Here is a 254,914-nt window from a genome sequence, read left to right as displayed (position 1 = left end):
AAGACTTAGCACACTAGCTCAAAATACAGAGGCGCCCCACTATTCTAATTAACTGATCACGTGATACCTTTTGGGGCTTAAATCAAGGAGATTTAGTGTGCCTTAGAAAATTTTATTGGAAATCATGAGATCAACAAGTGGTCGTGATATGAAGGCTGAAATCGTGCGTCTCATGACCAAATTGTGATAGTTAAGAGGTCTGGTTATGAGTCATTAAATTTGGTAAATTAGATGTGTGTGGAAGACGCCTTCTCGCAAATCTGGTCACATATATGTTGTTTGCGGGCACTTGTTCTATATAGTCTAAAGCTGGACAGAAAATACTCCACACACATGCACCTCCACCCAACATAGTTTCACATGCCCAGACTATCTATCTGTGTCAGCTACATATTCTCAACCAGGGAAATATCAACCCACCTTCACAAGTGAACTATTTCACACAGCCTGTTTGCCCCCACCTCACCCCGTATCAGTGGTAGTCGGGGATTACACTGATAAGTGCATAACTCAAGGCAATACAGTATTTGTATTATAAATTAAAGCATAACAGTTAGACTCTGAAACATTGCATAATGCAAAGGTTCTGGGTTACCATTTGCATGGCTTGCCTTTCAAGTCAAAATCAGGACTTGCAATTAGAGAAGCTTTACATTTTTATTGCCTGGCCAAGGTGGGGATTTGCATCACTGAAAATTATAGTTTCCCACCTACCGGGTAAGTACTGACAATGTAAACCCTGACCATGTCTCGACCTGCAAACCCTAGGAATACTCAGGCTAGAAGGGGATTTGTATGGTCGTGTGACATAATGAGCTAGTTTGAGTGGATTCTAGAAAGCACACATCTTTACTGTCTGAGTGAATTTCCTTAGCGAGTAAGTTTTTCATCCCTAATAAATACAGAACAGGCACATTTCACAAAATGTCTATGTTTCCAGATACATGTACATGATATATTGTTTTTCATTTACAGGCTCGTTCTGCCCGCTGCTGGATGAAAGATGAAAAGAAAAGCAGAAGCTGGTCAAAGATGTGTTTTTGTTACGTATGTACATTATACGTATACATATATTCCATTGTTGAACTTAACAGTACGTATAGTTGATGTTATATAATATTTTACATTTACCATTTTGATTACATGAATGTGAAAGTTTAGTGGTTTCATAAATGCAGGTATTTATAGCATTTACATACTAAAATTTATGAGTACAGTTTGACATCAGATTTGCCTAGTTTCCCCATGTCCAGAAAAGTAGTCAAAACTTTTTTACTTGGCTTACTACAGCCTAGTAGAATGTCTGCAAAGACTTCATTGACGTTCCTGCAGAAGTGCATATTGAACCTAATCAATGAATGAAAGTCCTTTGTGAAGTAAATCCTAGCTCCTTAGCATTGACAGCAGCATCCCATACCGTATCCCCTTCAAATTTCTAAAGGTTGTCGTGATCTTTCATGTGCAAACTCATAGTATCTTCTTATAAGCATCCTTTTCACATCAATAAATGGCTTCGGGTGGGAATCTTAATCTTCAAATTAGAAATTTATCAAATGTACTTGTAATGAACTCAGACTTTTATTATTTAATCATGTTGTAATTATCAGGTTATTATGTATGACATCATTAATGGTTAACACTTGTATATATAGTGTCTATTGGACTATTTTAGTTTAGTTGTCATATGGTTGTGTTATCAGTCATATTGAACTATTAAGAGTTGTTAACGCGTGTTGTAAGTCAAGGGACTTGCTCACTTAAGTACTTAGAGGGTACATTACACTGGCGACGAGGATAAACTGTTACTACTTATATACAAGAAGCACAACCTGTGAAGATGGCAACTCATGGTGAACTCTCAGCATTTAATCCGGCTAAGGAGCACTGGACAGCATACATAGAAAGAGCTTGTTACTACTTTATAGCCAATGATGTAAAGAGTGATGAGAAGAAGTGTGCTATTTTGTTTTCTGGCTGTGGACCTGAGACCTACCAGACAATTCGCAGCATAGTGGACACAGAGACTTTGAACACTGCTAAATTTGATACTCTGGTGGAAATTATCACAGCTCATTATGATCCTAAGCCAAGTTTCATAGTCCAGCGCTTCAAGTTTTATAACAGAACCAGAGCAGCTGGTGAGCCTATTGCTGCATTTGTTGCTGCACTACGAAAGATAGCTGAACACTGTGAATATAAAGACACTTTGAAAGACATGCTGAGAGACCGGCTGGTGTGTGGAGTCAATCATGAAGGTATTCAGCGCAAACTGTTAGCTGAGAAAAACCTAACCTATGAAAAGGCTTTGGAAATTGCTTTAACCATGGAGACAGCTGAAAAGGGAACAAAAGACCTGAAGGCCAATGACACAACTATGGCACAAAAGGACATCCACTACACACCAATCCAGAAGTCACAACAGCGTTCCACAACAGGAAGATCCAAGACCCAATCTGCAGTCACATGTTACAGATGCTTGGGTGAACACTTAGCAAATGTGTGTAAGTTTCGTACTACTGAATGCTACCTTTGCAAGAAGGTTGGGCACATAGCTAAGGCTTGTAAGTCAAAACAGAAAGGCAAGAAGAGCCAACAAGTTAACCAAAAGTCAAACCATTATGTTGAGGAAGATGATGTAACCACTGTTGCTACAGGGCACAACAGAGACTCTGATAGCTCATATGGCATGTTTACAGTTGAAGGCAACAGCCCAAACCCTATTATCGTTCAAGTAGACATCAACCAGGTTCCAGTAGAGATGGAGGTTGACACGGGTGCATCATTATCTCTCATCAACAAAGCTACCTATGATAGAATCTGCAGCAGAAGCCATACTCAAGCCTTGCAGAAAACAGATGTGCATCTCAAGACATACACAGGAGAGACTCTGTGTATCCTGGGAACAGCCAAAATACAGGTCAAGTATGGTGAGATAACACAGCAATTACAAGTGTATGTTGTTAATGGGAGAGGTCCAAATCTCATGGGAAGAGACTGGTTAGGAAGCCTTAACCTAACTGTTGGTGTAATTAACAGTCTCTTAACACCTGCTGGTTTACAAGAGATATTAGACAAGCATACCACAGTATTTTCTAACAAACTTGGTACCTTGAAAGGTGTAAAGGTCAAGCTACAAACAAAACCAGATGTAGCACCACAGTTCTTTAAAGCCCGTACCATTCCTTTGGCTTTAAGAGAAAAGGTAGAAGCAGAGTTAGAGAGACTTGAGGGGCTAGGAATAATAATTCCAGTACAACATTCAGAGTGGGCAGCACCAGTTGTACCAGTTTTAAAGAAAGATGGCACTGTGAGGCTTTGTGGTGATTATAGGGTTACTATTAACAAGGCAGCCAAAGTAGATGCATATCCACTACCAAGGGTGGAAGACTTGTTTGCTGCTTTATCAGGTGGAAAATATTTTTCAAAACTTGACATGTCACAAGCATACTTGCAAGTGCCACTAGATGAGAATTCCAGAGAGTTAGTTACCATTAACACTCACAAGGGTTTATTCCAATATACAAGATTGCCATTTGGTGTTTCTGCTGCACCAGCAGTTTTTCAGAGATGCATGGAAAACCTTTTTCAAGGGTGCAAAGGCGTGTCAGTTTATTTGGATGACCTATTAGTGGCGGGGTCAACAGTGAAAGAACACCTTGAAAACCTAGACAAAGTTCTTGGTATAATGGCAACAGCTGGGTTAACATTGAATCTGACAAAATGCAAGTTTATGCTACGTAGTGTTGAGTACCTTGGTCATGTAATTGATCAACATGGGTTACACCCTACCAAAGAAAAAGTAAAAGCCATCAGAGAAGCTCCAGAACCACAAAATGTTAGTGAATTGAGGTCATTTCTAGGCATCATCAACTATTATGCCAAATTTTTGCCAAACCTGTCAACCAAGTTAGCTCCACTGTATGCTTTACTTCAAAAAGAGTCCAAGTGGACCTGGGATCACAAGCAAGTCAAAGCTTTCCAGGCAGCAAAGAATGCACTACAAGGTGATGCACTCTTGGTACATTATGACAATTCAAAACAGTTAGTGTTGGCATGTGATGCCTCTCAATATGGGCTAGGAGGTGTTTTGTCCCATATCATGGATGATGGCCAAGAAAGACCAATAGCATATACCTCCAGAACTCTAACAGCAGCAGAGAAGAATTACAGCCAATTAGAAAAAGAAGCCCTAGCAGTTGTGTTTGCTGTTGGAAAGTTTCACAACTATCTTTATGGTAGACAATTCATGATTGAGTCTGACCATCAACCACTGTCTTACATTTTCAGCAATTCTAAGGCAATTTCACCAACAGCATCCTCTAGAATCAAGAGATGGGCACTCACTCTAAGTGCTTATTCCTACACTATCAAGTACAAGCCTGGAAAGAAGCTTGGAAATGCAGATGCTCTTAGTCGCTTACCGCGAAAAGCTACCACTGATTCCGATTGCATTCCAGGTGATCTTGTACATTTGCTAAACCATCTGTCAACCACCACGACCAGTTCAGAACACATCAAACGATGGACAGACACTGACCCAATTCTTTCAAGAGTTCGACAATACATCCTACAAGGCTGGCCAACCACACAACTAGTTGAAGAATTCAAGCCATTCAAGTCACGCAGAGGTGAACTTACTGTTCTAAATGGCTGCATCTTATGGGGAGCTAGAGTGGTGATACCAACCCAAGGTCAGAAATCTGTGTTGGATGAGTTACATGAAACCCACTTAGGAGCAAGCAAGATGAAAGCTCTGGCCAGATCCTACATTTGGTGGCCAAAGATGGATTCTGAGATTGAAGAAATAGCTAGGAAGTGTTGTAACTGTCAACAGACCAGTACAGCTCCAGCCAAGGCTCCACTTCACCCATGGGAATGGCCTGCACAGCCTTGGAGCAGACTTCATTTGGATTTTGCAGGTCCTTATCTAGGGAGGATGTTTTTAGTGCTAGTAGACGCACACTCTAAATGGTTAGATGTACAAGTTATGGATACAATAACCAGTGAAAAGACCATTGCAAGATTACGCTTAATCTTTTCAACTCATGGCCTCCCACAACAGATTGTCACAGACAATGGGCCAACTTTTGTGAGTGAGACATTCAAAGAATTCATGGAACAGAATGGAATCAAACACACTTTTTCAGCTCCATACCATCCCTCATCTAATGGACTGGCAGAGAGGGCAGTGCAAACCTTTAAACAAGCTTTACGCCAGATGAAAGAGGAAAAGGGAAGCATAACCGAGAAACTCGCAAAGTTTTTGTTTAAATACCGAATTACGCCACATTCCACCACTGGAATACCACCAGCAGAATTACTGATGGGAAGAAAGTTAAGATCTAAGCTAGACTTACTGCAGCCAAGCCTTACAAGCAAAGTGCAACAGTCACAAATGACTCAGAAGAAACATCATGATGTCAAGAAGCCATACCGCCAATTTGTGGAAGGAAATTTAGTGTATGCTGAGAACTTTGCCAATAACAGCAAACTGAAATGGCTTCCAGGAAAATCTCTAAGGTAACTGGACCATTATCTTACATCATAGATTTGTTAGATGGCAAAACAGTTCGTCGTCATGTTGATCACATAAAGGCTAGAGAAGAAGAACAACCATCAAGAAATGACACTAACTGGGACTATGTAAATAGTGACTCAGCCGGACAATCAACAGATACTTCTCAACCTACAGCAAATATTGATGAGCAGTCCACACTGCGTCGGTCAACACGTACTTGACAGCCACCAGAACGATTTGATACCTCTCAGTATACTTGATATGTTAAAGCTTAAGAAGGGGGAGATGTAATGAACTCAGACTTTTATTATTTAATCATGTTGTAATTATCAGGTTATTATGTATGACGTCATTAATGGTTAACACTTGTATATATAGTGTCTATTGGACTATTTTAGTTTAGTTGTCATATGGTTGTGTTATCAGTCATATTGAACTATTAAGAGTTGTTAACGCGTGTTGTAAGTCAAGGGACTTGCTCACTTAAGTACTTAGAGGGTACATTACAGTACTGTATAGTCCCTACCAATAGAAAATCTGAGGCTACAATACATGACTGCTGTTTTCCAGTGTTATCACATACACGCACATGCACACACACACCCACACTCACATATGTACAATCGGATATTTTGTTTGGTTTTGCTACATTTAGCCTATACTACTGTGAATACACAGCAAGTTTACATAGTTGTGGTGAAATATGCAGATGATACTTCTAGTGGACACTTTGTGACCATACTGTTATAAAGAGGTTGTCATTTTTCAGAGGTAACATTTTATTTAAAGAAGTCTATCAACCTGCAATTTTGGTTTATAGTCTGTTATGATACCTCAGAAACTGTCCTTTATATACCAATGTTAAATGTTACTGACAGTAACAGTGTTCTTGACATGCTGTTATATTGATGTATAGTAAAAATTTATAATGTAGTGAAGGTCACTACTTTTTGTAGTGACTGTCACTACATTATGATTTCACTACAATGTAGTGAATTAAAATGTAGTGAAGGTCACTACTTTTTGTAGTGAACGTCACTACATTATGATTTCACTACAACGTAGTGAATTAAAATGTAGTGAAGGTCACTACTTTTTGTAGTGAACGTCACTACATTATGATTTCACTACAACGTAGTGAATTAAAATGTAGTGAACGTCACTACATTGGTAGTGACCTTCACTACTTTGATAATTCACTACGTTGTAGTGAATCTAAAAGTAGTGAACGTCACTACATAAAGTAGTGACGTTCACTACTTTGTTTTTACTGTGCATGTTGGGTATGCAAAAAGAGGAGATTACATCATCTGGTTGTATATGTTTGATCAGAGAATCATACTACCAGTATTCTTCAATCAAAACCCATGCCACACATGCAGAAGGTTCATACAACAATTGCAGGATATTATCACTTCCTGTATTGGTAAGATAGCTACGTGTAACAATAATCACATACAGTTTGTTGATTTCTTTTTGCAGCATTTGACCAAATCCAGCTACAAGAAGGATATGCAGTGGTATATATTGTACTATGTATTGAGGATGAAATGAACATGGAGAAACAACAAATTATTGATATCGATGTTGAATGGGAGAAGATACACAAACGTGAATCTGAACTACAAATTGACATTGTAAGACATCAAATATGTATAGTGGATTATAGAGACTGCCATGCAGTCAACTAAGTGACACAAAATATACATCTGTTAGCAGCGGCGGAGGAAGTAGTTGATATGAAGGGGGGCTCCGCTTGGCTGACCCAGACTTATTTCTATAGTTTGGTAAGGTGAGACCAAAAAAAAAAAAAAAAAAAAAAAAGGTCACAACCAACTGACAAGAGTTTTCTCAATCTTTATCACGGTTTTCAGCCCCACTTCAAGAAAGATAATTTCGGTGTGATATCATTCTGAGGGGGGGGCTTCAGCCCCCTAGCCCCCCCCCCCTTTCCGCCGCCTATGTCTGTTAGGTTTGTCTGTTATAATTGTTGCTTAACTGAACAAGATATGCATACAACCAAGAGTACATAATATAATTATATATTTAGGAGAGTATCCAACGCTGTATTGCCCCTTCAAAACGCACTGCGTAATAATGTTACGCAATAGTCATCATCACCAAGGGTGTTAACTTGCTTCAAGAGCTATAATGGCCTTGAAGTGCTTGCAGGTCTTCCCTTTGGTATATCAACGCCTATCAACAAGTCTTTCATGGCGAAGCCATGTGTTGGAGTTTACTGAAATTATACTAAAATATTCCGATATGTTACACAATGTTGCACAATTATTACGCAGTGTGTTTTGAAGGAGTAATACAGGCGTTGGATACTCTCCTAAATATATATATTATGAACTCTTGATACAACTATACTAACTTGCTGACTTGTTTATTTGTGAGTAATTTGGTCTCCTGGAAACAAGAATGCAACTGAAACATTAAAGTTTGTATAGAATTGACAGACATTTCCTGTGTACTATAGACAAGTGTTATTGCACGACCATAAACATAGTGAGCTCCCAGCACACAGTATGGTTGTATATATATATATGCGCATGACCATGAAGAAGGTGGGCATATTGCAACAATAAAAGTATTGGAACATCTGTTAAACATGTACAACATTTCTAATACAGCATTTGCTAGCAGATCAAAGTTTAACTTTGTTATGAATGATATAAATCACACATATGAAATCAGTCTACAAACTAAATGTCCTAACTTAATTACAGTGTATGTGCAGTGACAAGTGTAAAACACGTGCACGTGTAATATTCAATCAGCTTGTTTTAGCTGTACACATGTAAATAGTATAAGCAAGCAAACAACTAGAAACAGTGTCACTTTACATAGAGCTCCATCAATTCGACAGCAGTATCTTCACTGATCACTCCACCATTATTATTTTGACAGTTACGTAATTCAATATAGTCGGTAGTTGGAACAGGTAGTGTCTTACAGAACCATGGCATCCCACTGTGTGAGCAGCAGAAGTTGGGTGGAGTGCATCCCTTACCATTCCATAATGGTGTAGTGTAGAAGATACCTTTCTGTGGACTACTATCAACTCCACTATCACAATAATAATCATTTCCTATAAATGATGGAACTACACCATTAAACCTGTAGTCAGCACATGGGCAGTAATAGTTTAATTCATCTGATGCCTGTCTCTGAAAGCCAGTTACATAAGCCCAAATATGGCTTTGTTTCTGACCATGTGAAATCAATATTCCATCCATGACTAATCCAGGATTACCTTGATCATTTACATAAGGGCCAAAAGCATTAGTTTCTCCAACTTGATATCCTCTCACCCTACCACACACTTTGCTGTAGCTTATTCCATGAGTAGAGAACTTGGCACTAGCACATCCAGGGGTGGTCAGACCTCCACAGGTATGTATGGGACTTGTGATGAGATTGAGGTCACCAGGACATGATTGTAATTTGTTGGACATGTCAACATGAGCCACTCTTGTCCATCCCTTACTACCACAATGTTCAGTATCCATGTCACAGTACACTTTAGATGTCTTTAGGTAGTAGTAACCAGAAGGGGTAGCAGGATACTTGTCTAGTATCTCCTTACAAGAGGAAGGTCTGTCAACTTCTTTATAAACCTCTTCATTGGTGTTGCATTCTTGTGACCAACACACCAAACTACTCACAAGTAGAATCAACAACTGAACCAACAAGTTACTCATCATCCTAGTACTGTACATGTATCCTAATGTGAGAGCACACAAGTGTAACTAGCAGTCCAACTACAGGCACTGGCTTTTATAGCCTCAACCCTTGCTATAGTCATGATTTGCACAGTCATATGTGGCATCATGTATACATCATTATGACACAATTTAGATAGCTACTATATTTATCCTAGAATGACTCATGAAATTATTTATGTAACATTTGAAGTAACTGAGCAGAGTCATGCAAAATATACATATAGCTAGAGATTTGTGGGTTTTCTTGATGTAACCATGATCCTTGTCAATTTACACCAGCAATCCCTTCTTGTTTTGTGGGTTTTTTCAGCGATCCCTATTCCTTATTTAATTTAATTATTTTTACTGATTTTTTTAATATCTATATAATAATTCTATAACTCTTTTCCGGCACTGCCCCGTCGTTCTTGATCGGATTCCAATAGGATCGGTACCATTCAAATCTAAAATTTGAGGCGAATCTTTTGATCCGGGATTGGTGGCGATTCATTAAACTACGGGAAATATCCTTTAAACCACCGTAGCTACCGGAGGAAGACACGAATGTGTCCAAAACTTTCTAGAGACCTTTATCGTGTTACCAGCCTTCCCCATCCCAGCTTACACCAGACGTTTCTCTCCCCCTGTGGACGACAGAACGAGAAACGGAAAATCGAGGCCATAAAATTTTTAAACAAACTCCTCCCTGGTTTTTCCCCCGATTAGCTTCACACTCGCTAGACCAACTACCCGTCCAAAACAATGTGTCATAAGGTGGTTTTCGTGTCTGTCATTACATGCTAGCCTTGGTTGCGAGATACTTATCACTGCCAATGGCCATTATAAGTTTGATACGCGTGTACGGCGTTCCGGTATACCAATAGAAAATCAGATGACGTCTAAAAGCTTACAATGAAATAGGATCAATCACTTTTTCATGATTTAACCAATCACATCAGCGAATTTAATCATGTGATCTGGTGTGTACGCTATCATCTGGCAACTAAAAAAAAAATTTTTTTATCACACCCACCAGTATAAAAGTAGAGTTTCGTAGTGGGTGTGGCAAGTCTACGAGCTATGATCGGGCTACTTGACAGAGGCTATGGAAGGAAGACTCTCGGGGAATACACACTCTGCACCCTCCACACACATCTGTGAGTGGAGACACTACACAGACTCATCTACACATCTCACTATACACCACCTCGCAATTGCTGGGAGGTAAATAGTAATTAAAAATTAGCAATTAATTGTGTGTTCGTTCTATTAGGGTAAATATATAAGACACTGAGCGTTTAATTAGAGTAAAATAGCTAAGAGCATAAGTGCATGCCCCCCCCCCACTTTTATGGGACACTGTTTGCATGAATAGATCGAGATACTCTAATAGAACAGTCACAGTATTCATAGAAGCAGTGTAGCAAGCTACTTAGCTACATATGTGTAGTTATAAATAATGTAGTTATAAATTAGGTAATATAATTGGTGGAGACCTTATGTTTTTTTGTTTTTTTTGGTCTACAACTTACAACTGGCTTGGCCCCCTCACTCTTTGGCCTGCTCCACCGCTCCTGGCTAAAAGTATATGTATAGACAATGAGCGTTCTATTAAGTCTACATAGCTAATAGACAGTATGCATTCAATCAGGGTAATAGCTAAGAGTACATACATGGATCTAGATCTATCACGACATGACTGCATCTGAAAATTTTATTGTAACGAAGTATGCTATGCTTAATTGAATTACCAACCTTGACCATTCTTGGTAATCATCAGAGCTTAGTATGGAGAGCACATTATCAGTAGTTTAATAACATGGAAGGTGTCTAAAAAGCCTTTCAGTGACTATCTATGTACAAGGGACTTTTCACTATTTAAAAATAAATTTCAGTTATGCATATTGTGAAGCCATTGCAAAATGTATATGTCTCTCACATTGGTAGTAAACAAAATTCACAAGTATAATATATACTAACCTGAAGGAAGCCCGTCCATGCAGTACAGGTTAATTGCTGGCTGGAGTACAAAAACCTGCTGGTCGAATTATTTGTAACAGTTGGGCAACAACACTTCTCACCCAGTCATCATTATATATAATGGTTGACTATAATAGCCAATGATCATGACCATTTAGCTAGCTAGCTATAGCTATAGAGCAGCCTATTGATCGATTTGACACTTCTGAGATAACCACACATAGTTAATTATTACATTGCACAAGTACAGTTACAAATAGTTAGTCAGTGGCTGATTCAGGAGGGGGGAAGACGTGACCCCCCCCCCCCCCCCCCCCCCCCCAAAAAAAAAGGAATACAAACTACTCTAATAGAACAGTCAGTCAAATACTCTTTAACAGTCACAGCATGTACACGATTAAGAATCTTCCACAGTTGCTGAGTATATACCCTATAGCTACAAGCACTGGTTTGAGTTTAAAAGTTCAAGTTTTATGCACTAGCTCTGTACTATATAGGCATTAATATTCTAAGCTTTCTGCTATCTTTCATGCACAACAGGATGTTGTTATGTAAATGCCTGCATAAACTTAAAACCTTATAAGCTCAAACCAGTGCATGTAGTGTATAGGGCTATTAATATTGTGTGTATCTGCACCACTCATGTTATACTATTTTTATTATGAAATTAATTTAAAATATATAGTCACACATCAAGATGAATAACTCAGTTGGTGATCCTGTAGCTGCTTGCAGATATCAGAGACCATTAGAAGTATATATATATATATATAGATATAACATTTTCTTTCCATGTGCTCACTAGAAGTTTATTACAGTTCCATCATTCATAAGAAATTGTTAGTGTGATTATATTATGTAACCAACAACTAAATATGTATCTTCTACACTATGCACCCAACTTTCTGTTGCTTACAAAATGGGATGTCATGGTTCAGAAAGACAATTACTGTAGCTATATATGCATGTGTACAAAAAGTGTCATTGTATCATTGTACAAAATTGCATATACCATGCTACTTATTACAGTGGCAGATCTAGAAATTTTCAGAGGGGGTTTCAGGTTGAGAAAGTTTTCAATAACTGTCAGGGGAGGATCCAGACTTTTTGAAGGGAGTTCCACTCTGGACTTGCAACTAATTCAGCCCAGCTTTAAGTCCCCCCCCCCCCAAAAAAGGTAACTACCTGCTGTTGAATGATGTAATGTTTCAAAGACAAAAGTATGAAGTTTGGCCAGTATAGAAAAAGTCGTACAATACACTATATATAACTTTTTATTTATTTTTTAGGCTTTATGGTGTGAAAAACACCAAAGGTCTGTTGGTAGCAACCAACAGCCATAATATCATACAATTTGAAGCTTGGTGATGTTATCACCCATACGATCGCGAATCATCACCCACACAAGTAGTAAATAAATTAGAGATGTGCGCTATCTTCAGAGGGAGTTTTAGCTAAAACCATTGCAACCCCACTGTATCCGCCACTGTATTACTAGCAAGACAAAATGTTGGGAAATTACCATATAAGTTTGATCAGTAGTAAAAATTTAAGAGAGAGAAACCATCATTGGCGATGAACAACAAAAAAAAAATGACAATGTACAAAAATAACTATAGCTGATTAAGTGAGTGAGTGAGTCCTCGGACACACACTACCACAGAGAAGGCAACAGAATGCCCACAAGTGGGTGTGGCAAGGAAAAAAAACTAGTTACAGCAACACACAATATGTTGTAAGTGTACACTGCCTCATTGCTCATGGCTTCTTGTGATTTAGCTAGCACAACTTTATATTATGTTCATGTTGAAAAGTTTAATAACCCATGGAATGGACCGTAATCACAGGACTTGAAATTTGGCTTGTTTGCTGTACTATAGTTCAGGGACATTTTAGAAAACCCATATGGATTTTACACACACTACTTGGAAATAGAAACTTCAGGTTTCCAGAATTTGGAATCTGTCAATTTTTAAATGCTAAATAACAGTTTCTCACATAATAGCAACACATAAAAATTGTTAAAAAGATTGAGATACTCTAATAAAGCAGTCAGGTAAGATAATTAACTACTCCAATACAACAGTGGTATGTATCTCAATCTTTTGAAGCAGCACTGGTAGAAATGTTTCTAGACTTTTGATGCTTTGAGCGATATAGTTAAAACTACAGTATTAAGGTACGTATATTAAGTCACACATTGTACTGTGAACTTCAAAAGTATTTACTAGTAGTTTTTAAAAATTGAATAAAAGATTAGTTTACAACAAAAATAACATAAGTAGTGACGATATTCACTCACTTTATAGTACCAGTACACTGTAAAAAAATGCCAAAAAATGACAAAAAGCATACATTGTTTCAGCAGAACTGTTAATTGCTGTTTTAACATTCTAGATGTTTTAACGAAAAGTGACTGCTAGTGTAACGACAATTTTTTACTTTAACAAGGAAATGATGTTACAGCAACAAAAAATTCCTGGTTATTTTAATAAATGAAGTGTTTGCTGTTTTTTGCAGCAGGGATAACAAGTTTTTTGTTAAAATGAAAAATCCTTTTTAACAGTGTAGTAGATATCATAATTTAAGTGCTACAAATCACAGTTGTAAGATGATCTGATTATGATAATACACACTAAATACATGTAATTATAAAATAGCAGTATTGCAACCCTATTTACCTGTATCAGGAATAATATAAAAATTATATTTTGAAATTATATTATATACAGAGACCTGTTGTCCTACTTAGTTAGAAAAGTCAATTTCAAGGATTCCTCAATATCACTCAAATGTAGTAGTTGGTTATGGTCAGTGGTAATAGTACGAACAATCAATCTGATGTCTCTTAGAATAGTAGCCAGTTGTTTTGGTGTTATCAATGTCATATCAATCTATTGGAAACGTAATGCAACAAATAAATAACAAAAATTGTGAGAAGTTGCATAGTTTGCATGACAATAACATCATAATACGGAGTCAAGTGCATAAAATATGTGATCGCCTCAGAAAAAACTTGCTTAGTTCACACAACTTCTAAATATCTTCAGTTGTGTTTTCACTGCATCATCATACAGTGCTCAAGGAATGGGTCACCCAAGTTTTAGCCAATTATGACGAGTATAGTTTACCGCTAGGCAGTAGGAAGAGTGAAGAAATAAATTTGTTCAGCAACTTTACTGGAAATAAATTATAGACACTTATATTCACAGCCATACGTAGCTTCCGTTTGCATTGGTCTATGGAGTTGGGATTTAGCTTAAAGTGTTCCCCATGAATTGGCAAATAAATCAAGGTATAGTTTTATTCCTGTAGTTGCTTATACATATATGTATGAAGGCATCTTATATGAAGAAATGACGGCGATCTTGCTTACATCTACTGCATCGTAAATAAATGCATATTGTTGTGGCTACCGAAACAAAACAAAGATAATTGACTTTCCATGAGCAGGTGAATAAGATAGCGTATAGGTTTGAAATTTAATTGCTTCCCTGAGTACTGACTTCATTAAAACAAGCAATTTTTACTTTGCAACATGTGTAAACCAATTTTTATGTTTTCAGAACTCATATTTCTGGGGGGAGATGGTCACATGCCAATTACAAAACTGCAACGACATGTATTACCATTGCCATATTCCCAAGAATTTATTGGTAATAAATGTATGACATTGGTGCTGACTTTAAACATGGCATATGTACATTTGCCAGCCAGAACTACATCTATGTACACTAAACTGTAGTTTTGTTGAAATTGTCAAATGACTTAGCTATTGTTCTCAGGTATATGAACAACTGAAGCTCATACATAGTTTAGTTTGCAACACTAATGACAAGACTACCTCCTATTACAGAGTTCCATATGCAATACATCAAACCAAACAAACTTTATTGAACAACTTAATAATTCCATTCATCACCGATTGATTACTACCATCATCTACAGTGTCCTCAAAGTGCCATCGAACACTACACAAATCAGTACACACATTGTGAGGGGAGACACAATGCAAACCTCACTAACTGGTAAAGTATGGAAAAACCATAAGTAGTAGTTGTAAGTGATTTCCCTGAAATACATGCACAAACTAGCACAAGGGGCCCCAAAGTGTAAACTCATATACATTTCAGGCAAGCCACAGGCACATTTTGAGATACCACAGTTTCATCACTTAATCTGATGATTTTTGGGAATGTATCAATAATACAGGAGGGATATACTAACTCTGTTTTTTGTTCATGCATTCCTGAGCACTGATAGTAGTGCTATATGGCATTTACACACCTTCTCGTCTCTTTGGGAAGTGGTATGCTTACGTACCATATAATATTTGTCTAGACATTGCTTATCTTCTTATTCACTTGTTACACATTCTAACCTATCCACCCATACAAGTTCAACTTTGCCTACAGAACTCACTGTTGAAATTGTGGTAATCTTTCAGTTGGCATCATTAGCATGGTGTGCACTAAATGACATGCTCTACAGTACACCATACACTGGTCCACAGAAGAAAAACTATAAGATGAAGAACATTCTCTATTTTCAGAAGATGTTACTGCTTGTACAGTGGCCAACTGCTGTAGATCTTTGAGCAACAACTGCAAAATTCTAACCTACGTAATAAAAAAAAAATTTTTATATTAAATGCTTTAGAACTTTAAAACTTACTGATTCAGATGCAACAGTTGGCCATATTAGTTGTAGTGACTTTGGGGAGAATCTTAACAACATTACCTGATAACACAGCAACACCTGTATGTGTAGAGACAATGTAAATGCCATTGCTTAATAATAGCAAGCTCAAGCCAGCAATACTGAACCATATATAGGCAAAAACTGACAATGTGAGCTTGATATGTAGTGTTGCTACTGTAAGAATATGACTTGTTACTGGTTTCTTACCTGAGGCAAAGTAACCAATGAACCAATACACTCCAATAGCTTGTCTGTGAAAATATATATATACAGTTACACATTCCATCCATCTGTCTGCAACAGTTTAACCTTATTGCATAACAATGCTTACTAACAGACCTTGTATATCATAGATGTTATCCTTGTACTGGTTAAATTCCCCAGCAAACACTACAAACGCCAGTCTACTGAGGAGTCCAGCCATCTTGGTGAGCTAGTAATTTATATACTCATATAACCTTGTACATGTGGACCACACTGATTCTTAGTATTTAAAAAAATGAAGTGGGATCTATGCAATAAAAAGTAGTGAAACAAGAGATGAATGATGGTATTTTGCACTGAACAAAATAATTGTTATAGCTAATGTGCCAAAGTAGGGACTTCCTACTGAGCTATACTGTAATACCATCATTCATCTCTTGTTTCACTACTTTTTATTGCATAGTTCCCTACTCCTAACAATATTTTAAAATACTAGTTTGTTTAGTTTTTTTTTGTTGTAGCACAACTAACTACAGTGTAACTTGTGACTGTTCTATTAGAATATCATACATGACTGTTTTAGTAGAGTATCTCGAGTCAGCCAGGGATGTGCAGCTAGCCATACCAGTAAGGAATGAGGTAAGATTGTAGAGGTGTGGTCTCAGTACTCTCACTATTAGTCCATCTAGATCTTTATTTGATGGGTGTGGTTGCAAATCTATTGTGAACGGGATCTCAATCACAAAGTTGCAGATATCCAGCTAGTATAACCTCTTAAAGTAGCATTGGGACTGATGAAATCCAGCTCTGAAATAATTCTGTGGCATCTAAATATGCTGCTAAAAGAAAGTGATGATGCAGAAAATTAACACCTTGAAATGGTTTTGTTGGATGAAGAAGAAGACAAGCAGCTTGATTGAAGATAAAAGAAATGACAAGACGCAGAGGACCTACACTCATCAGATCCCTAAAAGATACATCCCACTGGTGAGTTTGTTATTGTGACATAAAATGGTGGCCGTACGTTGCTTTGTTTGGCCTCTAGCCTTGCGACTTAGTATAGCAGCGTAGCCCCCAAAACTGGCAATGTGGAAAGTTTACATTGCCAATTTGATATTTATTTGGAAAGTTTCACTTTTATGAAACTTTCCACATAAATAGTACTCCTCATGACATGTAATTTTAGATATAGTGCCATCACTGAGTTGACCTTTGGTGACCTTTATGACCATTTTTGTACAGAAAATTGATCATTTTTGTCTTGAACTCCCTGAGGCAGTAATTAACTTGTTAAAACACGGTACCAAACAAAATTTCTTGCCGATAGAAACAACTTGGTTTTTAATAGGTGATTTCATTACAAAGTTATGATCATTTTTACTAGTTGCAAAATTTTGATAAATTTATCTGCCCTCGAGGTGTGAATTACCTGTGGGCAGATAATTACGTATAAATTTATCAAATTCTGCAGCTAATAAAAATACTCATAACTTTAGAATGAAATCTCCTATTGAAAACCAAGTTGTTTCTATCAGCAAGATCTTTTGTTTGGTGCCACATTTTAACAAGTTAATTACTGTCTCAGGGAGTTAAAGACAAAAATGATCAATTTTCTGTACAAAAATGGCACTAAAGGTCACCAAAGGTCAAATCAGCGATGGCACTATATCTAAAAATACATGTATTGAGGAGTACTATTTATGGGGGAAAGTTTCATGGCTTTATGAAAAAGTGCACATTTTTTGGTTGTGCCGCTATACTAACTGTGATCAGTGAGGCAGTAAGGCAGTGAGACTAAAATTCGAGTTTTTGCAATTTAAAAAAAATTCCATATTCGGCCACCTGTATGTGTTTTGTTATTATATGGACTAGTACTATTCCATAAAAGTGATTTTCATTGCTTAAGATGTCTCTAGGATGAGTTTAAAGGCAGAATTTTGGGCGGCGCATGAAATTTTTGGGGCAATCCCTACTTAAACAGTATGGTATTGATTAGAAAAAATTTGTTATATGTACGTAAAAACTAAAAAAAAACTTATGCAGCTATATGTACAAGGTACGTATGTATAAAATATTTTGAAAGTTCTATACCCATACCTGTGTGTTAGTCATCAGTTGCAGAGAAGCTGGTCTGATTTTTGATAAGAAATTCTTCATTGTTCCGTCGTCATGAGCCATTAAATTGTCAATGATGGTCAGCCAACTATACATCAGAAGTATTGTAACATTTAACTATGTAACTATGGTTGTATGTACCTGTCTACACTTGCATGTGACATGCTGAAGAAGTTAGGATGGAGGAAATACTCTGTTGTATCCTTTTTCCATGACTTTCGAGCCACAGGAAACTCAGTTAGTGAAGTGAGAAGTGACAAAGAGTGGTCATAGCAGAGGCTACGCTCAGGACTACACAACAAAAACAAGATAGAGCTTCAAATTAGGTATGTATAATAAGAACATATACCTGTGATCATAGAGATGTGGCCAGACATGGTACAGTATGGCAGAGAGTAATGATATGACTTTGTCTTGTTCTTTGCCATTGTAGACATAATCCACAAATTGTGACAGCACCTTGTACAAACAGTAACAAAGATGAAATAGAGCATATGGACATGACATACGTATACTCACATTGGACAGAACAGCTAAAGCTTGTATGGTAGGCATCTGTAATTGTTGATGTACAGGAACAGATAAGGTAGCAGAGGAACTGGAAGTAGATGGAGCAACACTGGGAGCCTCAGCACTAGTTTCTCTGCTAACTGGTGGACTACTTCCTCCTGGAGCAGGAGTAGGTGTCTCTTCTTCCTCCTTTACAAAACTTGGTGAATTTTTGATAAAAGCCGGAGAGAAAGATCTAACTGGTGAAGATGGTGCTGAATCAGATGAATGCATAGTCAAGGGATGGGGAACAGAAACTTTATTTCTTTGTAGCCAGACATATCCATGACTGGTGGTGACACCAGCAGCCATGCTCAGTGAAACACACAATAAATACACTGTCTCCTATACAATGCCAGATTCTGTAAAACATATGCATATCTACACACAAGAAATGTATACCTGCAAATCTCTTCTAGTTTTCTTGTCTACAGGACTAGAGGCACGACACACTAGTACATGCAAGATGCTACAGAGTATACAGGTAGGGATGAAAAATACTGAAAATATTGTCTTACTCACCTTGTCAACAAACAGATAGATTCGGGATGGGATAAGTGTTGATGACAATCTTTCAGAAAGGTAAGTATTTCTGGATAACACTGTACCAAAATGTCTGCTGATTGATGGGAACTACGTAAGAAAAAGACAAAAAATATTAAGAGCTGTACGTATGTACAGAGATAGTACATGTAAAAACAAAAGCAAACTCTTCAATGTTATTACACAGTCATCCCTAACCAGTAAAACAATGGGTAGCCTGTTTACCACCCACTCAGGTGTTAAGAGTGATGCAGCTCAGGCAAATCCTCCTGGGGCAGGACTAGTACTCCACAGGAGGCTCTTACAACTAAAGGCATATGGGTACCTTCCCACCTGAACCTCATAATGCACGGACAATTTGATACAACACACACACACACACACACACACACACACACACACACCACACACACTAACCTAGAAAGGAACTTATACAAAAAGTGCAGTAGATATTTCTGCCTTACAGCTCCAGCATCTTTGTCATCCATCTGTCAGAAAGCATCAAACGATTTACAGTACCTGCCACCATACAGTAACTCCTCTTACTTGTCCTAGCAACAGCAATGTCTTTTTAGTACAATCCAATAGTGCAGGTAGTTCCACAATCTGTAAAATTACATTTAATTATACTTAATAATTCACAGGACAATTAAAAATCACCTTCACATCATGAAGAATACTTATAAAGTTTGTCCTCCTGTTCTCTACTTCATCAGAATTCTAATTGTGTAATGCACAAATTAAAATAATAGCAAATTACATTAAATCCCTTGAGCCAATCTTTAGTTTTAAAACTTGAATGCTTGGTTGTGACCAAAAGTGTGTCACAGTACATAATTGCAAAATAAATCTAAAACAACTTTCAAGTACGATGAACTAAAAACTTAAATGTATAAATATACAATGTTTTTACTACAACAATTCATAGAAAAACACTTTTAATTTTTTCATCCAATACAACTTTCATGTAAAATCCTTGTACATAAATTGGCATCTCGTACTAGTGTTATGTATATGTTCCAAAATGTTTGGTCTTCCAAAATTGAGTCACACACACACACACATATATAAAAATATTATCTACTCAAAATGCTTGTTAAATGACTGAAAAGCCAACCCACATACATACCAGAAATCTGTTCTCAAGCTATGTCAGGAAACAACAGATGGTAAGATATCTCCCTTTCTTACAACCCAACTGGAGTTTATATACTTTTTTAGTAACACAATGCCTAATATGTTATGCATACATCAGCTAAACACACAAAACTGCACATGTACACCACATGACTTTAGTAAAGGTCAAAAGCTAGCTACTGAATAAAAGTCAGCACTATAGTAGGATTGTCAGATAATATCACGATACAAGGATGAGTAACTTGTTGGTTTAATTGTTGATTCTACTTGTGAGTAGTTTGGTTTGCTGGTCACAAAAATGTAACACCAATGAAGTAAAGAAGTTGACAGACCTTCCTCTTGTAAGGAGATACTAGACAAGTATCCTGCTACCCCTTCTGGTTACTACTACCTAAAGACATCTAAAGTCTACTGAGACGTGGATACTGAACATTGTGGTAGTAAGGGATGGACAAGAGTGGCTCATGTTGACATGTCCAACAAGTTACAACAATTATGTCCTGGTGACCTCAACCTCATCACAAGCCCCATACATAGCTGTGGAGGTCTGACCACCCCTGGATGTGCTAGTACCAAGTTCTCTACTCATGGAATAAGCTACAGTAAAGTGTGTGGTAGGGTGAGAGGATATCAAGTTGGACGACCCAATGGCTTTAGTCCTTATGTGAACTATCAAGACAATCTTGACTTGGTCCTGGATGGAGTGCTGATTTCTCATGGCATAACACAAAAACATATTTGGGCTTATGCAACTGGCTTTGAAAGAAAACCATTAGAAGCATTTAACATTGGTAGTTACAATATTTTTTGTCCATGTGCTGACTACAGATATAACGGTACAGTTCCACCATTCATAGGAAATGATTATTATTGTGTGATAGTGGAGTTGATAGTAACCCACAGAGAGGTGTCTTCTACCCTACACCATTATGGACTGGTGAAGGATGCACTCCACCCAACTTCTGTTGCTCACACAGTGGGATGCCATGGTTCTGTAAGACACTACCTGTTCCAACTACTGACTACATTGAGATACGTAACTGTCATAATGGTTACGCAGCCGGTGAAAATACTGCTGTGGAGTTGATAGAACTTTACATAAAGTGACAATTGTACGCATTGTGTTTGATATGAGCTATAATTAGTTTCATGTGTACATGTATTATGAAGTTGTACAACTCCTATTTACAGGTGTATTCAGTATGTGGACAGTAGTTGCACATGCTGTAAAAGCACAAAATTTGACAGAAATAGAGAATTGGAAAATTGAACATGTCTGTTTAAATCTGATGTTTCCCTTGCTTGCAGGGGCCCATGCTAATCAATGCACGCACCATATATTTGAGAATTTCAACGATCATGCACGTCATGAAGGCCCAAACGACAGTCATGGCAGTTCAATGGATAGTTTCGCATATCATAGCTACATCCAAGGCCAAGGTAACCACAAGTACAAATGTAAATACAATCTGGGATAAATCAGTACTGGAGAGCTGCTTGGTAGAATAAGGCCTTGCAGACACCTCAGAAAGTTTTAGAGAAATGTCTTGCTATAGCTGTGGGGACCATGCATAGTAACTAGCTACGTATCTTCCAGTACTTTATGTGGGGTGCTGAAGGTGGAAGGTGTTTGCAGTACAAAAGTTTGTTTTGAGACACAACAGACATGTATAACCACAATAAAGGAGTAAAGCATTTAATAATGAGCAAGGCATTATACTAAAGTATAAAAAAACTCTGTAGAACGTATATAGTGACATATAGAAAAGTTGTGTGGGTGGGCAACAAGGGGCTAAGTAGTAGGTGGTTGGGAAGAACAGATTCTCTTGTTAGTTGCTTTATATTTTTAAGCAGGAAAAATCACCTCTTAGTAACTGTCTCACTGTTGATTATTGCCATTTTGGGCAGTTGTGACATCTTAAAAAAAAAACTGTTTACAAGGCTATATGAATGTCTTAAAACACCAGAAACAATAAACATTTTTTAGAGGCACTTAGTACACCCAAAGGTGCTGAGTGACTGTTTGTTTGACAGCTGGTTTGACTTTGATTTCAGGTGAGTCAGTTTGTAATAAATTGTAGTAATATGCATATTTTTCATGAGTTATAAATTGATATTGGCCTGACAAGGTTTAGTATTTCAATCAAAATAAGCGTGGTTCCTCCATAAGGATTGGGAGGTGAGGAGGGGGCATTACTTCTTTGGAAGCTATATCTTGTTGCAATAGTGCTCAAACAAACATCCCCATTGGGGCACTTCTGGGATAATTGGATCCAATCCTTGAGTTAGTGTATGTTCATTGTAAAGGTAGTGTGTATTGAGGAATAGGAATGGCTGAAAAACAAAAAGGGATTACTAGAGTAGATTGACAAGTACTCTAATTACAACAAGTAAACCCAAAATCCCTTGACTGCTTACTGTAACACTGGCAAATGAATCAAAATAAGGATTTGTGGGTTTTATTTGCTGTAACCACCTACACCTTCCTAGTTGATACAATCTAGCTACCCCTTCTTATTTATGGATTTTTTTTTCAGTAAACACTATTCCTCACTTGTAAAAATTTAATACAGTATGCCTAGTTTAGTACTTTTTCTGAATCTATTTATGGGTTAGCTAGCTTAGCTGTATGCAACCTTGCATATGCAATTTGGATCAGCATAAGTCAAGCAACCGGTGCCATAATGCGATCTACTGTACCAGCATCATGGATGGTAGCTATATATAGTTATCATCCTGGAAACTTCAATAACAACTTGGCTGTGGACTTTACTATCAGAGTGATAATAGTGAGTAGGATTGTGAAGGTTTGTGTTCTCATGCAGTGGCATATCTAGACTATCTGATTTCATAGGGCACAAGAACAAAAAAGGTAACAGCCAGCTCACAATGGCAGTCCAGACTGTCCTTCACCAACTATTTATTATATCGATAAAGTACTTATTTATAACCTCATAGTTTGATACACTGCTTCTTTGAATAGAGTGACTGTTTTATTAGAGTGATTGACTACTCTATTATTAGAGTATATACCTCGATATCACATACAAAACATCTGGTATGGCACCAAAATTCTTTAGTAGGCACAGGCCCACCCCTAGATACAGCACTACTTCTGTGTAAAAAAAAAATCGACTGGCAACCAGCCACATGTACCTTGACAATACGAGTTATATGTACATGTATTAAAGCCCAAATATGCTTTCAATGCAACCCAAAATGCTTCTGATAAGTTGCTATGAAGTGTAAAAATATAAATATGTATGCACCTAGTAGAGGTGTACCGATAATCGGATCGGCTATAATATCGGTACATAGGTAAAATCCACATTATATGCTGCACTGATGCTGAATTTTTAGCAAGATGTATGCACACTGTACATTATCTTGTAATTATCTGAAGATGTTGCACAGTTGCAGGGGCGGATCTAGGATTTATAAAAGGGGGGGGGGCTAACTCAAGGTACTAATCTCTTGGGTAGAGGTGTACGAAGCACACTTCCAAGCATGCTAGAACTATAGGGGGGTCTGGGGGCATGCGCCCCAGGAAAAGTTTGAAAAATAGATGCTAAAATACTGCAATTTGGAGACATTTCCACATAAAATTCATATTTTCTGCCTGTAGATATTTTATATACTGCCTTTAGATTATAGGTATGGCTCTCTGAAGCATTTTGCTGATGGAAAAGTTTGGGTAGGTACAGACAACCAAGTACATGATGCACCCTCTCACAATTGCACAACACTGAATAGGTGCATGTTAGAATAATAATGTTGAAAGCGGAAATTTTTGAAATTTGAGCAATACAAGATTGAATCTGAGAGCATTTTCAATGGAAATTGTGTACCTGAATTAAGTTTTGCCATACATATTAACTACACAAGTAGATGAATGAAGCCCTTTAAACAGACCAATGCACTTCATTGTATTTATAGGTGCAGGAAGATTTGGAAAAATTCCATAACAGAACCAACTACATGTTTCCAGTGAATGTTCTATTAGAGTAGTTAGCTGACTGCTCTATTAGAGTATCTCGACCTTGTAAACTTCCAATGCTGATCCGGGTCCTTGTTGCATAAACTTTAGCATAAATCCACTGATAATACCTTGGAAAGATGTTTATAAGGTGGTTTTATGAGTATTTGTATTATTAGTGATCATATAATTATGCTAAGACAAAAATTCATTATAATACTCAGCATATTGATCAAGTAAGGCCTAAATATGAAGAGGGGGCTTCAGCCCCCAAAGCTCCCCCCCCCCCCCTGGATCCGCCCCTGAGTTGGGTGTGCGTACATGTGTATATCACATTAACTTATTCCAAAATATCAGATTTCTTTAATTTGCTGATTTTGTCTGCTATATAATAGTCACACAGGGATTGATTGTAGTATTAAGTTTTTGTAGTATTGTGAAAGTATTCATCATTATCTCTCTAGCTTCATATAGCCAGACATTTATCTCAGTTACAGGGTAAAAGAAAAAGAGGACATTATTTGTGTGGTGTATTGCTCAAGGTATGTGAAGCATGCTGAATCTAGGGGGTCTGACGGCTGGGAATTTTTTGAAAAAAAAGGCTGAATTTAGTGACAATTCATCACTGAAATTGTGACCCTACTTTCCAGGAAGGGTCCTCTCTACATATGGCCCTGTTCAAGAAAAATATCAATTTTTTGTAGATACACTACTCTCAATGCATTCAAGCAGTGCTAATTTTTAATATCTTAAGCACTTAGGTTGCTACAGAAGGGAGTGCATATACCAATCAATTTGGCTGTAGTGAGTAAGCCTGCATCACATCATAAAAAAGCTGGAATGCTATGCCATAATGCTAGCACATTAGGTGGATATGTCAAACTATGGGGCTTAATACCATGAAAATAGATCTAGACTCCCTAATAGAGCAGTCAGTGGAAGCTGCAAACTGCACAAGAGCAATCAAATGCATTGTACATAGCTCCCTAGATTTCTGCTCTAATAGAACAGTCATTTTGTAGTGAAATACTTTAATAGAACATTCACTGATCAAAAAATGTTCCAAGATAACATTGCTAACCAAGGAACATAATTGGAACACTGAAGGGCATAACAACTGAAAATTTTGCTGAATATTTTGGGCAAAATTTTGAGCATATTTGACTCAGGCCTTGCAGTAAGTAAAGCATACAGCCGAGCTCCAAAAGTCAGGGAATAAATGGCATAACTATATATGTGCTATAAGGCCATACTGAATTACAAAATTGCATTTTATGACTATTACCACCTCATTGATCTGCAAATCTTCATAAGATTTTGCTGATTATTGTACATACACACATACACACAGCAAAGCAAAGCCTACAGTAGCCATGTAAAACACAGCTATTGCCATCCAGTCTGGACAGTCTTCTCACAGGTTACTAGTCCTGCCCCAGGAGGATCTGCCTGTACAAGACTCAAGTGCACAGGCATCCCAGAGCTGGTCTGGTTCAGGTCTAACAGAGAGGTCACAGAACCAGCCGTTCCACTATGACCCCAACACTATTAAGCTGATTAGCACCTCATCCCATTCTTGTTTACATAAGGACCAAATATAGCAGTTATTCCATGCAACTTGATATCCTCTCAGAACTTGGTACTAACACATCCAGGGGTGGTCAGACCTCGACAGGTACATATGGGACTTGTGATGAGGTCACCAGGACATGATTATAACTTGTTGGATGTGTCAACATGAGCCACTCTTGTCCATCCCTTACTACCACAATGTTCAGTATCCATATAACAGTAGACTTTATTTATAGATGCCTTGTAACCAGAGGGGGTAGTAGGATACTTGTCCATATAGTATATCTCCTTACAAGAGGAAGGTCTGTCAACTTCTTTATAAACCACTTCATTGGTATTGTATTTTTGTGACCAGCAGACCAAACTATACTCACAAGTAGAATCAACAACTGAGCTAGCAAGTTACTCATCCTAGTATCTTGATGTTATCTGGAAATCCTACTGGTTTTTATGGCTAGCTGTTGACCTTCACTATAAAATCATGAGGTGCACATGATGTGTTGCGTTACTAGAAAGAGCATTATCCTATCTGTTTTACATACGTACCTTGCAGACATGGGGCCAAATACATTTAAAGTACTTAAGTAAAGTACAAGTTGTGAAGTACAAGTACACTCTAGCTGTAATCACAAGAGTACTTAAGTAAAGTACAAGTACATACTGGAAGTACTTAGGTAAAGTACAAGCACAGTACATTTTCCTATAGCAAAATATATGGAGCCGTGCATAATAACTTGCTTGAGGTACAAACATACAAGGTACAGTTTTTATATTCACAGAACTATTACACTGCATAATAATCATTCAATTTTTAAATCAATATAAGTCTACTACACTCAGGTTTAAATTCTTTTCCTGCAATGCTAAATAACTGCTCAATTGGGATAAATGATACAGTGCTAAAAGAACATTTTTGTCACAATGGAAGGTAAGGATATGCTTTGCAATTATCTTTCCAAAACAGTTTACAGGTTTGGTTTTTTCAGTACACATGAGGTTTCCAAGTAGTCATCAAGTTCAGCATGTACATATACTTCAGTTAGAGTTCTCTTCTTTACAAGGAGTGGTGCCTGACGTAGAAACATGCATGTACTATATATGATAATTTCTTACCACCAACTCAACAAACCCCTCATTACAGTAGTTACTTACATTTAGCCTTATACAGTCTCCTTCAGATAAAACTTCTGAATCAGGAATTTCAAAATTAGAACAACAGGTACTTTTATGTTTTTCCTTCAACTATCAGTTTAAACAACAGCATTGCTTTTTATTATACCAGAATTCCAATTAAACAGCTGCTGGCTATATGACACATAGTAAGGTTGTAAAAAGCACTAAAGTATTTCAAAACTACAACTTCATCAAATTTATTTTCATTGACATTCACTGTCTGTCTGTGAATGCTATCCCACTAGGGACCTGTGAGAAGGCTAAAGCCTGTGAATACAGGGAGTCAGAAACATGTAACTGAAACGTTGAAAAATGCAGAAAAAAAACTGTGTACAAACTCAATGTTTGTGGTACTTAGAAGTACTTTAAGTACTCAAGTACATACAAGTACTTGGAAAAGTACTTGAGTATAAGTACAAGTACACTGGAGAAATTAAGAAAGTATTTAAGTAAAGTACAAGTACTTTCAAACTTGTACTTAAGTATACTTAAGTATAAGTACTCACTTTAATGATTTATATAATGTTTATTCAGTGCTTTTATACCGTTGCAAATCAGTAATAATAATCTTACCAACTGCTGTTTGCTGAGTCAGACACTGCTAGATTTTTAGGATGTGGTTTCACTGCATGTGGTACGTTGCTTTACAGTAACTTAAGAAGTTTATTCATAAGCATACCACAATAAGTTACATATATTTTTGGCCATGATGAGATTCAGCATGTAAGTCAAAGTGCACATGGTGATTGTGTTGGCTGAACTTGTTCAGTTATAAGCAGGAGGAAAGCTGTTTAGCTATTATGGGGTGGCTAAGATGCTGGCTGTACTTTGCTATGCTTTGCTGAGATATGTCTCATCCTTTTGTTTTATAATATTATTAGAGGCAATCAGTTAGTGCAGATATGTAATCCTTAATCTAATCCAAAACAGCCAAGCTGTAAAAAAAGAGTGCGGCCCTGAGAAAGGCTATGGTGAAAAAAGATGTGAAATCCAAGGTGGCGGCCAAGAAATGGTTGTGATGGTAGGTTAATGGTAAAAATTTTAATAACGACAAGTCAGGTGAATTTTGTGCCAAGACCAAGCGGCACCAAATTCACCTGAATTGTTGTTATTAAAATTTTTACCATTAACCTACCATCACAGCCATTTCTTGGCCGCCACCTTGGATTTCACATCTTTTTTCACCATAGGGCCACACTCTTTTTTTACAGCTTGGCTGTTTTGGATTAGATTTCACTTCTTTTTGTATTTGTATACCCCAAAGCCGGCCATAAACGGCTTTAGGGCTTTTTAACCTGTCATTTTTTTTTACTACAGGAAGAAGAAAAGATGAAACAGGGTGATTTCTTTGTAGCTAACCTCTCTGCAAGGTGGTCCTTCTAGCTGATCTCTCTACCGGATGACTTGTTTGTAGCTGAACTCTCTACAGGGTGATTTGTTTGTAGCTGAACTCTCTACAAGGTGACTTCTTCTAGCTGATCTTTCTACAGGGTGATTTGTTTGTAGCTGAATTCTCTACAGGGCAATTTGTTTGCAGCTGAACTCTCTACATGGTAGTTTCTTTGTAGCTGAACTCTCTACAATGTGACTTCTTCTAGCTGAACTCTCTACAGGGTGACTTGTTTCTAGCTGATATCTCTACAGTGTAACTTGTTTCTAGCTGAACTCTCTACAGGGTGATTTGTTTGTAGCTGAACTCTCTACAATGTAACTTCTTCTAGCTGAACTCTCTACAGGGTGACTTGTTTGTGGTTGAACCCTCTACAGGGTGATTTGTTTGTAGCTGAACTCTCTACAAGGTAACTTCTTCTAGCTGATCTTTCTACAGGGTGATTTGTTTGTCTCTACAGGGCAATTTGTTTGTTTGCAGCTGAACTCTCTACATGGTAGTTTCTTTGTAGCTGAACTCTCTACAATGTAACTTCTTCTAGCTGAACTCTCTACAGGGTGACTTGTTTCTAGCTGAACTCTCTACAGGGTGATTTGTTTGTAGCTGAACTCTCTACAAGGTAACTTCTTCTATCTGATCTTTCTACAGGGTGATTTGTTTGTAGCTGAATTCTCTACAGGGAAATTTGTTTGCAGCTGAACTCTCTACATGGTAGTTTCTTTGTAACTGAACTCTCTACAATGTAACTTCTTCTAGCTGAACTCTCTACAGGATGACTTGTTTCTAGCTGATCTCTGTACAGGGTAACTTGTTCCTAGCTGAACTCTCTACAGGTGATTTGTTTGCAGCTGAACTCTCTTACATGGTGGTTTCTTTGTAGCTGAACTCTCTACAAAGTGACTTCTTCTAGCTGATCTATCTACAGGATGACTTGTTTCTAACTGAACTCTCTACAGTGTGATCTGTTTATAGCGGAACTTTCTACTGGGTGATTTGTTTGCAGCTAAACTCTTTGCATGATTGTTTCTTCGTAACTGAACTCTCTACAAGGTAACTTCTACTTGTTTCTAACTGAACTCTCTACAGTGTGATCTGTTCATAGCGAAACTTTCTACTGGGTGATTTGTTTGCAGCTAAACTCTTTGCATGATTGTTTCTTTGTAACTGAACTCTCTACAAGGTAACTTCTTCTAGCTGATCTCTCTACAGGGTAATTTGTTTGTAGCTGAATTCTCTACAGGGTGATTTATTTGAGCTGAACTCTCTACATGATGGCTTCTTTGTAGCTGAACTTTCTATTAGGTACCTTCTTCTAGCTGATCTGACTACAGGGTGACTTGTTTGTAGCTGAATTCCCTACAGAATAACTTGCAATGTAATATAACTGAGTAAATCATACATGCAACTGAATGCTTTATTAGGGTGACTGTTCTATTAGAGTATCTCGATCTCGCATTTGCTGCACGTAGTTGCCTTTCGAATCATAACTCAGTGATTTGTAATGCGATTCTTCTGTACTACTGCAAGAACTTTCTATGATGATTATTCCAGCTACATACTGATTTTCAGCTCGTTGCTCTAAGCGGTTTGCCTGGTAGACACGAAAACTAATAGTTTTTTTATTCATAAAAATCGATCGCGTAATTTTGACACAGGATGGTCTTCATCCCGATTCCTTTCAAACCACAAAAAGGCACTCCTACGATGGTTGCTCCATCTACATATCAATTTTCAACTGATTCCTCCAAGGGGTTTACCCTGTAGGCGTGACAGACCTTCGACCTTATTTTAAGCAAATAATCGGTCATAACTCCGTGAATGTTCATCGGATTCCTACCAAAGTTGGTACGGAGATCCGCCTTAATGAGCCCTTTAAGTGTGCCAAATTTCAGCCCAATCCGAGCACGCATTCGTGTTTTATGGCGAATTTTGCGAAGTGTGCGAAATGAAGAAGATGAAGAAGAAGAAAAAAACGAAGAAATTAAAACGAAATGTTGTTCGCTCGTATCTCGGAAATGGCTGGAGCGATTTTCTTCAAATTTGGTATGTAGACTCCCCTAACTGGGCGGCACGTCTCTAGCAAATTTGGTTCCAATCGGATAAGGAATCACAGAGCTACATAGATTTGTTGTAATTAACCCCCTTTTTGTCTTGAGGGTCCCCCCCCCTCCTGGATGTAACCAGCACTGAGTGCTGTCTTTCCAGTATCTAATCATAATCATAATCATAATCATACATAGGTGTGAAAATTGCGTTTTCTTTCTTCCTGTTAATAAACTCACGGTGTGGCGCGCCGGCTTCTTGGGCCGCACGACACACTATCGTGTGTCTTGATTCAGTCTATGGCCAGATTAAACAGATAAAATGTCTACTAGTATATCTTGTGTTTTCTGCAAATAATACAATTGTGCTAGGATGTCAGATGTCTGCACTGTGCAGTGGCGGATCCAGGATGGGGCATTTGGGGCAAATGCCCCCCCCCCCCCCCCCCCCCCCTCCTTCAAGAAATTGCATACAAGATCGAGATACTCTAATAGAGCAGTCAATTACTGTAATAAAGCAGTCACAATGTTCATGAGGCAGTGTAGCTTACCTATGAAGCTACAAATAGGATTTTATTTTACATAACAGACGTGATATAGTTGGTAAGGATAACTAGCTATTATTGTTGTGACCTTTTTTTTTTTTTTTTTTTTTTTTTTTGGTCTTCAACTGGTTTTCAGCAAGTTTTTTTGGTCTTCAACTGTTTTTCAGAAAGGTGCCCCCCCTCTTTCCAAACTCTGGATCCGCCCCTGCTGTGTACATAAAATTTCATGAGTTATTCTGGGATAAATTAAATATAGTAGCAATATAAATTGTGTCATAATGATGTCATACATAATGCCAGACATGTGTACATGTGTACATCAAGGGTAAACAGGACAGGTGGCTATAAAAGATAGTGCCTGTGGATGCACTGTCAGTTACATTTGTGGGCTCACAGTGTAAGATACTGGCCAGATGATGAGCAACTTGTTGGTTCAATTGTTGATTCTACTTGTAAGTAGTTTGGTCTGCTGGTCACAACAATGCAACACCAATGAAGAAGTTTATAAAGAAGTTGACAGACCTTCCTCTTGTAAGGAGATACTAGACAAGTATCCTGCTACCCCTTCTGGTTACTACTATCTAAAGACATCTAAAGTCTACTGTGACATGGATACTGAACATTGTGGTAGTAAGGGATGGACAAGAGTGGCTCATGTTGACATGTCCAACAAGGTACAATCATGTCCTGGTGACCTCAAGCTTATCACAAGTCCCATACATACCTGTGGAGGTCTGACCACCCCTGGATGTGCTAGTGCCAAGTTCTCTACTCATGGAATAAACTACAGTAAAGTGTGTGGTAGAGTGAGAGGATATCAAGTTGGAAGTCCTAATGCTTTTGGCCCTTATGTAAATGATCAAGATAATCCCGGAATAGTCATGGATGGAATATTGATTTCCCATGGTCAGAAACAAAGCCATATTTGGGCTTATGCAACTGGCTTTCAGAGACAACCATCAGTTGAGTCAAACTATTACTGCCCATGTGCTGACTACAGGTTTAATGGCATAGTACCAGCATTCATAGGAAATGATTATTATTGTGATAGTGGAGTTGATAGTAGCCCACAGGAAGGTGTCTTCTACACTACACCATTATGGACTGGTAAGGGATGCACTCCACCCAACTTCTGTTGCTCACACAGTGGGATGCCATGGTTCTGTAAGACACTACCTGTTCCAACTACTGACTACATTGAGATACGTAACTGTCAAAATAATAATGGTGGAGTGATCAGTGAAGATACTGCTGTCGAGTTGATGGAGCTCTATGTACAGTGACAATGTTTCTAGCTGTTTGCTTGCTTATTATATTATTTACATACATGTGTACAGCCAAAACAAGCTGAATACACGTGCACATGTTTTCACACTTGTCACTGCACATAATTTAGTTAGGACGTTTAGTTTGTATATAGACTGATTTCACATATGTGATTTGTATCATTCACAATAGAGTTAAACGTTAATCTGAATTACAGAGCTAGCAAATGCTGCATTAGAAATGTTATATGTGTTTAACAGATGTTCCAATACTTTTATTGTCACAACATGCCCACCTTCTTCATGGTCATGTGCATATATACGTATACAATCACACTGTGTGTTGAGAGCTCATGATCATGTCACAATAGCAACTAGCAACTATAGTACAGAAGAATTTTCTGTCAATTCTATGCAAAGTTTAATGTTGCAGTTGCATTCTTGTTGCCAGGAGACCACAAATTATATCTTATTCACAAGCTAAAGTTAAGTAGCAATTGTGGCTGACAAACCTGACTGTGTTATTATATAAATGATCTATAGCTAGTATTACATGCTGCTGCTGCTGCTGTTTGCAATCATGAGGCATGTATGTGTATGCTATTAACATGCTTGATGATGGAATGTTATAGTCATAAAACATCTATATATGCCTCACAAAGAAGTAATTGTTAATCTTTTTGCATTAGTGAAGATGGCATTAATATACATGTGCCTACATGACATAGCTCTGAAAAGGTTGCATGAATCTGATCAGACAGCACTGTTAAAAATTGGGAGTATGGTAAAAACCTTTAGAGGTGTTATAAGTGCCTTAGGTAGTTACATAAACACTGCAACATGGTGATTTTTGAGGCACCCTAGACAGGTGTTTCAAAACATGATTTTTGGATGCTATTTATATAGCATGAATGTATTAAGAATACACCTCAGTGTGACCGGATCTTGGAAAACCTACCTTTTGGGCACAACCCAATTTTTTGGGAAAACTCAAATGAAAATTTCAACAATATTATTTTTATAAATTAATTTTTTTACACATTTGGATAAAGCTACCATTAAACCTTCTTGCTGTGAAGTTTCACACCCATAGCTTCTTTTTCCTAGGAGATATGGATGATTATATCAGACCATGTAGTAATTTCACATGCGTGGGACAACAATTAACTTACAAATTGGGTGATTTGTTCAGGTGCTGAAATGGCTAAAATTTAGTCTTAGACAATGATACATGGCATTTAATTTCAGAAAAGTACCAAGAATACTTCATTGATCTATCAGAAATGTCTTTTAAAGTATTTTAGATGGTAAGAATGGAATTATTGGTAAACAAAGTGATTTGTCACCATTTGTCACCCTTAATCACTCACAGAACTCAATACATTACCATAAAAGTTAGTTTGTAATGTACAGGACAGAAAATTGGCCATATCTCAGGAATGCTTAAAGATATTAAACTGAAATTTTAACACAAGATAGATGAGCACCCAGTACTTCATTTAAGCTACAAACCAAAAAATTGACTAATGTGCCAAAAAGGTAGGTTTTCCAAGATCAGGTCACCTCTGTAAATTGTGGCACCTAAATTGCTGCCTTTACACACACCCTAAGAATTTGCACAATTAAATCTGTACCACAAGCAATAAAACTGTGCACACATACTGTGAAATAGCAGTCAAACCTAACACATGCATATTTTGTGTCATTTTTTCTTTCAGTTATCTCCTGAGACTGAATGGCAGTCTCTAGTACAATACCACTGCATATCCTTCTTGTAGCTGGATTTTGGACAAATGCTGCCAAAAAGAAATCAACAAACTGCATGTGATTATTGTTACAGGTATCTTATCAATACAGGAAGTGAAATATCTTGTTGTATGAACCTTCTGCATGTGTGGGATGGGTGTTGAATCTGTTGATTGAAGAATACTGGTAGTTCTCTGATCAAACATTTACAACCAGATAATGATATCTCCTCTTGTTGTGTGCAATGCGCAATACAAATCCAACATGGAACTAGATCTATCATAACATGACTGCATCAGAAAATTTATTTACTGTAATGAAGTATGCTATGCTTATAGAATTATTAACCTTGACTATTTTTGGTAATCATCAGAGTACTAATATGGAGAAGCACATATCATTAATTTAATAAAATGGGAGTAAAGCCTTTCAGTGACTAGCTGTACACAAGGGATTTTTCACTATAATAAAATACATTTCAGTTGTGTATATTATGAAGCCATTGGGGAATGTATATGTTTCCCATATTGGTAGTAAACAAATTTCACAAGTACAACCTGAAGGAAGCCTGTCCATGCAGAACACAGGTTTGCTGGCTGGAGTATGAAAACCTGTGACAAATTATTTGGAACAGTTGGGCAACAATAAACACTTCTCTCACCCAGTCATCATTATACAGTTAATCACCATACCAGTTAGCTAGCTAGAACAGCCTATTGATTGATTGATTTGACACTTCTGAGATAACCACACATAGCTACATTGCACATGTACAGTTACAATAGTTAGTGAGTAGCAGATCCAGGAGGGGACAACGACATGACCCTCCCCCCCCCCCCCAAAGAAAAGAATTTAAATACATGATCTAGAATTCTAGGTACTCTAATAGAACAGTCACAGCATGTAACACTTCCACATTTGCTGAGTTCATATGAAAACTGATATCTGCAGTACCATCCTAAATGGAATTTTGCTGAATACACATGGGATCATAACTGAACTACTTATGACTGTCACTGATCCCTACAACTCTTGATCAATGCAGAACACTTAGCATAATTTATTAATTACATACTTGTGCATAAAACTGCTCTACATAAAAAAATACAGTACTGAAACATATAAAGTACCTTTAGCTTCTGGGGGACTGTGCCCAAGGCTGTGCCCCCAGCTTCATAATACATGCATGTTGTATAGTTTATTTTTGATATAATTATGTTTAGTATGTCAGGCCTAGGTACACTGGAAACAAAAGCCTGATTAATTTGCAGTGTGCATGCATATATCATTTTTGTGTATAGCAATAGTAGCCAGCCACTTCTAAACTATCTACTATATATAGCTACATATGCAAAATAATATGTGACTGGGCCTGCGAAAATAGGGCATGTTGGCACAAACTACATGTTGTCACACAACATGTCATATTGGAATAAATTTATGCTACTTGTATTATGAAGCCATTAAATTTTTTTCAAAATTGCATGGCCATAGCATGATGGCATACAAAGGTATAGATAATTATGGTGGTAATGTTGAACATTTGATACATGACCTGCTCATCATGATCAGCGGCTATATATATGTTATACACCTACATATATACAGCAAGCATATTGTTCAGCAATAGTACAGGTACTTGAAGGCCTCCAAACCCATTGTTCTCTTCTCTGAGAGCAACTTATACATTAACTCACCAAGCATATTATATAGTGTATGTAGATCAAATAATGGTCATCCACTGTCATTATGAGTATATCTGAAGTAAACCACTTGTGCATGGATACCAGTACCACTTTTTGCTCAGTCAGCTGCCAGGAAGGACTGAAGAGGGTGCAGAATACTGTGCCTTCTCCACAGTTTACTTCTGAAACTTGCTGCTGCAAATTTTGAAGGAGACAAGACATTGGCAGATGCAAGTGTAAAATGACACAAACACGCTAACTGCACATGTACACCACATGATTTTAGTAAAGGTCAATAGCTAGCTATAAAAACCACACTTGCAGTAGGATTGTCAGATAACATCAAGATACAAGGATGAGTAACTTGCTGGTTCAGTTGTTGATTCTACTTGTAAGTAGTTTGGTTTGCTGGTCACAACAATGTAACACCAGTGAAGAGGCTTATAAAGAAGTTGACAGACCTTCCTCTTGTAAGGAGATACTAGACAAGTATCCTGCTACCCCTTCTGGTTACTACTATCTAAAGACATTTAAAGTCTACTATGACATGGATACTGAACATTGTGGTAGTAAGGGATGGACAAGAGTGACTCATGTTGACATGTCTAACAAATTACAATCATGTCCTGGTGACCTCAACCTCATCACAAGCCCATACATACCTGTGGAGGTCTGACCACCCCTGGATGTGCTAGTGCCAAGCTCTCTACTCATGGAATAAGCTACAGTAAAGTGTGTGGTAGGGTAAGAGGATATCAAGTTAGACAACCCAATTGTTTTGGTCCTTATGAAAATGATCAAAACAATCTTGCCTTGATCATGAATGAATGGAGTATTGATTTCTCATGGCATAACACAGAAACATATTTGGGCTTATGCAGTTGGCTTTGAAAGACAACCATTGAAAGCATTTATAACATTGGTAGTTACAATAATTTTTGTCCATATACTGACTACATTCAATTGTACAGTTCCACCATTCATAGGAAATGATTATTATTGTGATGGTTGATAGTAACCCACAGAGAGGTGTTTTCTACACTACACCATTATGGACTGGTGAAGGATGCACTCCACCCAACTTCTGTTGCTCACACAAAGACATTATCTGTTCCAACTACTGACTACATTGAGATGCATAATTGTCATAATGGACACGTGACCAGTGAAGATACTGCTGTGGAGTTGATAGAACTTTATACATAAAGTGACAATTGTATGTATTGTGTTTGATATGAGCTCTTATTAGTTTCACGTGTACATGTATTATGAACTAAGTTGTACAATTCCTATGAATACGATATGTGAACAGCTGCACATACTGTAAAAGCACAAAATTTGATGGGAAAGCTATTTTGCAAATTGAGAATCGGCGAATTGAACAACATGTCTGTTTGAATCTGATAGTTCCTCTTGCTTGCAGTGCCCATGCTAATCAACGCACACAATGCATGTATGAGAATTTCAGCAATCACGTCATGAAGGTCCAAGCGACAGTCGTGGCAGTTCAAGGGATAGCTTCATGTATTATAGCTGCATCTAAGGCCAAGGTAACCACGAGTACAAATGTAGCTACAGTAGCTATCTGGGATAAATCAGTACTAGAGAGCTGCTTGGTAGAAGAAAGCCTAGCAGACACCTCTGGCCATATCAAAAAGAATCAGAAAGTTTTAGATAAATGTCTTGCTGCAGCCATTGCTTAGTAGCTAGCTATGTAGCTATCTTCCAGTACTGTATGTGAGGTGCTGAAGGTGGAAGGCATTTGCTGTAAAAAAAATGATTCCAATTCGAGAAGGGAGCTAACGTGTGTCTTGATTTATAAAAGTGTGTTCTGAGATGCTACGGACATGTATAACCATAACAAGGAGTAAAGTATGAAATACATGTAATAAATGAGTAAGGCATTTATATTAAAGTTTCAAAAACTCTGTACAACATATATTATAGTGGCATATCGATAAGTTGTGTGGGTGGGCAACAGGAGCGGTTTCAAGAGCTGGCAAAGCCAAAATATGTGTCAAGGGAAACGGTCTTTTGCAGTATGCTCCACGTGAAGGATCCAGAGCACAAAAACTGGACTCAAAATATTAGTATTTGTAATGACTGCAATTTACACCACCCCAAGAGAGTGAATCCATAAAAATCACGATGAGGTTTATTTATTAGGCACATGTGCTTAACCACAATATTTTTCGCAAATTTTTATTAAACATATGCACCTAACAACCAGACTCCACAGTGATAGTGATATGACTACTGGGAAGGGGTACAAATATGCTAAGTTGTACGAAGAACAGATTCTCTTGCTACGTAGTTGCTGTTAGTCTCACTATCGACTTTTGACATTTTAGGCTTTACAGGTGTAGTTGTGCTATCTTAAAACTATTCACAAGGCTATGAATGTCTTAAACATCAGAAATGATAAAATATTGTTAGAGGCACTTAGTATGCTTAAAGGTGCTGAGTGACTGTTTGCTTGACAACTGGTTTGACTTTGGTGGTTTCAGGTGAGTCAGTTTGTAATAAATGGTAGTAATATTATTTTTCATGAGTTTATTGATTTTGGCCTGACAAGGTTTAGTATTTCAATCAAAAGAAGTGTGATCCTCCATAAGGATTCAGAGGGGAGGGATCCAATTATCCCAGAAATGGGACCCCAATGGGGGGATGTCTGTTTTGATAACTATATTGCAACAAGGTATAACTTCCAAAAATGTAATCCCCTCTCCCCCATCCTTGAGTTAGCATTTGTTTACTACAAAGGTACTGTATAATTATATTTTTTTATAAATTGAATAAAGATTAGAAATGGCTGGAAAAATGGATTACTACAGTAGTTTGACAAGTATTTTGATAAATTTGATTCTTGACTGCTTACTGTAACATTGGCAAAAGAATCAAAATAAGGATTTGTGGGTTTACTTGCCATAACCACCTACACCTTCCTTGTTGATATACATACAGTACTCTAGCAATCCCTCCCTGTTTAGTGTTTTTTTCAGCAATCCCTATCCCTCACTTTTAAAAATTAATTAATTTTTAATACAGTATGCCTAGTTTTAGTACTTTATCTAAATCCATTTAAGGATTAGTTAGTTTAGCTGCATGCAGGCCAGCACACGCAATTTGGATCAGCATAAGTCAAGCAGCCAGTGCCATAATGCAATCTACTGTACCAACATCATGGATGGTAGTTGTATATTTATCATCTTGGACACTTCAATAATAACTTAGCTGGAGACTTTACTATCAGAATGGTAATAGTGTGTAGGATTATGAAGGTTTGTGCTCTTGTGCAGTAACACATCTAGACTATCTGATTTCATAGGACACAAGAGCAAAGAAAGGTAACAACTTGCCTACAATCACACAACTATTTATGATATTGATAAAGTACTAATTTATAACTGCAAAGTTTGATACACTACTTCTTTGAATAGAGTGACTGCTTTATTAGAGTGTTTGACTACTCTATTATTAGAGTAGCTCAATATCACATACAAATACATCAGTAGGCACAGGCCTACCCCTAGATACACCACTGCTCTTGTGCAAAAAAATCAACTGGCAACCAGCCTCACGTACCTTGGGTTACATGCCCAATTGTGCCTTCAGTGCAACCCAAATGCTTCCGATAAGTTGCTATGAAATGTAAACATAAAAATATGTATCTAGTTGAGTTCACTAGCTTATAGGGAGAATTTAGGTATATACATTGTAACTAGTTTTGTTTATTCTGAGATCACCTCAAATTCAATTCAAGGCATGAGGAGGTCAAAGCATGACCTTGAAGACAGATAAAAATCAGACCAGTGGGGACTTTACATTTAGACAGTATGGATTCAATGTAAGTGAGATGCTCAAACTCATGACTTAAGTTTAAGTCATGAGTTTAAGCATATCACCCTGTGGAGAGAGTTCAGCTGCAAACAAATCACCCTGTGGAGAGTTCAGCTGGAAACAAATCGCCCTGTAGAGAGATCAGCTAGAAGAAGTTACCTTGTAGAGAGTTCAGCTGCAAAGAAACCACCATATTTAGAGAGTTCAGCTGCAAACAGATCACACTGTAGAGAGTTCAGCTATGAATAGATCATGCTGTACAGAGTTCAGCTAGAAACAAGTCATCCTGTAGAGAAACCAGCTAGAAGAAGTCACCCTGTAGAGAGATCAGCTAAAGAAATTACCTCGTAGAGAGTTCAGCTACAAAGAAAACACCCTGTAGAGAGTTCAGTCATCCAGTAGAGAGTTCAGCCATGAACAGATCACTCTGTAGAGAGTTCAACTAGAAAAAAGTCGCCCTGTAGAGAGATCAGCTACAAAGAAACCGTCCTGTAGAGAGTTCAGCTACAAACAAGTTACCCTATAGAGAGATCAGCTAGAAACAAGTCACCCTGTACAGAGAATCCTGTAGAGAGTTCAGCTACATGCAAATCACCATGTAGAGAGTTCAGCTACATTGCAAGTCACCCAGCAGAGAAATCAGCTGCAAACAATTGCAAGTTATTCTATAGGAATCTGACATGAATTATGTATGTAATATATAATTTGTATAATTACTGATAAAATCAAAAATAGTTAAAGTATTAAAATCTGCTTTAAATCTTGATTATGATTCTGATTAAATCTTTTCTTCCTTCTGTGGCAAAGAAAAAAAGGTTAGGTTAAAAAGCCCCAAAGCCAGCCATAGGTCGACTTTGGGCTATACAAAAAGAAGTGATATCTAATCCAAAACAGCCAAGCTGTAAAAAAAGAGTGTGGCCCCCAAAAAGGCTATGGTGAAAAAAGATGTGAAATCCAAGGTGCCGGCCAAGAAATGGCTGTGATGGTAGGTTAATTTTAATAACAACAATTCAGGTGAAACTGCTTGGTCCTTACACAAAATTCACCTGAATTGTCATTATTAAAATTTTTACCATTAAGCTACCATCACAACCATTTCTTGGCCGCATTCTCGGATTTCACATCTTATTTCACCATAGCCTTTTTGGAGGCCGCACTCTTTTTTTACAGCTTGGTTGTTCCCAGGAGGACAAAACAGAAGCTAGGAATGCTATCAGCCATGGAATGATATTGACTGAACAGGCAGTCACCTCCATCCATCTGCAGTGTTTATGTGTTGTTATGGAAGCCGAGCCACCAGAGCTTCATCAGTAAAATAGAATTTTAGACAGACTAAGTCAATGCCATGACACAAGAAATAATATTATATTTCCTACCAGCTATGCATAACGGCATGGTGACAAATGTAAGACTAACTAAATGCATGGAGTTAATCACTTGGTTTTATAAGTGTGTGTTTTATTGTGAGTAGCTGTAGTACTCACAAACAGCTAAAATAAAATACACACCGCTTAAACCCTGGGTGGTTAACTACATGCACTGAGGGTAGCATGGTTATGATCATGCCACTATCCCCTGGAAATTCAGCTGAGTTGACTACTCTCTGTGAGCAGTACCCTATCTTAAAATTAAAGCTGAACTCAGTAGCTATAGTCACTCACTATACAGCATGTGTAGCTATGTGCTGGTAGTATACAGGTGTAGCTATACATGGTTATTGAAAGGATTAATTTGATTTAATTTTTATTACTGTGCAGGCCTCCTGGGGGAGCATGTATGCACATAGTAATTATATTACAATTAAGATAACAGTCCTGTTATTCCTTGTTTGAGGTCTGAAACAATTACAACATCATCCGGTAAAGAGTTCCACAGCTTAATACTGCTTGGGAGAAAAAAGTTTGAGTAGGCATTAGTTCTTGCTGGCAACTATAAACATCTCTTTGAGTGTAACGTGCAGAGTAGGTACAAAGGTGAGGTGGGGAAAAAGTCAGCATTAATGTCTACAATGTGATGAATTATTTTGAATAGCATTATTAATCTATGTTCATTTCGTCTATCAGCAAGAGGACTCCAGCCAAGATTAGTAAGCATGTTGGATACACTGTCATAAGGTGAGTAGTTGTTAAATACAAATCTAGCAGACCTCCTTTGCACAGACTCTAGGATTTGAATGTTTTTCTGTGTGTATGGTGACCAAATGGTTGATGCATAGTCAAGAATTGACCTTACCATACTTTGCTAACGGGTGACTTTGATGTTGACGGGGTGGCATGATTTTAGATTTCGCTGTAGAAAGCTCTTAACATTGTTAGCCTTTGTTGTAAGCTGTCTTATATGTTAAGTGCTGGTCTATAGTAACTCCTAGGTATTTAGCATGAAGTACTTCTTTAATATTTTCATTTTGTATGTAGTAAGACATGTGGATGGGATTCACTTTAGTAGTGACTCTAAGAAACTCTCATTTGGAAAGGTTAAATATCATGTTCCACTTTTTAGCCCATTGTTCTAGGTGTTTAAGTCAGCTTGTAACTGGTGACAGTCATCTGTTGTTGTGATTGCTGAATACAAAGGTACATCATCGGCATACAGTTTTATTTTGCTTTTTATACCCTCTGGTAGGTCATTTATAAAACATAGGAACAGTAAAGGAGCTAGGGCAGAGCTTTGAGGTACTCCTGAAGTGACATTGGTTGTAGAGCTGTAATGACCTTCTATGATGACATGCTGAGTTATTTGAGTTAAAAAGTTTTCTATCCAGGATAGAACATTACCTCGTATACCATAGTGATCAAGTTTACGAATTAAACAGGAACGGCAAACTTTGTCAAAAGCTTTGGCGAAGTCTAAAAAAGTTACATCAGTTTGTAAGTTATATTGTCTAGGATTTTTGCCAAGTCATTGATGGTTAAGAATAATTGAGTTTCGCAGGATCTCTCTTGTTTAAATCCATGTTGGCTATTGCATAGTACTTGATGTTCGTTAAGGTGAGAAAATATGTGCATATAGATGTGTTCAAGTAGTTTACAGCAATTGAAACACTGGCTAATGATATTGGGCAGTGGAATGCTACAGTTGTACAGGGACGATGATAGCTGTTTTCCAATTTGTTGGTACTTGGTATTGGTGTAGAGAGGTCAATGTGAGGATTGGAGAAAGTTCTGGACTGAGCTATTTCAGTAGGCATGTGGGTATATTGTCTGGGCCAGTGGCTTTGTGAGGATCTGTGTGTGTGTGTGTGTGTGTGTGTGCGTGCGTTCGTGCGTGCGTGCGTGTGTGTGTGTGCATTCACAAGTACCTTTTGCACACTAAGTGAATCCAACAGTTTATGCTTTGATCATGTGAAGATATAATAGAGATTGTTTAATGTCATTGTGCGAGTCCCTTTCTGACATCAACAACAAACATTCTGTGGAGTCAGATACCATGCCATGATCTCATGTGAAAGTGTAGCGCTAACTGATATTTGAATCTGACAATTGGAGTGAATGAGTTCAAGGCTAAGCATAACAGTGCAAATGTTGAAGATCTAGCTGCAGTGCAGCCAGACAGAATAACATCATTGGAACACCAGACTTGAGGGACTGACCACCACAGAAACAGCACCACATAATATATCCATGGTCTGAATATCTACAGTGTTCCTTCCTTCCTGGGGAGATGAAGTGGAAGCTAAGAATGATCCAGCACTTTGAGTGAAGGCAATGAGAGTGTTAAGCAAACCTAAAGTGTGCTATGTTGTTTTCTTGACAGTTGTTCAACAGTGATGATTGGGTAAGAAGTGTTTATCATCTCCCAACTGTTACAAAGTATTTGTTTGGCAGTCTTTCATTTAGGTCAGTTATGTAATAAGTGCTTGTGAATATCACTTAAAATGTGGGAGAAATACCCAATGGCTTCCCACTAAAATTCCTGTGAAAAGTCTCTCAAGCTAGCTGATCACTGAAAGGATTTTAAATATATTTCTATTTTACTAAACTATATGATGTGTGCTACTCTTTTTAGAACAATTTGAAGACTGCATACTTGCCAGGTACCTTTCTACATTCAAACTGGGTAGAGTCCTTAAGGAAACTGGGAGTGGCTGTGGTGACTACAGACTAACAAGTACTCAGGCTGATGTCTACCAAGAAAAGTCAAAGCATTAAGCATAGTATACTTCATTAAATAATTTTTAGATGCAGTCATGCATGATATGACTAGTTCATACATTCCACAGAATGAGACAGGGTTGTATCATCCAGATGTAATCCGACACCTACTGCCAGTAAACAATACTTGCCCACCACAGAAGGTTCATACATCTTTGAACCCCGATATCATTTCCTCTATGGTAACACATACCTGTAACTTATTAATAACAATTTGTTGATTTCTTTTTGCAGCTTTCATCTAAAATATTTACCCAACTGCAGCATTATAGTAATCATCCTAGAGGCTGCTAGTATCAACTAGGAGATACCTGAAGAAAGAAAAAGAAAATTGCAAACTATATGCATTACAGTGACACAGATGCATTGCATTTCACAGTACACTTGTACTGTTTTTTTTTGCTTATTGTACAGATTCAATAGTAGCTACAATGCATTTTAAAATAATATTATCTGGGATACCAATATGGTGTTTACTAAACAAGGTGTACATATATATAGCACCTTTATGTTGTGGGTAATTAAGGTGTGCAAAATGTCTCCTAAGGTGTTGAAAAAGCATCTTTACATGTGCATTGTTAGTGTGTACAGTTACAATAAGGTGTGGATTTCATACTGTTAATAGTGTGCATAGAAGTAATGAAGCCTACTGAATGAAGCTTGTCAACTTCTTACTTATAACCAAGATTTGCACATTGCCCAACAACGCAATCATGTCATGTGATAAGGTGGTAGTTTCACACGTGACAGCTTAAGGCTGTGGACACAAAGTAATATAATATGTAATATTATTATATTTTAATGGAGGTTAATAGCTTAACCGTGGTTAGCACGAAAGAATCACGCACGCCTCCAGCCAATCACGCACGTGACGTAAAGGCGCTATTTGTTGGCTCGTGTGATCGAACTTCAACTCGTCGTGCGTAAAGTGCGAGACGGAAAACATTGACATTTTATTTCTACCTCAAACGAAACGATATCCTGATGACTAGTAGGGTATCAACTTCTACTGTTACCCCGCGAACCACAGTGATAACCACCAGATTGTGACCATGAAGATCTTCAAGCAAGTTTCCAGCACTAGTTTGATCAATAGCACTCTAGCCGTGGCGGCGCACACAGATCAACACAACTGATTCTATCAGTAAATCCTCCAGTATCGTCTCGCCGGGTGAGCTATCACCTACCACCGGAAGTCCCCATGCACAAACCAGTCAGGGCCGGTTACCCATTCTCCTCCCTTCACACGGAAGGGAGTGAAATATAGTAAATCCTGGAGTGCGTAGAGGGTACCTGGCCTTTTAGGGTAAGGTTGCTGGTATTTTCTTTCAGAAGGAATTTATGGATTAGTTGACCATAAATTAAACTGGTTGGATTCCACAGTTTAAGTCTAGCCCCTAGGAGGGGGGGGGGGGGTGATAGTTAGGCCTGGTTCAGTCAGGGACAGGTAAATTGGCAGCTACATCAGTAGCACTCAAAGTGAGCTACATTGGTAGCACTCAAACATCAGCTACATCAGTAGCCCTCAAACATCAGCTACGTTGGTAGCACTCAAACATCAGCTACGTTGGTAGCACTCAAACATCAGCTACATCGGTAGCACTCAAACATCAGCTACATCGGTAGCACTCAAACATCAGCTACGTTGGTAGCACTCAAACATCAGCTACATCGGTAGCACTCATACATCAGCTATGTCTGTAGCATTCAAACATCAGCTACACTCACTTATACAAAGTAGCATCATTTCCCAGTCAAAAATATTGCCAATTTTAAAACTGAATTTGCAAAATTTGTCTGTGGGAGCCTGCCCCCAGACCCCCCTAGATAGAGCATGCTCCACATGCTGAGTGTGCTTCACACTATAGCTAGTTGTATTAAACATTTGTCACTCTTCTTGGCCAACCAACCATTATGTAAGTACCCCCCCCTTCTGAAATCCTAGATCCGCCCCTGACTTAATAGAACCCCTGCTACCCCACTATGGGCTTTCTTTGGGCTATGGAACTCTCGCCCAAATAGGCTCGAGTTAGCTGCAGGGGCCAAAAATCCTACATTGAGCCATACAGATTACAACAAAGGCTCGAAAACGAAATAGCGTCTACGCGCCTGTCACCAACCTGCGCTGAGATGGGATCACGTGCACCGGATCACGTGATGAAACAACCTGACCACCTGCCAAATATTATATACAATGTCGATACCACCAACATCTACTAAATGTAATTCGATGAATATTTAACCGCCAACAACCACAATACGTGATTCGATAAATATGTGCTAATGGTAGGCATTCCAGACCGATTTTTAAATTTTGGAAAAATGGGCTTTTTATATGCTCAATAGATAGAGTATTGATTGTCGATCTCAGAAATATATAGTTTGTTGGGCTGGAATTAGCTACTTTGGCATGCACAGTGCTTAAAAACTGAAAAAAGGTACATTTTTCTCCAGGGCTCCCCATACATTTTACAAGGAAAAATGGCACAATTGAATCAGGAAGCCATCTAGCAATCTGGACTATCTTGAAACTGCAGTTGCTCCTAGCTGCAAATTTGTACATGTAATGAGAGTAACTTCAGGTCTTATTGGATCTCAACGATCTTTGTATGCTTTGTGGTGAGCAAATATATTTCACCTACTGCACACTTCTCAATACAGTGGTGTATACCCATAGGCAAGTGGCTATCTCAAGTTGGTAAAAACATCAAGTTAACAACTTATAAAGGTAAACAACTAAAGTGGAGGTGCCACAATGATGCAACAATACCTACGGTGGAGTTGTGGTTTCAATTATGGCATTGTTATGCCGACTTTGAAGTGGTTTATACTTTTGAGCTGATGACACAGCCATCAGAAAATTGCTCTGGAGCTGAAAATCGCTAACCCGAGTGAAGTAACTACACACTTTAAAGTAAGCACCAGTGACTACCTTCCACCCGACAGTACGTTTTTTAAAGTTTTAAAGTATTCTACATACATTACAAGGTTTGAAAAGATTAGAAAACAACACAGAACTTACTTATATGTAACGCGCACGATAAAACTAAGATTTTCATGATGATCATCGTGTGGACAAACCCCACAGCGATTTTCATCCTCATTGGAGCTCGGACGACGGAACAATCCCAAGTTAAACACGAGTTGTCATTTTGTGCCAGGGTTCTATTGGGGAATATACGGAGAATTTTTTTATTAAAAAATCTCGGATACTGGAATGCCTACTAATGGGTAATATGTAACTATAGCTAACTAAATAGTTCAGTTGTAAGTAATATGTAACTATAGCTAACTAAATAGTTCAGTTGTAAGTAATATGTAGCTAATTAGCTAGTTACTTTTACTGTGACAAAGTAACTTGCCCAACACTGCATGTCACAAATGTAAATCAGTATAGTATCACTATATATCTAACCCATACCCTAACCCTAACCTAATGTTTTAAAACGTTGTCCTAATCCTACTCGCGCTTCTCACCCCATACAGTTTATGTGGCGAGTTATAATTATAGTTCGAGCATGAAACTTGGCGCCGTCAGTATGAGGAGAGAGAGCACTTCCGGGACTGCGAGAGGTGGAACACGGGAATTTTAGTCCTCTTGTTTTTTCAACTTCTGGAGGCATGGGTGTCTCCATGGACCACTGTGGCTTACAAGTGCCTGGTCTTCCTCCTATCACCTAAATGGAAATCCGGCACTCTACTGTAGGGTGATGAGCTGGCTTCGCTGCCGTCTTGGCTTTTCCTTATTGCACTCTGCCATCATGTGCATAAGGGGTTCTTGCTCCTCCTCTGGTCATTCCTTTAAGGTCATGTTCCAGCATCAGTTGGCCTAGCACCGGAGGAGGGGTGTCTTGGGGCTGTTTAAGCCCCATTTCCTTTTTTCTTTTCTAAATATAAATAAATATTTGGGTGGGGGGGGGGGGGGGGGGGGAGGGCAGGCAGCAAAGCTGATTAAGCCCAAACAATTAGCTACAAATTATAGGTGCTGTGAAAATGTAGCTAAAGTGTTCAGTTCCATTAGTTACGGTGGCAGTGAATTCCATTCCCAGATGGCTCTCGGAAAGTAACTTGTCATATAGGTGGCGGTATTTGTCGGTGGTACAATCAAGTGAAACGGATGATGATGTCTAGTGTGTCTGGTGGTCAAATGAATGTATTCTGGTAAAGATAAGCCAATTTCTCCATGCATTATTTGATAGAACAAATTAAGCCTCTGTTGCTTCCTTCTCTTCTAGCTCAGTATTCTGTGTTCTGTAGGTTCTTTTTCAGTAGCTCTGTAGATGTAAAGATTATTTTATAGAACATCTTAACATAGAGTAGAGTGGAGTGCCAACTAGAGCCGGTTCTCTTTCCTTTAAAAAAAAGTTCAAGCCACATTTGCCATCCGCACTTTTGTATGGGATTCATGATAGTCATTCACTATCAAAAATTCTTGGGAAAGCCACAAATTTTATCATATTGATCAATTTTTGTTCAAATAATAATATGCGCACATCCTTTAGCTATTTGTTTGACTGGTTTGCTTTGGTTTTAGATGAATTTGTAATAAATACTAGTAAAATGTGCACATTTTTGTGAGTTATAAATTGATCTTGGCCTGACAAAGCTTAGTATTTTAATCAAAAGAAGTAGCTATGACTACTCCACATGTGTGTGGGAGGGCATTTGCTCCAAATGTCCTATCCTGGATCCGCCACTGCATGGTCTTGAGCAATGCATTTATGAATTATTCGCTAGAATACAACTGAGTATGCAGTTTGGTGACTGATGAGTGAACAGACACAGTATCCTGTTACAATGATTGCATGCAGCATGCAATCCACTATAGACCCTTAATCTCACAAGGCACCACCAAACTAGTACCGAATGGCACATAGTTACATACATGTTACAGAATAATTAGTACATGATAAACAAGTGTATAAATGCTTTGCAGTTGTAGCTACATGCTAGCTATATAAAAGATTAGTCTAAATAATAGCTAGATGATGTCAATCAGTGTATACAGTTGCTCTGGTCTAGCTATCGTTTGCCAAGGCCAGTCATCCTATTCGCACCATGAATGCAGTTATCTTTAATAACGCTGTATTTCGGTCCTCCAGCTTTCACAAAGTCCGACACGGTTCGGCCTTGAACACTCCTTGTCTCGGTGGTGCGCCATTTATCAGACATGTGACGCGCATTTGTCACTACCGTTTCACTGGATCGGCCATAATTCTTGCCCTTGTGAACTAAATATCGGTCTCCAGAGCTTGTCGTTACAACCGTTCCATGATGATGAACAAACGGTACTTTTGCACTACCACCTGAGCTGCCCATTGGCCTAGTAACGTGTTCTACTTTAGTTACCCGCTGGTTATAGATCTTATTGAGTCCACCTTGGGTTTTCACATCGTGACGAAACTTGTGAGAAGCAGCCTGCGATAGCCAACACACAATCAGCACAGTACAGCACAAGACTTTCATCACCGAGTCCGCGCACCTCAATGTCTGTGTCGAAACTCACGTAGCTTCCGTGCTGGATAGTGGCTATATATAGGGCTAGTCTCACACTCAGAAAGTGGTCTGGGGGCGAGACTAATATAGGGCCACATACGTCAGGGTACAAATTGCATAAGGTGAGGGGAAACCAACAAAAAAACCGCTAGACATGACCTAGCTAAATAACCAGCAAAAAGCCTAGTCTCGCCCCCAGACCAAAACCCAACATCGACTCAGCAATTGATTGAACCATCGACCCTGACACAGCAATTACATCAGCAACTATTTTGATTGAAAACCATCATTACCATAGAGATCATACTGTACGTAGCTACATACATGAACTCATGCATGCACACACACCACCTTAGGTCATTTTGATGTTTAATATGTATGAATATGTTGTACAGTTGTATACATCGTCTTTATTAATTTTAGTACAGTGAAACCTGTCTATTCCGGTCATCACAGGGACAAAATTTTCTGACCTCAGTAAGGAGGTGGCTGCATTAAACAGGTCACTTTGTACACAATTGGCACATATGGGGATTTTTATAATGGCCAGTTTAGACAGGTGAGCTCTCTATGCAGTGACCTGATTAGACAAGTTGTACTGTAGTGCTCCACTTGAGCTAAAGTGGTAGTCCAGTCAACACCAAACAACACGGTCCTTCATGGTGGGCAACTAGCTACTCGCCCATGTGGCGCGCCCTTGCCACAAAAACATGATGTAGATTAAGTAACATGACAAGAAATGTGCACGATGGTTTGAATACTCAGGATAAGGGAAAACCAAATTACCCTAGCTGAAGTAAAAATTTATAAGGATGTGATGTGTCAAGGTGCACAGTTTTTGTAACACAAAATCACAGGATGAATATCCATTTACAGACCTGGAGGACACGTGTAGGAGGACAGCTCAACTGGCCATGGTCTGTTCAATGTGTTCATCTGCATGGGAAATGTAATATTTTCTATAGTACATGTACAATTCCTATGCATGTGATGATAGCCAATGGGTCTGACTGTATGAAATATCACCTATCTTATAGTAAGGAAGTTGCACAAAATGTGCAACATGATTCTATTCCAGGAAACATGTCAAGTTTGTGTTGTACTGCATAAAATTTCACTTATCACACTGGAAGACAAGTGTACTACATGATAACCAGTGGATATAGGATTTGGGACTCTGAGGTGGATGAAGGGTAATCCCTCTAAAATTCACAAGTGCAATAACATAATGTACAGCTGTAACACTGACATACATAAAATGTGCCCTTGGGCTCAAACAAACATGATGTGTGTATTCAGCTATATAGCCTGAAGCCTGCACTGTTGTTTGTGTAGCTTATTGCTACACTATGCTATTGTGGATTTAGATCACTTCATACACAGCTTTCTCACAAACAATGGAGCTCTTGGTCATCACACTCCTTCCATTGAACTACTTCTGAAGTAACTCCTGTATCATTCTGTGATTCATCCTGCAGTAAGTTTATATCACATTCTGTTGCTTTAATAAATTTCCTCGCAGTTCAAGGGTCAATCTGAAGGGAGGTCTCAATGCCCTCTCAATGACCTTCCAGCTTGTCAAAATGTATGAAATGTCAGCTATCTTACAACATGCAAGAAAGCTTACACATGTGCAACATAAAAGGGACTCTTCTTTCTGTACAACATCATACGTACGACATTTCATGTGGTATACTTGTACATGTGCAATGTATATACATGCATGTGTACATGTGTGTTGTTTACATCCATAGTTCATGTAGAATGTACCCATGGTTAATTATATACATGCTGTTACTGCAGAATTGAGTGGTATCCACAGAATTAATAGGGATCTACAATGCAATCACTCTGCATGGGTAATGAATTGACTGTAGTAATTCTTTAAAAATATAATAATATATTATTCTTAGCAACAACATTAATAATAACAGTTAATATAAGTAGCGATAATGCAGTTGATACAATACAAGAGAACTCTGATAAATTGACAGTGCTCGAAATAATGTTGACAACCGGACATTATCCGGACAATACACAGAATGTCTCTATTTATCCAGACAGATTGAAGCACATCAAGATGGATGTTTGGCTAACTCAGTTGGTGATACAGTAGCTACTTGCAGATATCAGAGACCACTAGAAGTATATGGATATTTTCTTCCTGCTGACTACACGTTTATTACAGTTCCATTGTTCATAAGAAAATTGTTAGTGTGATAATGTAACCAACAGTCAGATATGTATCTTTTACACTATGCCATTTTGAACTGGGGTTCACCCAACTTTCTGTTGCTTACAAAATGGGATGTCATGGTTCAGAAAGACATCACCTACATGCATGTTTACAAAATGCTAGTGTGGGTCCCTTGTAGCTCTGTACATAAAAACAAAAGAAGTTGAATACCATGCTATACTAATTACTATAGCAATTAAGACAAAATGTTGGGAATTGTTCTCTGATGTTCGATCAGTAGTAAATATGTTGTACATGCACTGCTTCATTGCTCATGGCTTCTTGTGATTAAGCTAGCACAACTTTATTATTATAACCCATAATTATGTTCGTGTTGAGAAGTTTAATAACCCATGGTTTGGACCACAATCACAGGGCTTGAAATTTGGTTCATTTGCTGTACTATAGTTCAGGGACATACCCAGGGGGTTATAGAAAACCCATATGGATTTTACACACACTACTTGGAAACAGAAACTTCAGGTTTTTTGAATCTGGAATCTGTCAATTTTAAATGCTAAATAACAGTTTCTCACACAATAGCAACATATAAAAATCTTGTTTAAAAGATTGAGATACTCTAATAAAGCAGTCAGGCAAGATAAACTACTCCAATACAACAGTGGTATGTACCTCAATCTTTTGAAGCAGCACTGATGCAATGGGAGAAATTTTTCTAGACTTTTGATGCTACGAGCAATTTAGTTAAAGCTACAATATTAAGGTACATATAGTAAGTCACACATGGTACTGTGAACATAAAAAATATTTACTAGTGGCAGTTTAGTTTTTAAAAACGTTGGGTAAAATATTAGTTTACAACAAAATAACATAAATTGTGACGATTCACTCACTGTATAGTACCAGTAGTAGATATCATAATTTAAGTGCTACAAATTACAGTTGTAAGATGATTTGATTATGATAATACACACTAAATACATGTAATTATAAAATAGCAGTATTGCAACCCTATTTACCTGTATCAGGAATAATATAAAAATTATTTTGAAATTATACTATATACAGAGACCTGTTGTCCTACTTAGTTAGAAAAGTCAATTTCAAGGATTCCTCAATATCACTCAAATGCAGTAGTTGGTTATGGTCAGTGGTAATAGTACGAACAATCAATCTGACGTCTCTTAGAATAGTAGCCAGTTGTTTTGGTGTTATCAATGTCATATCAATCTATTGGAAACGTAATGCGACAAATAAATAACAAACACTGTGAGAAGTTGCATAGTTTGTATGACAATAACATCATAATACACAGTCAAGTGCATAAAATATGTGATCGTCTCAGAAAAAACTTGCTCAACTTCTAAATATCTTCAGTTGTGTTTTCACTGCATCATCATACAGTGCTCAAGGAATGGGTCACCCAAGTTTCAGCCTATTATGACGAGTATAGTTTACCGCTAGGCAGTAGGAAGAGTGAAGAAATCAATTTATTCAGCAACTTTACTGGATAAATTATAGACACTTATATTCACAGCCATACGTAGCTTCCGTTTGCATTGGTCTATGGAGTAGTGATGTGCGATGTATCGAAAAAATATCGATTTCGCGATAATTTTGTCGATATCGTATCGATTTTCGATACTGCTTTAGCAGATTTCGATATTTATCGAAAAGGTAATATTTTGCGATAATTATCGAAATATCAAAGAATATTTCGATAAATCTACAGCATTTAGTGTGTGATTGCGCAATCACGCTAGAAATGAAGGTTGGTTCTGTACTATCTAGCCACTTTAAAAACTTGTCTACCAGTTTCCTAGGCTTATTATTAGTTTTATGCAATAGTTTGTGTGTAAAGTGTACTTCAAGCATATTTATAAGTATCGGCCGCCCACGCAATTACAACACCCACACAATTAAAAATTATCGAAAATCGTATCGAAATTTCGATATTTACCCCAATATCGTATCGATAACATATCGAAATAAAAATCCTGATATCGCACACCACTACTATGGAGTTGGGATTTAGCTTAAAGCATTCCCCATGAATTGGCAAATAAAACAAGGTATAGTTTTATTCCTGTAGTTGCTTATACATATATGTATGAAGGCATCTTATATGAAGAAATGACGGCAATCTTGCTTACATCTACTGCGTCGTAAATAAATGCATATTGTTGTGGCTACCGAAACAAAACAAAGATAATTGACTTTCCATGAGCAGGTGAATAAGATAGTGTATAGGTTTGAAATTTAATTGCTTCCCTGAGTACTGGCTTCATTAAAACAAGCAATTTTACTTTGCAACATGTGTAAACCAATTTTTATTTTTTCAGAACTCATATTTCTGGGGGGAGATGGTCACATGCCAATTACAAAACTGCAACGACATGTATCACCATTGCCATATTCCCAAGAATTTATTGGTAATAAATGTATGACATTGGTGCTGACTTTAAACATGGCATATGTACATTTGCCAGCCAGAACTACATCTACGTATGTACACTAAACCGTAGTTTTGTTGAAATTATCAAATGACTTAGCTATTGTTCTCAGGTATATGAACAACTGAAGCTCATACATAGTTTAGTTTGCAACACTAATGACAAGACTACCTCCTATTACAGAGTTCCATATGCAATACATCAAACCAAACAAACCTTATTGAACAACTTAATAATTCCATTCATCACCGATTGATTACTACCATCATCTGCAGTGTCCTCAAAGTGCCATCGAACACTACACAAATCAGTACACACATTGTGAGGGGAGACACAATGCAAACCTCACTAACTGGTAAAGTATGGAAAAACCATAAGTAGTAGTTGTAAGTGATTTCCCTGAAATACACGCACAAACTAGCACAAGGGGCCCCAAAGTGTAAACTCATATCATATACATTTCAGGCAAGCCACAGGCACATTTTGAGATACCACAGTTTCATCACTTAATCTGATGATTTTTGGTAATGTATCAATAATACAGGAGGGATATACTAACTCTGTTTTTTGTTCATGCATTCCTGAGCACTGATAGTATAGTGCTATATGGCATTTACACACCTTCTCGTCCCTTTGGAAAGTGGTATGCTTACGTACCATATAATATTTGTCTAGGCATTGCTTATCTTCTTATTCACTCGTTACACATTCTAACCTATCCACCCATAAAAGTTCAACTTTGCCTACAGAACTCACTGTTGAAATTGTGGTAGTCTTTCAGTTGGCATCATTAGCATGGTGTGCACTAAATGACATGCTCTACAGTACACCATACACTGGTCCACAGAAGAAAAACTATAAGATGAAGAACATTCTCCTTTTTCAGAAGATGTTACTGCTTGTACAGTGGCCAACTGCTGTAGATCTTTGAGCAACAACTGCAAAATTCTAACCTACGTAATAAAAAAAATAATATATTAAATGCTTTAGAACTTTAAAACTTACTGATTCGGATGCAACAGTTGGCCATATTAGTTGTAGTGACTTTGGGGAGAATCTTAACAACATTACCTGATAACACAGCAACACCTATATGTGTAGAGACAATGTAAATGTCATTACGTAATAATAGCTAGCTCAAGCCAGCAATACTGAACCATATATAGGAAAAAACTGACAATGTGAGCTTGATATGTAGTGTTGCTACTGTAAGAATATGACTTGTTACTGGTTTCTTACCTGAGGCAAAGTAACCAATGAAGCAATACACTCCAATAGCTTGTCTGTGAAAATATATATACAGTTACACATTCCATCCATCTGTCTGCAACAGTTTAACTTTATTGCATAACAATGCTTACTAACAGACCTTGTATATCATAGATGTGATCCTTGTACTGGTTAAATTCCCCAGCAAACACTACAAATGCCAGTCTACTGAGGAGTCCAGCCATCTTGGTGAGCTAGTAATTTATATACTCATATAACCTTGTACATGTGGACCACACTGATTCTTAGTATTTAAAAAAAAATGAAGTTGGGATCTATGCAATAAAAAGTAGTGAAACAAGAGATGAGTGATGGTATTTTGCACTGAACAAAATAATTGTTATAGCTAATGTGCCAAAGTAGGGACTTCCTACTGAGCTATACTGTAATACCATCATTCATCTCTTGTTTCACTACTTTTTATTGCATAGTTCCCTACTTCTAACAATATTTTAAAATACTAATTTGTTTAGTTTTTTTGTTGTAGCACAACTAACTACAGTGTAACTTGTGACTGTTCTATTAGAATATCATACATGACTGTTTTATTAGAGTATCTCGAGTCAGCCAGGGATGTGCAGCTAGCCATACCAGTAAGGAATGAGGTAAGATTGTAGAGGTGTGGTCTCAGTCCTCTCGCTATTAGTCCACCTAGACTTTTATTTGATGGGTGTGGTTGCAAATCTATCGTGAACGGGATCTCAATCACAAAGTTGCAGATATCCAGCTAGTATAACCTCTTATAGTAGCATTGGGACTGATGAAATCCAGCTCTGAAATAATTCTGTGGCATCTAAATATGCTGCTAAAAGAAAGTGATGATACAGAAAATTAACACCTTGAAATGGTTTTGTTGGATGAAGAAGAAGACAAGCAGCTTGATTGAAGATAAAAGAAATGACAAGACGCAGAGGACCTACACTCATCAGATCCCTAAAAGATACATCCCACTGGTGAGTTTGTTATTGTGACATAAAATGGTAGCCGTACGTTGCTTTGTTTGGCCTCTAGCCTTGCGACTTAGTATAGCAGCGTAGCCCCCAAAATTGGCAATGTGGAAAGTTTTACATTGCCAATTTGATATTTATGTGGAAAGTTTCACTTTTATGAAACTTTCCACATAAATAGTACTCCTCATGACATGTAATTTTAGATATAGTGCCATCACTGAGTTGACCTTTGGTGACCTTTATGACCATTTTTGTACAGAAAATTGATCATTTTTGTCTTTAACTCCCTGAGGCAGTAATTAACTTGTTAAAACATGGTACCAAACAAAATTTCAAACAACTTGGTTTTTAATAGGTGATTTCATTACAAAGTTATGATCATTTTTATTAGTTGCAAAAATTTTGATAAATTTATCTACCCTCGAGGTGTGAATTACCTGTGGGCAGATAATTATGTATAAATTTATCAAATTCTGCAGCTAATAAAAATACTCATAACTTTAGAACGAAATCTCCTATTGAAAACCAAGTTGTTCCTATCAGCAAGATCTTTTGTTTGGTGCCACGTTTTAACAAGTTAATTACTGTCTCGGGAGTTAAAGACAAAAACGATCAATTTTCTGTACAAAAATGGCAGTAAAGGTCACCAAAGGTCAAATCAGCGATGGCACTATATCTAAAAATACATGTATTCAGGAGTACTATTTATGGGGGAAAGTTTCATGGCTTTATGAAAAAGTGCACATTTTTTTGGTTGTGCTGCTATACTAACTGCGATCAGTGAGGCAGTAAGGCAGTGAGGCAGTAAGGCAGTGAGGCAGTAAGGCAGTGAGGCAGTGAGACTAAAATTCGAGTTTTTGCAATTTTTAAAAATTCCATATTCGGCCACCTGTAAGTGTTTTGTTATTATATGGACTAGTACTATTCCATAAAAGTGATTTTCATTGCTTAAGATGTCTCTAGGATGAGTTTTAAAGGCAGAATTTTGGGCGGCGCATGAAATTTTTGGGGCAATCCCTACTTAAACAGTATGGTATTGATTAGAAAAAATTTGTTATAAGTACGTAAAAACTAAAAAAAAACTTATGCAGCTATATGTACAAGGTACGTATGTGTAAAATATTTGAAAGTTCTATACCCATACCTGTGTGTTAGTCATCAGTTGCAGAGAAGCTGGTCTGATTTTTGATAAGAAATTCTTCATTGTTCCGTCGTCATGAGCCATTAAATTGTCAATGATGGTCAGCCAACTATACATCAGAAGTATTGTAACATTTAACTATGTAACTGTGGTTGTATGTACCTGTCTACACTTGTAGGTGACATGCTGAAGAAGTTAGGATGGAGGAAATACTCTGTTGTATCCTTTTTCCATGACTTTCGAGCCACAGGAAACTCAGTTAGTGAAGTGAGAAGTGACAAAGAGTGGTCATAGCAGAGGCTACGCTCAGGACTACACAACAAAAACAAGATAGAGCTTCAAATTAGGCATGTATAATAAGAACATATACCTGTGATCATAGAGATGTGGCCAGACATGGTACAGTATGGCAGAGAGTAATGATATGACTTTGTCTTGTTCTTTGCCATTGTAGACATAATCCACAAATTGTGACAGCACCTTGTACAAACAGTAACAAAGATGTAATAGAGAATGTGGACATGATATACGTATACTCACATTGGACAGAACAGCTAAAGCTTGTATGGTAGGCATCTGTAACTGTTGATGTATAGGAACAGATAAGGTAGCAGAGGAACTGGAAGTAGATGGAGCAACACTGGGAGCCTCAGCACTAGTTTCTCTGCTAACTGGTGGACTACTTCCTCCTGGAGCAGGAGTAGGTGTCTCTTCTTCCTCCTTTACAAAACTTGGTGAATTTTTGATAAAAGCCGGAGAGAAAGATCTAACTGGTGAAGATGGTGCTGAATCAGATGAATGCATAGTCAAGGGATGGGGAACAGAAACTTTATTTCTTTGTAGCCAGACATATCCATGACTGGTGGTGACACCAGCAGCCATGCTCAGTGAAACACACAATAAATACACTGTCTCCTACACAATGCCAGATTCTGTAAAACATATGCATACCTACACATAAGAAAGTATACCTGCAAATCTCTTCTAGTTTTCTTGTCTACAGGACTAGAGGCACGACACACTAGTACATGCAAGATGCTACAGAGTATACAGGTAGGGATGAAAAATACTGAAAATATTGTCTTACTCACCTTGTCAACAAACAGATAGATTCGGGATGGGATAAGTGTTGATGACAATCTTTCAGAAAGGTAAGTATTTCTGGATAACACTGTACCAAAATGTCTGCTGATTGATGGGAACTACGTAAGAAAAAGACAAAAAATATTAAGAGCTGTACGTATGTACAGAGATAGTACATGTAAAAACAAAAGCAAACTCTTCAATGTTATTACACAGTCATCCCTAACCAGTAAAACAATGGGTAGCCTGTCTACCACCCACTCAGGTGTTAAGAGTGATGCAGCTCAGGCAAATCCTCCTGGGGCAGGACTAGTACTCCACAGGAGGCTCTTACAACTAAAGGCATATGGGTACCTTCCCACCTGAACCTCATAATGCACGGACAATTTGATACAACACACACACACACACACACACACACACACACACACACACACACACACACACACACACACCACACTAACCTAGAAAGGAACTTATACAAAAAGTGCAGTAGATATTTCTGCCTTACAGCTCCAGCATCTTTGTCATCCATCTGTCAGAAAACACCAAACGATTTACAATACCTGCCACCATACAGTAACTCCTCTTACTTGTCCTAGCAACAGCAATGTCTTTTTAGTACAATCCAATAGTGCAGGTAGTTCCACAATCTGTAAAATTACATTTAATTATACTTAATAATTCACAGGACAATTACAAATCACCTTCACATCATGAAGAATACTTATAAAGTTTGTCCTCCTGTTCTCTACTTCATCAGAATTCTAATTGTGTAATTCACAAATTAAAATAATAGCAAATTACATTAAATCCCTTGAGCCAATCTTTAGTTTTAAAACTTGAATGCTTGGTTGTGACCAAAAGTGTGTCACAGTACATAATTGCAAAATAAACCTAAAACAACTTTCAAGTACGATGAACTAAAAACTTAAATGTATAAATATACGATGTTTTTACTACAACAATTCATAGAAAAACACTTTTAATTTTTTCATCCAATACAACTTTCATGTAAAATCCTTGTATATAAATTGGCATCTCGTACTAGTGTTATGTATATGTTCCAAAATGTTTGGTCTTCCAAAATTGAGTCACACACACACACACACATAAATATAAAAATATTATCTACTCAAAATGCTTGTTAAATGACTGAAAAGCCAACCCACATACATACCAGAAATCTGTTCTCAAGCTATGTCAGGAAACAACAGATGGTAAGATATCTCCCTTTCTTACAACCCAACTGGAGTTTATATACTTTTTTAGTAACACAATGCCTAATATGTTATGCATACATCAGCTAAACACACAAAACTGCACATGTACACCACATGACTTTAGTAAAGGTCAATAGCTAGCTACTGAATAAAAGTCAGCACTAGTAGTAGGACTGCCAGATAATATCACGATACAAGGATGAGTAACTTGCTGGTTCAATTGTTGATTCTACTTGTAAGTAGTTTGGTTTGCTGGTCACAAGAATGTAACACCAATGAAGTAAAGAAGTTGACAGACCTTCCTCTTGTAAGGAGATACTAGACAAGTATCCTGCTACCCCTTCTGGTTACTACTACCTAAAGACATCTAAAGTCTACTGTGACATGGATAATGAACATTGTGGTAGTAAGGGATGGACAAGAGTGGCTCATGTTGACATGTCCAACAAGTTACAATCATGTCCTGGTGACCTCAATCTCATCACAAGTCCCATACGTACCTGTGGAGGTCTGACCACCCCTGGATGTGCTAGTGCCAAGTTCTCTACTCATGGAATAAGCTACAGTAAAGTGTGTGGTAGGGTGAGAGGATATCAAGTTGGACGACCCAATGGCTTTGGTCCTTATGTGAACAATCAAGACAATCTTGACTTGGTCCTGGATGGAGTGCTGATTTCTCATGGCATAACACAAAAACATATTTGGGCCTATGCAACTGGCTTTGAAAGAAAACCATTAGAAGCATTTAACATTGGTAGTTACAATATTTTTTGTCCATGTGCTGACTACAGATATAACGGTACAGTTCCACCATTCATGTGATAGTGGAGTTGATAGTAACCCACAGAGAGGTGTCTTCTACCCTACACCATTATGGACTGGTGAAGGATGCACTCCACCCAACTTCTGTTGCTCACACAGTGGGATGCCATGGTTCCGTAAGACACTACCTGTTCCAACTACTGACTACATTGAGATACGTAACTGTCATAATGGTTACGCAGCCGGTGAAAATACCGCTGTGGAGTTGATAGAACTTTACATAAAGTGACAATTGTATGCATTGTGTTTGATATGAGCTATAATTAATTTCATGAGTACATGTATTATGAAGTTGTACAACTTCTATTTACAGGTGTATTCAGTATGTGGACAGTAGTTGCACATGCTGTAAAAGTACAAAATTTGACAGAAATAGAGAATTGGAAAATTGAACATGTCTGTTTAAATCTGATGTTTCCCTTGCTTGCAGGGGCCCATGCTAATCAATGCACGCACCATATATTTGAGAATTTCAACGATCATGCACATCATGAAGGCCCAAACAACAGTCATGGCAGTTCAATGGATAGTTTCACATATCATAGCTACATCCAAGGCCAAGGTAACCACAAGTACAAATGTAAATACAGTAGCTATCTGGGATAAATCAGTACTGGAGAGTTGCTTGGTAGAATAAGGCCTTGCAGACACCTCAGAAAGTTTTAGAGAAATGTCTTGCTATAGCTGTGGGGACCATGCATAGTAACTAGCTACGTATCTTCCAGTACTTTATGTGGGGTGCCGAAGGTGGAAGGTGTTTGCAGTACAAAAGTTGTTTTGAGACACAACAGACATGTATAACCACAATAAAGGAGTAAAGCATTTAATAATGAGCAAGGCATTATACTAAAGTATAAAAAAACTCTGTAGAACGTATATAGTGACATATAGAAAAGTTGTGTGGGTGGGCAACAAGGGGCTAAGTAGTAGGTGGTTGGGAAGAACAGATTCTCTTGTTAGTTGCTTTATATTTTTAAGCAGGAAAAATCACCTCTTAGTAACTGTCTCACTGTTGATTATTGCCATTTTGGGCAGTTGTGACATCTTAAAAAAAAAACTGTTTACAAGGCTATATGAATGTCTTAAAACACCAGAAACAATAAACATTTTTTAGAGGCACTTAGTACACCCAAAGGTGCTGAGTGACTGTTTGTTTGACAGCTGGTTTGACTTTGGTTTCAGGTGAGTCAGTTTGTAATAAATTGTAGTAATATGCATATTTTTCATGAGTTATAAATTGATATTGGCCTGACAAGGTTTAGTATTTCAATCAAAATAAGCATGGTTCCATAAGGATTGGGAGGTGAGGAGGGGGCATTACTTCTTTGGAAGCTATATCTTGTTGCAATATAGTGCTCAAACAAACATCCCCATTGGGGCACTTCTGGGATAATTGGATCCAATCCTTGAGTTAGTGTATGTTAATTGTAAAGGTAGTGTGTATTGAGGAATAGGAATGGCTGAAAAAACAAGAAGGGATTACTAGAGTAGATTGACAAGTACTCTAATTACAACAAGTAAACCCAAAATCCCTTGACTGCTTACTGTAACACTGGCAAATGAATCAAAATAAGGATTTGTGGGTTTTATTTGCTGTAACCACCTACACCTTCCTAGTTGATACAATCTAGCTACCCCTTCTTATTTTGTGGATTTTTTTTTCAGCAATCACTATTCCTCACTTGTAAAAATTTAATACAGTATGCCTAGTTTAGTACTTTTTCTGAATCCATTTATGGGTTAGCTAGCTTAGCTGTATGCAACCTTGCATATGCAATTTGGATCAGCATAAGTCAAGCAACCGGTGCCATAATGCGATCTATTGTACCAGCATCATGGATGGTAGTTATATATATTTATCATCCTGGAAACTTCAATAACAACTTGGCTGTGGACTTTACTATCAGAGTGATAATAGTGAGTAGGATTGTGAAGGTTTGTGTTCTCATGCAGCGGCATATCTAGACTATCTGATTTCATAGGGCACAAGAACAAAAAAGGTAACAGCCAGCTCACAATGGCAGTCCAGACTGTCCTTCACCAACTATTTATTATATCGATAAAGTACTTATTTATAACCTCATAGTTTGATACACTGCTTCTTTGAATAGAGTGACTGTTTTATTAGAGTGATTGACTACTCTATTATTAGAGTATATACCTCGATATCACATACAAATACATCTGGTATGGCACCAAAATTCTTTAGTAGGCACAGGCCCACCCCTAGATACAGCACTACTTCTGTGTAAAAAAAAAATCGACTGGCAACCAGCCTCATGTACCTTGACAATACGAGTTATATGTACATGTATTAAAGCCCAAATGTGCTTTCAATGCAACCCAAAATGCTTCTGATAAGTTGCTATGAAGTGTAAAAATATAAATATGTATGCACCTAGTAGAGTTCAGTTAATAGGGAGAATTTAGGTAAATACATTGTAGTTAGTTTTGTTTATTCTGGTAACTCTCACCTTGAATTCAAATTCGAGGTACGAGCAAGTGAAAACATGACCTGGAATACAGATAAAAATCAGACCAGTGGGCACTTGACATTCAGACAGTATGCATTCAATGCAAGTGCCTGGGTCGGAACCAGCTGCATTCCCATATGCTGAAACTACATGACTTCTATTGTCGGTGGGATAAGTAACACTATCCTACTGGGAATACTAAAGCCTCTAACTGCAGGTATACACCCTATAAGTATATAATTACAAATACAGAACTTACCCAGTTCATCCACATTTCTGCTAGGGTAGATAGGAAAGCCTCAGGAAGAGCAGTTAGTGGACATACCAACACCTCCTTAACCAGTAACCTAATATCCTATGTAATATACAGGTAATATGAACTACACAAGAGATTGACACTGATATTGAACAAGTCTATATGATCGTGAAATGTAATTGACTTCAATTGCTTTTACAACAAGAGTGTGATACCTTGAACAGCAACCAACGTTAGTGCATTACACAGACACAGACACACACTACACACAGACATACACACACCACACGCACACATGCACACACACCACACTACACACACTGTTGTACTAACACTGTAATGGTTTACACAGTCAACTTTTTAAAATTTTTGAGGCATGGGGAGATGGAAGACTAAACCTTATCCTAAGAAAGATCATTACAGTTACATTCCTAAACTACCTCCGATATAGATGGTTCTCCTGACTCATCCTTCGTGTTAGTTTCATGACAGTCCCATAACACTGTTATTGCACTATATAGCTGAGGTAGCTCTTTCAACATCTTTTCCTGTAGCCGGCCACACAACGGAGCATTGTTGGTCTGTTTGGACTGATTCCAGAGGGAAGTAAACCATGAAATAGGACCACTTGTTCCTGACGATGATAGTGATGGATCACTATTGAATGAAGCTACATCATTGTTATCCTCAATTAGAGGAAAGAAGTGGAGTACACCAATATAGCTTAATTTTGGTTGCAGCTCCTTAATTGTGTAACAAGGTAGTGTGTTCTCTAAAGCAAATTTAGTAATACAGACTGCTATAAATAACAAGTGAATTGCATCACTACTGGTGGTGCCACTTGGTGGCAAAGTCTTGGATATAGCACCAAGTATCCTAGGAGCTAACACTGTCATATCAAAGTACGGCATATACTGCAACAACATATCGAGGTAGCAAAACTGACTGTTTTGACAAGCACTGATGATCAGTACATAGAACAGTGGTTGTAGTGTCAAGGGACATGCTTTCTTGAATTGTCTTTTTTGTAGTAGAGTGTTGACATGCTTTTTGGGAATGTTAAGTCGATGATTGGAAGTGCAACTACTAACTACAGCACATAGAGATTCTATCACCACAATCTGACCAATCACCTGCAACAAGCTTAGTAGGAGTGGCTCAGTTTCACGGGAAGAGCTCTCATTATTTTGCATGCCTTCGTGAAGTTCACAAAGCAGCAAAAGTACTGACTTCTGCACCTCACAAAGATACAACAATCCTAAGAAGAATGAACTGCTCCCAGTGCTATCACTGCTATTCTTGTTTGCTGTTTCGATGGCATTAACAAAGTCAGTGAACAGTACGTGTAAGCAATTACATACAGCGTATTTCATTCTAAAATTTGCCTCCATTTCCTTATCATTGACAGCCATTTTTTCACTATACTCTGCCAGCAGTATCTCCATCAATAACATCAACAAATCTTGTAGCATGTTCTGTGATTGTGGCTGTGCAGTGTCATTCCTTAGCTCCTCCCCCTTTCTGTTGTTAGCAAAATGCTGCACCAAACCAGCTCTACCCACTGTCAACAAAGCGGTCAACACGTTTAATGTAAAACATATTCTATTTGTATCAGCTAATGCCGTAAGCTGGTAGAAGGTACCAGTCTCTTTAGATGAGGGGCTCTTGTATTGCTGTCTCTGTATAGGGCATTCCCCCAGTAGGACTAATAGTGGAGACATGAGTAGATCAACGTTGCCTTGTCCACACATGTGTAGTACCCAACGTTGCACAAAGTTCTGCACAGTGGGGGTGTGGCTCAACAGTCCTTCCAACATCCTGAGTCCAGCTCTGATGAATAATACAAATAACCAGTAAGTGTATGTGTGTACATTCACTACATTGTACAAAGTACATTGTCACTAGGGACCCATCGATTGTGCTGGCATAATGGTGAGCATAATAGGTGCCTGAAAGTATTGAGCATAATGGGCAGAACACTTGTGCCATACTATACATCCTTGCTATACTATACATCCTTGCTTATCAAAATACAAATCACAGAAAAAGACTGATATACTCTAATAGAAGTCAGTAACTCTAATAGAACAATGAAGCAGCTGACTGTTCTATTAGAGTATGTCAATGTTGTCTCTGAAATGCTTTGTTAAGTACACTGAAACCTCTCTAAACTGACACCTCTCTAATCCAGAATACCTCTATAATCTGACCTTGCTGTGTATACCAAAAAGACTTTTTCTATGTAGCACTAACTCAATAATCTGACATCCTTGCTACTTCTTTTATCCCAGTGAGGTCGGATTACAGAAGTATTGCTGTATACCAGTACAGCTGTACACAATGGTTTCCAAAATTTATTCACAGCTTGTTAGAAATGCTTATACAATGTTTATTAAAGGGTCACTGAATGCATTTTAAAGATCTATATTATGTACTTAGTACAAGCAGTACTTGCACCAGTGTACTAACCTAAGGAAAGGTCGTGGACGATAACCACCAGTATTCCACACTGGCCTGTATTGAGAGATCACAGCAAATTGTTGGTACGGCCAAACAGAGTCCTGTAACAATATCAGACACACAAAGTTATTTATGCAATCATGTATGTGTACTTTATTTACAAATTCATCTTAGCACTGTGTGTTTTATTAGAGAATATTATAAGAGGAAAAAAATTTATGTTGTACTGTAACTGTAATAAAAGCTGTACCTTATGCTCACTGAATGCCTGCAGTATGGGCAGTTCACACACAACTACAGGACCAGACAGTGTGTGCAGTTTATAAAGTAGTTCTGAGGCTTCAGTCTGTAGTGTGACGTCCCGCACACAATGGTACAATATACTGCACACATCCTGGAGGGAAAAGTTACTATATAAATATATTTGTCATATTTTTTCATATTTTTTCATAAATTTACCTGATAGAAGTTAGTCTCCTTGGCAATGTGTGTTTTCATCTCCATGGTTACAAGATCGCAGGGACTACCCTCAAGAAGACAACACTTTAAGTGAACAGCTTGAAGCATCAGTAGTTGATGCTGTGGGTTACCATAGTGACGAACACCATTGTTGATTACACAACAACTTAACAAGCCAGTCAACCAATCAGGTAGCGGTGTATGAATGTCACTGCTCACAACTACATCATAATCTGCAAAGAACACCACAAGTACTGTTGTTACCTTTCATACTTAAAAGTCAAACTTACCTGGTGGAGTTAAAAATGAAAATTCCTTTAGAAGATTACATGAAATTTTAAAGATTTCTATGATATCACCATTTCCCTTCCACACAACAGTACGCGACTTATCAAAACAAGGTAGCTTTACGATATCAAATATTAGTTTTGGAAATAGCTTAAGATAACTCTTTACAGCATCAGCCATGCCCTCTCTGTGTTTGGAAATGGGTGTACTTGTGTTGGCATAATTTGTAGTGGTTTGGTCCTTTTCTCTTATTTCATTGGCTACATCATCAGGAGAGGAACTAGATCTACGATTCAGTAACGGTGTGTCAGATCTTGAAGGTGGGGCTGAGCATCCCTGCACTGACTGGTCCCGTAAATGGCTGCTTAATTCCGACACAGTGTTGAGTGACTCTATCAAGTGTCCTTGTTGTAGTGTTGTACTACAGTGTTTGTAGATCATATCCAGGAGTGAGGACAATAACTGAGGTATGTGTGTAGGATGATATTCCTGTAATGAGTTATACACTGAAATGCCACGTTCACACACACACATGTACACGCACACACACTAGGGCTGAGCGATACTGCCATTTTAGTATCACGATCGATACTAAAGCCACTATTCATGATACTGAATAGTTCACGATACTGAATAGTTCACGATACTTACAAATAAGTCAATCATAGCTGGTGCCACATAGTGTATTGCTCAGAATTCCTGCAGGAAGTCCTTATATGTGATAGCAAACTAACCACTATCTACAGTAACAGTTATCGTAACACATGCTTTGAGGTTGTTATGGTGTTCACACCTCTCTGCAGGGGAAACCAGATGGGTGGACTTTATCATTTACAAGGATTCTTAGCCTAGTACTGCATAACAAATGGATTTTAATGACAGTAATGTACAGGCACGGTATCACGATAGTTAATAACAAAATATCGCGATAAATTGCTAAAATGGTAGTATCACTCAGCCCTAACACACACACACACACACACACACACACACACACACACACACACACACACACACACACACACACACACACACACACACACACACACACACACACACACACACACACACACAACACTGACAGCAATAACAAAGTACACACATACATACTAACCACATACATACTAACCAAAGGTAGTAATTTGACTAATAAAATGATTAGTTTCAGAGCAATTGATAAAGTTAAAGCTGATTCCTGTTTACCATCATGACAACAAGATGGATCACATGACTGTTTCAAAATAATATCAAACCAATCCCACACAAAATCTTCATCAAATGTTTGAAAAATTAAACCAGCAGCTCTAACCACTTCTGCTTTGTCATTACTTGTTGGTCTTTTTCTTGCCGCACCTTTTCCTCCTTTACCAGAGGACCGAAGTGACACAACCTCTTCTACAGTAAATCCTCCAAGATCTAGAGCTTGTTTGTAAATACTCATAGCTACATCTGAAATTATTATCTCTTTTATTGAATCACCAATAGAAGTTCTCTGAAACAACATTGAAAGAATTTTTGCACATGTCAAGAGATCCCTATCAAACAACATTTTCCTAACAGCAGAAACAACGTGTGTTTGTACGTGTGCAGTGAAATAGCATTGCTCAGAGCTGTTTTGTGGTTGATCTTCAACATTACAATTATCATTGTCACCTAGTAACCAACTGTATACACGTCTTGTCAGTGACTGCTCACGTCGTAACAGTGTACACAACACAGGACATAGCAACGTCGTCTGATGTTGATCTGAAAATGTTTGAGACACTTTACTGAAGGGATAAATCACTACAATTATATCCAGTGCAATTCTCTGAGTATACGTGTTCTTGTCAGATAGGGTTGCACTTAAAGCAGCTCTTGATAAAGCTGTATCAATTTTGTCTGCTAATTCATCCTTCATTCCATCCTGTTGTAGTCTGGTGGATATGAGGTTGAGCGCAGCTACTCGATAATTCGGAGAGAGAACAATGCTCTGCCATAATGCATCTAGTAGTTCTGCTTTGCCAATTTCACTCCATATTCTGTCTATGATGGCTAAAATTCTAGGAAAAAGGAATTATATATGTACAGTGTTATGAAATCAACATAATACAATTCATAAAAATTGTAGGTACCATACTAACTTAAATATATGTACAAGCTTTTAGTAGCTGTGTCATAATCTTAGAAACATCACCCTCCAAGTACTGTAGCAACTGATCAAAGCATTGTATTACTGTGCATTTAAAATTTGCATTGTTTATAATAAATAAATTAAACTGTAACTTATAGCAACAACAATCAACAAACTACAGTAAGCACTAATGTGAGCTATTTACAATTACACGACACCATTACTTAGTAAACACATGAAATCACTGTAACATTTGGCAAGGGAACATGCAATTCCATTTACTAATTTTTTTTTCTTCTTTCTAGACTAATTACGTGGGCACAAGTGTAAGTAAGCACTATTCTTCCTGACTCAGCAAAACCACTATTTCATAGGTATTTTACCCACAAAACCATAATAGTTCTCTTATATTACATCTGCGTTCACCATGGAAAAATACAGTGACCAGTAGAAAACGCATGCTGACCACACATAGTGTGCTTCCATTATAGGCAAAAGGTACAAGTATCTTAAGGAGGTTTTATGAAGACAAAACAAACTGCATTTCCCATGACCCTACAGCATACTGTAGATAACATATTATGCCTACCAGTACTGCTCAAGTTTCACTATTTGTGTCACAGAAAGAGGTTACATATATGACATATTAATTCAAGAGAATAAAATTGTTAAGTGAATTCCACTGGTAAGATGGCACGTCAACTCCTTTCAAAAATAGCTAGAGTGCGGCAGCACAACATGAAAATATCACTGTATGTTACAGTATACATACATACATGTACATACACAGCAAATACACCATGAATTCAATGTCACATGCGCACATTCTACACTAGGTTGTGCATGGTTATTTTAGTGTTAATATTATGAACAGCAGTAGACGATGGATAAAGATCTGGTTAGATGTGAAGCATTATTGATAGCGGCAATTTCTTGACCACTACTGGTATACTCCAGGCAAATGTTGTTGTCACCTTGATCCAGTGCACCCATCCATACACCAGTATTACCAGCATTTAGTGCATCACCTGAGATGGAGGTAGTGTGTTCCATTGGAACTGAATTCCTTGTCAGTCGGTTGAACACATTGTGTGATTTACTACTTTCACTGGCAAAATGGTACATTATAATAGCATGACAAGTTTTTCTAAGCCTCAGACTGTAGCACACATCAGTCTGTAACCATGAACTAGTGCTATTTAGCTCAAAGTAGGTCCTCGGGTTAACTTTCACCACATTACATGTTGACGGTAACATCATAACATAAAAGTTCTCACTTTCACTATTCACTAACTGGCAATCTGTAAACTTGAAACCATTAAGAGATTGATAGTACAAGTTGAAATAGTGAGTCCCTCTTTCATACTTGTCAGCCCAGACACCATGAACATCTAGGTAGTAAGGGTACCTGCTAGTGCTGGCGGCAAATGAGGCAGAAGGTTGAGAGACATTGTTAACATCAAGTAAAGTAAACAATCTTCTGCTGGACTCAGTGGAGAACTGGTAAGCCCCAAGTACGGTTCTACTGTTTAGTAAGTTTAGGACAATTCTAGTATCATCCACCAGTTTCCTTTCATTTGATGATGAAGTTGGGTTATAGTAGCATTTAATATTGTCAGTTAGCACAAAACTGTTAGATTGTTCAAACCATGTTACTTGCAACTTTGTTGTCTGCCAGTCAACACTACTCGGAACTTTGAATGTCGTACCCTTATAAAGCACTCTAAATGTGTAGTAGCCCGGGCTGAGTTTTCCCATCCAAAATCCAGAAATTGTCTGATATAGGTCACCACTGGTGCGCACAATAGAACCAACATCAATTCCATTTATTTGCAATCTTGTCTGAAGACTAGATCTAACACTTACTGTTATCTGGTAGTGTACAAATACTGAAGAAGACTTTGATACCAGTACCGTGGTGATCAGGGCTGATATAGGGATGTAGTCTCTTCTTGCATTAGGCAAACTGAGGCCAGGATTACAAGTAGTCTTGCTGTATATTCCATCTACCACATGAGTAAAACCACACTTGGCTGTGATGCTTGTAAAACTGACACTAGCAATGAACAAAAGCAGAACAAGCTTCATCTTCCTCAACTGCTACCACCAACTACACAAGATAGTTTTATCTGGTTATTTTATAGGAAACCTGATATATGCCTCTTCCTGTGACATCATACATAATAGACATCACCTAAGATACAAGAAAATATGTGCTTTCACTGTTTAATGCAATGCGAACTGAAAAATAGCATTGTATCTTGATTTGTGTTACCATTACATTCTGAGAGAGCTACAGAGTTATCTCATACCACTAACCAGATAATAGAGAGAAAGCTTTCTCTAACAACAAATGCTGTGCACTGAATACATATACACATCCATAACACATCACCAGCAAGTCTGTACGTATGTACGCTGTTACATTTGTATATGACCTGCTACACAGTTGTTGCTCAGTAGTACCTCTAAAAGCTCAGTAAATTAATAAATTATATGTGGATGGATGGATAAATTTTCCCAGACCACTGTCTAGCCTTGTTCAGCACTTTTTAGTGCTAGTGTTGAAATAGGCAGATGGTGTACCCCCACACATCAACCACACATCACACACGCTGACTTGTTATTTTACAACCAGAATATTATGATGCTATACCCTACACTTTACCTCATGTGAAAGAAGCCATAACCAAAGGCACAATGGCTACAAGTCAAAAGTTAACACTGACAGTAGCTACATGTACATTGTTTCATAAGTAATACAAAAGTGTGACGTGTGCAATTCCAAGCAGTGTCTACAGTCTTGTAATTTTAGCTCAATACAGTAGTTAGGTAAGGTAAACAGTAAATTAATAAAATGCATCTGATGTGATGTACATTTTCACCAATATACTTATGTGTTGTTGTACTGAAGCAGCAGGCTCAATGTTCAACATACCAAACATTTGGACACCACAGTAAGTTCACAATTTTACTACAAGTATATGGCAGAGTTTTGTCCTCTATGAACTTCACAGAAGCATATGATATGTGTACATTCTCTGGCAAGTGTAGTTGCCATATCACTCTCTAAATCCTAACTATCTACGATAGCACCCATGGCTGCTTACAACAAACTTTTAAAAGTGCTTAAGTCATTCACCATATATAGCATTACTGTGATGTCACCATGAAGACATATAACAGGCTTCCCATAAAACTCCAGGGAATAGCTGGTTATTTCAGTTGCTGGCAATAGTTGATAGAATGAAGCTTCTTCTACTGTTATTGTTTGCTAGTGCCTGTAGTGGAGACTACATTAATGTGGCATCAGGAATATTCAGCAAGACAACAAGCAATGATGATCTTATATTAACATCAACCAGTAGCTGGCGTCTTATTCAAGCCTTAACCACTACAGTGCTAATATCAAAACCTGCTTCAGTTTTTGTCCATTACCAATTGACAATAAATGTAAGTTCTACTTTCCAGACAAAGCTACAAATTGATAACTTTGATGTTGGCTCCATTGTACGCACTAACATCGTACCATTTAAGACAATGACTGGATTTTGGATGGGTCATCTTGGTCCTGGGGAATACACCTTTAAAGTACTATATGCTGGATCTACTGTCTATGTGCCAAAAGGTCTTGACTGGCAAACTGCTAAGTTGGAGGTAACATGGTTTGAACTAACCACTACAGATGTGTTAGCTGACAATATCAAATGCTATCCTACTCCGATCAAGTCTAATAACTATGATAATTGGGGACCAGTAACTAATCTTGGAGTTGTCATGCAGTTACCATCTGACAGAGCAATCCTAAGTGCCTACCAGTTTTCTACAACCTCAAGCATTAAAGCTTTTGCTTCCCTTGATATCAATGGATTCCAACAACCTAGTGCTTCATTTATAGCTGGTACTGGAAGTAGATACCGTTATAACTTAGATCTCCATGGTATTTGGGCTGGTAAATACAACGATGGAATACACTATTTTAATGTGCTCTACCGATCACCCACAGCTTTCCAATTCACTGACTGTGAACTGAAGCATCGAGACAACAAGAATCTCTACGTCATGATGTTACCACCAACTTGTAAGGTAGCAATGGTTAACCCGAGGACACACTTTGAGGTAAAGAACACTTCCTGGGTTAATACTGACGTGTGTCATGACCTGAAGCTGGAAGAGACTTATCATGTTATTGCAATGTACCATTTCACCAGTGAAGGTAGCGAACAACAGAGTGTGTTCAACCAACTGACAATGAATTCAGTTCCAATGGAACACACAACCTCCATCTCAGGCAATACATTGTACACTGGTAACACTGGTGTGTGGGTGGGAGGACTGGACAAAGGTGACTACAAAATTTGTCTCCAGTATGCCCGCAGTGGTAAAGGAGTAGCTTCCACTGATGATAAACCACATCACACCAGGTCCCTTACTATTATCTCCTGTAAGTGAACTGACATGTCAATATACCTGAGTATCATGTATTGTACAATGTCATTTTTCATTGATATTTTTGTTGTTGTAAAAGTACAATAATGCTGCGAGATAAGATATTACCAGGGGTTCATTAAACACTTCAAACACGGTAGCATGTATCTTCAATTCCAACACGGTGTCATTTAGTATGTACATAGTCCACTTTGGACATCAGCTATTAGGACATTTATGGAGAGCATTCTTGGTACAGTACGTCACGTTAATGGTGGCAAGAAGCAAAACAATGGAAACAAAGTTGATGTCATGATGGAAGTAGAGTAACGCCAATAAAGTAGGGAAGGAAAATAATCTTGCCATGTTTGATTTTAAATTGTGCGCATGGCAAGTGAAGTTGGAGCTATGCAAAAGAGATGGTCTATGTTCATAGTGAAAATACATTTCTTCAGAAAGTTGTACATTGTGGTTGCACACTGAATGCACCAAAGTTTGCCTATCTTGTTTACAGTGTGGGTGTACTACAGCTGCCAAGCTTTATCACACGTTGCTATACAGCACAATGCATATATCTCACTGTCAGCTTGCCTATAGTGTATAAAACTTTGCAAATACTTTAGCATGATAGCATGATTATACCATATACATAAGCAGTTTTAGTTTTAATTTAAAACATTACTGTACCACTACAAATAAAATGATACCTTAGTCCCAGTTAAATTATTATTATTGAGCAGTGTGAATTAAGAAAGTATTAAATAAATGTAGCAAAGCATTTGCAGGCTGTTAAAACCTAATGAGTATTTGTAGAGTGGGTATCGTGGTTGGCATACTCTCCACTCCCAATCATGTATGAGTTGCCAGCATTTCCATCCTGTTCTAAAGAGTATTTCTACCAAAATAGTCCAGCATCTACCACTATAAACATGGATGATGGAAATCTCTAATGCAGGAATCAACTGAGTGCGCATTCAGGATTGCGTGCACTCCAATACGTATCCTTGTATAACGTGTAGACTGCTGAAAGTATTCTGACATAATGCCAACAAGTGTTCTCAAAGTACTAAATCTTTTGACTCGCTCTTAAACAGTACACAACATATAATAGAAACTTGCTTGATTTGTAGTTTAAACCATGAAACACATACAACTCTTCTACCACAGAATAATTGTAGTATTTAGTTACATAATACTAGGATCCCCCTGACAGATATAGGTATTGCTCTTGAATGGACACTGTAGAAAAATATTGATCACAAATAAATGGGAAAAGCATTCAAACATTAATCGGATGGCTGCAGGTTCGAGGCTGCCAGATCGTCACGGATTTTTTCTCCTTTCTCCACCTTTTCAAACACACTTTATGTAACAACTTTTAAACAGGCTGTAGAATCAGGTGTCCTGAAAAGCCTTAATAGATAAAAAGTTATTTAGTAAGTAGCAAGGCAAAAAACATTTGCACTCAGCTACCCCTACTGTAAACACGCAGTTTATTTTGATACCACAAAGTCATACAGCACATTCCTAACTCCTTGACAACGTATTTCACTATTAACCATTGTTACGTATATATTTGGTATTTTGAAATTGTGTGCAGCCCCAGCTGTAGCATGCGTACAGTAAAAGGGTGCATACTTTGTGGTTAACAAAGAGGCCTAGACATGATGATGCTAATCCTTTGGCTCAAGATCCTTTAGCTAACATTTAAGTATCATTCTGTAGAGCACATCAAGGTCAAAAATAGTTCTTTAATGACTACACTAGATCACAGATTTCTGTATACTAGATATGCATAATCGTTTTGGTTGAATAACACTGCATGGGTCACCATCTGTACCCACGTGAGCAGGAAATACATAAAAGAAGTACATTTGTGTGAAGATCTTTTTGAAGGCAATATATTAAAGTGCTTGGCGCTTTCATTGTGCTAACGTGAAACAGATGTGACACATCTCTGAAAATGTTGTGTAAGACTTTGGGTGTTTAACTTGTAAATTTAAAGCTCTTCCTATTGTATAATATTCTAATGCTGTCATACATAGCATGTAGTTGGGGTATATTTTTGAGTTAAATGACACTTGAGATTCTACCTGCTGCTAACATCCACACAGTTAAAATTGTTATAGCATATATGTCTATCCCAGTCAACTTCAGCACATTTTTGTTGCTAAAGTGCTGAAACGAGTTATCACTTATCCAAACAATGATCCACATGAAAGAAATAAATGAGGGTAACCAAATGCTGATCAGGTTGTTCTATCCTCCACACATTACCATGAGTGAAGCCATAGATGAAGAGATTATGGTGCTTGCATAGATATAATACTGTTATAAAGAAGGTAAAAGCAAGTTTATATACTCTGAAATGTGTAACTTAACATCCCTATTAATCACCAGCTATTACTAATCTTAACACTTACCCGTACCCAGAAGCTGATGTTTATTCACAAATTTCACATGCCCACAACACTTAGATTAATAATTTATTTGTATGTTGATACAACAACAAAAAACATTGCCCTAAATAATAGGGTGGTCCCCGTTGATGATGTTCACAATTACTAATAACACATGTGACCTGGCCAGTGAATATAGACACATATATAGAGTGATCAATAATAATTAGATTCTTAGCAATAAAAAGTACTTGTGGATGAATTTTTTTTCTAAGTCTACATAATTATAATAAAAACTATGATGTCACAAAGGAAGACATATAACAGACTTACTATAAAACGCTAGGGAGTGATTAGACCATTCACTTGTCAGCATATACTGTTGTAGTTGAGAGAATGAAGCTTTTTCTTCTATTGATTGCTATTATCAGTACTTGTAGTGGAGACTACACTAATGTGGTGACAGGAATATTCAGCAAGACAACAAGTAATGATGAGTTGAGATTACCATCAACCAGTAGCTACCTCCCCATACAAGCCTTGACTACTACTATACACATTTCAACACCTGCTTCAGTTTTTGTCCACTACCAGCTAGCAATAAACACCACCTCTACTTTTCAGACAAAGCTACGAATCGACAACTTTGATGTTGGGTCTATTGTACTTACTTATGTTGTACCATTTAAGACAATGACTGGATTTTGGATGGGTCATCTCGGTCCTGGGGAGTATACCTTTAAAGTACTATATGCTGGATCTGCTGTCTATGTGCCCAAAGGTGCCCAGTGGCAAACTGCAAAGTTACAGGTAACATGGTTTGAACTAGACACCACAGATGTGCTAACTGACAATATCAAGTGCTATCCCACTCCAATCACAACAAATAATTATGATAATTGGGGGCCAGTGAACGATTTGGGTGTTGTTATCCAGCTTCCTTCCAATCGAGCATTGCTTAGTGCCTACCAGTTCTCAACGTATTATAGATACTCGTCGGTGTACAGGGTGTATGCTTCACTTGATATTAATGGCTTCCAACAACCTAGTACTTCATTTATAGCTGCTACACGTTCCAGATATCGTTATTACTTAGACCTTCATGGTATCTGGGCTGAAGAATACAATGATGGGATACACTTCTTTAATGTGCTCTACCGATCCACTTTTGGTTTCCAGTTTACCGACTGTGTTGTGAAGAATCGAGATAACAAGAACCTCTATGTCATGATGTTACCACCGACTTGTAAGGTAGTAAAGGTTAACCCGAGGACACACTTCGAGGTAAAGAACACCACCTGGGCTACTACTGATGTTTGCTACAACCTGACATTGGCCGAGACATGTCATATCATTGCAATGTACCATTTCACCAGTGAAGGTAGTGGAGAACAATATGTGTTCAACCGACTGATAAGGAATTCAGTTCCAATGGAACACACAACCTCCATTTCAGGTAATACATTGTACACTGGTAATACTGGTGTGTGGGTGGGAGGACTGGACAAAGGTGGCCATAACATTTGCCTCCAGTATGCCCGGAGTGGTAACGGAGCAGCTTCCACTGATGATAAACCACATCACACCAGGTCCCTTACCATCACCTACTGTTGTTAACCACTGTAAACTGACATGGCTATGCACCTGAGTGTTATGTATTGTACACTGTATTCTTTATAAATTTTTGTATAAGTACATAATAATATTGCAAGATAGGATATTACTACATACCAGGGGCACATTAAAAATCCTTCAGACAAGATAGAAGTTGTTATTTACTGTAAAGAGTCACTTTTAGCATAGGACATTTACAAAAAGCATCCCTGAGCACAGTATGTCATGCTAAAGGTTGCATAAAGCGAAACAACGTTGATGGCATGATGGAAGAGTTTTGGTACAAAGTTACTATAAACACAACACCAAACGGGTAGGAGATACACTTAAACTGACACATAACATTGTGTAATCTTGTCACATTAAAGTGTGGTAAAGATATGGAGCTAATCAAGAATAGATCTATAGTCACAGTCACAGTCACAGCACCAGGATGGCAATTGTAACAGTTATACATTGTAATTGCACACTAATGCACCAACGTTGTCTAAACAATCAACTCATCCTTATTTTCTGTTTATCAACAAGAGGACATTCATACAAGCCAACAAAATGTACCAGAGACGTTCATTATCATGCATTTAGCCAGTGAGTGGTTAATTCCTGGAATAGACGAGGTATCATTTTATTGGACGCACACACAAAGTACACAGTAATATTACAAGCTTCAATTTCTGTACCGTGAAATACAATACATCTTGTAACTATAGCTACGTAGCACATGTATATAATTCGAACAGAACTGCTCAAAATCTTCATTGCTATGGTAGCTTAAAGCTAATGTACATATTTCACTGGATTTAATAATTTAAATATTTAACTGCAGAAATTCATGTATGTCACCACAAAATTTTTCACAGTTTGATAGGAAACATAGCAAAGACCTTTCATGGTAGCATGATTACACTGATTGTCATCACATATGAAAATTACTAGGAAAGTACAGTGTGACAAACATGAATTTTCCAGCAAAGAGGAGTTTCAAACAGCCTAAGTACAGTATGTGAGTGCCTCATAAATGGCTGGATAGTGCTGTGGGTGCAAACACCAGATGAACAATGGTTAGTATACTGACATCAGCAGAAAGTAGCAAAGCCTACAGAAGTTTACATGAAATTGAAAGCAATACAGGTGCTATAATAAATTTCCAGGTGGGTAAGCTTAATCCTTTTTACTTGAAAGATATGTGACATGCCTCTATTACTTTGTTGTGTACGACTTGATCCTACCGCATGTGCTGTGTGCTAGTAAAAGCTCTTGCCAATGCACTTATTCCAAATAACATCATGTATGGTATTATTTTCTTGTTGGGCAGACAGTGAAACATGTCTAATCAGGTCACTGTATAATATGGTCACCTGTCTAAACTGGCCACTGTAATATTCTCTCAAGTGTGTCATTTGTGTACAAACTGACTTGCTACCTAATGCAGCAACCTGCTTAACATGGTCAGAAAATATTGGCCTATAGGTGACCTGATATATTGCCAGTACAGGTACAGGTTACATTGTATTGCTTTCTATGGTTTGTGCTAACAATAAAATATATTAGTTACACATGTATCTCAGATAGTTCAGCACATTTTGGTGCTGAGAATGGCTGAAATGTATTACTACTTATCCTAACAATAAACCACATGAAAGAAATACATGAGGGTAACCAAATGCTGACCAGTCAAGTTCAGTTATCCTGTAGTGGTGAGTATCCTACACACTTTACCACAAATGAAGCCATAGATGGAGACATGACAATGCTTGTGGTTAGCAAAGACGAAGAAAATACAGTACATATAGAATGTGAAACAGTGTTTATTAGCATACTGTGCAAGCAGATGGAAAGTTACTAAAATGAACATCACAATTAATAATTGCTAGTTCTTTCAACTTACAAGTACAATAGCTAATGGAATTTGTTCTTAATTTACTGCTCAAATACAATTGGCTATTTTATAAAATACCCATGCATAACCAACCTGTACAATAAATTCATTTGCAAGTCAATACAGCACTAAGAAACAATGCCCATAAAATAAGTTGGCAAATACTGGCAATTTAGTGAATGGCTAATGCTTAATACGTGACATACATGTATATATTGGACTGATTCATAACAAAATAAGGGCTCTTAGCAATAAGCTATATTTGTGGATACAATATCCTTAAAACTATGATGTCACAAAGGAAGACATATAACAGACTTACTATAAAACACTAGGGAGTGACTAGACTATTCACTTGTCAGCATATACTGTTGTAGTTGAGAAAATGAAGCTTTTTCTTCTATTGATTGTTAGTATCAGTACTTGTAGTGGAGACTATACTAATGTGGTGACAGGAATATTCAGCAAGACAACAAGTAATGATGAGTTGAGATTACCGTATGCTGGTAGCTACCTCCCCATAAAAGCCTTGACTACTACTATACACATTTCAACATCTGCTTCAGTTTTTGTCCACTACCAGCTAGCAATAAACACTACTTCTACTTTCCAGACAAAGTTACGAATCGACAACTTTGATGTTGGGTCTATTGTACTTACTTATGTTGTACCATTTAAGACAATGACTGGATTTTGGATGGGTCATCTCGGCCCTGGAGAGTATACCTTTAAAGTACTATATGCTGGTTCTGCTGTCTATGTGCCCAAAGGTGCCCAGTGGCAAACTGCAAAGTTACAGGTAACATGGTTTGAACTAGATACCACAGATGTGCTAACTGACAATATCAAGTGCTATCCTACTCCAATCACAGCAAATAATTATGATAATTGGGGGCCAGTGACCGATTTGAGTGTTGTCATCCAGCTACCGTCCGATCGAGCATTGCTTAGTGCCTACCAGTTCTCAACATATTATAGTTCCTGGCCAACATACAGAGTGTTTGCCTCACTTAATATCAACGGCTTCCAACAACCTAGTACTTCATTTATAGCTACTACACAAGCCAGATATCGTTATTACTTAGACCTTCATGGTATCTGGGCTGAAGAATACAATGATGGGATACACTTCTTTAATGTACTCTACCGATCTACTCGTGGCTTCCAGTTTACCGACTGTCACTTGAAGAATCGAGATAACAAGAACCTCTATGTCATGATGTTACCACCAATTTGTAAGGTAGTAAAGGTTAACCCGAGGACACACTTCGAGGTAAAGAACACCACCTGGGCTACTACTGATGTTTGCTACAACCTGACATTGGCCAAGTCATGTCATATCATTGCAATGTACCATTTCACCAGTGAAGGTAGTGGAGAACAATATGTGTTCAATCGACTGACAAGGAACTCAGTTCCAATGGAACACACAACTTCCATCTCAGGCAATACATTGTACACTGGTAATACTGGTGTGTGGGTAGGAGGACTGGACAAAGGCGGCCATAACATTTGCCTCCAGTATGCCAGGAGTGGTAAAGGAGTAGCTTCCACTGATGATAAACCATACCATACCAGGTCCCTTACCATCACCTACTGTTGTTAAGTGCTACATATAGACTGAGCATGCACAATGTAATATGAGTGTCATATACCAAAAGTATGTGTACCTATACTATGCTATGTGGCTTACTGTTGTATACATACTGTACAATGCAATATTAACAAGACAGTTACGCTGTAAAGTACAAAACAAACAGTGTGTATTGGAATTGGTTTATTGATTTTTTTATTTGCATACATATACATGTTAACTGTAAATTAAACAGTTGCGTTAATTGTTAACTGAACTAGCTGACACAACAACGAAACTTGTAAATAAACTTGAAGATCTGACTTGCGTACTTACATAGTTGCCCACAAATACTAAACTCTTTAATTGAGTCATTTTTAAAGAGTCACACTACAACTGCTCTGTTCAATTATTCTAATAGAGCACACAGTTGTATCTGTATATACATGTAAAGCTGGAAAACCATACATCCAGCGTCCATCTGTTTACATTCCTTTTGGGTCAGTCAACTACTGTATTGCACTAACCACTACATGTATCAAAGCAGTTTTTGTGCCTCATGAAGCACTCATCATCTGGCTTTACCAAGTTTGCTTAAAAAATACTGTAAAATGCATAAAAATGAGTATATAGTAGTTTGCTTTACTGCAGCTTGATGACAGTAGACAGGTTGTAGAGTAGTACGTCAGTATGAGTGTACTATTGTAGGGACAATTTCTGATGGTTGGGCATAACTAGTACCAACACTATACTCACATGCTTTGGCGGTGTACACGCCTTGGGTGTGTAGCACTTTCCGTAGCAGAATAAAATATGTTTGAACTGAAATGTCATAGAACAAAATCTCTTACCAAATGACTCAAGATGCTTAGTGTGCTCTACAGTGGCACAAGACTTTGACTCCATTTTGAAAAAATCTAAAGTGAGTGTCACATGTGTCTAATTGAGGTGTAAAAGGGATTTTCCAAGGGATTTCCCTTTGTGATCTCAATCAATTAGATTTGGGCCTTTGTTCATAATCATGATTCAACAATGTGGTACGTGCGCTACTTTAGTATAGACTGTCACAGCATTGAGCTAGTTACTTGTGATGGTTGGGCAAGTAACTATGATGGTTGGACAAATACTGGTGCTGTATAAGCTACTATAACCTTGTTTCAGTGCTATAAATACACTTTGTTTTTTGTTTTCTACTTAGTTAAGCTGTAAGTACTGTTTGTGTAATAAAGTTCAGTATGCAGGACATGTAGCAATGCACAGGTTCAAATCATAATCTAATACACTACAGTATGACATGCTCCTGCACCAAAGGGCACATGCCAACTTGAAGTCTACATGCTAGCTTGCAATAGTTTACAGTACTACAGCAATACAAATACCACTTGAAAGAGAACTTATTCTTACGAGGATCTACCTACTACCATATTTATTGCATACTCATTGCTTTCATTGCTTGTGAATAGGTTGACTTGCCACATTTCACAAATAGCCAGTGACATCAGTTGCCCAGCACTACATACATATATCCTATACAATGACAGTAGCAAATTAGGCAACATCACACAATTATTATTCTTTTAAAAAACATTTACACACACACACATTAGCTTGTAGTTCCTCAGAGTTATCAAGGTATTACCTCACTATCATTTCTTACACACTAGACTTATAGCATTTGGATGTTTAGGTGATCGAGGATGCACTATTACTGTACATATAAAGCTAAAAGATGGTTTTTAATATCTGTTTGTGTTCTATACGTGGACCCAAAGCATGCATCATCAAGCTGGGACAACAGCAAAACGAGGTGTTCATCATCTACCAACTCAGCAGTTTGTTGTTTCAAATTACCCATGCCTTTATTCATTCAATACAGCATAATGAAGGTCCTGGCGTACAGCATAAATCTTTTTGTAAACTGCAAGGTAAACAGCAATTCTTTTTCTTACTTATGTAAAACCTTTTTGACCATTTTCTACCCACATATGTGTAGCATTTCATGCAACCGTATTTCTATTACTCTGAGCCTTTTTCTGTATAATCGTTTTTGTTCTTCTTCAACTTTGATACACAGTTATTGTCACTAAGATAAGCATACAGTGGAGTAGAACACCTCTCTTAACAATTTTCACACCACAACCATCAAGCACTTTCACTGTCTCTGTTTTTTGCAGTGTGTAAGTGATTAGGTTATGTTCTATTAGAGTTATAGAAGTCCCCATTCACTAATGTAAAACAACAACAACAACAACAACAACAACAACACAGTTTTGCAATAGTCCAAATACAATTGCTTCCTACTGCCACATACATATATGGTCGAAAACTTTTCTCATCGGCATACCCCAACAGTCGATATAGGATATTGCCGATACTCATACACAATTGATAAACACATTACATTACTGTCATCATACAGTGTACATATTCTAATATCTCACCTCTCAGAGTGGTCAGAGTTCTCCTCTAGGCCTGGCAGTAAACCAAGTACAAATCCACTCAGTGCGGGTACCAACTTATGCCCCAGGGGCAGCATATATTTTTCATAAACCTCAAGCAGTCTTGTCCTCACATCTATGGTAGCAAATGACATCAGCGGAAACAGCGAACTACAGTAAATGTGAAGATCAAGAGATAATCCATCAGAATGGATACGTTCAAAGATGGCGCAGTAAACGTCCAGTGCCTTGAGGTGTACTCCATGTGGCAGCTTGTGGTGGAGACACTGAGACAGTCTCCTGTTCACCTGATACTTGTAAGGTACCACTGGATACTGAGTATAGGCCAGTAACACCTGGGGGTTGTACATAAATAGATGTGATTACTGATTAGAGTGCAACTTCTATAATGCACAGTGAAATCTCAATTGGTGGCCACTTTGTTCATAAGACCACCTCATTATAGTGACCATGTCAAATAGGTCCCCCTATATAGCTAAGATATACATCAGGGTCTCCTGTTATGTATAAGTAATATGCTGAACCATCCAATAGACATTGTACGATACGATCAAGTTCAACACTATTGTTAGTACAAATGGGATCATAGAAGTAAAACAAGGGAAGTCACCTACACTTAAAGTTGTACTAGTGGACCATTCAATCCCTACTTCAGTCTATAGCACTAGGCAACATCCCTTGTTTCACTATTTTTATTTCTATCATCTCTAAAATTCCATGTACTTGTTTATGGTTTTGTAACATAATTATGACTGGTGAACCCACACATACAGTGTACCACATCAAAAGAAAATAAATGGTGCCACACTTAGTGTTTTCATCTGAACGCACAGCCCGACTACCAATTACTGAAAGTGAAGTGGCCATTATGCTTTGTTTTTGGCCATGTTCAGCCATTTATTGTTACAAATGTAAAACAGTATGAGAAAGACCTCTACAATCAATCCAGTCACTATGGAAAATACAGACAATTCCCATTACAAATATAGGAAAACCATTACGTGATAGTCAGCACCTTGCACTGTCAGCAAAGAGAAATGAGCAAAGAGAAATGAGACACAAAGGAGGACAAATATGAGTCCACGATTTGTGCATTGCATTGCAAAAAGGCACCTGTCAGGCTGAAGTACTAGTGTCAGCTAACAGCAAGGTTATAGCCTTAGACGTCATTCAGTCACATAAAATACAAAACTTCTAATGGTAAATGTTCAAGCAAAGGTGGTATCATAAAGCAACAATTAAACTGAATAAACTCACTTATACAAGTGGCTATAGCACAAACTGTTTGACCCCAGTGATCTATCCACTTACAGACAGGATTGTAGTTGACACAACTTCTATTAAGTTTATAATACAACAACGTAATAAATATTGAATACATAACCTTATTTAATTGTAGTCTCAAGGAAACATTTATGGTACAGTCCTCTTGAGATAAAGAGTAATTGTCATATTGAGAAGAAAGTAATTGACAACATGCAGTTGGTCAATTATTAAGCACCAGTTGCACCATGCCGTAGGTATATACTATGTACCTGGGATTGCATACCAAGTTCATCACCACACACAATCTGCATTGTACTTCAATATACAGTGTTCTGTTAGTTATCATGAACGTTTCCTGTGAAAATAGCCACCACCCGATACTTTAAGAAATACAAAGGATTTAACCTTTTCAACATTTAGTAAGCAGTAAAAAGGATACACTCTAAATAGACTGAATTACCTTGAAATACAGCACGTACGGGATTTTAAAAGCCTCAAACTTCATAATATGTCACCACCATATTTCATCACTTAACAACTCAGAAAATCAGGCTAAAATTGTCATCATGTCATACCTACCTTAAAGTGTCTGTCTGTATTCACTCAACAAACAGCATCATAGTAAGTGACATCTTTAGCCATTAAACAAGCACTAAGAACCCCACATATCTTCCAAGCAACACAAAGGGTTGTACAGTACCGCTCAAATGTAACGTTGTCTTACGAGAGTGCAACCAATTAAAAAATGAGCTAATTAAAGGGGGTGGCACTCATATCGCTTGCGAGTATTCATCCTATTTCATTTGGGATGAATACATGTGAGTAAAATGGGTGCCACACTGTTTAATTAGCTAGTTTTCTAATCACTCGCACTCTCGTGAGATGACATACATTTGAGCTGTACTGTACAACTCAACCTGTACTGATTTACCAGCTTCTACTGTATGTTTAGTTCTGTTCTTTAGCCATTGGAACCACAGATATGATGCTACAGAAGTCCAGTAATAGCTCCCTAGAATAACACTTGTCTGGTAGACAAATACAGAGTACTAAGGAAAAGTGCTAATGAGTACAACACGGTAAAAAGTGGTGGTACGGGTACATACTATATAATATCTACAGACTGTATTGTCCTGAAGACTTGACTTACTTAGTATGTATGTAACATTGTATTGTGGGTTTGTAGTCTAATATTGCTCACGTGTAAGTAGTGCGTCATTAAGAATAGTGTGAACACGTTGTCGCTGTATTGTTCTACGGTCGGTATCCTTCGCGTATCGAGTTTGATGCTGTAACCAGGATACCTTCTTCTACAGGTAAACCCGCTATCCCAGTCATTGATGCTGTAACCAGGATACCTTCTTCTACAGGTAAACCCGCTATCCCAGTCATGTATGACCATACATATGCAAACTACCTAATTTTCTTTTACACTGTATAATAATTACTACTCTAAATTACATTTCCTAGTTGGCTGAGATGCCTTGCCACCACCCCACCACTTGCTGTCAAGAGCTGCATGGACAGCTGAAGGTACCAACAACTGCTATTGTTATCTTATTCAAAGGTATCAACATTGAGCCAGCCCTCGGAATAGGCCATCTTTATTGGATGACAGACTGTGGTACCAGTGATGGAAGACAATAAACAAAGCCTACCATACTGTATTTAGTCTCACGTCATCTGAGCCTATTTTTTTTGGGGTGGCACTTATCAATTAGAGACTATACGTAAGTGCCCCCTTGAAAAAAGCGTCTGGTATGATTGCAATAGTCGAACTGGTTCTCTCATCCCAGACCTCGAGCGGGGTGTTAATGACGCTTTCATCATCATAATATGTAGGCACAAGCCGCATAGGCTAAAATGGACACAGTGACATGTTACCCAGATAATTCGAGGCGAGATCTATTAGTCACACATTCAAACATATGTATCTTCTACTTTTAAAACTGGAGGCTATTGTGTTTTTCATGTCAGGATATGACACGTTTATGGCTCTGCCAACAGGCTAATATGAAACTTCATTAAGACCCTGCTCAGAACCAGTTCGAATCAGACCAGACCCTTTTTTGAGGGGGCGCCTATAATCTCTAATCGATAAGGCCAGGCAAACTTGATTAATTGTTTCTCATCCCTGCCCGCTTCTAATTTCATTATTGCTGTTATCAATCACGTGCACACGTATTTTCACTATTTTGATGCTAAGAAGGTTGACTATCATTTTACAGCACAGTAAATGTCACTCGCATCTCAGAAATGATGGTAAAACATAAGTACTAGCTCTTAAAAGGCTTTAGCTAACCCTTATAGTAACAGACAGCTTGATTTGGAGTATTTTCTTTACTAATGAATAATGAAAAATGACCTCCGCCCGCATGGAAATCTGTGGATGAGAAACAAGTTATCAAGTAATTACCTGGTCTACGCACCACCCCAAAGAAATAGGGTCTGGCTACGCAAGAGGGGCTATAACACAGATTAGATTAGATTATCAATTTTTGTCAAAGACATGGGTACACAAAAGGCACAGCCTGCAAACGTGCTCCCCATAAAGAACATACAAGTACAAAAAACAAACACATAACAGTAACACAAAAACAAAACACAAAACAATAACATTAGAATACACGGATTAAAAAACAAAACAGTTACAAGATTATGCAAAAAGAAAACGACGAAGTGCAGTCCGGAACGCAACTGGATTAGTCAATTTTAGAATACGATGGGGAATGGTGTTCCATAGGAAGGGAGAGTTGATGAAAAAGGAAAAACGCCGGGAGTTAATAGTGGAGGATGGAATAAATAACGACATTGGATGAGATCTAGTGACGGTGGTAGAAAATTGAAAATACTTAGAAAATGGGATAGCAACTCTATTATGTAAAATATCATGAGTCAGACTGGTCGAAAAGTAAGATCTTCTGGTATGAAGAGTTGGCCAATGAAGTTCCTGTAGGCAAGAGTCTGAAGACCTAGAGTCTGAAGACCTAGACCAGTTATGGTTAATAGTATCCCATCTACTACCGCACACCCAACGGGCAGCACGACGTTGGATCGCTTCTAAATTAGTCACATCCTTCTTAGTATGTAAGCACCAAACTGGGGAAGCATACTCCAGAATAGGTCTCAGATCTAGGTCTCAGATAGGTCTCAGAACAGATCCCATCTGTCTAACACGGAATTCAACTGTTGAGTAGCAGCATCTATCTTTCCAGTCACTTTAATATCGCTAAATTTAACACTCCGCTAAACTTAAGTTACTCACAGAATTAGACCCACAGAAAAGTTTACAGTGTGTTATACACATAATATTATTGTGTTTGAAATACGAAACATGAAACATAACGGTACGTGTAGTATTCCATACCTTATGTAGTGTTGCCAAGCAAGAAACCTGGTCTGTCCATTGCAAAGATGTCTCAAAAGTCTTAAGGGCTTTTTCTGTAGCACTTTGAAACTTCTGGTACTTCGGCTCCTTCTGGTACGACTCGTCACTCATAATTCTTAAAACAAGTCAGCTAAATGTTTTGAATTGTGGGTTGGAGTTTTGTGCACGTGAGCTATGGACATCAATTTTAAGGAAAGTCTCGCCAGGCGAAGAGAGAAGGTTGAAGATTTGTTTGAATATGAGGGGATGAAGATCGGTAGAGGGACGTACGGACACGTGTACAAGGCCAGGAGAAAAGACGGGTAAGGCAAAATCGGGTAGCGCGCATTCCGTAAACTTAACCGCCATATCCGCGTATCTCCGCGGTTATAGGGTACATGTACCTCCCTAGTTAAGTTTTCTCCCAGATTTACTGATGGCTAATAAATGTATTTATGTAAGCCCCAACAACAGCTAGGTCTCTGTGGTGCCCACTAGGCTGGTCCCATTCAAGTCGTCAACTTTTATTATTGATCAGTGTTTTAAAAAGCTACCAATTTGGCAATTGTAGATATTTGGTAATAAACTCACCAACCTTGGCAGCTGTTAGGTGGGTGAATTTTTTCTCTCTGTAAATGATGACTTGTAGGCTTTGAGAACATCTAGGGTATAAGAAGTACAGCGTAGCAGCAGTTCCTGTAATTTTAGGTAGTTTTTTGACAAGTGTATATATTGCTGCATTACAAGTTCTCACAAAGGGGTGGAGGTGGTAGGATGGGAAAAACTTGTGGTTTAAAATGGGTGAGTGTCGTATATGGTGGCAAGCTGTAAGCCAAATTACATGTCTCTGGAATCTCTTGGTGGACTGTAATGGTACAAAATATGCAAGATTTCACATTTGTGTAACTGCCAGTCAATTCAAACCAATGAAATTGTCAGAAGTCATTCCGTTGTCTTCCCAAGGCTACAGAGCAATGTGTGTGGGCTTTTACATGCCTATATACACAGAACTGAAAAAGTTAGTATGAGCCATCTTGTGCTGGTGTTTATATGCCCAGGCCAGAACACAATCAGGTCCACATGATGCTATTGGTCAAGATCCTGTCATGACCCAAAATTTGGTAAGGGATTCCTGCTGATTGTAGTTATGAAAAGCAATACCCTTGGACTATACGTACCACTATTATAGGGTAATTTTCATGTACATAAAACAGTTTCTTTGTCTAGTAATAAATTATAAAATGTTGCGTGGTAGAATGGTATATACCCTACATACATACATACATAGTCCCATTCTTATCTGTAGAAGTGATAATAAAGACTATGCTTTGAAGTTGATCGAGGGGACTGGATATTCTCAGTCATTCTCACTGTCAGCTTGTCGAGAAGTGGCGGTATGATGTGTTGTACTATCATAGGTATAGTCAGCATATGTTGTGTTGTGTAGTTACTGAGGGAGTTACGTCATCCTAATGTGATCCATTTGCATCGTGTATTCCTGTCACATGTTGACCGTAAGGTCTGGCTACTGGTGGACTATGCTGAACATGATCTGTGGGTAAGTGATTATATGAAGGCCATCATCCACATGACTGTAAGATTAACTGGTCCAAGAGTGTGTCCTTTATTATAGTATGTACGCATTGAGCTGAATCCTCAAAAACATTTCATTTAATAACTCATGGATGCAATTATATATGATCTTGAAATTTGGCACACTTGCAGTACTGCTTGACCCGCTAAAAATATTTCAAAATCTTTTCATTCAAAAGTCTGACACAACATTTACGGCCATTCAAAATTTTCACCATACATTTCCTATGGGAAGCCACAAAAGTACAACGTCCATTGTAGTCTTTTTCCGAACTTGTAATGAAACTATACTGTACGCCTCTGTTGTTGACACCTTAGCTGTCACCATTAATCATCTGGTTGGCAAAAAATGTTTACTCTATTGAGAAAAAAATCCACTTTAATTTTTAGCTTTTTCAGGATTCAGCTCAACTTGTACATACTATAATAGTCTTTATGTGTTCATAGTTTAGTCCATTTATGTGTGCATGTGTAGTGCGTACATATACGTATGCCTGGCATGTATCAGCATGCATATTTGTATGCTTGCATGCACATCAGGGCTCAACCCAGAATATTAACCTAGAGGGGCAAAGTAAGTCGCTTTGGATTCTAAGAGGGTCTGGAGGTATGCTCCCCCAGGAAAATTTTGAAAATTTAGGTGTAAATATACTCAATTTTGGTGAAATTTTACTGTGATACCATTGAATATTGACCATTGAATTATACAACTTTGGGATCAATTAAACCTTTCCATTTCTCAAGGCTTTAGGCATAAACCTAGGGGGGGAAATAGCTAACCCAGGGGGGCCTGTGCCTCCCACCACCCCCTAGATTAACCCCTGCACATGTGTGAGTCCTTCATACAGAGGGTCCTTAAGAGAGGTTCTGATCAGTATGTGTCATGGTGTATTATTACTGTGTTATCGTGTGATCTATAGCACATCATCAAATATCACCGAGCAACAAGGGCTAGTAAGAAGCCCCACCCCACCCCTACTAATATGGTCAAGTCACTTCTCTACCAAATCCTGGATGGTATCCATTATCTCCATGCCAACTGGGTGCTTCACAGGGACCTGGTGAGTGTAGCTGACTTGACTTGATACAGTAAATCTCACCATACCTAGAAGCCTGACAGGTGTTTTCACTATGAACACCTTGCTAAAGTGGCCACTGGCCACCTTTAACAGGAAACACAATAAATGTATTTTATGTCCTTACACTCATTATTGGACCACCATTTTTACTGTTGTACGTAGGTATTACTATCCTATTTTATGCATGTCTAATTTGGTTTTTTGTCCATCTGACTAGAAACCAGCTAACATTCTAGTGATGGGAGAAGGAAGTGAAAGAGGAAGAGTGAAAATAGGTAAATACATGTTTGTGTTATTGCAATACACTCTTGAGCACTCTATACATATTTTGAGTTGTACATACATACATACATACTGTACATACATACTGTACATACATACTGTACATACATACATACATACATACATACATACATACATACATACATACATACATACATACATACATACATACATACATACATACATACATACATACATACATACATACATACATACATACATACATACATACATACATACATACACACACACATACATACACACACACACACACACACACACACACACACACACATACATACATACATACATACATACATACATACGTGTGCATATTTTCAACTGTTAATTTAATTGTGTGTTATTATATTTGGCTGTAATCTTATAGCTGACATGGGGTTTGCCAGACTGTTTAATTCTCCTCTCAAGCCACTGGCTACTCTGGATCCTGTGGTGGTCACATTTTGGTATCGAGCACCTGAACTGTTGCTAGGAGCAATGCACTATACTAAAGCCATTGGTATTGTGTGTGTAGTGTATGTGTGTGTTATGTGTGTGTCTGTGTTGTGCGTCTGTGTGTCTTTGTTGTGTCTGTGTGTGTGTCCATTTAAGACTTCTAACTATCCTACAGATATATGGGCCATTGGTTGCATATTTGCTGAGCTGCTCACCTCAGAACCAATATTTCACTGTCGTCAGGAAGATGTGGAGTCCAATACTCCTTATCATAGAGAGCAACTAGACAGGATCTTTACTGTGATGGGGTTTCCCCAAGGTACTTTATCATACTGATAGCATTGTTTGTACTGTATAATTCTCATACAGAAAAGGACTGGAAGGGGATTAAGATGTTACCTGAGTATAATACACTGATAAGCCAGTTTGGTAATCAGAAACACAGGTATGCCTCTGTGTGTGTATACGCGTGTGCGTGTGTGTGTGTGTTATGCTGTGAGGCAGCATAGCCAAGTGGTTATGGCATCGGCCTGATAATTGAAAGGTCCCAGGTTTGATTCCCGGTTGAGCCACTTTGGTGTTGTTGTTTCCTTGAGCAAGAAACTACTCACATTGCTCCAGTCTACCTAGCTGTTTAAATGGGGACCTGGTGGCCTGGTGTCAACTGGGGAAGCAACCCACCCAGCTGTAACATCAATGGGTACCTGGGGAAGCAAATGCCCAACTCACTTAGTGGTGTTGACGTTGTTGTGGAACTTTAGGTTCTGTGACCTCTCTCCGACAGTCCTCCTCCTGCAGGTTACTAGCCCTGCCCCAGGAGGATTTGCCTGCACAAGGCTCAAGTGCCTGAGTAGTGCACAGGCATCCCAGTGCAGGTTTGCTGGGCGACAATAGCTATGTTTTGCATGGCTGCTGGAGGCTTTGCTTTGTGTGTGTATGTAAGCATGAGCATGCCTCTTGTGTTTGAACATTGTTCACAGTGCTCAAGTCTACCTAGCTGTATTAATTAGTTAATTGGGGAAGCAAATTACTGTCCACGTCTCATGTAATGGTTGAGGTTCAGGTGAGAGGGACCTTGGATTCACTACAGTACAGTGGCCTATGGGCTATTGTTCTACTGCCAAGTGGGTGTTGTGCACACACATATGTGAGTATGTAGCTACATGTGGCCTTTTGTACTGTACCTTCAGATTTTATACGGTACATATTTTTGTTTCCATAGCTACTCCAATTACAGTCTCGCATGGTATATGGAAAAACATAAAGTCAAATCTGATTCTGCTGCATTTCGATTGGTAAGAATGCTTGTTTAGGAATGTTTATTCTATTTCTATTGTTTATGTTTAGCTACAGAAGTTCCTTACAATGGACCCCACAAAACGCATCACCTCCAAAGATGCCCTCCAAGATGATTATTTTATAAAGGAACATCCACGCCCATCAGCTGAGTGAGTATGAAAGTTCCTTTAAGAGTGTCATTATTTCTCTTGGAGTATGCATGTATTGTGTAAGGTGATTGTGAAGCATTGAACTGTCATAGGTAATACCTTATACACGTGTATAGTGTAGTTGTACCACTCTTCTGAGCTTGAAAACAAGACCGGGTGCCCATATAGTTAATACTGTGCCTTATAGCAAAATAGGCAGTTTTATATTTAAGGTTTACAGTACAGTGTAACCTCAGTTATCCGGACCTCAGTTATCCAGATTCTTGGTTAATCGAACTACAGAAATGGCTGCTCTATTAGAGTAGTGACTGTTCTATTAGGGCAATTGAAATTTTAAAAAATGTTCTTATGCTATTTTAAACAAAGATACGGAATTTTCAGACTTACAGATGATCCCTGGTCCCAAGGGGTTTGGATAACTAAAATTCATGAATTATTAATTTGTTAATTATGTTGCTATGCACTGCTAAGGAAGCGTATCTCAAACAAACCATAATTACACACAGAAGTAGTACAGTGTGCCTATCACGTTTTCTTGTGCAATTGCTTTAGAGGAAGCCACCTTTATTTTTGTCCAGAATCTGCCCCCTTCACCTCAAAGGAGTTCCTAGTAGCCTACAAGACTAAATGTACTGTTTTTCAGTTGTTTTACCCATTGTGAAAGGCATTCACAATGTCTTCAGGAACTCACTTACCTGTTTTTCAAGCTGGGGGTATATACAACCTTCATATCTCATGTACAGGCTGTTTTTAGTGCAAGCCATTATGATTATGTGGGTGCAGAAAGACAAACAAATAACAGTTGTTGTTGTTTGTTTGTTTGTTTGTTTTTTTTTCTTTGGTTTTTTGGAAAACAATTCCAAGAGCGCCGTGCCTGGTTTAGAAGTATGTGTCTATATGTACATAGAGATTAACTTGGAACATTTGATTTCTACATCTTAGTGTTTTCAATGGGGAACCAATTCCTTATCCCAAACGTGAGTGCATTGCTGATGAAGACAACAAGGATGACAAGAATGATGCTGGCAAAGAGGTACGCCACATATAGTAAATGTGTCTAGCTATATTGTTAGAGATGATGTTTCATTGTTTGTCTTGTTCCCTTGTAGAAGAATGACCAGGCTAAAGAGCCATCAGGGAAGAGAGTGAAACTCAGTACTAATAATGTTCATCAAGCATTGCATCAAAGATTATAGTAAAATAAATTTATTTGTACATAAAACACAAGGGTTAGTCACTGCCAATGGCCCTGTAGAACCATCATTCAAGGTTTTTGATCTACGAAAATGTATCTTGATTGCTTGATTTCACTTGAAAAAGGACCTTGATTGCTTGACTATTTAACACATACTTTTCATAAATTCTCAGTCGTTTTGTTTATGAGCCAACTTCGAGGGGTAGTTAACATCTTGGGACTCTCGTACACCATCTGAGAAATCCAATTATAAATACATAAAATATTTATTGAAATAATGCAGAAATACTTAAATATTGGGACTCTCGTACACCATGTTGGGTTTTTGTGTGGCGCTAGCTACCCCTCGGCCAACTTGATTGCCACTTTTGAGCACTTCTTAATGCTTGGTTAAGTGCAAATTTAACTCTTGATCGTTATTTGATTTTGATCCCGGTTGCAGATGGTTCTACAGGACTATTGGTAGTGAGTACCCCTTGATAACACGATACTAATCTAATGTGATCACGTTCTGTGAGTGCGCTTTAATAAGGGTAGACATTTTTACTTGTTTTGAAAGAGAACGAACTCATTGGAGTGAAAGGTTTTTGCTAATGTAATTGTGACGTGGTGTCTATGTCATGTGTGCAAGTAATCTCGCGTGGCCCAGCCGTTTGAACCTCGGTTTAGCGTAGTCGGTAGTCCAGCTTTTCCCTTTTTGTATTTTAGGTTGGGAAATTCCTGTTCTTCCTTTCAGTGACAATAACTGGTGACATCTTGCGCTGGGGACGGAAATGTTCATTGGGGGGGGGGGGGGGGAGGGGTAAGGAAATTACGAAACCGGAAATGGTAAACTTAGACCATGATTTTTGAACAGATTCCTTAATCAAGGGGGTGTCACTCAGGCTCTTGCTGTAGGTCGATCTGTGACCGCGGTCAAACTCTAAGTCAACGGTCAAGGCCACTAAATAGTTCTTGATTCATTACGTGTTTGACAATAATGTACAGGCATGGTATCACGATAGTTAATAACAAAATATCGCGATATATCGCTAAAACGGTAGTATTGCTCAGCCCTACTGCAGAGAGGTGTGAACACCATAACAACCTCAAAGCATGTGTTACAATAACTGTTACTGTAAACAAGGGTGATAGTGGCTAGTTTGCTATCACTGATAAGGACTTCCTGCAGGAATGCTGAGCAATATGCTATGTAGCACCAGCTATGATTGACTTATTTGTAAGTATCGTGAACTATTCAGTATCATGAATAGTGGCTTTAGTATCGATCGTGATACTAAAATGGCAGTATCGCTCAGCCCTACTTGTTTCCCTACTTTTTTTTTATGATCCCTAATCGAACTTAATATTCCTAAGTTTTCCTTATACTTGTATAACTATAGCTATTCATGAGTTATTATTTTATGTGCGTATATATTTCATCATCATAGATGCATGATCTTTAATTAGAATGGAAAAACAAGCTGAAGTTTCTTCTGGTGGCTATGATTACCAGTTTGTACAAACTCCATTAGACATGTTGATATGTAAAATATGTCACTTTCCCAGTAAAGAGCCATGTCTTAGCGAATGTTGTGGTCACACCTTCTGTGGATCATGTATTGACCGTGCTAAGAAAGCTTTTTACCCATGTATATGTCCAGTGTGTCGAAGTGAACAGTTTAAACTAATACGTAATAAACAAAATGAGCGAATCATTAAAAGTCTTTATGTGTACTGCATTAACAAGGCAGAAGGGTGTGAATGGCAAGGAGAAATCAATGACGTCAATGGCCATCTTGAACATGATGATGGATGCCTGTATGAAAAGGATGCTTGTCCCAACAATTGTGATAAAATTCTGCAAAGAAAATCTCTTAATGATCATTTGGAGAATGAATGTCCACGTCGTAAAGTTAGCTGTTATTACTGCCATATTACACATGAGTTTCAATGCATTGATGACAGTCACATGGAGAAGTGTCCAAAGTATCCTCTACCCTGTCCTAACAACTGTGGAATATCTGATGTACCTCGTGATGATGTGGATGATCACAGAGAAGTGTGTCCTCTGGAAAAAGTGGGCTGTCCTAATGACTGTGAAGTTTTTTTTCAACGTAAATACCTGCAAAACCACATCAAAAATGAATGTCCACGTCGTATGGTTAACTGTCAGTACTGCCATATCACAGATGAGTTTCAATACATAGAATGCAGTCATATGGAGAATTGTCCAAAGTTTCCGCTACCCTGTCCTAATAATTGTGGCATATCTGATATACCTCGTGAAGATATGAATAATCACAGGGAAGTGTGTCCTCTTAAAAAAGTGGAGTGTCCTAAGTGTGAAACATTTCTTCAGCAACGATGTCTACAAAGCCACATTGATAATGAGTGTCCATGTCGTGAAGTCATCTGTCAGTATTGTCAAACTGTAGAAGAACAACGATTTATTGAGGGTGAACATGTAGTGTTGTGTCCTAAATTTCCTTTGGTTTGTCCCAACAAGTGTGAGGCAGAGAACATCCTTCGTGAAGACATGGAAACTCACAAGAAGAAGTGTCCTCTTGAAGTCATTCAGTGTGGGTACCACAATGTGGGGTGTAAGACTAAGATGGCTCGCAAGGATCTGCAAATACACAAGCAAGAGAAAATGGAAGAACATATATCTTTCATTATGTCTGAGCTTGTTAGCACCCGAGATAAATTGGCAGCTACTGAACAGCAGCTAGTTACAAACAATAAGGAAGCCTCAGCTGCTCAAACTCAACTGCTGGAAGAATTCAATTCATTTAAAGTTCAGTCTCAGCTTAAGTTTAACAGACTAGAAAGTCAGCTTCAGGATGCAAAAGAGGACATGAAATGGATTTTTAATATAGAAAACAGAGCAAATTGCTATAGAAACCAAATGTTTCCAGTGGTTATTAAAGTGTCAGAATTTGAAAGAAAAAAGCACAATAAAGATGACTGGTTTAGTCACTTCTTCTTCACACATGAAAAAGGATATAAAATGAAACTAAATGTGGTACCTGCTGGTTGGAATTGGTGTGAAGGCTCTCATGTATCAGTTTCCCTGTACTTGATGAAGGGACCAAATGATCATCACTTGCAATGGCCAATGCAAAAAAGGATTCAAGTGAAGTTATTGAATCAGCAAAGTGACAACTACCATCATTTACATGAACTTGTTATTAATGCCAAACGAATTATGGATGAAAGTTCAAATAATGTATGGAATTGTCCTGATTTTATTCATCATGAAGACCTTGAATCTACTACTATCCGTCAGTTCCTTTTTAATGACAGCATCTATTTTGAAGTGGATGCAATTTGAAGTCAGTCTGATCGAGCTTATTATGCATTAGTATAGTATGAAGTTTCATACCTCTGTGGTGCATATGTACATTTTAGTATAGTTTTATCATGTGTGTCATTATATGTTTGTAGACATCTAACTGTTAGCATGTACAGTATTTTTTTATATATTTAGTGTAAAACTTCACTGGAAGTATACGTAATAAGAAATGAACAGCGGTTTTGGGAATATAGCTATAGTTGGTATAAGCTTTAGATGTGTATACATACTGCATTTATGTCATGCAGTTTTCATCTGCGTGAACATTAATTTAAAAAAAATTATACTGTACTTTTGCCATCCATGCCAATACTTATCGGTGTATACATCATGAAGTTTTCAATTTTATCATGTCTCTAGATCTGAAGATGTACGGGTGGGCTATCAATGGCTAATTACTATTTTTTGTATAATTAAAGTGCAAATTATGAACAAGTGTGCGAGTCCTAGGACAGCAAATGTCTGAATATTTGTCCAATATTAACATGGTTGGACATGGGCATGGCAAGAGAAAACAAATAATATATGTTGGTAGCTATATGCAGTAAAAAAAAAACAGAATAGAGCTAGCTGCTACTGCTATAGCTATTAATTCTATATGCCAACAATTAAAGACATGATTCAATAGTTTCATACAGCAAATTACTCGGAGGCTGCATGTGGTGTTTTGAATGAGATGGCCAAGGCCTCGAGCTAGATATCTGCTTCAATTAATTCTCATAGCACCTGGATTTTCCCACTGAGCTATAGCTGTAATACCATCATTAATCTCTTGTTTCATTACTTTTTATCACTATTTTGTTTTTAAATAGTAAGTGACTGCATGCCACAGCATAATTATGTACACCTATAGCCTGCACCCATGGATTAACTACATGCAAAATACCAGTAACTATATAGTTACATAAACTGCATTATATCTTACTGATTGATTGTTTTCAATTGTCTCAAATGTGCATGAATTGTTGATGAAACTCTGATAAAAGCTTTAACGCTGATTGACTGTTTGAGGTTTGTCCCTATACATATATCATTATAGAATACATGCATGGGCAAACTATGTAGCTACATGTGCAGGGGCAGGGACTTTCCTTGGAATCTCAGTGAAAGCTCCCACTGAAATTTTAGCTTCTAAACTTTTGGCAAAAACGCTATCAAAGCTTGCCACCATACATATATATATATATAGGAGTGAAAAGGACATGATGAATTGTAGTGCAACAGGAAACTTGGTGGTGATTCCTCCGAAGTCAGTAAAGGGAACAATTGCAGATAAACCTGTAACAACAAGGAGATATTCTAATAGAACAGCCAAGTTTTTCATTCAAGAATTTGGGTATGCATTTGGATCTATATCTCCACTATATAACACCGATATCTGTAATTCGTGTAGTTATTGTGTACCCATAAGGTCATTCCAAGTCGTATATTCCTGTTTCTGATTCTTGTTGACTTAATAATTATGTGAGGGTGGGAGGGTTTGGCCATTATGCCATTATGTACATGCAGGTTAATATGGTTACTTTTAGCTAATAGAAAATTCTGAATCAATATTATAAAACACTGAGCAGGTAATGAAAACTGCAAGCATTTAAGTACAATGTCAAATATAGCTGCAGCAGCAATTGTAACAAACATTCATGCAGGTCTGCAGTATAATGCATTCATGATTGTAGGTAGCTAGCAATCTATAATCATAGTGTAGACTTGACCTCTTGACTTGCAGGCTACTTACTAATCTCACTGATGAACTCAAATGTATATCCACAAATTATGCTACGTAGCTACTATACTATAAGCCATCTAAAAATATCAATGTTTATGGAACTTACTTGTAATTCTTCTGTGAGTAACAGGCATAACAACAAATAAACGGCATAACCAAATCAGAGAAAGCAAAAGAAAACTGCAGGATTACAGCCTATGTGCTGCCATAGCTAAATTACCCAACCTTAAGCTTGAAGTGGACTGAGTAAAAACATGTGACCGGATTTTGGAAAAACCAGTCTTCACATTTGAAATACATGCACATTTATATGTGTCACCACTAAAGAACTTATGTGCCTGATAAAATATTTCACAGGATTTGTTGTAATTCAAGGCACTGACTAGGGAATCTAGCTATAATTACTGTAAAGTTGATTGGAAATTTGGAATACCTTATTTTAATCATAAATATAGTTAGTAAAAGTTAAACCATTATTTTATAATGTTCAGAATGTGTCAGTGGATGGGGCTGAGCTCCCTGACAGTGAGACACCCACATCTGCATGTGGCTCACTATAGCTATAGCTACCATGCAAATCTGTACTGAAATCACTCTACTGATATATATATATATATAGCTCATAGGCGGCGGAAAGGGGGGGGCTAGGGGACTAAAGCCCCCCCTCAGAATGATATCACACCGAAATTATCTTTCTTGGAGTGGGGCTGAAAACCGTGATAAAGATCGAGATACTCTAATAGAGCAGTCACTAATAAAGTAGTCAGTGTGTATAGTGAGCTATGTAAGGATTTTTATGTAGTTTATCAGCTAGAAATGGTAGCTGGTGAGGTGGAAAGCTCTTGTCAGTTGGTTGTGACCTTTTTTATTATTATTTTGGTCTCACCTTACCAAACTATGGAAATAAGTCTGGGTCAGCCCAGCCCCCCCCCCCCCCCCCCCTCATATCAACTACTTCCTCCGCCGCTGATATAGCTATATACCCATTCATCAGGGAAGCTGGACTCATGCATCAAGCAATGCATCAATAATAGCAATAATATTATAGCAATAATATAATTAAGCTTCTCACAGGTCCCTAATGGGTTATGTATTTTACATAAAAGTAAGGTGATCACGTGGTCTGCGTAACGATGCGCTTTAATAAGGGTGTTTAGTGTGTAGTTCTGGAGTTCATTGGAAGTGATCGTTGGAGTGAAGCCAAGGTTTCATGAGTTTACAGCAGGTAACTTGGTATATATTTTGCTAGCGGGTTGCTTGAATGTTGTCTTACGTTTACAGTATCATTTGATTAAAGGCCGTGTGGAAAAGCAATGTGCGCGGTGCCAGTCTGTCTCTAGAAAGTAGACCTCGTGTAAATTGTTGGCCATGTCTATGGAACGCCAAATGCGACAAAAATCAGGTAAAATTTTTGTTTAGGCCACTCCAAATGAGACTGTAGTTTCCTAGTCTCGCGGCGCCCGACCCTAAAAAGAGGGTCTGGTGAAACTGTGTACAAAAAGTTTGAGCTCTGGAATGTTTATTGGATGACGTTTTACCTGTTACGTAAGTGCACTGTTTACGTCACAACATCCATTCAACTAGATCCGCTTACAGCATCACCAAACTAATAACGCTACTTTATTTATTCAACATTAAAACGAACCCAACAGAATTGTATGGCTGTTTTCTCAATGAGTTTAAGCGGCAGAGTCACCGGATGTAATTAACCGTAAGCCGCGAATCTTTTGAAATGTACGCATTACATAATCAATTTGAAATGGAGCGACTCTTTTTAGGGTCGGGCGCTGCGAGACTAGTAGTTTCCCGTCCTCCGCCCGCATCACGTCTAGGCACCCGCATTGCATGTCAATATTGTCATTATTTTTCCAAAACCACTTCCTGTGCTGCTTTCTGGAAACTTCTCATGGAGCCTTTTATTTTGCATTGCTAAAAAGCACAGTGAAACCTAAAAATGAACGTTTCTGGTGGTTGCTCACTTGCAAAGAAGCCATTTTCATGACCTTGAAATCCTCTCAAGATCGAGACACTCTAATAGAGCAGTCACATCTCTAATAATGAATAATGATAATAAGCCTCCCGCCCGCATCGAATAAGGAAAACACCAGGACGGGAAACTACAGTCTCATTTGGAGTGGCCTTAACATCGATACTTTAAACTAGCTTATTTAAACTATATTTAATATTGTTATTAATGTATGTTTGTCCAGGGCACAGCTGAAAAACAGCTTTAGCTGATGCTGTCTGTCCCTGCTTAAATAACTTTTAAAAAAATATATATTTTTTTTGAATTCGTTAATAACTTGTTTGTGTGCCCAACACAATCAGGTCACACATCATACTGGACTGGATTACTGGACTCACACAAAGTTACCTTAAACACGTTTTTCAACCGCTAAGGCCACTCCAAATGAATCCTCTGTTTTCCGTTCTGGACTCATACATGTGGGCTGACGGGTGGTCCATTTCCATTATAAGATTGGCAACTTTTGAAGCCAATATTTGTCTAGCACAACCATAAAAATCTGCACAAAAACATGCATGTACCTTCCTGTTTTAAGTAGCAACACTAACACAAACGTGAATTTATGCTGACTTGATAGCGCTGCTGAGATGTGAGCTGACACTGTTACAAGGTGGCTTTTACTGAACCTGCACAATATGTAAGAATAACCAGAAAATAGTGGAAGAAATACGAATATTTAGAGCTGACAGTAACCAGATATGGGCGGTGGACAGGAAACAGAATTTGTTTGGAGTGGCCTAAAAGTGATTGCATAAAATAGCACACCACACATGAAGGGTTCTCCATGTCTTGCCTTGTATATTAGAGGTACATACAACTAACTATGTTTAACGGTATGAATTCATAATAAATTGTTTGAACCCTTGTTACACTTAATGTAGGCTTTTTCCAAATACATGTAGCCTTAATACCTTCCTGTTGAAAGTGTATGCATTGGAAAGTGTTTTTTCTCTTGGTTAACTGTAACACTGCACTCGTTGCTATTTATAAGCATTATAAACCAAAGAGCTAGCAAAGCTAGAGTAAATGTGCGAACTACTGAAAGGCTATAAGTAGGGCTCTGCAATATACCTATATGTAGTCATTTCGAGGTAGTCACAGTACTTTATACTGAAGCCCAATACCAAACCGTGATACCAAAATATCGAAAATACCAAATACATTGTGGTTAATAGCAAAATACAAGGAATTAGATGTTGTGGCATCAAAATACAACTGTGTTACATGCAGGATGGGTAGCTAAGTACAAATGTTTTTTGCCTTGCCACTTACTAAATACTATTCCTATTGAAGCATCGGAGATTAAAATTTGACCTTCGTTCCAGCCCTAATATCAATGTGTGTTATTTTACAAAAGAAGCTAGGAAAATAGATAGATGCATTAGCAGTGTTAACAGCATGCAGTACTTGTATCATCATTGCTAGCAGCAGGCAAATTATTTTCAAAATGAACTACGCTAGTAATGTGCAAGTTTTATGTCTCAAGCTGAATGGTGTCGATTTCTAAAACGCTATAAAAGGCAAGAAAACAAAACAACAACAAAAAATGAGTCCAGTCCAGTAGTCCAGTCCATTGAATGGATACATTCTGATGTAATTGGTCATGATTGACCCAATATGTACTAAGGGTTTCCCAAGGGGTTTCCTGCTGATTGTAGTTATGAAAAGCAATACCATTGGACTATAAGTACCACTATGATAAGGTAATTTTCGTATACATATGGCAATTTCTTTATCTAGTAATATATGTGACTGTCTTTGGGAAAACCATCGCCCATTTAAAGTATCGAGAAACGTCGATTTTAAATATTCAGAGTGTTGTAGCTGACCAATGGTGGTAGCTATGCATACCAAATTTTCACACGTTTCACAACAATTTCTTACCTTCCTGATCATCCACTGAAGAAGTAGTCAACAGCTAAGTTTCCCGCCATTTTAGATAGTTTTTAAACTGAGGTTGTCTGTATCAGGTGAGCTCCAGAAGGGTGGGAGGTGGGGGCCCTGGAAGGCGGTCAAAATGGTGTTCAAAAGTTGAAAAAAAACCTGTTGGGATGAATTAGGCCAAGTTATGGGCCATTCAGGGCTCAGAACTGGCTAAAATGAAAGAAAATTTACAGCACAGGTCATTGTCCAGCACCACAGAGCTGTACAGCCACACACAGCAATCTCCTGGTTGGCCAGGGCTCCATCAAGACCCCATATCACTCATACAGCTCGCCACCGTACTTTAAAAAAGCAGCCCGCTTCACTCTGGTCGAATGTGGCAGTGAAACTTGATAGTGCATTCATTAAGCTTTGTGTTTGTGTGAAAAATCAAACTTCCTGTCTTGGGCGATAAGAACGGTTTTCGTAGAACCAGTCACATATTGTAAGTTTTGCATGGTAGAATGGTATATACCTAACCTACAGTACTTACAGTAGTCTCATTCTTATCTGTAGAAGTGATAATAATGACTATGTGTTGAAGTTGATAGAGGGAACTGGATATTCTCAGTCATTCTCACTGTCAGCTTGTCGAGAAGTGGCGGTATGATGTGTTGTGCTATCATGGGTGTAGTCAGTATATGTTGTGTTGTGTACTTACTGAGGGAGCTAATGTGATCCATTTAAATTGTGTGTTCCTGTCACATGCTGACCGTAAAGTCTGGCTACTGGTGGACTTGATCTGTGGGTAAGGGATCAATATGTGGGCCATCATCCACGTGACTATAAGATTAACTGGTCTGGACTATGTGTTCGTAGTATAGTGCATTTGTGTGTGCATGCGTAGTGCGTACACATATGCATGCATGCATGCATGCGTGCGTGCGTGTATGCTTGCATACACATGTGTGAGTCCTTCATACAGAGGGTCCTTAAGAGAGGTTCTGATCAGTATGTGTCATGGTGTATTATTACTGTGTTATCATGTGATCTATAGCACATCATCAATTATCACCGAACAAAAAGAGCTAGTAAGAAGCCACACCCCAGTCACTTTTCTACCAAGTTTTGGTTGGTATCCATTATCTCCATGCCAACTGGGTGCTTCACAGAGACCTGGTGAGTGTAGCTATTATATAACAACTCGATTTGATACAGAAATCTCACTGTACCTAGTAGCCCGACAGTATGAACACCTTGCTATAATGGCCAGGAAACACAATAACGATATTATGTCCTTACTAGCCATGTCATGTAGATTGTATGTACTTCATGACCTCAGCAATGAAAATAGTTCATTTATTATATAAACCCATATTTTTTGTACTCTTGTACTTAGGTATTACTATCCTGTTTTATGCATCTAATTTGTTTGATTATCCATTTGACTGGAAACCAGCTAACATTTTAGTGATGGGAGAAGAGAGCAAAAGAGGAAAATAGGTAAATGCATATCGCGATAGTAGTGTATAGTAGGGACCACAAAGGAGTAGGCGTGGCCCACGAAGTAATATCACCCAAAAAACAGCCTCAATTTCCCCTAACGACAATCAGGCAGTATTGGTTAGGTGAAACTAAGCCCAAGCAAGCTTTCAGATCGACCTGAAACGCTTTCAACAAGTTGCTACGAAATTTTAAAAATAATTTATTTAATGGACAGCGAAAAGTGTCGATTTGGCAATAGCACATGATAGCTTCCCTTTGCAACGGAATTTGTCTGTATTTGTCATAGTGGCTATTTTGATATCAGAGGTGCTTTCAAACAGTTCTTGATTCATACTGCTGTGTAATGGGTTGAACATAGCTGACAATGAAGCGTAATGGATACTTCACTTTTCAGACAATTATTGATATAACTGGGGCGCGTGGCACCATTTCTTTCTTTTGGTATGCGTGGATTGCAGAGGTGCTTTTTGGACAGTTCTTGATTCAAAATGCTGCGTAACAGGTTGAACATAGCTGACATGGATACTTTACTTTTCAGACGATAATTGGGGGGCGTGGCACCTTTTCAGATGCATTGTGTGAATGTGTGTGTGGGTTCACCAGTAATAAATATTATTTACAAAAAAAAGTTAACAAACAAGTGCACAGAAAAATTTGGAATTTTCAACTAGAGTAGGGACCATAACACGTTGATAAAAAGTACTGAAACTAGTGCACGACATTAATTTACAGTAAAACAATAAGAAGTGATGCACAGTAGGGATATAACACTTCTTATTGTTTACTGTGAATTAATATCATGCACTACTCCAGCTTGTTTCAGTACTTTTTATCAATGTGTTATGGTCCCTACTCTAGTTGAAAATTCCAAATTTTTCTGGTCACTTGTGTACGTATTTTCAATGTGTGTTATTGTGTTTGGCTGTAACCTTATAGCTGACATGGGGTTTGTCAGACTGTTTAATTCTCCTCTCAAGCCACTGGCTACTCTGGATCCTGTGGTGGTCACATTTTGGTATCGAGTACCTGAACTGTTGCTAGGAGCAATGCACTATACTAAAGCCATTGGTAGTGCATGTGTGTGTGTATCATTGTACCTTTGTAATAGCAGTAGTTGTATATGTAGTACCGTGGAATCTTGGGTAAGAGTTAGACAAAAGTGTTCAGATTAATGGATTTGTTTGGATAACTTGAAAGCCCATAATTTATATGTGCAGCCCTGTCCAATTACTGTAATAGAATGCATGCCACTATAAAGTACTCTAACTGATCAGTCAGTTTTGGTACTCGGATATTATGCAGTTTCATACTCCACAGATATATGGGCCATCGGCTGCATATTTGCAGAGCTGCATACCTCAGAACCAATATTCCACTGTCGTCAAGAAGATGTGGAGTCCAACACTCCATATCATAGGGAGCAACTGGACAGGATCTTTACTGTGATGGGGTTTCCCCAAGGTACTTCACCACAGTGATGGCATTGTTTGTACTGTATAATTCTCATACAGAGAAGGATTGTAAGGGGTTAAGATGTTACCCAAGTATAACACACTGATGAGTCAGTTTGGTAATCAGAAACACAGGTAAGTGTGTGTGCTTGCGTACATGTGTGTGTATGTGTGTGACATGTGTAAGTATGTATGGCCTGTGTTATAGGCTCAACAGCCAGCGGTACTGATTTTAATTGTTGGTATAAATACTAAGTGGGAAAGGAAAACTGCTGTCCACATTTCATGTAATGGGTGTAGCCACACCTTCACTTTTGATACAGTACATTGTCCCGCAAGCTATTATTTTTACTCCTGGGAGAATTTGCCTATGTAAGATGTCTAGCACTTAAATGGTGCACCAATGGTCTAGTGCTAATCTTGGTAGGTATGACCATCTGCATGGCAGATAATGGCAAAGCATTGGGCACACATGTACAGTGTATGTACGTATGTAGCTGCATGTGACATGTCAATGTTATGCTTTTGCAAAGTTTATTTCAATACTTTTGTACTCTGATTCTCGATTTTATACAGCATACCTTTTGCTTCCATAGCTATTCTAATTACGGTCTTACTTGGTATATGGAAAAACAAAAGTCAAATCTGAGTCTGCTGCATTCCGATTAGTAAGAATGCTTGTTAGGTTACAAACAGCATGTTTATTCTACTGTTCATGTTTAGCTACAGAAGTTCCTTACAATGGACCCCACAAAAATGCGTCACTTCCAAAGATGTTCTCCAAGGTGATTATTTTCTAAAGGAGTCTTCACACCCATCAGCTGAGTGAGTATTGAATTGAGTAAGTTCTGTTAAAACTCATAGTATTTGCATTACTGTTCCAGTAATACACCACCAGACCAATACCAATGCCCTATTCACCGATAAAAATGCCTATACCACTATCCGTCACTATATAAATTATACTAGTTTGTGCTTTTCATAACTAAATACATGCCTTCCAAAGATGAATGGGACACAAAGGAGGACACTGGTAAGTTCATCAAGAATGCATTGTACGTACTGCAGTATGCCAAAAGGCACCTGTCGGGCTGAAGTGACGTCAAACAGTAAAAAAATCAAGCCCGTAGCCTTAGCCGTTATTGAGTTAAGCTTGTCTGAAGGCATCAGTCAGTCAGTCAGTCAGTCAGTTACTTACTCAGTCAATAGAAAATTCAACTTATGCTGTGACTGTTCTATTAGAGTATCTCAATTTTTAGTAAATGTAATAAGTTACTGCTTAAGCCTGCATCTTTTATGCTAGAATTATGCCCATTGTTATTTCCAGTGTATTGTGTACCAAATATTGTCTTACTTCAGAGCAAACAAATCTTTCGCAAATTTCCTAGGTCACATATTGAGTACTGAATACATAATAGCAACAACTGATGGTGATGATCATCACAAGTGGTCAGTAATACTAATTGGTATTGGAAGAGTTCAGTAACCGATACTGATTACAGATCAATATCGATCTGGCTATCAGTATGTATCATGCAAAATGACTGTGAGGCACCTATACATACGTAGGACTATAATGGATAAAGCCTTATACGTATATCTAGTCAAAGCTAGTTATTTTGTAAGGTACAACAAGGTTTCCTGCTCGTGTAAACACAGCAACGATCATTAATATTGTTGCTATTTCCTCCACATCACTTAACCAATGATTACCAATATAACTGCATTTGACTATAAAACTACATAGAGTTATTGTTACTTGTATCAGGCAACTTGCATGTTGCAGTAAGGGCTACATGCATGTTCTGATAGCGTGCATGTAACGTGCATGTTGCATGTAGAATCCCCGACACTTGGTCGTTAGATTATATAATGCAAAAACAATAGTGAGAAAGGGTTTGGTTAGTGAAAGCTGTTGTGTGTGTATGACTGTTCGACTACATGCTGTAGGTGTTCCAAGAGCAGTCAGTAATGCTATGCATAGCAAAGTGGATATAGCAGTAACCATAGCTACCACAAATAACATGCATGTCTGCTTTTGATAACTTTGCATGTAACCTGCATGTTGACATTGATGTTGAGACATGCAACATGTTGCATGCAGGGAAAGTGTCCTGCATGTTACATGCATGCTACATGGACCATGTATGTACACTGATATGTATAACATGCATGTTTAAGAGGTCATGTAAAATGCATGCAGCATGCATGTTACATGCGCAATATTTCAAGCAGGGTTATGCCATACAAAAAAAAAAAAGCATGTGTCTAGACTGGATATAGAAAATTTTATTTTATTCTGTGTTTTTATAGTGTTTTCAATGGGGAGCCAATTCCTTACCCAAAACGTGAATGCATTGCTGATGAAGACAACAAAGATGACAAGGCAAAGAGGTACACTGCATAATGGTTAGAGATGAAGTAGTAGTTTTCATTCCCCTGTAGAAGAATGACCAGCCAAAAGAACTGTCAGGGAAGAGGGTGAAGCTCAGTACTAGTAATAACACTGCAGCTCATCAAGCAATGCATCAAACATTATAGCAATAATTTGTACATAATAAAATAATGCAAGTGGTCACGTGGCTTATGTGTGCGCTTTAATAAGAATAATATGTTTGTGGAGTGCCAAATTTTGGAGAATTGAACCAGGGAAACAAGACTGAAGTGATCGTTGGAGTGAGAGATTTATCACCTGAGTTGCAGGTAAAGCTAATGAGATGTTTCGCGTCTCGTAGCATGTAATGACAGGTGTGCGGTTGGCATGCTTTTACAAACTAGTGGATGGATTTCTCGACACTACCGCAGTAATTGACTGGCACTGAATACTGCCTAAAGCGTACCATGCGAAGTGCACTTTTTGATAAGTGGGTGTGGCTCATTTCAAAATCGGAAAGATCATGTTTAAGTAACTACACCATTAAACCATACCTGTTGAAAAGTTGTTACTCGAATTCTGTCTTGGACCCGATTTTCAGTGGATTTCAACAAAATAGAGAAAAGATCACGTGACGCGTGAAAATTTGCATTCGTGATCATTATCATACGTACAGTACAGTACGGTAGTACTGTATAGCAAGAGTTCATAATGTATATATACTGAAGAGAGTATCCTACTTTCACATACCCTTGTAGAAGGGCGTATCGTGAAGTTATGACGTAACAACAAGATATTGTGGTTTGGGATGTACGCGCAGCCGTAAAAGTGCAAGAATCGTTAGCACCGTTTCATACTCGTGACGCTCAAGATAGCCGTATTCGCGAATGGCCTAGCAAGAAACGCCTACGAAAGCGGTCTTAACCCATGAAGGAACGATTGTAGTTCAGTGAGAAACGCTATACTTCACTTTTTTAGATGATAATTGATATAAGCATTTCTTTTGATGCGGTATGCACTCATAATAATTATTAGCTACTTACAAAAAAGTTGACAAGCAAATGCACAAAAAATTTTTGGAATTTTCAACTGGAGTAGGGGCCATAGCACATCAATAAAATATACTGAAACAAGCTGGAGTAAAACACAATAGGAAGTGTTATAAAAAGTACTGAAACAAGCTGGAGTAGTGCATGATATTAAATCACAGTAAAACAATAAGAAGTGTTATATCCCTACAGTGCATTTCCGTTATGGTACCTTGAGCACAGTAGGGATATAGCACTTCTTATTATTTTACTGTGATTTAATGTCATGCACTACTTCAGCTTGTTTCAGTACTTTTTATTGATGTCCTATGGCCCTTATTCTAGTTGAAAATTCCAATTTTTGTGTACTTGTTTTTAAATAGATTATTCATTTGTTGTTGTTTTTTGTTATAACATACAGCTATACAAGTGTGAATGTTATAACAGGGTGACTGCTGTATTAGAGTATCTCGAGTCAACCTTTACCTACTTTGTGGTGTGAAGTGGTGGCCGTGCACTGCTTTATTCTCTATCCTTGTGACTGTGGTCAAACAGGCATGCAGGCATACCAAAAATTGGTTTCTGTATTATTTTTATACCGTAAGTGTTTTGATTGATGCTAGACTCTCCTCTTGTAGAGATGATCATTGCATATGATATTTCTATGTTGTTTATTGATGGCAGCATTTTGTCAGACACCATTCACTTTAGGGGGATAGGGAAGGAGGTACCCTATAATAGTACTACTGTTTGATATGTATGTAGTTTTAATAAGTTGCTTTTTATGTTATCTTTAGAATGGAAAAGCAAACAGAAGTTTCAACTGGAGGTTATGACTATCAGTTTGTGGAGACTCCACCAGACATGTTGATATGTAAAATTTGTCACTTCCCCAGTAGAGAGCCATGTCTCAGTGGATGTTGTGGTCATACCTTTTGCCAGTCATGTATTGATTATGCAAAGAATGTTGCAGCCTTCTACCCATGGCTTTGTCCAGTGTGTCGTCACAAAGATTTTAGCTTGTTTCCCAATAAACAAAATGAGCGAATCATCAAAAGTCTTCATGTGTTCTGTTCTAACAAAGAAAGAGGATGTGAATGGCAAGGAGAGATTAATAATATCAGTGACCATCTTAAAAACAGTGTTGGCTGCCTGTTTGAAGAAGTTGCCTGTTCCAACAATTGTGAAAATTTTATGCAACGGAAATTCTTGAATGGTCATTTGGTAAATGAATGTCCACGTCGCAAGGTTGACTGTCAGTACTGCAATATTACAGATGAGCTTCGATATATTGAGGGAAGTCACATGGAGAAGTGTCCGAAGTATCCTCTATCCTGTCCTAATGGTTGCGGAATATCTGACATACCTCGTGAAGGTATGGGTGATCACAGGAGAGAATGTTCTCTTGAAGAAGTAGATTGTCCTAATGAATGTGGAGTTTCCTTCCAGCAAAAGTACCTGCAAAATCATACCAAAAATGAATGTCTACGTCGCAAGGTCAACTGTCAGTACTGCCATATTACAGATGAGCTTCGATATATTGAGGGAAGCCATATGGAGAAGTGTCTAAAGTTTCCGCTACCCTGTCCTAATGATTGTGAAATATCTGATGTACCTCGTGAAGGTATGGATGATCACAGGGAAGTGTGTCCTCTTGAAGAAGTAGATTGTCCTAATGAATGTGGAGTTTCCTTCCAGCGAAAATGCCTGCAAAATCATACTGAAAATGAATGTCCATGTCGTAAAGTTGACTGTAAGTACTGTCATATCTTAGATGAGCTTCAATATATTGAGGGAAGCCACATGAAGAATTGTCCAAAGTATCCTCTACCCTGTCCTAATGACTGTGGAATATCTGATATACCTCGTGAAGGTATGGATGATCACAGGGAAATGTGTCCTCTTGAAGAGGTAGAATGTTCTAATCAGTGTAGAGTTTTTATTCAACGACGGTACTTGCAAAGCCACATTGAGAATGAGTGTCCATGTCGTGAAATCAATTGTCAGCATTGCCAAACTTTAGGAGAACAACAGTTTATTGAAGGAGAGCATGTAGAGCTGTGTCCCAAATATCCATTAGCTTGTCCTAACAGGTGTGAGACTAAGAACATCCTTCGTGAAGACATGCTGACCCACAAAAAGGAGTGCCCTCTTGAAATAGTCCAGTGTAAATACTGCAGTGTTGGGTGCAATGCCATGATGGCTCGTAAGGATCTTGGAAAGCATAACCAAGAGAAAATGGAAGAACATTTATCTTTCACCACATCTGAGCTTGTCAACACCAGAGATAAATTAGCAGCCACCAAGCAGTGTTTATTATCCACTGAACAGCAACTAGCATTCACTGCAAAACGGTTAGGTGATAATGAACAGCAGTTAGAATCTGCTGAAGAACGATTAAATGATTATGAACAGCAATTAGCATTCACTAAAAAGCGATTGAATGATAATGCACGGCGATTATCTGTGAATGAACGCCAATTAGATGTAGCCAAACAGCAGTTAGCTTCCAGAACAGATGAGGCCATGGTAAAATTGCAAAGAAAGATTGAAGAAATCGAGCATCATTCACAGTTGAAACTGGAGATGAACCTACAGCAAACAATGGAGCAAATGCAATGGGCTTTACATTTAAATAGCAGGGTAAGTAACGATGATGATCAAATTTTTCCTGCAATTATAAAACTTTCTGAGTTTGAAAGGAAGAAAGATGACGAGATGTACTGGTACAGTGACACATTTTACACCCATGTGGACGGTTATAACTTGAAACTGAAAGTATTCCCTAATGGTCATGATGTTGGTGAATATGCTTACCTGTCTGTCTATTTATACATGGAGGAAGGTGACGATGATGATGTCTTGAGGTGGCCAATGAAGAAAACGCTTAAAGTAAAGTTGCTTAATCAGATCAGTGATACTCAACATCATTCAGAAACGCACAGTATTACTGCCAAACGAAGTAGGACACGTGATGATAGGTGGATATGGTATGCACATAATTTTATCTCACATAATGACCTCTACTATCCTCCTGCTGGCTGCAAATTTCTTGTTAATGACAGCCTCTTTTTTGAAGTGTCCGGATATTGACGTAGACTTTGTTACGTTTATGCACTTTTTTGTTGTTGATTGTATTAATTATGTTGTTAATTTGCAAAATACAACAGTGATATCACTGATATGTGTAATCCTTCTTTTGTCCAGTACATATATTGATACATCCGGCCTCTTATCAATATCATCATGTTTAATTCATCTTATCAGTGAAGTAGCTGTTGTAAGGCTTGCTATAAAGGAGGTGTTATAAGCTTATGAAGGAGGGATCATAACTTCATAAGGTAATGCTAAATAACATAGCTAGGTGTAATAACATCGTGGTAACAGAGGTATTAGCTATAGCTACAAACGGATTCATATGCACTAACTAGCTGTGCTACAACAAAAACTAAACAAACTAGTATTTTTAAAAGTAATTAGCTATAGGGATCTATGCAATAAAAAGTAGTGAAACAAGAGATGAATGATGAGCATAGCTCGGTGGAAAAGTCCCTGCATTGAGCAAAATTACATTGCATAGATCTCTACATTTTTAATATAAAATTAACAATTTTTTTTAATATACTAGTTTTTATTATTACTTAGTCACCACAAAAAGTAATAATATTACATAATTCATTACCGAAATCAGGTGGAGTATATGCCTGCTGCTTTCTTCGGGTGGAGAAATATTACCTAGCTAGCTGAACTACTCATGACTGTCACTTACAGTATAATCCCTTGATCAATGTAGTGCACTTAGAAAGCAGTATGATTTAGTTTAGATATAGCTAGTACATAAACCACTCTACATCAAAATTTTCATTTTGAAAAGTATGAAAATAATAAATTATAGCTTAGCTTTGGGGGGGAGGGTTGCAGCCCAGACCCCTTGCTCCATATACCTATTACCATAGTGCTCCCCTTCCCACAAACCCTGAATCCGCCCCTGTAATGCTGCCCCAAAAGATTTTTAAAATCTATATCACTGGACAGACAGGCAGGGTCTGATATGTCCAGGGGACTATCCCAAAACAATACAATCATGATACATATAATAGGATGTCAACAGCATTATTTGCTAGTTAATTAAGAATTAATTGGTGCAAGCAGCTTGGATCTGAATCGGAGACAGGGGTATGATTTCTTATCAATGCTATTAGAGGAATCCGCTGCTGTATCAGTGTACCAAAGTTGAAGTGTGGAATTATATATGTTACATGGGCTCAGTGCGAGGATGACGAGACACTATGTTTCTATTATATATAATAAGATTAGTTTTACCACTTGATCTTCTTTTGAGTTCTGCGACAACCTTCCTTTTCCAGCTTAGTCATATCAGTTGCAATGTGCACTTGCTTAAATTCATTATTTGAATGTAAACGAGGAGCAGCTGACAGAATACTATGCTTATTAGTCTCAGAATCAAATCTGACCAATAAGGAGTGGTGTCTATTTTGTATTTTTCGACCGAGGCAGAATGACATCTCAGTACTGATGCCATTATCACTAACTACCTTACATACTTAAATAAATTTGGCTTTATCTGCAGCTCAGTTACATTCCTTTGGAAGGTTGTAGTTGTCAGTTCAGATGAAGCTGTCTGTATTTGGTCCTGAAGAGTAGTGTTCTGAGTACACAGATCCTTGACCTTTGTTGCGAGGTTAGAGGTAGCTAATCGTCTGGAGAGTTGTTAACTCAGCTTTCAGGCCTTGAAGTACAGAGGTTTGCATCTCACTGATAGATTTCTCAATAGCTGAAATCCTTAATCCACAAGTAAAAATCCTTCATAGGACTGTATGGAAAGCTAAAGGGAGTGCTTGAAGACAAGGGGTACAGAAAATATACAATGTTACTGAACATTGTATGTATTGTTGTTATGTCTAAATTTCCTCTGGCTTGTCCCAACAAGTGTGAGGCTGAGAACATCCTTCGTGAAGACATGGAAACTCACAAGAAGAAGCGTCCTCTTGAAATCATTCAGTGTGGGTACCACAATGTGAGGTGTAAGACTAAGATGGTTCGCAAGGATCTGCAAATACACAACCAAGAGAAAATGGAAGAACATTTGTCTTTTATCATGTCTGAGCTTGTTAGCACCCGAGATAAATTGGCAGCCACTGAACAGCAGCTAGTTACAAACAGTAAGGAAGCCTCAGCTGCTCAAACTCAACTGCTGGAAGAATTCAATTCATTTAAAATTCAGTCTCAGTTTAAGTTTAACAGACTAGAAAGTCAGCTTCAAGATGCAAAAGAGGACATGAAATGGATTTTTAATATAGAAAACAGAGCAAATTGCTATAGAAACCAAATGTTTCCAGTGGTTATTAAAGTGTCAGAATTTGAAAGAAAAAAGCACAATAAAGATGACTGGTTTAGTCACTTCTTCTTCACACATGAAAAAGGATATAAAATGAAACTAAATGTGGTACCTGCTGGTTGGAATTGGTGTGAAGGCTCTCATGTATCAGTTTCCCTGTACTTGATGAAGGGACCAAATGATCATCACTTGCAATGGCCAATGCAAAAAAAGGATTCAAGTGAGGTTATTGAATCAGCAAAGTGACAGTTACCTTCATTCACATGACCTTGTCATTAATGCCAAACGAATTATGGATGAAGGTTCAAATAATGTATGGAATTGTCCCGATTTCATTTGTGATGAAGACCTTGAATCCACTGCAATCCGTCAGTCCCTTTTTAATGACAGCATCTATTTTGAGGTGAATGCGATTTGAGGCCAGTCTGAGCTACAGTGATAATATGCATTAGTAAATATAGCTAGTATGAAGTTCTATACCTCTGTGGTGCATATGTACATTTTAGTATAGTTTTATAATGTGTCAGTATTTTATGTTTGTAGACATCTAATTGTTAGCATGTACAGTATTTTTTATATTTAGCATAAAACTCCACTGGAAGTATGTAATTAGAACAGGGAATATGGCTATAGTTGGTATAAGTTTTAGATGTGTATGCATACTGCATGTATGTCAGTTTTCATCTACATGAATATTAATTTTTTTAAATTTATAATGTGCTTATGCTATGCCAATGCTTATCAGTGTATACATCATGAAGTTTTCAATATTGTCATGTCTCTGAGGATATACATACAGGTTATACCAATAGCTAAATGGTTTTACAGGAACAACATTTCCAAAAACTCTGAATCCTTGCATGGTTTTTTAATTAATAACTATATTTGTATAATTAAAGTGCAAATTATGAAACAAATGTGTGAGTCCTAGGACAGCAAGCGTCTGAATATTTGACCAACGTTGACATGGTTGGACATGGGCATGGCAAGAGAAAACAGAATTAAATGTTGGTAGCTATATGCAGTAGTAAAACAGAATGGAGCTAGCTGCTACTGCTAGCTATTAATTCTATATGCCAAACAATTAAAGACATGATTCAATAGTTTCATACAGCAAATTATTCTGAGGCTGCATGTGGTGAGATGGCCAAAGCCTTGAGCTCGATATCTGCTTCAGTTCTCATAACACCTATAACTCTAAAGATATGGACAATTGACCCTCACTTTCAAAAAGGGTGGTTCTACTCTGGAACATTATTCACCTAGTAGTAATAGGCTACCATATTACTCAGTGTGTATTATTATGGTTGTTATACACATACTTACACAAAGGTATGCATGCAAAAATTTGTATTGTATTAGTGCATGTGTAAAGCACAAGAAAAAGTTACATTCAGTTTTGCACAATATATACAGGGGTGGCTCCAGGGGGGTTTCTGAGGTTTCTGGAAACTGATCATGTTTAGATCGAGATACTCTAATAGAGCAGTCAATCACTCTAATAAAGCAGTCATAGTATTCAGAGCAGCTGTGTAGCAAGTTATGTAGCTATAAAATTAATATATAGTTAGGCCTAATCGAGGGCAGTTACCTTTTTTTTGGTCTTCACCAAAAACCTAGCTATGCTTTTGATCAGAAACCAGTTACCAAAAATCCTGGAGCTGCCTATGATATAGATAGAATGATTAGCTACAAACTATATTATAGTTAAATAAATTATATGAAGAAGGAGTGTAAATGACAGCCAATTCTTGCTAAAGATCTTATCCTCTTGTGGTATGGAATCATTGTTGGGTATCTGGTTGACAAGGTTACAAGTTTCATGTAGCCTCTTCTTTGTGAGGTTTAACAATTCCATGTAGGTAGTTTACAGTTTATCATAACCAATTCAAGGTTACCACTTACATAACTAAATTTAAAAAAATTATAACATGGGAATAGAGATTGCTGATAAAAGTAAAAAAACGAAGAGTCAAACAAGCCAGCATGTTAAACATACAGAGATCTCATTATTTGGACTCAATGTATATGGTAGAGACTAAGAAAAAAACAGCAGTTTCTCCATAAATTAAGTAGCTACTGAAAATGCTTCTGTATAAATGTTTATTTGAGTCCAAATGGAGATCTCTGTGTGTTTAACATGCTGATTTGTTTGACTCTTGTTTCTTTACTTTTTCATTCCCATGTTAATTATATTTACACTAGTTTGTTTACCTTTTAAAGGCAATAGATCTAGTTTGGGGAGACGAGTCTGATAGTCAGTGTCATAGTCTTTAATGATGAATTTAGTTGCTTTACGCTGAATCTTTTCTAGGGTGATAGTGTCCTTGGTCAAGTATGGATTCCACAGCTGAGAGCAGTAAGTTAAGTGGGATCTAAGAGTTATATATAGAATTTTTTTAGCTTTGACAGAGTGACAGCTACTAAAAGCACACCTTAGCAGGCCTAGGTATTTATAAGCCTTGAAAGTTATATGTTTGTAATGACTTCCAGGAGAGGTCAGAGATTTGTATACCCAAGTCACGATAACTGCAGCTATGGAAGTGTTTGCCATCAACTGAGTAGGAGGTTGGTATCTTGTTATTAAAACTCACTTGTTGATGCTGAAAAGTAAGTCAGAGTCAATATTCCAGCTAATCTAGATCCTGTTGTAAATCAGGGGGTGAAGGATTATTTTAAAAAGCTTGGTATCATCAGCAAACAAAAAGAGATCAGAGAATTGTGTTACTATAATAGTGATAGATCATTTATATAGAAGATGCTGCCCTAGGGCACACCAGACAACACTGGTGATGGATCAGAGATAGCACTGCAGACTTTAACACACTGAGAGTGATTAGAGATGGTTGTTAAACCAATTCCAAAGATTTCCTGTTATATTCCATAATTTGGTTGATGTCATAGATCTCTGTGTTGCTGTATATATTACCTAGCTGAACTACTCATGACTGTCACATATCCCTATGCAACTCTTGATCAATGTATCTATCTGGACATGTTGTTGTACCTCAGGGGTCAATTTTAGGCCCATTATTGTTTAGCATTTACATGAATGACTTGCTGAATGTTATATTTACAGAACTGTGAACTAAATTTGTTTGCTGATGATATGGAGATGCACTGTAGCTCTATCTTGTGTGGAACATGACCTACAAGAAGATCTTAATCTTGTGTATTCTTGGCTTTGTGTAAACCTCTTGAACCTTAGTATCAAGAAATCCATGCAATGTAATGTTGGTTGGCTCACATCAAAAACTTCAAAATCATGACTTAATATATAAAGATAGGCCACTATCTCCTGTGTCTCGTTTAAGTACCTTGGGCTCTATATTGATGAGAATTTAACTTGGCATGAACACACTACAAGTGTACTGCAGAGAGCTTTATCCAGAATACATTGCCTTTTTCGTTTGAATCTCATACCTAATGACCTTCTTGGTATTATAGGCTATAATTCCACCTGCCTTACTATACAGCAAAAGTGTTTTAAATGATCATGATTGTCCCCTGTCTCTTAAAGTCACCAGAGATAAGGTGCTGCATATTCTAGCTAGCTACAAAACTCATTGAAATTTTTGCTAATCTTTCAGCAGTATATGCAGAACTACAGAACTTTCAAGCTATACTAATTCCAATATCTATACTAACAATATTCTATCACCCAGATTCACTACTGTGAAAATATGATGTTAGAACTGACTTGCCCTCTGGACTTTGTACATTGTAGCTATACAATCAGCCCCAGTTTCTGGAAACAATCCAAAGTAGTGTGCCTTCAATTATTGGAAAGATTTGAAAGTTGCTGTTAAGTTACTTTGAGACAATTGACATGACAGTGCTTGGCCACTACCAACCAGTCTCTGTGAACAATCTGCTGAATTAACAGCATCTTCACTTTGTTTGTCAAGAAGATGTTGAATGATGCTGCCTGTGTAGCTACAATAGATTTCATCTTCTGAAAGAATTTTCTTAGCTCAATCATGCAAACCATACTTATTATAATAACTGTATTAATATACTGATGTAGCTTAATTTTATTTTTGCAACCACACCATGCCCACACAGGTCCTTTACATTGTGGTCCTGTTGTTTGGTCACATGCATGTGTCCAAAGATTTACCTGTCATTTAATTTTTTTGCTTTGTACACATTCGGCATCATTAATTTATATGAATGATGGCATCATTATATGTGCTGTGGGAGTGACTGTGGAGAACTGTATTCACAGGTTCTCACAGGTCCTTAGTAGGATAGCTAGCACTTAATAATAAAAAACAAATATTTTCTTTTGAAATGTTTTATTCCCCCTTCTATTGACTTTATTGACTGTAATGCTAACCTTTAAAAACTTGGAGTGGTGACTTAAGACAATGACACCTACAAATGATGTAAAAATTAGGTTGCTAGGGGCAACGGTAGATTTTTTCATGTCAGTAAACCAGATGCGCGCCCACAGAGGGCGCGCGCCTGGTTTTAAAAAGTCCTCTTAGAACTGAAACGTCCCAGACCCTTTGCTCCATATACCTATTACCATGGTACACCCTAGTCTGGCGCTGCCGACCCTTTTACGTCACTCGCTTTTTGATTAGTTGGGCGGCGCTCGCTGTAAAAGGGTCTGGTCACAACCGCATACTAAACTTGTGTACGCCACCAATCAAATCGCAGCATTTGTAATTAAACTAAACATCCAGCGCGTAAAGAGTAGAACCATGGATACTATTTCCCGGAGGGTATCGTATCTACGGTAACTATGCATGGTCTTACTTGGAAGAGGACGGAGTACGTTGTTATCAATTGTATAAAGGGTCAAAGAAACCAAGCTTCCAACTACAGGCCAATTAGTTTGACATCTTTAGTTGTTAAGATCCTGGAATCTATTATACGTTCTGAATTGGTAACCTTTCTTGATGGGCAAGGCATACTTAATGGTGAGCAACATGGTTTTGTTAACAGGAAGTCCTGTTTTACTAACTTATTATCAACTTTTGAGGAGTGGACTTCTGCTTTGGATCAAGGATTTGGCATTGATGTCATATTTCTAGACTACAGTAAGGCATTTGATTCTGTACCTCATCATAGATTGATCTCTAAGTTGGAAGCATTTGGTGTTCGTGGTAATTTGTCTTTGTGGCTATCAAACTTTCTTTCCAACCGCTTCCAGAGAGTTGTGTTGAATGGTCACTTGTCGTCTTGGGCTCAGGTGGTGAGTGGAGTCCCCCAGGGGTATGTTTTAGGGCCCTTGTTGTTTATATTATATGTTAATGACATCCCAGACCTTATCGAAAGTAATATAAGAATGTTTGCTGATGACACAAAAATCTATTCTGTTATTCAGAGCTTTGATGATCACCTTAGGCTGCAAAGTGATGTTGACCGATTGTTGCAGTGGTCTCACACATGGTTGCTTCGGTTCAATATAGCTAAATGTAAGCTGATGTGGATTGGTAACTCTGCTCCGTTCACCTACTCTATGCTGGACAGTTCCACCAACTTACCCTTTGAAATCATGGAAGTGCAAGAAGAAAAAGATCTTGGTATTTGGTGCACTGAAGCCTTGGAACCATCTGTAGCTATAAAGTCTTTGAGCAGGCTGTAGGACCAGGTGCCCTACAGACCTTCAGCACTTGTGCTGTAAAGCATTAATAAAATAATAAAAAAAATCTCTACAGTGTCGTAAGGCTGCAGCAAAAGCTATGCAAGTTCTTGGTTTGCTAAGAAGGTCCTTCAAACTTTTTTCTGTTGACTTGTTGACTTTTTTGTACAAAACGTATGTCAGACCTCACTTGGAGTATTGCATCCAGGTCTGGAGCCCTTACTTGGCGAAAGATATTGATCTCCTAGAGAAAGTACAGAGACGTGCCACCAAGTTATTACCTAGTTTATTTGATTTACCATACGAAACTCGTCTAGAGAGACTTGGTTTATATTCACTGTATTGTAGACGTCAAAGCGGGGAGATCTAATTGAGACCTACAAGATATTGAATGGTTACTATGACATCAACCCTACCTCATTTTTTCACTTTGAGTATACGGATACCACCAGAGGTCACCACCGTAAACTCTTTAAATTTCGATCTCGGCTGCTAGTGAGGCATAATTTTTTCACCAACAGAGTAGTTAATTTGTGGAATTCTCTTCCAGCAGATGTTATTTCTGCACCAACCGTGGCACTATTTAAGAAGAATCTCGATGATTTATGGAGAACAAGATATGGGCACTCTCAAAGGCCTGCGGCCTAGCTTGACAGTCTTGTACTGTCAAGCAATTTTTGTCCATTAATAATAATAAGGTAAGTGCACCTAATTCCGGACAGTTCCTAACTCCGGACACTTATTATTATTATTATATTATATTTATTACTGTGCAGCAATCAAAAGATTATAACGCACAGGTGTGATCATAAAAGTTACTTAAGTTATTACAAAACTCATTAGGGGTAGAGGAATTAATTACATCAGCAGGGAGTTGGTTCCATAATTTGATGGTTGATGGGAAAAAGGAAAATTTGTATGCATCAATTAGAGTCATTGGTTGGTGATAGTAGCCACTCCTTAAACTTGAAAGTTTAGGGGTAAGATCATCTGTAGGCACAATCAAATATCCGTTAATTATTTTGTAAAAAGTACTTAATTTAGCTTGGGTTCTTCTTGCCTGTAACAATGGTAGATTAAGAGAAGACAACATGTTAGTAACACTTGAATATCTTGACTTCCAATGTTTGGTGTAATATCTCCAAAACTATCGACAGCATTTGCTTGAAATTTTAGGTGATCAATGCTTCGTATACAATGATACTGTGATCCTAAAATCAGCTTAAAAGTCCTGCTAGTTTTTCTAAACGAGGTGATTATTTATTGCAGTGTGTGGCAAAATTATCAAAAATTCTTCGATAATCGCTGCATATTCCCAAACTTAAAGAGCTATCTGGCTGATTTTAATACAGTGCAGAGGGACAACTATGACTTACCACTGTACCGAGTTTCGTTTGCACACAATCAACCAAACACTTGCTATGGCCGATTTTGTAAGAGCCAGTCTCATTGAAGCTGCATAAATATTTGCGAAAATACAGCAAGATTTGAAATACCCATAACTCGGAAACGAAAGGTACTATGACTCTCAAAATCAAGTATGAGGTGGGTAATAGATGCAAGTTTAATGTGGCGGTGTTTACAATTCGAAATCAGCTTCGGAAGTGCTGTATTAGGCCTGATAAAAAGTGTCCGGAGTTAGGAGCATGTAAGAAATTTACACATAGTTGAATTTTGGAGCGCAGCTCCTCGACGGATGGAGATATTTTGATGAAGCTTGCAGGACTGATGCACCATATAGGATAGGCTTTATCACCATATTTTAAGGATTAAGTAATTCACTTGCAATGTGAAGATAGAGCACCGAAAGCAAAAACTGTCCGGAGTTAGGCGCACTTACCTTACAGAAGCTTGGCTACATGAATGCGCCTCTGACAGTGCTGTCAAACTCGAAGCGAGATTCAAAGCAATAATTCTAAAGCGTTACGTTACCATGACAAAACCCGCGTGATTCAATTCCAGCTGCACAAGTTTGGTATGCGGTTGTGATCAGACCCTTTTACAGGGAGCGCCGCCCAACTAATCAAAAAGCGAGCGGCTTAAAAGGGTCGGCAGCGCTGCACCCCTTCCCAAACCCTGGATCCGCCTCTGTAATGCTGTCCAAGAGATGGTTGAATAGCCGGCAACAGTTTCCATGGACACTCCTACGTAATTACTGTACTTCCGCTGCAATCGGTCTGTACTCCTGGACTTCGGCTGCGAGAACAGTTAATCGGCTAGAGTCGACGTCTCGATCAGCTATACAGCTATACTGTGACGGAGCGAAGTAGCTACGCAAAAGTGTACATGCAGCCAGCTAGCTATATTAACTTAAATGAGCTGATTCTCCTCGACTGATCCGTGGTACAACGAGGTGAGCATGCAAGCAGCATTTGCCGCAGATCAAAAAAAAAAAATAAAAATCCGTGACGTTGATGACAGCTTCATCGAGTCTTCTTATCCCTAACCGTAAATACTGTTGTACCGTGGTAATCTGGACTCGTCTAACGGTACAAACAAAGGTCAACCACTCTATACTGTCAGTATTGTTGTTTTTGTGCGTCTTTCCATCGACCCGTAGACTGGACGCGGAGCATTAATTGGAAGAATGTCCCTCAAGCGTGGTGCAGCTTCGCCCCTAGAGAAAGATAATAAAAAACCAAAAGATGAAGATTGCGTGGTTTGCTGCGAGCCTGCCAATGACGATGTATTAGAATGTACATGGTGCGAAGGACGTCTACATGGGAAATGTGTTAAGTTGAGTAAGGAACAGTGTATTATATTGGGTAATACTATTAGAAACGTACATGTGTTCTTTTGTACTCCTTGCTTGGAAACGCTTTCTACTGCCCTGAAATTTCATGACGGCCTTTCATCTATGAATTCACGTGTTACCTCTATTGAAAATTCAATAAATGAGACACAGCATACTGAAAATCATCTGAGTACAGTTAGTGAAGAGGTTAAGCAATTTTCAAAGCAACACCATGAAGTAGTTAGCCAAATGTCCGACCTAACAGCAAGAATTAATCAACTAGTTTCGCATAATAACAAAATACAGAATCAAATAGAAGATATCAACACAGCCATACATAAAAAGTCTTTTGCAGAAGTAGCTCAGCTGTCTGTTTCAGAGGTGAATGCCAACTCACCTACTTCTGAAATACCTTCAACCAGCACAACACTAACTATCCTTGACGAACTTGCAGATAGAGAGCATAGACGAAAAAACCTAATTGTATACAATATGCCAGAGTCTTCTGACTCTCAATCAGATCAACAGAAATTCAAAGAACTATGCTCAACTGTTTTCAGTAATGTTATGACTATAAACCTAAGCAAAACAGTTCGTCTTGGTCGGAAAACTGATACCAAGCACAGACCATTGTTGGTCTGTCTTGATGATATGTCTGTTCGAGATGCAATCCTGTATCAATCTGGAAAGCTCCGTAACCATGATCAATTTAAAAATGTGTACGTTGCACCTGATAGGACTAAATTTGAAAGAGAAAAGCACCAAAAACTTGTTAATGAATTGAAGCAGAGAAGATCAAATGGTGAACAAAATCTGGCCATCCGCAGTGGTAGTATTGTTGTTATAAATCGCCGTTCACAACCTACTGGTCCTGTTTCAGATCAATCTGCTAAACGTTCCTGACAACCCTACTGAATTAATGAACAATGTAAATGTAATGATTGATGATTCCTCTATTAATTTACCCTCCAATCCCACTTTAACAAACCAATGTAACACTCAACAAAACATACATAGGGACAGTTTGAATATTATCAGCCTTAATTGTCAAAGTATATTGAATAAAAAAGAAGCGTTTTGGGAACTACTGGACAATCACCATCCTGACATTATAGTGGCTTGTGAAACATGGCTTAACCAATCAATTGGTGACAATGAAATTATATCATCAAATTTTAAATTATTTCGTCGCGATCGTGCTGATGGATATGGTGGTGTTTTAATTGCAGTAAATAACTCTATTGATTGCCAAGCACTTCAATGTTGTAACTCCTGCGAACTTTGTGCAATCAAGATACTCTTACCTAATAACCAGTCATTGATAATTATTGGTGTGTACAGGCCACCAGATAGAAATAACTCCTACGTAGAAAGCTTGTGTGATGCTATCTACCAAATTATTCTGAAATATCCAAACTCTTTTATCTGTTGTACAGGAGATTTAAATCTCCCAGACATTGATTGGAATAGTGAATCTATATTCAGTTACAGGTATCCACTGTCTATCAACCAATCAGTATTGAAGCTTTCTGCAGATTGTTCTTTTAGCCAGTTGGTAAAGTCCCCCACTCGTAAACAAAACATTTTGGACCTCTTTTTTACAAACAGACCAAATCTTGTAAACCATTGTTACATTGGACCAGGCATAAGTGATCATGACATTATCCATACATCTATATGTTGTAAAATTAAGAAGTCACCTGGAACGCAACATAGACTATACATGTGGAACCAAGCAGATTTTGATCAGATACATCACGAGTTCTCTGCTTTAAGTAACAGTTATATTGAAAATTATTCTGTTGACACACCTGTTGAAAACTTGTGGATCTCATTGCGTGACAACCTCAAGTTAATTCTTGATGAATTCGTCCCTTCAAAAATGGTATCAGGGATCTGTAAGAAACCATGGATAAATAGATCAATTAAACAACTACGGCGAAGAAAGCAAAAATGTTACAATTTAGCTAAGAGATCTAAATCTGCAGTACATTGGAGAGATTACAAACTTCTCAAAAAACAGATGCAGAAAGAGTGTAGGAAAGCTTACAATGATTACATGCACCAAATGATCTACGATTCATACCAAAATGGTAGAAAGAAAAAGTTTTTTCAGCATGTTAAATCCTTACGCAGAGACCCAGGAGGAATCCCCATGCTTGAAAAAGAAGGAAAAACGTATTCAACAGATCTTGCTAAAGCTAATATACTGAACGAGTATTTTTATTCTGTGTTTACTCAAGACAATAATGCCATATTACCAGACATGGATAATGCCAAGTACCCAGACATGCCCACTATACAAGTAGACACTGCAGGTATTGCAAAGTTATTAGGTGAAATAGATCCTTATAAAGCAATGGGCCCAGATGGTATTCCACCCAAACTACTTAAGGAATTGGCAAATGAGGTTGCTCCCTGTATGGGCCTTATGTTCAGTGCTTCTCTAAAGCAAAGTGTGTTACCTAATGACTGGAAAACTGCTTTAGTGACCCCAGTATTTAAGAAGGGCAGTCGAAATGACCCTTGTAATTATCGTCCAATATCATTAACGAGTGTGTGTTGTAAATTGTTTGAACATGTTGTCTATTCAAATATCATGTCTCACCTTGAAACGTTCAGTATTCTTTCAGAATGTCAGTACGGATTCCGTGGAAAACGTTCCGCTGAACTACAGCTACTACAAACTATCCACAATTTTGCTCTAAATTTAAACCACAAGGTACAAACTGATGTCATATTCTTGGATTTCTGTAAAGCCTTTGACAAGGTTTCACACCGATTTCTGTTACACAAGTTGCACCATTATGGTATTAGGGGAACCACTCTTCAGTGGATCTCATCGTTTCTTAATGGCCGTAGTCAAAGAGTTGTATGTAATGGTTGTATATCACACCCAGTGAATGTTACTAGTGGTGTACCTCAAGGGACAGTGTTGGGTCCCTTATTGTTTCTGGTCTATATCAATGATTTACCAGTATATATCATCATCCTGTGGTCTTTTCGCAGACGACTGTGTGTTATATAGACCAATAACCAATCAAATCGATCAAGAAACTCTTCAGCAAGACTTATATAATTTACAGCTTTGGGCAAATAAGTGGTTAATGATGTTAAACGTGAATAAATGTGAAGTTCTACACATTTCACTGAAACAGATCATCAAGAAGTTGTACTTATTATATGATGAACCACTAAAGTGTGTAAATGAAGCTAGATATTTGGGAGTAATGATTGACTCCAAGCTTACTTTCAACACACATGTAAATTTAGTATGTAAGAAAGCAAACAATACCTTGTCTTTCCTGAGAAGAAATCTGTCTTCATGCCAGCGTGAAGTGAAAGCTGAAGCTTACCTGATGTATGTGCGTCCCATACTGGAGTATGCTACTTGTGTCTGGGCCCCTCACACCCAATGTAATATTGACAAGCTAGAAGCTGTTCAAAGGCGTGCAGCCAGATTTGTTATTGGAGATTTTCGCTCCACCAGCAGTGTAACACAAATGCTAACTACCTTGAAATGGAACAGTTTAAATTATCGTCGAAATATGTTAAGACTCCAAATGATGTACAAAATTATTCATCATATTGTGGACCTTACTCTACCAGAATGTATTACTTTTAATAGAGGAATTACCCGGGGTCATGAGTACAAACTTACCCTGCCATTCACTAGAATTGACACATATAAATTCAGCTTCTTTCCTTCCACTGCTATACTATGGAACAACTTGCAACCAGAGACTGTTGAAGCTTCATCTATCACCGTGTTTAACAACCTTCTTATAAATGAACTGTAAAATTGTAATTAGTTAGCTGTAGCTATATATTTTGATTTGTATATTGCATTTATACTCGCTGTGCGAGGTCTTGCAATTATTATAATAATAATAATAATAATCAGTTAGATACAGCATGCAGAATAGCATAACTATACCGAGACGTCAAGTTACACCACGTGCATTTATTTGGTATATGGACAGCCAGTAATTACTGATGCATCCAGGCCAGATCAAATGCAACACACGTACATTATGATTAGCTAACTACTTACATACATGTAATTACATTAACAACAAATAAATCAACTGACTAACTATATGTATAGAGACAGCAGGCCGCGGAGTTATTAAACTAGTCGCGATAGCTGCGTAGTTTTGGAGCGCCAAAAATAACAATGCAGCTATTTAGCTAATCACTGGCTTTGAGTATAATTATATATAATGATTAGCTATTAAATGGCTGCATTATATTGACGTTGTGGCATATGCTGCTCACACATGACCTGTACCACCATAGGAATGTTACATGACATATCCTGTTTACCCCATGTAAGGTTAAAATCATTTTTGTAGTTGCAGCCTATAAAAGGCCTGACTTTTGCTGTTCTGTGTGTTGTACGGACTTTAAACAGTGAGTGATTCAGACCGCTCTGCTGAAAAGTAGAGGAGATATAGTAGGGGGTGCAGTTATGCACTCAATATATAGTGGCTGTGTCTGGTCTGCCTTGGGATAAAACTCCTGCTGTATGCAGTGGCCGGCTATCTTAATTAGCTATATATATTTTAAACATATAGCTATACATGCATGTGGGTGGAGATACTTGCATATATAGCTATATGCAGGCATGTATACAAGCACAAGCTACTCATATTATAGCTACGTAGCTAATGCCAAAGAATTTGTGTCTTGTAATTGGATTCCTGCAAACAGAAGGAAACTTATAGGTAGCTATAGCATTAAAGTTGTCTCAATAGGGATGAGGAATTTGCCATAAAAAATTAATATCTCTTACATTGAATTCCTGCATGTGCCTTTGACCAACCATGCAGGGGTATATTATTATTATTATTATTATTAGCACTTTACAGTGACCAGCACTGAAGGTCTGACAGCAACATGTGCTGCAGCCTTAGGATTACCTAACCTACAAGGACTTAGACCTAGTGACTTAACTTACTGACTGAATAAGGTGTAACAGAAAAGGGGCCAAAGTAAGGAAAAAAATCTCTCCAACCCCAGGATTCGAACTGCAGGTCACCCAATGTCTAGTCGGGGCCACACTCAGTCTTCCTCCAGGAGGGATGGATTTTCTTCCTTAAACCTAAAGTATTTATTATTAGCACTTTACAGTGACCAGCACTGAAGGTCTGACAGCAACATGTGCTGCAGCCTTAGGATTACCTAACCTACAAGGACTTAGACCTAGTGACTTAACTTACTGACTGAATAAGGTGTAACAGAAAAGGGGCCAAAGTAAGGAAAAAAAATCCCTCCAACCCCAGGATTCGAACTGCAGGTCACCCAATGTCTAGTCGGGGCCACACTCAGTCTTCCTCCAGGAGGGATGGATTTTCTTCCTTAAACCTAAAGTATTTATTATTAGCACTTTACAGTGACCAGCACTGAAGGTCTGACAGCAACATGTGCTGCAGCCTTAGGATTACCTAACCTACAAGGACTTAGACCTAGTGACTTAACTTACTGACTGAATAAGGTGTAACAGTCATGTAGTTGTAACACCAGTAACATTAGTAGATACTGATTATATGTATCATATTATTATGTCAAGTAGCTTTTCAACTCAATATAAATACTATAGATTTGCTTCATAGTCTGCTGTATTTGTTTTAGAATGGATAGGGAAATTAACATGCCCATGGGTGGCTATGAATATGAGTTTCTAAAGTCTCCACAAGATGACTTGATATGTAAAATATGTCACTATCCCAGTAGGGAGCCATGTCTTAGTGAATGCTGTGGTCATACTTTTTGTAAATCATGCATCGATCATGCAAAGAGAGCCACAACCTTCTACTCTTGCATTTGTCCAGTGTGCCGAAGTGAAGAATTCAAGCTGATACACAATAAACAAAATGAGCGAGCCATAAATATTCTTCATGTGTACTGTCCTAACAAAGAAAGAGGATGTGAATGGCAAGGAGAAATTAATGACATCAAGCATCACCTTAAAAGCAATGAAGGTTGTTACTTTGAAGAAATTAATTGTCCTATCAATTGTGGTGATATTCTTCAACGAAAACACTTGAAAAATCATTTAGAGAACAAATGTCAACATCGTAGGATTAAATGTCAGTACTGCCATTGTGTAGATAAGGTTTGGTATATTGACAGTAGCCACTTGGAGGAATATTTAAAGTTTCCTCTACCCTGTCCCAACAATTGTGGAGTATCTAATATACCTCGTGAAGATATGGATGGTCACAGACTAGTATGCCCTCTTACAGTAATAGAATGCACTAACAAATGTGGCATTTCTATTCAACAACAATACTTGGAATATCATAAAGAAAAAGAGTGTCATCGTCGTAAGGTTGACTGTATGTATTGTCATCTTACAGATGAGTTTCAATATATTGGAGGAAGACATATTGAAAAGTGTCCAAAGCTCCCTCTACCATGTCCTAATAACTGTGGAATGTCTGATATACCTCGCGAAGATCTGAATGATCACAGGGAAACTTGTCTTCTTGAAGAAGTGGAATGCCCTAACAAATGTGGAGTTTGTTTTCAGCAGCAACACCTGCAAACTCATGTTGAGAAAGAGTGTGTACGCCATAACGTTGACTGCCAGTATTGCCATGTAACAGATGAGCTCGAATACATCGAGGGGGAACATGTGACAAAATGTCCAAAATTTCCTTTACCCTGCCCTAATGATTGTGGATTATCTGATATAGCTCGTGAAGATATGGATAGTCACAGGGGATGGTGTCCTTTGGAAGATGTGGAGTGTCCCAATGAGTGTGGAGGATATTTTCTGCGAAAATGTCTGCAGAACCACAGTGACAAGGAGTGCCCATGTCGAGAAGTCAGATGTCAATATTGCCAAACTGTGTGAGGGCAACAATTTATGGACAGCCAACACATAGGACTGTGTCCCAAATTTCCCTTAGTCTGTCCCAACAAGTGTAAGCCTGAGATTATCCTTCGTGGAGACATGGAAACTCACAGGAAAGAATGTCCTCTTGAGGTAGTCCAGTGTGGATACCACAATGTAGGGTGTAAGATAATGTTGAATCGCGAGGATTTGCAGAAACACAATCAAGAGAAAATGGAAGAGCACTTGTCTCTCACCATGTCTGAACTTGTCATCACCAAAATTAAGCTTGCAGCTACTGAGCAACAAATGATGAGGTGTATTCGATGGGCTTTGCATTTAAATTCCACAGCAAGCAATAGTACCGATCAGATTTTTCCTGTGATCATAAAAATGGCAGAGTTTGAAAGAAAAAAAAGAAGCAATGATGACTGGTACAGTCACACATTTTTCACACATGAGGAAGGATATAACATGAAATTGAATGTACTTCCTGCTGGTAGTGCCGATGGCCTATGTACTCATGTATCAGTGTATTTGTACATGGCTAAGGGCCCACACGATGATGAGCTGAGGTGGCCAATGAAGAAAAGACTTAAAGTAAAGTTGCTAAATCAGATCAGTGATACTCAACACCATTCAGAAGTGCACACAGTTTCTACTAAAAAAAGTGCAACACAAGGAAATAAGTGGATTTGGTATGCGCATAAGTTTATCTCATATGACTTACTTTTTTTCCCCACTGCTGACTGCAATTACCTTGATAACAACAGTATCTTTTTTGAAGTATCTGAAGAATTATAATACGTACGTACTTATATAATTTGTATTTGGTTCCTGTACATGCACAATACATTTTGTGGTTTATATGTAGAGCCGTTAGTTTTGCTATACTGTTGATTTGTAAAAGCAATGATTAATTTTATGTAATATTCTTTAAGTCTTTCTCCTATCTTATGCACTAGTGTAATTATATAAGACTAGTGTAGTCATGTATAATTTGCAAACATAATATACATAGAATATACTGCAGTAGTAATTGACAACAGTAGTAGCTACACTTATATGCAAAGCATAAACAACAATAACGGTGCATTTCAGGGGCAGATCCAGGGAGGTTCAAAGGGTTCCATGGAACCCTCCTTTTGAAAGAGACTCGAGATACTCTAATAGAGCAGTCACAGTATTAGCAGTGTAGCAAGCTATAGTTATAAATAAGGAAATATAGTTGGTGAGGGTATCTATGGTGAGGGGAAGTAATTGTCAGCAGCAGGTGATGACCTTTTATTCTTTTTCGGTCTTCGACTTACAGCTAGGCTGAAGTTGCAGTTTCAGAGTGGAACCCCCTTTTTAAAAGTCTGGATCCACCCCTGTATTTAACTAAGAGATAGCCATTATAGCTACCATGTGTTATTCTCTTGTTTGCACTTGCATATTTTGGTATTTAAATTTACATGCTCTTACAATCTCCAAAGGAATATACAGTACATCATACAGTTTTGCATGTGTATGATGTCTTTTAAATATGATATCTCATGTTGTGATACTCGACTCAAGTACAAGGTGCAATACACTCAGATAATTATGGTAGTGAAGCACTGCAAACTTACACACAGTAACTGTGTACTGTCGAATATAGCTACCCCACTGAAAATAAAACTCTAAATTGGTCAAAGTCAAGCAGTCTTATACATACAAAGTATGGTAGTTACATTGTATATGGGTCTATGGTGTAATATTTCTGCATGGTATATATTTAAAAGCCAGTGATGAGCTACAGTCACTTTAAAAATTAAACCACTATTTAGGTATGTATGCAAACTATAACACAAGTTGCTTGGTGGCTAATTGGGATTTCACTTAATGCATCACATCAAGACACACGGTAGTGTGTCGTGCGGCCAAGAAAGCCGGCGACCACACCGTGAGTATATTTACAGGAAGAAAGAAAACAGCTTTTTCACGCATGCATAGCTCCATGGCCCTTTCTCCAAAGCACACTATTTTTGCATTATAGCTGTCCCCCAGGTAGGGTACGCCACACAGCAAATTTGATTAAATTCGCAACTGCCATTTGCGAGATATGGGCGTCCAAAATTTCGCTTTAATTTCTTCGTTTTTTTCTTCTTTTTATGCCGTACGGGGGGCTACGGGGGCTTCGATTTATTTTCGCACACTTTGCAAAAATTGCTATAAAATGCAAACGTGTAACTCGATTGCCTCGATATTTGGCACAAATGAAGAGCGTGAAACGATGGATTCACGTACCAAGTTTGTTGTAAATCTGAGTAATATTCAAGGAGTTATGGACGTTTATTCACGTAAAAAAAGATCAAACTTCTGTCACGGCTACAGGGTAAACCAAGTATAGAAATAACTTGAAAATTGGTGTGTAGATAGGCTGATCATCGTAGCAGTGCCTTTTGATAGTTTGAATAGCAATAGAGTTACAGCGACAAAGTTATAAAGCAAAAACTAAGCAAGTGCAAAATCGCGGGATCGAGATACTCTAATAGAGCAGTCACCACGGGGTAAAAAAAGTGTGCAAAAAATGTCGAAAAAAAAACTTACCAGAGTTCGAACCAGGGACCTCCATACCTAACACCTGCATCCTTAACCACTGAACCACTGCTACCTTGACTGATCACCTTACTTAATTTCTGCTTTATAAATGAAATTTCTAGTTGAAATCTGCTTATAATCAAACGTAAGGCAGCCATAGGCTGGTTTTGGGGCCTTATAAAGTACAAAAAGGAGTGAAATCCACACAAAAAACAGCCAAGCTGTGAAAAAATGGTGCGGCCTTAAAAAGCCTGGGTGAAAAAAGTTGTGAAATCAAAGGTGGCGGCCAAGAAATGGCTGCAATGATGTTAATGCTAAAAAATTTTAATAATGGCTGTGTGCATTGTTAAAATTTATTAGCATAAACATCATTGCAGCCATTTCTTGGCCGCCACCTTTGATTTCACAACTTTTTTCACCCAGGCTTTTTAAGGCCACACCATTTTTTCACAGCTTGGCTGTTTTTGTGTGGATAATATCATGTACTATAATCTGTCTTGCATAAAGCTACATAACAGCATTATGTATGCAACACTGCAAACTTGTCAAAATAAATCAGACATGCATGGTAATAACAAGAGTATACAATGGGGCCCTCCCCATTATATACTCTTGTTAATCATATAGAGTTGTATATTTAAAAATTGCACTGGACACAATTGCAACTAATTACACCATGCATGCAGTTATGCATGCACTAAAAGTAATTCTGATTTTCTGAACACAACTTCAATCACCTTTACGTTGATTGTTACACATTCAGTTTACTTTCCAAAACCACTTTGCAAGTACTCCATCATGTGAAACATTTCTTCAACGATGATGTCTACAAAGCCACATTGATAATGAGTGTCCACTGTCCATGCCATGAAGTCATCTGTCAGTATTGTCAAACTGTAGCAGAACAGCAATTTATTGAGGGTGAGCATGTAGTGTTGTGTCCTAAATTTCCTTTGGCTTGTCCCAACAAGTGTGAAGCAGAGAACATCCTTCGTGAAGACATAGAAACTCAGTGTCCCCTTGAAGTCATTCAGTGTGGGTACCACAATGTGGGGTGTAAGACTAAGATGGCTCGCAAGGATCTGCAAATACACAACCAAGAGAAAATGGAAGAACATTTGTCTTTTATTATGTCTGAACTTGTTAGCACCCGAGATAAATTGGCAGCCACTGAACAGCAGCTAGTTACAAACAGTAAGGAAGCCTCAGCTGCTCAAACTCAACTGCTGGAAGAATTCAATTCATTTAAAATTCAGTCTCAGTTTAAGTTTAATAGACTAGAAAGTCAGCTTCAGGATGCAAAAGAGGACATAAAATGGATTTTTAATATAGAAAACAGAGCAAATTGCTACAGAAACCAAATTTTTTTTCTGTGGTTATTAAAGTGTCAGAATTTGAAAGAAAATTAAAGCACAATAAAGATGATTGGTTTAGTCACTTCTTCTTCACACATGAAAAAGGATATAAAATGAAACTAAATGTAGTTCCTGCTGGTTGGCTCTCATGTATCAGTTTCCCTGTACTTGATGAAGGGTCCAAATGATCATCACTTGCAATGGCCAATACAAAAAAGGATTCAAGTGAGGTTATTGAATCAGCAAAGTGACAGCTACCATCATTCACATGAGCTTGTTATTAATGTCAAACGAATTATGGATGAAGGTTCAAATAATGTATGGAATTGTCCTGATTTCATTCATGATGAAGACCTTGAATCTACTACAATCTGTCAGTTCCTTTTTAATGACAGCATCTATTTTGAGGTGGATGCAATTTGAAGTCAGTCTGAGCTACAGTGATAATATTCATTAGTGAGTATAGTATGAAGTTTATACCTCTGTGGTGCATACGTACATTTAGTATAGTTTTATAATGTGTGCCATTATCAGTATTTTGTGGTGTAGACATCTTTTCATTTTGGCAGCCTTTTTGGTGACAGGTTTTTCTCATTCTACATGCAGTGAAGGCTGTGTATTAGACTGACCAAAAGTGTCCTGATTATCAATGTTTCCTGAATTTTCAGTCCAGTTACATGCTAAGCTATACTTTAGGAGCATTACCAAGTGTCCAGATTATGTAGATGTCCTTATTTTCAAGTGTCATGATTAACAGGTTCCACTGTATTAGTTGATAATAGTTTGTGGTAGCTAATTTTACTGCACAAAGGTGATGACAATAGGTGATAATAATCTAACTGTTAGCATGTACTGTATTTTTTATATATATATTTAGCATAAAACTTCACTGGAAAGTAGCTATGCATTTAGAAATGAACAGTGGTTTTGGGAATATGGCTATAGTTGGTAAATAAAAGCTTTAGATGTGTATACTGCATGTATGTCAGTTTTCCTCTACTTGAACAATAAGTTTTTTTTTATTTTTAATCATGCCAATGCTTATTGGTGCATACATCATGAAGTTTTCAATATTGTCATGTCTCTGAGGATGTACAGGTTATACCAATAGCTAAATGGTTTTACAGGAGCAACATTGCTGAAAACTCTGAATCTTTGCATGGTTTTTTATTAATAACTATATTTATAATTAAAGTGCAAATTACAAAACAAGTGTGTGGGTCCTTGGACAGCAAGTGTCTGAATATTTGATAACCATTAACATAGTTGGACATGGGCATGGCAAGAGAAAACAGAATTAAATGTTGGTAGCTATATGCAGTAAAAAAAAACAAAAACAGAATGGAGCTAGCTGCTACTACTAGTGCTAGCTGCCAAAAACAATTAAAGACATGATTCAATAGTTTCATACAGCAAATTATTCTGAGGCTGCATGTGGTGTTTTGAATTAGATGGCCAAGGCCTCAAGCTTGATATCTGCATGCTTCAATTCTCATAACCTAAAGATATGGACAATTGACCCTGATTTTCAAAAAGGGTGGTTCTACACTCTGGAGCATGATTCACCTAGTAGTAATAATTATTTCGTTCCCTTGAGCAATGTACATGTTTCACTGTTAAATCTTACTATTTACCTTTAGAAATACAACTGCAACCAAGTCGCTGAGCCAATTTAGGGGGTCTGGGACAAATTAAAAATGCGGGGGCCTCTATAACCGAAATAACTAGTAACGCCTTAGCATCATGATGTATGAGCATGCAAAGTATGCCAACCTACTGTATGGGAGTCTGGATCAGGCACGATAACCTATGGGAGTCTGTGAGCATGCTCCCCCAAGAAATTTTGAAAATTGGACTCTCTGAAATTGAATATGAGAATGATTTCAGGAGGAGAGAACCATGCATATACAAAAGGGCCATATAACTATGAATTGAAATTGACAAAGCAAAAAAAAAATTCTAAATCAGATCAGCATTAACATTCTCAACACCATTCTCATACATACTTCGTGTGGTTGTACCAAACAAATTAAAGAGCAACAGATTATAAAAGTTAAATTTGGCATGCAGAGCGATTTATCCACTGGTCCAATTTGATTTCCCTGCTGACTAGATATTTGATAATAATAATGACACTGTCTTCTTTGAAGTGTCTGAAATACATTAATGCGTAGGCTACCATATTACTCAGTGTGTATTATGGCTGTTCCACATGTACATACTTACTTACACACAGGTACACATGCATAAATATTGTATTATTACTTTGACAGACAGCAGAGAAAACGATGAAATGATGAAGAGCTAGTGAAAAGAAGGAAATTAAAGTTGGTAGGTGTGATATTGTTAAAGTGGTGCGCCTTGGACAAAGCAGAAACTCTAGACCTAGATTGCTGTTAGTCACACTGGCTTCAGAGAGAATGGAATGGAATGTCTTGAGAGCTGCTTTGAATTTACGCTCCAGTATTTGTTTCAGTAAAATTATCTATCTCCTGATTTAACGCCCGAAGAAAGAGCTAGTTAATAGGAAACTGAGGGAGGAACTTGCTAAGTGAAAAAAAAGATGGGGAGCAGAACCTAGTTATTAGGAAAGGAAAATTGTTTCATAAAGAGTTTGATGACCTGAATGTCATGCAATACAGTACATCCTCTTGAGCACTCTGTGCACAGATTATGTTGTTTTACATAATGTATGTATGTATGTGTACATATTTTCAACTTTTAACTGTGTGTTATTGTATTTGGCTGTAACCATGGGGTTTTCCAGACTGTTTAATTCTCCTCTCAAGACACTGGATCCTGTGGTGGTCACATTTTGGTATCGAGCACCTGAACTGTTGCTAGAAGCAATGCACTATACTAAAGCCAAATTTGTATGCGTGTGTGTAATGTAGTGTTGTACGTATCCATTTAAAACTTGAACTATCATTTTGGATGAGCTCATTGAGTAACCTGTGTGTGTAGTAAGTTAACGTGTGTGTAGTCAATTACTCTAATAGAACGCACACCAGTGATGGAATACTCTAATTGAACAGTCAGTTTTGATATTTGAATAACTGAGAAATGTGAGGATGCACTGTCACAAATATCTAATCCAAAACAGCCAAGCTGTAAAAAAAGTGTGCGGCCCTCAGAAAGGCTATGGTGAAAAAAGATGTGAAATCCAAGGTGGCGGCCAAGAAATGGCTGTGATGGTAGGTTAATGGTAAAAATTTTAATAACGACAATTCAGGTGAATTTTTGTGCCACTTCACAAAATTTACCTAAATTGTCATTATTAAAATTTTTACCATTAACCTACCATCACAGCCATTTCTTGGCCGCCACCTTGGATTTCACATCTTTTTTCACCATAGCCTTTCTGAGGGCCGCACACTTTTTTTACAGCTTGGCTGTTTTGGATTAGATTTCATTTCTTTTTGTATTTGTATACCCCAAAGCCGGCCTATGGCCAGCTTTGGGACTTTTTTAACCTATGTTTTTTCTTTACTACAGGAAGAAGAAAAGATGAAGTAGATGTACTTTAAATATTTTATTAGTAAATGTACAAATTATATATGCTGTATAATACATATGTGACCGGATTTGCGAAAAGGGGTCTTCCACACACATCCAATTTGCCAACTTTGACAATTGATAACTTCAGATTGGAAAGAGCTATTGCCTTGAAATTTGGGCAGTGGTGAGCACCACTATAGCTGAATACATGGTGAAATTGTCAGATTAATATGTTACTTGAACACTGAGTTATGGTCTCCAACGTTTATGGAATTGGATGTGTGTGGAAGACCCCTTTTCGCAAATCCGGTCACATATATTGATTACAGAAATCTCCATGGTGGTTTCTTTGTAACTGAACACTCTACAAGGTGACTTCTTCTAATTGCTCTCTCTACAGGGTGAATTGTTTGTAGCTGAACGATCTACAAGGTAACTTCTTCTAGCTGATCTCTCTACAGGGTGATGTGTTTGTAGCTGAATTCTGTATAGGTGATTTGTTTGCAGCTGAGCTCTTTACAGAATGGTTTCTTTGTAGCTGAACTCTCTAAAAGGTAACTTCTTCTAACTGATCTTTCTACAGGGAAATTTGTTTCTGGCAGAATTTTCTACAGGGTGATTTCTTTGCAGCTGAACTCTCTACATGGTGGTTTCTTTGTAGCTGAACTCTCTACAAGGTAACTTCTTCTAACTGATTTTTCTACAGGGTGATTTGTTTGTAGCTGAACTATCTACAAGGTAATTTCTTCTAGCTGATCTCTCTACAGGGTGATTTGTTTGTAGCTGAATTCTGTACAAGTGATTTGTTTGCAGCTGAGCTCTTTACAGAATGGTTTCTTTGTAGCTGAACTCTCTACAGGGTGATTTGTTTGTAGCTGAAATCCCTACAAGGTAACTTCTTCTAGCTGATCTTTCTACAGGGCGATTTGTTTGTAGCTGAGTTCTCTACAGGGTGTTTGTTTGCAGCTGAATTCTCTACATGGTGGTTTCTTTATAGCTGAACTCTCTACAAGGTGACTTCTTCTAGCTGATCTCTCTACAGGGTGATTTGTTTGTAGCTGAACTCTCTACAAGTGATTTGTTTGTAGCTGAACTCTCTACATGGTGGTTTCGTTGTAGCTGAACTCTCTACAAGGTAACTTCTTCTAGCTGATCTTTTTATACTGCATATTTGTTTCTAGCTGAGTTCTCTACAGGGTGATTTGTTTGCAGCTGAACTCTCTACATGGGAGTTTCATTGTAGCTGAACTCTCTACAAGGTAACTTCTTCTAGGCTAGAAGAAGTTACCTTGTAGAGAGTTCAGCTACAATGAAACTACCACGTAGAGAGTTCAGCTGCAAACAAATCATCCTGTAGAGAGTTCAGCTAGAAGAAGTCACCTTTTAGAGAGTTCAGCTACAAAGCAACCACCATGTAAAGAGTTCAGCTGCAAAAAACTCAATCACCTTGTAGAAAGATCGTCTAGCCGATCTTTCTACAAGGTGATTGAGTTTTTTGCAGCTGAACTCTTTACATGGTGGTTGCTTTGTAGCTGAACTCTCTAAAAGGTGACTTCTTCTAGCTGAACTCTCTACAGGATGATTTGTTTGCAGCTGAACTCTCTACGTGGTAGTTTCTTTGTAGCTGAACTCTCTACAATGTGACTTCTTCTAGCTGAACTCTCTACAGGGTGACTTGTTTTTAGCTGATCTCTCTACAGGGTGACTTGTTTCTAGCTGAACTCTCTACAGGTGATTTGTTTGCAGCTGAACTCTCTACATGGTGGTCTTTTTGTAGCTGAACTCTCTACAAGGTAACTTCTTCTAGTTGATCTTTCTACAGGGTGATTTGTTTGTAGCTGAATTCTCTACAGGGTGATTTATTTGCACCTTAACTCTCTAAAAGGTGACTTCTTCTAGCTGAACTCTCAACAGAGTGATTGATTTTTTTTGCAGCTGAACTCTCTACATGGTGGTTTCTTTGTAACTGAACTCTCTACAAGGTGATTTGTTTGTAGCTGAACTCTCTACAGGGTGATCTGTTCATAGCTGAACTCCCTATAAGGTAACTTCTTCTAGCTAATCTTTCTACAGGGCGATTTGTTTGTAGCTGAGTTCTCTACAGGGTGATTTGTTTGCAGCTGAACTCTACAAGGTAGTTTCTTTGTAGCTCTACAATGTAACTGCTTCTAGCTTGTACTCTCTACAAGGTGACTTGTTTCTAGCTGATCTCTCTACAGGGTGACTTGTTTCTAGCTGAACTCTCTACAGGTGATTTGTTTGCAGCTGAACTCTCTACATGGTTTATTTCTTTGTAACTGAACTCCCTGCAAGGTGACTTCTTCTAGCTGATCTCTCTACAGGGAGATTTGTTTGTAGCTTAACTCTCTACAGGTGATTTGTTTGCAGCTGAACTCTCTACATGATGGTTTCTTTGTAGCTGAACTCTCTACAAGGTAATTTCTTCTAGCTGATCTCTCTACAGGCCGATTTGTTTGTAGCTGAACTCTCTACATGATGGTTTCTTTGTAGCTGAACTCTCTACAAGGTGATTTCTTCTATAGCTGATCTTTCTACAGGGTGATTTGTTTGTAGTTGAACTCTCTACATGATAGTTTCTTTGTAGCTGAACTCTCTACAAGGTGATTTCTTCTATAGCTGATCTTTGTACAGGGTGATTTGTTTGTACCTGAACTATCTACATGATGGTTTCTTTGTAGCTGAACTCTCTACAAGGTAACTTCTTCTAGCTGATCTATTTACAGGGTGAATTGTTTGTAGCTGAACGATCTACAAGGTAACTTCTTCTAACTGATCTCTCTACAGGGTGATTTGTCTGTAGCTGAACTCTCTACAAGGAAACCTCTTTTAACTGAGCTCTGTACAGGGTGAATTGTTTGTAGCTGAACTATCTACAAGGTAACTTCTTCAAGCTGATCTCTCTACAGGGTGATTTGTTTGTAGCTGAATTCTGTATAGGTGATTTGTTTGCAGCTGAGCTCTTTACAGAATGGTTTCTTTGTAGCTGAACTCTCTACAAGGTAACTTCTTCTAGCTGATGTATCTACAGGGTCACTAGTTTGTAGCTGAATTCTCTACATGGTGGTTTCTTTGTAACTGAACTATCTACAAGGTGACATCTTCTATCCGATCTTTCAACAGGGTGATTTGTTTGTAACTGAACTCTCTACAAGAAAACTTCTTCTAACTGATGTCTGAACAGGGTGAATTGTTTGTAGCTGAACTCTCTACAGGGTGATTTGTTTGTAGCTGATCTCTATACAGGTTACTTATTTCTAACTGATCTCTTGAATTCTGTTCAGGGTGACTGCTCTATTAGGATGACTGCTCTATTAGAGTATCTCGATCTCGCACTTGCTACACCAAGTTGGATTTCGTGTTATAACTCCGTGGCTTTAAGTCTGATTCTTCTACACCATTGAAGAGCCTTTCTAAGATGATAACTCCATCTGTACAGCGATTTTCAAAGCATTACCCCAAGTGGTTTATCTGGTAGGCGTAGCAAGCATAATAATAATAAATAAAATAATAAAAAATTAGCTAATCTCGATCGCGTAATTGTTACACACTGTTGATTTTTTCGCTGTATCTTCCTGGTTTTTAGCTCGATTTCTTTCAAACCACAAAAGGTTTGAGGTTCAATAGTTAACCTATTCACCCACCGATTTTCAGCTTCTTCCCATACGCAGTTTACCCTGTAGGCGTGACAACATATTGGTGTTATTTTTCATGCATAATCGCTCATAACTCTTTGCCTGTTTATGGTATTCCAGCCAAAGTTGGTACCGAGATGCGCCTTTATACCCCCCTTCTGTGTGCCAAATTTCAAGGCAATCGGATAACGCGTTCGCGTTTTATAGCAGTTTTTGTAAGTGTGCGAAAAGAGGAAGAAAAATAAGAAGAAAAAAAAAGAAGAAACTAAGCCAATTTTTGAAGTCGCATATCTCAGGAATTCCTGAAGCGATTTCGCTCAAATTTGGAATGTGGAGTACTGAAGTTGGAGGGAATATACACAGCAAAAGTTGTCTTGTTTCATCAAGGCAGCACAGAGCTACGGAGGTGCGAAAATTGCATTTTGTTTCTTCCTGTCAATATACTCACGGGGTTGCGCGCCGGCTTCTTGGGCCGCACGACACACTACCGTGTGTCTTGATATGGGCCATTGGTTGCATATTTGCTGAGTTGCTTACCTCAGAACCAATATTCCACTGTCACCTGGAAGATGTGGAGTCCAATTCTCCTTATCGTAGAGAGCAACTAGACAGAATCTTTACTGTGATGGGGGTACTTCACCATAGTAATGGTATTGTTTGTACCAAGAGTTAGTTCTTGTTTGTACTGTATAATGTTCATACAGAGAAGGACTGGAAGGGGATTAAGATGTTACCCGAGTATAATGATGAACCAGTTTGGTAATCAGAAACACAGATGTGTGTGTGTGTGTGTGTGTGTGTGTGTGTGTGTGTGTGTGTGTGTGTGTGTGTGTGTGTGTGTGTGTGTGTGTGTGTGTGTGTGTGTGTGCGTATGCAAAAGCAAGGCTCAACGGCCACCAGTACCCATTTTTATTGTTGTTTTGTGAGCTTTATTAACATTGCTCCAATCTATATTAGTTGGCACTTTGTGTTAAGTGGAGAAGTAAATTACTGTCCACATGTCATGTAATGGGTGAGGTTCAGATTGAACCTTGGATGTCCATGCACACCTTCACTTATGATACAGTAAACTCACTAAAGTGTCCTGTGAGCTATTATTCCTACTCCTGGGAGAATTTACCTGTACAAGATGTCTAGCACAATTTGATCAGTGTACTGGTTGTCTAGTTTTATTCTTGGTAGGGTATGACCATGTTGAACCCAGATAATGGCAAAGAATTGTGGCTTATGCACACACGTATGTATGTAGCTGCATGTGGCATGTCAATGTTATGCTTTTACAAAATTTAGTTTCAAACTTTTGTACCTTAGTAATTACTGGTTCAGATTCTTGATTTTATACCACATACATTTTTGTTTCCATAGTTACTCCAATTACAGTCTTGCTTGGTATAAACACAAAGTCAAATCTGACTCTGCTGCATTCTGATTGGTAGGAATGCTTGTTTTAAGAATGCTTGTTTATGTTGTAAACAACATTGTTTATTCTATTGTTCATGTTTAGCTGCAGAAGTTCCTTACAATGGACCCCACAAAATGTATCACCTCCAAAGATTCCCTCCAAGATGATTGTTTTCTAAAGGAGTATCCAACCTCATCAGCTGAGTGAGTATCAAACTGAATAAGTTCCATTAAATCTCATAGTATTTGCATTACTGTTCCAGTAATACACCATAAGACCAATCCAATACCAATGCCATATTCACCAATAGAAATACCAATATCTTTATCACTATACAGCTTGTGTTTTTTGTAACCAAATATGTGCTGTAAAATGTGATTGGCTGTTTTTCAATCTATGCAGTGACTGTTCTATAAGAGTATATCATTTTAAGTAAATGTATCGCATAGCGCAAAAGTTTAATGGGGATGTGGGGGGAATTTGTCAAAATTTTCCCTCTCAGAATTTTACATTTATTGTATTTTTCAATCCGTTATTGAACCATTAATTTTACCTCATCAAATATTTGTGCTATACGGTAATAAGTTGCTGCCTGCATCTTTTACGTATGCTAGAATTATGACCATTCTTATTTCCAGCTTATCGTGTACCAAATGTTGTATTCCTTCAGAGCAAATAAATCTTTTGCAAAATTTCCTAGGTCATGTATTGTGTATGAAATGATTTACTGAGTACATATAGCTACAGCTGATGGTGATAATCATCACAAGTGGTAAGTAATCGGTATTCAGTAACCAATACCAATTATAGGTCAATATCAGTCCAATTATCGGTATGTATTATGTAAGAAGATTGTGAAACACCTATATGTACATAGAGCTGTCATGGATAAAGCTAATTGTTTTGTAAGATACAACGAGTTTTCCTGCTTGTACTTTGCAATATACATATATATATATATATATAGTACTGCAACAGATCATTAATATTGCATCACATGCTAATTCACATAACCAAAGACTACCAGTTTAACTGCATTTAACTATAAAATTACACAGAACTATTAGTATATAGTTACTTGTTTCAGGCAACTTGCATGCAGTGGCGATTCTAGACCTGACCTACAGGGGGGGCCCAGTAGGGAACAGCATAACTATTGTTTGGCTATAGTATAAAGTAGAATTTTCAGGGGGGTCTGGGGGTGCAACCCCCAGAAGCTGCAGGATTTTTGCAATTTAAAGGCTTGAAAACAGCCTAAAATTTGTTCTAAAAACATGAAAAATGCTAAAAATAACAATGCCAATCTATACAGCAACTTTTCCCCAAGATTTTTTAAAAGTAATTTTTTAACAGGAGGGGCCTTGGCCCCCCCTGGCCCCCCCCTTAGAATCGCCTATGCTTGCATGTTGCAGTAAAGGCTACATGCATGTTCTGATAGCGTGCATGTCACATGTAGAATCCCACAATGAAAACCGACACTTGCAATTGGTTGTTAGATTATATATACAAAAACTTGTGAGGAAAAGGTTTGGTAAGTGCATGAAAGCTACTATGCGTGTATGACTGTTCTACTACATCATGCTGTAAGTGTTCCAAAGTACTCAGTAATGCTACACATAGCAAAAGTGGATATAGCAGTAACCATAGCAACCACAAACAACATGCATGCTACATACATGTCTACTTTGACAACTTTGCATGCATGGATGCTGAAGCACATGCAACATGTTGCATGTAGGTAAAAAGTCCTACATATTATATGCATGCTGCATGTACATTGATACATATATCTTGCAGTGCTGGGGGCAACGTGTTACATAATAGTTATTACTTTTGTGATAACTAAGTAATATAACGAAATACGCTATAAAATAACTCAAGTTACTTTACTTACAAATGTAACGCATTACCTAAGTAATATAGTTGCTGTAACAAGTCTAATATTATGTAATATTATTACTACAAGTAACGCTACTAATCTCGTTAGTAATCCACTGAGTAACGCCTAGCCACAACGAAGCCTACTGAATGAAGCTTATTCACCAGCTTCTTACTTTTAACCAATATTTGCACATTGTCCAGCAACACAATCATGTCATGTGATAAGGTGGTAGTTTCACACATGACAGCTTAAGGCTGTGGACACAAAGTAATATAATATGTAATATTATTATAGTTACTTTATTTTATGGGTAATATGTAATTGTAACTAAATAGTTCAGTTGAAAGTGATAAACTAGTTACTTTTAAAAAGTAATTGCCCCAACACTAATAACATGTGTGTTTAGGAGGTCATATAAGTTGCATGTAAACACATGCAACATGCATGTTACATGCACAATATTTTGAGCAGGGTTACACCATTTTTATGTACTTGCAAAAAAGCATGTGTCTAGCTAGACTGGAACACTGAACCAATTGAGAACTTAATTCTGTGTCCTTTAGTGTTTTCAATGGAGAGCCAATTCCTTACCCAAAACATGAATACATTTCTGATGAAGACAACAAAGATGACAAGAATGATGCTGGGAAAGAGGCGAGAGAGGTACGTAGCATAATAGATAGAGATGAAGTATTGGTTTTTATTCACTTGTAGAAGAATGACCAGCCAAAAGAACCATCAGGGAAGAGAGTGAAACTCATAACTAATAATAATACTGTAGCTCACCAAGCAATGCATCAAAGATTATAGCAATGATTTGTATCATAATAAAATAAAGCAAGTGGTCACGTGCCTTATGTGTGCGCTTTAATAAGAGTAAGATTTTGCGAAGTCCCAGGTTTTGAGTTCATCCAGGAAATCAGAACTGAGTGATTGTTGGAGTGAAGGATTTATCACCTGAGTTGCAGGTAATTTGATACAAAGTTAAGAAGATGTTTCGCGTCGCATGCCATTTATAAAATTTAATGATGGTAAACAATCATGATTATGATTATGATTATTATTATTACTGAGCAGTCAGCCCTGCTGGTGTGCTCAGATTTGCCCGAATACATGTAACACAATTACAATAATGATTGTAGTCCAGTTCTAAAAATGTCAGCATCTGCAACTTCAACAAGATCTACTGGTAAGGAGTTCCAATCATTAATTGTTCTTGAAAAATAACTATTTTGGTGTGCAGTGGTCATGCTTTTACAACTGAGCCTACTCATGATTGTGGATGGATTTCCCGACGCTACCGCAGTAACTGACTGGCTTTCTTTTACTGAATACTAAAGCGTATCATGCGAAGTGTACTTTTTGATAAGTGGGTGTGGCTCGTTTCAGAATCGAGAAGATCGTGTTGTTCAAGTAACTACTCAGTTCGGCTATACCTATTTTGAAAAGTCTTTACTCGAAGTCTGTCTTTGACCCGATTTTCATGGACTTTATCCACAATGACGTCACGAGCACAAGATGGCCGAGTTATTTGGGGGTACTGTACGGGCGCCTATTATTATTATTATTATTGATTGTTGTGCAGACCTCAAAAGAGTATGGTGCACAAAAAAGGGTACAATTGCTACTGTCAATTACAAAAGAAAAACAAACTTATATAATTATACAATATTTACTATACACAAGACCATATATACACATTGATAAATTATTAAAACAGTTACTAGTCCAGCTAGGCTGTGCTTGAATTGGTCAATCTCTGTTAAATCAATCACGTGTTGGGGTAAGGAATTCCAAATATTGATTGCAGAGGGGAAAAAAGAAAATTTATAACAGTCAATTCTAGTCATTGGGGTTAAAAATCTCTTATCATGGCCTCTGGTGTGATGTAGGTTAGGATTAGGAAAAAGGAAATCATCAGCATTAATATCGATTTGGTGAGATATAATTTTAAATAACATTGTAGCCTTCTGTTCATTCCTGCATCTGGCTAAGGTGGGCCAATTAAGGTTAGATAACATTTCAGTGACGCTGGAATATCTAGAATAGTTGTTAAATGCAAACCGTGCTGCTCGTCTTTGGACATTTTCTATGGCATCAATGTCTCTTTGCGTGTGGGGTGACCAGACTGTGGCTGCATATTCTAAGATAGGTTTGACCAGGGCTTTGTAGCAGTTACTTTTGACTTGGAGAGGACACTTGCTCAAGTTACGTTGCAAGAAGCATTTGGTGTTATTGGCCTTTTTAGTAATTTGTTTAATGTGCTCTGACCAGGATAAGTTTTTGTCGATAGTTACACCTAGATACTTAGCATGTGTTACCTCTTTTATAGTTTTACTTTGCAGTGTGTATTGAGCTAGTATTGGGTGCTTCTTGTTAGTGATTCTAAGAAATTCACATTTTTGTAAGTTGAATGACATTTTCCAGTCAGCTGCCCATTGTTCTAAAGTGTTAAGATCCTGTTGTAATCTGTGACAGCCATCTTGGGAATGAATCGTAGTATACAATAGCACGTCATCAGCATAAAGTTTTATCTTAGATGTAATTCGGTTAGGCAGGTCATTAATGAAGCAAAGGAACAATAGGGGAGCGAGGACTGTCCCCTGAGGAACACCAGATGATACCCCAGTCAGGTCACTTTGTTGACCGTCAACTACTACACATTGAGATCTGTTTAACATAAAGTTCTTTATCCAATCTAGTATCAGACATGGGGCCAAGTACATGAGTACTTATACTTAAGTACACTTAAGTACAGATTTGAAAGTACTTGTACTTTACTTAAATACTTTCTTAATTTCTCCAGTGTACTTGTACTTATACTCAAGTACTTTGCTAAGTACTTGTATGTACTTGAGTACTTAAAGTACTTTTAAGTACTTGTAAGTACTGCAAACATTGTACGTAGTTTGTACACAGTGGGTGAAGGTGCAGTTTACAACTTTTTGCAATTCTTCTACTGCCTTCCCCAACCTTACTATGTACCATGTTGCCACGATTAATGATGTCATAGCATTCTGGCAAACAAAACAATGCTGCTATTCAAGTCAGTGAATTTTAAGAGTTTAAGAGAGAGAATGGTTGACAAAAACCAACCCCCTAGGCGCACTTACATACTACAATACACTGAATACAGCATATATTTTACTACAGCAAAATGTACTTGTACTTTACATAAGTACTTCCAGCATGTACTTGTACTTTACTTAAGTACTCTCTTGATTGCTGCTGGAGTACTTGTACTTGTACTTGGAAAATTCAAAAGTACTTGTACTTTACTTAAGTACTTTTAAATGTACTTGGCCCCATGTCTGTCTAGTATATCTCCTCGAATACCATAATGATGGAGCTTGTGAAATAGATGGTAATGGGACACTTTGTCAAATGCTTTTGAAAAATCTAAAAATATTACATCAGACTGCTCTCCATTGTTCAAGGTTTCAGCAAAATCATTTACAGTTAATATCAGTTGGGACTCGCATGATCTTAAGTGACGAAAGCCATGTTGTTGGTCACATAAAATGTTATGGTGAGATAAATGAGCAAATACATGTGAATAAACTATGTGTTCTAGAATTTTTGAACAAATGCAAGTCAAGGAAATGGGTCTGTAGTTATTAGGGATAGCACGGTTACCCTTCTTAAAAATGGGTACAATATATGCCCTTTTCCAATCGGACGGTAAAGAACACTGGTTTAACGATGCTTGGAAAACAACAGTAAGTGAGGGAGCAAGAAGTTCACTAAATTCCTTCAAAAATTGTGCTGGTATTTCATCAGGTCCAGCAGCTTTGTGAGTCTCTAAAGAATTTAATAGCTCAACAACGCCATTAATGTCAACCTGAATAGGATCAATATCTGCTGTCGGTGGCTGATTCATCAGAGGGGGTGTATCCGTTGTGATTGGTGTAAACACTGAGGTGAAATAATGATTAAGGATCTTAGCCTTATCTAGACTGTCATTGTAGGCAACTCCATCCACTTTCAAAGGTGCTAGACCACAATGATCCTTTCTTTGGTTCTTTATATAAGACCACAGTTTCTTTGTAACAGAACCTTTCTCATCAATTAACCCTCCAATGTAGTTGTTATATGCTTTGCGGCATTCTCCTTGAACTTTTCTTTTAAAGGTTCGATAGACTTCCCAGTTATGCCTACTGTTAGAAAATTTGGCCAAGTTATAGAGGCGTTGTTTCTTACGTGATAGTCGCCTTATGTAAGCATTTATCCAAGGTTGCTTTGATCTATTAGAACGAAGTTTGGTGGGAACAAGACCTAAACAATCGAAACACATCATCTTAAACTCTTCCCACAAGGTGTCAACTGGAGTAGAGGGTGAGAACTTATTTAAAAAGGAACTAGTAAATTGGGTTATAATTTCATTAATAGAAGATGTATCTGCCTTGTGCCAAAGATATAATTTTCTCTCAGTGCACTGTTGTTGTTGTGAAAGTGTGATAGAGGATTCAATACAGACAGCTTCGTGGTCACTGATACCTGCTATGGAACTACATGAATGGATGAGCGATGGTCTATTAGTGATAAATACATCCAAGGTATTGTTTGCTCTGGTAGGAAAGTTCACTACTTGAGTGAAACCATATTCTTGTAAAAAATCAAAAACTGTATCACATAGAGCAAGGGGATATGCAGAGCCTTGTGTACAACTATTCTCCCAGTCAATATTAGACAAATTTAGGTCACCAGCCAGCCAGTTGGGTATGTTAGGGTAAGTTGTTGTAATACTGGTAAATAGATCACACAGGTCTTTTACATTTTGAACCTCTTTGTTTGGGGGTCTGCCTAAGGAGAAATTGTTTTGATCGATCATATTTCAGCCAAATCGAGCAACATTTTCTAGGTAACGCTTGTTTGCAATGGTTTTTGTTACGTTATACTCGTACCTGTTGGCTACTGGTCGGTATATTTCCTCGTCTTTCTTCATGAGTGAAACTATGATCGATCGATCAAAACAATGTCTCCATAGGCACCTGTACATTAGTACCTCAAATAATGTGGTCATATTGTACTTGTGATGTCATTGTGGATAAATTTCAATGAAAATAGAGAAAAGATCACGTGACGCGTGAAATTTTCTTTTGTGGTCGTTATACTCTTATAGAATAGCCGTTTAATGTCTTGCTAACACTAACACTTGCCTGCTAAGCATATATTGATGTCTTCACTGCAGTAAGTTTTTCGAGCTGCATGAAGTCAACCTCACCATAACGTATTTTCATACAGACAGTGTGTTGATAGTCATGTTACATGATAGACTGCTGCTAAATAGCTCAGTATATCTCTGTACTCCAATCTTCATCCTATGCCAAACTTAAAAACAATTGTGCTACTTTTAGAAACCAGGTGCCATGCAGCCAACAAACCTAACTGGAATTAATTTAAAAAGTGTAATGGTTTGTTGCTACATACAAAATTGAATCATCACAGTAATTTGTATTGTGACTGTGTAATTGATGAAATATTTCATAATTCTGTAATTATGTTGCTAAGCACTGCTAACTGCAGTCGATGTGGCTATTACTGATATAAATTATTATAGGCAATGATTATAGAACTCATATGAGTGAGTATGTTACAATAGGTGTAATAATTAAGGCTAAGTTATAGAAAATTTACAATGTAGTGTTATTTAAATGTTCCTTAAAAGTATTGTTACAACTTATAGTATCTCTAGGTAGATTGTTCCATAATCGAATCGAAGTAGGAAAGAAGTTGTACTTGTATGCATCAATAGATGTGTCTGGCTATATAAATTTAAGTTCACTGCCCCTGGTATGCCTTGTTCTATATGTTATATAGCTAGGTAGTGAGACATCCACGCTACTATGAATTATTTTGTGCAACATCTGAAGTCTGAAGTGTGTTTCCATGGTATTCCAATTAAGACGTAATAACATGTTTGATACACTGCTAGTTTGGTAATAATCATGAATCACAAAACAAGCTGCTCGTCTTTGTACAGACTCCAATTTGTTAATTGACTGTCTGCTGTAAGGTTCCCAAGCTGTAGCTGCATATTCCAAAGTGGATTTGATGTATGTAAGATACATATCTTTGATTTTACGTGAGCAGTTTGTGAAAATTCTCCTTACAAAACTTAACACAGAGTTTGCCTAGCCACGAGGGTTTCCCTTTGCTTTGGTGGGAGGGGCTTCTTGCACATGCACAACACATTCGTGCTGTGAAAAGCCTGTAGCTAGGTAGGCCTACTGTCATTGGCTATTCGCTGTGTAGAAATTGTCAAGTTCTTTTTCAAAAGTTGTATGTATATATATGTGCTAATGTGCATGCAATGAATTAGCTATACCTACGGAATTTCTTAATTGATATTTTTTTAACAAGAAGTAGAGTGGATTCCACTGATGCACGCGGGTAGTTGGAAAAAGTGGACACAAACACGGATATTTTTAAAATACACTTATACATTTACAAAACAGTTGTTTTTCATACCTAATGTTGTTTTTACAGCAGCATTCGTTTCCAGACCCAGGCATTGATCTTGTCATAGCACTTATCCATTTATAAGCGCATGTGCGAAATTACACTCTAAAGACCATATATTGTTGTAGAAGTGCTATAGAAATCTAATTCAGAGTCATAGAGATTAAGCTGGCATGTCCCAACCTAATCTTGTAGGCCAGGTCCTTGAAACCCTCAACGCTTGGTATTATAAGCACCTGCACCTTATACTAAAAGGCGTAAGATTGTGGATTTGGCCTGCTAAGCTAAGTTGCATGGGGCACACAAGCTAATCTCTACATTTATAAACTCTGTATTAGACTTTATAGCATGTGTACAAGTAGAGCATGTGTACTATATGGTCTTTGGCATTCTGTGGAGTGCTGGTCTAGTCCTTCACAGGTGCATTTATAAATGGATAAGTGCTATGACAAGATAGACGCCCAGGTCTGGAAGTGAAGACTGCTGTAAAAACAACGTTAGGTATGAAAAATAACTGTTATATAAATGTAAAAGTGCTTTATGAAAATGTCCATGTCCGCATCCGATCGTATCCACCTTTTCCAACTACCTGATGTATGCTACCATCATAAAAAGTGCATACTGCATGTACAGCTGCCTGGAGTCCCAAGCTACAGTGCCAGATAGATCAGCATCTATAAAATATTCATGCATTATACATTCACACTTTGCATGCAAGAAGTGCTGAAAACCCTGCACAAGTGGTAAACCATATGACTGCAATGCAGATGGCTAAAGGGAATCAGAAATTTGAAATTCTGATGAATTCATGCACCAAACCTACCCAGTGGTGATCATGATTTGATCCTAGCTCCAGAAACACAAAGTCTATGGGTATATGTGTTGCGCTAACGGAAGTTCAACAACTTGAATTGGAACTTCCTGTGTGTAGGCATTTTACAATTGCAGTAGTATACATGGTATATAATGTACCTACATGTCATGCAGGTCTAAGCACCATTAATTTTATGCTTTGAAAACAGCTTGCTCAAAAGTCAAGCCTATTATGCTAACATTTCATGTTTTTTTATATAATTTAGTAATAATGTGTAGTGTGTTTGTGTTTGCTGGCCATTTTGGCATGCATTAGCTACATATTGTCACATTATATTATGCTACTTTTGCAATCCTCAACCTAGCTCTCGATTAAGATTTTTGATAATTAAAATGCACAACATGTGTGTGTACGTGCATGTGTGTTAGTGCTGAAATGAATATTGTAGCAATTTTTACTATTCGAATAGTTGTGAAACAAAACGACCGAATATTTGATTATTATTTAAGATTATACTTCTATCGAAACCTTTTGTTAGGGAGCATGGTAAAGCCTAAGAGCTATTTCTATCCTTTCTAAAATAGAATTATTACAGCATAGATACATCACTTCATTCACAGTCTTAAGTTTCAAGGCTGGCTTTTCCATCTGTACAAAGTGCTGACGATTATTCGAATAGTGTGTTAACAAATCGAATAGTGTCATGCTGACCAAATAGTCAAAAAACAGAATAATCATTTCAGTACTAGTGTGTGTGTGTGTATGTTTAATCTTAATTTATTATATTCTTTAATTTTTAGAATGGAAAAACAAGCAGAAGTTTCCACAGGTGGTTATGATTATCAGTTTGTGGAGACCCTCCCAGACATGTTGATATGTAAAATATGTCACTTTCCCAGCAGAGAACCATGTCTTAGTGAATGTTGTGGTCATACCTTTTGTAAATCATGTATTGATCATGCTAAGAATGCTGTCTTTTTATACCCATTCCTATGTCCAGTGTGTCGAAGTGATGAATTTAAACTGATTCGTAATAAACAAAATGAGCGAGTCATTAAGAGTCTTCATGTCTATTGTACTAACAAAGAAAGAGGATGTGAATGGCAAGGAGAAATCAATGATATAAATGGCCACCTTGAAAGCATTGATGGTTGCCCATTTGAAGAAGTTACCTGTTCCAACAAATGCGATAAACTTCTACAACGGAAATATGTAAACGATCATTTGAAAAATGAATGTCCACGTCGCAAGGCTGATTGTCAGTACTGCCATATTACAGATGAGCTTCAATTTATCAAGGGCAGTCACATAGACAAGTGTCCAAAGTTTCCTCTGTCCTGTCCTAATGACTGTGGAATATCAGACATACCTCGTGAAGATATGAGTGATCACAGAAAAAGATGTCCTCTTGAAGAAGTGGAGTGTCCTAATGTTGAGTGCTTAGGTTCTATTCAACGACAATACCTACAAAACCACATAGAGAATGAATGCCAGTTTCGTAAGATTACCTGTCTGTATTGCCAAATTGTAGACAAACAGCACTATATTGAAGGCCTACATATAAAGCTGTGTCCTAAATTTCCATCGGTCTGTCCCAACAAATGTGAAGCTGAAGCAATCCTTCGTGAAGACATGAAGACTCACAAGATGGAGTGTCCTCTTGAGATGATCCAGTGTAGATACCACAACGTGGGGTGTAAGACTATGTTGGCTCGCAAGGATCTTCCACAACACAACCAAGAGAAAATGGAGGAGCACTTATCCTTCACCATGTCAGAACTTGTCAGCACCAAAGATAAATTAGCATCCACTGAACAGGAGTTAGCTTCAACTAAATGGCAGTTGACCACCAGCACTGATAAAGCGTTGTCAAAATTACAAGAAAAAATTGAAGCAATTGAAATTCAGTCACAGATGAGGCTGCAGAAAATAATAGACCAAGTACAGTGGGGTTTCCATATAAATACGATGGCAAGTAATAGTTGCAATCAAATTCTTCCTGTTATTATAAAGGTATCAGAGTTTGATCGGAAGAAAAGAAATGATGATGATTGGTACAGCCACACGTTCTTTACACATGAGAACGGTTATGAAATAAAATTGAATGTCGTTCCTGCTGGTTGGGATGATTGCAAGGGTACACATATATCAGTGTGCTTGTTCATAGAAGAAGGTCCAAATGATCATCTACTGAATTGGCCAATGAAGAAAAGGTTTGAAGTAAAATTGCTAAATCAGATTAGCGATTCCAAACACCATTCACAGGCATACACTATTTCTGTTAAGCGAAAAGCTACAAAGGGCAATGACTCGATTTGGTATGCTGATAAATTTATTTCCTATGACCTATTTTATGACCCTCGTGGTGACTGCAAATTCCTTGTTAATGATACGGTCTTCTTTGAAGTGTCTGAAATACAATTAATATAATAGGCTATTTTTTTGTATTTTACATGCACACATGATAGGTATAACTGTATTACATTACATTTCTTCGGTGTTTACATGAATCACATAGTATGGAGTTATATTATTTGATTGTGTTGTTGTGTAGTTGATTAAATGACCTTCAGCACTTGTGCTGTAAAGCCTTAATAAATAAACTAATGTCCATTGGTTCCACATGGGGTACTTCAAGATAATAAGTCACTTGCTAGAGTTCCTATGGATACATATATATATGAAATTGACAAGGAGAAAATGTCCTGACCGCCTGGCAGACTCCTGTAAGTGTTCGAGCATTAATTGGATGGCTGCAGGTTCGATGCTGTCATGGATTTTTTCTCATTTCTCCATGTTTTTAAACACACTTAATGTAACAAGTTTAAACAGGCTGTAAGACCAGGTGTCCTACAGACCTTCAGCACTTGTGCTGTATAGCCTTAATTAATAAAAATAAAATATATCAATTTTTGTTATGTGCGATTTGAGTCTGCATGTCTCCTTAGATACTGTTATGTATCATGAAATCACTGTGATTTTTTGTAGATACGTAAATGGTTAGTTGCATGCAAAAAGCCCAGCCTTGTCATATTGATAACTGGCATGAGTGATTATTGCTTGATGATGTACACATGTTCCAATGTCCATTTATATATTGTAGAGGTATTTGCCTACAATTTTGTCATTGTACACAATTATAGCCAACTACTGTTTATGCTTTGTATGCATATATATATATATATATATATATATATAATTTTGTTCTCTTTTCAGATGGGCACACTGCAAAAGGCCAACATGCTTAACCATAGGTTATAAGTGATCTATTCTAACTAGCAAGACAAATACAAAGAGAAAAGATTATAAGTATAATACTTTGCTTTCTATAGGTCTCCATACAAATTACGCAAAAATCTTAATGTGCCATATATCATACATTGTTTCATTAATCAAAATAATATCATTAGGAGCCTTCAAATTATTTTTTAGTGGACTGTTTGCAGGTAAAAAACATATTGGGCTATGCACTCTGATTGAGAATGTAGTTTCCCATGCTCCACTTGCATTATGTCCACTAAAATAATGTCACTATTAACAGTATATGATTTAGTAATTATTATTAAGACTGGCTCAAATGTTAAATTTACTCAAGCCATGATCAGATTTGAAAGAAAAAGTTACAGACATGTGCAGTAGTTTACTATATAAAAATACATAATAATATTTTATATCTTGATGTTAAACAATTTCCATGGCCGATATGCTGTTGCTATACTTGAAGACTTTATAGTTCAGGCACTTCAAAAAATGCAGTCAATAGCAATTAGCTATAAAAGAATAATAGCAAAACTAAATGGTAAAAGCATGAAAATGATGCTGAGTATCCCTGACCTGGTTGAACTGTTTCATGCACTTGAATCCTTTTCTGACATATCATGAGATTGATTGTCAATGTTTCCATATTACCAGATGAGTTTCAATATGACAAAATCAGTCTTATAGCCCTAAAATACATATGTCAGCTTAACATTGTGTATCTCCTTTTCTGAATAAGCTATAACAATCCTGTAAAATTCAGGAAAATCTCCATGGATTTTTACATAAGCGGTAAAAGTGTTACATAGTTATCATATATATTCAGACAGAAAGTTATTAAACTTCAAACTTTAAAATAATAGTCAAAATTTGACAGCATATAAGACTGATTTTGTCAGACCGGGTCACATATGTACATCATCGTAGTGAAGTTTCTTATATTTCCTAATAATTGCATGTGATCTGATATTATTTCATAATGATATGCTGTCAGTCCACTTGAACTGTGAGGAACAGCTAACCTCATGATGTGGCATATGCACTCACTTCTACATGACTTTACTTGCAATTGTTACATAATACGTACGTATATATAGACATTTGTCAAATCATGGGAGAACAACAGCCATGGCCAACATATAAAAAATTACATTCATCAGTGTGAACCTTCATGAATACAGAAGACATGGAGACTCCCTAGAATGAGTGTCCTCTTGAGGTGGTCTATTGTGAGTATCATAATCTGATTGTTGAGTGTTGCTCCATGTTGGTTCAGAAGGATTTGCAGCAGCAAATAAGGAAATGGAAGAGTACTTGCCGGTGTTTTACTATAGATAAATCATCAACAGTTATAGCCAATGATCATAAGAGCAAGTATATACATATACTGATAACTTAGTGCCTCCACATTATGCAGCAGGGCTATATATAGGACATGGTTCTAAAGAATGGGCATGGCCAGCTTTCTAGCTCCATGCATCATTCATAATATAATTATCCCAATCATCATTTCCTGCTTTTCAAATTCTACATGTACTGTTAAAAGTATAGCTACCACTTAGATGAGCTATTTTTCAATTCTTTGACTGGCATGGAGCAGTCTAGGTACTGCCACAGCATTTTAAAGTACTACATATATCATAGCGGTAATACTTGGAAACTTTCAATTCTGGTTGGCCATAAGCTACAGTAATAACCCCATTCCATTTGCTATTTCATTGTCAAAAGTTTCATCTCTAGCTTGGAAATACTTATACGTATAGCTAGCTGTGACTGATATTCAAATTTAAGTGCATTTGTATTTTTTTCTATAGCTCAGTAACAATAACCACCATTGGCATTTCAGTAATTAATAAATACTAAACAAAGAATAGGTATGAAGCTACTGTACTGATGATTCTTGAGTGACCGTTGAAGTCTGAATTTAACTAAATAATAGGGGTAGTGGGTGGCTAGTAGAGTGGTTAGCACACTGCCTACAGCTTGCGGAGTAGTTCAGTAACCACTGCCTATTTATATAGCTGTGCTATAGCATCCACATATATTAGTTGTGTGAACCTTTGAAGTCAAACCATGCAACAATAAACAATGAATCTCATCATCATCATGATGCATCCTTTTAGCTGACTGGCGTGACTGCTTTTATGGCGGCACAGTGATACTTTGAATATGCATGATCACAGTATGCATTACTATATATATAGCTATAGACTAATTCGTATATTGTATCTTTTATGCGCATATCAATGTTTTGCCCCACTAGCTACTATAAACACGGGCAGAGGTGGGGGATACTGAGGTGGGGATTTGAACATTTAAAAATTCTTATCCCCACTACCTGGGGCTACTTTTGATGTCGAATCCCCCACTTATCTCCCAGTAAAAGACCACGAAACACCCACTACGTGCCCTCGTAGCATCAAATACCCCACCACCTGGGGCACGGTTTGAGGTCGATTCCCACTAATCCCCGCCTAGCCCCCACTTCTACCCGTGTTCATAGTAGTGGGGCAAAACATTGATAGGTGCATTACTTCAGACACGCAGTCAACAGTTACTATAATTGTACATCCTTTTCTACCTTAATTAAGGTTAATAGCTTAACCGTGGTTAGCACTGAAAGAATCACGCACGCCCCGTACATGGTTATTAGTCGCGTGATAAAAAAGGCGCCATTTCTGGAACGTGATTGAACGTGTCAACGTGCGTGAAAGTGTGAAATGGAAGACAGCGATATTCCAACCTTCAGTGGAAACACTATGACCTCTGCCATATCAACGTCTACTTCTACTCCGACAACAACGGTGGCGACAGTCAGCTTAAGGCCAGAGGATGTACAAGCAATTGTTACTGGTTTGGCTTCCAACCCGAGCGCCCTAGCTGCAGTGGCATTGATGATACAGTCCGACCAGCAACCAGTTCTACCAGCAAATGCTTCAGTGCCGTCCAGCTGGAGTCAGTCGGGTAAGTTGCCACCTACCACCGGAAGTCCCCACAAACCAGGCACCCGTTACTCATTCTCCTCCCTTCACACAGGAAGGGAGTGAAATATAGTGAACCCCGTAATAGCTTAGAATGTAGTTTCAAAGGACACCCTTGGGCGGGTTTGTGTCGTTTTACGGTCAGGGAACTATTGAATGGGATTAAACAAGGTGGATTCCAAGAAAAATGGAGTTTAGATGTCAGGTATTTAGCCCATAGGAGGATGAGGTAAACATTGAACAGGAATAGCTAGGCCTGAATCAGTGGGGACAGGTGGATTGACAACAAAACCAGACAGGAGCTTATAACCGAGCAGCTCAATTCAACATGTCCAGGAGGTTAACTGGATTCATACAACTCACTGATCTGGTAGAATCAGGAAATCACTGACACGTCACAGTACCCCACCTCTGGACTGCTGGCGTACCAGAAGATCAGCCATAGGTCTGGTGTCTGACGACCACTGTTTTCAACCACCCCAGTGGCACAAGCACGAGTACAACTGTGCTGCTCATACATCAGCTACGCAAGTAGCACACAATCAGCTACGTCGGTAGCACACAATCAGCTACGTCGGTAGCACACAATCAGCTACGTCGGTAGCACACAATCAGCTACGTCGGTAGCACACAATCAGCTACGTCGGTAGCACACAATCAGCTACGTCGGTAGCACACAATCAGCTACGTCGGTAGCACACAAACAGCTACGTCGGTAGCACACAACCAGTTACTTCGATAGCACACAATCAGCTACGTCGGTAGCACACCATCATCAGCTACCCTGGTATCACACAGTCGTCAGCTACATCGGTAGCACACAAACATCGGCTATGCTGGTGGCACACACTACTACATCAGTAGCACAAGCGCCAGCCACGCTGGTAGCACACATTCATCAGCTATGTTGATAGCACACAATTGTCAGCTACGTCGGAAACACAGTTACATTAGTGTCGGGTAGCACACAACCATCAGCTACATAGGTAGCACACGACCATTAGCTACGTAGGTAGCGCACCATCATCTACTCTAGTAGCACACAATCATCAGCTATGTTGGGTGGTACACAATCATCAACTATGCTGGTGGTACACAATCATCAACTATGCTGGTGGTACACAACCATCAGTAGCACACAAACATCAACTATGCTGCTGGCACACCCATGATCTACATCAGTAGCACAATCATCAACCACGTTGGTAGCACACCATCATCAGCGGCATAAGTAGCACACAGACATCAACTACATCAGTAGCACAATCGTCAACCACACTGGTAGCATACCATCATCAGCTACGTTAGTAGCACACCATCATCAGCTACATCAGTAGCACACCATCATCAGCTACATCAGTAGCATACAAACATCAGCCGTATGCCGGTAGCATACAGACATCAGCCACAGTGGTAGCATACATCAGCTATGTCTAGCACGCACACACATCAGTTACAATGGTAGCACATAACCCTCAACTACAGCAGTAGCACACAATCATCGGCTACATCGGTGGCACACCGACATCGGTCGCACACAAACTTAAATACACAATCACCAGTGACATTGGTAGCACACGGACATCAACTATGTCAGTAGCACACAGGCATCAGCTATGTAAGTACTGGTACCTCACAATCATCAGCTATAGAAATCGGTGGCACAATCATTATGCCAGCAGCATAGACATCAGCCACACCAGTAACAGACATCGGTTACCTTTGTAGCACACACATACAGACTTCAATTAGTCTCATATCGGTAGCACACAGACTTCAGCTACGTCACAATTCATAGCACACAGACTCCAGCTATGTCAGTAGTACACAATCATTGGCTCTACTAGTAGCACACAGACATCACCCACCTTCGTAGCACACAGACATCAGCCATTTCAGTAGCAGTCACATCACATAGACATAAGCTACATCAGTAGCACAGAGTCTTCAGCGATCTTGTTAGCAGACAACTGTCACTGTACATCATACACACGTAGGCTACATCAGCAGTACATACACTTAAGCTACATCGGTATCTCACAACATAGATACCGGTAGCATACAAACAACACAAGAATGTACTAGATATCAGTAGTACACACACATAAGCTACTACTCCCCAAAAGTCTGGTAGAGTGCTCCCAGGTCACATATCTGAGGCCCATAGAACCCAAATAAACAAGTCAAATAATAATATTAAAGGCCACTGGGTAGGCAACAACAAAACCACAACACCAGGGCAGGTAGTGGTGACTTCCTGCCTTAACACTGTAATATGTCAGAGTAAACCCTCCTCCCTCAACAGGTCTCCAGAGATTGGGGGTGCTCCCAACCTCTCAGCAACTACACTCAGCTGCAGTCAATCAACTTACAACTGAGCATGAAGGGTTATCAGTTCAAGCTTCCAGCTCAACATCGGCAGCATGCCTCACATCACCCTCATCTCAACTCACACAATCAGTGGGAATATCAACAGCCAATGTGACAGTTCCCACGGCAGAAAACGGCTCCCAGGCAATCACAACCGCATGGCTGTATGGTGATACACCATCAGAATCAATGAACACACTGCTTACAGAGTCGACAAACTCAGTGGTCTCAATCGGGGGCGGCTTACCACTGCTTTCTAAGAAACTAATCCGACAAATAAAGGCAGGAGAATTTGTCAACTTTTGTGACCTTCCCCCAGCAAAAGCACGGCCCCCAGCAGTCCTCGACACAAGCCAGATGTCAATTTTGGCACTACTTCAACTCAAAGAGGTAGAGAACCAGAAGAAACTGATCCCAGATTTTCTCATATGGGCACAGTGTTTTGCAGTATATACTGCAGTTTTGGGAACAGACCAGCCGCAGCGACTCCCAGAGCTCATGGCATATCAATTTGAAATTGCCAAATATGCCAGGAAATACAAGTGGCCCTCCTGGGTTGTTTATGACATTAACTACAGGCAAGAGGCAGCAGCCAGGCCATCCCTTCCATGGGCAGAAGCTGCAGGACACCGGGAGGCAAAGTTCTTCTCCCAGTGTTTCACCGGAATGGCCAAGGATCCAAACGAAGCTTGGTGCAGGAATTGCCAATCACTAGATCACTCTACCTCTGGCTGTCCCATGATGCCTCAACAAAAGATCCACCGTAGAGAAGGGCAAGCGGGAGAGACATCCCGCACAAATAAACCACCAGAGATCTGCCGCAACTACAATACTAAAGGTTGTGATTATACCAGGTGTCACCGCCGTCATATCTGCCTTCGATGTGGTGCAAAGCACCCCTGGTCAAAATGTCCGCACCCCGAGGCAGGCAGCAAGCCATAACATGACTAGAGGTACTGAACACCTATCAGAATTGTAACCACTGATTTAAGCGACAGATAGCAATGCTATCCCATTTCACTTGTGTATCATGTTAATTTCATCAGTCTAATCAATTACTTATAACAATAATAATTGAATACCTCTCAACCCCACGGGAAATACTGAATTCACCGATTCAGTATCATCCTACTTTCACAGGTCCAGCAAGAGCATCAGCAGGGAGGTACCCCTATACTCAACAGCCGGAAAGACTAACATCCAGGAAATTGGACCCCGGTCTGCCCTTACCGGAACACACAACTGACATTGTATCTCCAGTGGTGATCTCATTCTGGCAGGAACATTTAAAACATCATCCGGATCGCCAATTTGCTCAGTTGATACTCGCAGGCCTAGAAAAGGGATTCCCCCTTGGATTTGAGGCCTCGTCAAGGCTAGAGGCAGCTACAACCAACCTGATCTCAGCAAGGGCACACCCAGAGGTCGTCTCCGCATACATTCAGGACGAACTGTCACGGGGCCAACTGGGCTACGTCGGCCCAATACAGGCTGCAAAGCGACTGAACATACAATTTAACCCGCTAGGTGCCATCCCCAAAAAAGGAAAGCCGGGAAAATGGCGCCTTATCATGGATCTCTCCTCCCCGGAAGGATGTAGCGTCAATGACGGCATTCCCAAGGAGAACTGCAGTTTTCACTACGCATCAGTGGACCTCGCGGTACAACAGATAAAGCAGCTGGGTCCTGGCACCTTAATGGCTAAAATGGACATTGAACAGGCGTACAGGAACATACCGGTCGCCCCAAGCGATCGGAGACTGCTTGGTCTGGAATGGCAGTCCCAAGCGTACGTGGACAAGGTCCTCCCATTCGGCCTGCGCTCCGCGCCTCTCATATTATCTGCAGTGGCCGACGCCCTCCTCTGGATAATGCAGCGAAGGGGCGTGTCCTGGGCGATTCACTATGTTGACGATTTCCTAACGATCGGAAGACCTCACTCAGATGAATGCCAACAAAACATGGCTATCATGCATGAGACATGCATGCAAGCAGGTCTTCCCCTAGAGCCGTCAAAAACTCAAGGCCCACTAGAAAGGATTACCTTCTTGGGTATAGAACTGGACTCCACAACTATGGAAACTCGTCTGCCAGAAGACAAACTGTCTCACACTGTCGAAACTCTAGCTCACTGGCGAAACCTAAAGGCCTGCAGGAAACGGAACCTCCTCTCACTCATTGGAGTTCTGTTCCATGCCAGTAAAGTGATCCGAAGTAGCAGAATCTTTCTTCGCAGACTAATTGATCTCTCTACAACCGTAGCGGACCCCAACCATTTTTTCGCCTCTACGACGAGGCGAGATCAGATATTGAGTGGTGGTTTCAGTTCATTCGTCACTGGAACGGTCGAGCTATGATACCACCCCCATCGATGCAACCACTGACACTGATCTCTGACGCTTCAGGTACCTGGGGCTGCGGAGCTTACTGGGGTTGCGACTGGTTTCAGCTCCCGTGGAACAGTGCACTTCAAGACACACATATCTCTGCCAAAGAACTGGCGCCAATTGTGCTAGCAACAGCTATATGGGGCAAGGCTTGGCAGGGGCATACTATCCAAATATTCTCAGACAACACAGCGGCAGTAGCAGCGATTAATAACCGTACTTCAGCACTACAGGAGTCTGCGCACCTGTTACGCTGCCTGGCATTCCTTACCGCCCACTACCAGTGCGAACTTGAAGCTCGACACATACCGGGTCAACACAATGTACTAGCGGACGCTCTGTCTAGGAACAATGTAGCATTATTTCGTATGCTACATCCACAGGCACACCCCAGTCCAACAGCCCTCCCGGAACAACTCATCAGGCTCCTAATAATAGAACGACCCGATTGGACCTCACAGCGTTGGACAGAGCTGTGGACAGCTTCCTTGAGTCTGGTCTAGCTACCTCGACTACAAGGACATATGGAGCTGGGATCAAGCACTATTCATTATTTTGTGAACAATTACACACACAACCTACGCCAACCACAGAACCACTCCTCTGCAGATTTGTATCCTATTTAGCCAACACCAATATATCGCATAACACTATCAAGGTTTATTTGGCTGGGGTGCGGCAACTGCACATTAGAAGGGGTGAGCGGATGCCCTCGACAGACGACACACCACGACTAAATCAAGTCTTAAGAGGGATAAAGACATGTCAGTCGAAAGCCGGTAGAAATAACCCTCAGCCCCGCCTCCCCGTAACCCCAGAGGTTTTACTAAGAATAAAGACCACATGGGAACACGAAGGACTAAACAAGGACAAAATAATGCTCTGGGCGGCGTTTACTATCTGCTTCTTCGGTTTTCTACGTTCAGGAGAAATATGCCTGGGAATGGACGGTCCCTTTGACCCCACAAGAGATCTTACGCCACAGGATATTGAAGTCGACAACTTAGAGAACCCTAAACTCCTGAGACTCCACCTGAAGCATTCCAAAACAGATCCCTACAGCGAAGGCTCAGACATATTCGTCTCGAGAACATATGATGAACTCTGCCCAGTGTCAGCGCTCTTGGCCTGGCTAACTCACCGGGAAGCTGACCGCAGAGGTCCACTATTCTACCTTCAATCGGGCGCTCCGTCCACTCGCAGCACTTTTGTGATTCGATTTAAAGAGGCACTCTCCGCCTCAGGAATTAATCCGACAAGATTCGCTGGCCATAGTTTCCGAATCGGGGCCGCTACTACAGCAGCAAAGAAAGGTCTATCCGACTCCGCGATACAACGTCTGGGGCGGTGGAAAAGCTCTGCATATCAAAGATATATCAAACCGTCACCAACAACTCTGGGAACCTTAGCAAGCTCAATCTCGACGCCTCATCAGGCCTATCATCACACAGGCGATCCATCGCCAGTTCCCAAGTGATAATAACTATATACAACACTCCACACTGAGTAATTACAACAGCCGATTTTCAGAGTCATTGAAGTGTAGCTACAACGCTTAATCAAACATTATAACTTGTAATCAAACAGACGTGCATACATCAACTTTTAGCAGTGATCGCGTAAGCTGCGGTGCCTCATAGGTAAACGACATAATACATACACGAACACACAGGTGGTCAGGTGGTCCATGCAGGACGGCTTGCTAATCAGCGGGCACAATGGGCAATCAGATTAGCGAAGCCAGCTCACTCTGCACCGTAATCTAGACAGAACAGCTTATATATGCATACCTACAAGCGCCTACCTATGTACTAATGGACGTCCACTAGCCTATAGCTACCACCCCACGTGGGCATTCTCTGGGCTATAGAACTCGCAGCCACAGAAGCTCGAGTTAGCTGGGCAAGGGGCCAACAATGCCTATCGAGCCATACAAAAGATACCAAGGCTCGTGCAATCGCAGCCTCGAGCCCGTCCGGCCGCTAACAGATCACGTGACCACGGATCATGTGACATTCAACCGTTAATGGACAAGGACCTGACCACCTGCCAAACAGCTATAGATAGGTATGTAAAAGAGAGGACACTCAGGCAGTGAACCGAGACCACATACAACAATATCGTGATTCGTCAATATTGTGCTAATAAATGCTATTCATGATCACGTGCTGGTAGTCTTACTCTATACAGTAAGAAGCAAGGTAAGAAGTACATAACCTAACAAGGGGTAGTCACTTCCATACCACCAGTTGATACACTTGCGACCGGGATCAAGAATTTTGATCGTCGAAATTTTGCCTTGATCGCTTGATTTCACCTATAAAATAGCCTTGATTCTTGATCGTCTACCATAAAAGCCTAGTGTCGCTAAAGATTAGCTTTCGAAGGTGCTTGATCGTCACTTTTTCGGACGTCTTGATCGCTTGATTCACTGTGCAAAAGCCTCTTGATCGCTTGATTGAATCTTGATCCCGGTCGTAAGTGTTTCAACAGACAGTATTGAAGTGACTACCCCTGGCCTAAAGGTGAAGCCGAAGCTGAACCAGAACCTAACCTAAACGGTAAGTAATGCTACTTTTCGCGTCCCCTAAAGTCGAATGCTCGGGGAAACTACTAGACGCGTCCCCAAAGTCGAATGCTCGGAGAAACTACTAGATGCTAAAATGCTTTTGGTTCAGTTATTGTTATTGTCATTATTGTTCCGAGTAATAGCCACTAACTCATAGCTAAACAATTACGTAAGTAATTATAATTATACAACGTGATTCAGACTCGCATCACATAAACTGAAGCCAATTAGGCAATTACCTATAACAGCTAGCGGCTAGTTTAATAGCTACGTATATGATAAATAAACAAACTCGAACATCAAACTGCCTATTACATCCGGAAGGGCTGAACCAGAGATGGGAACATTTCAATCCCGCGGATGGAGACTCGGACACAAAAGACATAATCGAGGACAAAATATGGCTCCAGCAAATATGGTAGAAGAAATCGAAGTTGAAAAAGAAGTTACTCGTGTTGCAGCGGGTATAAATGAAGTTAACAGCAAAAGACGTAAGATTTTACAGGACCTGGACCTTTTCGTGCTGGATAACTCTATTCGTGAGAGCACAGTTGGCCAGCTGCACAGTCACACCTTGCAGAATAAGCTGGACATCTACCGGCAGGTGAAGAGGGCCAACATCAAGGATGTGATCATTGCCTCATTCTCACACATGACTCAGGTAGATGACGACTTTGTGCAGTACCTCAAAGATCATGACGAAGACTTCACTCATTTTTATTCCTTCTCTGAAATAACTGAGGGAGTTAAAGATGGCCGATGTGATACTGAGACCATTCCAGTTTCTCTGCAGAAGAATCATGATTTTGGCATTCCTAATACAATTTTTGAAGTGGACCTGGCCAATGAGGATATAGAGTGGGAGACGAAATTTACAACAGATGACATGTGCCAGCTTCTCCAAAAGTGGTCAAAATGGGTATACAATAACGTCTCCACGAAAGCATGTGTTATGTTCAATTTTCGTGATTTTCCTTTAGCTATGAGCAAAACTCCAAAACGTGTACTCAAAATAGTTCAATTTATTTCAAAGTTTCCACTTCAGTATCGACCTTTCGGGTTTTGCTTTGAAGATCCGATGGGAGAATATCTGCCAGAAGAGCTTGAGGCATGGACAGCCAGTGTGAGGAGGATCATGACAGCCAATGGCTGGCTAAATGGGAAGCTTCTTGTACACATCCACCAAAAGTGGGATCTTCAAACAGCTTCACAACTCAATTGTCTTTGTGCTGGTGCAGATGGTATATGGGCTAGTCTTTGTGAAGAAGGTGCCGCATTGGGCCATGCTTGTTCTGCTGTCACGATGATGAACCTTGTTCGACTAGGAAATACCAAAATTTTGGAGAAATATAACTGTACTGAATTGAGGAATGCTGCCAAAGAAGTTACTAGGATTACAACAGGAAAAGATCCACATCCCAAGCAAGTGCTGTATGGGGAACGAGCAATTGATCTTGTTCTTGGTGTATTGGGAGTTGGTGACTTTGATCTGGCCAAATTCTTTGGTGTTGAAACACCAAACCGGATGACTACTCTTGCTACCACAGATATGATTCTTGATAAATTAGAAAGTGAATTTGGGAAAGATCCACAATTTACTGAAGAAATAGCTCAGAAAATGAAAGAACAAATGCTCTCAGATGTTCGCAATGGCAGAAAGGAGGAATACAACAGTGCAGCTGGGATAGCTATCTTGTTTGATCGATCCGGTGGAAAACTTACTGAAAAGATGGGTGAAATTGTAGCTAATGTAGAAGTTAAGTCATTACACCATAAGCGACTGATTAGTGAGGTACGTGAAGAATGGGATATGTGGGATAAACAGGATACAATCCAAAATGATGATCGGTTGCAATTTGACAACTTCTACCATGGCTTTATGCAACCTTACTTTGGATGCTACCGATGTATAACCACAAAGAAGGGACTAAAAGCACTAGACATGGATGAAAATGGCTACATCGATTGGAAAGAATTTCTTGTCTACATCAAGTGGGCTCTTCGTCAATACCCTAATATAGAGGATGCAGAATCATTGCTCAGAATTGTGTTTGAGAAAGGTGTTATACCTGCCATGCAGGATGAAGTAATAAAACAAAAAACTTTAAACTGTGCAACTGACTAGCTTGTGCTGTAACATGTATATCTTTAACTATACAGTACATGTGTTGTGTTAACTTACGTGTATACATTTGGTCATGTACATAATTATGTAAATTGTGTTTTTTTTAAAACTGTGTATCTATTTTTATAGAATTTTCAATCATTGAAATCTGTGCAATGAATAGTGGATTTATTTAGTAGCTACTGACATATGTACTTGCTAATTGTGGGTATAGAACTTGCATGATGTGACTGTTAAATTATACCACTGAGCTAGTTGCTTGACATCAATCTCAAATACACTGCATAGCCACACTCTTGTCCACAGTATAGGCCCTGCTGCAAGTCATATGTACCATAGCCTATACTATACACACATCTCTTTAGCTATATAGTTTGCAATGTTTTTAACATAGTATTAAGCTTTGTGCATAATGTGTGCTCATGTAATAAGTACAAGCAAAAAGACACTGCATATTGATGAGCACATATATAGCTATATGTACTGCAACTAACAGAGAAGTATACTGTAAAATTTCAATCATGGCATCAAATGGTATCCATGGAATGTATACTATGAAACCCATTTCACAGGGTACTATAGATTTTTCATGAAATTCCTGTTAGCTCATTGATACAGTAAATTTGACATGATTATTATAAAGGTAAGCTTGCATGTCCATTTGTATGTATAGCAAGATTTTTTATAGCTACATCATTTGTTTTCTAGTCATTTAATATGTGTTTATTGACCTTATAGTATATGCTGTTTGATTAGTAAAAGAATTCTAAACTTTTGGTACTGTTGTTATTGTCTAAATCAGATTAAAGTGATGAATGTAGTATAACTGAACTCCTATACATGCTCTTCTCCTCCCATAAATATTTTGATGCACTTCACCATCAATGGTCTGTACTCATGGGTGTAACTATAGACTTCCTGTGATCCTTATATACCAGGCCATAATAGATTTGAAGAGACAATTATCATACTACATAGCATGATATAATGTGATTTGCTCTGCTAACACCAGTCCCTTTCCAACCTTTACAGTTCATATTTTCACATCTGTATTGTCTATTAAAAATGATAATATTTGATAAGAATGAATATATACATCATAGCACATTATTTTGTGCTTGTACTAACTGTTTCAAGCTGTTAAGTAATTTCAAGTCACATGATTTTGCAGAGCCAGTCACATCATCTATATACTCACAGAGAAGCACATGATACATCTCACAAAATGATTAAACCAGTACTGTGAACATTAAAAATTAATTCTTATGTTATGATATATTTACTTACAAAAGACATGCACATATAGCATGAAATATTTTTATAGTTCTGTGGGTATATCCGCACTTATGTGTGTACGTACACAGGATTGATTGCCTGGAAATCCAGTGTATTTCTTATCCCACACATATACAATTAAAGTTTTATTGCTACATCCTTTAATACATTGTGGTGGGGATTATTATTATTATAATCTATGACGTGCACACATACTAAGTTTGGTATCTAATGAACACTGTGCAGGTATGCTTACATGTTCATTAGAGTACAGTAGTGTACATGCAGCTAAAGGTGACACACAGAGTATTTTCTTAACTAATGAGCTTCTTATCGGTGTGTTCATAAGTCCTAACTGCCACATAATACTGCTTCCATCAATATTTCAATATCATCTTTTGTATGCAAAATAATTATATGCATGTAACAATAACTACCACATGATGAGTACCACATTTTGACTATGCCTGCAGGACCTTTGTGCAATATTTTATTTATTGCTTCTGTTTATAAATACTGTTTAACTGCCAAGTGAGAAACTTTCTGGCCATGCTTAAGGAGCTTTGAATAATGTATGTGCCAACGTGTCCAATTTAAATACTCAATATATAGCTACTTGAAAAAATATTCACATTGATGGTTATTTCGAAAAGTATCTTACATATGTATAATGCCAGATTATCAGATATTTTACACATGGTATATATACCAATGCAATATTTCCAATACCAAAATGTTGCATGCACAAGGGCTGATCTACAAGGGGGTTGCTAAGCTAGAGGCATCTATAGTGGGGACTTAAAAAGTGGAAACTGGTTGATACAACTAATAGCTAGGTATGTAGTACAGTATGAGAGGCTCACTCAGCATGCGGAGCATGCTCTATCTAGAGGGGCCTGAGGGCATGCTCCTACAGGAAAACTTTGCAAATTTAGCCTACAATATGGTTTGGGTCAAAGTCGAATTTCAAGTTTTCTAGGAATGCAACCTCCAGAAGCTGTAAGATTTTTAATTCTATGTTAGCTCAAATAGATGCTAATAAGTAATTACACTACATGATGAAACCACGATAAGTTTATGTTGCAATTGCTTCTCAAAACGTTTTCAATTTTATTTCACCAGAGAAGGGTATAGTTATTTGAGTTTGGGAGTTTCTGGTTCATACTGTAGTCATCTCCTTTGGAGTAAGTACTTTTTGTTCATGTTAATAAGACTTTATTATATACACTTTTACATACATACTGTTCTTTCAAATGCAACATACGGATGGTCACATTTTGTTTGTTCTAAAGCCATTAAATCAAGTAAGGGTGCAGCCCACAGACATTGTATAGCTCTGTTAACTTAAGCATATTAATTTCACTGTAATAGCATTAATGCTGTATATAAAAAGAAGCATACCAATCCAAGTATCATGCAAGCTTATAGCTACAACTGAGATAACATAATTTAACTAAAGGAAGTAGCATTTCAAGAAGAATTGATTTGAAGTGATTCACGGTACATAAAATGTAAATTTTATAACTTGGTACAGCAGGGAGTTTGGGTCGATGATGAGATAGCAGGAAGAAGAAGAGGTTAATGATGAATGTTCTATTAGAGTATAGTTGACCGTTTTATTAGAACATTTCAATTTTAGCAGCTTTTCATTGGTTTTACCTCTGATTTTGTCCCTCTTGTTGATTCCTAGCTCTTCCTTTCTTGCTCTTTCCATCTTTTCATTACCCATGTGTGCTTAAAATGCAATTGCACCAGTACTGTAGCTTCTTATTAGCCTTCTAGCTAGTACATAGTAAAATTTTGGAGGAGGTGCCATGTACCCCTCTCTTTAAATCTGCCCTTGATGTGAAATTGCATTAATTTCCTTGATTTCTGGTTCCTACTATGAAGTTAAAACTTCTATGTCAATTACATTGCCAAGTACCTTTTTCCACATGTATATGTGATATAAATACACCTCAACATCCCAGTATAATTATTATTCCATTGCTTTTCCTACAATTAAGCATGTATTGCAATGAAAAGATGGAAAGAGCAAAAAGGGAAGAGCTGATATCTTCTAGGATTTAACAAGAAAGGGTCAATTTATTTAGGGGCAACATTGCTAAAAATCAAAATACTCTAATAGAACAGTCAACTACCCTAACAGAACATCTATCCTAAATATGTATATGCTGAAATTGAACACTTCATGTCTTCTACTTATTGACTTGTGTACTGATATCTCACCATACATTGTGCCAAGCATCTTGTCATATCATATATAATTGCTTAAAAGTTAAAATCCATAATGCACCACGAATCATAGGACATAATTTTCTCTTGAAAGGCAATTCTGAGAAGGTTAAATTATAAATTATAGTGGGTATATCAGGTATAACTACAAACTAGATACTTAGGTTAACCCTGCTCCACACATTTTCTATTATTGCAGGGCTGACAGGAAAGAGAGTGCAGGGCACACTTTGCATGGGCTCCCATGCTGTGGTGGGCCCCAAAGCCTGTTAAATTATTATTCAACCTTCAGATTACTTGTAACTGCATCAATTTTAAAGAAATGTAAACATGTAAAAGTCCTACAGCTTTTTGGGGTTGCACCCCATGCAGACCCTCTGAAATTCTACTTTAGTCTACAGCTATCCTGATGCTGTGCACCATTTTTCCTACATGTCAGCTTTAAAATTTCCACAGCTGTGTTGAACTGCTGCTTACTAGCTAGCTATCTACTTATTTTCCATTTATATAACTGATCATTAACATATGGCTGTAGTCTGTTGTACTATACTTTATATGACTGCTTGACTTGATGTAAACTCTAAGCAGTGTGATAGACAGCTAAAAATCAACCCAAAATGCCTATCAACCAGCTGCTACTTTTCTTAGCTCCTATACTATGAGTATGCCTTAACTTAGCACCTCATCTTGTCCAGATCCACAGATTAATAATTGTTATTTTAGTTATACCTGGTAATTGATTTCATGAATGATAGAGAAGACGACACCGCAACAGACACTACTTTAGCTATGTAAATCATCAGCCAACAAACTAAGTGCTCTTCAGCTGTTGTGGCCTAACATTTCTATAAAGGCCTGTTGCTGTATATTCTCTGTTGTGCTTTATACAAATTATTCACATATCTGAGTGTGCTATATTATACTCAAATTTCTCAACTCAGTGTTGGCAGATATCAACACACAGTGTTGGGAGTAACGCATTACTTATGTATAAATACGCTATTAAAACAGATAATATAATTCAAGTTACTTTACTTACAAATGTAACGCGTTACCTAAGTTATATAGTTACTGTAACGAGATTAATATTAGCTACCGCGTAATAATTACGAAGTTACTAATCTCGTTAGTGATCCACTGAGTAATGCCTAGCCACAACGAAGCAATGAAGCCTACTGAATGAAGCTTATTTACCAGCTTCTTACTTATAACCAAGATTTGAACATTGTCCAACAACGCAATCACGTCACATGATAAGGTGGTAGTTTCACACGTAACAACCGGGCTGTGGACACAAAGTAATATAATATGTAATATTATTATAGTTACTTTATTTTTGGGTAATATGTAACTGTAACTAAATAGTTCTGTAGCATGTAATATGTAACTAGTTACTTTTAAAAAGTAACTGTCCCAACACAGTCAACACATAACGTTTGGTGGTGGCAGGAAATGACATTATATGCATAAAAGTAGGCATTCCAGACCGATTTTAAATTTTGGAAAAACGGGCTTTTTATATGCTCAATAGATAGAGTATTGATTGTCGATCTCAGAAATATATAGTTTGTTGGGTTGGAATTAGCTACTTTGGCATGCACAGTGCTTAAAAACTGAAAAAAGGTACATTTTTTCTCCAGGGCTCCCCATACATTTTACAAGGAAAAATGGCACAATTGAATCAGGAAGCCATCTAGCAATTTTGACTATCTTGAAACTGCAGTTGCTCCTAGCTGCAAATTTGTACATGTAATGAGAGTAACTTCAGGTCTTATTGGATCTCAGCGATCTTTGTATGCTTTGTGGTGAGCAAATATGTTTCACCTACTGCACACTTCTCAATACAGTGGTGTATACCCACAAGTGGCTATCTCAAGTTGGTAAAAACATCAAGTTAGCAACTAATAAAGTAAACAACTAAAGTGGAGGTGCCACAATGATGCAACAATACCTAAGGTGGAGTTGTGGTTTCAATTATGGCATTGTTATGCCGACTCTGAAGTGGTTTATACTTTTGAGCTGATGACACAGCCATCAGAAAATTACTCTGGAGCTGAAAATCGCTAACCCGAGCGAAGTAACTACGCACTTTAAAGTAAGCACCAGTGACTACCTTCCACCCGACAGTACGTTTTTCAAAGTTTTAAAGTATTCTACATACATTACAAGGTTTGAAAAGATTACAAAACAACACAGAACTTACTTATATGTAACGCGCACGATAACACTAAGATTTTCATGATGATCAGCGTGTGGACAACCCCCACAGCGATTTTCATCCTCATTGGAGCTCGGACGACGGAACAATCCCAAGTTAAACACGAGTTGTCATTTTGTGCCAGGGTTCTATTGGGGAATATACGGAGAATTCTTTTATTAAAAAATCTCGGATACTGGAATGCCTAATAAAAGATTCTATTTGATAAGCTGTAATTCCTTTAAGAGCCTATGAATTTTAAAACTGCAGGCAAGTGAATAAATGTACAGTACAGTTCTAAATTTAATTTAATGCACAAAGATAAGACATAACAATAATATACACCTTGCAGTTAGTTTTGTGTAGTTTGGCTAATTTCTATACAAGAAGGTAGGTGATGCCATGTGTGCATGGCATAACACAGAAAATCAAATTTGCTCAATAGCATTGTGTGTATGTTCAATTAGTTGTCATGACAATGAAACTTCATTATAGTGACCCTGTCTGGTATGTCCCTAAGTGTACTGTGCATGTGACTTCACCAATAAGCAATAAGCCGCCTTTTGAGGCCATACATAGTAAGTTTGGTCCCATAAGGTAATTATCATGTATTGCAGTAGTGAAATGTAATTATTCTATAACTGCTTATAGCCTTTAATATTACTTTTGCAAGGCAGGGGTGGATCCGGGGGGAGGGGGGGGGGGGGGGGTGGGGGGGGCTGAAGCCCCCTCCCCCTTCATATTTAGTCTTTACTTGATCAATATGCTGAGTATTATAATGTAATTTTGTCTTAGCATAATTATATGATCACTAATAATACAAATACTCATAAAACCACCTTATAAACATCTTTCCAAGGTATTAATGCTAAAGTTTATGCAACAAGGACCTGGATCAGCATTGGAGGTGTACAAGATCGAGATACTCTAATAGAGCAGTTAGCTAACTACTCTAATAGAACATTCACTGGAAACATGTAGTTGGTTCTGTTATGGAATTTTTCCAAATCTGCCTGCACCTATACATACAATGAAGTGCATTGGTCTGTTTAAAGGGCTTCATTCATCTACTTAATTGTGTAGTTAATATGTATGGCAATACTTAATTGGTACACAATTGCCATTGAAAATACTCTCAGATTCAATCTTGTATTGTTCAAATTTCAAAATTTTCCACTTTCAACATTATTATTCTAACATGCACATATTCAGTGTTGTGCAATTGTGAGAGGGGTGCATCATGTACTTGGTTGTCTGTACCTACCCAAACTTTTCCATTAGCAAAATGCTTCAGAGAGCCATACCTATAATCTAAAGGCAGTATATAAAATATCTACAGGCAGAAAATATTATGAATTTTATGTGGAAATGTCTTCAAATTGCAGTATTTTAGCATCTATTATTTTTAATTTTCCTGGGGGGGGGGCATGCCCCCAGATCCCCCTATTTCCAGCATGCTTCGTACACCTCTACCCAAGAGATTAGTACCTTGAGTTAGCCCCCCCCCCCTTTTATAAATCCTAGATCCACCCCTGCAAGGGTCACACAGATCTCAGGAATAGCTATACCATTACTACATATATACTTGTGCTATAAATTTCTATTTAATCTTTCACTACACTGGTACAAATAATTTTTTTAACCATTTTTAATACAAATGCCGATGAGTTTCTGTATCAACTTTCAGGTGTAAAAGGAAGACCTGTAAATCTTTTCGCCATGCATACAACTTTACAGAGATTGGCATCTGATTTATCACATGTACAAGTGACAAAAATTCTAATAACTGTGTGCTCCTATAACAGCAGGCTGCTTGAATACAAGTAAATTACTATATTAGTAGTTCAGACACTTCAAAAAAGACACAGTCATTATACAAGAATTTACAGTCAGTAGTGGCTTGATAAAGAGATGCTTGAGAAATAAACTTATCGGCATACCAAAATTGCTTTTTGTCATCCTCAACTGTATTTCGTCTTGCAGCAGAAATGGTAAAAGCATGAGAATGATGCTGAGTATCCCTGACCTGGTTGAGTAGTTTCACTTGAATCCTTTTCTTCAGTGGCCATGTCAAATCATTATCATTTGGTCCCTTCATAAGATACAGGTAGACCGATACATGAGTACCCTTGTGGGAATCCCGACCAACAGGAAAAACATTTAGCTTTAATTTATATCCTTTTTCATGTGTGAAAAAATAGTGGCTATACCAATTTGTTTCACTCTTTTTCTTGTCATCAAACTCTGGCACCTTAATAATTACTGGAAAAGCCTGATTTTTAATATGACTTGCTCTGCTGTTAATATTGGCAGTCCATTCTATGTGCTCATTTGTTTGCTGGAGTTTCTTCTCAAGTTTGGCAATGTTCATCTGCGACTGACGTTCAAGTGAATCAATTTTTGCTTGTAACTTTTCCTGTGTATGTAATGCTTGCTCTGTAATGGTTGTTAACTTCGTTTCCAACTTAGAAACACTCTGCTGTGAATGACACTCCATTGCATCAATCTTTTCTTGAAATTTTGTCTGCATAGATGACGTCTGTTCAATATGGAGAGCTAGCTGCTGATTGGAGGTAGTCAGTTGCTGTTCAGTGGCTGTTAATTTACCTCTTGTGCTGACAAGCTCAGACATAGTAAGAGACAAGTGCTCCTCCATTTCCTCTTGATTGTGCTTCTTCAGATCCTTGCGACCCATAACAGCCTTACACCCCACATTGCGGTATCCACACTGAACCACCTCAAGAGGACACTCCATCTTGTGAGTCTCCATGTCTTCACGAAAGATACCCTTAGCCTCACACTTGTTGGGACAGACTAAGGGAAATTTGGGGCACAGCTCAACATGTTGACCCTCGATAAAGTGTTGGTCTCCCATGCTTTGGCAATACTGACAGCTGATCTTTCGACTTGGACATTCATTATTAATGTGTTTGTCGCAGTCTTGTCGGTGAAGGGTGGCTCCACATTCATTAGGACATCCTACTTCTTGAAGAGGACACACTCCCCTGTGATTATCCACATCTTCACGAAGTATATCAGACGTTTTGCAACCATTAGGACAGGGTAGAGGAAACTTTAGACACTTCTCCATGTGACTTTCCTTGATATATTGAAGCTCATCTGTAATATGGCAGTACTGACAGCTAACCTTACGACGTGGACAGTCATTCTCCAAGTGATCATTCACACATTTTCGCCACAGAATTGCATTACAATTATAGGGACAGATAACTTCTTCAAATAAGCAATCATCAAGGTGGCTGCTGATGTCATTGATTTCTCCTTGCCATTCACACCCTTTTTCTTTGCTAGAACAGAACACATGAAGACTTTTAATGACTCGCTCATTTTGTTTATTGGGAAAGTGAGTGAATTGTTCACTTCGACACACTGGGCAAGTGCTTGGGAGTATCGTGCTTTCCTTCAAGCATTCCACACATGATTTACAGAAAGTGTGACCACAACATCCAGTAAGATATGGCTGTCTACTTGGAAGGTGGCATATTTTACATATCAACATGTCAGGTGGAGTCTGTACAAACTGATAATCATAACCACCTGTCAGTGAGGCACCTTGCATGTCCATCCTAAAACAACAAGTGTACATTATATTATATGCAACAGCAACATAATATTTACATATGTATGTACCAAGACTCTGAACATATGTAATAGTTATAACACAGCCATGAGTATGTATATATCAAGCAGAGCACGAGTGTCTGTTATGTGGCATGTGGGGTGAATCACATAAGTGTGTGTGACTCTGCAGACATTAATGTATTTATATTGGACCATGTCAGATTTAATAGTGTACAAGTGCACAAAAAAATTTGGAATTTTCAACAAGAGTAGGCACCATAGCACATTGATAAAAGTACCGAAACAAGCTGGAGTAGAGCACAATATTAAATCACAGTAAACAGTAAGAAGTGTTATATCCCTACTATGTATTTTTTCCATTATGGTATTTAACACTTCTCATTGATTTAATATAGTGTACGTACTACTCCAGCTTGTTTCAGTACTTTTTATCGATGTGCTATGGTCCCTACTCTAGTTGAAAATTCCAAATTTTTCTGTGTATACGTACTTGTTTATTTACTTTTTTTGAAAATATTATTATGACTGGTGAACCCACGCATGCCACATCTGAAATGGTGCAGTGCACTCCAGTTATATCAAATATCGTCTGAAAAGTGAAGCATCCATTACTCTTCATTGTTGGCTATGTTCAGCCCGTTACACTGCAGTACGAATCAAGAACTGTTCGAAAAGTACCTCTGTAATCAAAACAGCCACTATTAAAATACAGACAATTTCCGTTACAAAGGGAAGTCATCACGTGCTAACGCCAAATCGACACTTTTCGCTTTCAGCAAAGATAAATGGGACACAAGGAGGACACTGGTAAGTCCATGCAGAATGCATTGTACAAACTGTGGTATGCCAAAAGGCACCTCTCGGGCCGAAGCAACGTCGAACAGTGAAAAAATCAAGCCCATATCCTTAGCCGTTATTGAGTTACACTTGTCTGAAGGCATCAGGCAGTCAGTCAGTCAGTCAGTAGAAAATTCTGTTACATAAATTATTTTTAAAATTCTGTAGCAACTAGTTGAAAGCGTTTCAGGTTGATCTAAAAGCTTGTTTGGACTTAGTTTTACCTAACCAATACTGCCTCATTGTCATCAGGAAAAATTGAGGCTGGGTTTTGGGTGATGTTATGTCGTGGGCCACACCTACTCCTTTGTGGTCCCTACTATACAGTACTATCGTATTGTATGATACTATTGTACCATATGATTTGTGGCATCAAATATATACTGAAAGTGTTGATACAGAAAACTAACACCTTGACACAGTTACACAGTTTTCTAGCATGAAGAAGATGGCCAGCATAATTAAAGATAAAGGAAAGGCAAGGAACAGAGGAGCACAAACACTTGTCGGCTAGGAACCCCAAAAGGCACATTGTTTGTTATTGCGGCTAAAAACACATGGCACTGGTCATACAATGTGTCATATAGCTTCTAACCTGGTCAGGCTGGCAGGTAGGTTGGCAGGCAAGTAGACCAAAAATCAGGTTTGGGCAATATATCAATTATACATGGTGACTGTTCTATGTGTTTGACTGACTATACAGCAGCTATATTGCTCTTGTATGGAATTTTGCTGTGTGGAGGGCACGTGCCTTGTGCCACCCCCTAGATTCGTCACCATATAGGTCATCATAAACACAGCAGTAAGTGAAATATTTGATGCAAAGAGATGCAGGTCGCCATGGCAAATCCTTTCATTCAAAGAAATGGAGGTAGGCATTCCAATATCTAAGATTTTTTAATAATAAAATTCTCCATATCCTCCCCAATAGAACCCTGGCACAAAATAACAATGTGTATTTAGTTTGGGAATGCTCCATAACCTGAGCTCCTGCGGGGATGAAAACCTGTACGGGGCTTGTCCATACACTGATCATCGTGGAAATTTGAATTTACGTGCATGTTACATCTAAGTAAGTTTTGTGTCATTTTGTAATCTTTTAAAGCTTTTTAATGTATGCAGAATACTTTGAAACTTAATAAACATACTGCCAGATGGAAGGTATTCACTGGCGCTTATAGCTTACTTTAAACTGCATAGTTACATTGCTCAGGTTAGCGATTTTCAGCTATACTATAATTTCTGTCACTAACTCAAAAGTATAAAGTTGGCATAACAATGACATAATTGAAACTACAACTCCACCTTAGGTAATGTTGCATCCACTTTAGTTGTTTACCTTTACAAGTTGCTAACTTTTAATCCTTTATACACCATTGCATTGACAAGTGTGATGAAACATTTGCACACCACAAAGTATACAATGATCACAGATCCAATAAACCCTGAGGCTACTCTCATTACATGTACAAACTTGCAGCTAGAACCTTCAGTGCTGGTCACTGTAAAGTGTTAATAATAATAATAAACAGCTGTTGTAGTTTCAAAAGACAGTCCAGATGGCTTCCTAATTCAATTGTGCCATTTTTTTCCTGTGGGAGTCCCAAAGAAAAATGTTTTTAAAGTACTATGCATGCCAAAGCAATAAACTATATATTTCTGAGATCGGCGATCAGTACTCTATCTATATTGAGCATGTAAAAAGTCCATTTTTCCAAAATTAAAAAAATCAGGCTGGAATGCCTAATGGAGACTGCAATGTTCTCAGCGAATGACAAAGGTGTAGCTACCTCTAACTATGTAAAGAGATGCAAGTTGACATGATCATTGCTATATACCCATTAATTTAAAGGATTGTAGGTCGCCATGATCTCAGCGAAACATTTTTTTAGCTTTAATCACAGGATACCGTATTTTGTTTCCAACAATATGACTTTTAGGAATGAGGTAAAATTGTTTAAATAAAAATGTCTTGACTATGCGAAAGTTTTGATTTAGTCTAGAATCCGAGTATATACTACACCCATAGGCAAGACCTTGGGCAAGACCCAACATACTAATGTCACACACACACCAACTTGACACACACAGCTGTGCTGATCGAATGCCCAGTAAACATAAACAAATAAATGTAGCTCAGTGGAAAGAAACGACTTCACGAACAACACACCTTTTCTCATAAATTTTTGCTCTGTTTAGTTCGAGGTTTGGTTCTCGACCACTCATTAAAACGAACTCATTAAAATAAATCACACGGAGACATGAACAACACGGAAACTGAAAGTGCAGGAATAATTTAATTATTAACAGAATCACTGGCAACAGTACAGTCGATGCAATACATTACTAAATATTTACCTTGGAGACTGCCTTGGTTTCTCGCTTGCCGGAAAATGCGTAAACCACCTCGTAAACCACTCACCCAATCCGATACCGTATAGCCTAAATAGTTCGAGGGGAAAAATTTTCGCTGATTTCGCGGTTTTGGGTGTCAGCGAAAATTTTACCCTTGAAATATTTAGACCTCCATATAGTCTAATACATTTTGGGAGTGTTTGCAAATCCGCGAAATTTTTATTTTTAGCAACATTGCTCAACCTCGAAATATTTGCCCCTAGGCTATACGGTACTAGCCCCAATCACCTCTGCAATTAACCGTAATGAGTGTTTGCAAATTTTTAGATAACATTGCTAATGAAAGTGATAGATGCTTTAATTTGTTGGAATTTTCTACCACACTATGTAGCTACTGCATGGTACTCTGTAGACTGAATGCTAAGAATTTCAGTTAGTTGGGCAGCTCTTGTATCAAATCAAGCACACTGACACAGAAATCTGCTAGTTCGCTACAGTGGCAGCTTCATGGTTTCACCAGAATACTTGTTATGTATGTTGCGGCCACATGTGATGACTGATGGGAAATGAGCTCATAGTCATCAATTTGCGTGATAGTCTTATTAGAGATAATGCATATTCTGAAAGATTATTATAGTGCGGCAGTCAGTCTTGACTTGAATTGTTAATAATTAATTACTTAATAGTTTAAATTCAATCACATTTTCTACAACTAGGAGTAAAGCTTTTCAAAAATCATACTGAGCTACATTTGTTCAAATTTCTACTTCAATTAATGATTGGTTGTTTTCCTTTACTGGATTGTGTTGATGCTTGCTATCTCAGTGTTGATGATGTTTTTCTTACCTATCTTCTCTTGATGTCACTAAATCTACTAGTCCAGATGATCTGCCTACTTGCTACGTTCGAGAGACTGCTGCTGAAATTGCTGAGCCCCTTACAATGAATCTCTACGTACAGGTGTTGTTCCATTGGTATGGATGAAATCACAGTTTATAAAGGAAGTGCTTCTAATATTCCTAGTCTATAGCTATTGCTGTTTTTCTTGTGGTGGCCAAGAATATTAGATGCTGGAGAAGATAGTGGCTACTAAGTTGTCTGCATATTTTAAAGCTTGTCACCTTTTACACTCACAACAGGGTGTATATCAACATGATAAGTCACCAGAGGATATACTGATGGTGGCTGTAGATGTTGTCCAGCTCAGCTAGATAAGAATGATTCAATCTGTGCTGCCTTTTGGAGTTATGTAAAGCCTTCACAATTATGCCTTTCCATGGCAAGACTGTAATGAAATAGTTTGCTGTCTACTTGACTGCTAGAAGTTATCGCATCAAACATGGCTGTCAGTTTTTGGCATAGGGTCTGATGAAAGGAGGAATCCTCAGGGGAGTGTCTTTGGCCCTTTACTTTTCCTAGTGTATGAATACACTATACCTTCCACCATCACTGAGATAATTTATTGCAAAAATATATGACTGGGCTTAGCTACTCCTGCTCAGGTTGCTGCAACACTGAAGGTGAAACCAATAAACACTTGGCTTGTGGATAACTGAATGCAGCTCAGTGCAGGCAAGTCTTGTGTTGTGTGGTTTTGTTCACTCTGTTGGAAGTTATCTCATTTAGTGCTTGATATCAACAACAGCTATACAGACACTCAAAAGTATCATTAATTTTTGATTGCCAGTTGACTTGGAAAGATCATGTTGCTAAGGTTTTGTAAAAAGATTTCCTATTACCTTTATCTAGTGCACTCTAACTGGTGGGTACTTCCTGCAGAGCTTATTAAGCTCCTATTGGAGTCACTGGTGTTATCTCATTTACACTATTCCCTTCCAGTTTGGAACACATCATTACACAGTGGCTGCATGCGGACATGCAACTTAACCATGAGGAAATAAACACCAGATTGCTAATTCATCTTCAGTGACATAGCCTATGTAAACTTGCCAAGTCCAAAAGATTTTGGACGGAAAATAAGTAAAGGTATTGCAGATGGTCTTCTTTGTGGATAATCCTTCCAGTAGTCTCAAAAGCCTGCACAGAACTGGTCAAATGTAGCTGCAAAAGTTAAGAGGTTGCATACAATTGCGGGGAAAGATGTGAATGTAAGAAGGCATATAGTGGAAATATACTGACTGTAACTGTGATAAATAGTTCATAATTATGTTAATTGTTTTGCTGGAACAAGCAACTGTATTATTAGAGTGTTTCACAAAGATTTGTAAGTATTTCTCAAAAAAATATAAGTTAACCACTATAATATACGTAACTTAACTAAATAATGAAAACATTGTCAATTTCATGCAAGTGTTTCCAAATGATTTATGCTTTCTTGTATTCTGTTCTGCGAATGCCATCCCACTAGGTACCTGCATGTCAGAATGCTTAAAGCCTGTGAATACAGGGAGTCAGTAAAGAATTCAGATAATTCCCAGACCCAGTGGTGACTTGATCCCCAGCAACATGAAGTCTAGGCATGCGCTGGATCTTTACTTTGTCTATATATTTTTTCAAAGATGTTATTTATAAGATTTTCAATGACTTTATTGCAGTAATTGTGTCACTATCAACATGTCAAACAGATAAAGAAGATAGCTTTTTCTTAATGATAAATCCATGTTCACATGCTCTCTAATAGAGTAGTCAATAATATAATTTTGATGGTCACAATAATACTCGGAGGTGACCCCCCCTCTAGTATTGATGTTTATCACCAGAAGAGTTCAGAAAAACATTGATGCATTACTTTATCTGCTTAGTCCCCAAATCCTTAAAAATTGTAGCTAAACAATTGTACTTTATATCAGTATAGAGAATCAGTTACAATTTTGGGAAGTCTACATAAGCAATACATCATGCTCACTTACGTACATATATCAGATATGTAGATCTCCCAAAATTGTAACTGATCATGACTCTTTATCATACCTGATATATAACCATTTAATTACCAAGGGCTGCAAAGCAAGCTACAAAACACTTTTTTTTTGTAAACAAAGAAGTTCTGGAACTTGTCTGTGAAAACTGGATAGCTATGTAAATCACAATTTGCTTCTATATACATCCTGTATCAGCTGATATATACTTGACATATTCACACAACTTGCAAACAAGTATAATTCCATACTGACATGCAGAGGTCATTTCCAATAAAGACCATATACATAAATGTAACCAGATCAGTTGACTGTACGTGTTTCCTGCAACTGCATGTGGTTGTTAATCAGGATGACATGAGATCGGGTCAGAGCCTGGATCAAGATTTATTAAAATGAAGTTATCTCAGAGACTTTTCAATACCATTATAATGGAAGAGATGTGCTGTACATCGCTTCTTTCATAAGTTAACTAGCAGTCAACTTTGTGAACTTACAGCTTTATAATAGTTCGATATCAGTATATGCTGAACCCAGCCGATTTCTGTGGAATGGTATCTATACTGCAAATCTTGTGCATATACAGTAGCACACTAGTTTGATAATTATCACTAAATTATGTGGTATACAAAATCATTGTGTAAGATTTTATAGCTACTGATTGCTTAGTACAAATTTTGCTGGTATATTTGTTGCTGGAATATATGCGTGTTTGTGCTTGGTTTGCATTGGTATACAGTATTAACAAGTTTTCTGAGGGATTGATGATAAGGTATTGGAGCATAATATTACAGTTTTAGTATAAGTGCAAGCCATCAATTTATTTTATTGAACAATGAGTGATTTTGTTTAGGGGGACCATGCCCAGACAAGAAAATTAATTATACACATGCGTACTTTATAAGATTATAGCTATAGCTACACTATGCAAGATACCCAGTCCACATACATACAAAGCATCAACTACAATAAATCAACTGACTCCATTACTTGCATGGTGGGGTAAGTGCATGGTTAATTGTTCTAGGGAAATAGCCTACTTTCTTAACACTAATCAATTGTTGACCATGAGAAGTGTAGAAAGTGACAAAATTTGAGCTGCATGATTGTACTTGAGAATTTTGAGTACGATAATCTGGTGTTAGTCAATCCTGACATGCAATAAACTGTGTCGGACTACCTTCCGGCATGACTGTCACTGAATTATTTAGATGAGACCATGATAGTAGCACTAAACATCCTGACTTCTGTATCACATTACAATCAATGTCAATCAGACTTGTACACATACGTATAAAGTTTAGGTATGTATGGCCTGTATGCATGGGCCACTTGGCTATAGTATACAAGCGGCAAGGAGTTACATGTACAGCTATAGTGCAGTAAATTTCATGAGCAGATACGGTGAGCTCATGCATGTCTCCTGACTTCATGCAGTTCCCCCCATGCAACCAAGAAGAAACCTCCGCTATACTTTACAAGTCTGCAGACTGAGCAAGCACAATATACATGATTTAACAGAGTTAACATTAAAAGTATAGCTGACTATGCATGGTCCATTGTTATAGCTAGGAAGAGGATTATGAACTCTTGGTTACATAAATTCCCTCTACTTAATTCCTGCCACTTTTAATCATACTATTAAGGGGGCATCTCCAAACTGATTTTGGTATGCTTAACGTCACAATGACGTTAAGGGGGGAGGGGGGTTCAGTCCATGACGTTATTAACTTTTATTAAAGCAGTTATAGTGTAAACAGCTATAGAACAGAGAAAGTGACGTGATTAAACAGCTATACTGTTTGTAGACTATGTTTTCAGGTAAAGAATATAACGTTTTGTGCTTCTATTGCCAATGTATTGTTTTCATAGTGTGACGTTAAGGAGGGTGGGTCTGAAGTTAGCATCATTATGACATTAAGCATACCAAAATCAGTTTGGAGATGCTCCCTAATGAACCTGCATGCAAGAAGGCTCTAACCATGTAAAACATCAAGTTAATTAAGTTACGTGCTGATAATCAGCTATCCCCCTTATTCTGTGAATCCTATCCCACTAGCTACTGAGGGAGGCTTAAAGTGTGAATACAAACATATAGCTACTAGGACTAAAACGTGAAGAATGAAAAAAAAAATCCTAGACCCAGTGGTGACTTGATCCCTGCGCAGCTGGTTCCCTGGGCAGCTCAGTCACTTGACCCCTGGGCTATCAGCTGGACAATGCCATTAGAGATCATCTGCTTCTAGTAGGTCAGTGCAGACACAGATGGCTCTGTGCAGGTCTGCACACGCCTCAGTGCGGTGAGTACGGCCAATTAGTGCAGTGACGTCACCGGATCTTCAAACTCGTGACTGAAACAATGCGCATTCAAAGGAGACTCCGTCACTGAAGGAATCTACCGGATAGCAATATTGTGAGTGTACTTGTGCAACTTACTAAACTGCAATCCAATGGTATGTCCTTTCCTTCGATATGTCCTAAACGCGAGCCCGATCTAGGTGGTATGGCATTGGCCTCGATTTGCATCCCTGTTGAACGGGAGCTAGGTACTAACTTGTTAAGTCCAGTTAAGGCACAGAAGTGCGTTATCACTGTGAGGATCCTTATTTTACAGCTGGTTTACGTTGTGGGCCCCATGTCACGGTCATGGTCACGGTGCAGTAGCAGGAGTGGTCATAACCGGCTAAATAAAATCCGCCGCTTTGGGTGCATGCCAATGGTCGCAAGCTAATATTACCGGTATTAGTCGCCACAGCGCCGCTTACAAAACTTCAGGAATATTCACTTATTTTTTTGAGGCTAACACTGAGTACAGTAAGTATATGCATATCAGAGACCCATATAGCATCCTTGGGAGTGAGATCCTTAGAAACAACTCTTAACCACTATAGTAGGGTCCCCAATGAAAAAATCGACTTTCACCAAATAATTTCCTTACTACTGCAGGATACTTAGCTTGTTGTACTGATATTTGAACCACTACAAATCAGAAGCCGCCAGTCTTTTAGATTGAGAAATCGGCACATTGCAGTAAAAATATGGAATTGTAAGTGTAGCTTCTTGCATAGGACTGAGTCGAAATTTCTTATTAGCTGTAAGTTGTTGTGCTGTGTAAACATGCATAGTAATGGATAAACGTCTAGCTGGGTGGCTTACAATGGCTCGTTTTTGTGTCTGCAAAATCATGAAAAATGTGTTTGAGTTGCTCTGGCTCCTACCACGAGAGAAGCCAGATCTTCCTCACAGCATGGTCATCCAACTGGGTGTTCCCCCAGTCTATAATGCAAGTTTGCTTTAAATATATAAAACCGGATGGCATGAAGCTGCTTTGGTGGCATTGATCAACGACGTCCAAAATTGGCGATAAAATATTTCAATATCACCAGCCAGATAGCATATGCCCTTGGATTCCTTCCATCTTTGCAGTATAGACTAAGTAAGCATCCAACTGTGTCACCATGTGGTGAGGAAGATCTGGCTTCTCTCGTCGTAGATGGTAGTGATAGTGCGTTCAAAACAATTTTTTTACGATGTTGTTTTGAAGAAAGCAACCTTATACAAGCAATACAGCCAGACATTTGTCATTGACTATGCACGTTTGCAGAGCATAACAAGCCTAGATAACACCTAGCAAATTAAAAAGCTCAAACCATATCTTTGACAGTAGCTAGAAACTGCCCTAGGCCTAGCTTGGTCAGTTTCTAGCCCCAATTTCTAGCTACTGTCAGTGAAATGGTTTGAGCTTTTTTATTCACTAGGTGTTATCTAGGCTTGCTATGCTCTGCAAACATGCATAGTAATTGACAAATGTCTGGCTGTATTGCTTGCACAAGGTTGCTTTCTTCAAAACAGCATCGTAAAATAATTGTTTTGAACACACCACCATCTACGACGGGAGAAGCCAGATCTTCCTCACCACATGGTGACACGGTTGGATGCTTACTTAGTCTATACTGCAAAGATGGAACTAATCCAAGGGTGTATGCTATCTGGTTGGTGATATTGAAATATTTTATTGCCAATTTGGGACGTCGGCAATCGATGCCACCAAAGCAGCTGCAGCTTCATGCCATCCGGTTTGATATATTTAAAGTGTAGGTGGTTAGTGTTGCAATTAACCCATAATTAGTAAAGCAGTTTCAATTGCACAAGCAGTGGGCTGCATTATTTTTCGTAAAATCACTGTAATATTTTGTCGTCACTAGCCAGATAGCATACAGTTTAGGATTCTTTTTAAACTTGCATTATAGACTGAGGGAACATCCAGTTGCATGACCATGCTGTGAGGAAGATCTGGCTTCTCTCGTGGTAGGAGCCAGAGCAACTCAAACACATTTTTCATGATTTTGCAGATACAAAAACGAGCCATTGTAAGCCACCCAGCTAGACGTTTACCCATTACTATGCATGTTTGCACAGCACAACAACTTAAGGTAACATACAGCGAATAAGAAAGTTCGACTCAGTTCTTTGCAAGAAGCTACACTTAACAATTCCATGTTTTTACTGCAAATCACACAATACGTGAAAATACAATGTGCCGATTTCTCAATCTAAAAGACTGGCGGCTTCTGATTTGTAGTGGTTCAAATATCAGTACAACAAGCTAAGTATCCTGCAGTAGTAAAGAAATTGTTTGGTGAAAGTCGACTTTTTTCATTGGGAACCCTACCACTAGTATGCGACTTACCAAAGCTTACACAGCACTTCACTTAAAGAGTAGGCAGTATCCTTGTGCAATTTTAAATGATTGCATCAGCACAGCATTGAAATCAGGTCACTACTGCTGACTCGGATGGCTGGCCTGCACAGCAATTCGGGTCAGATCCGGATGTGAATAAAGCACAAAATGTTTGCCAACAACTACATGTAATGTGCTCCACTTGCTCATTAGATTGCATAAATGGGGAGCTACCATATAGTGGAAAGTTTAGGCGGGAGAAAATTTTGGCGAATTGATTATTGGCAGAACTTGGCGAATAATGTATTGACAAATGCATGACATTACTTTTCCCACAAATTTCATTGTTGCTGTTATTGATCATGTGCACACATATTTTGATGCTGAGAAGGCTGGCCATCATTTCACAGAACAGAAAACGTATCTTGCAGCTTAGCAAAGGTTGTAGAATGTAAGTATTATCTTTTAGAATACTTTAGCATTTACTCTCGAAATTTAACAACTAATCAGGTTAACGAGGCCTAACTGTGTTTACATATATGATCACACTGATTTGTATACCAAATAAAAGTTGATTAGTGGGTCTAATTTATAAACTATAATATTGCCTGCTGATAAATACACCAGGCATGTCTCCAGTAACACATAATCCCGATATGTGGACGTGGCTCATGAAAGAAGCTGGGACTAGCTAGTCTATGTTAATATACATAGAATTCCACTTTGCCTTTTGTGACCAATTGATTCATTTCATGCGTTATACAATCCAGATGTTCTGTAAAGTAGGTCAAAGCTTGAGTTTGTTGAAACTGTCTTTCTGAATGTGAACACAAGAAGATATTGAAGTGGTGAAAGCCATTCTGGGCAAGCTACAGCAGCAGTTGACTGACGACTGTTAGTAATTTTGTATAGGCATAAGGATTTAGACATTTTGATAAGTAAATCCCACAATTTTATTATCAACAAAGCCACATACAACAGTTCACTATCATTAATATTGAAATGTTGTTGATCACTTTCTCCAGCTGGATCAAAAGTAGATGTTTTATCCTTGCAGTGTGCTTTAACTTGATGCCAGAATCCTACAACAAGTGTAATGAAGAATGAATAGAGTTCTCAAACCATACACTTTTGAGTGAAAATATTAGGGATTGGTTATCCGGTTATGAGAAGAAAAAAAACCGAAAGCTGGATTTATAAAAATAACTGGTCGATTAACCGGTTTACCGGTCAAGTGTCACAGCTCTACTTGATGCCCAAACAGAGTTTGTCATAAGTCTATGTACTCAGGAGGAACAAGTTACCAGCAACCGAGTTGTAGCCACTTGTAGGAGACTTGCCATACATTGCATTTTTATTGCATAATTTAAGACGTATAAATTATCACTTGTCTACTACAAGTGTTACTAATTGCTAGATGCGTGCATGTACATACATGTTTGTGCGCGTGTGTGTGTGTGTGTGCCTGGTGGTCTAGGGAATCAGCCCACCCATCAATGGGTAGCACTGGTCTTTACTGGGGAAGTAACTGCCCAACTGCACTTAGCGGTGTTGGGGTCATTGTGAAACTGAGTTTTATAACCTCTCTCTGTGGGACCTGGACAGTCTTTCTGTGCTTTACTAGTCCTGATTTGCCTGAAAGATTCAAGTGCCTGAGTGGTGCACAAGCATCCCGGTGCTGGTGGCAATGGCTGTGTTTTGCATGGCTGATGGAGGCTTTGCTTTTGTGTATGTGTGCGTGCATGTGTTGGTGCATTCGTGTATACATGCACCCACTCAGGCAATGGAGCTTTGTGCAGGTGAATCTTCTTGGGGCAGGACTAGTGACCCAGAGGAGGACTGTCCAGGTATCACTGAGAGAGGCCACAGAACCTGAAATTCCATGATGACCGCTAAGCGACCCAAAAACATATGGGACTTCCCCAGTAAACACCTTTTACCCATTGATGCTACAGCTGGATAGGCTGCTTCTCCAGTTGGCACTGGGCCTTTAGGTCCCCATTATACAGCTGGGTAGACTGGAGCAGTGTGAGTAAAGTTTCTTGCTCAAAGAAACAACAACATGATTGGTGGAACTTGTGTGCAGGCATCCTGGTGCTGGTTCACTCGGCAGCAATAGCTGTGTTTTGCATGACTACTGGAGGCTTTGCTTTGATAGAAATGCAGTATTGCAAGGTAAAAATAGCACTTCTGCACTCTTATTTTAAGAAAGAGTAACATTTTGCCCCTGAATGTTCTATTAGAGTATATCGATCTATATTTTCAACTAGTTAAGCATATTATAGTGCTTATGTAGTAGGCATATAGCCAAGATTTTTGAAGGTGTTTCCAACATCAATACTGAGTTGCTGATGTGGAGGTATGGAGATCCAGGCTTCTGAGAGACTTAATTCAACAAACTGCCATATACCATATGTAGGTGAAAATTGATAGTAAATATTCCATAAGATTTCGTTATTTTATAGTGAGCCTTTAAAATGACAATACACCAAACAACAACTATATTACAATTAATCTTTCAAAGGTAACAGACAACATCGAAGAAATTTTTGAAGAAATTTTCTGTCAGGGACCTCTTCAGAAATTTTGTCCTATCCTTGCTTCCGTTACTCATGCTTACTCCTTCTGCCATGTTATGGATGACAGTTTTTTTATTGTGGCGATTGGTCAAATTGGATATTAGCAGTTTTCTGGGCATGATTCCTTCTATTTGGGCCATCATCCCATTGACTTTGAAGGAAAGAGGTGTTACTGAGAGATGGTCTGTCTTTTGCCAACTCCTACAGTGACATGTTACTAACACTTGACTGTTATGTATTTTTGTATGTAGCCATCATGTAATTGTTGTGCACGCTGTATTTGATACTGTGAAAAAAAAATTAAAGGGCTCACATACTGAAAATCAGTATTTAGTTACTGACCCTGTCTAAAAATTTACAATTAGGTATACAAATGAAAGAGATCCAAGGCACCTGTACAAACAAAGTAACACTTTTTGAGCGAGTATGAATAATAGTTTAATTGCTGTACTGAGTGTTGTATCAGTATGGTTGACTGTTTTATTAGGATATCTCTATCTTTAACAGAAAAATATTTTAAAAGCTTAATTACATAATTACCAATGCATTAGGGCAAAGCAGTATGTGGGCAGGTGACAGGAAACAAGGAATGAATAAATGTTGGCCTTATGATTAGGGTTTGTATATGACTGGATACAGTCATTGGATTTTAGCTTTTGTCCAAATATTAACAGTGATGTTAAATTTGTGTGCAACGTTATTAGGGCTGCAAAGTGTTGTAGTGCTTATACAGTGGAACCTTAGTTATCCGAATCTTTTGGGACCAGGGGTGGTCCGTAAGTCTGAAAAGTCCATATTTCTGAAACTGTATAAATAACCTTAAAAATTAAAAAAAAAAAAAAACTTTTTTCAAATACCCTATTAGAACAGCACTGCTCTAATAGAGCATGGCTGGATTAACCGAAAATCCAAGTAAATGGGGGTTTGGATAACTGAAGTTTTGTTGTAGTTTTCTGACAGACTATGCAGGCCCTGATATGTGATACTTATATAATTTAGGTAAATGGCTAGTTCACGACCTAAGGAAGAAGAGGTATATACTGAGCACTACTCCAAACTCTGTGACACCATCACAGATGTTCATGATCTATTGCCACAGTTTGTACAGAGGTCAATTATTTCTGAAAATGAATTGGAAGAGATTTCTAGACTCACACCGAGGGTGGAGAAGGTGAAAAGGCTGCTCTCACATATTTCTGGTCCGCTAAAAGCTGGGAACACGACTGGGTTCTACACAATGTTGAGTATAATGGAGGAACATGGTATACAAGCCACAAAAGAATTAGCTGCTACTATGAGGGGACTTATTCCAGAGAGTAAACCTGAAGAAAGTAAGTATTCATAATATTCAGTGATAGGCATACCTAACTTAATTATTATCTATACGTCCTGATTTTCTATAGGTCAATGTACGGAGATATTGTAAGACCACTACCAAACATGGGCAGGTCCTCACTTTCATGTGTCCACATTAACGGGTTCATTTAGGTATCCTAACACCAGCTACAGTTAATCAAATGCCAAGATTGTACTCTAAGTTTAAGCCATTTTCACTTTGTGTAAGAGTAGTAATTGTTTTAAGGTGATATTGCTATATACATGTAGGTGTACCTCCAAGGGGTTCAGATAGTTCCACTGTAATCTTAACCGACAGTAATCGTGTTGTGCCAGCATGGAATTTTTACCATTTCAGTATGTACAGTATGAGTGCATAGTATGGAATCCTTGGCTCCTTATCTGTTATTTTTTTGGTTTATGTGATAATTATATCCCTAAATTACAGGGGCATAGCAAGCAGTCAAGATACACTGGTCAATTCAAGCAGAGCAATCAGTGATTGTTCTATTAGAATGTTTCTATGTAATCCTTGTATACACATTACACATAACTCTGCTACACCATAGTTATCTCTTTTCTTTCTTCCTATAGATCTATAGCAAGCTTCCTGTTCCATTTCCAAGAGAATTTCAAATATTCAGTTCAATCCACACAAAACAGCTAAGCTGCGTCCTTTAATGGCTTGGTAATGGCTTGGGTGAAGAAGTTGTGAAATTAAGGTGGTAACCAAGAAATAGTTGCAATGATGTTAATGCTAATAAATTTAAAAACACTGCCATTGTGAACATCATTGCAGCCATTTCTCAACTTCCACTGCTATTAAGGCCGCACCCTCTCATAGCTTAGCTGTACTCTATACGGCCCCAAAGCCAGCCATAGGAGTTTGTTCTTACACACATGTCTTCTTATCTACAGACACCGTAGTGATTATTTTTGTAATAAACGTAGCGCATATAGTATGTTCACGTTGAGCTGAATCCTCAAAAACATTTAATAACTCATGGATGCAATTACACACTATCTTGAAATTTGGCTCATTTGTAGACCCGCTAAAAATCTTTTTATTTAAATGTTTGACATAATATTTAGGGCCAATCAGAATTTTCACAATACATTTCCTATGGGGAAGCCATATAATCCATTACAGCCCTTTCCCGAACTTGTAATGGAAACAAACTGTACATGTCTCTTGTTGACACCTTTGTTGTTACCAATAATCATTTGGTTGGCTGAAATGTTAACTCTGTTGAGAAAAAAATCCACTTTTAATTTTTAGCTGTTTTTCAGGATTCAGCTCAACATGAACATACTATAGTAATTGAGGAATTCTAATTGAACACACATAGAATATTCTAGAACAATCTAACAACCATGATGGCAGTGGTTAATGATTTGGGTGTTCAGTGTGGAGGTTCCTGGTTTGAACTCTGCCAAGTTTTTTTTTTCCCCGACATTTTTCATGTGACTGTTCTTTTAGAGTATCTTGACGCTGCAATTTGCAATTGTTTGGTTTTTGTTTTGTAACTCTGCAGCTGTTACTTTTTTGTTTCCGACCACCAAAAGGCACTGCTATATGGTGGCTAGCCTATGTACACAGCAATTTTCAACCATAAGTGGTTTACCCTGTAGCCGTGACAGAAGTTAATTTTTTTTTACTCAAATAAAATGTTCTATTATGCAAACTTAGTATGTGCAATCTCTTTTATATGTTCCTTATTTGTACCAAAGTAATCAAATCTTGCATTTGCATTTTGTTAAGGATTTTTGCAAAGTATACGAAAATAATAATGTAGTCTTTTTTGTTCCTATCAGTATACACAATATACATGTGGTGGCTTTCTTGACCACTCAACACACTACCATGTGTCTTGATTCTACGACTGAATTTAAAAACTAAGTGTAGCTGTCAACATATTGTTTCAGTAGAGGGTTTACGTTCATGAATGTTTGTAGGGTCTTGTTTGTGAAATTCTATTTTGCTTTTCTTAAAGTGTGAAATGATACAGTAAATGTCGCAGCATTTTGTGGTTGATTTTAATGTGCATGCATTGATAGATCAGTGACATTTGCAATAAGTACAGTATAATGTCATTGTTATAGTGTAAGGACATTGAATATTCTAATAGATCACAATTGTTATCCTTAATTATAATATGTTTGTGTGTTTCCATCAAGGGTCTGAACCATCTGAACATACTCTAAATTCTCTCTTCAGCACCTTCATAGCAACCGTTATTGAACTCTTAGAAAAGAGTCCAGACAAGTTAGAGGCTTGTAAACAAATGTGCTTGCATCTCAGAATCAGTGACAATTCTGATGTACTAATCTTTGGCAGTGAAAACTTGCCAACAATTAAGGAATGTACATCTTTCCGGGAGCTGATCACCCTACTACGCCAACACTTGAATTGGAAGGAACATTCAATTCTAAAAGATATCATTGGTAAATCAGGATCTGCAGAAGCAAAGGCCGAATTGGAAAAGTTTCGTCACATAATGAGCTCACATATGGGTATGAAGATCATTTCTGATAAGTTCTCACCAAGTGATTTGCCACGTAATTATATAAGATTGAGTATCATAATTGATAAACCGTATGAGGATTTTACTCTCAGTGATTATAATGAAATCAAGGAATTTATCTTTAGTACACATCTTGATATACACCTCTACGCTGCCTTGCCGTATATTAAGTATCTATTTAGTTCATTAGATATAGAGTGGTTCATACCTGTTCAGGCTGCTGCTCACATTATTAAAATGGTTTACGAAAACGAGAAAAGCTTGGCTAAGAATTCTGTAGTTTACATACAAGTTGGAGACAAGGTGGTATTAGATCTTCTTGGGAAATCGCCAAACACTGCTGCATCACTAGAACTGAGTAAAGTAAGTATTTGTCAATTGTACCGAATGCATGCATGATCTAACTATTTTTATTTAGTTTGAAAAACAAGCTAAGCAGCCTGTGTCACTGTCTTCGCCAGTTTCTCCAACTGATGAAAAGATCAGCAGTTCTCTCATCTGTCCAGTCTGTTATGAACTATTCAAGAGCCCCAAGTATCTACCATGTTACCATTCCTATTGTGAAGAATGTCTGGAGAAGATGGTGGTACAATCCACAATCACATGTCCCGAGTGTGGAACAGAGCACATTGTCTTAGAAGGAGAAGTGAAAGAGTTGACTAACAATTTCCTAATCAGTCGTATGGTGGATGAGCTAATATTAAAACGTAAAGTAGAGGGTAAAGTAGAACTAAAGTGTGATAAGTGTGATTTATTCGACCCTGTAGTTGCTTTTTGTACAGACTGCATTCAATTTTTTTGTTACTTTTGTAAAGAAGCTCACAACTATGGTAAAAACACTCTCGGCCATGGTATGATGGAATTGGCTGAATTAAAGTCAAATTTTGCTTCTGTTTCTTGGCAAAGAAAAGTCCTAACTTGTCAAGAACATGACTTAAACCTTGATCATTACTGTAAAGTGTGTTCAATTCTTGTTTGTGAATACTGCATCAAGAAGGATCACAGCGATCATGACTATAAAACGGTGGCAAGAACAATCAGTGAATACAGACGTGAATTTAAAAAGACTTCCATTGCAATGAAAGATATGCTTTTTGACCTCTCAGATACTTACAAAACTCTCGAAACATCTAGAAATGATATAAGAGAACAGAGTAAAGACGTTAATGTAAAAATTGATCAGCATTATGATGAACTGATACAGAAATTGATGGAACAGAAAGAAGAACTTAAACAGCAGGTACAAGACTCTTTGTCTAAGAAAGAGAATTTAACGACTACACAGTTGCATGAAATTGAGTATATACAGGCAAAACTGTTAGGCATGCAAGATTTAAAGAATGCTATGGACAAAGGATCGGATCAAGAAATGTTGTCCGCCAAAAAACCATTTGCTGATTGTGTGCAACAGCTAATTGATAAATATGAGGAGGTTAAAACCACAACAGTTAAAGCTACAAATATCGAATTTATCCCCACCGAAATACCACTACCACAGTTTGGCGAAATTTCTTTTACAGTTAGTTCACTTCTGTTTGAAATCAAGAACCTTCCACAAATTTTGTACAGTGGTCAGAGAACGGAATTTGACATCGCTGCAACAGATGATGCAGGCATATTTTCTCCTATTCAAACTCATGAGGTAACTGTACAGTTGGTATCTAACACGGGAGAAGTGACGTATGGTAATGTTCAACAAAACAATGATGGTAACTATACAGCTTCATTGGTAGTTGAACAAGTCGGAGAAGTGACACTGTTGATAGATGTTGATGGTCACCGTACAAAAGGCAGCCCCTATAATCTTTTAGTGTCTAGAAATTATCTTGCATTAGGCAAACCTGACGAAACCTTAAGTAACGATGGACTTGACATGGGCCATTCTTGGGGACTAGCGTTTAGCAGAAATGGCATGTGGGCAGTAGCATACCACTCCAAACAGTGTATATGTTTATTTGATCATGAAAATAAACTGGTAAACAAGTTTGGCAGGTTGGGTAGCAACAATGGTGAGTTTCGTTCTCCTCACGGAATAGCATTTGATGACAATGATCATTTGTATGTTGCTGATTTTAGTAACCACCGTGTGCAGAAGTTTGATATCGACGGGAGATATTTATGTGAATTTGGAAAAACTGACAAGGTAAAATTAAGAACTCCAATGGGTATTACAGCTCACAAAGATAGAGTGTATGTTACTGACAAGGGTCATGACTTTATTGTAGCTTTTCGAAATGATGGAAAATTTTGTTGCATTATTGGTGAAGAACGACTGAGTTGGCCTTACGACGTTGCGGTAAATACACAAAACCTATTGTTGGTTGCATGCATGGCTGACGATAAACACTGCATCTGTACTTTTAGTCTTGATGGCCACTATGTAGGCAGGTTTGGTACACTTGAAACTAGTGGAATACAGCTAAGCTATCCTCACAGTCTTGCTACTGACTCCAATGGTTTTACTTTAGTAACTGATACTGGCAATCATCGTGTTTGTATCTTTGACAAAGATGGCAAGTATATACATTATTTTGGATCTAAAGGGACTGCAGTAGGTGAATTTAAAAATCCTAATGGGATAGCACTCAGCCCCAGTGGAAGCATTTATGTTGGTGATCACCTTAATAGAAGGATTCAAATGTTTTTGAATTACTGAATACCACTATAACTGTAATCTATTTGTAATAGACATAATAACTACATTTGTTGCTAATATTGGGTGACATGTTTTTGCATTGTGACATAATGTACTTAATTATAGTCTAAATGTTATTGTGGAGGCCAATGCCATCTTTACATAGTGTATATGTGTACTGTACGCGTAGAAATTAATTGGGAATTGAAGTTGTATACATTGGACTACTAGCAGGTATTATAAAAAGGATATTTAGTCATGTATGTATGCAGTGTCCCACTGTCCTGGTCCCCCACAAAGTCTCTATAGCTTACCCCGGGGGTGTTCATATGCACAGATTCACATACTATGAAGCACATTACATGTTAGGACAGCTGTAGAATTAAGATCTAACCAGCGTGTTAAATACAATGTCAGTAGTCTCTTGGCATGAGTTAGAGACACTGCAGTCTACTCGGTATAGCATAACTGTAGCTACATGTATGGATTTATCAGCCAATATGTGCAGTATACAATACATGCAGCCAGCATATTGTGTCAAATCAACTTTGCTGTGCAGCCTAATTTTCTTCCTGCCTTCACTGTAAAAACAGTAGCAAATACTGTGGTAAATAGTGAACGTCACTGTCCATTATATTCCAGTGACGTTCACTATTTGCCACAGTATTCACTACTTATTTTTTACTGTGTTCTCTATATCACACCTAAAATAGCTAACACTAAGCATACACTCTTCCCATATTATAGTGCTATAGCTACCTCAGTGAAGTGCAAGCTAGCTTGTACATGTAAGCTAAATATAATTGATAAAGCCTATAAAGTATAATTGAATTAAAAGGACAATTTAATTAATTTTTTTAATATTGGATTGAGCAGAGATGGTTTCTAACATCTGGAGACCTACGTAGCAGCAAAATCATCTACTGTATGTGTATGTGAGCAGTTTGAAAAAAGTGTATAGCTACATGCACCGTATAGCTAATAAATAGACAATCATACCAAAATTAATTCCAGCTAGCTATGGTTACGAGAATATGTGCAGTCATGTTGGCACTTCTAGGGACATAACTTGTCACACACTTTGACCTCAACTGGACTGGAAACAAGGAGAAATGCCTGGTTGAACATGTCTACTTCGGTAAACGTCACGACCTGTTAATTGATGACGTAAAATTAATTGCATTTGATCACACCATAGATCATCACTGGGGTCATTTCCGGTTATCAGCTTTTAAGAAGCTAGCTAATTTTATACGCTGTTATTGAGCTATTTGAGTGTCGGCAATACATTTTACTGCTATTACAGACGAAGATGGATTCTATTAAGGCGGCGGCAAAGGCTATTCGAAACAGCCCAAAGATGATAAGAAAGAAGATGGCACACGACCACATGGATCACCACAGTACGTAACATAACCATATTGGTAGCGGTGGTTATTGTTTTGTACCGCTATTGATAGAACTTGACGACGATTGGTTGCATTCGCAAGACCCAGTGGAGAGCGGAGTATCTTTCTACGTAAAGGTTAGTGAAGTGTAAACAAATTTATTGCCCTCCATGTCGACCTGTTTTTTCTTCTAATTGTATGGATGCCATTGCCGCGTGAAGGTTGCTTAACGTGATAGCGTTGTACGTAATGCATTGTGCTAGTGTGTGAATATATTATGGACAATGTTTTTGCACGATGCAATTCATGACAAGATGAAAACCGTGTTTTATTGTCTTGTTGTAGTATTTAGGGACGGCTGAGGTGGAGAAGACACATGGTCCAGGATCCACCAATGAGGCTGTGAAGGAGATTATTCACCACGTGAGTTTGTACATGTGTGTGTTTATGCATATTCTTGTACTGTACTGTAAGCTTTACGGCCTTACATTTGGGGTACTCTTTTTATGCATCCTTACAAGGGGGTGACACACAGGTACTCGCTGTAGGTAGATCTGCGACTGCTGTCTAAGTCAAAGGTCAAGGCCACCAAATTTAGGGAGTCTGTATTCCTCGGAATAGTGGAATAGCAGAATTACAGAATAAGCGAAAATCACATTCTAAATATTTTGTTATTGTTTATAGCCTCTATAACGTTTTAATATACATTCCTCACCTCGTAGAGAACACAATCACGACTGATGGCACCGATCCTCGGGGCGATCTTTAAACAGGATATGTACAAAGATATTCACTCTAGAACAATCTAACTAAGCTAAACTACCATCAAATACACTTCACTCTAGAAAACTAGAAGTTCTTTGTGCTATATTTACTCATACCAGCTGTCACACACGAGTAACTGCCCTAGAGTTATATACGAAGTGTTAGAGCCGAGGTTGGAGCTCTGATGTTGGGAGCTGAAAGCAGTATTATTCTCCGAATTTATTTGAAACACTTTGGGAAATGGTAACAGAGTTATAAGAAAGGTCAGATTATTCCATGCATGCAGGGTAGCTACCTAGGGGGTGGATTGTTTTGTCCTAAACTATTCGGCCAGTTAGCTAGCTAGCTGCTCGTGTGTGACAGCTGGTATGAGCAAGTATAGCACGGCAAAGAACTTCTAGTTTTCTAGCGATTATGTAGTGAAGTGTATTTAACAGTAGTTTAGCTTAGTTAAAGTGAATATCTTTGTACATATCCTATTTAAAGATCTCCCCGAGGATTGGTGCCATCGTGATTGTGTTCTCTACGAGGTGAGGAATGTATATTAAAGTGTTATAGAGGCTATAAACAATAACAAAACATTTAGAATGTGATTTTTGCTTATTCCGTGATTCTGCTATTCCGCTATTCCGTATTCCGCGGAATACAGGCTCCCCCAAATTCAAGTGAACGATCCTGGGTAAAAATTACTAAAATACCTTAAGGGTAAAAATTGCTATAAAAAATACTGTCGCTAAGTCACTGGTCAAAGGTCGAGAAAGGCTCTTAGTCACAGGTCAAAGCGAAGTTTTGAATGGTCAAAGTCTTGACCGCGGTCACAGATCTACCTACAGCGCGTACCTACGTGACACCCCCTTGTACTTATTAGCAGCTATAGCCTCTCTATTTATGCAGTGTACTTTTGAACTATTTCTGTGATCTGTATTGGTGTGTGTGTGTGTGCGTGCGTGCATGTGTGCCGTGTGCACGTTTGCCTGTACTGTACTTTATACACACACGTATATATACACAATGCACTTACGTATCTGCAAGAATTTGTGCATGTCATAACAGTTCTCCTTCAGTACTCACATTTTGTTTGTTTTGTAAAATCAGTTTACCTAGAAATGACATACATGTATACACAATAGTGACCATAACTTTACAATTTATAGCATCTCATTTTTACTTTAAGAGGTAGTTGGTGGGTTCTGTACTGATGTTATTGGTTGTCCATGAAGAACTTCTAATATTGCGTTTCCTTGATGTGTCCATCGTTCATTTGTACAGAAAAATCAGCTAAAAATTTTACAAAACCATAGGGGAAAGTTATAATTATTTGAATCGAAAATAATTCATGAAATTCCATAATTGTGTGGAATTATAGTATGGTTTGTCCTGTGTGTAGGCTAAGACTAAATCTGGTGGTCTTCAGAAAGTACAATTGACAATATCTGCAAAGTCGGTAATCACAAAGGATGTCCTCAAGGATGTAAGTGCGCCATTTTTGTTGTCATGTAAATAGATGTTTGTGCAAAGTATAATATTAATATAAGTCAACTATTTCAGTCTATTGTATGTCCCAAACTATATTGTGAGCTGCTTTTGATGTTCATACAGTATGTATGTATGTTTATGACACACGTAAGTGTGGGTAATGTGTCAGATTTTGTAATGAAATTCATTTAAGTGTAATAAATATAAGTCGAATTCCAGTCTGTCGTCTGGCATAATCCAAAAATAGAGTTGCTTGGCCATAGGATATCTTTATATGCTCACATACGTTCATACTGTGATCATCTTTGTGATGAAACTCATTGAAAATGAGTTTAGAAGCTGCTTTCGAAATGTCAGTACTGTCTGACCAATCTTTTGTCTGAATTTATCAAAGGCCATATTTAGACAGTGTGTACAACTGCCAGCCCTTTTGTTTTGTAAACAACAGTTGTAAAAATTAGCACTAAAGAAATGGTAAACAAATGTTATTTTTTGGGTGAAGCTCACACTGGTCATATTAACATTTTTATTAATGTCATCACTGTCATATATAGGAAGATGTTACTTTAATTTAATGAAATTGAAACCTGGCACTAACATTGTTTGGCCAATGCTCTTATATAGATTTGTCTTGTACTAAATTTACTACAATATGTTTTATGTTCTTACAGACTGTAATCAGGGAAGAGCCATTGTACAAGTGAGTTGTTGGAAGTGTGTGTATTTTATAATGACCATCACAACGTGCCAGATGTTTTGTGTGGCAACAAGCCATCTTGCTTGTAGTGTTAAGTTTTATATATTTCCTTTGTTAAGTGTTTTACCAATACCATGGTATTCTACAAGGGACTAATAAGCATGCAAGATTTACACGTGATTGTCCATGCATGCTTGCATCCAAAGTGGCCAATATATAGAGGGGGTGATATACCGAACCACATGCATATTTGCCATGCGTGTTTCAAAATTTCTTGCTACCCATGTACAGTATGCGTATGTTTGTATGTATAGTGTAACCTGTTAATCAGGACACTGAAAAATAAGGACACCTGTGTAATCTGGGCACTTGGTAATGGTCCTAAAGTATCCCTTAGTACATAAACTGACCTGGAAATACAGTAATACAAGGACACCTTGATAATCAGGACACTTTGGTTTGTTTTAAGGTGTTTTAATATTTCCTTCCGTAATACAAAGCTTTCACTGTATATATGTATCAAGCTTGAAAATTCTGAAAATGGAAGTTCCATCAGGCACTTTGTATGCATGTGATGATGTGTATATTTTACTCAGTGGCTTTACCTACTTAAAAGGAAGATAATAATAAGGAAACACACTACTACATATTTGTCCACAAAACAAGCTTGCTCTTTTGTACAGAATTCCTGGTAAACCATAGAATATTCATGGACTGGATGTTTTTCATGCAAGTTTCTGTATACCTTCATGGAAATACCTTACCCAGGAAATTTGTACATTTTCATGATTCTATTACCATTTTATCCACGACTCATTATGAGTTATCTAGTGTAGATTCTTATTGTAAAATAAGGATTTTATGTTCTTCACGGATTGTTTACATACAGTGTTTATGTCATTGCTGTTTACAGGGTGTCCTATTGTACAGTGGACCCTAACAATACTAGTATATTCTGCTATATATCACGTAACAGACAGACAGGTGTGTTGGAGTGTTTTGCTTTTCTGTCTTCTAACAGGTCTAAGGTGAGTTGTGGTGGAGTGTAGAGGAGTATGTGTCACATATGTGTTGTTGCAGGCTGAAGCTATTACTTTGACTGTAGCACAAGCTTTTAATATTGCCTATGAGAAATGGCAGGTACGTGTAAGTATGTAGTGTGTGTGCATGTGCGTGGGTGAGTGTGTCAGCCCATTGTTTCGTGTTAACTCTTGGTACATTACCCAGCTACCCAAACATTAATTTTTTATACCAACCATATAGCATGATGGAAATTTTTGTGATATTCGCGGGCTATGAAAATTTCCCCCATCAAAATTTGCAGTTTGATCAAAATAAAGCAAAAATCCATCCCTTTGTTTTGGATGGCAGCAATCTGCAAAAAAAATCCCATATCAAAAATAATATCCTGCTATAGGGTAGAACTAGTGAGTTATGAGGGCTAAATTAAATATCCCATACATTTAGTATGGCTGATTCAGTCATGCAAACATGTTTACAACATGAAAACATGTTTATTCCAGTTGAAAACCATTGGGAGTTTACCTCTCATGTGAATGTGAACTGTAGTAGCTTCCTGTAGATTTTTCTCCATATAAGGTAAAAAAATTAATGAGTGTATTAGCATTGCTAGTGCTTACCTAGTGGTTGGTGGGGAACTAGAAGGTTCTAAAATGGATGGCAACCACAGTCAAAGTCTAGAGATGAAGTGATTGTGCTATTCTGGGTCCTTAGCAGCTGAAATGCTGCAGAATGAACACAGATTGTCTTTAGGCCAGCCGTTACAGACCATCCAACAGTCTATCACTGGTTCTCATCAGGCCATATTGTTAATGTAGGCCAGAAATCACCATTAAGCAAATTCTGCTAGTGTTGCTACTCAGTGGTGCTGTTTTGTTTGCTTGATGTGTGATGTGGAAATATTTGTTATTCACAGAAGAAAAAGCAAAAGAAACAGATGGAATCACTACTGGCAACTTCTATGTCAAAATCAAAGTCAACCGACTACATAAATGGTACATGCACAATATGTACACCAATGTAAGACATGTCACCGTCTTTTTACAGTTGGTGTAACTATTGATAAGCCCACCAGTCCAAAAGCAGCCGCTGTACAACCAGATATTCCTACCATACAGACTTCATTAGCTGAAACACCTAAGGAAAATTCTAGCAGTAATCCATTCCTTAATGGGGGAATGATGCCACATAACCTTCACGTCAAACAAAGTATGACTAAAGCCAAGAGTATGGTAAGGAAATGCGTGTTGATACTGAGTAGGGAAAGTGTGTAAATGTGTTTATTTTTGAAAAGGAAATTACAAGAAAGGAACTGGTTTGTATTCCTGTTAAAACCTTTTTTATAACTTCCAGTTATATTTGAATTCACTGTGTAAGGTACTTCCTACTTTGTCCTATGACACACTACCAGTATCCTGTGACATCACCTTGTGTTATGGTGTTTGCATTGTAAGCACTTCCTTTTGAGTGGGTCTGTGTGGCTTCATATGTAGCGTAAGTGTGTCTTCCTTAAAATGCTAATTATTGTATTGTTGTGGTAATGGTGATTTATGTGGGAGCTAATGGTGATGGTGTAAGTATGTAAGGTAGCTAAGTGAGCTATTATTTGATTTGTGAAGCCACCAGTAACAGTGAGTGATTTAAAAAAAGATTACATCATCAATGTGTTATACTTAGCCTCCCACTCATGTTGAATAAGAATTTAATTGTCATTTGTAAGGCTTTTGGCTTGATATTTCATTGGCTTGTTCCATGATTAGTATTGTCGAAATTTCAGCATAGTCAGCTTTTTATGTGGTTTTGTTTTATCAATACTCCACTTCCACATTTTGTATACAACATAGTTTAACCAAATCCAAAATAGGATACAGAGAATATTCAACGTTTGTTGAAAATGACCTGTTTTACAGTGTAGTTCCTGGTGTGTATGAATGTGTGCAAAGCAATGTGAGACAAGCAAAGTGATCAATTTAACTGTGATATGAATGCTTACTGTATAAAAATTTTAATGGATAGAAGTACAATTTACAAATTATCTGTGACTTGTGACCGCTTTGTAGGTGTCGGATATGGTCACATTGTAGACTTCTGTATTTAAGCTGAATACCTTTTTTGCAGTAGCTTTGTGCATGAATGCGACATTGCCCTTACGGATTCCTGATGTTATTGTTGTTTTTTGTTTATGTATACAGGACCAAATACAGCCAAAAGGATCTCCACCAGTCAATGAACTGGATATGGAGTTCACATTACTGGCTGAGGCTCGTTCCCATCCCAACTTGATGGACACAGGGGATGTGAAAGAGGGACAATTAAGTGCTGATGTCACGGACTTCTTAAGCGGTGACAATTTCCCAGCTAGCCACGCCTTTGGTGCATCTGTAGATGATTTGCTTCGTCTCTAGACAGTCGAGTGTTATGTATTTGTGACTATCAATCAAGCTGTAATTTTTGTACATAATTCATTTTTATAGTGGTCATTTTTTATGTATATAGCTACTAATATTTCATTCACCAATTCCATTTTGTGATGGCACGTGACTTTAATTCTCATGAATTTGATTGGTTAAAACTGTGTCCTTAGCAACGGTGCACAATGCGAGTATCTTGTATAGTAATTTTCCTACTCGCTATATGCGGAGAGTTTTATGCTCTAAACGATGTCCAAGTACAAGTAAGTGGAATTTTATATAACGCGTAAATTTCCTGGCTTGCTTTCTCCAGGACGCAGGGATAGAATACGTGAAGCAATTCACAACATCGATTGTGTTTTGTAAGTTGTACAATAAGTTTTTACTTGGTGTTACACGAGTTTTTACTGCAGATTTACGTGTGGCTAATAAAGGACAGACGCTGGCTAATGTTACTATTTCTCCAAAGAAATGCTGTTTGATAATCGACCAGGACGACTGTGAGGTACGAAATACTCTAATAGAATGCACACCTGTCAAAATTGTGCCAATATTACTTTTTAAATGTAGATAATGAAGTTAAGTATACCAACTAAGCAGAGCCTAGCACCGTATGACGTTGAAGAGTCAAGGTTTTATTTCCGAAACTTTGTGAGTACACTGGTGTCCTTATGCTCATGTAGTGTTAAATTTTATATGTCACATACAGTACCCTCGTTTTAGAAGAGGCAACTGCAGTTTTAAGATCAACATAGTTGGGAAACATCCTCACCACTTTAGTCACACAATAACATTCAATACTTTCCCTGATCCACTGAGTGAGATAGGTTGTTTTGTTATAAAAGTTGTTCCATTCTTTCAATAGAAAATGAAACGGTGATGAAATGTGATGGAATTGATCAAGTATGTGTATGTAATAAAAAACTATATTCTTCTTGGTACTCAAATTGTATTATGTGATGAAGGATGCAGATAGGAATTGTACTCCAGTGGATTGCGCTATAAAATACAAGGGTAAGAGGAACTTCTACAGAAACTCGACCGGAAAGTGTGAAAAGGTTGTTCCATGCAATACAAGAGGCATAGGGAACAAAGTAATAGCGGTAAGATTGGACTGTGTTAACACAGAGCTAATCAGTGTTCTAATGTATAGTACTATGATTGGGAAGAAAATAGGTGCCACCCTTTGGACTGGAAAGAAGACGACAATGCGTTCAAACATGTTCAATCTGATACAAAAATTCCAGAAAATATTAACATAGAAACTGCCACTGGTGCTAAAGAATTTCATGACTTTGAACCGCAAAAATTAGAACAAGTAAAAATATAACACTGGTAAAATTTAGTTTAGTATTTAACTAAACAGGACAGGCAGATTCCACTGGATTGCAACCACGGCAGACAAGTTGGGATATACTGTGTCTGTGATGAAGGCTGGCAGTCAACTGGACTTCACGTGCAAGGTGATGGATTTGTCTATAGCTGGTGTAATGCACCCAGTGAAATCCCTGATAACATCCCAAATGCACCAGTGGTACTAAACAAGGCAGAAGAGGCAGTCTATTCCACTGTATCCTTTGTAATTGCTACAATACTGTATTATTTCTTAACTTATTTAGCTTATTGTGTGTGCGACTTTTCTTGCCATACTGTTGTGGGTCTTCATCATGTACCAGATTGTGTTCTGGAGAACTGGGAGATTCTCGTTACGAAGGAGGATCTCATTACGGAAACTAATGTTACTGTATAGAAGATTGATGAGTATAAAAAAGACTCCATACACTCCTCTGTATTAAATGTGTATAACAGTATTGTAAAGCAGATTTATACATTATTGATAATGTGTCATTATTCCTTACGCGTAAATACCGTGGCCTGCTGAAATGCTGTAAAGGAAAGAATTGTGTTACTAGTAATTCCACTTGTAAATCAACTTACCGAAGTGCCAAGGAATGCTTTAATCTCTTTGAATCGGATCTGTAATGTTTACGAAATTCTTTCTTTAACTCTGCCTCCTTCTTTGATTTTTCCTTTTTCCGTCTGAGCCAACTGTAATTGAAATCAACTAACACACACAGTATAACCAAAACTACACAAACACATATCCGTACAATCATAGACAATAGAGTAAAAGGGATAGGAAATGCAAGCGATTTGCGGTTTGATTTCCGTTACGTGTGACTTGAAAGGACAAGACAGTTTTGTACTCAAGCATGGGAATTAGTGTTCTAAGCAGCGTAAATAGTAATCCAACAGACTACAGCAGTATTTAGGCCTTTGTGAGAGATTTTGGCAAGAGAATTCAGACCATAGATTTTGTAACAAAGCATATCACATTAACCGTGATTGCTACATGCTGTCATACTTTCACTCATAGTACCTTTATGCCTCATCCATACCGCTTCTTGTATAGCCGGTTCCACTTTCGAATCTGGTGGTAAGCTAGGCGTGTCACCAACACAGTCTTTTGGCGTTGCGTTGTACTACAATGTGGTTTAAACTTTTGGTAAAAAATGGAAGATACTCAATCGTTTCTTCAAGCAACAGTTCCTGTTTTGCTGTGATATTTCCTCTGGTTCTCTCTGTTAAATGGTAAGGAATAGGTTTATCACAGTTAAAAGGATAAAATATATACACAAAGAAAGTGAAGTGTAATTTTTGGGCTGTTTTTTTATTCACTTTGAATCTCCTTTAATTTTGCGTATAACTTCCTTGAGGGTTGGTACCATCCTAGTTCCCTCGATTACTTACTTGAGTTCACTGTAGCAAAGTTTCACAGTCGTTGGTTACAAAATTCTGTCGTTACAACAATTTGTTTCTCTTTGATACAAGCGCAGTAAGCGTAACGAGTATGTTCGTGACGTAATGCACGGAATTACAATAGAAATGTACGTATTTTGTGACGTCACGTTATTGCGTTTCCTATCCCTTTTATGTACTCTATTATCTATGGTACAATACACACACACATGCACACTTTACTCACTCTCTGAATGCTTGCTGTGCTAAATCTGGATCAACTTGATTTGCTGCTTCTTGTTGATGTCTTAGTCTCTCTGCTTCATTTCTTCTCTCCTCACTCTCCTGTTTTCTCTTTGCATCCAACCATGCTTTAAATGCCTCACTACATTCTTCTCTATCGTTACCAGTTGTTGGACGACTAAGAGTGTCGTTTTGTCTCTGTAACAACCTCTCTTCTTGAATCTGTTTATTCTTCTTAGCTAGCCAGGCTTGAAATGATTCCTCTGCTTCCTCTTTCTTCCTTCTTACATCTTCTGCCGTAAGAATATGTAGTTTGGCTCTTTCTTCCTTCCTTCTTGCTGTAATCTCTTCATTTTTCTTTGCTAACCAAGCATCGTATGCTTCCTGGCTGGCCTCATTCACTCGGGGGCCTGGTGCTGACTTAGTTCTTAATCTACCACTATTCTGTGTACTGCGAGGTAACAATTTTGGGTCAACTTCCTTTACTGGAGTTCGTTGTATTATAACCACCTCAGATTTCGACTGATATTCAGGGATTACGGGCTCTTGGTCTGTCTTACGATCAGTTTCTAAATCTTCGACTACTGTTTCGGCGGATTTCTGCTCTGGCACCTCCTCTGCTGTTTGTTCCGGAGCGTCACCTTTCACTGAACTGGTTTCTTCGTCTTTCTGCTCAGTATCGCCGTCATAGTCAGCGCGCATATCACTGGCATTTAACAGTTCAAATTTCCCAGCTCGTTCTATCAACACTTCTCCTCCGTTATCGGCCTTATTAGACGACTCATCTTCAGCCATTATGATTAACCATAGCAACGACACAAACTAAACTCTAAATAATACGCACTAATATTGTCTACAGTACAATAAAAATGTTTCATCATATTTTCGCGTTATTATCCATGCATTTATGAATTTTAGTTAAATCTTCTTTATCAAAGTGTTCTTTTCTTGTAGTAGGTAACTTTACTTGGGGTGTGTTTACAGAAGGACTCAGGTGTGAGTTTAGTGATCCTGAAAATTGACAAGCGGTTTACACCTACACTTAAATAACTTAACACCACATACCATTGTGTATTGTGTCGGTTGATGATTTATCATTTAAGCTATCTGGTAAATCTAAAAAGTTTGCAGTCAGCTTCTGTCCTGGAGACAATCCCAACGGAACACGTGTCCAATCAACAAATACTACAGAAGATAAAACAATATATACAACCTTGATGTCGTGTATACATAATGGGGTTTACATGCGTGCATAGCACATAGAAGTACACTTGGGACCTTGGTCCTGTTAACAAGGTGGTTGCTAAGTGATGGCCCACTGCATACTGAGACCAGTTTTGGACATGAATTGGTCTTACATATTAATGTGTTGGGACATACAGCTGTACAGTATGTGGTCACTACTAAATGAGTATGCATTGGAATCAGTTTTCATTTTTTTTGAATTATCTCTGTGTACATGGTTCTAACAACATAACACATCTAATACTGCCTCATTCACCACTGCTCTTCTTCCATGGGTTAGTATTGGAGTGGTCATAATGTGGTCTCTTCCTAGTATTGTATTCCTTCACTAGCTTATTCACTTTAGCAGCATAATCATCTTGAGAGGTGAAGATATAACTACCCTGTGGTTTAATTGATGGCAAAATCCTCTCAGCTTCCGACAATAATTTGGTAGACTCCAGCAAGAGAGAAAATTGATCAGATAGCATGAATGGGTGATTAGCTTCTGACAATCTCATACCAACTCTTATCATGACAGCATACGAGTAAGCCCCAGGGTTAGTATAACATGTTGCTAGCAGTTCTAACCAACTAACTGATGTGGTTAACTCGGAGTATTGATCACTAAGTAGTCTACCTATCCAGGCAGCCATGTGTGTAGATACAAGCTGTGATACAGAGTTACTATGGACCTCTTCTACTAACACTGATAATATGGTGGACACACACAGTGGGTTGTGTTGGTGAATTAGTTCAAGAGGACGTGACCATATGAAATGAAGTTTATCAGGTAAAACGGGGAACAGTTCTATTTGATCTCCATCTGGCTCTGTGGATTACAAAATGAAAACAGAAAATTAATATATAACCACGTACATCTTAAATACATAAATACTGTATGGGAACTTCCCTTAGTGACCTCCTTTATTTAATATAGTGAGAATGTCAAGTAAGTCTCCAACACAGCTACAGTATACGTAGGTCCATACAGTGGTAGAGGTAAGAGTAAAAGTCAAGTTGATGTTGAGCTACTTCTAAAAGCCAGGTTCTTTAATACCATCCTTTGCTATATGAGGTTTGAACTTTCTCACAAAAACTATTGACTGGAAACCAGCCTCCATGGTGCCTCTGCAGTATTGGTACAGAGTACAGTATAAGCAAGTCTTCAGTATATGACCCTAAATGTTTTGAATAGGTTGCTATAGAATTTTTTATTCAGTGGAATTTTGTACTGCCTGCCTGACTGCCTGACTGACTGATGCCTTCAGACAACATTCAATAATGGCTAAGGCTACAAGAGTTAATATTGTCCATAGTGACTACAAAGGCACTTCTTGTACTTCATTTGTAATGCTGTGTAACACGCTGAACACAGTTGAAATGCAATGGCCACTTCACGTCATTGATAGCTGGGGCACAAAAAGTAAACAAACAAGGAAACATTTTGAATTTCAAGTTTGATCAGGAATGAAAAGTATAGTCCTGAAGAGATGTGACCCGTTGAGCAAAAACTCAACTTGTTTGCATAATCCTGTTTTGGAGATATATGCCATTTGAAATAAATTGGATAAAAATGCATGTTACATAAATACTGTAATTGTATGCATGTTTTAATTGTTTCAGTGAACAGTGAAGGAAGATTTGAACAGAAATATCTAATATACCAAAGGATTTGACTCTTCGTGGAAAGTAATAATATCTTTGTTTCGTTTCTGTAACATACCATGAAGCAAATGTGAGTTATGTGTGTCTGCAGTAAAAAGTAACTCTATCGCCGTCGTTTCTAAGCTTGAACAACCTTTTGCTTAATAGCATGGGTGTATTTAGGCCAAAAACTATATCTTGGTGGATGCCCCAGTTTATAGTGAATAGAATGACACGTGTCCCAATTCCGTACTCAAGACTTATGATCGATTAAACCAGCACCTGTAATTTTACATATAAGCACTGTACAAATTGATTTTGCTTTTCTTGTTGTCTATTGCTGTAACTCCAAAAGCACTTATCAGATAAGGCTGAAACATTTAAGAGCCACATTGCTTTTCCCTCTAGACAAATTAAGACAACAAAAAAGTCAGTGCACTCCTGTTTTAAAAATTTGATGGCCTCCCTACAGTAAATTTTACCAACTAAACATTGATTTTGGTATCAAGAGTATATAATAGAAACCAAGAGTATAAAATGGGTGTATTACCCCATGATTAATGATTGCATAAAGTAACACGGATATTTCAGTAATTGTTCGTTTTCATTGCTATTAAGGGTTGCTGTGGTTAGCCCAATTCAGCCACTAAACCATGTGAAAACATGATAGCGTTAAAGGGAATTGGTTAATGTTAAAGTTCTGGCACTGCCAAGCGGATCCCTGAAGGTGTGGCAACACACTCGTTTGTGCAACCGTTGTTTTAGCAAGCTGGAGTTATCTTGGGTCCTTACTAAACTTTCTTTGTACAATAACTGTTGAATATACTTGGTTGAATAACACAGAAAACTGGCGAACAAAGACCCGTTGCCATGCACGCATTTCAAAATACCATTTCACGTAAACAAACAATTACTGAAATATCTGTGTTACTTTACACAATCATTAATCACGGGCTGACACTCTTGGTTTCTATTATATACTCTTGTTGGTATGTATATACTAAAATTAATCAATGGCCGACCATCAAAATAATTTATCTCATTTCACAAGTGAGCACTAGGTATTCTTAGAGGGTGGTTATGAAGTTTAACTATACATCAAAGGGAAGATGTACCTTCTTACCTTCAAGATGGAAGTACTCTGTTAAGATGGAAACTTGCGAAACATCTGGTACAAGTAGTAGCCCATCGCGAATGAGTTCTGTTAGTTCCCTACAAGCTGTCTTGAAACATTTTACATAACACACAATCCTTTATCAGTTACCTTTTAGAGAGACAGGCAATTTTTGAGGTGACTTCATCAACAATTTTTGGTAACTTCTTGCTCCTTTCTGGCCTACTACCAGCACTTGTAATAACCTATATTGTAGCAGATCCACAAGTAACAGCTAACAAGAATGAAGATCACTATACACATTGGGACCCCACTATTTTGGACACTTGTCCTTATTAGTGAGGTGTCCTGATTTAAGAGGTATATTATCAATACAAACACAGTATTCTTGTCCACACTTTAGGGTGTGGGCTGGGCAGTATTGAAATTTTACTATCGTGATATACAGTATCATGAGAAAAGTATCACAATATTGCTATAATTATCACGGTGTTCTTTTTATTTTTTTCTCTACCATCTGACTACACTTAAGCTTGCCTACACAACTGACATAACTTGCAGATATACATGACACAATACCGTTCACTGAACTATGCAAGGAGATACAGACATCAGACAGACTTCAATTTTGCTACGTATATACAATGAGGATGTGTTTTGCACACCTACTATCTGTTCCCAAAAAAAGCTGAAGCTCATACTCAGCTTTGTATCACCCACGTATAATGCTACAGTATAGAAATATTTCTTCGTTGATAAAAAAAAAAACACTTTGCATCATTTCCTTACCACATTGATAAATCATATTGCATGGATGCTCTATTACAGCATAAGTGACTGCTCTATTAGAGTATCTCGATCTTCAAAACCTTTCCCTGGAAATTCTTGGATCTGGAGCTACACTAGCAGTTGTGTGACATCCTGCCATTTTACAGTATGGGTTACTACAAGCATATGGATATTTACTTTGGTACTAATGGAGAACACCGCAGTAATTATGAAATTGCAATAATATTGTTTCCAAGAATTTATGACAATACTGATATTGTTTAATCAGAATATTGCGGTTTTACGATATAACCGAGATACACCCACCCCCATTCCATTGTAGTCCCGTTAACAGATGACTGGTCCACCATTCTTTATAACCAAAGTGAGACTAATGGCCAGACTCACTAGAGAAACCAAAAAAGGCCACATAACCAAACCCAAAAATTATGAGCTGTTTGATGACTGCTACATCCATGTAAGAGTAAAGCAAACAGACTACACACACTGACATGTATGTACTGTACCTTGGACAAGTTGTTCCAGTGTTTCTTCAGTACTTCTCTGATGTGAGCCATGTTCTTGTTGGTCCTGTCAGGATTGCTGTGCTCCTGAGCTGTGACAACAAATCATAATTGTTAACATTACAAACTAATATCATGCTACACAGAGCAGTATGGCAATTGCTGTTTGTTTATGAACTTTTCCCACATACATTTATTAGTGGGCAGACCAACAGCATATACCTTTATGAAAATTTACCACCTCAACATATAGTATGTACTGTACAGTAGTTACCAAATGGCGGTGCTTAGCTAGGCTTCAATGATACGGCTATAGACAGGTTTAACAAGAGGGCGTGGCGATAATTATGCAATGTATAAATTAGGTGAATTACCACCTTGCCATATTTGTAGTGCAAAGCATTGTTTGTGCCTTGGGTAGTGATGGCTTTCAGCAGACTTCCATTGTACTCCAGCCAGTTAGGTTCAACCTGTCGCGACGCCAGATCAATGAACCCGTACCATATAGCATATAATAGTTGTAATATTACATGCATGATCACGTGTCTTTTAGAGTTTCGATAGTGGGTTCTAAGTGTGCACGTGTCTAGTCGAATCCCTCTCCTGCTCGCTGATCCTAAGGAGAACCTGGTCTTACTATGCAGAGTCATGCATCATTTTTGGTGCATTGTTCACTTGGACACCAGGGTAGTGACACAGTTAATCAACCGACCAGTCTGACACAACTGAATCAGCAGAATTTGACAGCCCCTGCCCAACTTCAACCTGCTGGTGTACACTCTGTGACCTCTGCTCATCTGGAGTACAGCCTACATCTGCTGTTCAACATCAAGCTGCTCCTCAGCTTCAGCCAGCCACTCAACCTACTGGAGCATACTCTGTGACCCTCCCTCCCTAGCATAACAATGTCTGCCTTCTTAAAACAGCTATAGCAAGAGTCACAAACCAAAACAGATATGCTGAAGCCAATATATTACTGGATGAAGGGTCCCAAAGGTCCTTTGTTACCGAAGAACTAGCAAGCATTCTAGAGCTCCACCCCTACTCAAAGGAACTTATCACTATCTCACCATTTGGCACCAAGCACCCAACAAGTCGTCAACTCAATGTCAGCATGATTACCTTGCTCACAAGGAGTGGAGAAGAAATACAAATATCTGTGCTTGTAGTGCCATTCATTGCAACACCACTACAGAATTGTACCAGCTTTGACTTCTCACAGCTTCCACACCTCCAAGGCCTTCAATTGGCTCATCCCTTTGCCTCAGACAGAGAGTTCACAATCTCACTCCTAGTAGGAGCAGATTACTACTGGGACATAGTCAGAGGCAAAGTTGTGCATGGCAATGGACCAACCGCAGTCAAATCAAAGCTAGGATACCTCCTTTCAGGTCCCTCCCAACAGAAGCATCCTCGCTCCATGGCAACCAATGTCTCAGTGATTGTCACCCCAACCCAAAGTCACTTTGATTTAGAATGCTTGTGGACCTAGAATCAATTGGAGTTTCACAAGGTGATGACACAGCTAAGATCGACATGACAGAGAATTACCTCACTTCCTGTGTCTCACGAGCTGTTGATGGAGCATACATAGCCAGATTTCCTTGGAGAATGCATCACTCTCCACTTCCTACCAATTATTCTGTGGCAGAGCATAGAACACGTCAACTAGTAAGGAAACTGGCCACTAAGCCCAAGCTGCTGCAACTCAACAATCAGATCATTGCCAACCAAGAAGCCAGTTAGAGCATTGGTGTACCAGGCTCTAATGAATTATGCTCAATCCTTATTCATTTCAGGCTTCATCAATTTGGGATCTCAGCTGACATTGAGAAAGCCTTTTTGAACATTCGCTTACACCCAGATGCTCGTTTTTTTTCTGGCTATCGGACCCTGCAAATCCCTCCAGTCAGTTTCATGTTTAACATTTTAAAGTTGTGCCCTTTGGAGCGACTAGTTCACCTTTCATGCTTAATGCAGTGCTACAACATCATCTCAACCAACAGAATACGCCTGTATCTCGAGTAGGGCTAAAACGAATATACCGAATATTCGAATTCGTATTCGATTTGAATTCGTTCGAAACAATTTTGCAATTCGAAACATCGAAGCTAAGGATGGCAGACACTAGTAATGAGGAATCTTTATCAGTCTCTACAAACACTCTGTGAACCGAGTAGTTTGCATGGAAAAATGAGTACCAGCAATGAAATGCCTTTTCGCTCACTACAAACAAATAGAAAGCCTCTCTATGCAATTCTATAAAACACTAAGTTACGAGAAGCTATACGACTGCGTGTGTAAGTGTTGCTATTAATGTTAAAATATTCTTACAACTGCACCACAGGAAAACTATAAACTGATAATCTGTGTATAACAGCCATCTTGGTAACTAATCAAAATGATCCAGACAAGGGAGCATGTATTAAAATATTTGTGGTGCCTAATCGTCTGAGTTGTGTAAAAGAGGCCACACCACCATAGGTAACCAGGTATAGTTGTGCTATGCAGCAAAAGTTACATCACTCAGTTCTGTTTTCTCAATGCTAAAAATCATTAGAACAATACATCATGTAGTAGCTACTGTAGTTTTATTTCACAGAATATGCAGATTAGTATTATCAGTATCGGCTCTTTTAGGTACAGATTAATTGGATTTCAGTACAACTGAAAAATCCTTATTGGTACACCTCTAGTAGCTAGCTACATCAGACACTTCTACTTCATTTCAAAAGCCATGCACCTAGCTACTGAAGTTATTAAGATATCAAATTTTAATGATGTTTGGAATACAAATAATAAGAAATAACACATAATTATACACTGTAGTTCAGTATTACACTGTAAATAGAATATTTGATTATTTGTTCTGGACTAAAAATATTCATTCTCTTTCATTTAGATATTCGTTTTAGCCCTAATCTCGAGACATGCAAAGTAATCTTTATGTTGACAATATCATTACTGGTTGTGACACAGAGGGTGCAGCTATAGACTATTACAAAGAAGCAAGAGCCATTAGGTCTAGTGCACAGTTTAACCTCCGCAGCCAGTCCTCTAACAGTAATGTACTCAAGGCCAGTGCTGTTCAATACAACACCGCAGATGATCACAACAATGTCAACATTTTGGGTCTGCGGTGAAACCTAACCACTGATTTACTTTCCCTGGTGGCAAAACCCTACAACCACTTGGTTACTAAGAGAGAAGTCCTACAAGCTACAGCTAAGATATTTGACCCTTTGGGATTCATCTCACCAGTAGTAGATCAAGCCAAGATTTTTTTACAAGCACTGTGGCAACACAAGGTTGGCTGGGATGAGCCACTGACTGACGACCTATGTAAGGAGTGGACAGAAATTGCTAGTGATTTGAATGTTCAGAATTTTCTGTCAAGAGGTGCTACTTTCCAGCTCCTCCCACCCAACCTACACTCCACTGCTTTGTTGATGCAAGTCAGAAGGCTTACGGAGCTATCATCTTTATTACTGACGAAGACCAAGTCTCATTTGTCTTAGTGAAGAGTTGTGTTGCACCCCTGAAGCAACTCACTTTACCACGTCTGGAATTGATGGCTGCACTGATTGCCACAAGGTTAACATGTTATGTTATGTTGTGACACACATTCCATTGCAAGACCCACCAACATTTATCTGATCTGACAGCCAGATTGTACTGCACTGGGTCAACAGTACAAAACAACTTCCAACATTTGTACGTAATCGTGTCACTGAGATTCAGACAAGCCTACCAAATACCAATTGGAGATATTGTCCCACACTTGCAAATCCTGCAGATCTCCTGTCTAGGGGCACAACTACCCAAGTATTGATGTCTTTAAAGCTGTGGCAGCATGGACCAGACTGGCTCAACACACCACCATTATGGCCATCCTGAGAACAACCACGTTTATCTCCACTACTTGTAGCAGCAGCAACTGCTACAGAGTTTGTTCCATCAGCTCCAGACCAGCCTGATGTTGGACTTCATTGTGTCATCTCAATAAACCCCTACAGCACACTTAGTAAATTACTTACTGTAACTGCATAATTATGTTCTTTGCTTTGTAGGAAATTTGAGAATCTTCCCAGTGCAACGCCAGACTGGACCTGTTGGTGCTGAAGAACTTGTCTCAGCAAGATTGCTATGGATCAAAGATACCCAACAAATAGTGTACTGGAGAGAAATTGCTAACCTAGTTCAGATTGCTAGCCGCATCATGCTTGTCAGGCAACTTCGACTATTCCGGGACTCTAAAGGATATCTATGATGTGGTGGACGCATCCACAATGCTCCACTTAGTGAGCTAACCAATCTTTTACCATTCAAACACCCTCTATCCTCACTGATTGTTCTGGACATACATGTGACATTATGCCACTTAGACACAGGTGCAACCTTGACAGCCTTGCAACAATCCTATTGGATTCCAGCTGCTAGATAAATCATTAAGTCTCTGCTGCGCAACTGTGTCATCTACCGTAAAGTTTCAGGTAATCTATATCCTGAACCAGATCCTGTACCACTACCATTTATACGGACACAGAATGTTCATCCATTTACCTACACAGGAGTGGACTTCAGTGGAGCATTGTATGTACGACATGGAGGAGAGGAAATTAAGGTCTATTTGTGTTTGCTTACGTGTGCAACTACTTGTGCGCTCCATTTAGAGATTGTTCAAGATTTCAGTACAGAGACCTTTCTATTGGCATTTCGCAAATATGCAGCAAGACGATCACTTCCAACTATAATGGTCTCAGACAATGCTTCCACTTATCTGTCTGCTGCAGATGAGCTACATTCTCTAATGCTGTCACCAGAAGTGAAGAGAGAGTTGGGTAAGGGAGGTGTTACCAGGAAGTTTATCCCCAAGAGAGCCCATGGTGGGGTGGGTTCTGGGAACAGATGGTGGGACATACAAAGTCAGCACTTAAGAAGGTGCTTGGGAGACGACACGTATCACTGCTCACATTAGAGACTGTCATTGTGGAAATAGAAGCAGCACTTAATGACCGACCGTTGACATTTGTGTCATCTGAACAGGGAGAATTAGAGCTATTGACACCCGCCCACCTGCTACATGGAAGACAGATAACATGCCTCCCTCATGAAACAGCAGATGATGATGAACTGATTGATCCTACGTTTGTGGTAATGCCAAGGTACTTGCTAACATTCTACAGTTTCCAGAAACGATTGTGTCATGAGTATCTAACATCCTTAAGGGAAGTTCATAGAGCTACTGGCAACAACAGTACATCAGTCAAGACAGGGGATGTATTACTTATCCATGATGACACACTCCATACCACTTGGAAGATGGAGGTTATTGAAGATCTGATTACAGGAGGAGATGGAATAGTACGAGTAGTAACGCTACGCACTGCTACTGGACTTACCAATCGACCAGTTACAAGGCTGTATCCCTTGGAACTCAATGTCACAGCACAACCTAAGACTAAGAAAACACAGAGCCACCAGGAAGAAGTTGATACTGCAAGTACAGAGTCATCAGCAAGTCCTACTCCTATGTCATTAACAAGTGCCTGACCACAATGACCATCAGCCCAAAGAGCCATGGTGAAGATGAAAGAGTGGGCAAGAGTCCTTTCTGCCCTCCGGGAGGATGTCACGACGCTGGAACAGTGAACCTGTACTTATATAATAGTTGTAATGTTGCATACATGATCACATGTCTTTAGAGCTTCAATAGTGGGTTCTAAGTGTATGTGTGTCTAGTCGAATCCCTCTCCAGCTTGCTGATCCTAAGGAGAACCTGATCTTACTATGCAGAATCACATATCATTTTTGGTGCTGTGACCACAGGTACGACACTGCTATAGTATTACAACCGCCCCTTCACAACCAGTTATGATACTCAGAAAGGGAAGAAGCGTTCTGTGGAGACATTAAAGGAGTTTCACTTGGGAGGATCCATTAACCATGGAAGCTGTGATTGAGTGGTATACAAGGGTGGGGCTATGGCTACTAAAAAATTCAGTTGTCCTACCAGGGATATACAGTATTGAGATACTCTAATAGAACAATCAAATACTCTAGAAGGGCAACCTTTCTTTTGTAAATGTCGAGGTTGCAATCCCTGTCTCCTGTTTCTTGTACTACATGACCCCATTCCCAGGTCAACCGAAGCTTGTAGCCAGTAAGTAGAGAAGGATTACATCAGTTTTGGGCTTTTGGCTGACTGATATGCTATATGGTTGTAGTGAGAATACAATTCTTAGCATCATGACTTTTCCCTATTAGGTGACCAAATGTAAAATTATTGTTAACAACATGTGTACACATTACGCATGCATCCAAATACAAGACTACATACACCATAGGTATGTACTTTTATCAATCTTAATTATCTTGATGATTGTCAGGTTCAATATTTGATGAGTGTATGATCCCCACAATAGTAGGACTAACATTGGAGCAGCAAATTATGTCACTTAGTGAAAAGTGTTTTTAATAGAAACACAAACATTTGCAAGAATCTGTCATGTCAGTATGTATCATCTGGGCGTTAAATGGCTTGTAGAGGTTCACAATAGTATAAATCATAACATGACTCTCTGTGATATTAGTGGACAATTACATGGGTTACCTGGGCCATGGGTTACATGGGCCATTAGTGAATCACATGTAATTACCTAGGTTAATTACATGTGATTCACTAATGGCAGTTTAACACACCACCATGATATAAACACCACCATGATATAAACACTTCAGAGCATTCAATTATACATGTTGCCCTTGTCTTGTAACATATATTCATAATTAATCACACCACATAATCAATTTCTCCATACCACATAACATCTGTCCAACTCATGGAACAAACAGCTGTGACACTCTTAGCACCGTACAAACCAACTCCTTACCAGGAATTCCTGCTCTCAGTTTCAACACCAACAGAAGGTGATCATGATTAACGTACGTACAGTTTTCCCAAACTGCCATTGAGTTTCTGTGATACCCACAAAAGATCAGAATAAAAATCAAGAAACAGTAACAGGGTTACAACTTCAGAAGCTGTACCTAAACAAGATTGTATGGAAAGTTCTACAACTCATATTTGACGGTTCTGTTAGAGTATTATGACCTTGCATACCCCCAAATATCTCAGGTACTGTGTCAGAGTTCTTTGGTAGAGCCCAAGGCATAGGCATAGCTGTAAATACACCACTCAACCTTTGCTTCCATAGCTAATGGATCCTCCCAAGTGAAACTCCTTCAACTCCTGAACAGAACGCTCCTTCCACTTCTGAGTGGGTCAAAGCAAAGTGGTGGAATACAACGAAATTCTGCTGAAAGTTATAGCTACTCAAGGCACAGACAATGCACTACACTACAAAATGGCAGAATGGCAATTCATGTGATTTCCAGATTTCATAATTATGGCCATGCCTTCTATTTAAAAACCTGGTAGACTCAATCAGCAATGTGGAATAAAACATTTGGTATACAAAAGTATTTATGCTGCCACACAAACGTGGAAAATTACAGTGTATAATAATAGAGAGAGACAAGAGTGTCTAATATAGTCCAGTACAATACACCCTTTGAAGCTTCTTTTGGAATGGTTATTAAAGCTTTGAAGTTTTGTTACTAATGTTGGGTCAATAAATAAGGAACATAATTGATGGTTATTAGGGTGTACACTGTAGTACAGGCTCCTACACTTTGGTATAATTACTGTAACTACACCAGAAATAATAATAAAATGTCAGCTGTCACGAGGACGAACATACTTGTGCAACTTAATTATTTATCATGTCAATCAATCATACAGTACGACAGTACTGTATAGTAGGGAACACAAAGGAGTAGGCGTGGCCCATGAAATAATATCACCCAAAAACAACATCAATTTCCTCTGACGACGATGAGGCAGTATTGGTTAGGTAAAACTAAGCCCAAACAAGCTTTCAGATAGACCCGAAACGCTTTCAACAAGTTGCTACGGAATTTTAAAAATATTTTATTTAACGGATTTTTCTACTGACTGAATGACTGAGTAAATGATGCCCCCAGACAAGTGTAACTCAATAACGGCTAAGGCTACAGGCTTGACTTTTCACCGTTCGACGTTGCTTTGGCCAGACAGGTGTCTTTTGGCATACGGCAGTACGGACTTACCAGTGTCCTCCTTTGTGTCCCATTCATCTTTGCTGACAGCGAAAAGTGTCGATTTGGCAATGCACGTGATGGTTTCCCTATGTAACGGAAATCGTCCGTATTTGTCATAGTAGCTATTTGATAGCAGAGGTGCTTTTCAAACAGTTCTTGACTCGTACTGCTGTGTAACGGGCTGAACATAGCAGACAACGAAGCGTAATGGATACTTCATCTTTCAGAAGATAAATGATATAACTGGGGCGCGCAGCACCATAGCATTCTTTCTTTTGGTATGTGTGGATTGTAGAGGTGCTTTTCAAACAGTTCTTGATTCGAATGCTACATAATGGGTTGAACATGGCTGACAACGAAGTGTAATGGATACTTCACTTTTCAGACAATAATTCAGGCGCGCAGCACCATTCAGATGTGGTATGCGTGGGTTCACCAGCCATAATAATGATTTACAAAAAAAGTTGACAAACAAGTACACAGAAAAATTTGGAATTTTCAACTAGAGTAGGGACCATAGCACATCGATAAAAAACACTAAAACAAGTTGGAGTAGTGCACGATATTAGAGCGCAGTAGGGATATGACACTTCTTAATTGTTTTACTGCGATTAATATCGTGCACTACTCCAGCTTGTTTCAGTACTTTTTATTGATGTGCTATGGTCCCTACTCTAGTTGAAAGTTGAAAATTCCAATTTTTTTCTGTGTACTTGTATTCATGGTAATGAAGCCTTGGAGGGATAAAGCAGTATCCGAAACTGTGAATGAAGTTTTAAAATACGTCCGTAACAAGTGAATGCATGCAGCTTCCTTTCCATGCAGTGTAGCAAAATTCATTCAACTATGAACAACCTAGACACGAGGAAGTATGTTCAAACATATCACACTAGCAAGAGCAGCACTGTTATATTTAAAAGAGCATGACTGAGAGGATAACTCTTGTGTCTAGATCTGAGGAACTTGATAACAGAGGGTGGAGTATCATTGGAATTTCAACTGTGTCACTATGTTAACAAATGAAAACAACCTTTGAGCATAAGTACTATCAATTATACTGTATATTTTTGCTCGGTTTTATATGATTTGCTGGTTCAGAAGGATAAACGCTTTTGAACATTCTCAAACATTCTTCACTACAGCATGCAAATTAGTGCAGTAGCAAATCAATTCTCAAGTGTATGAGATCAATGTCTAAGCTGTGGAGCTGTTGAATTATAGAGGATTACCATAAGATTCAAATTCGGGGGAAGGTAAAGGATGTTCCTATGTTGAGCTCCACATAGTATGAAACTGCAGGACACGGAAAAAATTTATGGTAAATTTGGACATGTACTGACAATACCAAACAATATTAATAGCAATAGTCCATTTCCACGCAAGCTAAAGTATTCACGGTATGGTAATGAATACTAATTTATTACACATTGCGCAACATCCGGTGTCCTTTGGGAGGTGTATTGAAACCTATGGGACTAAGGTCTTTACACTTCACGGGAGCCCAAACCATACCGTTTATTCTTATTATAAGAACGTACTTTTATAGCAGCCACTATACTACAACGATGACGTGAAAATTGGAAAGATACGCTGTGTTGTGATCGAGAAATCAGCGATCTTGTGTCAAATGGTAGTGATATGTTAAGTTTTAAAGACTGCATCTTTCCTAATCTGAGGTATTTTTACTCTTATAAATATAGAGGATGTATAAAGGATCGTTAGGCAACAAAACATGGCCACTAAACCTACTGTAACAGGCGAAATAATCGCCTAGTATTGATAGAATCACAGCGATGAAAGATTGCCTATTTCAGCGATAAAATTTTGCATAGCGCTGTTCCCAGCCTTGTAGAAACATAGTAACAAAGTTTATCTCACTAAGTAGACTTTCTACATGCTGAAAACAAAGTCACTAGAGTCTTCTGCCATGCTAAAGTCGCTTCTTTCCGCTTTACAACACAGCGAATCTTCACAAACTATATACCATCGTGATGCTAACAACCTGAAGATTACAATTTCGTTCTCATAATAAGAATAAATGGTACAGTTTAGGCTCCCGTGAAGATTTCTTACCTCACTCCCATAGGCTTCAATACATTTTAAAGGACACCGGATGTTGCACAATCACAATTATTAACCACCACATTCCTTAGCTCTTGTGTGAAAATGGGCTATTCACCACCACGCTCACAATAACCACAGATGCTTCACACTCATTCAGTTCAGTGGAAAAAAACAACAAAAAAACAACAACATTGGTGGCAGAAATTTCAATCTTCAAACCACTTACCAACTGAAATTAACATCACTTGTTTCTCCCAGTAGTTCTCTCTGAGCCACTTCAGAGCAAACTCAACTGCAGCTTTGAGTACCGTCAGTGATGGCATACTGGCATGTGTGGCTGAATGTCTCGCTGTGACAATCCAGGATGGCACTCTCATCTGTGAAGTGACTTGTGTCCACACACGTATAGTAACACATTGTCTTACCTCACGTAATGCTGCAAACACAGGTTCCTTCAACTTGCAACGTTCATATCGTAGTTCATACACTCCATTGACGAATCTGAACATTGTAATTAAGCCATGTGCATATCACAGTTATTTAACAGAAAACTGGTATTTACCTTGTGATGGCCATAGCATAGGCTTTTTGGAGTACTGGCTGGTTATTCACAGCACCAACTTCTGCTATACGACACTCCACTAATTCTGAGGTGCTTTCTATAGGGAATGGTATCGCTGGTCGAGTTGATCGCGCCTTCCATGCTTGTACTCTAGCGCATCCCTTTTTAGCCACCTCAAAGTTATCACTGTATAACCAACTGTACACTAGACGCCAATCATCTTCACATGTCCACAAAGGAACGTCTCGTCTATCACTCATCGAATGCGCGTTTAATAGAATACCACACACGTGATATTATGCGCAAGCGCATTAATTGTGCAGCTGCTGTAGGCGGTTAAATTGTGGAATGAAATGGCTCGAGAAAGGTCCCCGAAGGATTTAGGCAGCATTCAAGATGAGGATTATTCTACCGAATTGGCAAGACTGTTACAGAAAACAGAATTCGAGAACAAACAGGTGATTAAAGCCATTGAACAAGAGAAACAACAGACTGCAGTGCTCAAGAAAGAACTCGAGCTCAGGCCCAAGCAGATAAAGGAAGTAGAAATATCTAGTCGAAGGATAGAGGAAGAAGTAAAGCGTCTACACAAACAGTTAACACAGAGTGTGGCCATGATTGAAGCAATGAAGAAAAGCAATCAACAATTAAACCAACAAATTGAAGTACTCCAGGTTAAACTAGACAACATGAGAAGGGCCACAGCCCAAGAGGCTGAGGAACATAAAAAGCATCTAGAAAAGTATCAAGCAATTTGGGAAGACTATGAGAAGAAATATAATGAATTACCAAAGGCTAGAGAGGTCAAGAGGCTTTGTCAAGTAGTTGAAGAGTTGACAACTAAGAAATTGTCACTTGTGCAGAAACGAGAGGCATTAGAGAAGACACTTAGCCAGTATACTAACAAAGTGAACAGTAATGGAGGAGCAAAGCCAAGGTGGACAGATTGGTATGTCAAGGTAGCTACTCTTATAGTTGACATTACTAATAAGAAAACAGAGTCAAAAGAAATTTACCAAACCATACAGAAAATTGGTGAAGAGAATGAATTTCTAAAGCAGACAGCTGCGTCACGGAAAACTCAGCTAGTTTCAGCTGGATATGCTTCAGAAGATGAAGCTAATGTGTTACAGGTATCACAAGATGTTATTAGCCAGCAAGAACAATGTGGGGACCAAGGTGACGCAGGTGCTATCGAAGTGATGGGCAGTAGTAACATGATTACCTTCCAGGATCAACAACCGATAGTTGAAATGCCATCTCAGGAAAATAGTCAATTATACCAACAAAAGGAACAACAAAGTCAGCAATCACAGCCTGAGTTTACTCTGTCAGACAGTTCTCTCACTGCAAATATTCCAACTTTCAACATGCCAGCATTTGGTGCGGGTCTGATGCAGCAGCCTCCTCAGTCTAACTTCTTCACTGGTTTTGGCCAGAACAACAGTAGCCAACTAGAAGGTATATCTACTGGTTTACAATTGACTAGTGAACCACTTGTGTCTGGATTTTCTCCTGGTTTTTCATTTACCTCACCTGGGGCAGCTAATAGTGAAACTAGCTCTGCAGTTGGTGGTGGCATGTCATGTTTTGGTAGTCCTGCCTCGACATCAGGTACACAAGAAGATTTCTCATTCACATTTGCAGGTTCACAGACACCGGCAAAGACTTCAGGCAATGTGTTCAGTTTCTTTTAACTCACCGGGGTTTTTCTGTTCACTGAGCAGAGGACTTACAACTGTTGTATATAATCTTATTAAATCGTAATTACAAAATAATTAATGTGGCCACGCCCCTTTATTCTAGTAGCTGTTTCAAACTTATAACGAAGATCCCAGTTGCTGAATTCTTCCTCTATGGCCCACCATAGATAGTATATACTATCTATGGGCCCACATACTACTTTGAAACTAACGGCAAATTCCACAGCAGTAATTCACTGAAATGCAAAATAATTTACCACGTGTTGTGAAACGCACGCGTATAGAAACATCAGCGCATGCGCACACTCTTTTAGTCCATGTGCCAGGTTTTTGTCGTCTTAGGATGGGATTTGAGAAGGTTAGTGAGTTAGCAGTGTTCTGTAACACAGTTATAGGATAGAATTTAATGTTATTGTGGTGTTACGGTAACTTATTGATAGCTACGCTTGTGATTTTTCACCAATCGGTGATCATTGTGTTGTATTTTATCGTTCCAGCAAATTGTGATAGACGGCGCTGGTCATCTGTTGGGTCGACTTGCTTCCATAATCGCCAAAGCAGTACTTAGCGGTGAGTTTCAGTGCAGAGAATTTGTGTAGACGGCAAATGAATGTGTTTGTGGTTACACATGGCGTCGGAAGTATCACAATTGTTGTTAGAGTTCTAATTGTTCATAGGACAACGCGTGGTAGTGGTAAGATGTGAGGCAATCAACATCAGTGGAAGCTTCTACAGAAACAAATGTAGGTCATGTGTATTCTAATGCATTCGCGCGTTGGCTTTGCGTGCGTTATGCATTTATGTATGCACTCAACCCGTACAGTTTATATATCTCTGTCTTATTATTCTGTGAATTGGTGTTTTCTTTTTTAGTAAAATACCTTGACTTCCTGAGAAAACGCTGCAATGTTAAACCAGCTCGTGGTCCATTCCACTTTCGGGCACCAAGCCGCATCTTCTGGCGTGTGGTACGTGGCATGGTACCACATAAAACAGCAAGAGGTGAAGAAGCAATGAACAGGTTGAGAGTGTATGATGGCATCCCAGCTCCTTATGACAAGGTTAATATTAATTATTAGCCTTTTGCAATTTTTTAAATAATATAAATCAATAATAAAAGAATAGGTCTTCACGCTCAAACAGTAGGCAGATAGGCAAACTCTGCCCAATCCTTGATGTAATTTGTGTGAATCTGTCTTGTTTCACAGCAAAAGAGAATGGTTGTTCCATCAGCTCTTAGAGTTCTCAAGCTGCAGCCAAAAAGAAAGGTGAGATTTAACCATGTTAAAATGGTTACCAATATAATTTGTCTACCAATAGTACTGCCTTGTGGGTCGCCTATCTCACGAAGTTGGATGGAAATACCAGGTAGGAATTATATAAAAACATTGTGTACGAGGGTACTAGAGTCACGTTTACAGCTCCCTGTTATGTTGTTTGACGTGCTAAACTCTCGTGACAGTAACAGTGTGTTCTATTCACTGGGGTGACAGTCACTGTGTCTCTTCCAGTCACCATCTATGCAGACATTTTTCTTGTAAATTTTTCATGACTTCTTGTTAAGTATTGTGTATTACTTGACTGATTTTATTCGTTTTTGTTGTTCTGTCCAGGATGTGTTGAAGACTTTAGAGGAGAAGAGAAAAGCAAAGTCAAGTATCTACTATGAAAGAAAGAAACATCTCTTGGTAAGGAAGTATTACTTTAATGAAGAACTGCACGCATATCTGCCCAGGAAATCACTGATCTTTGATCAGTGTCATCAAAGATTACTGTTTAATTGTAAATGCCAAAATTTTAGTAGCTACTATATTGTAGGTGCTGTGTTTGGTTGTGTAATCAATTATGCCAATATGTTGTTGGTTTATGATGTGACTTGCCTAGCGACTTATATTTACGTAGTACTAGTATATACAATATATGTAGCAGTTGTGTTCCCAAGTGCTGTTGCTATGTACATAACCAAGTTTGCTAATTCCATAAAATAAGGCTACCTAGTGATGTGCATTATATGGAATTGTGTATGTCTGGGGTGCTAGAGTCACGTTTATAGCTCCATATTTTGTTGTTTGACATGTTTCTCGTAACAGTAATACTGCGTCTTCATTCACTATATCACTACATAATTGTTACAAAACTACAAGTTCTTTCTACCAGAGGAGGGCTCGAAAATATTATGTTAATTGCATAGCTACCTCTGTTTAGAATTTCACATAAGCCTTTATAGTCGCAATACAAAACTAGTGAACAGTGGGGAGCATTAGATATTTAGATTGTACTCCGTGTAAACATTACGATTATGTACTTTGTTTTGTAAAATCATTAAATTTTCAGGGCAAAACTGATTAAGCACTTTCACGCATAGTATGCTTGTGCTAACCAGGTATGTATATTCTTCAACAAGACAATGATGCCACACTTCATTACACCATCCACACGGTTTGGTTAATTGCAGAAAACGAGCATTTTGCGTAATTAATTTTTACAGCACTTAAACTGCTTCCACCCTCCTCTGACTTTCTACTATACTTGCTTCCAATAGGGTGGGCTTTAAAAAGAGTGAAGCACTATAAAGTATATCCTAGAATATCTATACTCCCTTTTAATTAATAGTTATACCACGGCTGCGAGGGATTTGCTGATATATACACCCAAAGCCCGAGGGCTGCGGGTGTATAATATCAGCAAATACCAAGCAGCCATGATATAAGTGATATATATCTCTTGGGACGTACTTACCTAATAGGTGAAAGAACTACTGAGAACTCATCCTGTTTGTTTTATACAGTAGCATCTGAAGAACAAATAGCGTGGGCTAATAGCCATCAGAACGTTATCCATACGTTAAAATCTCATTAATATGTTGCTATGCCCCTCAACATGCAATGTTAGAAAACTTGCGATTGTGGGATGGAGTTTATATTGTTATCATTTTAGTACTAAGTTAAGCCAACTAACTTCGCTATTGGGACAGTAAGTAAGTTATTATATTAAGTTAAGTACTTAGGACTGCAAGTTACTAACCTATTTCAGCGTAGTAGTAGCTTTGCTGTTTCATGGTCTATTCAAATGCGGATGGAAATACGCATCCACGATTGCCCAAACAATTATTTTGTGCCTTCATTATCCTTTAGTAACAACCAACTAGTCTATCTTAGCAAATATACTCAGCTTAGCAACTACTACAAAAATGAGTCACACAATACAAAGCCCTATGTCGCTAAATATAATGAGTCAAAAGTGCATCGTTTCTTTGAACTGGCTGGGTATCAAAGTCATTGGCAAACTGCTTTCCCATGATATTGCCCGGGCAATATGTGAGGTAAACACTGAGCAGTACCTTTGAATGCCCATGCTAAAGTGGTATATTCTTCCTTAACTCACTTAATCATCGTCCTCCCAGCATGTTCACAATAAATTCAAAGGTCAAATGTTTCATCTTAGTACAGCATAATTCTAATAATTTTGGGCATTTACTCACAAATGGCAGTTGGTATATGCAAGTATGGCAGTAGTTTTGTAGCAATTGTGTAGTAAAGTGTATTAGACATTAGTTCTAGAGTGGTAGTTTTGTGTGCATTCTATTAAAAGCTCACCACCTTGTATTCAACCATTGTGATTGGGTACTTGACAGAGTTGCTACAAAGTGAGCAGTGTATAACCCTATATAAAAGGTTATAATATTTAGATAAATGTTTAGAATAAAAACTTTTATTCCGTGCCCCACAATCAATTTGTACATGTGTTTAACCAGGATGTCTTCCTGACTTTTGTTCTTTATAGTGCCCATCACCTTATATTAAGGATTGAAGTGTAGGCCTTATACACAGTTATATGCCTGCATGGTGAAAGGAAACAAAAAAGAAATGTACTGTTTGCTTATCTGATGTACTTCCCTATGAAACCGATAAGTGCCACCTGGTTTCATCCACCATGTAAATGGCCATTACTTTATGTACACATTATCTTGATGATGGTAGTGTTGAAATCTTTGTGAGGTCATCATTGTTCATTATATAGTGTGTCATAAATTACGTTAATTTTGTGATGGCTTGTTTGGGTGTATTATTATTCTGTGGCAATGAATATCATTGTTGAAATAGTGTATTAAAGCCCATCGGACTAAGATGTTTACATTTCCCGGGAGCCCAAACCATTCTGTTTATTCGAACCTACTTTTGTAACAATCACTGATGACGTGAAAATTGGAAAGATACACTGTGTCATGGTTGAGAAATTAATGATATTGCATCAACTGGTAGTGATATCTTAAGTTTTGAATTTTGCATCTTTCCAGAAGCAAGGTATTACTGTTATAAGCATAGAGGATCACTAGTAACAGAAAATGGCCATTTACCTCACTATGACAGAGAATGTTGTAACCTTCAGGTTGTTAGCATAAAGTTGGTATACACTTCTTACCTTACTCCCAATACTTTGTGAAGCATACCATATGGTGCATAATTGTAATTATTAACCACAACATTCCTTAGCCATTATGTGATAATGGGCTATCCACACAAAATAAGCAAGTTTTCCACTATCGTGTCCAATGAACATCTATTCAGAAAGTAGCTTGTGTAACTGTTCCCATTTTTACAGATTGTCTTCTTTCATTTCTTCTTAATGATAGACACAATTAGCAACTCGAATAGCTAACAAAGCTAATCTTTCAAGATGAGACCTTTTCCATGATTATGTAACACTCCATTCACACTACCTTCTAACCCAGGTAGAGCACAGCACGGCAAATTGCAGTGTGAATCAATCAAGCCGTGACAAGGAGAGGTGGGCTGGCATGAGTTGGCTGGGGATAGGATTCAGTGTGAATGCATTCCGAGCTGGCCAACTCTAGTTAATAATATATAACTGGCTTCTGTTGGCCACACTGCTAGTATATTGTATGCTCTAAAGCTGCTCTTCAAATGGCTGCAATGTACCATAGCTCTGGTAGCCTTTGTGACAGTTACGCTCTACGACATGTTAACATTCCTGGTGAAAGGAGCACCCACTAGCTTAAACATTGTGGCTATAACATTGTACAACTTATTTCAGCTGGTTCTACACTTCCTTGCTACAAGTCTAGTGCCTTTTTTAAGTGCCTAAATAATCAAAAGCTGGTGCACTTGTTTTAGCTAATTATTATTCAGTGCTCACACTATTGTCAGATGCAGTAGTGTGAACAAGTGCCAACCTGAGTTGAAAACACTGGGATAGTATGAAGGAGGTGTAGCTCTCATGCAAGTATATATCCACTAGGGATTCGTATTTTTACCCCAGTAATTGGGACTCTGTGGGTATGAGGACTTCAGGATAAGTGCACTGCATTAAACACACAAACAAGTTGTAGCAAAGTCGACATTTTACTCAGCATGTAATATAAGTTACTATATAGATCGATCTGCCATATGGCAGTTGGGACAGTTTGATGGTTAATTGTAACATAGACAAGATGAAGCAATGAATACTGAAGGTTATGTGTATACATAATGTAGTGTTTCCAATGTAAAAATTTGACATCTTCAAAATAATTGGCTGACGTTGAACTAACTCTCACTTGAATACAGTTGCAGTGGCGATAAAGGGAATTTATCACCACTACAGCTGTATTCGAATGAGAGTTAGTCCAACATGTAACAGCAGTTAGCAAATTATTTTGAAGATGTTAGAATTTTTACATTGGAAATTCCCTACATAATGTTATTGCGGTTTTGTTGGGAAATGGAAAATTCTGTCTCAACTGTTCACATGTGAGATGTACCCAACATGTAAATGTTTTAATTTTATTGTGTTTGTACTTCTTGTCATTTGTACAGAGACTAAGAGAGAAGGCTAAACAAGAGTCTAAAGCAGAGTTGGCTGAAGTCAACCAGAAATTGGAGCAATTTGGATATGCAGAATAAACGATGGACCAGAATAACACAATAATTGTTGTTGACACTGTATTATTGTTTGATGACATCACTGACAGAGTGGGTGGGAGTGTCTGTTATTGGTAGACATGTTGCAAGTGCAAAACTGGGCCAGTGAGGTACTAGTTGAGACCTGCTGGTGTGGAATTCTGATGTGGGATAGCATTCACAGAATACAACTATTTGCTGGCATGATGTTGATGTTTAAGTACAGGTTGAATGCAAAGAAGATCTCAGGTCCCAGTTGTGGCTCCTCAGGTGCATGCCTAGATTGCATGTTGTGGGGGATCAGGTCTGGGATTTTTTTTGTGTGTTCTACACGTTTCAGTTACATGTTTCTGTATTCACAGGCTTTAAGCCTTCTCAGTTCTCACAGGTAGTGGGATAGCATTCACAGGATGTGTATTTTGACATATCACGTGCGCTTTATGTGATGAGTACTGTGAAGTTAGCGTCTCTTACAGCGGTTCTAAGAGACCTTGCGCGACAACAAAAACAAGCGAAATCACGTGCATAGGATTTCGACCAATCAAATCAATTTATTTTTTAACTTCAAACTATAATTACCACACGTGACTTCCGCTTTAAATTTGTCGATGCGCAAGAACTATTAGAACTTGTGTAATTATTGAAATAATTCCATGTTCAGAAGCTGAAACAGGGTACGAGCAGAGCTACACGAGTCTGGTGTAAGGCGATAACGTCGGCTAAGTATCAAGTTAACTATTAGAAGGAAAAATCAAAAGTTGGAGCCAAGCCCCGGAGTGCGTAGCGGTGCTGTACGGTAAGGAGAACAAAAAGTGAAGTAACGGCCGTCACAGGCTATCGTTCAGGTGTTATCGCAGCCATTAGTCACTTCAGGTTAGTGATAAACGTCTGCACCTTAGTTTCGCTTGGCGGGTTTGGCCACGCGAAACTAGTATGAATGTCAAGCCCCACCCCCTAGGTATGTCACTCCAATGAACAAGAGTTTTCCCAGCACGATCAAAGCTACGTATTAGTGCACGATTGTAGCGCTGAAACTAACAAAACCAGATCAATGGTAAAGACAGATATGAAAGTAAGTAGTAAAAAGTATATAGGCTTGATTGTAGTCTCGCGGCGCCCGACCCTAAAAGATAAAAAGTTTGGCGTTGCCGGAATGTTGGAAGCTCCAATCAGATCGCTCTATTTCAAATTGATGTTGTAATGCGTACATTTCAAAAGGTTCGCGGCTTGCGATTAATTACATCCGGTGACTTTGCCGCTTAAAATCGTTGAGAAAACGGCCATACAATTCTGTTGGGTTCGTTTTAATGCAGAATCATGGATCTATGAATAAATAAAGTAGCGCCATTAATTTGGTGATACTGTAAGCGGATCTGGTTGAATCATAGATCCTTTATACGATCTTTGGTTGAATGAATGTTGTGACGTAAACACCGTACTTACGTAACACGTAAACGTCATCCAATAAACATTCCAAAGCTCAGACTTTTTGTGCAGAGTTTCACCAGACCCCTCTTTTTAGGGTCGGGCGCCGCGAGACTAGCAGTTTCCAGAAGTCTCGCGTAGCCAGACCGCTTTTTTCCGTATATTGGGTAGGCAACTCCAATAACTGTTTAGTGTGTGGCTGTGGTAATTACACTGCTATCACCCAATACAGTTACCCCAATATTTCACACTACTTGTTAGGAAAGGTGACAATACATTATTCTAAAATTTCAAAACATGTACTGGGTGTTTGATCTTTTCACTGAAGCCTTGTAAGTGTTGGTATTACGAGTCATATGGGGGTATTATGAGTCACTGTGTTCATAAGGTCATCATTTCATGTCGAATTATGGTAAATGTTATGAAAACATTTGCAGCAACTCTAAAGATTGTCAAAACACCTTAGTTAACTTATTATTATTATTATTATTATTATTATTGGGGGTACAGGTAAGGAGGCAAAGCCTGTAAAAACCTGATCTATACAATCAAACTACTACAAAAATAACTATACAATACAGGCGCGGTTTTAGGGGGGTTTCCGGGGTTTCCGGAAACCACTCAGAATTTTTATGATTATTGTAATTAAAGCACACCACGCGACATTTGATTTTACTCCATGTGCCACGTGGCAGAACTGTTAGAAGAAGATGAGAAGCAGTTTGGCGAATACAGAAGCTCAAAAAGCCTGACTGAGGATAGGTAAGTGATCTCTGTGTATTACTTGTCTAGGAGAGCTAGACAGTAGCTCATAGGCGGTGGAAAGGGGGGGGGGGGGGGGCTAGGGGACTGAATACCCCTCGGTCTGTTGAGGGGGTCACGCCGTAATTATCCTTCTTGGAGTGGGGCTGAAAACCTTTGTAAAGATCGAGATACTCTAATAGAGCAGTCACTCTATAAAGTAGTCACAGTATTAGAGCAGTGCTTAGTGAGCCATGTAAGGATTTTATATAGTTTATCAGCTATAAATGTGTAGCTGGCCTGGTGAGGTGGGCAGCTATTGTCAGCTGGCTGTGACCTTTTTTTTTTCATTTATCCGCTCCTGGTCAGCCCCCCTCATATCAACTACTTCCTCTGCCACTGCAGTAGCTACCCTTTGCATGGATATCCATGCGTGAGTCCCTATGCCTAGTGAAATAGCAATTACAATTATACAGTTTGGCTTTGTGAAAGAATGTTTTTTTAATAGCAAGGCTAGTGACTTCATTAAATATAGCTAGATGCAGTTCATTATAAAGAATTGTGAGTTATCAAATGCTGCTAGCTAATTGGAGTAGTGTGTTCAAATGCTCAACCTCAGCGTTAGCAAGTACCAACTACGTAGTCGTGCTTAGTATTGCAAACAACCAAGAATGAGGTGTTTACATTATTACGCTATAGGATATAGTGCTAGCAGTTAATCTTGTGCATGTCTGTAGGTTCTGATGTTTGTGAGGGCAGTCAGGAGAATACGAAGAAGAGATTGTTTGTGTGATCTAGATTCAGATGACAGTTCTGATGAAGACATAATTGAAGTATCTAATGAAGCGACAATTGAAGACATGGGTGCAAACAAGGACTGTATTAATTCTTAAGATTGTTCAAGTACTATTCTACTGCACCACCTTATAAACTCTACTAGACCAAATGATTTTAGTTCATATGTTGGTAAAAGGTTAAGTGGTCACAAGCGGCTGAATACAATTACCAATCATTTTAAGCCAACTAAAGGTACTTGCTTTCCATCACACACAAATATGGGGAAAAGCAATCCTTTGTTTATGCTTGGCTTCATTGGCTTAGCGCTGATGAACATCCATCGCCATAATAGACATTGACATTGACAAAGTGATAACTATCTTTGCTACAAAACATTTCGGGTGCATGAAAATGGAGAAGATTAATAATTTTTACTTTTATATTGTTGTGTAGCTACTGTACTTTACTACCTCTGTTGTACATGTATCTCTTATAAGAAAGTAAGTTGTTTTATTCAAATTGAATAGAATTTTTTACACTTTGTGAGCATAGTGAGATGCCTGAAAATGCATTCAGATTCAATCTCAACTATCATAATTTTTAAAAATTTCCTGGGGGGGCATGCCCCCAGACCCCCCTAGAGGGCTCATGCTTCGCATTTCGCTGAGTGCACTTCGTGCACTGTGCGGTGACTCCAGTGTGCCACCCTTAAATCACCTGATTATCAGTGTGCAAATCATACACTATGGTCCATAATTTTTTTTGGAAACCACTCAGCAAAATCTCTAGAATCGCCCCTGATACAATATCATACTGGTAATCATAATAAAATCTATCTAGGTGTGTCTTAAACAAATTGGTTGAATGAACATTAACTGAGTCATATGGGAGACATACACTTCATGTATTTTTCCTGCTTACTACATGGTAAGGGGTCAACGTTGAAACCGGGTCACTACTGCTGACCCGGATAGCAATCTGGGTCAGACCCGGATTGACCCGGATTAATTAAAGCCGAGACGTGTTTCGGCTAGTCTCGAGCGAACGAACGAGTCTACATTTTGAGCGTTCAATTCGTGTTGAGTAAATATTGCAACTTCAGCCTAGCTGTAGGTTGAAGACTAGGTTGAAGACCAAAAAAAAAAAAAGGTCTTCACCTACTGACAATAGCTACCCCTCACCATAGATACCCTCAGTTTCGTGCTACATACTGCACTTACTAACAAATGGGCGTGGCTGAGCATATGTTGGTAATGCGATAAGTGGGCGTGGCTCACGAAAGAGCTACGCGATAGCGTTTATAAGTTCCACGTCGTCAAACGAACAATTTCGTTTCTCACGTGATCCAATCCGGGTCAGACCCGGATGACCCGGAGAAAATGTGACCCGGATGACCCGACCCGGTTTCAACGCTGTAAGGGGTACAGGTAGCTAATCTGGAATGGTATTTCTATGTTAGTTTTAAAGTCCTGTGTAACCTCTTAATTGGATTTGTGGTTAGCTTATGATCACTTGTTATGTTGATCTATAGTTGTAGCATCCCTTTCATCTTAAATCTGCACAATTCAACCTATTTATTTTAAGCTATGTGACCCACAATACCCCCTGACCCATAATACCATCACCTATTCTACTTCTGAGCCATCCCCAGACCCTGGGGATGCTAACTGGATAACATTAGCTGCAAAGGAGGCGCCGATGACGTCAGTAAGTAAACTCGAGATGGCTTCAATCTGTTTATCCTTTAAATGAATCTTAATTTGCTCCGATGTCTCTTTTATAGCATCTTGAAAGTTCATCCTCATCATGTAACAAGACTCACAAACGGAGTAGGAGTGTATGAATATTTCATTGTTTTACTGACATCATGGCACCTCCTTTGCGGCCAATGTTATTCAATTAGTGTCCCCAGACTGACGGCTCAGAAGTAAACAGCTATTGGAGTTGCACCAGACTCTTTTTCCTCCCACCCAATACACGGAAAAAAGTGGTCTGGTCACGCGAGACTAAGTTTCCGGTATGTGATATTGGAGTGACACTCCCTCACCCATGCAGTGGATGACTGTATCATACTATAAGGGTAACGAATTTGCCTTTGTATACCCCAGCTCCATTTGAATGGGTTGAATAGTGAAAATAAATGAAACTAGGTCAATGATCAAGACTAAATTTCGATATAAAGTCAATGGTCAAAATGGAAAAGTGATATCTTGATTGTAGTTGCAGTACAATGCCTATCAGAGTGACACCCCAATAAAAGAAACATCACAAACCGTACCCCCGGGCCCCACCTACCATACAATAATGGATTTGATCATGCATGTTTCAAGATTTCAAAATGTCTTGCCACACAAACAGTACCATGTGCAGTATGCGTATGTCTGTATGTACAGTGGAACCAGTCAATCAGGATACCGAAAAACAAGGACACCTGTGTGATCTGGGCACTTGGTAATTGTCCCAAAGTATCCCTTAGTACATAAACTGACCTGGAAATAATACAAGAACACCTTGTTAATCAGGACACTTCAGTTTGTTTTAAGAAATCCTTAATACTTCCTTCCTTAATACACAGCTTTCACTGTATATATGTATCAAGCTGAATAAAGTTTAAAAATTCTGAAAAAGGAAGTTCCATCAGGCACTTTGTATGCATGTGATGAATGTGTACATTTTTGCTCAGTGGCTTTACCTACTTAAAAGGAAGATAATAATATAAGGAAACATACTACTACATACATATTTGTCCACAAAACAAGCTTGCTGTTTTATACAGAATTCCTGGATAGGTAAATCCATAGAATTTTTCATCAAGTCTCTGTATACATTCAACCTTACCCAGGAAATTGTACATCTTATCAAACTTTTCCTGATTGTTTCATATAGACACATGCAGCAAGGCACTATAACTTCTGTGTAATTTACATTGGTTAGATGACATGAGATTTGGCTCCTTAGATGTAAGTTATTTGTGTAGCAATGAAGGAAAAGCTAGGAAGGATTCTGGAACCTTGCAAAATTTATACCATAAAACGTGTTTTTGGCATGTTTTACTACATACCTTTGAAAACTAACACTCAATACAGTCGTAGTGTCCTTCTCCACGTACAGTGATACCAAGTTTAGTGAATAGATATAGCAACTTGATACTTTCAGGATTCTCCCACTGAGGTAATTAATAGTTTAACGTATGGAGAATACATTCTGACATCAGCAGTAAAGAACTGTCTTGTCACTATGGTAAGATTATCACACCAATATGGTTGACATTAGATAGAGGCTTTCTTTTGTTGTATGGTATACTTTAGAGATTATGTGAGTAGCCGATCAAGGGTTGTAAGTTTGTGTTTTTGTGTGGAGTATAATATAAAAATACATGTATTGAAACAAAATGATGAGATTTTTTTATCAACTTGTAGCCAAGGTTGTGAAAAGGATATATTTTATTTAATGCATAATTATTAATATGTTTCGGTGTTTTGGAAGCTTTAAATTTTGATCACCTGGAATGCTCGATATTATAAAACCTCATACATATGTTTTAATATAATATTATATTGTGTACACTATATAGCACTGCTTTGACCATGCTGGGAAAACAGCTCAACCTTTGTCTATCGTGTACAGCCTTATGCTTGCTTATTGACTTTCATTTGACCATGGTTGTAGATCATTGACTATGTACAGAGTGACACCCTTTTGTCTTTACCCCTACATGTGGGAGTATTTGACATAGAATTTGTTAAATCTGTTGTAGCCCTAATGGGGGTGGGATATGACATTAATAAGTACATAATGATCACTCTAATACAGCAGGGTTTGGCTACACCAAAATGTCATATAGTGATGTGTTTACAAAGTACTACAGTAAACTATTGGGCGCCCTTCCAATGGATGATGTAAAGTTTACAGGAGAGTTGTTCTCAAATGGTCTCCTCCCTGGTGATTTAAAACAGCAAGTAAAGTCAAAGAGCACGGCAGCAGAGAAGGCAGAACACTTTCTTGATGACAAGATTAACCGAGATATGACCATTGGTGTCTCCAAAAGTTTTGATACACTTTTACAAGTAATGGAGAATTGGAGTGACAGTTTGAAGGAGTTAGCTAAAGAGATAAAGACCGCACTAATGGAGGGAAGTACTATTGGTTAGTATACAGTACATAATAAGATTGTAGTTACCTACACGCTGTTAATTCTTGATTTAAATGGCGTCACAATAATTGTGGGCTGGTGAAATGAATATAACATGACTTCTTCAACTTGGTTAACTTGTTTATTGTTTCAAGTGTGTTGTATTGGAACAAAAGGGAAATGCAGTACAATTGTATATAGTCTTATTGGGAAAATATAATACACCTGCATACACACTGTATACTCCAATCCAGTACTTTTTATCGATGAATGAAAAAGAAAGTCTTATACGCTGCCCTATATGTGCAGGATATTTAAATTTCCCTTTGTGTGTGTGTGTGTGTGTGTGTGTACTCATAGGCGGCGGAAAGGGGGGGGGGGGCTAGGGGGCTGAAGCCCCCCCTCAGAATGATATCACACCGAAATTATCTTTCTTGGAGTGGGGCTGAAAACCGTGATAAAGATCGAGATACTCTAATAGAGCAGTCACTCTAATAAAGTATTCAGTGTGTAGCGAGCTATGTAAGGGTTTTTATGTAGTTTATCAGCTAGAAATGGTAGCTGGTGAGGTGGAAAACTCTTGTCAGTTGGTTGCGACCTTTTTTTTTTTTTCTTGGTCTCACCTTACCAAACTATAGAAATAAGTCTGGGTCAGCCCAGCCCCCCCTCATATCAACTACTTGCTCCGCCGCTGGTGTACTGCGTGCGTACGAGGGTTGAAACCGGGTCACTACTGCTGACCCGGATGACCCACTGACCCGGATTAATTAAAGCCGAGGCGTGCTATAAGAGCTATGTTTCGGGTAGTCTCGAGCGAGCGAGGCTAAGTTGACAGACAGCAATTGGGTGTGGCTTCGTGCATATCTAGTATTACAATTTCCCGCTATATTAAAGTGGGTGTGGCTCACAAAAAGTACTTATCCTGCTGCAAGACTAGACTGTGTACAATTCGTACAATAATCGATTGGTGGGTGTGGCTCCTCGTAAGCTTGCAGAAAGCAACAGACACAGTTTTGTGCTACAGACTGCACTTACTAATTAATGGGCGTGGCTGAGCGTATGTTTGTAACGCGATAGGTGGACGTGGCTCACTAAAAAACGACCCGATAAACAACTTCGTTTCTCACGTGATCCAATCGGGGTCAGGCCTGTAAAACCGGATGACCCGGAGAAAATGTAACCCGGTTTACCCGACGAGGTTTCAACGCTGGTGTGTATGACAAGGGAAATGCTTTATTTTCTCGACAATTAGGAATTGTAAACTAGAGTAGGGAGCAGCGTTGAAACCGGGTCGGGTCAACAGCGGCACATCTTGTCCGGGTCATCCTGGTCAGACCCGCTTTAAAAATTATCCGGATCTATTTATTTATTATTTATTTATTTATTGCTTTATGGTGTAAACACACCAAAGGTCTGTTGGTAACATGTACCAACAGCCGCGAAAGTACATTACATTACATTACTTATTTACCTACTTACTTACTTACTTATATACACACATACATACAGATTCTACAAGTAGTTCAGGTTTGAGGTGGGTGGACGTGACTGGTGGCATCTTGAGCAAGGACAGAGATAATGCAATGAGCAATTGTTGTTATCTTCAAAGTTAGTTATAAAATGATCCCAGAGAAAAGTTTTTAGTTTTGATTTTAGCAGAGGAAACGTTAGATCCAAGTTAAAGATAGGCATAGCATTCCAGAAAGTTGGTAATCTATGGAAATAAGAATGTCTAGATACGTTATTTAAATGATGAGGGATGATCAATTTGTTGCTGGTGCCGGATCTAGTATTAGCTGAGCTGAAGTTGATATGATCATGAATATTGAACTGTTTAGATTGTACCTTGATTGATTTGATTGCAAATAATATATCTTGTAACTCGAACAGGTACATCAGAGGAAGGATCCTTAGTTTTACTAGACGGGTTTTGTAACTACTGGTGTAATCATTTAATAGATACTTAGTGGCACGGCGCTGGATTTGCTCGAGAGTTAAAATGTCTTTCATCAGGTGTGGACGCCATAGTTGGGTGCAATAGAGCAGCTGAGATCGAACCATTGAAATATATAATGTGACCAATGTAGAAGTAGAATGGGTAGAAGCAATAGTACGACGTATTAGTCCCAATACCTTGTATGCACGAGCAGAGATTGATTTGTAGTGTTTGTCCCAACTTAGATTCTCAGATAATATGAGCCCTAAGTCCTTGCGTGAGTCATTATGTGGTATAGTAATATCCGAAATGGTGTAAGTGGTTTCAAACTTGCATTTAAATGATAAATGTACGAATTTTTTTAGATTAAAATTCAGATCTGTCTCTCTGGACCAAGTAAATAAAGCGATGATATCTTCTTGCAGAGCGATGTAGTCAGATATAGCACAGATGTGCATGAAACACTTGGTATCATCGGCAAATTTTAGGAGTTGGCTTTGGTGTATATATGATGTCATGTCATTTATATAAATTAGAAATAGCACGGGGCCAAGTATGCTGCCCTGGGCCACACCTGAGAGAACTGGCAATAAATCGGAGTAACAGTTGTTAATGCAAACACGTTGATATCGATCAGTCAGATATTCCCTGAACCAAGCCCAGAGTGTACCAGTTATTCCAGCAGACCAAAGCTTGTTGAGCAAGATGGCATGAGATACGGTATCGAAGGCTTTACTGATATCGAAGTACACCACATCAGTTTGTGAGGGGCTGTTAATTATGTAGTCTAGGAAAATTAGCATTTGTTGTAAGGTTGAACAGTTTTTAGTGAAACCAAACTGAGAACAACTAATATATTTACTAATGTGAGTGATTATTTTGTTGTAGATTAGTCTTTCAAGAACTTTAGATGTGTTGGATAGGAGCGAGATGGGACGATAATTTCTCACAGAACAATGGTCGCCAGCTTTGAAGATAGGTATTACTTTGTGAATTTTCCAGCTAGAAGGTAAGGTGGCATGATGTAGTGACATGGAAAACAGATGATGTAGTGGCTCACACAGAGGTCCAGCACAGCTGTGAAGTACTGACCCGGATTGGATTACGTTCGAAGCAAATTAATTTGTTGGAAGGTACGGAAGCATATAAACGCGTCATAGTTAAGTGCTGATGCAACCAAGCTTCTTTTGTGAGCCACGCCCACTTATCAGACGACTATCTGCATCTATACGTACAGCCACGCCCATTTCCGGTGATGCTAAAGTCTACGGGTATGCACGAAACCATTCTCATAGCTTTCTGCTGGCTTATGTGGAGCCACGCCCTTTATATAATTAATCGACTGTTGTACGAGATACTGTCAAGGCCAGCTTTTTCGTGAACCACGCCCACTTTATATCATGAATTTGCCATACCTTTTAACTTATGGTGTGTTATGTATGTACAAAGCCACACCCACTTGCAGGAAACGTATCTTGCTTTCTGCAAACTTATTATTATTATTATTATCAAGTCTACCAGTTGGGCACTGGAAGGTTTGCACAGAAGGCAGAGCCTGTACGAGGTGCTTCACCACTATCCCAGGGAACCTAAGCGAAAATCGTTGAGTTTAGTATCCTAAAGTAAAGCGGGACAAATGCTGAAAAAAAACCAACCCCAGCGTGACTTCGACCTGCAGGCCACCCGGATACCGGCCAAGCGCCACACTCAGTGGTCAAACCAGGGAGGCCGCCTAAGTATGGAATTATATGTCGCCCACTAACTAACATCGTTAAGTATAGACCTTGTGTGTACTAAGGCGTGGTCTGGCAAAAACCGGATAAAAGTTGCTACGTCTTCAAGTTTCACGATAGTTTGCAAGAAAAGTGAGGGCAAAAGTATCGATCGTTCTATTGCAAAACCTTCCATAGGCGGAATAACTCGCCATGCAGTAAATATAATTTTACGCAGTACCTTACTTATTATTATTATTATTTAATGGGCTTGTAGATGCCAAGGCAAGCTAACTTGCCAGGCTAGGCCGCAGGCCTTTGAAGGTGCCCATATCTAGATTGCTTATGTTTTAGTACGATTCCTTCGTAGCTATTAGCATTAAAAAAGGCAGTGGTTACTGAACCGAAAGTCGGTTCAATAAGCCGGACTTGCTATTGAACCGACAGTAAAACTTAGACAAAAAAGGGTAACTGAAAGGGGAAAAAAAACCCTACAAAACTCAACCTGTGGACTACTGGAATTAACTGTAGGCAGTGGGCTTACCACTGTGCTACCGCTGCTAGCTACACACTACCTCAAATGTTACTCACGTAGTAGTCTCACTATATATAGTAAGATAGCATCCAACAGAACCAGTAATATTAAGCAGTTTTGGAAATATGTGAATTCACGTATCAAGACACGCCCATCAATTAATTCATTACCGGCGACGTGATGATAATTCTGCTGCTGACTCAGATCAAGAAAAGTGTGAGCTTTTCAATAAATTTTTCACTAGTGTATTTACTAAAGAGGACTGTACATCAATCCCCCAGTACCAATTAGATGGTTGCCTTTCTTCACTTACAGACATCACAATTACTCCAGCAATAGTGTTTGACAAACTGACCCAGCTGAACCCCAATAAAGCTCCTGGCCCAGAGGGCTGGCCACTATTTTGCTTAAAAGAATGTGCACAAGAGCTAAGTAGTCCTTTATCTTTCCTGTATAACAAATCCTTGGAGTGTTCAGTACTACCCAAGCACTGGAAGGAAGCTCTAATAACTCCAGTACATAAGAAGGGAGATCGCTCTAATGCTAGCAATTACCGTCCTATTAGTTTGACCTTGCCTATTTGTAGAATCTTGGAATCCATCATTAAAGACAACATCCAAGAACATTTGATGACTAATAATGTGATACTTCCTCATCAGCATGGCTTTACTCCTGGAAGATCCTGTTCAACTCAACTGTTATTGGCCATGGACGATTGGACCGAAGCGCTTGACGATGACCATTCTGTTGACATCTTGCATTTTGATTTTGCTAAGGCATTTGATTCCGTCCCACACAACCGTTTAATTTCGAAGTTGCAAGGGTGTGGCATATCTGGCAAGCTGCTAGCGTGGGTGAAGAATTTTCTTGTGGGAAGGAAGCAGAAAGTTGTACTGAACAGTCATGCATCAGATTGGTCAAGTGTCAGTAGTGGAGTGCCTCAAGGCTCTGTTTTGGGCCCTATTTTGTTTAATATATATGTCAGCGACATGCCCTTAATAGTTAATAGTCACATCTTTCAGTTTGCAGATGACGTGAAGATGTTCAGAACTATCAGGACTGTGGACGACTTTTGCCAACTTCAACAAGATATAAATTTGCTTTTTGCATTGTCTAAGAAATGGCAACTGAAGTTCAACATTAGTAAGTGTAATTGGTTACACTAAGGTAAACCTCACGGATTTGGTGAATATGTAATTGATGGCACTACTATTACATCTTGTGATGTTGTAAGGGACTTGGGAATAATGATTGACAATCAGTTAAAGTTTCACGATCATACCACCACAGTTGCCAAGAAAGCTAACAGACTACTAGCAGTTATTCACAAGACTTTTCAGAATTTCGACCATGCTACATTCATCAACTTGTATAAATCATATATCTGCCCAGTGTTAGAGTATGGTAACATCATCTGGGGACCACAATACATTCTAGATCAAGAACAAATAGAGAAGATACAGAGAAGAGCCACAAAATTGGTCCAGGATCTTCAAAGCTGCACATATAATGATCGCCTCACTGCTCTAAACTTGCCATCACTTAAATACTGCAGACTGCGCAGAGATATGATAATGTTCTATCAGCTATTACACAGCCATTTCAGTCTAGATACATCAAATTTGTGTACTACTGCAACTTCATCAACAACTAGGGGTCACAATTACAAGTTATTTAAACCTCAAGCAACATCAAGAATGAGATCTACTTTTTTCACTGTACGAACCATCAATGACTGGAACAGTTTACCCAATCACATAGTTAATGCTCCCACACTTAATGATTTTAAAAATTTTCTCGACAGTGGCTGGTCTACAGTTTATTGTATGATTATTAATTTATTGTATATAAGTTTTTGCTATGTAGTTGCAAATTTGTTAAATTCTTTTTGTACAGATCAGGCTTTACAGGCTCCTTGAGCCTTCTTTACCTGTAATACTAATACTAATAATACTAAGATGAAAGTAAACTAAAGGTGAAGAAGAAACCAAGACTGAACCTAACCCTAGCGCTAATGCTACTTTTCGCGTCCCCTAAAGTCGAATGCTCAGGGAAACTACTCGACGCGAAAATACAAACCTTTCGATTCAGCAACCACGTGCACTTCCTTAAAAAATTCATATGCAAAGAATGCGTGCATTTTTTCCCTAAAAAATGGCGGATGAGTTATTTTGATGATGTAATAAGTGCCACGCCTTAGTGCTCACATGTACTTAACACACTAGTCGGTATAGCTCTTGGCACACGCCTCACTTTTAATTAATCTGGATCAAATGTAGCATTGCTTCAATTAAAAGTACTGAAACAAGCTGGATTGGAGTAATACATAATATCTGGATACTGTAAAACAATAAGAAGGAAGATTCTATGGAGGTTCTAGAATCAAAACGCACAGTAGGGACATTCAGAGAGAGAACACAGGAAGAAGCTGCATTTCAGGTATTCGGAAATCTGCAGTAAATGTAAAGAAATTCCATGTTTCTGTACATTTCCGATGTTCATGAAATCTGCACATTTCCTTGACATTTCCTGAAGTAGTATAGGGTACAATTTCCATGACATTTCCTAATAGCAGTATTGATGGTATTTCTTGACATTTCCTAATGCAGGATAGATGAAATTTACTGACATTTTTGGAACATAGGAAAGATCAATTTTTTATAAATTTCTTGACATTTCCTGCACTCAGGATAGGTGATGTCAAAATGCAAATTTCCTGTCTAGGAAATGTCATGTGTCAACACATTTCCTAAACACAGTATAGAAAATACACTTTTAAAACAAAACACTATAGCATGGAATACAGCAGCATCCACAGAAGTGTAGCTATAGGTGGCTTCTTTTAGCTTACTACTGGCTATATACTTTGTTAAGATAATTATACGAATATAAAAGTAAGGTTTGAGAAAATTTTAGTTTTGTTCAGAGATAGATTTATAGGATTTCTCTAAAGGGAGGGAGAGGGGAAGTACACACTAGTGACCACACAGTGTGTGAAACATACTCTAAATCATAAGCTTTGTAGGGGGATCTGTAGGGGAATGGTCCCCAGAAAGTGTGAAAAATCAGTTAACTTCCTGTATGAGATTGAATTTGGTTGCAATTTTGACTGAAACTTGCTGATAGGTCACCACTGCAGGTCTGTAGCTGGAATGATGCTGACTTTAGTAACACTTTTTGTGCCTATACGTACTTATATATAGCCTTCATCATATTCATGGGGTGTTATCTATGTGCACACAGTGTAATCCACTGTGCATGTGCAAATATTGATCACTAGACATAAGGACAATTTTATTTGTAGGTGTACCTTCTGCCAAAAAGACCAAGCAGTCTACTATCATGGATGATGCCATCGATGGGTTACAGACTAGGTACCTTGGACAACTACCCACTGCTAAAACTGACTGGCCTAAACATCAAGTGACCAAGTATTTGAGATTGGCTCTTGTGGAAAAGGAAGAGGTGACCCTAATGGATGATCATACAAACAAGGTCACACAACTGACTCTGCGGGGTGGTGTAGATAAAATTTTAAAAAGGAAACAGCCACTTGATGATCTGAGGGATATCTTCTATTATCAGAACAAACCATGTCCTCGACTGATACTAATAATGGGAGGCCCAGGTGAGTATTAACAGTGATGTAGTAGTGATGTAGTATGTGTTGTGTAGGTATAGGCAAGACCACCCTTGTCAATGAGATCTGTGTGAGGTGGGCCAGAGATGGATTTTTAACTGACAATTTCAAAGTTGTAATCCTGATATTGTTGAGGACAGTCCAACAGAGACCACTGGAAGAAGTGATCATAGAACACATCGGAGAAGAAGCCTACCAGTTATTGAAAAAATCAAAAGGTTCAAATTGCTTGATCATTCTTGATGGATTAGATGAAATCTCAGTTGGTCATGTCAGGAATGATCCATTTTTAACACGGCTGATAGGGTTTACTGTACTGGTAAAAGCTACAATATTGATCACTTCAAGACCACATGCATGTCAAGAACTAGTTACTAACAGAACTATCGAAGTGGTAGGGTTTGGTGAAGATCAGATCAAAGAATTTGTCACAAAAATGTTTTCTGATGATGTTCAATCAGTTGAGACATTCCTACAACAGTTGGATAACTATTCTAACATTTATGATCTGTGTTATGTCCCAATGTCTCTTGTGATGGTTACACAAATTTTCCAATACAGACAGAAGAGTCTTCCATCAACTTTAACTGAACTATACAAATTGTTCATAGTGATGATCCTATGTAGGGAGAAGAAGAAGAGCATTGAGAAGAAAGTGATCTCTCCAGCTATAGCAACTACTGTTGAAGAAAACTTACATAATATTCTACCAGACTTACCCAAGGAAATGACTAAGATGTTGTTACTGTTATGTAAATTAGCTTATCATTCTTTCTTTGACTGGTGTAGTGTTAGGGAGAAAGGTTTCCGCAGAAAGGTACAGGTAGTGAAGGAGCCCAAAATAATATTTACTGAAGAAGATCTTGTAGGATCAGGTATTGAGTTAACCAAAGAGTTTGATGGACAGGGTTTGCTACAGGTTGCAACCATTTACCAGTTAACTCGAGATTCTGTCACATATAATTTTGTGCATTTAACAGTGCAAGAATTTTTATGTGCACTGTATATTTGTGTAGCTTTGTCACAGGAAAAACAACACCACATATTGCAAGAAAATTTTAATATTCTTCCTAACATTGCAACCTTGCTGTGTGGCTTGACTGGACTGAATTCACAAGAGGATCTCACGTTCATTCTATCCCAACTGTCCACGTTCATTCTATCCCAACTGTCATCAGGTAGAGAAGATGGTGCTAACAATGATCATGTGGTAGTAGCAGTCAGATGTATCTGTGAAAATGAACATCTTCCATTTGAAGGAATACCACCATTGAAACTGATTTTGTACAATACTACTCTATACCCTCATGACATAAGATGTGTATCATACACAATTAGTCATTATCCCATTGTAGTATTAAACATGGAGTTGTGTCACATTGGAGATAAAGGAGTATCAAGACTGGCACAATGTTGTGAGAAGAAAGCTATTCACCTACAAGAATTGAAGATTGGATGGAATGATCTCACTAGTGATGGGGTGATACACTTAGTAAAGATCATGAGAAGTAAGCCCCATGTTAATGGATGTTGTTTATAATACTGTTATGATCACAGGTAGTCCCTCACTAAGAGTATTAACTGTTAGTGGGAATGGAATAGGAGACTTTGGAGTGGAATTGCTTTGTAAGGAACTACCTAATAGTAACAGTTTGACTGAGCTCCATATATGGGAGTGTGGCTTATCAGTTAAAGGTACTAGCTACATGTTGTTATAGTGTGATAGTTGTATTAGTACATAACCAGATGATTGATTTGTTAATTATTTGTTGTTCAAAAGGTCACTAATGACTCACCATATGGCTTTGTCATCAACTTGTGATAATATTGTATTATTGAAATAATTGTCTACTGTTATGATCACTACAGGTGTCATTTGTATCAAGACACTATTGATGGAAAATAAGAAATTAGAAATATTAAACATTGGTGATAATCAGATTGGCAATAAGGGAGTGTCTGCTGTATGTGAAGTACTTCATAACAATACTAATCTCACTATGCTCAAGATGGAGAGGTGTGGGATATCAGTGGAAGGTAAATACTAGATGTAATTAGCTGTGTGGTTTTGTTGATTACAAAATGTTTTGTGTATAGATTGTAATAGTTTTTGTACACTTACTGAATAAAGTGTCAAAGCCATACAAGTATTTACAATGTTCAATTTCTCTCTAATCAGTTTGTGTACTAGTCATTCAATTAATTTGCTTGTTTTGAGAGGGTGTGGTTTTGTGATGTGAGTACCACTTGTTCTGTAATACTACACATCTTGTATTGTGTACTAGTTGTGTAGTAAAATATTTGACATTAATTTTGTATCTGTAAAAAAATAGTTGTGTAACTTGACTTGCCTACCAATTTTATTAACTGATGTTTCATGATATACCAGAGGTACTGACTTGTATTATTATTGTAATAATTATGATCACTACAGGTGCCATTTGTATCAAGACATTATTGATGGAAAATAAGACAATCACAATACTGGACATTAGAATTAATAAGATACAAGATGAAGGAGCAGTTGTAATATCACAAGGTCTTCGATGGAATCATACTCTCACTACACTAGGGATATTAGGCTGTGGCTTATCAGTGGAAGGTAGTGTAGTTGTAAGATTTGTATGTGGTTTAGATGATAGTGAAGTGTTTCATGTTATGTAAAACAGTGTTTATATATTTGTATGATATGTCTCATACCTTTGTGTACCATTAATCACTAAAGGTAGTCGTGTAGTCCTACAAGCAGCTGTGGACAATACAACATGCCAGTTTGTGTTGGTTGATATTGATCATAGGAGTGATGATCAAGTCAAGCAATTGTTGACCATTCTGGAAGAGAGGATGAGACAAGTGGTAGGAAATAATATTGTGTCATCTATTATTTGTTACTATGGTAACAGGAGAGGAATAATAAAAGTGAAGATGATCATTCTACAAGAAGTGGGTAGTAGTACAGTAGTGTGGTGTTGTGATGGTTGTCATTAGATCAAGAGGATGTTACTAGGACAACAGTTGATCACCATGGAAACACTAGTACCAAGTTACAGGTATGTAGTAATAATTCACTTCATCAAATGTTATGATTGTTTCCAGGACAACATCTGATCACACAAAGAATGTATGGATGACCAAACTAAATTGAAAACTTGTGTTGGTTCACATGATATTATATTGTGTGTTCTCCTCTGCACAAAACTTGTGAACAGATTTAACTACTGTTATTTAATTTTATCTTTTACATTAATTATTAAAGTGTGTACATGTTCGGTGATTGTTTTACATTTCTTACATACAATTATGGGGAGGATCAGAGAGGTGACAGATTGTGATGCTAGTGATAGAATTGAGTTTGAGACTGATCAAATTTTGAAGACATAACAAACCTATAGATACCTCGTTTATGTCTCAATAGATCCCAGGTGATACAAAACACAGCAATTACATGTAACATTGGCAACACATATTTAGTACCCTACAAGGAGGTGTACATGTAATGGGCTTACATTTCTCATTTCACAATTGCAGCTGTGAAAGTACAACAATAAGTTGTGGTGTATATAAATTAGACAATAGACATTGAAACATGTATATAGGATTCATAAAATTTAGAAACCCTCCCTTAGGCCTTGTAGTAGTGCCTGAGTAAACAACACAGTCTCCAGCCGCAGATTACTATATAAATCCTGTAAAGTGTCTAGATATCCTTGTACTGATTAATACCATAGCAAGGAATTATAAAAATAATTATTTCATTGAAGTCGGATATTTAGTAAGAAAATCTGTGACTACAGTCACACAATTATACTATTCTAACAAAGCAGTCACGTGCACATTGAAATGAGACACTTAAGCAACTGATCTTGAGCTATAAGAACAGAACACTCAAGCTCAATGTAAATGGATGGTCTAATGTAGTAATTGGCATATATAATTGGCCAAGAGAATTATGTTCAAAATTTTAAGTAATAGTTAGACACTCGCAATAGGTGTCTTCTATGGGGTGCCATTTGTCTCAAAAACCCAAAAATTGAGATCTAAACCAAGTATCGTCGATATTTACTAAACATCGACGACATTTAGCTAAATATCGACGGCATTTACTAAACATCGACGACATTTGCTAAACATTGATGACATTTGCTAAACATCGACGATATCCAGCAACTCAGCTGTTTTCGCGTTTTAATTTTCTGCGGATCCTTTACTATAATAATATTATAAGCGCGTACAATACTAATAATTTCTGATTAGCTGCTTGCGACTGTAGATGAATCATCTGTGGTACTACGTGACTCATTAGGCATTCGTACCTCCTTTAATGCTGCGCATCTATTAAGGTCAATGTTGCTGTGTTGGCGACGAGTTGGACTGAGAGGAAGGAACTCATCTGTGAGGATAAGAGGTATGGGGTTAGCCTCTAAAGCTGTAAATGTGACAGCATGTACACTGCACGTTTTTCGCTTTTTAATGTTCCAGTGACAGAACCCAGTCTGGCAGAGGCAGACTCTCACGTGAACGAGGGTCTAGAGACTCTATAGCCAGGGGCGGATCCAGGGGGGGGGGGGGGGGGGGGGGGGTGGGGGACTTTGGGGGCTGAAGCCCCCTTCATATTTAGGCTTTACTTGATCAATATGCTGAGTATTATAATGAAATTTTGTCTTAGCATAATTATATGATCACTAATAATACAAATACTCATAAAACCACCTTATACACATCTTTCCAAGGTATTATATGCTAAAGCTTATGCAACAAGGACCCGGATCAGCATTGGAGGTGTACAAGATCGAGGTACTCTAATAGAGCAGTCAGCTAACTACTCTAATAGAACATTCACTGGAAACATGTAGTTGGTGGAATTTTTCAAATCTGCCTGCACCTATACATACAATGAAGTGCATTGGTCTGTTTAAAGGGCTTCATTCATCTACTTGTGTAGTTAATATGCATGGCAATACTTAATTCAGGTACATAATTTCCATTGAAATGCTCTCAGATTCAATCTTGTATCATTCAAATTTCAAAATTTTCCACTTTCAACATTTTTATTCTAACATGCATGCACCTAGCTATTCAGTGTTGCATGTGTGCAATTGTGAGAGGGGTACATCATGTACTTGGTTGTCTGTACCTACCCAAACTTTTCCATTAGCAAAATGCTTCAGAGAGCCATACCTATAATCTAAAGGCAGTATATAAAATATCTACAGGCAGAAAATATTATGAATTTTATGTGGAAATGTCTCCAAATTGCAGTATTTTAGCATCTATTTTTCACAATTTTCCTGGGGGGGCATGCCCCCAGACCCCCCTAGTTCCAGCATGCTTTGCATGCTGGGAACAAGAGATTAGTACCTTGAGTTAGCCCCCCCCCCCTTTTATAAATCCTAGATCCGCCCCTGATAGCATACAGGATTTGTGCACAATGACAGCTACATACTTTAATTTGTGCATGTGTGGTGTATGTTGGGTTGCCTTGTGTGGCCAGACCAATTGGGTAGGGAGAAGAAGGGATCTAGTACAGTTCAAATCTTGGTTTATACTGGTCTTGACACTACGTACCCATTTACATGTAGTGTTATTACGTGGCAATTTAAATTAGTTGTTTCATGGGCTTGACTGACCCAGGTGAATAACCACCTAATATATTTTCAAAACCTAGCTCAAAAATGCACTATATGTATATGGCTGCAAATGAGTTGCTGTCTCATTGATACCATACCCCATTCTTGTATTTTGTTTTTACACTTTTATATGCCGACCTAGATTTGTTTCCTGTTAGTGCAGTGATGTACTATTATCATACTATAATAAATATTTGTGACAAAATCAGTCTTATATATACACAAGCCTATCTTCATATGGACATCAATACAGCATTTTAAAAATGTGTATGCATCACTTCGTATACTTTACCTACACTGCTGTACCATACGCAAGGAAATTTTGACACAAGAAAAATTTGATGAATTCACATTTCAGCAGATTTGATGAATAAAATGTTGATGAAATCAAAAAATTGTAGACAAAACCTGTACTTTTAAAGACATTTGACGAACTTAAGTTTGATGAATTTAATTGATTCGTCAATTTTGTTAAATTTTTCTATTGTCAAAATTTCCTTGCGTACGGTATGCAAGATGACTAATGTACTGTGAATGCTAGCTAGCTATTGGCCTTCTTATTCCAAAGATACCTATCTGTACGTGTCTTAATATGATACAACAGACAGTCATCTGCAAATTAGGCGACAAGTAAATTTAATACAGCTGGGAAAGTCATTTATAAAAACAAGAACAGTAAGGGGCCCAATACAAAGCACTGAGGTACTCCACTGGTAACGTTGACAGCTTCTGAAATAGAACCATCACAAAAAACTTACTAGTTAAAAAAGACCAAATACAGTTAATTGTCTCTCTGGTAATTCCATAGTACCTTAACTTTAACAGTAAGAGTTTATGGGAAACCTTGTAGAATGCCTTGCTGAAATCCAGCAGTATGCAATCAGTTTGTGCTTTGTCATTTAAACTGGATGCTAAGTCATGGACAGTTAATAGTAGTTGAAGATCAGCAGAACGTTTTTTGTGGTGGAAGCCAAACTGACTGGTTGAGAGGATATTGTTACATTCTAAATGCCCCATCACATGCAATTAAATAATGTGCTTGAGAGCTGACAGTTTTATTAGAATATATTTTGTGACTACTCTATTAGAGTATATCAAATCAGCTAAAAACTGTAAAAATAAGAGTACTGTACATTTGATATCAAATGCAGCATTATGCATAGTGTGTTCATGTTTTGCTGCACGTATTTCTTACATTCACATTGCTTTAAAATCTTGTATTATATGCTGGCATAATACTTGATGCTTTTGCTAGCCTGTTAATATACAATCATGCCAACATAATTGGCACAAGCACATTAATTTTTAAAAGATATTAGCGTTTATAAAATACAAGTGCACCTGTAGCTTATAGCAGTACCTTCCTATTGTAGTTACTACACTGTAAAAAGAAAGTGTTCGAGCACCCCTACATCTATTCTTAGATGGCCTTTTGTAATAAAGCACATCTTATCTGTGCTTGGAAACTACTGAGTTACACATGTGTACAGTACTTATGTATTTTGTACTGATATTAAACATTAACATGTTTAATCTTTTATTAATTAAAATAGTATGAAGTATGCAACCATTGAAATCACTACAGCAGATCTTTGGTGACAATCAATTTCACCATTGCCAAAGTTTCTCAAGTAGTGGAACAAAGAATTAAGCATATTACTAAATGTTGCAGTGTCAGTGTAAGATTCTACTCCACTGTATTTGCTTCGTATGTAGGTCTACCTAGTATGTAATTGCTCATCAACTCGCTATGGATGATCCACAATCAGAGCTCAGAAATGTACTGTTTTGGGTTTCTTTTGTGATTTGTCAGAATGTCCACATCAAGTTTGTGAGTGTATACCAGGAGACAACTAAAAAGGAAAGACAACAAAAAAACATAATATAGTGAGGCTAGACTTTATAGTGACATCCAGTGTTGGGCAAGTTACTTTATAAAAGTAACTAGTTACATATTACATATTACTTGCAGCTGAACTATTTAGTTACAGTTACGTATTACCCATAAAATAAAGTAACTGTAATAATATTACATATTATATTACCGTGTGTCCATAGCCTTAAGCTGTCACGTGTGAAACTACCACCTTATCATGTGACACGATTGCATTGTTGGACAATGTGCAAGTCTTGATATAAGTAAGTAGCTGGTGAATAAGCCTCACTTAGTAGGCTTCATTACTTCGTTGTGGCAAGGCGTTACTCAGTGGGTTACTAATGAGATTAGTAACTTCGTTACTTTTAGTAATAATATTACGTAATATTAGATTCGTTACAGTAACTATATTACTTAGGTAACGCGTTACATTTGTAAGTAACGTAACTTGAGTTATATTACCTGTTTTTATAGCGTATTTTGTTATATTACTTTGTTACCACAAAAGTAATAATATTACGTAACGCGTTACATAAGTAGCGTGTTACTCCCAACACTGGTGACATCACACAATGCACATGTGTGTTTTTCAGTTTGCTGTACAGATGTAAAAAAATGCACTATAGCTGTTTGAAATTACAGCTGTTGATTTACACACAATATGTCTCATGTTTGAAAATTGTTTACTCTTAAAACTGGGAAAAAATTGTGATGATTTATTGCCATTGACTTTGAAAATTGTAGCAGTCTGCTGCTGAGTACTGACAGGGTAGCAAAAGGTAGAAGCAGTACTTTCAAAGTATTAATTAAAAATTCTTAAACTTTTCACACTGATACAGTAGATAGGCGTTCATTGACACAAACTGGAATCATTTTGCACTTTGTAATTCAACTGTACAGCCTCTGACTCACACATTGCTCTACAGGACTAAGGGACCTGTGAAATAACTTTGAAATCTCCCTTATCTGGACCTCTTTTATCCAGGCCCAGACAGTCCAAATTAGTCACAAGCATGTGGCCTGTAGTCTATTGATAATAAGATGTTTACATGTTAGGTGGCTTGTTGATTCTAACTACCACTTGGTTGCTAGGTGATAAAAAATTTACAACCCAGGGGAGTGACCATGAATGCTCTGTAGTGACTTCCCCTTCTGCCCACTAAAATGTATAGTAGCAATAGTAACATTGCAGAACAGTTAACTTTACCAGTTACGGATATTTCTGAGATAAGGACAGTATACCCAGACTACCTGGATAAGAGAGGTTCCACTGTACCTGCTATAAAATAAATTACATGGATGACTCTAGCAAATAAAATTCTTCAATTATCCTTGTTGCCTCTCTATAATGTTGATGATTCTATCAGAGTAATTTAATATTGACTGCTCTACTAGAGTATCTTGATCTAAGTTACCAATATTAAAATTCCTTGAGGGTGAATTAAAAGCATGCAACCAATAATGCACAACTGACAATCAAGCTTAACAAGTTGCTCTACCTTTGAGTTGGGAGACCAGGCAGCAAATTTCTAGAACTGCCCTTGTGTGTAGCTAGTTGACAAGTTGAAATGATCTCAGAATTTCATCTTTGCAGGCAAGTCCATAATATATTATATTGTTTGGTTGGGAAATTTGACTAAATAAAAAGTACTGGTCTGGCAAGAGCACTCAAATTGTGGCCTGCTGAGATTCATATGAATATTACAACAAGCTATTTTACTAGTTTAATTTTGTGTACTGATCTGTTATGCACCTATCAATGTAATCCCCGACTACCACTAATAGAGCGTTTTCATTTCCATGGTAACGAATAATGACGTAAAGGGCACACCTACGGTCGCCATATTGTTGAACCACGTTGCGGTAGTGATTGTTGTTTTACAGCGTTTGTATTGTGAATACAATGGTTAACTGTGCTATTGTTGGCTGTTCTAGTGACAGTAGCAAGCCTGGAAGGAACAATTGCTCGTTTCACAAGCTACCAACCATAATCAAGCACCAAGGACCTCAAATGGTGGAAATAACAACGGAAAGGAGAAGAGTTTGGTTATCAGTCATCTCTAGAGACGATTTGCCATGTTTAGAAAATGTTTATGTTTGCAGTAATCATTTTGAAAGCGGTAAGTGCTACAAATGTGCACAAGTATCAGAGGAAGATATTGTTGCCTCTTCCAGTGTTGTTGCACAAGTATCAGAGGAAGATACTGGCTGTGTGTTTGTTAATGATGCCATCATGGTACTCAAACTGATCAAGGAGTGTTGTGTCACAGCAA

General features: G+C 38.2%; 19 protein-coding genes and 1 pseudogene across 28 annotated transcripts; 13 read left to right on the top strand and 7 right to left on the bottom strand.

Annotated features, from left to right (window-relative positions):
- Positions 1-8,095: 8,095 nt before the first annotated feature.
- LOC136257753 (uncharacterized) lies at positions 8,096-9,254 on the bottom strand. The gene has a single exon (XM_066051056.1). It carries the CDS (start codon positions 9,241-9,243, stop codon positions 8,359-8,361), a length of 885 nt encoding a protein of 294 aa, XP_065907128.1. The 5' UTR covers positions 9,244-9,254; the 3' UTR covers positions 8,096-8,358.
- Positions 9,255-13,808: 4,554 nt separating this feature from the next.
- Positions 13,809-20,127, bottom strand: LOC136258481 (protein dopey-1-like). The gene is made up of 15 exons (XM_066051794.1): positions 19,981-20,127; positions 19,867-19,926; positions 19,738-19,808; positions 19,300-19,410; positions 19,180-19,246; positions 18,748-19,122; positions 18,578-18,687; positions 18,370-18,519; positions 18,211-18,316; positions 16,249-16,342; positions 16,117-16,160; positions 15,883-15,966; positions 15,631-15,827; positions 15,098-15,179; positions 13,809-14,102 (listed from the first exon to the last, which is right to left on the bottom strand). Exons 3-15 carry the CDS (start codon positions 19,806-19,808, stop codon positions 13,953-13,955), a joined length of 1,641 nt encoding a protein of 546 aa, XP_065907866.1. The 5' UTR covers positions 19,867-19,926; positions 19,981-20,127; the 3' UTR covers positions 13,809-13,952.
- A 32,313-nt stretch (positions 20,128-52,440) lies between these two features.
- Positions 52,441-87,675, bottom strand: LOC136258479 (protein dopey-2-like). The gene is made up of 24 exons (XM_066051790.1): positions 87,512-87,675; positions 82,861-83,213; positions 67,543-68,455; positions 66,416-66,902; positions 66,126-66,358; positions 65,917-66,060; positions 65,676-65,767; positions 63,647-65,036; positions 63,210-63,305; positions 59,139-59,198; positions 59,025-59,084; positions 58,896-58,966; positions 58,440-58,550; positions 58,320-58,386; positions 57,889-58,263; positions 57,719-57,828; positions 57,511-57,660; positions 57,352-57,457; positions 55,358-55,451; positions 55,228-55,271; positions 54,994-55,077; positions 54,745-54,941; positions 54,205-54,286; positions 52,441-52,765 (listed from the first exon to the last, which is right to left on the bottom strand). The coding sequence occupies exons 1-24, from the start codon at positions 87,641-87,643 to the stop codon at positions 52,616-52,618; spliced, it is 5,601 nt and encodes a 1,866-aa protein (XP_065907862.1). The 5' UTR covers positions 87,644-87,675; the 3' UTR covers positions 52,441-52,615.
- On the top strand, positions 87,666-93,578 carry LOC136258482 (cyclin-dependent kinase 8-like). The gene is made up of 12 exons (XM_066051795.1): positions 87,666-87,834; positions 88,818-88,905; positions 88,959-89,069; positions 90,025-90,165; positions 90,401-90,458; positions 90,854-90,985; positions 91,097-91,240; positions 91,291-91,366; positions 92,144-92,216; positions 92,269-92,369; positions 93,312-93,402; positions 93,479-93,578. Exons 1-12 carry the CDS (start codon positions 87,707-87,709, stop codon positions 93,563-93,565), a joined length of 1,230 nt encoding a protein of 409 aa, XP_065907867.1. The 5' UTR covers positions 87,666-87,706; the 3' UTR covers positions 93,566-93,578.
- Positions 93,579-93,884: 306 nt separating this feature from the next.
- On the top strand, positions 93,885-97,051 carry LOC136258224 (TNF receptor-associated factor 4-like). 4 transcript variants are annotated; one of them, XM_066051559.1, is made up of 2 exons: positions 93,885-94,029; positions 95,014-97,051. In XM_066051559.1, the coding sequence occupies exon 2, from the start codon at positions 95,015-95,017 to the stop codon at positions 96,875-96,877; it is 1,863 nt and encodes a 620-aa protein (XP_065907631.1). In that variant the 5' UTR covers positions 93,885-94,029; position 95,014; the 3' UTR covers positions 96,878-97,051. The 4 variants fall into 4 exon arrangements, with proteins under 4 accessions (XP_065907631.1, XP_065907628.1, XP_065907627.1 ...); XM_066051556.1 differs by having other exon boundaries at positions 93,911-94,029; positions 94,995-97,051; XM_066051555.1 differs by lacking the exon at positions 93,885-94,029 and adding an exon at positions 94,070-94,147 and having other exon boundaries at positions 94,995-97,051.
- Positions 97,052-102,345: 5,294 nt separating this feature from the next.
- LOC136259227 (cyclin-dependent kinase 8-like) lies at positions 102,346-144,561 on the top strand (annotated as a pseudogene).
- LOC136258480 (TNF receptor-associated factor 5-like) lies at positions 106,114-112,054 on the top strand. Of its 3 annotated transcripts, XM_066051791.1 has the most exons (6): positions 106,114-106,138; positions 106,194-106,311; positions 107,784-107,864; positions 107,916-108,173; positions 108,219-108,334; positions 109,670-112,054. In XM_066051791.1, exons 5-6 carry the CDS (start codon positions 108,312-108,314, stop codon positions 111,963-111,965), a joined length of 2,319 nt encoding a protein of 772 aa, XP_065907863.1. In that variant the 5' UTR covers positions 106,114-106,138; positions 106,194-106,311; positions 107,784-107,864; positions 107,916-108,173; positions 108,219-108,311; the 3' UTR covers positions 111,966-112,054. The 3 variants fall into 3 exon arrangements, with proteins under 3 accessions (XP_065907863.1, XP_065907865.1, XP_065907864.1); XM_066051793.1 differs by lacking the exon at positions 108,219-108,334; XM_066051792.1 differs by lacking the exon at positions 106,114-106,138 and having other exon boundaries at positions 106,194-106,295.
- Positions 144,562-144,599: 38 nt separating the features above from the next.
- Positions 144,600-153,586, top strand: LOC136258038 (TNF receptor-associated factor 4-like). Of its 2 annotated transcripts, none has more exons than XM_066051342.1 (2): positions 144,600-144,719; positions 151,828-153,586. In XM_066051342.1, the coding sequence occupies exon 2, from the start codon at positions 151,829-151,831 to the stop codon at positions 153,455-153,457; it is 1,629 nt and encodes a 542-aa protein (XP_065907414.1). In that variant the 5' UTR covers positions 144,600-144,719; position 151,828; the 3' UTR covers positions 153,458-153,586. The 2 variants fall into 2 exon arrangements, with proteins under 2 accessions (XP_065907414.1, XP_065907415.1); XM_066051343.1 differs by having other exon boundaries at positions 144,664-144,782.
- LOC136259226 (uncharacterized) lies at positions 145,726-148,582 on the bottom strand. Its single transcript, XM_066052713.1, has 3 exons — positions 147,388-148,582; positions 145,816-146,449; positions 145,726-145,741 (listed from the first exon to the last, which is right to left on the bottom strand). The coding sequence occupies exons 1-3, from the start codon at positions 148,580-148,582 to the stop codon at positions 145,726-145,728; spliced, it is 1,845 nt and encodes a 614-aa protein (XP_065908785.1).
- A 3,381-nt stretch (positions 153,587-156,967) lies between the features above and the next one.
- Positions 156,968-160,666, top strand: LOC136258903 (uncharacterized). The gene is made up of 2 exons (XM_066052278.1): positions 156,968-157,249; positions 159,572-160,666. Exons 1-2 carry the CDS (start codon positions 157,006-157,008, stop codon positions 160,576-160,578), a joined length of 1,251 nt encoding a protein of 416 aa, XP_065908350.1. The 5' UTR covers positions 156,968-157,005; the 3' UTR covers positions 160,579-160,666.
- LOC136259225 (uncharacterized) lies at positions 160,580-163,500 on the top strand. Its single transcript, XM_066052712.1, has 4 exons — positions 160,580-160,589; positions 160,777-161,850; positions 162,042-162,335; positions 162,407-163,500. The coding sequence occupies exons 1-4, from the start codon at positions 160,580-160,582 to the stop codon at positions 163,498-163,500; spliced, it is 2,472 nt and encodes an 823-aa protein (XP_065908784.1).
- Positions 163,501-164,915: 1,415 nt separating this feature from the next.
- On the top strand, positions 164,916-166,825 carry LOC136258411 (uncharacterized). The gene has a single exon (XM_066051727.1). It carries the CDS (start codon positions 164,930-164,932, stop codon positions 166,715-166,717), a length of 1,788 nt encoding a protein of 595 aa, XP_065907799.1. The 5' UTR covers positions 164,916-164,929; the 3' UTR covers positions 166,718-166,825.
- Positions 166,826-174,154: 7,329 nt separating this feature from the next.
- Positions 174,155-179,333, bottom strand: LOC136257523 (TNF receptor-associated factor 4-like). The gene is made up of 2 exons (XM_066050750.1): positions 179,223-179,333; positions 174,155-176,011 (listed from the first exon to the last, which is right to left on the bottom strand). The coding sequence occupies exon 2, from the start codon at positions 176,008-176,010 to the stop codon at positions 174,256-174,258; it is 1,755 nt and encodes a 584-aa protein (XP_065906822.1). The 5' UTR covers position 176,011; positions 179,223-179,333; the 3' UTR covers positions 174,155-174,255.
- A 5,092-nt stretch (positions 179,334-184,425) lies between these two features.
- On the top strand, positions 184,426-196,060 carry LOC136258636 (tripartite motif-containing protein 2-like). Its single transcript, XM_066051974.1, has 4 exons — positions 184,426-184,511; positions 190,358-190,689; positions 192,872-193,581; positions 193,637-196,060. The coding sequence occupies exons 2-4, from the start codon at positions 190,362-190,364 to the stop codon at positions 195,872-195,874; spliced, it is 3,276 nt and encodes a 1,091-aa protein (XP_065908046.1). The 5' UTR covers positions 184,426-184,511; positions 190,358-190,361; the 3' UTR covers positions 195,875-196,060.
- Positions 196,061-197,053: 993 nt separating this feature from the next.
- On the top strand, positions 197,054-203,720 carry LOC136258937 (low density lipoprotein receptor adapter protein 1-like). Its single transcript, XM_066052322.1, has 10 exons — positions 197,054-197,256; positions 197,314-197,378; positions 197,587-197,664; positions 199,394-199,477; positions 200,154-200,182; positions 201,093-201,207; positions 201,260-201,319; positions 202,116-202,194; positions 202,247-202,431; positions 203,392-203,720. The coding sequence occupies exons 1-10, from the start codon at positions 197,166-197,168 to the stop codon at positions 203,602-203,604; spliced, it is 999 nt and encodes a 332-aa protein (XP_065908394.1). The 5' UTR covers positions 197,054-197,165; the 3' UTR covers positions 203,605-203,720.
- A 45-nt stretch (positions 203,721-203,765) lies between these two features.
- Positions 203,766-205,463, top strand: LOC136258936 (uncharacterized). Of its 2 annotated transcripts, XM_066052320.1 has the most exons (10): positions 203,766-203,873; positions 203,924-203,972; positions 204,024-204,115; positions 204,181-204,261; positions 204,320-204,428; positions 204,476-204,513; positions 204,576-204,713; positions 204,764-204,928; positions 204,977-205,180; positions 205,230-205,463. In XM_066052320.1, exons 1-10 carry the CDS (start codon positions 203,796-203,798, stop codon positions 205,404-205,406), a joined length of 1,131 nt encoding a protein of 376 aa, XP_065908392.1. In that variant the 5' UTR covers positions 203,766-203,795; the 3' UTR covers positions 205,407-205,463. The 2 variants fall into 2 exon arrangements, with proteins under 2 accessions (XP_065908392.1, XP_065908391.1); XM_066052319.1 differs by having other exon boundaries at positions 204,977-205,463.
- LOC136258938 (coiled-coil domain-containing protein 181-like) lies at positions 205,345-207,387 on the bottom strand. The gene is made up of 3 exons (XM_066052323.1): positions 206,597-207,387; positions 205,549-205,659; positions 205,345-205,496 (listed from the first exon to the last, which is right to left on the bottom strand). Exons 1-3 carry the CDS (start codon positions 207,385-207,387, stop codon positions 205,466-205,468), a joined length of 933 nt encoding a protein of 310 aa, XP_065908395.1. The 3' UTR covers positions 205,345-205,465.
- A 14-nt stretch (positions 207,388-207,401) lies between these two features.
- On the bottom strand, positions 207,402-222,948 carry LOC136258933 (uncharacterized). The gene is made up of 9 exons (XM_066052317.1): positions 222,638-222,948; positions 222,501-222,576; positions 222,302-222,452; positions 211,873-211,961; positions 210,728-210,822; positions 210,587-210,675; positions 208,094-208,648; positions 207,658-207,777; positions 207,402-207,603 (listed from the first exon to the last, which is right to left on the bottom strand). The coding sequence occupies exons 1-9, from the start codon at positions 222,895-222,897 to the stop codon at positions 207,470-207,472; spliced, it is 1,569 nt and encodes a 522-aa protein (XP_065908389.1). The 5' UTR covers positions 222,898-222,948; the 3' UTR covers positions 207,402-207,469.
- LOC136258935 (large ribosomal subunit protein uL13-like) lies at positions 222,927-230,304 on the top strand. 2 transcript variants are annotated; one of them, XM_066052318.1, is made up of 8 exons: positions 224,593-224,698; positions 224,838-224,910; positions 225,018-225,083; positions 225,214-225,401; positions 225,549-225,608; positions 225,661-225,708; positions 225,954-226,028; positions 230,157-230,304. In XM_066052318.1, exons 1-8 carry the CDS (start codon positions 224,684-224,686, stop codon positions 230,241-230,243), a joined length of 612 nt encoding a protein of 203 aa, XP_065908390.1. In that variant the 5' UTR covers positions 224,593-224,683; the 3' UTR covers positions 230,244-230,304. The 2 variants fall into 2 exon arrangements, 1 of the variants encoding a protein (XP_065908390.1); XR_010703128.1 differs by lacking the exons at positions 225,214-225,401; positions 225,549-225,608; positions 225,661-225,708; positions 225,954-226,028; positions 230,157-230,304 and having other exon boundaries at positions 222,927-224,698; positions 225,018-225,082.
- Positions 230,305-230,815: 511 nt separating this feature from the next.
- Positions 230,816-248,438, top strand: LOC136258932 (protein NLRC3-like). Of its 2 annotated transcripts, none has more exons than XM_066052316.1 (11): positions 230,816-231,113; positions 237,000-237,329; positions 244,803-245,126; positions 245,174-246,646; positions 246,696-246,833; positions 247,008-247,175; positions 247,573-247,740; positions 247,864-247,994; positions 248,042-248,081; positions 248,127-248,188; positions 248,235-248,438. In XM_066052316.1, exons 2-11 carry the CDS (start codon positions 237,017-237,019, stop codon positions 248,244-248,246), a joined length of 2,829 nt encoding a protein of 942 aa, XP_065908388.1. In that variant the 5' UTR covers positions 230,816-231,113; positions 237,000-237,016; the 3' UTR covers positions 248,247-248,438. The 2 variants fall into 2 exon arrangements, with proteins under 2 accessions (XP_065908388.1, XP_065908387.1); XM_066052315.1 differs by having other exon boundaries at positions 236,997-237,329.
- The last annotated feature ends 6,476 nt before the right edge of the window (positions 248,439-254,914 follow it).

Source organism: Dysidea avara, chromosome 6 (genome assembly GCF_963678975.1).
Source record: "Dysidea avara chromosome 6, odDysAvar1.4, whole genome shotgun sequence".
In the NCBI taxonomy this organism is placed as follows: domain Eukaryota; kingdom Metazoa; phylum Porifera; class Demospongiae; order Dictyoceratida; family Dysideidae; genus Dysidea; species Dysidea avara.
Note: the sequence above shows the minus strand (reverse complement) of the source record. Positions and strands in the feature narration are given on the sequence as shown.

Coding starts and splice junctions, on each gene's coding strand:
- LOC136257753 (XM_066051056.1), bottom strand. CDS start 9,243: ATGTACAGTACTAGGATGATGAGTAACTTGTTGGTTCAGTTGTTGATT.
- LOC136258481 (XM_066051794.1), bottom strand. CDS start 19,808: ATGGATGACAAAGATGCTGGAGCTGTAAGGCAGAAATATCTACTGCAC. Junction 19,411..19,737: donor TTGTATAAGTTCCTTTCTAG/GTTAGTGTGTGT, acceptor TTTCTTACGTAG/TTCCCATCAATCAGCAGACA. Junction 16,161..16,248: donor TAACATCTATGATATACAAG/GTCTGTTAGTAA, acceptor ATATTTTCACAG/ACAAGCTATTGGAGTGTATT.
- LOC136258479 (XM_066051790.1), bottom strand. CDS start 87,643: ATGAGTGACGAGTCGTACCAGAAGGAGCCGAAGTACCAGAAGTTTCAA. Junction 57,458..57,510: donor TCACCTACAAGTGTAGACAG/GTACATACAACC, acceptor TCTGATGTATAG/TTGGCTGACCATCATTGACA. Junction 54,287..54,744: donor AGACTACCACAATTTCAACA/GTGAGTTCTGTA, acceptor TGATTTGTGTAG/TGTTCGATGGCACTTTGAGG.
- LOC136258482 (XM_066051795.1), top strand. CDS start 87,707: ATGGACATCAATTTTAAGGAAAGTCTCGCCAGGCGAAGAGAGAAGGTT. Junction 91,367..92,143: donor TTTGGTAATCAGAAACACAG/GTATGCCTCTGT, acceptor TTGTTTCCATAG/CTACTCCAATTACAGTCTCG. Junction 92,370..93,311: donor CATCCACGCCCATCAGCTGA/GTGAGTATGAAA, acceptor TCTACATCTTAG/TGTTTTCAATGGGGAACCAA.
- LOC136258224 (XM_066051559.1), top strand. CDS start 95,015: ATGGAAAAACAAGCTGAAGTTTCTTCTGGTGGCTATGATTACCAGTTT.
- LOC136258480 (XM_066051791.1), top strand. CDS start 108,312: ATGCGAAGTGCACTTTTTGATAA. Junction 108,335..109,669: donor CGAAGTGCACTTTTTGATAA/GTGGGTGTGGCT, acceptor TGTTATCTTTAG/AATGGAAAAGCAAACAGAAG.
- LOC136259226 (XM_066052713.1), bottom strand. CDS start 148,582: ATGATCGATCAAAACAATTTCTCCTTAGGCAGACCCCCAAACAAAGAG. Junction 146,450..147,387: donor TGTACCCATTTTTAAGAAGG/GTAACCGTGCTA, acceptor GTCTGATACTAG/ATTGGATAAAGAACTTTATG.
- LOC136258038 (XM_066051342.1), top strand. CDS start 151,829: ATGGAAAAACAAGCAGAAGTTTCCACAGGTGGTTATGATTATCAGTTT.
- LOC136258903 (XM_066052278.1), top strand. CDS start 157,006: ATGGAAGACAGCGATATTCCAACCTTCAGTGGAAACACTATGACCTCT. Junction 157,250..159,571: donor GTCCAGCTGGAGTCAGTCGG/GTAAGTTGCCAC, acceptor CTCCCTCAACAG/GTCTCCAGAGATTGGGGGTG.
- LOC136259225 (XM_066052712.1), top strand. Junction 161,851..162,041: donor TGCCAGTAAAGTGATCCGAA/GTAGCAGAATCT, acceptor CTGACGCTTCAG/GTACCTGGGGCTGCGGAGCT. Junction 162,336..162,406: donor TGAAGCTCGACACATACCGG/GTCAACACAATG, acceptor CTACATCCACAG/GCACACCCCAGTCCAACAGC.
- LOC136258411 (XM_066051727.1), top strand. CDS start 164,930: ATGGGAACATTTCAATCCCGCGGATGGAGACTCGGACACAAAAGACAT.
- LOC136257523 (XM_066050750.1), bottom strand. CDS start 176,010: ATGGACATGCAAGGTGCCTCACTGACAGGTGGTTATGATTATCAGTTT.
- LOC136258636 (XM_066051974.1), top strand. CDS start 190,362: ATGGCTAGTTCACGACCTAAGGAAGAAGAGGTATATACTGAGCACTAC. Junction 190,690..192,871: donor AGAGAGTAAACCTGAAGAAA/GTAAGTATTCAT, acceptor GTTTCCATCAAG/GGTCTGAACCATCTGAACAT. Junction 193,582..193,636: donor CATCACTAGAACTGAGTAAA/GTAAGTATTTGT, acceptor ATTTTTATTTAG/TTTGAAAAACAAGCTAAGCA.
- LOC136258937 (XM_066052322.1), top strand. CDS start 197,166: ATGGATTCTATTAAGGCGGCGGCAAAGGCTATTCGAAACAGCCCAAAG. Junction 201,320..202,115: donor TTGCCTATGAGAAATGGCAG/GTACGTGTAAGT, acceptor TGTTATTCACAG/AAGAAAAAGCAAAAGAAACA. Junction 202,195..202,246: donor GTCAACCGACTACATAAATG/GTACATGCACAA, acceptor GTCTTTTTACAG/TTGGTGTAACTATTGATAAG.
- LOC136258936 (XM_066052319.1), top strand. CDS start 203,796: ATGCGAGTATCTTGTATAGTAATTTTCCTACTCGCTATATGCGGAGAG. Junction 203,973..204,023: donor CACAACATCGATTGTGTTTT/GTAAGTTGTACA, acceptor TTTTTACTGCAG/ATTTACGTGTGGCTAATAAA. Junction 204,514..204,575: donor AATGTGATGGAATTGATCAA/GTATGTGTATGT, acceptor TATGTGATGAAG/GATGCAGATAGGAATTGTAC.
- LOC136258938 (XM_066052323.1), bottom strand. CDS start 207,387: ATGGCTGAAGATGAGTCGTCTAATAAGGCCGATAACGGAGGAGAAGTG. Junction 205,660..206,596: donor GCACAGCAAGCATTCAGAGA/GTGAGTAAAGTG, acceptor TTTCAATTACAG/TTGGCTCAGACGGAAAAAGG. Junction 205,497..205,548: donor AAGCATTCCTTGGCACTTCG/GTAAGTTGATTT, acceptor TTTCCTTTACAG/CATTTCAGCAGGCCACGGTA.
- LOC136258933 (XM_066052317.1), bottom strand. CDS start 222,897: ATGAGTGATAGACGAGACGTTCCTTTGTGGACATGTGAAGATGATTGG. Junction 222,577..222,637: donor TATGCTATGGCCATCACAAG/GTAAATACCAGT, acceptor TACAATGTTCAG/ATTCGTCAATGGAGTGTATG. Junction 207,778..208,093: donor CCCATGGAAGAAGAGCAGTG/GTGAATGAGGCA, acceptor TATCTTCTGTAG/TATTTGTTGATTGGACACGT.
- LOC136258935 (XM_066052318.1), top strand. Junction 225,402..225,548: donor TCCCAGCTCCTTATGACAAG/GTTAATATTAAT, acceptor CTTGTTTCACAG/CAAAAGAGAATGGTTGTTCC. Junction 225,709..225,953: donor AAGTTGGATGGAAATACCAG/GTAGGAATTATA, acceptor TGTTCTGTCCAG/GATGTGTTGAAGACTTTAGA.
- LOC136258932 (XM_066052316.1), top strand. CDS start 237,017: ATGTCATATAGTGATGTGTTTACAAAGTACTACAGTAAACTATTGGGC. Junction 245,127..245,173: donor ACTAATAATGGGAGGCCCAG/GTGAGTATTAAC, acceptor TGTGTTGTGTAG/GTATAGGCAAGACCACCCTT. Junction 248,082..248,126: donor AGATGATCATTCTACAAGAA/GTGGGTAGTAGT, acceptor GGTTGTCATTAG/ATCAAGAGGATGTTACTAGG.